At 42.8% G+C, this 288,358-nt stretch overlaps 1 protein-coding gene across 1 annotated transcript; it reads left to right on the top strand.

Moving 5' to 3' along the window:
- The first annotated feature begins 81,599 nt into the window (after positions 1-81,599).
- SLC22A23 (solute carrier family 22 member 23) lies at positions 81,600-277,489 on the top strand. Its single transcript, XM_040353645.1, has 10 exons — positions 81,600-82,900; positions 166,221-166,324; positions 181,307-181,461; positions 247,357-247,525; positions 250,249-250,376; positions 251,592-251,694; positions 253,615-253,853; positions 256,710-256,742; positions 259,047-259,170; positions 274,251-277,489. Exons 1-10 carry the CDS (start codon positions 82,346-82,348, stop codon positions 274,606-274,608), a joined length of 1,968 nt encoding a protein of 655 aa, XP_040209579.1. The 5' UTR covers positions 81,600-82,345; the 3' UTR covers positions 274,609-277,489.
- The last annotated feature ends 10,869 nt before the right edge of the window (positions 277,490-288,358 follow it).

Raw genomic sequence — 288,358 nt, 5'->3', positions numbered from 1 at the left:
CCTCCCAGTCTGTGTTGGTTCTACTGCTGGAGTTTTACTGCAGCTTAGACCCCTGGGAGATTGAATTTTCTGTTTGGAATGAGATCCTGGTTGCAATGACTTAGAACGGTGGCAGGACATCTCGCTTTAGGAATTTCTGTCTCGCCTGCTGTGGCGAGCTCATGGCCAAGGACAGAACAAAGAGAAATTATTTTAGTACCATAACGCATCTGCAATTATCTTCTTCCCCTCCCTCCCCTCTTCATACTTTTTTGTGCGCTGCCCCTTTAAATCGTCGGCCATCTTACCTGCAGCAACCAAGCTAGGAATTGCAGGATGACAGAGGCCAGGCGCAGCAGTTATCGTATACTTCAGCCAAACCTGGCTGGAGAGAAGAGAGGAGAGATAGAGTAATGAACTAGCGTACAGGCATAGGGAGTCTGGGGGGGGGGGCACAACACTACCTACTGGATTACACAGACTGTCATCCACCACTGCTGGGGCTTCCAGTTCTATAGTGGACGCTCTGGCTAAGCCCCCCTATGCCCGTGACATAATCCGGCGGCGACCTCGTCACCAGGGAGGCAACTGGCGCAGTCCTAGAGCCTGGAAGGCCTCCACGGGTAGTCCAACCTCCTCTTCAGCTCGCCACAGCCTGTGAGTGTCATTTAGACACTTGATGCCTGCAGCCCCGGCACTCACTGCGTCCAGTGTACTAGGAGGGCTTACCTCTATCTTTTCTGGACCTTCCAACCCCAGAAGAGGCTTAAACTGGAGGGGAAAAATGTTTGGTAGGGAGGTGCAGCTGGAATGCGCTCAGTCTGGTGGCCTGGCGACCAATAAAAAAAAGAACATGAGGCGGAGGCCAGGGATTTTTTACTCTGGAAGAAGGTGGTCCTGAGGGTTAATTAGGAACAGTTAACCCATAGTGTGCTGACGGGAGGACGACCACAACAAATTATTTCCTGTGTCTCTCTGTGGTTCATCGTGGTTGTAACAATCTGTCAGTTTCAGTGAATCAGTTTGAGTCTGTTGGTGTCACCGTACTCTAAGTCTGCTTTCCCAGCATGCCACGACATACAAGAGAGCGATGGCCACCATGGACTCATAAAATGTCTTCAGCATCGTCTGGCAGATGTTAAAAGACCTCAGTCTTTTTAAAAAATAGAGGCGCTCAGGCCCTTCCTATAGAACACCTCAGTGTTGCTCCAGTTCAGTTTATTATCTATGTGCACCCCCAAATACTTGTAACTCTACTACATTCACATCCACTCCTTGGATGGAGATTGGGGTCACTGGTGCCTTCTTCCTTCTCAAATCCACAACCAGCTCTTTTGTCTTCGTCACATTTGGATACAGATGATTATCCTCACACCATGCGGCAAAGTTCTCCACCACAGTCCTATACTCAGTCTCTTTACCATCGCCGATTCATCCCACTACCACAGAGTCATGAGAAAACTTCTGAAGATGGCAGGACTCTGTCTGGTAACTGAAATCAGTAGTACAGACAGTAAAAACAAAGAGAAAGAGAACTGTCCCCTGTGGAACCCCAATATTGCTGATCATCCTATCTGATACACAGTCTTGCAAATGCACATACTGCAATCTTCCTGTTAGGTAGTCTACAATCCATGACACAAGGGAAACCTCAAACTGTATCACTGCTAGCTTCTCAATCTTTATCTGTTTCAATGCGGCATTAGCTACACAAGACGTTGTGCTCATAAATACATGCAGTGCATTGTATTAGTAAAGAAAAAGCCATCTGTAGGTCTAATTCAAATTTTATAAAATGGTCAGTTAGATACATACAAAGAAATTCTTCTGTTAAGATTCTGGCAATTTAAAAAATGTGTATTTACTCCAATAAATTATTTTTACAGCAATGCTTTTTTTTTTGTTTTATGAATAGAATAAGAAAATAGTTTATGTACTCTCCACATGAAAAATTCTGAATTTCGGAAATTCGAGATTCGAAAATGTGAAATTGCAAAATCTTGAAATTCTTGAAATTCTAAAATTCCAAATTCCAAATTTTGAAATTGCAAAATTCGAAAATTTCAAATTCGAAAATTTGAATCTTGAATTTTGGGAAATTCAGAAATTGGATAATTCGAATTTCGAAATATCAAAATTTGAGAAGTTTGGAAATTTGAACTTCGGAAATTTGTAAAATCAAAAATTTGAAAAGTGGAAATTAAAAAATTCGAAGTTAGGAAATTTGAAAATAAAAAATCGGAAATTCAATAAGCGATAATTTGAAAATTAAAAATTTGAAAAATCAAAATTCGAAAATTTGAAAAGTTAAAATTCGAAGTAAGGAAATTCTTATGCCGCGTACACACGATCATTTTTCGGCATGAAAAAAATTATCGTGTGGGCGCTTCACATCGTTTTTCGGCTTCTGAAAAACAACAAAAAAAAAATTCGAACATGCTGCATTTTTTCATGTCGTTTTTCAAAATGTCATTTTTCGTGTTGTAAAAAATGATCGTGTGTGGGCAAAAACAACGTTTTAAACCCGCGCATGCCCAGAAGCAAGTTATGAGATGGGAGCGCTCGTTCTGGTAAAACTACCATTCATAATGGAGTAAGCACATTCATCACGCTGTAACAGACAAAAAAGCGCGAATCGTCTTTTACTAACAAGGAATCAGCTAAAGCAGCCCAAAGGCAAAACTAAACTTCCCCTTTAGCGTGCCGTTGTACGTGTTGTACGTCACTGTGCTTTGTTCATCATTTTTCAAAAACGATGGTGTGTGGGCAACATCGTTTTTAATGATGAAGTTGGAAAAACGTCGTTTTTTGGACATGCTGAAAAATTATTATTTTTTTCATGACGAAAAATTACCGTGTGTAGGGTTAGAGGGTTACAGGGTTAGGGGATAGGAGTTAGGGGTTAGGGTTAGGAGTTATGGGTTAGGACAGTAATGCAAGGCTTTCTCCATGGTGTGGAGTGTCATGCTTGCCCCCTCCCTTGGACTACAGGAGTGTCAGGATGCCCAATAACACGCAGCTCCTTTCTCTATCTGCAACGTAGAGAGCGTCCTGACTCTCCTGTAGTCCAAGGGAGGAGGCGAGCACGACACTCCACACCAGGGAGAAAGCCTTGCATTACTGTGTGGAGTTACAGACAGAAGAACAGGAAGTGAGGATTTCTCAGAAGAAATAAGGACATTTAAAAGCAAAATCGAAGGATGAGGTAAGTGAAGGAGGACTGCACTAAGGTAAATGAATCTATTTAGGGAAAAAAAAAATTGTACCTTTACAACCCCTTTAATAAGTGAAAGCAGGTACTATCTAAGAAAGGCACACCCCCCCCTAATAAAAACTTCTGCCATTTCCTTGCAGGCTGGGGGAGAAGAAATTGTCAGAATGTTTATACTGAAATAATAAAACAGTATTGTATTTATGAAATTATGTAAATCTTGGTTTTGGGAGATTTACCTTTTTCCATAAATATCAACAAGAAATTCAAGTTTGTTTATCCGTGCTATTTTGAAGACAAGTGACACAAATGATAGTCTCAAAAATATATATCTAGGCCTGGATTCACAGACAGCGGCGCACATTTATGCCGCTGTAGCCTATCTACTGTACGCTACGCCGACGCAGCGCAGAGAGGCAAGCATTGAATTCACAAAACCAATGCTCCCAAAACTGCACTGGGTTTCCAAGGCGTAAGTCGGCGTAAGTGAAAGTGAGCGTGAGCCATGCAAATGAGGCGTGACCCCATGCAAATGATGGGCCGAGCGCCAGACAGATACGTCCCATGGACGCATCCCAGTGCACATGCTCACAATCACGTCGGAACAACTGCCTAAGATACGCCGGATCACTGCCTACGGCGTGAACGTTACCTTCACCTAGTCAAATTCACGTCCAACGTAAACTACGTAAAATACGACGGCTTGTGTTCCCTGGTGCAGACCTTTGCAAGTCTACTGCTGAGTTACACCTCCTTTATGGGGCATAACTTTACGCCAGGCGTATGACTTTACGCGCACTGCGTCGGGCGCACGTACGTTTGTGAATCGCCGTATCTCCCTCATTTGCATATTTGAATAGGAAACCAATGGGAGCGCCAAATGCGTCCAGCGTAAATATGCGTCCACTCAACGCCGGCGTAGGCAAGTTACGTCGGTGGGATGAAGCCTGTTTTTAGTCGTATCTTAGTTTTGTAGGCCCGGCCCATAGAAACGACGGCGCATATTTGCACTTATGCGGCGTATCTGGAGATACGTCGGCGCAAGTGCTTTGTGAATCCGGGCCTTAATAACTATAAATACAGTGCAAATTAATATCAGGTATATTTAGTGATAATACAAATAAATGGACATACTTCTAAATTTCAAAGATAAATGATGATGATACAGATAATATTCATATTTTCTACACAAGCTCTTATTATAAATAATCAAACTTCGATACTTAAATGAAACGTGTTAAATTTAGACTTGGTAACTTAATGAATAGCCCTCCGTGACTTGTGTAAACAATTGTATTTACCTTAATCAGGGCGTTTCCTTCTCAAAACAAACAGATCTAACTTAACCACTACCCGGCGGCCGTACGACTTTATACGGCCGCAGGGTGGTTCTAATTCTATAACTGGCCGTGCTTTTATGGCCTGCGCACGCGCCCGGCGGCGGCGTGCGCGCCGCATCGCTGAGATGCCGATGCGAGTGCCTGGCGGCCGTGATGTCCGCCAGGCACTCGGGATCGGCGGCTACAGGGACAAGACGTGGAGCTCTGTGTGTAAACACAGAGATCCATGTCCTGTCAGGGGAGAGAGGAGACCGATCTGTGTCCCTTGTACATAGGGACACAGATCGGTCACCTCCCCCAGTCACCCCCCTCCACACACAGTTAGAACACAATTCAGGGTACACATTTAACCCCTTCCTCACCCCCTAGTGTTAACCCCTTCAATGTCAGTCACATTTATACAGTAATTAGTGCATATTTATAGCACTGATCGCTGTATAAATGTGAATGGCGCCAAAAATGTGTCAAAAGTGTCCGATGTGTCCGCCATAATGTCGCAGTCACGAAAAAAATGCTGATCGCCGCCATTAGTAGTAAAAAAATAAATAAAAAATAATAATAATTCTGTCCCCTATTTTGTAAGCGCAATAACTTTTGCGCAAACCAGACGCTTCTTGTGATTTTTTTTATTTTACTTTTTTGAACAAAAATATGTAGAAGAATACGTATTGCCTAGACTGATAAAAAAAATGTTTTTTTTTAAAAATTGGGCTATTTATAACAGCTACAAGTAAAAAATATTTTTGTTTATAGCGCAAAAAATAAAAACCGCAGAGGCGATCAAATACCACCAAAAGAAAGCTCTATTTGTGGGGAAAAAAGGACGTCAATTTTGTTTGGGAGCCACGTCGCACGACCGTGCAATTGTCAGTTAAAGTGACGCAGTGCCATAAGCTGAAATTTCACCTGGTCAGGAAGGGGTATATGTGCCCAGTAAGGAAGTGGTTAAACTTTAAACGTGCACAGACAAAATGTCATATTGTGCACAGCTTGATAATTTGATCAAGGCTTCTGTTACATTTAGGATGAATCAATTTCTAAACACATATCATTGTTCTGCTTTGCGTTATTGAACTTTTGTATAACACTAGTCAGACAGCTTAACAATAATTCAGAAGTCAAGAAACGCGAGACATCAGATCTGTATGTATTCTTTTTTCTGAATAACTTTGTAAAACTACAACATAAGCATAAACAAAACATATGTGTCAGTACATTAAACATTACACAGCAGCCTCAGTCCATCAGTAAGAGTACTTACAGACAATTCCATCACTAGTCCAGGAATGTTTTAAAAGCCTCTCATACATGAGTCTGTTAGATCCAGGAGTAGGCATGAAATGGAGGAAATACAGTTCCAGGTCAAAGGTTGCTGCTTCTAACTTTGCAACTTCCTGTAAGCTTTTGGCAAAATGATAACTAACTCTGGCCACAAGATGGCAGCGACGTCAAACTAACATTGCACATATTTGCTATGGATAATATGGGCAGAACAATCATAATAAAACCATTGTACAAACTTTAGCGTTGGCTTTTTAACCACTTCCCGTTCCGCCTATTGACATATAACATCCACAAGGTGACTCTGCCATCCAGGGGCAGATCCAAGGGGGGCAACGGGGCAATTGCCACCCGAGAAATTTGTTTTAGTTGCGGAACTTGCAGGTGCCTGAGAGCTCCGTGTGCGAGTCACAGCGTGGGTTGCCGGGTGCCTCGGTGTGTGGGCGGGCACCGAGTGAGACGGCTCGGCAGCGAGTGAGAGTCAGAAAGTGGGCGGTCAGCTGGTCGGCTCTGTGGGTAAGAGGGCGGATGGCCAATTAACAAGCCAGTGGCCGGGGGAGCAGAGAGATGACATCATCTCATCGCCCCTAGTGTTAAACACTTCCATGCCAGTCACATGTATACAGTAATCAGTGCATATTTATAGCACTGTTCGCTGTATAAATATGAATGGTCCCAAAATAGTGTCAAAAGTATCCGATCTGTCCGCCGCAATATCGCAGTCCTGACAAAAATTGCAGATAACTGCCACTAGTAAAAAAAAATAATAATAAAGAATTTCATAACTCTATCCCCTATTTTGTAAGCGCCATAACTTTTGCGCAAACCAATCACTATACGCTTATTGATAATTTTTTTACCAAAAATATGTAGAAGAATACACATCGGCGTAAAATGAGAAAAATTGTGATATTTATTATAGCAAAAAGTTAAAAATATTGAGCTAGATTTACGTAGCTCGGCGTATCTTTTGGCCGGCGTAGCGCATCTCATATGCGCTACGCCGACGTAAAATAGGGAGCCCAGACCAGTATTCACAAAGATCTGGCGCCGTACGTTGCGCCGGTGTAGTGTAATGTTCGTGAATCGGCGTATCTTGCTCATTTACATATTCGACGCGTAAATCCACGTACACGCCCCTAGCGGCCAGCGTAAATATGCAGCCAAGATACGACGGCGTAGGAGACTTACGTTGGTCGTATCTTGGCAACAGAGAGGCGTATCTCTGTTTAAGAATGCGCGCAAATATATGACGGCATGCATTCGGACTTACGACGGCGTATCTACTGATACGTCATCGTAAGTCTCTGTGAATCTAGCCCATTGTGTTTTTTTTTCAAAATTGTCAGTCTTTTTTTGTTTATAGAGAAAAAAATAAAAACTGCAGAGATGATCAAATACCACCAAAAGAAAGCTCTATTTGTGGGAAAAAAAGGACGTCAATTTTGTTTGGGAGCCACGTTGCACGCGCAATTGTCAGTTAAAGTGACGCAGTACCGAATCGCAAAAAGTGGCCCGGTTTTTGACCAGCAAAATGGTCCGGGGCTTACGTGGTTAAGCTAAAGATACATGCAGGGCCGGATTAACAATGGGGCTGATGGAGCTGCAGCTCCAGGCCCCTTTCTCAAGATAGGCCCATTTGCTTAAGATTTTTTTTTTTCTAAGATCGAATTTGGGGGGTTGTAGCTCGATGACCAGAGGTCACAGGAACCCCACATTTGGGGGTAGGCATGGAAAGAGCTACCCCACAACTGGTTAAAATATGGGACGGCTGTCATTTATGGTTCCGGAGATACGGGCCTGCTTGCACAGCCTGTCAGAAGCTACATTCAGAGCGGCCAATATTAATACAAGCTGACACACTACAGCAGACTGATAGGATCACAGGGCTTATAATAATTATTTGTATATTACTCATGGTAATTAACCCCTTGCCACCCAGGCCAATTCTGACACTTCTCTACTACATGTAAAAATCATCATTTGTTTTTTGCTAGAAAATTACTCTATGGTGGTCTTTGCACTTTTTATGTTGCAGGGTACAGAGCTGCACGATTCTGGCTAAAATGAGAATTGCAATTTTTTTGCTTAGAAGATAGATCACGATTCTCTCACGATTGTTGCGGCGTAACATCATCTTTCACATTAAAACAAACAAAAAACAAAAAAAATGGGCTAACTTCACTGTTTTGTTTTTATGGTTTTTATTATTCATTGAAGTGGGAAAATGCAGTGTGACATAACATATTGCAGCAATAGCCAGTCTCTGCTAAAATATATATAATGTTTGGCAGTTCCAAGTAATTTTCTAGCAAATAATATTGCTTTCTAACTTAAGAAACAAGTGTTGGACTTTAAGTGGTTAAATTTAGTTACAATGTTAGTTAGTTACAATGTTTCATTTTGTTTACAAACTTCGCAGACTGCCCAGATTTGTTCTTTACACACAGAAGTGTATCCCTTTGATCTAAGAAGGAAGTGTCAGTTACAATGTTTCCTGTTAAAAACTTGGCAGACTGCCCAGATATTTTCTTTTGACAGCTGAAAGTCTCTCCACTTGTTATATGAAAGAATCAGCAAACTCTGCATTGAAGATCATCAGGGGGGTTGTATCGAGATCACAATTTTTTTAACGATTAATTGTGCAGCTCTAGCACGGTATTTGCGCAGCAATTTTTCAAACATGTTTTTTTGGAAAAAATGTTTCATTCATTAAAAAAACAGTTAGTTAGTTAAGTTAGCACAATTTTTTTTGGTATCCTAAGCGATGCTTTACATTTTTTTAGGTTACATGTTTAGAGTTACAGAGGAGGTCTAGTACTAGAATTATTGTTTTCGCTCTAACGATCGTGGCGTATGTAACCTGTGTGTATCTGGCTCTGATACTACCAGTGCCTACCCAGCCACTGACTAGTATCTCTCCCCAGCCTGTCCCCACACACCCTCTCACCTGCTGACCTGTGGACCTGCCAGTGCGTACAATGATCAGTGTTGCTAACTTTAGCTGGCAGCACTGATTGTTTTAAGAAAAAAAAAACAGGCTGGTTGTACTCAAGTTGATTAATAGATTGACTTGTGTAAAACCAGCTAGCCCATACATAGATTGACTATGGCTGGTCTCTGCATAATTGGCGTAAATTCAATCCATGTATGACCCGCTTAACACCTACTCAGTCCCTAAATATCCTTCCACTCCTGTACATAGTGCTCACTGTCATACTCTCCACACTCCTCTCCTGTACATAGTGCCCACTGTCATACTCTCCACACTTCTCTCCTATACATAGTACCCACTGTCATACCCTACACACTCCTCTCCTGTACATAGTGCCCACTGTCATACCCTCCACACTCCTCTCCTATACATAGCGCCCACTGTCATAGCCTTCACACTCCTCTCCTGTACATAGTGTTCACTGTCATACCCTCCACACTCCTCTCCTATACATAGAGCCCACTATCATACCGTCTACATTCCTCTCCTGTGCCTGCCGTCATACACTTCTGTCCTGTACTTAGTGCCCACTGTCGCACTCTCCACACTCCTCTCCTGTACATACTGTTCACTGTCATACCCTCCACACTCCTCTCCTATACATAGAGCCCACTATCATACCGTCTACATTCCTCTCCTGTACATACTGCCCACTGTCATACCCTCCACACTCCTCTCCTGCACATACTGCCCCATCATACCCTCCACACTTCTCTCTGGTACGTACTACACTCTGTCATACCCCCTCACTCTTCCTGTACATACTGCCCATTGTCATACCCTTCACACTCCTCTCCTGTACATAGTGCTTTTTTCCGTACCCTTTGTACTCCTCTCCTGTACATAGTGCCCACTGTTAGACCCTCCACATTCCTCTCCCTCACCTGCACATACTTCCCACTTATATACCGTCCATACTCCTCCCCTATGTCGCTTACCCACAAAAACAGTTCTTTAAAATTATACTGAATACCCTCAATGTTACCAGCTCTAGAATGGAGACACTTTTGATAGTTCAACTAAAGGAAATCTCAGTTCTCATATTTGTTCTGCCCCATTATTAGTACTCATTTAATTTTGTGATTACTACTATGATGTATAGAGGAACATCGGGGATCTCAGCTACTCTAAATATAGCACTTATATAAAAAAGTGGCCCTGAAAATATTTTTTAAATGTTGGCAACTGTGCACTTAGGCACTGCCCAAGGGCCACCGTCCACCGGGTCAGTAGGGGGCCCCATGAGAGGCTCCTGGGATCCTGTGATAATAAAGCGGTAGTAAACTTTCCTGACATTACTACTTTTTAGAGGCCCTGGGGTAGGTTATGCCACAACGTACAAGTATGCACAGCATATTAGCACATTAGTGTACACTTCAATTTTCAGACTGAGCCCTCCAGTGCTGCGATGAATCAGGCGGGGTCTGGACACTTCCATCTTCACCCGGTCTTCCTTCTGGGTTCTGTGCCTTTGGTCACTTGCCTTGGCTGGGCTGCGTTCATGTCATTCCCACGCATTTATTTATTATTTATTACACCCCATTCACACCTCTGCGACAAAACGCCCAACGCCGGCCGCTCGTGCCACTGGAGGGGAGAATTCCCATTGCTGTCTATGAGATGGTTCACATCTCATAGACGCCGTACACCTGCGGCATGAAAAAAAGTCCCGGATCCTTTTTTTCAGGCGGCATTGGCGTTCGGCCATACAAAGCAATAGGAATGATTTGTAAAAAAAAAGTTACACTATTCGCGGCAAAATACGCCACGTACGCGGCGTTGCTTGTCACGGAGGTGTTAATGCAGCCTAAAAGGCCCCACCAAAATCCTCAGCACCAGGCCCATGATGTTCTTAATCTGGCCCTGGATACATGCATTTAGGTGCCTGCTATTATGTTTTAGCAGTTTTTACCATTTGAAATAATTTTTTAGTGCGCTACATCTTTCTCTAAATTCTACAATTGTGCCGGTGCTTATGATGGCAGGTGGGACTTCCCCAGCCCCACCCAACAATCTGTAAACTCAAACTACATTGTGTCAAACCAAAGCACCTGGTAATTACCTTTTGGTGATCAGTGTGCCAGTGATAGATTATCCTATCTGTTCTTTTAATTACTGAGTACCCTACCACCAGTATCAGTCTCTTCTTGCCTATATACCTGCTCCCATTCTTTCTGGAACAGTCTATCCCCTAGTTGCACAGGAGATATTCTGTTGCAGCAAAGCTACTTTAGAATTGATATCGTCCAACTGGGCAAATTTATTGAGACATATCAACTCAGGACTAGCCTCTCTAACCTTTTTTTCCTTTACCCCTTCATCTAAATCTAAATGTAAAACAGTGACCTACTGATGGATCCTGCACTTCAATATCTCCAACCTCCTTTATACTTACCCCAGCCAGCACTTGATGGGTAAGATTCAAACTCCTCTCCAAATTGTCAATTCAGTGTTTGCAGTTGATTCTTTAGATCCAGTGTAAAAAAAATGACAAAAGAGAGGTAGAAGACAAAATGTACTAAAATTCCTATATTGTATACTGTACATTACAGGAAACTTCCACCGAAGAAAGGACTTCACCTCCTTCTTTTGTAACCTTTTTTTTTTTTAGAAGATACTTTTCATGAACTGTTATTACAGTATTGCTTTCTACAGTAGAAAGAAGTAGCAATATGCCCACAGTAATGTGACTGTCTTACATCAGGAATGGCATCAGTTAAGATGAAAAGATGATGTATTGCCTCCAGATAGCCTTTTCTGAGAGACATGAAGTTCTGATGAATATGCTAATGAGATGTTGACATTAGATTATGTAAGTCAGAAAAAAATCTTATACATCTTCATGCCTAAAGCAACATTATAATGGCTTGGGGTGCATCATGATTTTTTTTTATGGATATTTTATATAGTTTTAGTATTATTAAGGGAAAATAATTCTTCCCACAAATTGTTAACTCATATCACTAGTTTTACATTGCATTGTGGATTTTATGTGTTTAAATCTTTTAATTGATTTTCATTAAAATAAATAACATTACTAAACTTTTACAAACACATATAACATTTTTACATCACCAACTACATAGAACATATAACATTCCTAGACTAGACATACCACAAACATATTTAAAATGTCCTTTAATATATAATTATTCCTTTATCTATTCCCTTCCCTAAATTTTTCTTCCGCTTTCTCTCTTTCCCCTTCCTTCCTTCCTTCCTTCCTTCCTTCCTTCCTTCCTTCACTCTCTCCCCTTTTCATACGCTCTACTCCCTTTCCCTTAAAGAGAAAGTAAACCCTGATGGGTTTTACTTCCTCTTTTGCTCCCTGCAAAGCCTGCAAATGAAAGCATAATGGGTTAGTATGCATTGCATACTAGCCCATTATGTGACACTTACCTGCAAAAGAATCCAGCGATGTCCCCTGTGTAGGCAGTGTCCTTCTTCTGGCCCCTCTTGCCGGAGCCACGTGACATCAATTCTGCATGTGCACGGGAGGTACCGCACATTCCACAAACTCACGGAAGGGGGCAGAATCTACCAACTGAAAAGGCAGCAGTTAAAGTGCTAGCAATTTCGCTAAGCTAGCATTCAACTGCTGGGCATGTGGATGACTGGGAGAGTACTTCTTTCGGCGCTGCAGCAGCTGGGGCAGGGAAATTTGTCTGGTACCATCAGTAGATTGCCCGCATGTACTACTAGGTTGTGACACACCTATTTCTACAGCTTCAGTCCTATCAGTGCAGGCTTCAGAGAGGACTGAGGGTCTAGTGGGGTTGGAGGTCCCAGCTGATGAGGGGCAAGGAGAGGTCCGCTTTGTTCTTTGGTGTGGGTCTTTCTGGTATGCTTGCCAACGAACTGCATGGCAGGTCGACATATGTCTGGTCAAGCATGTGGTGCCCAAGCAGGTGATGTTTTGGCGACGCGAGATACGCTTGAGACATATGTTGCAAATAGCAACGGTGCGATCTGATGCACATGTCTCAAAAAAGGCCCACACCAAAGAACTTTTGCAGTAACGTTGAGACACAGCAGCGCCATGCACAGGCGTAGCTCTGCGATGTAATGCAGTTGGTGTGCTGCCCCTAAGCTGGCCCCTGGAGGGCATCCTGCCTCTTTGGAGATGTGCCTGTGCCTCCTCCTCCTCTTCCTCCTCCTCTCTCCTATCAGGCACCCACGTAGAGTCAGTGACCTCATCATCCCCTCCCTCCTCATCACTGTCGAAAATCTGGCAGTATGCTGCAGCTGGGAGAACATGACTGCCAGATTGCTGTCCCTCTCGGGCACCCCCTCTCTCTGGGTTCACATTACCGCCTTCCTCTATCTGTGTTCCATCATCGGAGCCTTCAAAACGCTGCGCATCTTCATGCAGCATGTACCCAACGCTGTGTTGAAACAGTTCGGGGGACTCCTCATGAGGACATGGTGGGACTAGGGAAGGAGTGAGTGATGCCATTGTGCAGAGGGAAGAGGACGCCTTGGCAGCTGCTTTGCCAGACAAAGTAAGCTCAGCCTGGGTGAAAGAGGATGAGGAAGATGAGGACGGCTTGGTCATCCACTCTACCAATTTGTCTGCATGTTGAGGCTAAACACGGCCAGCTCCCGAAAAGAAGGACGAGCGTGTCCAACAGCCACATGCTGAAGAGGATGCACTGTGTCCACCACCAGCACTATTGCCTCTAGATGCAGAGCCTGCTTGCCCTCGTTACTCTCTGCCTCTCTTTGTTGTCCTTCCAGACATTATAATGGCCTGCAGAGGACAAAGTCAGTACACACACCTCGTAGCTTTAGGTGCAAACTGCAGAGGACACGTGCAGTACACACCAAGTGGGTTTAGATGCAAATTAATGAGCAGCACACTAGCACTATGCACCAAGTGGGTTTATTGGCAAAGTAATGAGCAGCACACTAGCACTATGCACCAAGTCGGTTTATTTGAAAAGTAATGAGCAGCACACTAGCACTATGCACCAAGTGGGTTTAGTTGCAAAGTAATGAGCAGCACACTAGCACTATGCACCAAGTGAGTTTAGATGCAAAGTAATGAGCAGCACACTAGCACTATGCACCAAGTGGGTTTAGGTGCAAAGTAATGAGCAGCACACTAGCACTATGCACCAAGTGGGTTTAGTTGCAAAGTAATGAGCAGCACACTAGCACTATGCACCAAGTGGGTTTATTTGCAAAGTAATGAGCAGCACACTAGCACTATGCACCAAGTGGGTTTATTTAGAAAGTAATGAGCAGCACACTAGCACTATGCACCAAGTGGGTTTAGTTGCAAATGAATGAGCAGCACTCTTGCACTATCCACCAAGTGGGTTTAGTTGCACTGAGCACACGGGCAATACAACACGTTAGAACACTGCAGCTAGCACAATCACAATGTAATGAGCAGCACACTAGCACTATGCAACAAGTGGGTTTAGTTGCAAATGAATAAGCAGCACTGTTGCAATATCCACCAAGTGGGTTTAGTTGCACTGAGCACATGGGCAATACAACACGTGAAAACACTGCAGCGAGCACAATCACAAAGTAATGAGCAGCACACTAGCACTATGCAACAAGTGGGTTTAATTGCAAATGAATGAGCAGCACACTTGCACTATCCACCAAGTGGGTTTAGTTGCACTGAGCACACTGGCAATACAACAAGTGAGAACACTGCAGCTAGCGCAATCAACTGCCTGACAGATTAGGAAGAACTAATCTAACTAAACTATACAGTGTATAAATATATGTACAACTCCTGGGATGTATATATATCCTCTACACACTTTAAATTTAACTAACTAGCCTGCCTGCTCTATTTACCTAGAAAAAATACAATCTCTCTCTCTCTCTCTCTGTCTGAACTGGAACAAGCCCGGAACACACTACACGAGGCCACCCTGCAGGCGGCCTTTTATAGTGTGGGGCGTGTGCTAAAGCCCTGATCCATAATTGGCCAACGCCACCCTGGCTTTGGCCAATTACGGCTCTCTTTACTGACAGCGCTGTGATTGGCCAAGCATGCGGGACATACAGCATGCTTGGCCAATCATCAGCGCGCAATGCCGCAGTGAATTATGGGCCGTGGCGCGTCACTCGAATTTGGCGCGAACTACCCGTTTTGTTCGTATTTCAACGAATGGTCGAACATACGATGTTCGAGTCGAACATACGTTCGACTTGAACACAAAGCTCATCCCTAACTACTACCTACATTAAGAGAACAAGCCAGTATATATGATGAGAATGAGATCATATTAGATTCACCGGTGCAATTCTCAACACCAATCAGAACAGGTCGTGGTAAATCAAGAGGCGGAATTAATAGAGAGAACCAACACTCTAATCAACAGAAAACCACATATCAGATACCGGTCCTGAAGAAATTCAAACCATTAAGGACCTATCAAGATGAGTATGGTAATGCCCTACCACCATGTCCTTTTTTAGGGCGAGGAGGAGGGGGAGCACAAAGGAGGGGCGGGGCTACCCACCACGCAGGGGGAAACCCCAACAATACCCTACAGCTCAGTACAGGAACCAGGAATGGAGGGAACCCCAACCGCCAAACCAATGGGTGAGGGATCATATTCCATATCAAGAACGAAGAATCAGAGGGTGCAGGGCCGGACAGAGGATGCAGAAAAAGAAGAAGACAGCAGGAATAGGAGGAATCTTCAACCTGAGCCCAGTAGAACTAACACACAAAGAGCTCAATATTCTGAATTTAGGTTTAAAGTGTGGGATGAAAAAGCCGGTGAATAAGTTTAATGTATTTATAGATATACATAAGTACATTCGAAAACTGAACATCAAAAAGTACTTTGTGGGCAGCACCCCACACGTGGTAACCAATTCCTTAAACCATGAAAGTATAAAAAATAGTGGATTAAAAAAAAGATCTCTATTCAACCCCTTGAATAACCCTAACCACCAAGTGGAGGTATTCAAGGGTTTGGTATTACGGAATCTGGATCATTTAAAACCTAAAAAGAATATTAATATAAGACATATACAAGAAGGCATTGATATGCTGGAAAAACGAAAGGATATCATCATAAGACCGGCAGACAAAGGAGGAGGGGTGGTGATTCTAACTAAGGATTTCAACCACGGTCAAATTATGGACATGTTGACAGATACAGCTACATATAAATTGCTAGATTAAGATCCTACCCAATCTTATAAAATACAGCTAAGAGTGTTGGTGAACATTGGCTCACGGTTGGGGGTACTAACACCAAAAGAAAGGAACTACTTGATACCAGCTAGTAGCAAGGTACCAACTATCTATACACTGCCAAAAATACATAAAGACCCCAGTAACCCACCAGCTAGACCGATTGTAAACAGTATCGATTCTGTCTCGTCTAGAATGGGGCAGTACCTTGACACATTCTTACAAAAAAGTGTAAGAATGACAAAGTCATACCTAAAAGACACCAAGGACCTTCTAATCTGTCTCCAAAACATCACTCTCACAGAGGACCAACCACTCCTCCTTGTAACAGCAGATGTTTCATCACTCTACTCCATTATACAGCTTGAATTGGGTATTGAGCCAAAGAAAAGATCTACCTCATAACCAAAAGGTGTTCATTGGACACGCTCTTGACTTTTGTTTGTCCCATAACTATTTCTGGTACGCCAGCCATTTTTATTCACAAAAAAGCGGAGTGGCTATGGGTGCTAAATTTGCACCTAGCATTGCCAACCTCTTTATGGCTGAGTGGGAGGACAGAGTAATTTTTAAGGACAGAAGAGCGGAGTTAATCTTCTGAGTGAGTGAGTGAAAAACTTATATAGCGCAACACATGCGAACTGAATCGCCTCTGGGCGATTCTATAAATGTTTTATTGATGATTTATTTTTTATTTGGGCAGGTTCAGCAGATTCCTTACAGGATTTTTTATACACTCTCAATAATAATAATACCAATATAAAATTAACCTCTGTATTCCACAACACTGAAATTTATTTTTTGGATGTGACTATCGGCAAGGATCAAAATTGGAAACAAAGGTGTTCTTCAAGCCTACAGACAGAAATAGCTACTTACCTACGACCAGCGGTCACCATCCTCTCTGGATTAAAAACATCCCCAAGGGACAAATAATGAGAGTGAAGAGAAATTGTTCCGAAGAAGCAAATTTCCTTACACAATCTAGAATTCTTACCGAAAGGTTCGAGGCTAGAGGATACAATCCACTCATTATGGAGAAACTAGTAGAAGAAATAAGAAGCATACCCAGAGAATCCTGCTTACAAACTAAACCAATCTCCAATGTTCCAACTACCAATACTGAAGAGTGGGGATTTATCTCACAGTTCCACACTCAATACAAAGAAGTGGAAGCTATTTTTAATCAACATTGGCATATTCTTTTACTAGATAAAAAATTGAGTTCAGTACTTCCACCCAAACCACAATTTATCTACAGGAAAGCACCAAATAATGGAGATAGAATAGTGAAGAAGGTACTGGATCCTCCCACTAGGCCCCAGTCCTTCTGGAACCAAAATGTTTTTTTTGCCTGTAGAAAATGCAAGGCATGCAAACAAGTTTCAAAAACCACCAGAGGCCGTGATAAGTTCTCATCTCCTGTTAATAATCAAGAATTTGATATTGAACAGTTTATTACGTGTAACAGCGAGTATGTAGTATATGCCTTAAAATGCCCTTGTGGTCTTTTGTATATAGGACGCACTAAGAGGAAATTGAAAATACGCATACTAGAGCATATCAACAATATTAAAAGGTTACAAGGACCACAACGTGTCTTTACATTATAAACTGACGCACAATCAGGATCCCTCCGGTCTGCAGTTTTGGGTTGTGGAGCACCTGGCACAAAACTGGAGGGGCTCTCATAGGGTTCGGGATTTATCTAAACGCGAAACGCGCTGGATTTTCTAACAGAATCATTAGCCCCAAAAGGCCTCAATATTGAATTAGATACTAACTGCTTTATTAGTGACACATGATTTTAAACGCATTTATATTTAGGTATGTTTTACATATCCATGTCACCTCATTTATCTTAAACTATCTTGAACTTATAGACAGATCCTAGTAAACATTATACATAATTTCATAGGATTATATTTTGTTCTGTTGAATTTACATAGTAACATATGACATACAGGGGCAATTGGCTATTGTTGGGAAGGTACATACATTTTGATTAAGGACCAATATGACCATTAGTCCAGATTTCATATGATGCAATAACTGCTGTGCTATATCTTTATTGCTTAATATAGCATGCTTTGAACAATGTTCATCTTTTTATATATTTTTTATTTATTTTTTATGTGTTTAATATAACGCTCTTTTATATGTTTAATATAACATGTTTTTATGCTTAGGTTTTAACATTTAGTTTTATGGATCTTATGACATGATTTTTAATGTAATGTGATATTTATAGTTACTGTATGCCCGCTTTTTAAATGTGAAATCGGGGACGCATCTGGTGTCATAACTATGAATGCGCCCGGATCACATTGAGATTGTATTGTGAATAGAGCCCCTTCCGCCCTCAGTCTGGCAGTAGCCTCAGAGTAATTACTGCGACTGTGCGGATAGAGGCGGCTCCGCTCACTTTCGCCCACATCCTGGCGTCATCCTCAACGGCATAAGTGCGCCTGCACAGGAAAGACGTCCATGGTCTGGCAATATCTTCAATGGCGCAAGTGTGCCTGCGCAGGAAAGACGCCAATGGGCGGGGGAAGGGAACGTGCAGGGCTATTTTAACTGGCCGGCGATAGGTGGTGTCACGCCCTTAGACAAAGTCAGCCAATGACGAAACGCGTCAGGGCGTGACCACCATCACACAACCAGATGCACTGTAACCTCTCCAGGATCAGTAACAGGAAAAGCCAGCTAAAGCACCTTTTGCTGTGATGACGATTGGAGACAGGACACAGGCACAGTAACTTGTACATGCTTGATATTGTTTACCTTGTGGTACGCATATTTTGTAAGGGGACCTGTGGGGTTGAATAAACTTTATTTAAATGGTATCGCACTATATGAGTTTATTTCCCTTTTTATGCGATCATGATGGTGTCCAAAACAATTTAACCAGTGGAGAGTACAATCCCAGGACAGATGCAGTTGTGTATTCAAGGCTTACTTTACTCCTAGGTTCGGTGAGTGCATCCCCAAAAGGGGAGAATAACCCCCCCCCCACGTGGTGAAACACCCCCCTTGGTGATAAGGAGCACTTGTTAATGAAGACACTGATTAACCACTCTCTGTCCATCTGCACTTTCATTGAACTTTTCATTAAGTTTTTTCAAACTGGGGTTTGGAAATAGCGCTGCTGCAGTAATATACTGGACTCTGTGACTTTTATTATTTGTTTCCTTTTTTTACAGTTTTTTTGTTGTTTATTGTTTTTTTAATCATTGATTTTCATCCACCCTGGCTCTGTGCAATTCTATTGCACAGAGAAGGTAGGTATAGACATGTTTTTTATTAAAAAAACAAAAATTACAAATCATTTTAAATTCATGCTAGTTTTGATGAACAGCTGCACAAAATATAAACATTTAATAAATATTATTTATTACATTAAAAAAAAAAATTACATAAATGTATAAAAAAAACTGCAGCAGACACCATTTTATTCTCCAAGGCTTCTGCTTTCAGAAAATATATGATGATTGGCAGGGCTTTTTTTCTCAGAAAAAAAGTGCAGGAACTCACCCTCTCTGTCCAACTCTCCGCCCCAACCACGCCCAAACTCCACCCTGGCCATGCCCAAACCCTGCCCCCAGCCACACCTTCCTTAGAGGAGAGCATTACAGCAGCACTAAAAGATTGTTATGAGTTAAGGCTTAGAACTGTGTATCACATAAGGCAAATTCCCCCCCAGCTTACCTCTCTGTACAAATCCCCCAGCTCCCCTCATCACAAATTGCCCCAGCTCCCCCTCATCACAAATCCCCCCAGCTTCCCTCTCATCGCAAATCTCCCCAGCTCACCTCTCATCGCATATCCCCCAGCTCCCCTCTCATCACATCCCCCCAGCTCCCCTCTCTGTACAAATCCCCCCAGCTCACCTCTCTGTACAAATCCCCCCAGCTCCCCTCTCTGTACAAATCCCCCCAGCTCCCCTCTCTGTACAAATCCCCCCAGCTCCCCTCTCATCACAAATCCCCCCAGCTCACCTCTCATCACAAATCCCCCCCAGCTCACCTCTCATCGCAAATCCCCCCAGCTCCCCTCTCATCGCAAATCTCCCTAGCTCACCTCTCATCACAAATCTGCCCAGCTCACCTCTCATCACAAAGCTCACCTCTCATCACAAATCCCCCCAGCTCACCTCTCATCACAAATCCCCCCAGCTCACCTCTCATCACAAATCCCCCCAGCTCACCTCTCATTGCAAATCCCCCAGCTCCCCTCTCATCACAAATCCCCCCAGCTCCCCTCTCATCACACATTGCCCCAGCTCACCTCTCATCACAAATTGTCCCAGCTCACCTCTCATCACAAATCCCCCCAGCTCACCTCTCATAACAAATTGCCCCACAGCTCCCCTCTCATCACAAATCCCCCCAGCTCACCTCTCATCACAAATTGCCCACACACATACTTTCTCAGCTCGCCTCTCCTCACAAATTCCCCCAAGCTCTCCTTTGTGTACAATGTTCTCCCCTCTGCTAAACACACATATAAACTTTACCTCTTGATTCCCCCTCCCCCACATACTTTAATAGTGCACTCCTCTCTGAACGAACTCTGTCTCTGCAAAAGTTCTCCCTCGATTTTTAACAGTGACAGGTCCCAAGCAGAGGCAGCTCTTTAATTAGGCAAATTAGGCGATCGCCTTAGGCCTCGTCCACAGAAAGGGCCTTGTGTGATTGCCTAATTTGCCTAATTGCCTTTCAGGTTAGTGTGTGTGTGTGGGGGAGTCGGGACTCGCAAGCGGTGGGCGCGCTGCACACAGACGCAGACAGACAGAGCTGACACAGCTGAGCCGCATACGTTCTGTTTTAATGCATTTGTTTCTCTGTAGATATATTTTTTTGTAGACATGGAACAGATGGGAGACTGGATAAGAGATGCTGATCAGCACAAACCTGTAACTTTTTGTTCTCTTCATTTTCCAGCTCCTTGCTCTGCATCGAACATGGATCTGTCATTTATTTAGCTCCTTCTTTTACTTTGCACTATCAGAGTTTTCATTTTTATCTTTCATCACAGCCTTTGTGCTACTGACTCTCAATTTATGCAGCCTCTTGTCTGTGATATTGTTTCATTTTCAGCTGCAAGGGGTAGTGATTCTTCCATCATGCCAAACAGGTGCCCTTTGTGCTATTAAAACATCACCAATTCTAACATCTATTGCACACTGAACCACATTTGTGTGCATTCCTATCTCTCAACCCAGTCCATAGGTGTGCGCAGCCCATTGCATTAGGGTGTGCACCCCAAAGTTCAAACACATATCGTTGTGTATGTGTATATATACTGACTGTGTCATTAGCGCAGTGGACGGTGTCAGTAGGGCAGAAATTGGTGTCAGTATTTTTTTTTTTTGTATTATTTTTTACAATTTCATTGTTTTCATTATATTTTACAGTTTTTTTAGGAGCCCCGTTAGGGGGCTTTGGTGAAGTATCAGGGGTCAAAACAGGAGGAATGTGTGCCACATATGGTGATTAGGATGTGCCCAGGCACACCTGGCATACCCTGTGCGCACGCCTATGACCCAGTCCCTTATCTTTTTTCACCATTCACATCTGCCATCTTACCCTTTATTTGCCAATTTCTTCCTTTGATCACTAAATTTAACTATTGCTTCTGCATAGAGCAGGCTTTCTCAAACCTTTGGTTCAGGGAACCCTTGCTAATAATTACCATATCTAAAAGCTCATGGTACATGACTATAAAGCCTCGTACACATGACCGAGAATCTCGTCAGGAAAAACCCGTTGTTTTCCCTGACGAGATTCTTGGCAAGAAACTCTTGCCGCCCGAGTGTACAGACTTTCGTTTCAAAAGAACCGCGGTTCTCTTGAAAGGAAAGAACGCAGTGATGTCATTGCATACGACGAGCATGCGCTCGTCACATTCGATGCCATCGCCGCTATCTTGCTTCACCCTACCTATGTCGTGGAAGCTACCGTGCATGCGTCAAAGTCATTTCGAGCATGCGCGGGTTTCCACTGCGACAGGTAAGTACACACACTCTCGGGTTTCTCGTTGGGGAAACAGGCCGACAACAATCTCGACGAGAAAAAAGAGAGCAGGTTCTATTTTTTTTCTCGTCGAGATTCTGGCCAGATTTCCTGACGAGAAACCTGAATGCCTCGTACACACGAACGGTAATCTCGGCAAGAAGTCGTTTTCTTGCTGGTTTTTGCCGAGAAAACCGGTCGTGTGTACGAGGCTTAATGGTCAGTTGGTCAGTGAGAAAAATGCTCCTTACATTTGTGATCAAAAGAAAGTATCCTTCTCTTACAAATAGTTGGAAAGATCATTGGTGTCAGTGGTTACTCATCTAAAGACTCGTACACACGACTGGTTTTCCCGGTAGGAAAACTGCCAGGAGAGCATTTGGCCGGGAATCCCAGCCGTGTGTATGCTCCCTAGAATTTTTCCCGACAGGAAAACTGCCCGGGAAAAAATAGAGAACCTGCTCTCTATTTTCCCGTCGGGATTCGCGGCAGAGTGTTTCCTGCCGAGAAAACCGGTCGTCTGTATGCTTACCTGTTCCATTGGAAACCGTTCGACAAATGCGCGGTAGCATACAAGTTTAGTGTGAGGTGTAGCAAGATGGCGGCGACGGAATCGAATGTGAAGAGCGCCGGCTCATCATAGTCGATGACGTCACCACGTTCTTGCTATTCAAAAGAATGGTGGTTCTTTTGAATTGGCCGTCTTTATGCACGGCAAGCTTGCCAGGAATCCTGTCAGGAAAACCGATGTTTTTTTCCTGACGGGATTCCCAGCCGTGTGTACAGGGCTTAAGAAGTAGAAATTGCTCATTGTTCAAGGAACCCCTAGCAGCCTCTGAGGAACCATGGTTGAAATTGGCTTTCCTAGAATTACAAATCAAAATAAGCACAGAGATGGACTTGTGCACTGATATAACAAGAGAAACAATCTGGTCATCACAGTTACAGGAGCAGGTTTTATTTTTCAGGAACATGATGGGACATTTTTGCAGCCAGGCACAGGCATGTGAGAAAAAAAGAATCTCAAGCATCTTGTCATCCTTACTAAACTTGTTGTGTATCATTTTTTTAAATGCTGTAATAGTGGTTGTCTGGTAATTCTCATGCTCCTTGTTTTCTAATACTCCTCAATAAGATTCTAAACCCCCATATTCTGCTAAAACTATTTAATGTCTGCTGCCACAGAAGTCAATTAGTTGGGTATATCATGCACTTTTCATCTATTTTGTATGCATACAAGATGTACTAAACTCAAATGATAATGACAAGACCACAAACCATAAAAAGTGGAAAACTGGTTTTAGGAGGGGTTTTCATTGATCTGAATATATATAATTTGTACACAATGTTTTAATTAGACAAGAATTATTATATCCGCAACATCCAGTGTTCCAAAGAGCTTCATAATTTGTCCTACTTCATGTATCTGATTTTTTTTTTTTGCTAAAGGAGTCCTAAACCCTAGATGTAATCTTAGTAATTCAACAGCCGCTTTAACTAAGAGCAATAATAACATTGCTATAAGCATGTTCAGGTTTCCTCCAGTTACCAAAGCTCTGCAATTTCATGGATATTTCCTGATTACAACTGGAGTATTAAATAAGATCTATGTGAGGCTAAAGCCTCATACACACAATCAGACTTCAAACAAACATTTCCGTGGATTTTTGCCCAAAGGGCGTTGGCCGTAAACTTGGTATGCATACACACGGCAGGACTTTTTCAACAAACTTTAGCAAAAAATCATGTGTTTTTTCAGCTCTTTTCTGCTCCTTACCGCCACTCTTTGGTCAACTTCTGCTATTGTTGGTTGATTTTAACATTGGTTCTGAGCATGCGTGCTTGTACTTTGGACTAAAGTCCAATAGAATTTTGCACCGTAGGACTTTTGTTGCCGAAAAATTTGTCCGTTTGCAGAGCAAACTTTTGTCCGATGAAAATTAAAAAGTTTGTCTGATGGAGTGTACACACGGTCAGATTTTTTTGAAAACCTGCTCATTTTGAAGTTTGTTGTCAAAAAGTCCGACCGTGTGTATGGGCCTTAGGGGATTGGTTTGCCTCTGAGCTAGAAGCTAAATACTCAAACAGTACCCTAAAAAGTACCCTCCTGCTAAAAGTTTAAGGAACAGTAAGGAAGAGAGGAATTACTCTAGGGCAGGGATCTCCAAACTACGGCCCTCCAGCTGTTTCAGAACTACACATCCCATGAGGCATTGTAAAACTCTGACATTCACAGACATGACTAGGCATGATGGGAATTGTAGTTCCTGAACAACTGGAGGGCCAAAGTTTGGAGACCCCTGCTCTAGGGCTTCTAAAATTACATCTAGGGCTTGGCTCCACCACAAAGCTGAACTGAGGAAAAGATGATCCGCACTCCGATCGTTGCTCTTAAACAATTTACGTATTTATTGACAAGCCACAGTAGACAAACGCAAATAGGAAATGTTGACGCGTTTCAGCCTATAAGGCCTTAGTCATAACCCCTATGTGGTTATGACGAAGGCCTTATAGGCTGAAATGCGTCAACATTTCCTATTGGGGTTTGTCTACTGTGGCTTGTCAATAAATACGTCAATTGTATAAGAGCAACGACCGGAGTGCGGAACATCTTTTCCTAATTATTCTACGCAGTCAGCGACTGGGGATCGAGCACCCGGGAGCTCTGCTTTCCATGTGATGTATGGGTAGTAGCACTGACTTTTTTGTTTATACAAAGCTGAACTCCAGGTATGATCTTGGACAAGGTGGAGATTGTGATGTAACTCCCCATCCTCTCCACTTCGTTCAATCAGAGAATGCCTTTTATATATAAAAAAAAATAAAAGCTGTTCTATAAATGGTGGCAGTGTTGAGTGACCAACACCCTGTGGTCAGTGTGCAGAGAGCAAGCCGCTCAGCCGTACCCCAAAGATAGCAGCTAGTACTGCCGACTACTACAGTGATTATAACCTTCCTCAGCAGCTTCTCCGGTGTGAGATACACATACTTACATTGGTCCAAGGTGGAACTCAGTAAGTATGCAATAATGATCATATCTGGAGTTCAGCTTTAGGATGTGCATTATTATCATTAAATTTGCATACATTAAAATACCTAAATATTCTCTTTGCCAAGTACTTACATTCATATTTATTCCAGTTATATGAGTAAAAATGCAACTATCTAATAACTTACTCTGACTATGAAAAATGAAGGACATTGCATATGGTGGACAGCGGGACCACATTGTACACAGCCCACCACTCAGTTGTCCAGAACCAAGATGAGACTGGTTCCTCAAAGTATGCAGCCCACAGCTCATTTCACGTTGGTCAAGATTCCTTAACTCAGCTCTCCAGACATACTTTAGTTGTTTTAAGCTTATTGTTGAGGTTGTTAAGGTCTGTTAGAAATTGGTTCTGCTGTTTTCCTCCCTACAAGTCAATATATTTATAGTCACATGGCAAACACATGTCAAACTCTTGGATGCTCTAATTCTGATGTTTTTATATATATATATATTCCTTCAGACAGGACTGTTTTTTCATTTCCACTTTACTTTCAATTTAGCAATAACAATGTTTTTTTATTATTATTCCAAAGTAATGCACAAATAACTGTTATTGCTACAAATATAAATTTATTTTGGCAGAACTGTCTTTCAAAATCTATTTGATGTTCTGTAAATTCTAAAGACACAGAAAAGCCAGATCGATGAGTGAGACAAATTAAATAAAAGCATTTTTTAACTTGTGCATTCTTTAATGGCTTCCTGTCCTTGAGGCCTCGTACACACGACGGGACCGTTTTCATCGGACATGTCCGCTGGGATAATTTGGTCTGATGGCTGTACACACCATCAGACCAAATTCCCCGCAGACAGGATACGCGGTGACGTGGCGGCGACATTGCAGCGACGATGACGCAGTGAGGTACGCGACCCCGAAAGTTCAATGCTTCCACGCATGCGTCGAATTACTTTGACGCATGTGAGGGATTTCGGCCGAGCGGACATGTCCAATGAGTCGTACTGACCATCGGACATGTCCGACGGACATGGTTCCAGCGGACATGTTTCTTAGCATGCTAAGAAACATTGGTCCGCTGGAAACCTGTCCGCTAGGCCGGGAATCCGGTCCGGTCGGCCATACAGACGACCGAACATGTCCGCGGAAACTGGTCCGCGGACCAGTTTCAGCAGACATGTTCGGTCGTGTGTACGAGGCCTGACACGTACCTGTATGTCCTCAGATGGGAGCGATGCTATCAGATGGGAGCGGTGCTATCAATAGCTGCAGCCATGATCCAGAAATCATTTTTTTGGGGCCTGTGCTTCCCTACTGCCATCTCTTTCTTTAGCTATGACTAAGCACTGAAGCCCAGTGTGAAACGCATCAGCTATATACCCCACTGCTTGCTGTATTTTGTAGTGCATTCTTTCCTTTACCATTAAAAGGCTACCTATTTGGTGTGCGGCTGTCCATATCTTCTTTCCAAGTTTTTACTGCCATCTCTAACTTGGGGTAAAATCCTGCACCAATAGCAGAACTCCCAGCATGTTTAAGGCCCACCTGTCAAAATGATTGGTTGCTGGGCCCGCCTAGCAACCAATCAGGTGCATGGAGGCCCCGGCATTTAGAGGAGCTTCTGAGCTGATCCGTCTCCACCTACTTCCCACTAACAATGGAAGGGCTGGGAGTCTGAAGAGACTTTCTATCTGCTCCAGGACAGTGCTGCTGAGCTGAATGGCCGGGAATCTGATGGGACCTGAGTGCAATCCAGACTGGGACACTGCTAAAGTAAGTGAGCAGAGCTCCAGCGATGGTTGCACACTGAGGAGGGGGGAAGGGGCAGAGATCACACAGGTGTATTCTAGAGGGGGGAGGGCAGAGCTGTGTACACCTACTGCAACATTACCACACCATCCACAGTACTTGTATCATGCCAGTAGGGATGAGCCGAACATCCCCCGGTTCGGTTCGCACCAGAATATGTGAACAGGCAAAAAATTTGTGCGAACACCATTAACCACTTAAGGACCGCCTCCTGCACATATACGTCGGCAGAATGGCACGGCTGGGCACATGTACATACAGGTACATCCTGTAGTAGTACCCAGCCGTGGGTCGCGGGCGCGCGCCCGCGGCGCGCTCCCGCGACCCGGTCCGAAGCTCCGTGACCGGGACCGTGGGACCCGCAGACCCGATCACCGCTGGAGTCCCGCGATCGGTCCCCGGAGCTGAAGAACGGGGAGAGCCGTGTGTAAACACGGCTTCCCCGTTCTTCACCGTGGCGGCAGCATCGATCGTGTCATCCCTTTTATAGGGGGACACAATCGATGACATCACACCTACAGCCACACACCCCTACAGTTGTAAACACACTTCAGGTCACACATAACCCTATCAGCGCCCCCTGTGGTTAACTCCCAAACTGCCATTGTAATTTTCACAATAAACAATGCATTTTAAATGCATTTTTTGCTGTGAAAATGACAATGGTCCCAAAAATGTGTCAAAATTGTCCGAAGTGTCCGCCATAATGTCGCAGTCACGAAAAAAATCACTGATCGCAGCCATTAGTAGTAAAAAAAAAAAAATATATAAAAATGCAATAAAACTATCCCCTTTTTTGTAAACGCTATAAATTTTGCACAAACCAACCGATAAACACTTATTGCGATTTTTTTTACCAAAAATAGGTAGAAGAATACATATCGGCCTAAACTAAGGAAACAAATTTTTTTTAATATATTTTTGGGGGATATTTATTATAGCAAAAAGTAAAAAATATTGAATTTTTTTCAAAATTGTCGCTCTATTTTTGTTTATAGCGCAACAAATAAAAACCACAGAGGTGATCAAATACCACCAAAAGAAAGCTCTATTTGTGAAAAAAGAAGGTCGCCAATTTTGTTTGGGAGCCACGTCGCACAACCGCGCAATTGTCAGTTAAAGCGACGCAGTGCCGAATCGCAAAAAGGGCCAAGGTCCTTTAGCTGCATTTTGGTCCGGGTCTTAAGTGGTTAAAGTCTATGGGACATGCACATGAAAAATCAAAAGTGCTAATTTTAAAGGCTTATATACAAGTTATTGCCATGAAAAGTGTATGGGGACCCGGGTACTACCCCAGGGGACATGTATCAATGCAAAAAAACAACCATTTTTTTAGGAGCAGCGATTTTATGAAAACTTAAAGTGAAACTATAAAAATGAAATGTTCCTTTAAATATCATGCATGGGGGATCCGCTTAGTCTGCCTGTAAAGTAGCACATCTGACTGATGTGTTTTACTGTCCTGCAGCCAAATTAAATTTCTAAAGGAAAGAATGCCATTTAAACTTGCTTGCGGCTGTAATGTATTGCAGGATCCTGGCAATATATATAAAAATCAAGGGAAAAAAACCTCGTCCGGTGGTTGTGGGGGTCTGCGGGTGGAGGGCTTATCAGAATCTAGAAGCCCCGTTAACAAGGGGGCCTCCAACATCCCGCCCCCCTTTGTGACTGCTTATGGGGTACATTGTACCCCTACTCATTCACTCAAAAAGTAAAAAACACAAAAGACAGTTTTTTGACAATTCCTTTATTAAAAAACAAAAAAAAAGTGTCCTGTGATGTCCATCCATCTTCAATCATGGCGCCGACTAACCCAAGAAATATTAAAAAAATAAAAAGCTCTGCCTCGATGGGATGCTGATGTAACCAGATGACCCTGCTCCCCTCTGACAGCCCATGTCATCAGAAGGGACAAGGTCACTCAGTTTTGTCTCCGGGTGTCCCCGCCCTTGCCTATATAATAGCTGTCACCGCAAAAAGACAGCAGTCGGCGGGACGCCTCCCATCGAGGTGGAGCTTTTTTCTTCTTTTTTTTTCTATTTTCCGGGTCCGTCTGCGCCTTGTTTGAAGATGGATGGACATAGAGGGACATTTTTTAAATAAAGGAATTGTCAAAAACTGTCTTTTGTGTTTTTTACTTTTTGACACTTTTTTAGTGAATGTCAATGCTTGTGTGAAAGAGCTCTCAAAGCTGCACTCTATACACTGTGCTGTATGCTTGATACTGTGCACCTCATTACTACTATGCACTGTATGTTAGATACTCCACACCTTTCCACTCTGCATACTATTGTAAGTGCTAAATTGTACACCACTACATACTTTACACTTGCGGGCCACTTCAGTGTGTACCCTGTGTTGTGTGTTCTATATTACACTACTTTATGCACTGACACTGTGATGGTTTCTCCACTCTATACACTATGCTGCATCCCACACTGCATCACCCAGTACATGCCTCTGTATGCTATAGCATTTCCATATCTCCGTTAACTATCTCTTCTTTATAGCTAAATGTGCCACTTCCTTGTCTCAGCTCCACCACTCTCATTTATATGCTTTGTCAACCAGTTTTAATGCTGAATTTCAGAATAAGCAGAAATTGTCTAAAAAACAAGAAGCGTGTGAATTTTTACTTTTATCTCAGTGTCCTTTGTGCATTTCTTCCAAACCTAATCCAGTGAAAAACATATCATTTGTGAAGGAGTTTCCTGTATCAAGACTAGTGATGAGCTTCAAGTTCGAATCAAACTCATGTTTGACTCGAACAGCGAACAATTTGGGTTAAAGTCTATGGGAGAAATCTAAAGTGCTAATTTTAAAGGCTAAAGTTTTGTTTCGGGAGCAGTGATTTTAATAATGCTTAAAGTGAAACAATAAAAGTGAAATATTAATTTAAATTTCGTACCTGGGGGGGTGTAAAGTAAGCATGTGAAATAGCGCATGTTTCCCATACTTAGAACTGTCCCTGCACAAAGTGTAATTTCTGACGAAAAAAAAGTCAATTAAAACCACTCGCGGCTATGATGAATTGTCAGCTTCTGGCAATATAGAGAAAAGTCATTGATGAAAAAATGCTTGGGGGTCCCCCCAAATTCTATTACCAGGCCCTTCAGGTCCGGTATGGATTTTAAGGGGAACTTCACCCCAAATTTAAAAAAAAATGGCGTGGAGTTCCCCCCAAAAATCCTTGCCAGACTTTTTATCAGAGCACGTAACCTGGCAGACCGCAAGAAAAGAAGGGGGGACAAGAGAGCACCCCCTCCTGAACCGCACCAGGCCACATGCTCTCAACATTGGGAGGATTCTTTGGGGGTCTGTGACCCCTCAAAGCACCATGTCCCCATGTTGATGGGGACAAGGGCCTCATCCCCACAACCCTTGCCTGGTGGTTGTGGGGGTCTGCGGGCAGGAGGCATATCGGAATCTGGAAGACCAATTTAACAAAGGGGACCCCCAGATCCCGGCCCCCTATGTCAATTGGTAATGGGGTACATTGTACCCCTACTCATTCACTAAAAAAAGTCCTTGGGAAAGTCCTTTATTAAAAATAAAAAAAAGATTCAAGCGGTGGTAATCCACTCACGGTCTCTGCTCCAGCGGTCACAGACCCCCAAAGCATCCTCCTAATGTTGAGGGCATGTGGCCTGGTAAACTTCAGGAGGGGGGGCACTCTCTCGTTCCCCCTCTTTTCCTGCGGCCTGCCAGGTTGCGTGCTCGGATAAAGGGTCTGGTATGGATTTTTGGGGGGAACTCCACAACATTTTTTTTCTAAATTTGGGGTGGAGTTCCCCTTAAAATCCATACCAGACCTGAATGGTCTGGTATAGATATTTGGGGGGAACTCCACGTAATTTTTTTTTATGGAGTGAAGTTCCCCTTAATATCAATACCAGACCTGAAGAGCCTGGTAACTGAATTTGGGGGGACCCCCACGCATTTTTTTTTATCAATGACTTTTCTCTGTAATGCCGGGAGCCGACAATTCATTATAGCCGCGAGTGGTTTTAAATGACTTTTTTTCCTTCAGAAATTACACTTTTTGCAGGGACAGTTCTAAGCACGGGAAACAAGTGCTACGTCACAGGCATACTATACACCCCCCCAGGTGCGAAATTTAAAGGAATATTTCACTTTAAGCATTATTAAAATCACTCCTCCCGAAAACAATCGTTTTTAAAACTTTTTATTGCATTGATGCATGTCCCCAGGGGCAGGACCCGGGTCCCCAAACACTTTTTAGGACAATAACTTGCATATTAGCCTTTAAAATTAGCACTTTATATTTCAAACGTTCGAGTCCAATAGACTTTAACAGGGTTCACACAAACTTTTGGTCTGGTTCTGGTGTGAACTGAATGGGGGGGTGTTCGGCTCATCCCTAATTAAGACCAGTCCCTACTGCTCGCTCTTGTGTAGAATGACTGGTCTTGTATCCGCCCCCTCCTACAGATTGAGCAGGCAATCTGTAGTGGGTGGAGCCCTCTGGCTCCCACATCTCTGCTTTCTGATCAAGTTATGTGAAAAACAGTGATAACATCATTGATACTTCTACAAGGTCATATCTAAGTTTGTGAAGGTATTTAGTGCACACTAGGGTTAAGCTTGGGTTCGGTCATTGCTGGACCAACGAGCTGCGGGCACTTATAAAAAGTGACAGGGATGCTCATGACATTGACCCAATATGACCATGTGCCCATATTAGGTCAATGATGTCATAACTATTCTGCATCTTTGTGTACATCACCAGAGAATCGCCCACCCACAGCTCATTGGCTGAGCAATGACATCTATCTTCTGATTTTGGATAGAATGCAAACCCCTCATTAGTGCACACACACTGAATGTATATCCTTTGTGGCTATTAAATGCAAGTTTTTGTCCCTTCTGTCATCTATGCCTGTCTCCCTGCTCTAGGTCCATGATCCATTTTATAAACGTATATATATATATATATATATATACACATACACACAGTATCTCACGAAAGTGAGTACACCCCTCATATTTTTTGTAAATATTTTATTATATCTTTTCATGTGACATCACTGAAGAAATTACACTTTCCTACAATGTAAAGCAGTAAGTGTACAGCTTGTATAACAGTGTAAATTTGCTATCCCCTCAAAATAACTCAACACGCTGCCATTAATGTCTAAACTGCTGGCAACAAAAGTAAGTAAACCCCTAAGAGAAAATGTCCAAATTTGGCCCAATTAGCCATTTTCACTCCCGGTGTCATGTGACTCGTTAGTGTTACAAGGTCTCAGGTGTGAATGGGGAGCAGGTGTGTTGAATTTGGTGTTATCCCTCTCACTCTCTCATACTGGTCACTTACATTGTAGCAGAGTGTAATTTCTTCAGTGTTGTCACATGAAAAGATATAATAAAATATTTACAAAAATGTGAGGGGTGTACTCATTTTTGTGAGATACTGTGTGCGTGCGTGTGTGTGTATATATATATATATATATATATATATATATATATATATATATATATATATATCTCAGTATAAATACCAGTGGCGGCTGGTGCTAAATATTTGGTTTGGGGGGTCGGCAAACTAACGCCATCCACCCTAACCTGCTTGCGAATGCCGCAAGCAAGACTCCCTGGCCAATCGGGTCTCAGGAGCTACTTCCTAAATGGCCAGGAGGAAAATCAGGAAGACAATATTAATATTAATATTAATTTGCTGTTGTAACACAAGTGGGTGGGCTCAGGGCTCAGTCTTCTGCACCCCGAGTCCACCCTTTTTTAAAGCCAATTAGAGCCTCTGGCTTTAATCATGTGCTAAAAATACAACACATTCCCTCTGTGCACCGCTGCATATGTAAGAGCTAGGGGAGAAGTAACAGCAGCACACTGACCTTCCCAGTAAAAGGCTGTGTGGGGGGGTATGTAGGACATATCTGATCATTGGAGGAGAGCAGGCTGAATTCCAGCATAGCTAGAGAACTGACCACGCTGTGCTCTCATGCCTAGTGTGTTAGTTTTTAATAGGAAAGCAAAGGGGCTGGCAGGAACACCAGGGATTTCACATAAAGGAAGCAATACAAAGAGAACAGGATCATTTAACATACAAGTACATGGTACAGCAGGCACATATCAGTAATATGAAATGCAGGGTTTACATATTCTGTAGCTTAGGAATGGACATATTTATTTGTAAGCATTATATCTAATAAAGGAAAAGGTTATAATCACTAGATGTAAAGATTCATACCCAAGTAACCCTTTAAATAGAATCAGATCCTTAATCAGCAATAGTCTGCTTTCACCATCATGAACACTTCCTTGTATTTATGATGAAAGCGTTTGCTGACTTTGCAGTTTAACTTCTGTTTTTTGTTTTTCCTTATTTGTTTAATCTAGCATGCTTGAACTTAAAGCTGTTTTCTGTGCCCCCATATTTATTTTAACACCTTTGAAATAGATATATATTTATGGTACAGATGGTATTATACATGCCTCTCTACACGTGCCAGCTGGCAGTCTGTGAAACCAGTGAGAAGCACTGGGAAAAAAGTGAATCCCTAGCAGGTGCAAACTCAGATAAAAACTGGCTGCATTGTACATATAATCTCACAGCTATTCAGTTTCTACTAAATCTTTCCAAATGAAACCTCTATGGTACAAGTATCAGTGGCTTTATCTAATGGATTGGCAGTACTGCCCGGTAAATACTTAGCCAGCATTAGCTGGTATCAGACAAAAGTTTACCTTTCTCTATAACAATACAAATTCCACAAAGTGTAAAATAACTTTTGAAAGTAAAAAAAAACAAAAAAAACATTTTCATAAACTTTATTAGCATTATCCTAATTTCCCCTGAAAATGTTTCAGCTTAGTGTTCACAGCGTCTTCCCGCAGAGAAGTCACGTGACAGTGACGATACGCGTCAGACACTAGGACACCGGAAGTGACGTTTGCACATTGTGAGCTCGCTGCTCGTTTCTGATATACACTGCATTACTGTTTTAAATGTGAGTACCGTATTTATCGGCGTATATCGCGCACTTTTTTGCCCTGAAAATCAGGGCAAAATCGTGGGTGCGCGATATACGCCGATACCCGCTTTCCCGCGCCGAGTTTTGAATACTGCGCCGACATATACCGAGCGCAGTACACTCGGGTATAGTCGGCCAGTCTCGGCTTCTTCCGTGCTCACGTCCTGGACGTACAGGACGTACAGGACGTGAGCGCGACAGTTGCCGAGCCTGCCCGAGTGTACTGCGCTCGGTATATGCTGGCGCAGTATTCAAAACTCGGCGCGGGAAACGAGCGGGGAGGACGCGAGAACGCCGGACCCGACGAAGAGGACACTCGAAGCCGCAGACGGACGCCGGATTCGCCGATGGACGCCGCGCAAGACACCAAAACTGTAAGTACAAAAAACAATTTTTTTCCCCAGGAATGGGGGCAACTTTAGGGGTGCGCGCTATACGCGGGAGCGCGCTATACCCCGATAAATACGGTACCCTGTTTGTTATATGTTACACTAGAGAGCTTCCTCTGTGTTTTCTCTACCCTGTCTGGTGACGCACTCTGGAGCTGTCTTACCTTACTGACCTCCCAGCCTGGAAGGAAGCCTTAACCCCCTAGGCGCCATACCACTGGAAGGACGGATAGGAGTTATCCCCTCTACCCCCAAGTGATTCCATTGGTTTTAATGAAAGCTGCTTACCTTGCAGCCGTAAGGTAATTTGCTAGAACACCTTTGGGTGTCACCATACACCGAAGATTCACCAACAAGTCACCTTGCCACCTGCTGATGTAATTTAGCACCCAGCACTTCACTTGCACTTTGCAATTTCTTTTGATTAAATTGCGACTGAGTCGCTGTTGCATCATCCATCATTGGTGTATATCAGTTATGTTCAGTCATTCATGTTGATGGGAGCATAACACCATCCTGCGATTTCCTCTGCGACTGCATATACTATTATCTTTACGTTGTGATTTTATTTATGCACCTGATGCCGTGAACACACGGTCGTTTTTTGTGATGAAATAAAACAACGTTTTTAAAATCGTCATTTAAAATGATTGTGTGTGGGCTTCACATAGTTTTTTGTCTTCTAAAAAACGACCAAAAAAAAAATTCGAACATGCTTCAATTTTTTATGTCGTTTTTCAAAATGTCGTTTTTTGTGTCATAAAAAATGATCGTGTGTGGGCTAAAACTACGTTTTAAACAACGTTTTAAACCCGCGCATGCTCAGAAGCAAGTTATGAGACGGGAGCTTGAATGGAACAGAGTGCCGCCGTACGTGTTGTACGTAACCGCGCTTTGCTAGAGCATTTTCAGAAAACGATGGTGTGTGGGCAACGTAGTTTTTTATGATGAAGTTAGAAAATTGTCGTTTTTTTACATGATGAAAAACTTTGTTTTATTTCATCAGAAAAAACGACCGTGTGTACGTGGCATGAGTCACCTTATCTGCAGTGTTTGCACATTCATTCAGTACACCTTTGGATGCACCTTATCTTAGCATTTATAGCGATTTTTATCTTTCCGTCAGTCTATTTGCATATTTGCACATTCATTTATCAATTATACTATTTTGGTTATTTATACATTTTACCAATTACACCATTCTATGCTATTGGAGCACAACACCATCTCTTGATTTTTTTCATACTGCTGGACATTACAGTCATGGCCGAAATTGTTGGCACCCCAGAAAATTTTCCAGAAAATCATATATTTCTCACAGAAAAGTATTGCAGTGACACATGTTTTGCTATATACATGTTTATTCCCTTTGGCCCAGATTCTGAAAGGACTTACGACGGCGCAGCGCCATGTACGCCGTCGTAAGTCCTAATCCGACCCGTCGTATCTATGCGTCTGATTCTTAGAATCAGTTACGCATAGATATCCATTAGATCCGACAGGCGTAAGTCTCTTATGCCGTCGGATCTTAACTGCATTTTTTTTTTGGCCGCTAGATACGCGAATTCCCGAACGTACGCACGGCCGACGCAGTACAGATACAAAGTTTACGTTAGGCTTTTCCCGGCGTAAAGTTGCCCCTGCTATATGAGGCGCAGTCAATGTTAAGTATGGCCGTCGTTCCCGCGTCAAAATTTGAAATTTTTACGTCGTTTGCGTAAGTCGTCCGTGAATGGGGCTGGACGTCATTTACGTTCACGTTGAAACCAATGACGTCCTTGCGGCGTACTTTGGTGCAATGTACACTGGGAAATTCCACGGACGGCGCATGCGCCGTTCCGTAAAAACGTCAATCACGTCGGGTCACAGTAGCTTTACATAAAACACGTCCCCCTGATCCAAATTTGAATTAGGCGGGCTTACGCCGGCCGATTTATGCTGCACCGCCGGCCGCCGCAACTTACAGAGCAAGTGCTTTGAGAATACAGCACTTGCCCGTCTAAGTTGCGGAGGCATAACGTAAAGCAGATACGTTACTCCCGCACAAAATTACGCTGCTGGACGAGAATCTGGGCCTTTGTGAGTATTGGAACAAAACAAAAAAAGGGAGGAAAAAAGCAAATTGGACATAATGTCACAAAAAAAATCAAAATTGGGCTGGTCAAAATTTTTGGCACCCTTAACTTAATATTTGGTTGCACACCCTTTGGAAAAAATAACTGAAATCAGTCGCTTCCTATAACCATCAATAAGCTTCTTACACCTCTCACCCGGAATTTTGGACCACTCTTCCTTTGCAAACTGCTCCAAGTCTCTCTTTTGTCCTGCTGGAAGACCCAAGATCTCTGACGCAAACCCAGCTTTCTGACACTGGGCTCTACAGGGCGACCTAAAATCCTTTGGTAATCCTCAGATTTCATGATACCTTGCACACATTCAAGGCACCCAGTGCTAGAGGCAGCAAAAACAATCCCAAAACATCATTGAACCTCCACCATATTTCACTGTAGGTACCGTGTTCTTTTCTTTGTAGGCCTCATTCCGTTTTCGGTAAACAGTAGAATGATGTGCTTTACCAAAAAGCTCTATCTGGGTCTCATCTGTCCACAAGACATTTTCCCAGAAGGATTTTGCCTTACTCAAGTACATTTTGGCAAACTGTAGTCTTGCTTTTTTATCTCTCTGTGTCAGCAGTGGGGTCCTCCTGGGTCTCCTGCCATAGCGTTTCATTTCATTTAAATGTAGACGGATAGTTTGCGCTTACACTGATGCTCCCTGAGCCTGCAAGACAGCTTGAATTTCTTTGGAACTTGTTTGGGGCTGCTTATCCACCACCCGGACTATCCTGCGTTGCAACCTTTCATCAATTTTTCTCTTCCGTCCACGCCCAGAGAGATTAGCTACAGTGCCATGGGTTGCAAACTTCTTGATAATGTTGCGCACTGTGGACAAAGGCAAATCTAGATCTCTGGAGATGGACTTGTAACCTTGAGAGTGTTGATATTTTTCGACAATTTTGGTTCTCAAGTCCTCAGACAGTTCTCTTCTCATATTTCTGTTGTCCTTGCTTAGTGTGGCACACACAGACACACAATGCAAAGGCTAGGTGAACTTCTCTCCTTTTTATCTGCTTTCAGGTGTGCTTTTTATATTGCCCACACCTGTTACTTGCCCCAGGTGAGTTTAAAGGAGCATCACATGCTTGAAACAATCTTATTTAGCCACAATTTTGAAAGGGTGCCAAATATTTCGACCAGCCCATTTTTGGAGTTTTGTCTGACATTATGTCCAATTTGCTTTTTTTCTCCCTTTTTTTTTTGTTTTGTTCCAATACACACAAATGGAATAAACATGTGTATAGAAAAAACATGTGTTACTGCAATACTTTTCTGTGAGAAATACTTGATTTTCTGGAAAAATTTCTGGGTTGCCAACAATTTCGGCCATGACTGTATAAGAAGGATTCATTGAATGTACATCAAGGTTTCTTTGATTGGTCTAAAAGGATCATGGGCCAAATTTATTAGAAGATTTAAAGGCAACTCATGAAAGATTGTGATTGCTCTTACTAAGGCTCCATTCACACCTAGGCAGACAAATTCGCAGGGTTTTGTCGCCGCAAATCGCAGTACAAATAGCGGCGTTTTGTACCGCGATTTGCGGCGACAAAACGCCGGTATTGTCCGCCTAGATGTGCCCCAGATTGTGCTTCCCATCTCCTAGCCGAACGCCGAAAGCCGCCTGAAAAAAAGGTCCGGGACCTTTTTTCAGGCGGCAGGCGTCAGGCGTCAGGCGTCCGGCGTTCGGCGTGGAGATGTGAACCATCTCCATAGAGGGACATGTGTTCTCATCCCTCTGGCGGCAGCGGCGTAGCACTACAGGTGTAAAAACGCCTAGATGTGAATGGGGGCTAAGTCATAGCTCTGTCTGACTGCTGTCACAAATTTGGGCAAGTAACAGGAGGTTTTTCTTAAAATGACCTACTACCACTTTCAGGACATCTGTCCTATTTCGTGATATTTTGAGGTCTTCTACACCCCCAAACCCTGTCTCCTAGAATTGTGTTCAGCAAAAAACAAGGAAGAGTGCTACACCTGCTGCAGAAGACAGTAAAAGCACAGGGACATGTTATACGAGACTACTAGAAATCACTGCCATTACAGTGTCTTCACAAATAAGTGCTCCTACAGCCGCTACTGAGGTCTACAAAGGGCCATAAAGCAAGTCCCAAAGTCCAGGCCTTCCAGTCAGAGGTTGGACACCAGGGCTATAAGCTTTAACAGAGCTTGGTAACATTAGGTGTTACTTTCTATAATTGCTACAATAAAAACCATTTAGACACAAGTACATTTTCACCCACTGCATCTGGAGTGATAATGAACATGTTAGCTATACGTTAATCCATGTAACAGCTTATTTAGGAAACTTTCAAAGCTGACACAGAAGACTCTTCAAGCTAATATTAAGTAGCTTAGTGATTACATCCACTTGAGAAAATCATTTCTAAATCTGAAAGCTATAAATGTTGTTAGCAGCAGTACTACAGATCAGTGGCGGCTGGTGCTCAAAATTTTTGGTGCGGCGCAAACGGAAAAAAAACAAAAAACAGTTGCAGCCTCACTGTACCCATCAAATACAGCCACTGTGCCCATCAAATGCAGCCACTGGGCCCATCAAATGCAGCCACTGTGCCATGCCATCAAATGCAGCCACTGTGCCATGCCATCAAACACAGCCACTGTGCCATCAATTGTCACCACTGTGCCATGTCATCAAACGCAGCCACTGTGCCATCAATTGTCACCACTGTGCCATGCCATCAAACGCAGCCACTGTGCCATGCCATCAAACGCAGCCACTGTGCCATCAATTGTCACCACTGTGCCATGCCATTAAACGCAGCCACTGTGCCATCAATTGTCACCACTGTGCCATGCCATCAAACGCAGTCACTGTGCGATCAATTGTCACCACTGTGCCATGCCATAAAATGCAGTCACTGTGCCATGCCATCAAACACAGCCACTGTGCCATCAATTGTCACCACTGTGTCATGCCATCAAACGCAGACACTGTGTCATGCCATTAAACGCAGCCACTGTACCATCAATTGTCACCACTGTGCCATGCCATAAAACGCAGTCACTGTGCCATGCCATCAAACACAGCCACTGTGCCATCAATTGTCACCACTGTGCCATGCCATCAAACGCAGCCACTGTGCCATGCCATCAAACGCAGCCACTGTGCCATGCCATCAAACGCAGCCACTGTGCCATTTGTCGCCACTGTGCCCTTTAATTGTCGCCACTGTGCCAATTGATGCCACTGTGCCCTTTAATTGTTGCCACTGTGCCCAATGTCGCCACCGTGCCCATTGATGCCACTGTGTTCATTGATGCCACTGTGCCCATTGTCGGCACTGTGCCCAATGATGCCACTGTGCCCATTGTCGCCACTGTGCCCATTTTCGCCACTGTGCCCATTGTCGCCGCTGTGCCCTGTAAAATGCCCCTCCCCCCACCCAGGCACTTACCTTTCTGGGGGTCAGCCATCCTCCTTCCATGTCCCTCGATGTCTTCTCCCGCCCTCGATGATGCTTCAGCCAATCAGGTTACCGGTAACCAGAACCGGTGAACCTAATTGGCTGAGACGCCTGTCAGTCTTATCTAAGGAACGCACCCCCTGTACGACCCTTAGATAAGTTTCCTGGAAGCCGACTACAGCCTAAGCCGCTGGCTCTGATAGGCACCTCCACACTTCCACACAGCCAACCAGCTGCCGCTATTCAGGTGATCGGCGCTCACCATCCGGCCATCTGAATAATCGGCGGCAGCGGCAACAATAACATAGATTTATGCAATGCATGAATCTATGTTATTGTAATCAGTGGCAGTGCTAGAGCCAGAGGGGGCGGCGCTCCTGCGCCCTCTATAGACGCACCGCCACTGCTACAGATACCAGGGCAGACTCGTTATGCATAACAAAGCCAGTAGGCATCTCTGTAAATGGTGGGAAACTCTCCCTGCGCATATATTAGCTATTATTTATTGAATACTACTGTTATTCTGGCTTCATACTCTTATGAATACAGTAAGATGTAATAAAACGTTAACATACAGCACTTTGAGTCTTTTAGAACAGCACTCAAACATACAATCACCATAGTATCACCTGTGCCGCAGTGCACCACAACGTGTGTAAAATATGCAGGTCTGGATTTTTTTCCATTGCCATGCATTGGCACGCCATTCTAAAGGAATAGGTTGCCTTATCTAAGTTCACATTAGCACACAGGTAACCACATGTCAACATACTTTTGATAACGCAGCACAAAGTTCTGAAAAAGTCCTAAATGTTTGTTTGTCAGAAACATTTCAGGTACTAAAAATAAAAGTTTTGCCTTTAGTTATACTTTAATTTATGTTACATCCTGGTATGCACTGTGACAACTAGGCCCTGCAGTGATAGCTCAAGACTGAAGATTTGTTTGTAAACAAACCTCACAAGATCAACATAATTGGCTGTCATAATAATCACATAATCGGAAACTACACTATTTGGTGTCCGAGGCCTGACAAAACATGCTGAGAGAGCGTGTTGGAAGGTGTAACGCCCCTTTAACTACTTGAATACTGGGTCCTTTTTTTTGGTTTCTATTATATTATTTAGCAAATAAGTAATTTGTGTTCATTTGTGCCAACATTTATACTAGTTCTGTACATACTGTATCTTTGATAAAATAAACCAAATTAGTGGATATTATTTAGTTTGTGTGAAAGTTATACAGTAGAGTCTACAAGCTATGGTGCCAATCATAAAAAACTAATCACACCTTGTGTACTAACAGCCTAACTCATTTCTTGAGGATCTGAAATGGCAGGACAGTACAAATACCCCCTCCCCCAAATGACCCATTTTTGGAAAGTAGACATTCCAAGGTATTTAGTAAGAAGCATGGTGAGTTTTTTGAAGTTGTAATTTTTTCCCATAATGAAGAAAATGAAGAAATGTATTTATTTTTTTTACACAAAATTGTCACAACAGGTCTCACACACAGCATATGTATACATGCAATTACACCCCAAAATACATTCTGCTACTTCTTCGGAGTATGGCGATACCACATTTGTGAGACTTTGCAGGGTGCACCGTCAGGCATTCCAAGAAGCATAAATTACACATCTAATTTCCTGATGACCTATCACATTTTTGAAGGCCCTGGAGCACCAGGACAGTTGAATTACCCACAAAATGACCCCATTTTGGAAAGCAAGCACCCAATGTATATTCTATAAGGCATAATGAGTCTTTTGAACATGTCATTTTTTCCCTCAAGTTTTGGAAAAATGTGGAAAGAAAATGAAAACCAATTTTTTACACAAAGTTGTCAATTTATAAGCTTTTTCTAACACATAGCATGTACAAACCAAAAATGACACCCCAAAAGACATTCTGCTACTCTTCCTGAGTTTGGTGATACCACATGTGTGAAACTTTTATACAGCCTGGTCACATACAGAAAGGCCCAAGATGCAGGGAGCACCGTCGGGTGTTCTAGAAGCATACATTACATGCAGTATGAACTTGGTGAAATGCTTTTATTAAATGATAAACCCATATGAACAGTACTCTTAAAAATAAAAATAAATCTGACAAGACTTGGGATCATTGGATCAGATATATTGCAATAGACTGACTAGACCTTGAGATCACATTCCCTACAAGACATGGTAACTTTTTCAAAAAATGTTCTGTTTTCTTGACTCTGTGGAGTCAAGATTTGGGTGCTCTTTCCCAGCAGCCAATCACGGGGGTTTGTCCTCGCTGTGCATGCTGGGGAGGGGTATTTATGGGACAGACGCCATTGGTTCTGGGTCTTCTTCGTTGAGTGTGGTACCCACCTTTAGGGTGGCCACATCACGGCCTCCCGGCACCATGGCCTACCTGGCCGGGGCATGCGTGCCACGCGGTGTTCCTGGTTCCGGGACCATGTTGGCCCGGAGTATCTGAACCAGCGATGGGGATCCAGTGAGTGACTGGATTCCCTCATTTGAAGATCCCAAGCTGTGTGCTGTTCGGTGGGTGAATTGGTCTGAGGAGCGCCATTGAGAGGCTGGCGGTCCAAAAACATTTTTAGACAATTTTCTATTTTTATTTTACAAGGTATTAAAACAATACAGAGTTAAATGTATTTATTTTTTTAACAGGACAAGGAAGCTGGCAGTTGTGTCTGTGTCTCTCCCTGCAACAGCTAAAAGTCGGCGGGAGGGTTTTCAGCTGCTGCCGAGAGCCGCACAGGGCATCCTGTAATTTCCCCTCCTTCCCTCTGGTGTTTGGGCCCCCTGTGTGCCCAGGCCCCCTACAGGAGGGCTGGTGGACCCCCCCTGTCAGCGGCCCTGACAGTGTAGGATTTATAAAGGACAAAACACTAACCAAAATAAATCACAAGGACTTTATGTACATGTCCCCTTCCCCCATTTTGTGAATATTGTATATAGCTGTGCAAAGGATTTAGGCAGGTGTGAAAAATGCTATAAATTAAGAAGGCTTCCAGAAATAGAAGTGTTAATAGCTTATTTTTATCAATTAACGAAAAAGCAAATAAATGGACAGAAGAGAAATCCAAATCAAATCAGTATTTGGTGTGACCACCCTTTGCCTCCAAAACAACATCAATTCTTCTAGGTACACTTGCACACATTTTGTGAAGGAACTTGGCAGGTAGGTTGTTCCAAACATCTTGGAGAGCTAACCCACCGGAATTATGTGGGTGTAGGCTGCCTAAAATCATACTTTTCCTTCATGTAATCCCAGAAAGACTTGATGATGTTGAGATCAGGGCTCTGTGGGGGTAAATTCATCACTTCCAAACGTATTGTTCTTCTTTATGCTGAAGATATTTCTTAATGACATTGGCAGCATGTTTGGGGTTGTTGTCTTGCTTCAGAATACATTTGGATCAAATCACATGCCTCCCTGATGTTATGGCATGATGGATAAGTATCTGTCTGTATTTCTCAGCATTGGACACCATTGATCCTGACCAAATCTCCAACTCCATTTGCAGAAATGCAGTTGCAAACTTGCAAGGATGCTTCACTGTTGACTGCAGACACTTATTATTGTACAGCTTTTTAGCCTTTCTGTGAAGAAACTTTGTTTTGCTACAGCCAAATATAAAAAAATGTTGACTCACCCCATTTTTCTGCACCACAATTCCTATGTTTTCGAGCATAGTTAAGTCGTTTAGCCTTGTTTTTACGTCAGAGGTAATATTCTTCTATGAAGACCACTTCAGGCCAGACTTTCTGGACAGTAGATGAGTGTACCTGGGTGCCAATGGTTTCTGTCAGTTATGTGCTGCTGATGGCACTGCTGGACATATTTTAATGTTGACAGGAAGTAATCATGATGTGTCTTTCATCTGCTGCAATAAGTTTCCTTGGCCAAACACTGTGTCTACGGTCTCCAATGTTGACTGTTTCTTTGCCTGGGAGCGACCTTGCAGAATCAATATATCCATATTTTTGTCTTGTTGCTGTGGTCAGTCCTGCCATGATGTGTGACCTGTGACATGAAACTGTTTTCCACAATCTCACCGTAGTAGCAGAGTTTGGATGTTCCTAACCCATTTTTAAGTCTCCTACACAGTTGTCTCTGTTTCAGGTAATGACTGTTGGGTAAATTATTTGTATAAGTAGAGAGTGCAAAATGTGGTGCAGCTGTGCATGGTAACTTAAACTTGTTCAATTAAAGGGGATGTAAAGCCACTCTCATCCTTTCTAAACTACTGCCAAAGTGCTGATCTATAAGGATATACATGCCTCCTGCATGTATCCTTACCTTCAAATGTTTCCCCTCTATCTGTTATAAGAACTGAAAAACTGCAGATTATGTGGGTGTATCTGTTGCCTGGAGCTCTGTGGGTAGAGTCGTGATGTCAGTAGACTCCCCGCCCTTCTCTACACTCCCCTTGTCAACATGCATTTTTGTATTCCTTACACTAAATTCTGCTATGATCGCTAACATCCAGTCAAAATCCAGAAAAGTAACCACATGACTTCAGAAAAGGAGTGGTGGTGGGAATTAAAAAATAATGCCTGCCTCCAGGCTAATGCATGAGATATGTAAATAACTTGTCACTCACAGCAAGGGGGCAGAACGGACTAAGGTTTTTCTCTGTTTTTCTCTGTAAGTCCGTTTTATTTCACTGAACAATAAAAGAGGATTGCTCAGAGCTGGATTAACTCTGTGTGGCAAGACTTGGCACAGATGATAGGAAATCTTATCTGTACATTGTGACATAAAAGAAAATCGGGTTTACATCCACTTTAAGCTTTGACAAAAAAAACTGGAAGCTGATAGGTTTCTATGCCGAGCTGCGCCAGATTTTGCACTCTCTTTTAGTAAATCAACCGCAGTGTTTCAGCCTACATATGAAATTGATGATCATTAGCATTTGCTTGGTATAATTAGGTAATTATACACCTGACTGTAATCCTACAAAACCCCTGACTTTGTGCAAAGTGTGTAAGAATTGAGGCTGGGTTGAAGCCAAAATTATGTCACACCAGTATAGTCACACCAAATATTGATTTGATTTAGATTTTTCTAAGTGTTCACTCACTTTGCATTTTGTAAAATGACAGAAATAAACCATTAATCGAATTATATATTTTTTAAAGCATTCTTTTTTTCTTAAAGGTTAACTTTTTTTTTTTTTTAAAGCATTCTTACTTTACAGAATATTTTCGCACCTGCCTAAAACCCTTGCACCGTACTATACTATATATATATATATATATATATATATATATATATATATATATACACAGTATATTATCATATAAGCATATAAATAATTAAATGTTAGCTGCCACTTGATGTGTTTTTTCGCTTAGGTGCAGACCTACTAAATAATAAATAAGACAACATATACCGTATATTTAATCATCTTGTTCTTCATGTTCAAACAATCCACTGTATAATAAAAGATAAAGGTGTGGAAAATTGGGACAGTCATGTCTCAAACTGTGATACCATGTAAACAGAAAAGCAGTTGCACACTGTAAGCTTTTCTCTATGAAATACTTTTAGATTCATCTCAGGGTGTGCCAGTAACAGTCACTAAGAGAAAACCCCCGGGGGCAACAGATACTCAGAGCTAATTCACAGCAAAACAGTACAGATCTAATCATTGTAAAAACATACCTGAAATGTTTCATACACAGGCTAGACTCATCATAGACAGAGGGCGCACCGGCCTTGCGCATTACCTTTGCAACACTACAATTTATTAGAAGTAAAATTGTATACTCATAAACGAGTGATAAAATCAGACAGATAATACAAAATCTATCATTAGCCTCAAAAAGCAAGTAAATATGGGTTAGTTGAAAAAGTCCAAAGTAGGCTGATGCATTTCGAGGTGTTTCAGGCTCTGAGGAAGAGAGGCCACCCTACTAGCCAGCAGATCTTGCTGGGTGAGGCAAATGATGGACTTTGTATCATCTGTCTGATTTTATCACTCGTTTATGAGTATACACAGGGCTTTTTTTCTCAGACAATAGGTGCAGGAACTCCCCCTTTCCGAGTCACCCCTTTTCTCCGCCCCCTACCTACCTCCCAGTACCGCCCCTTTTAGACAATATAGAACAAAGTATCATTTTGTGGTGCTAAGTAATTTATATGGAATTTGGTAATGATATCAAGAAAAGCAGTAAAATAGATCCCCTGCAGCCAGCAACAATAGATCCCCCTAACAACAGTGGACCAGCGACAACAACATTTCCCCGCCAGCAACAATAGACTCACAGCAGCATCAACAGATCTCCGTACAGCAAGCATTAATAGACTCTCTCTGGCTGCAATCAACAATAGACCCCTCCCCCAACAGTAGATCTCTTTCAGCAACAACTGACCCCCACCCCCTAGAAACAATGGGTCCCCCACCAGCAACAATAGAGTCCCCCTGCAAAAATAGATCCACAGCAGTGAGCATCAATACCCTGCAACACACCCCAGAATCCCTTGCCATTACATACAGTCAGTCCAGAACGTGCCGGAACTGCGTTCCCCCGCGTTCCCGCTGAGTATACAATTTTACTTCTAATAAATGTTAGTGTTGCAAAGGTAATGCACAAGGCTGGTGCGCCCTTTGTCTTTGTTTTCTTTTATATTTACTCCTGGGTTCCCCCTAACCTGTTGAGAGTGGCAGCACAGCCGATGCAGTGGTGTGATTTGTGAAGATTTCCCTCTTCTTATTTTTACCCTACGGCAATCTTTCGAGCACAGAGCATTTGTTTCTTTTTACATAGACTCATCATGGAGACCTGTCTATTTTTTCAACCCATTAGATATTATTTAGAAATTAGAAATATCCATGACAATATTAATATTGCTATGTGTCAGGGAGCCAATCTATGTTTAGAGGAAAGCCCCAGGAGGAATGCATACTGGGAAATGATGATGCACCTGTCTTTTCACCCTTTGGGGCAGATCCACAAAAGGATTATGCCGGCGTATCTATTGATACGCCGGCGTAATTTTAAATTTCCCGCTTCGTATCTTTGTTTTGTATCCACAAAACAAGATACGACGGCATCTGGGATTGATCCGACAGGCGTACGTCTTAGTACGCCGTCGGATCTTAGATGCAATTTTTCGGCGGCCGCTAGGTGGCGTTTCCGTCGAAATCCTCGTTGAGTATGCAAATTAGCTATTTACGGCGATCCACGAACGTACGTCCGGCCGGCGCATTTTTTTTATGTCGTTTTCGTTCGGCTTTTTCCGGCGTATAGTTAAAGCTGCTGTTATGAGGCGTACTCAATGTTAAGTATGGCCGTCGTTCCCGCGTACAATTTTGAAATGTTTACGTCGTTTGCGTAAGTCGTTCGCGAATAGGGATTTGCGTAGAATGACGTCACCGTCTGAAGCATTGGCTTTTTCTGGGTTAATTTCGAGCATGCGCACTGGGATACCTCCACGGACGGCGCATGTGCAGTTAAAAAAAAACCTTGTTTACGTCGGGTCACCACGTATTAACATAAAACACGCCCCCATTACATCCATTTGAATTCCGCGCCCTTACGCCGCCAGAGATACACTACGCCGCCGTAACTTACGGCGCAAATTCTTTGTGGATTCGAAATAAAAACAAATAAATAGATAAATAGATACGCTACGCCCGGCGGAAGATTACGCGCAGGTACGTGGATCTGCCCCATTATGTTTTCTTGCATTGATAGTATGTCCAACAATCACATCTAGCACCCGGGTAAGATGAAACAATGACTAACAGAGTCTTATGATGGAAACTGCATCTCACCATCATTCACGTTCATTTAAAGCGTAAACAATAAATTAATTTTATTTGCTCCATAGTAGATAGTAGTCTGCTAAATTTACAATTCAAAGCATTTTTTTTATGTTTGTTCTTAAAGTGCAAACAAATACCTGCTGATCTTGATAGAAAACTTGGAAGCTGATAACATCCTGTGCTCTCTGCCTATGCTGACTGTTATCATAATTGTTCTTAGCTCTCTCTCAGGCCCCATACACACGATAGAATCCATGCGCTTGAATTTATCCGCGGATCGGTTTCAGCGGATCGGCGGATTTATCTGTTGGTCCGCTGGCACGTACACACTAGCGTATAAAAATCCCCGCGAACCAGAACGTATGCAACGTAAACCACGTAAGACGTCACTATAAAGGGGAAGACCAAAGTCAACGGCGGCGCCCTCTGTTCCGCTTTTCTAGTTCCGTGTTACAGCGTTCTAGTGAAGGTTTGGTTAGAGCCGATTCGTGCTTTTCAGTCTCCGCGTTTTGACAGGTGGTATTCTTGGGTTCAGTGCGTGTGCTTGCGGGTTTGCAGTTGGCATTCGGGCACAGGCTTTCAGCACGTTTCCGCGTACTGTGCGCTCGTATCTGTGTGTCGTGCGGGGTTAGCAGGTTGTGCTGGATTTGGGGGTGCTTTCTGTTGGAGTGTGTTCTTGACTGACCAGCCGGCCGGTTTGAATCCATGATGGAGCAGCATCGTCGATTCTCGCGAATTGGTGGTGTTTATGGGTTTGCTTATGGACAGGCTCAGCGAATCAGTTGTTTGGGCAGGAACACTGGGAGGAGGCGTTTCTGGACCAAGAATTGGTTGCGCCAGCGTGACCATTTTTCTCATATGCCTCTGCTTAGGGAACTCCAGGAGAATAATCCTGATGATTTTCGGAATTTTCTCCGCATGACGGACCCCGTATTCAACCGTCTGCTGGATCTTCTGTCCCCCTATATCACGAGGCAGGACACTGTGATGCGGGAATCCATCACGGCCGAGCAGAGGCTTATTGCCACGTTGCGGTACCTGGCGACTGGGAGGAGCCTGCAGGACCTCAAGTTCTCGACAGGCATCTCTCCCCGCAGGCGCTTGGGGTCATCATACCGGAGACGTGTACTGCCATCATACATGTTCTGCAGGAGGAGTATATTAAGGTAAGTTCCCTCATTTTAACATCACAATGTTTTTTTTTTAAATGTGTGAGAAAGTCTAATATTTTTTTCTTCCCTAATAACCATGAGATTGTAATCTGCTGTGTGTGGGATGTTCCCTTTTCTCCCCATGCATGTTGTTAACCTTTACACGTTTTTTTTGGGGCCTACCTGCATATTTTGTCCTTACCCACCATAAACCTGTCCAGCATGCTTTGCTAGGCCCAAACACACCTAGCCAATTTTTGAATTTTGGCTAATCAATTGTAGCTCTGCCCCCCCCCCCCCTCCTCTCCCCCGAAATTAGTTTATTGCTCTATCATCAGAGGGATGTTGAGTCTGATAATTAAGTGTGCCTATATTGTTTTAACTAAATACTCACTTCACAATGATTGTATGAAATTAGAATCCTGTTGTTGAAGTTGCACAATGATGGTTTTTGTATTGTGATTGCAATGTTTATCTGATAAATTACTAATATTTTTTCTTTTGTTTGTCCCCACAGCTACCCTCCACACCACAGGAATGGCAGTCTGTGGCTTCCCAATTTGCCCAGCGTTGTGATTTTCCGAACTGCGGTGGAGCAATAGATGGGAAGCACGTCCGCATTGTGCCCCCACCCCACTCGGGGTCCTACTATTTTAACTACAAGGGTTTTCATAGTATCGTGTTGATGGCGGTGGTGTCGGCACAGTATGAGTTTCTCTATGTGGACGTGGGGAAGAACGGCCGGCTGTCAGATGGGGGAGTGTTCTCATGGACTGAATTCTACGATCGTCTCCAAACTGGTGATCTGGCATTGCCACCAGATGAAGATAATGTAGAAGGACTTCCGTTTGTGTTCCTAGCGGACGAAGCTTTCGGGCTTGGACCTCACCTAATGCGGCCTTTTCCCCATAGGACTCTCACCTACGAGAGGAGGGTGTTCAATTATCGGTTGTCCAGAGCTCGGAGGGTAGTCGAGAATGCCTTTGGGATTCTCACCAACCGGTTCCGCCTGTTCCTGACAGCTATACATCTGGCGGAATATAAATTGAACACCGTTGTATTTGCCTGCTGCATTTTGCACAACTTTTTACGCAGGCATTCCCAGACGTACCTACCCGACAGCGTTTCTGAGGCAAGACTACTCTCAGATTCTCTCCCTGGGCTGGACACTGGTCGCGCTGGCATTGGCACCCCATCTGCTCGTGAGGTACGCGACAAATATGTTGAGTACTTCATGGGTCGGGGGGCCATTGCTATGCCAGATGATATTTCTTTCTAATTCGGCCCCCAAAAGAAAGGAATATTCACAGAACTAATAAATAATTAGACCATTGGACTTTATACAGTTGTTTGTCATTACTGCTTTTTCGCTTTTTATCTGTCTTCCTGGTTTGCACCAAAAATAGTGCAGTTCTAGTGCCAAATGTAGGGTTCAGGTTTTAGTAAATAAACACAATTGCACATTATTCACTCATCTACAAACTGGGTATCCAGCATATAAAAGAAGAAAGCCACTCATTGTTTGGATTTTGGAAAAGATTTTTTTATTTTGATCTTTTTCATTTTCCTTGCTTACTCAAATTTTTACTAACAAACATGTCAACTTTGAGTTATTGCAAGGATTGTATTTGTTGTTAGATTTTTTTTTATCGAATTCTCGGATTTTTTACAATCATTATTCTCCTATATTTTTGGAGTTCACCAACAATGTCTTACAATTTAACATTTTTCACACAAATAGAATATTTCACAAATGTAAACTTAACAGAATTTTTGTGTGTGAATTTTTGAAAGCAATATTTTTTTTTTTTTTTTTTTTGGAAATAAAATTTTTTATTTTTTTTGGTATTATTGCTCAAATCTTGGTCCAATTTTTTGGACATATTTCTCACCCAACTTTTTTAGTGAAACTTAGAATATTTTGAAAGGTTTATTCTAAAAAATCTTCTATTTTACCATTTTTTTTTTCATTTATTTAATTTTTTTTTTAATTTTATAAAAAAAATTAAAAAATTAAAAAAAAATTTATTTTTTTAATTTTTAATTTTATTTTAATAATTATTTTTTATTTTTATTTTTTGGATTTTTCTGGCTTTTTGATTGAAGCCTTTTTTTTTTATAAAACATATAAAATGTGAAAAAAATATAAAAGACAAATGTGTCACTTTTACATCACAGTCATGGTGTGAGTTCACACCTGAACACGCCAAAATTTGAAGATGCACACACAAATCGCCAAATGTCAGTTCTACAACATATAAACACCGACAAAGGGCGACATGTGCTATCTGCCATCATGAGTGATCAATGTCTGTGTTATGTGGGAGCAAACCCTTCCTCAAAAACTACTTGAGAATCGAGGAGGGGTTTGTACCCACAAAGCACAGATAATCAAGATTCTGTGATGGCAGATAGCACATGTTGCCACACTGTGTGTGCATCTTCAAATTTTGGCGTATTGCTGAGTCACAAAATAAAACTGGTTGGGGGATGGGCGGGTGGGGGGGGTGTTCAGTCTTTGACCCGGCCCATCATGTCAATGATGTTTTTATAGTTCTGTTCTATCCCGATCATTTTTTGGCGCATAGTTTCCAGCTCGGTGCAGCACTCTAAAAAGTAAGTTTTCACATTCTGTTCCATGAGAAGCAGTCTTTGGCGCATGTTGTCCATCTCACTGCTGCACTCCATCACTTGCTGTATAATTATTCCAGCACTGGCGGCAGAAAAATGATGACCAACATCTTCATCCCCTACAAAATGAAGCCAAAAAAATACAATGTGAGAAAAAGCCTGTCTAGATCTATATAGGGTTGCCACCTCATCCCTTTAAACCACAACACATATTAATTTAACAGGTTCTGTGGCTGATTAAGGTGGTAATTAAACTCATCTGGTGCCATATCAGCATTACACTAGCCACAGAACATGTGTAATCCATATGTGTTTGGGAATAAAGGGATGAGGTGGCAAGCCTATCTACATCTGTTTTTCCATATCAAGCTGGTGTGACACTGACCTGATGGTGTGCTCCTTCCAACCTCCACATCTTCGACATCTTGAATCACTCCTCCTTCTTGCACCACTTCCCCATCATCCTCCACGACTCCTCCTTCCATCAATCCACCATCTTCTAAATTGCAAAAATCCTCCTCATCAAATTCCCCTTCCTCATCCACAAGTACAAGATCCAAGATGACTCCATCTTCCTCTCTTCCTTGCATATCCTCCTCCTCCTCCACATCTTCCTCTCTTCCTTGCACATCCTCCTCCTCCTCCACATCCTCCTCTCTTCCTTGCACATCCTCCTCCTCCTCCACATCTTCCTCTCTTCCTTGCACATCCTCCTCCTCCTCCACATCCTCCTCTCTTCCTTCCACATCCTCCTCCTCCTCCACATGGCGAGATGTTTGATGTTGGCCTTGTCTGGCCCTCTCAGCCTCCTCAAACTGCAGGCGTCTTCTTTCCCCTAAATAAACAAAGAAAAAAAGGTATACTCATCAACACACAGATATTGTAGAGCAGAAATCGCATACATTGCTTTATTAAGGAAGAGTCTTTTTTTTGGGGCTAAATTGGGTCTTCTCCCCCCCACTCAAAAATTTGGGATGACTTCTATGGCAAGCTCTGATTCGGGCCCTTTTTAGCGAAGTGACACACATGGATGTCCCCCCCCTTAAATTTTAACACGGAGACCATACAAATTACAATCTTAATATTTAGGTGGAGACACAGGTGCTCTGGATTTCAGATATGAAAACACCAGCTTAGTAGCACTGTTGGCATTACACAGTCTTGGATTTGCATTTTCCACAACTCTATTTGTACACAATGTTTACAAACCATGTTTTTGGCCAGAGAGGCATGTCCAGGTGTTTTGTTCCTGGGCCAACATCGTATTTGGGAGAAATAAGCTGATGTCAACGATGTTTACTATTAACAGTCGTTGCCCAAGCAAAATGTTTGCGAAAAACACCTTCTATTTCAACATGAGCTCAGAAGTACAACCAGGCCAAGGAGACAGATGTAGAAATTTACCTGACCAAGCTAAAAATCTAAAAAGGTTCCCCCCCCCCAGCTAATATAATTAACTTACTTTTCTTTAAGATTTTTTTGATCCTCTTGTACTGATGTGGCTCCCTCAGTTTCAAATCAGACCACCGCTTCCGTAGCTGCTCCTTGGACCTGGTGATCCCAAACATTCTCTTCATTCTTCTTGCCACCTTCTCCATTATTTTCCCCTTTCTGCGGTTGGGGGTCTTGTATGGCCCATATTGGCCATCATAGTCCTTCCTCCGCATTATATCCACAAGCTCAATCATTTCCTCAAAAGCCATATTAGTGGCCTTATACCGTTTTGGACGGGATCGGGACGTTCCTGCCTCTGTCCCCTCACTTCTGGCCTGAGAGCTCCGTGCATGCTCGCCTGTCATCGCCATCTTTCATCCCCACAGAGATTAGGAGCGTGGAAACCAGGAAATGTCCCATCATGGGCGTGTACGAGGGCGGTGGTTCATGCATACGCGGAGTGTAGAGAATGAATAAGACGTAATTACGTAGGTTACGCGGAGATTATTCGCTCGTTTCACAGAAGTTACATAGTTCACGCCATATTTTTTGAGTTAACATTGATTAGGGGGCATGGCAAAGGTGACGAAGGCGGGGTGTCACGCACACGCGGAATGTATAGAAGGGAAGCCACGTGGTTTTACGTACGTTACGCGGAGATGATTATAACATTTGACAGAAGTTACACACTTAACGCCATATTTTGTGAGTTAACATTGATTAGGGGGCATGGCAAAGGTGACGAAGGCGGGGTGTCACGCATACGCGGAGTGTATAAAAGGGAACCTACGTGGTTACGTACGTTACGCGGAGATTATTTCAAGGTGCTTCACGAGGAGCTAGAGATAATAAGGTAAGAAAATTGGAACATGGGATCAGCAGAGGCATAAAAAATATAGAGCCATGGGATTGGGGTTTGGTCTGTTGTTTGCACCCTTTTAACGCTACTTATGTTTCTTGTGTCCCCAAAACGGTAATTCCTTCTCACAATGCTTTCACACATCACTTTAATCTAGATGTGAAGAATGCTCTACGTATTTGTAGTTTTTGCCAGGTGTATTGTGATCATGCAAGTATTGTTCTGTGTTGGTTGGCCAGAGGTTAGTATGAAGTGTATTTCTATGTCAGGAATGATGAGGGGCATGCTAGGTACACATGAAATAGTGCCTTGAGGAATGGTCAAAATAACAAAAATGGATGATGGTTAGAGATGACACGTATTTAGCAAACTTTATTCAAAAATGGTCTGCATGTGAAATAATTGTTGGTCACAACAATGGGGCAGAGCTGGGCAGCATTTTAGCTGCAGGAGACACTGTGTTTGCATAGTAGTTTTGAAATCTGGGGCCACATATTCTTACAATGTGAATGCTGTGCATTTTTTAATGCTTCTTTATTTTTATTTTTACAGTGTGTTAATTGTGTGTTTTGGAAAAAAACATACAAAAATAAAATGGACCAGATTGTGGGCCAAGAAGCTATAAGTAGCCTTATTGCGAAGTATCGTGAGATGCCCCTACTTTGGGATAGCAGACACCCCCTGTATAAAAATCGGGCGCGCCGAAGGACAGCACTTGCTGAGATTGCAACATATATGCAGACATGGGTTCCCGGCTGCACAGGCCACATAATCAAGAACAAAATGAACAACCTGAGGGCCGCATTCCGCACAAAAAGAAAACAACTACGGGAGCAACGATCAGGAGCAGCAGCAAGCGAGTCCACGGAGCCAAGTCTGTGGTACTATCAGGAGCTGCAGTTTTTGGGGGATCAAATGGATGGCCGGCGATCAATGTCAAGCCTTCCTCCCAGACAGCAGGGCAGCAGACCTTCCACGGATCACCGTAGACAGGAGGAGAACAGTGAGGGGCTGGCTGGCATGCGTCCAGATCTTCGACTGAGCACTTCTTCTGATGAGGTAGAGTATTTTACTCCAAATTTTTGTGCTGCTAATTATGGTTTAATTCTTGAGTTGATATTGTAAGCCCAAAAGAAAAAATGGCCTAGAAAATTCGTGGTCATAAAAATAGGGGTCCTGGATGACAAGTGCAGGGATAAGAAGGAGAGTAGATTCAAGATTAAAGTAAGATAAAACAAACCAGTCTAGAGCATGAAAATGTGTGTGATTTGCTGGTGTCAAATTGTAAAACATGTCCCTTTTTTGCCACAGGAAGAAGTGACCAGCCTGGATTTGACGGCTACTGAGCCTGAGATGCATGCCAGCCAGGAGGAAGGGGTCATTGGCAGCCAGGAGGAGGAGGCCGGGCCAAGCACTAGTCAGGAGGGCCCCAGGCCCAGGGCTAGCACAAGCACGCATGTCCCTCCCCCCCAGGTCAGGCAAGCAGGCCTAATGAGGCGCAGGAGGGAAGTTGAGGATAGGAGCCTCGAGATGATCAGGGAGGCGAGCGCCATAATGAGGGCCCCCCTGACCCGCACTGAGGCCTACAGTGCCTATGTGGCACATGAACTATCAACAGGGGGGGAGGAAGATCAGAGGCGTGCCAGGAACCTATTTAATAAGGTGATTCTATGGATGCAGAGGGGCTGGCTGACCGATGACACCAAGCTCAGTGACCCGGCCCATCCTGCCCAACATCTGTTACCTCCTCCTGCTGCCACATCCTCCCCATCTGCAAGAGGCCGTTTCCGGATCCGTGGAAGATCTGCTGCAAGGAGGGTTACAAGGAACAGGAGAAGATGATTCCCGGCCTTCCATTTGATCCCCCAAAAACTTTTTGCTTTTTGGACTACCACAGCCTGGGCTCCATTGGCTCACTTGCTGCTGCTCCTGGTTTTTGTTTTTTGTGGTTGTTCTCTTTAGTTGTCGGTATGCGGTCCTCAAGGTTTGCCATTTTGTCCTTGACTATGTTGCCTGTGCAGTCTGGAACACAAGTCTGCATGTATGTTGCTATCTCAGCAAGTGCTGCCCTTCTAGTTATTTTTGTGGTGAATTAGGTTTAAAATAAATGGTGATTTTATTTTCAGAAATACCTTGTCTATTGTGTTTTTAGACTGTGTTGATTAGGCATGAAACATTTTTGGTAATATGTGTCATTTAGAAAGGACACCAACTCCTTGGGGGGGGGGGGGGGGACATTTGGTGTACCAACTTGGTGAAACCAAAAAGGAAAAACACACGCATAACAAAAATGGTGACATAACCTCACCCAAAAAAAAAATGTGCAAGAAAAAACAATGGTGCCATAAATTGCACACCAAAAAAAAAATGTGCAAGAAAAAACAATGGTGCCATAAATTGCACACCAAAAAAAAATAAAAAAAAAATGTGCAAGAAAAAACAATGGTGCCATAAATTGCACACCAAAAAAAAATTAAAAAAAAATGTGCAAGAAAAAACAATGGTGCCATAAATTGCACAAAGAAAAAATAAATAAATAAACACCAAAAAAAAAACCATTGCATTTAAAAATAAACCAAAAAACATAGACATGTGGAGGACTAAAATAAAGTTACAACATCTGGATAGATAGCATCAGCAAGAGAACGGGTTTATTCTAGCAAGAGAACGCAGAAAAAAAAAGAGGCAAGAAACGACACAATAGAGCTTTAAAAGGACGAATGTGCCATATCACAAACAAACGAGAGTTTTACCTGAACGAGTGCTCCCATCCCCTTATTTCGTCTGAGCATGCGCGGGATTTTTATCCGCGGATATTGTGTACTAACCAACGGATATATCCATCGGATAGCTTCACAGCGGATATATTTGTTAAGCATGTCAGCAAATATTTGATCTGCTGAAAAGCGATTAGACGGAAAAATATCCGCGGATAATTATCCGCTGGAGTGTACACACCATAGAATCTATCCGCTGAAACCCATTTGCACGGATTTATCCGCAGATGGATTCTATCGTGTGTATGGGGCCTGAGTGTACTACAGAGCACATCCTCTAATTGTTATGGAGAAAACGAGAGGGGAGAGGTGTTTTGCAGTTCAAACCCACTTCCTGTACTAGGATGACAAGCTGCTTCTCTATAGAAACAGTACAGTAAGTGAGGACAGAAAGTTTGTTACTGACAGAATCACCAGGTGAAAGTGAAGGAAAAACAAGAAAACAAATGGAGCCACCAGATTTAAAGTGTGCAAGGTCTACTTTTTAAGGGGCACCCCCTTGTTCTTAAAGTGGTACTATAGGTGCAGTTTAAAAAAACAAAAAAACAAACATGTCATACTTACCTCCACTGTGCAGTTAGTTTTGCCCCGAACGTCCTCTTCTGGGGTCCCACTGGCTTAAAAAAATAAAAAGATTATTCAGGAGATCGCGAGAAATAATAAAGAAATCAGTTCGTCAGAGTGACTATCAGCAGCAAAACAACTTCAATATTCTAGAATTATAAAGAAGAAAAGAATGTGCTGCATTAAAAGATTAAAAAATCTGCAGCGTGATGAATGTGCTATCTCCATTACAAACGCTAGTTTTACCAGACTGAGCGCTTCCGTCTTGTACTTGATTCAGAGCATGCGTGGAATTTTGTTTGTCAAAATTGTCTACACAAGCTCGGAATTTACGAGAACGGATTTTGTTGTCGGAAAATTTGAGATCCAGCTCCCAAGTTTTTGTTGTCGGACATTCCGACAGAAAACATCCGATGGAGCCTACACACGGTCGGAATTTACGACAACAAGCTCCCATCGAACATTTGTTGTCGGAAATTCTGAGCGTGTGTATGCAGCATATGAGTTTCCCTGCCTGTCTTCATGTTCCATCAACTGGTTGTCCTAAAAGAGCTTGCTTGGTGATTTATGTAAGTTCACCTTTGTAAGTGAATATATGAAATTGTATATAAGAGTCCAAAAACTTTTCACCTTGGGACAGGACCCTCATATATGTAATACCGTGCCTTCCATCCCACACCCTTGGAAACAAGAGGAAGAGGCCCCTGTGACGTACTTGCCTATTCTTGCCACAACCATGTACCATTTCAGCAGTACCTTGTAGTTTGCTTCAATCAATGAGGTATTTATGAATGATCTTGACACACACTGACATTTTGGACCATTCATCCATTTCGAATGTTTCACCTATGTCTTTTTTTTTTTTTTTTCTTCTTCTTCTTCTTCTTCTTTTTCCTTTTTTTTTTCCACCTATGTCTTTCTCCCATTTCGTCATATAAAACAATTTGTCTGACTTGGACATCAGTATGTTATAGATCTTAGAGACGTGCCCTGTGTGCTTGTACACAAATACTCCATTGAGGTAGACGTGGTTATATCAGTTGTATGCTGTAAGGATTTCAAGAAATGCACTGTAACGGCTACCCACTGGTGTGAGGGTCTCAGCCGTTTGAGACGTCCTTTTCCCTGGCAAGCTGCGATATGCAGGTACCGCCGGTATATCCCATCGAACGCCCTTCCAAGAAACGAGACGTGCTACGTTTGAAGGGTCAAGTAGACTGACTTTATTTGTCACATTTTTCTTCCTTAAATCTGGTTACAAACTGTACAGAAACAAATGACACTCCCCCCCCCCCCAGGGGGGACTTCAATACACACACTTTGAAAGAATGACCTTCCCTTGAGCCAATCAGCTGCTAGCCATTTCGGCTCCTCAACTTAGCTTGATCAGACAATAGAATTCAATTAACCTTTAAAATAATTATCACTCACACATAATCCCCCTCAGCATACACCTCACAGGGGGCTGTTATCTCCACAAGAGAGTTCATTAGCTATGCGAAGGGAACATTAGCATTCAGCAGTGACAGAGACCCTTGTCCAGTTAACCCTTTGAGCTCAGAATACAATGTGGTACATCCGCTTGTGACAAGCCATGCAGTTCCTTGTAGTCCCCCTGCACGAAGATCATAACTGTCCCGGCAGCATGCATATGTCCGTTACATGCACCATTTGACAGGTACACATTTTAATAAATCTGCCAGTGTTACCTGATACAAATCCCTATTCTTTTATTAAGATGGCATGGCAAAATGTTGCCCAATCTGAACACATGTATATAAGGCAAGTGTAAGAACTGGTCCATTTCTTTTTTTTTTTTTCCAATCTTTTTTATTGAAGTTTTTGCATGTATACAATCAAACATTTTAAAAGAAAATAAAAATAACAAAAAAGAAGGTAAAGGTGTAACAAACACCAACCAAAAAATGTACATGCCATCACATTGTACAAACATGTAGAATTCCAACCCTGCAAATGCTATATTTTTAGTCACACAGGCAAGTATACACAACTCGGAGAATATATGTATAGGGTTTCATATTATCAGGTAACATCTCAGCAAATGCTATATGATTACAAGGCACATGGGAGATCAATAGCATTACTATATAGAGAGACAAAATCAGTCCCTAACAGCTCACAGGTATGACGACCCCTTTATAGTACCTGTTGACCGTGTGCATCAACCTAGCATCTGAGTTGACCTTTTAGAGACCAGCCATTGCTGTACTTTATATGTAAGGAGTGATTAAGAGGATTAACCACATTGCAGTAATCTGAAAGAAACTAATGAAAATGGAGCTAGACCTGGCACTGCCAGCCGTAGCTCCCATAGTTTATAAAATGTATTTGGTGTGCCCCTTTATTGGTAAATGTGTTGTTACTTCGGGAGAGTGTCATGTACCTGAAGACCATGGGCCAGATCCACAGCCAGCCAGCGCAACGTAAATTTTTCCATTTAAGTTACACTGCCGCAAAGTTGCCAAGTTAGGTGCCGATCCACAAAGCACTTACCTGGAAATTTACGGCGGTGTAACTTAAATCCGTCCGGCGCAAGGCGAGCCAATTCAAATGGGCGAGTCCCATTTAAATTAGGCGCGCTCCCGCGCCGGACGTACTGCGCATGCTCCGTCGGGTAACTTACCCGACGTGCATTGCGCTAACAGACGTCGCTCCGACGTCATTTGCTTAGACGGTAACGTAAATGGCGTCCAGCGCCATTCACGGACGTCTTACGCAAACGACGTAGAGTTTGAATTTTCGACGCGGGAACAACGGCCATACTTAATAGGGCTTAGTCAAATAGGACTCAGCCCTATTTTTACACGGCGTAACTCGACGTAAACGACGTAGAATTAGCGCGACTGGCCCGTCGGAACGTTCGTGGATCGCCGTAAGTGTTCATTTGCATATTCTAGGCTGGCCGCAATGGCCTCGCCACCTAGCGGCCGGCCTAGAATTGCATCCTTAAGATCCGACAGTGTAATTCAATTACACATGTCGGATCTTCTGTCTATCTCTTGGAAACCGATTCTGTGGATCAGTTCCAAAGATAGAAACAGGGATACGACGGCGTATCAGTAGATACGCCGTCGTATCTCTTTTGTGGATTACCCCCACTATTCCTCAAAAGAAGGATGACTGGGAGACAACCATTTCATGGCAATGGTCTTACACGCTATTAACAGTAATCTGTTGATTGGGACCAATATCTTTAGGATCCAGGTCAATGTGAGTATGAAAAGCCCTATTAATTGTGTTCAGTGTTCACCAGCTCTCGCCAATATTTGACCAATTTGGGGCATTTCCACAACTGGTCAGTTTCAAGTGCACCACATCCATGAAATGTGCAGTGACATTTCACTTTATGGTTGTGTGTTCATGCTCAAGGTTTGGCTTACCTTGCCTATTCATCTGAATTTTTACAAAATATCAAATTGTTGTCTCATTCAGATGATAATGCTTTAATACAAGGTAAAGTTGCAATTCTTTACCAACCCTTTAATGCCACAGAAAATTAACATTACTATGTTCACTAGAGCACGTACATAAATTAACTGGCATGCAAATTCCAATTATGAGATCATTATAAAACTGCGCCCTGTTCTGAAAGTCCGATTCAATGAGACATTGAGCAAATTTCAAGTTAAGTAACCCGTAAAAAACAATAAGCTTTTAGTTTCCTCTTTCCTGTTGTCAGATAAGTTGGGAGAAGATTTCTAACTGATTGGTATAGGCCAGGGGTTGGCAACCCATCAATCATGGGCAGGTGACTGGTATATTGCATCCCTTCCTTGCTGACTCCCAGACGCTGAACAGGATGGGTGGCATTTACTGAAACCAATCCCCTGTATTCTCCTCCTGTGGCAGCTGAATGTACGTGTGGGAGGGAGAGGGGGAGAAGCCGCATTTCAGCTGCCACAGGAGGAAAATACAGGGGATTGGTTCCAGTTTATGTCACCCCACCTCCCCTTCTGTTCAGGTTCCCCTTCATTCTGCTGCCAGCACCCCCCCCCCCACCCTCACAGCCCTCTTCAGGGTGCAGAATGGACTTTTTTCATCTGACGAACCGATCGTGTGTGGACCCCATTGTTTTTTTTTTCCCATCGGTGAAAAAACGTAGAACCTATTTTAAAATGATCTGATGGTTAAAAAAACGATAGAAAAATCGTCTGTGGGCAAGTCCATCGGTTAAAAATCCATGCATGCTCAGAATCAAGTCGACGCATGCTCGGAAGCATTGAACTTCATTTTTCTCAGCACGTCGTTGTGTTTTACGTCACCGCGTTCTGACACGAACGGAATTTTAACTGATGGTGTGTAGGCAAGATTGATGAAAATCGGCTTCATCGGATATCTGATGAAAAAATCCATCGGTCCGTTTTCATCGGATGAACCGATCGTGTGTACGTGGCATTAGTGTAAATTGCTTACTTGATTTTGTGTACCTTCAAATTATCCTGTTATTGAAAAAAACGAAATCAATAGTAGTTTAACACCCAACTCTGGGCATTTTTTTAAGATGCCCCATGTGAAGTAAAATAGGAAAAAAATGCAAGAAAAATGCAATTCAATTCCTCTTCATTGCTGTCCCTCGAAGATATTGAATACTTCAACTAGATGTCATCAGTGTTCCAGGTTAATAACGCTTTTCAACTGGAAGACTGAGGAAATAAATGACCGCACATTGGTCATGTCACTTCTTTGTAATAACTTTATTGATCCAAACAAGATTGTACTGACATCCCCACTTGAAGAGTGCTCCTCTCTAGCAGATTTCAAACATAGAGACTAAGGAGTTTATTTACTAAAAGTGAAGCAAAATCTGGTGCAGCTCTGCAGATTCCAGTTTTTGCTTGTCAAAGCTTAATTAAACAAGCTGAAGTTAGAAGCTGATTGGCTACCATGCACAGCTGCATCAGATTTCACACTTTTCCGTTTTAGTAAATCAACCCCATAGCCTATTAGGGTAAAATGCAATAGAGAGAGGTAGTCTTCAGATGGAGATGTCAGTGCATTATTGGTTGGATCAATAACGTTTTTACAAAGAAGTGACATCAGTGTGCGGCCATTTGTTTTCTCTGAGCAAGTGTGTATGGAGCGGAGATGGGCCTCTTGACTGGCACATGAGACACCCATGGCTAAAGAGAGATGTAAGAGTTGCAGCCTTCATAGTTCTACTACCTGGAAGACTGAAGGGATATACCATGAGTGCAGGGTATCATGGACCTACCCTCAAGGGGGCATTACCACGGTGGCCTGCACTCACAGTGCAAGGATGCATCACATAAACCCTGCTATCTGTACCATTGTAATCACCCCACCTCCAGAAAAGGAGTGAAGAGGATGAGCACCCTGCGCTTCCCATGATTGGACTGAAGACATCTGGTTAAAGTTAGTATTTAAAAAAGAACATTAGAATATTGATGAGGGGGTAGATTAGGAAGTGGGAGTTGGAATTTATTTTCCTTGGTTATGTAACTACATTGTGCTACATTTACAGAGGACATTTGTCTCCAAACCTCCTCCTAGCAGAGTCTATTCTAAAACAGACTACAAATGCTTCTGTTTATTGGAATGTTACAGAACATTATTCTGCAATGATAACAGAGAAAATGAAATTACACTTCCATACCTCCATATAAAGGTCCTCCATTACTGCTTAATACAAGCCTTTAACATTTAACTTTTAAGTCAGAATTCTGACATGGAGATCAGCTGTGTGATATTACAGCTAATGTAGACCCCTCAGCATGACCCACTTTATAAAGAAACGATATGCTCTACATCTGAAATTCTCTCTATCGTTCTGATTATAATCACCTAAAACAGATCTTGAAGCAAACAATATTTTAGTACCCAGTCAAACCAGAATGCAGTGCATTTTTATGTGTTCTCAATGAATGGCACTACACCTCTCCAATGCATGTAACATACATTGTTGTGGGCTACCACAATGCAAGTGGTGTGAATGAGCCGTTGCTGAAAATTACAGACTAATGCCCCGTACACACGTGCACGATTTCCGACGGTAAAAGTTCCCATCGAAAATCCCGAGGGGAAAAGCCGAGAACCTGCTTGGTCAGTCTTTCCCCCTACACACGAGAGGTTTTCCAGACAGGAAAACTGCGATGGAGCTTTGGTCGGGAATCCCAGACGTGTGTATGCTCTGTTGCAGTTTTTCCCATAGGAAAACTGCCAAAAACCGCTGGGTAAAACGTGTAAGGGGCAGATGGCTACATTGATGGACAGAGATGCCATCTGCTCCTTACACAATATAATAGTAATACACCCGCCCCTTGCAGACTTGCACGAGCATCAGGAGCGTGTGGCAGTGTGTGGCACAATGTCGTGCTCATTGCGTGGCGTGCTCATTGTGCAGGCGCCGTGTACAGCTGATTCACAGCTGTTCATCTTTGGCGATTTTCAGCAGCTCCGTACTGCGCAAGCGCTGCGCCTGCGCTGTACAGGGCGGGCATTATCTGCCGGGACCTTTCTCGGCAGGACACCGGATTAACATAGGGGCTATAGCAGCTCCAGGCCCCTTCCTCAAGATAGGTTCATTTCCCCCAAAGAAAAAAAAAGATCGACTTCGAGGGTTGTAGCTCGACAACCAGGGGTATGTAGCTAAAGACCCACCCCACCACTGGTTAAAATATGGGGCTGCTATCATTTATGGTTCCGAAGATACAGGGCTGCTTGTGCAGCCTGTCAGAAGCTACATACAGAGCGGCCAGTTTAAATACAGTGGAACCTCGGATTACGAGCATAATTCGTTACAGGAGAATGCTCGTAATCCAAAGTACTCGCATGTCAAAGCGAGTTTCGCCATTGAAGTCAATGGAAACTAAAATAGTTCATTCTGCATTGACTTTAATGTCATGCAATACCGCATCCACCTAGGTGATGTCACAAGGACTCCTGGGATATAGGCTTTATCTATCCCAGGAGTCCATGCAAATCGCCTAGTGCCAAAATCTTGCGTTATTTCCATATCGGAAATGACGCATGCAGGAAGAGGGAGTTGCCATTTTCAAAGAACTGCATCTGCCAGGAGGAAGTGGAGTATCTCTGCTTGGGACCAGCCTCCTCTCCTGTCCTCTGATTGGCAGGTTGCTATAGCAATGTGTCCGGAACTTCCGCTGATGCTGCCATTGCTATAGCAACCTGTCAGGAAGACAGAGCACTGTGCAGTAGTATTACTGCGCAGGCGCAAGATCGTGAGCTGACATGGAACCTGCCTGCTTCCGAGATCTGGTTTGTAATCCACTATTGTCACATAAACTACAAAGACCACATATATAAATGTTGCTGTATATGTGTACACAAGTGCGGCGGAGTGTTTTAAAAAAAATAATGATTTGGGTGACTGGAACTCCACTTTAAGTAAAATCAAATTCATGCAGCTAGAGTTTTATGCACATTTGACTTTTCCGTAATAGTTGACCATGCCCCTTCCTGACTCCCAAATATCTTACTGGTCACCCAAGTGCCCAATTAGGATGCTGGAATTTAAAGGGATAGGGACAATCTTAACTTATAGAGGAAACGTGTATCTGAATATGCCTATATATCTGGGTCTACCCATAGTTTTGGTATTTCTCTGAAGGGGACCCTACATAATGCCTTTGTGTTTTATAGCAAAAAGTATAAAATATAGTGCAAACCCCTCCCCCCCCAAAAAAAAAACCTGCAGAGGTGATCAAATACCACCAAAAATAAAATGCTATATTTTTGGGGAAAAGGGCATAACTTTTATTTGTGTACAGCGTCGCATGACCACGCAATTGTCAGTTACAATAATGTAGTGCCATATCGCAAAAAATGGCCTGGTTATGAAGGGGGTTAAACAAACCCTTTACAGCACAAATGTGATATAAGGGCTTTCCACATAAGTCAGTTTTCAAACAAAATGAAAGCATTTAAAGTCTTCATGGCACTTAAAATGACTGCAATTATTCACTGTGTAATTTTGGGGTAAAATAAATCATAAATGAAGGGAGGCAAGCTAATGGGATCATAGGCAACAAGTGTTCTTGTGAGCATCACAATTGCTTAGTGGTGAGCACTTCTCTCTTGCACCACTAGGATCCTCAATTTGTATCCCAATCAGGACCCCTTCTTACCTGTATGGAGTCTACATGTTCTCTCTGTGCTTGCAGTGTTTCCTTCAGGTTTTCCTGTTTCTCCTACACACCTTTAGACATGCTGGTGCGTTAATTTGTTCCTGTCTAGTAATTGTATACAGTATATGCATGTGAGATATGGACCTTAGATTGTAAGCTCCTTGGGGGCAGAAACTGATGTGAATGAATAGTATGTAAATTATATTTATATATATTTACATACTATGTATGTAAATATATATTTATAACATATAAATACCTGTGTCATGCCTTCATTAAATAAGGCTCATAGTCTTCATTGACTTTAGTTTGTTTGAATTAAATTAATGATGCCATCTAGTGGACATTCTGTTTAGCTGCACCTGTTCTATCTTAATACAGTCAGCTAGAATAGTTTATTAGTTTGACCCATGCAAGCCTCCGTATTTCAATCCCATGAGGCTTTGCTCCTTCTCCAGGCTTTCTTTTCCATTTTCTCCCTGGAAGCAAGCACATGTCTGCTGAGTTCTATCCCACGTCAGCCATACCGATCCATCTCCGATACGTTTATCTTTGTGTCTCTAGCTAGTTAGTTAGGGATGCTCTAATTGTGTGATTATTTACTAATTGTACTTGTTTGTATCTGTTTCAGTTTTACTCTATCTTGTACTAATAAAAGTTCAAAAGGATTCTGCGCCTACTGGAATGCATTGGTATGAGAAGAGTTAACAGTGTGTCCAAATACACCTCAGTCACGTGTAGTGAGGGGCATAACAACCTGTAATAAATAAATACTTTAGCCCAATAATCTAATGGTTAAGTCCAGGTGATTTCTGAAAGAAAAAGAAGTTCAGAAGTAGAGAGTCTGTACCTTATGCACAGAGTAACTCCATATATTCCAGATGTGACAATAGCAAATAGACAACGAAATGTTAGTTGTACGTTCATTATGAACCCTGCTAAGGTTACCAAGAATTCAGCTACTTATTTCCCATGTACTGCTTACTTTATTTCAAAACCACACAATCAAAGGAACAGCTTCTCAGTTTTCCATCTCTGATGTTCCTTCCAGAGTGAAATGTTTTATCTCTGTGTGACAACTCTGTGTATTGGATGTTTGATGAAAAATAAAATAGTGTGCGGTACACATAATTTTATGCAATGTCAGCCCTGCAGCAACTACTGTCTGTAATCTCATCTAAACAGCTGGTGCTATGGCTACATGTTGTAATATGAAAGGAACAACTCTGCACAAATGACCGCAGACTGCTTTTTAAACTTTCTTTAGACTCTCATAAAGTCTGTGCATTCCAAATTGCTGGCTTTGTAGTTTCACTCTATTAGATGGCAGTTTTTGTACTGCATTGTGCTGCCACTTTGAATTTCGAAACATGCACATTTTTATGTTCTATAGTAGCTAAACTGCTGCTCTGCTGGAGTCTTTTATAGGGCATGTAAAACTTTACCATGACCTTCTCTTATGGTCCCTATGTGGTCTGTTAAATATACCATAAAAAATGTTTTGTACATCTGTATAAGTTTGAATTACATTGTTCCCACTTATCTCTCAGGACTACATACTTTTGCCTCTCATACATGTAATTAAGAAGAGTAGAGGCGTTGGATGTTTCTGCAGTCCTGTCCTGTTTCAGTTGTTCTGATACAACTGGGAGAGTGAGCATTGTCACACTAGGAAAGAAAGTATGGTACTGGTAGACTCACCAGATGTAAAAATAGGAAAATGATTTAAAGTAGTTGTAAACCCTCACATATACCCAGTGAAGTGAACAGCCTCAGATGATTAAAAAAATCCTCCTACATAAGTTTTATTTGTTTATCTGCTGTCTTCCCTATACCCCTTCAAAAGGGCAGTTCGTGTTAAACAAGAAGTACAGCCATGGGCTCCCACTGCTGTCTCAGCCAATTAGGAGGGAGGGTCCAGGGACAGCCGAAAGCTATTATGAACATCGCTGGATCGGAGGGAGCTCAGGTAAGTATTAGGGGGACTGGGGAGGGCCGCTGCACACAAAAGGTTTTTCACTTTCATGCATAGAATGCATGAAGGTAAAAACCTTCAGCCTTTAACCACTTGCTTACTGGGCACATATACCCCCTTCCTGTCCAGGTGAAATTTCAGCTTTCGGCACTGCGTCGCTTTAACTAACAATTGCGCGGTCGTGCGAAGTGGCTCCCAAACAAAATTGACGTCCTTTTTTCCCCACAAGTAGAGCTTTCTTTTGGTGGTATTTGATCGCCTGTGCGGTTTTATTTTTTTGCGCTATAAACAAAAAAGAGCGACAATTTTGAAAAAAATACAATATTTTTTACTTGTTGCTATAATAAATATCCCAATTTATCCCACATTTTTTTTCTCAGTTTAGGCCAATACATATTCTTCTACATATTTTTGGTAACAAAAAAAAAAAAATCGCAATAAGCGACTGGTTTGCGCAAAAGTTATAGCACCTACAAAATAGGGGACAGAATTTTTTTTTTTTATTATTTTTTTTTTTTTACTAGAAATGGCGGCGATCTGCGATTTTTATTGGGACTGCGACGTTATGGCGGACACATCGGACACTTTTGACACACTTTTGTCGCCATTCACATTTATACTGCGATTAGTGCTATAAATATGCACTAATTACAGTATAAATGTGACTGGCATTGAAGGGGTTAACACTAGGGGGTGAGGAAGGGGTTAAATGTGTGTCGTATATAGTGTTCTAACTGTAGGTGGAGGGGGGTGACTGGGGGGGTGACCGATCTATGTCCCTATGTACAAGGGACACAGATCGGTCTCCTCTCCAGAGACAGCACCGCTGTCTCTGTGTAAAACGGCAATGAGAGATGATCTCATATGAGATCATCTCTCATTGGCCGCACAGATCGCCTAGCAAACGGCCACTCTGATTGGCCGTTCGCGGCGATCTGTAATTGGCTGTGTCCAAGGGACACGGCCAGCACAGAAGTTCCCCGCTGCGCGCTCTGGAGCGCGCGCGGGGAACGCGCAAAGGGGCGGACGTCAATTGACGTCCACTTGGCTTTTCAGGTCCGCGCTGTAGCCGTCATTCGACTATAGCGCGGACCCCTAGTGGTTAAAACCACTTTAAGTTTTAGAACTCCATCCTGTGTTTAAGTTATGCTCATATGGATGGTAAAAGAGCCTGTTAAGTGTGCTTCATCCCCTAACCCTGAGACTAATTTGTGAGTGTTTACTATCCAAATGGCTTAGTAAACATGTAAACAGCAGGCACTGTGTTTTGTAGCAATTTGGACCACAGCTGGCTAACCATATTTATTATCTGCCTGTAATGCCTTGTACACACAACCTGACTTTTGACCATGCAAAAGTCTGCCGTGAGTCCGTCGGATACCCATCGGAAAGATAGAGAGCAGGTTCTCTATCTAAGGTCCGTTGGACTTCCGACAAAAAAGTCCAATGGAGGCTATACACAGCCGGACTTTCCGAGAAAAAAAGCCAGTCTGACTTTTTTTCTAGGAAAGTCCGGCCGTGTGTACGAGGCATAAGAGATACCCAAGTTTGGTAGCCTTGCCAGAGAAGTGAGGGCTGACTACCAGTTCATGGTAGAATAAGGCACCATGGGTCAGGTTAGACCTGGGAGCTGAATCTGTGAAGAGGAACCATGCTGCAGAACACAAGAAGAGGGAGGTTCTCACAAGCGTTTGGGCGTCACTGCGTGCTGACACTGGGTTGCGACCCCCGAGTTCACCCTGCTCTACCAAAGACCATGAGTTGAAGGTCAAGCAGACATGGATAAACAAAAATAAGTCAGAGGTCAGGACAAGAAGCAACAATATGAAAAGCCAAGAACAAGCCAGAAGGAAGGATAGGTAGCAGATATGAATAACCAGGAACAAGCCAGAGGTCAGGACAGGCAGCAGATACAAAGAAAGAAGCAGCGGATAACTGGAAACTAGCCAGAAGTGAGTACAAGAGAAACAATGGAGGATACAAGCAGCACAACTGTAGGCTCAGTAGCTAGCTTGCAAAGGCAATTGAGCCATGAGCTTCACCATTTGAATAAGGCAGGCAAGGAGCCACTCTGATCTTGACAGGGATCGTATTGGCTCTGATAGAACACGTCAGTGACACTGGATGAAACCCAGAAGTGCGTACGGCTACATACCATAGATAGACGCAGAGCTGGATCGAGGAAGGTAAGTAGCACTGCCACTGCTTCTCTTTTTGTCCTGGTTTTCATTTCTCTATTCTCAAGGTTTGCTGGTAGGAATGTTGAATGTATGCTTTAAAACTGTCTGCAAAAGAACAAAGCATGCTACATCATGGGAATTTTGTTTGTGTTTCTTTCGTCCGAATTTGTACACCAAGTTACTATATAAGCATCCAGGGTCATCATGTCTGGCGAGTCCTACACTAATCTTTTACTGTGTTAAAGGCAGGGGCGTTGCTAGGTGGCAAAAAGATCAGGGGCTTCAGCCCAAAGTCCATTAGAGGTGTTGTATGTGGAGTAGCGTTTTTTTGGGGCTGGGCGGTGGGGTTGTGTGACTTACCAGTGCCCATCAATGCTGGCCACTGACCGACCTGCACTGACCTACCTGCACTGACCTACATGCACTGACCTACCTACACTGACCTACCTGCACTGCATGACCTAACACACACTGACCTACTGACAATGACATAGATACACACACACTGACTTACCTGAGCTCAGCCGTGGTGTCAGTCACTCGTCACTGTCAGAGAGGAGAGGTCGAGGAGCTGCCATGCCGAGGAGAGGAGCTGCCATGCCGAGGAGGAGGAGCTGCCATGCCGAGGAGAGGAGCTGCCATGCCGAGGAGGAGGAGAGGAGCTGCCGGGACGAGGAGCAGAGGGAGGAGAGCCGTCCGCCCGAGCAGGGATATTGTAACTTCGGCGGCTGCATTTTGAAATTCCCGCCTTCTGGAGACTCTGCAGGCTATTATGGACAGCGACGCACCACCACGTCACAAGTCCCATGGTCCTCCTGGATTGGCGCTGCAGGCTCCAGAAGGCGGGACCTATGGCACTCGGCCAAACTCGGCCCCAGCCGCACTCGGCCGCACTCGGCCAAACTCGGCCCCAGCCGCACTCGGCCGAACTCGGCCCCAGCCGCACTCGACCAAACTTGGCCACAGCCGTCAGCCGCACTCGCCCATCAGATCGGTCCCGGGCCCCAGCGCTCGGGGCTAACAATACAAACAATAGGTAAATAGATTCAGGGCTTTTCGAGGGCCCATTCGGGGCTCCAGCCCCCCCCCCCAAGACCGGGCCTAACGACGCCCCTGGTTAAAGGGGTTGTAAAGGTACATTTTTCCTAAATAGCTTCCTTTACCTTAGTGCAGTCCTCCTTCACTTACCTCATCCTTTCATTTTGCTTTTAAATGTCCTTATTTCTTCTGAGAAATCCTCACTTGCTGTTCTTCTGTCTGTAACGCCACACAGTAATGTGAGGCTTTCTCCCTGGTGTGGAGTGTCGTGCTCGCCCCTCCCTTGGACTACAGGAGAGTCAAGACGCCTACTAACACACAGTAGAGAGCATCCTGACTCTCCTGTAGTCCAAGGGAGGGGAGAGCATGACACTCCACACCAGGGAGAAAGCCTTGCATTACTGTGTGTAGTTACAGACAGAAGAACAGGCAGTGAGGATTTCTCAGAAGAAATAAGGACATTTAAAAGCAAAATCGAAGGATGACTGCGCTAAGGTAAAAGAAGCTATTTAGGGGAAAAAAATTGTACCTTTACAACCCCTTTAAGGTACAAATAAAAAACACTTTATATGTTTGTTTGTTTTTTTTAGCTCAGACCTACCACACACACGTATCCCATTATTTGCTACAACAAATATTCTAATACAAAGTAGGAATTAAAATGATAAAACTTTGGCTTTAGTGACACCAGTACCATGAAGGTAGAGAAGAGCTTGTCGGTGCTTGACCACCCACAGTATATAATTCAGCATAGCACTTATACAGCACCTGTAATATTCATTAACTTTACACCTAACTTTTATTCTGTTTACATTATATCTGCTTTGCTTGTGAAATATTACAATTGTGAGGCAATTTCTACATAGCTAACATAAACTATGACCTAGTGCAGATTGCAGAAGGGCTGCCTAAGGAAGCTCATAGCCACACATTCTCATGCAATCTGGTACCTCATTGCAGTACCTTCATGGCTTGTGCATCTTGAGGGTAGTATAGTGTACTGGTTACCTAAAGATCAATCACTTTGTCTCTGTACATCTAGAATAGGGTGACAGATTGCCCCCCAGTTCTGGGTGAACTGATAGAAAGTTTTTCTTTCAGCCACATTGACCAGCCTTGTGTGGCTATGATTTCTTGTCTCATTAGTGTGCTACCAAAGCTATTCAGTCAGCTGTGGTACAGGACAGTAGGCCTAAAGGAGCAGAAAGTATAAGTCCATTCCTGACAGCACTGCCACATCACACTGTTCACCGCTTCAAAAAAAAAATCACACTATTCAGTGATCTTAAAGTATGGAGGCAAAACCATTTTTTTTACAGTATCATTTAGATTAGAACATGGGTGCATGATGTCATAAGATCAGACAAGAAAGAGGAAGTGGGCTGTATAAAGGTATTTACTGGCAGAAAAAAAAAGTTAAAGTTAAAACAACAGGGGTAGAAGATTTAATAGATGGAAAGTTGAAAAAATTAAAGAAGGTTTTCTTGAATAAAAAAATCAGGAAATCTTACTGACCGAACTCTGATGACTTTGAAGGAAACTAGTGTTACGTGAAAATTGGGCCTTGATTGACCACCCCCCTCAACTTGCAACCCCCCCACCCCAACCTTTTTTTTGGTTCCCCTCCTTTGTTGATTCCCCATCCCAAATTGTAAAAGGAAAAAAAAATCCAGCTGGGGTCTTTAATATTTTCTAACAGCCAACACTATTCCTTAAAGGGGTTGTAAATGTTTGTTTTTTATTTTCTAAAAAGGTTCCTTTAAGCTAGTGCATTGTTGGTTCACTTACCTCATGGATGATGGGGGCAAGCTTACTGAGGGGAAACAGGAAGTTAGAAATTCAGACAAAGAAAAAAAAAATTTAGAAGGGAAATCGAAGGAAAAGGTAAGTGAACCAACAATGCACTAGTTCAGGGACATGGAATTAGCGGACCTCCAGCTGTTGCAGAACTACAAGTCCCATGAGGCATAGCAAGACTCTGACAGCCACAAGCATAACACCCAGAGGCAGAGGCATGATGGGACTTGTAGTTTTGCAACAGCTGGAGGTCCGCTAATTGCATATCCCTGCACTAGTTTAACCACTTGCTTACTGGGCACATATACCCCCTTCCTGCCCAGGTGAAATTTCAGCTTTCAGCACTGTCACGATTTAAATGACAATTGCGCGGTCATGCGACCTGGCTCCCAAACAAAATTTACGTCCTTTTTTTCCCACAAATAGAGATTTCTTTTGGTGGTATTTGATCGCCTCTGCGGGTTTTATTTTTTGCGCTATAAACCAAAAAAGACTGACAATTTTGAAAAAAAAAAACACAATATTTTTTACTTTTTGCTATAATAAATAGGGTTGTCCCGATACCGAGTATTTGCGCTAGTACTCATACTCGCGCAAATACTCCCGATACCCAAATAGAATACTTCTTTTTTTTTTTTAACATCGAGCGGTGCTTAGAGTTAGAGGTGCATAGAGGGGGCGGTGAACGGGAGCCAGACTGGGTGTCTGGGTGAGTGTTCATTTACCTGGCTGCACGTATCCGGCGTCTGCGGCACCGTCAGCCAATAGCCGGCGTCCATCACGCTGCGGCTGCCACTTCCCTCCGGCTCCTCCTATGTTTAGAGCGGCCTGCTCCCCTCCCAGCGGCGTGACGTATCTCAGGGGTCACGGCCGTATGCGGGAGGGGATGGGAGGAGGAGCATGGGAGGAGCCGAGCCTGAGGAGAGAGGCCGTTCAAACTAGAAGAGGAGGCGGAGCCAGCGCCGCCGAGGAGGATCGAAGAACGGCGATACAACACAAGTCAGTGTCAGCAAGTCAGTGCCACAACCACCGCACCATTGTCACTTGCCAGCAAGTAAGAACTAACATGTGACTAAGGCATCTGACTACAGTTTGATTGGATTTATCAGATGATGACTGCCATTCAGATTTTTTTTAATATGCAGCATGGCGAGGGGGGGAGGGAATGTACTGTCTGCCACCACGGGTCATAGTAACTGATGTGATATGTGTATGACGATTATGAACTGTGACTCACAGTTCATAATCTTCATACACTTATTACATCAGTAACTATGATCAGTGGTGGCAGACAGTACATCCCCCCCCCCTCGCCATGCTGCATATTTTAATATGCATCATGGCGGGGGGGGGGAGGGGGAGGGGAATGTACTGTCTGCCACCACTGATCATAGTTAGTTACTGATGTGATATGTGTATGAAGATTATGAACTGTGACTCACAGTTCATAATCTTCATACACTTATTACATCAGTAACTAACTATGACCAGTGGTGGCAGACAGTACATTCCCCTCCCCCTCCTGCCTTTCTCTCATGACTAAGTAAGAAGTAAGAACTGAAGATAAGAATTAAAGTGGAGGTTCCCCCTAAAAAAAAAAAATTCTAACAATACATTCAGAAGACTGATTACACTGTGGGTAGGCTGTTTTTTTTTTTCATACATACCTCAATATCGCTGTTTCATCCCTCGGCTTCCGGGTATGATTCTTGTGGGGTTGGGCGTTCCTAGTTGATTGACGTTCCTCCGACCGACGCATGCTTGACGTCACGACTTTCCGAAAGAAGCCAAACGTCGCTGTGCAGGCGCCGTATAGAGCCGACTCTATACGGCGCCTGCGCAAAAGTATCGGTATTCGGTATCGGCGACTACTTGAAAAAAAGGATCGGTACTTATACTCGGTCCTAAAAAAGTGGTATCGGGACAACCCTAATAATAAATATCCTATTTAATTTATTTTTTTATATTTTTTTTCTCAGTTTAGGCCGATACGTATTCTTCTACATAGTTTTGGGAAAAAAATATCGCAATAAGCATATAGTGATTGGTTTGCGTAAACGTCATAGCGCCTACAAAATAGGGGATAGAATTATTTTTTGTATTATTTTTTTACTAGTAATGGCGGCGATCTGCGATTTTTGTCAGGACTACGATATTACGGTTTTGGGACCAATCACATTTATACAGCGAACAGTGCTATAAATATGCACTGATTACTGTATAAATGTGACTGGCAGGGAAGGGGTTAACACTAGGGGGCGATTAAGGGGTTAAATGTGTTCCCTGGAAGGTGTTGCTAACTGTATGGGGGCTGGGCTGACTGGAGGAGGAGAAAGATCGCTGTTTCTAATCACTAGGAATAGACGATCTCTCTCTCCTCCATTGACAGAACAGGGATCTGTTTGTTTACACTGTCAGATCCCCGTTCTGCCTGTCTCTGGAGCGATCACAGGTGGCCGGCGGACATCGAATTGGCTCGAACCGCTGATTGGCTCCCCCGCTTGCGAATGGGCATGCGTGCCCTCAAATTGCCATGTACATGCCCGATGTACAATGATGGTGATTCACAGAAGGGAGCCAACCTGCCGTAGTACAAGGTGATTCTTATTGTGGGGGGGAGGGGACTGACTGGGGGAGGTGACCGATGGTTGTCCCTATGTACAAGGGACAAACCATCAGTCACCTCTCCCTGACAGGATGTGGATACACACAGAGATCCAGGTCCATGGCTTTGTGACTGCCGATCGTGGCAGCCTGGCGGCCGCCAGGCACGCGCATCGGCACCTGAGTGACGCGGCTGGCACACGCGCCCCCCAGCGGCGGGAGGCCAGAGGCCATATATTAAACGGCCTCCCGGCATTGTAGAGCCACCTTGTGGCCGTCAATTGTCGATGGCCGGATAGGAAGTGGTTAAAGGAACCTATTTAGAATTATAAAATAAATTAAAAACAAACCTTTACAACCCCTTTAAATTTAGTTACTGCAGACTATAAGAAAAATGTATTACTGTATATAAAATGATTCAGTAACTACCCCTGTCCTGCTTAACTATAAAATATCAACAGAAATGCGTTCATAAATCCTAGAAAATGCACGTATTGTCCTTGTAAAATCATATGCTGCATGACTGCTCTGCCATGCCTCTCTGCTACACAATAAGGAGGTGGCGTGTGGATAAGGTGGCGCTAAACCTAATAGTCTCCCTCGGCCCTTTGTAATGCTACCTAATGCCTCCCGTGGGAGGGCAATTGCAAGGGCTGTCTCTGCAACCTGGCTATTGTAGATGCATCAGTACTTCCGGGGAGGTGGTGACTGGAAATGGAAAGAAGGAAGAGAGAGAAAGAGATGTCATTCAATGCAAAGGTTGACAGTCACTGACTCAACCGGTTTTATATGAAAGAAGATTTCCCGGTTTCCCTGTAGATGTGCGTTCTCCTTGCTAATCGCAGCTTTCCTCAGCAGTGCAGCGCTGCCCATCAGATTCTTGGTTACATGCTGTTGTATAAATGATAGAAATTGAGCTTGCAAGCAGTAAATGGACGTCATATACAGTAGATTTCCCACTCTGATTTACTAACCCAGCAAGCACATAAATCTATTGGATATACTAATGGAATCAGTTCATTTATGGCTCCTTCACACCAGCCTGCATGCTAAAATGTGTGCACACTGGTGTATATTGTGTAATGCCGCATACGCACGACCGTTTTTCCTGTCATGCAAAAAAACAACGTTTTTCTCAACGTGATTCCTCTCAAGCCTGCCTTGCATACACACGTTAATGAAAAAAAAACGCTTGAGCAAAGCGCAGTGACGTACAACACATAGGACGGCACTATAAAGGGGACGTTCCATTCAGATGGCGCCATCCTTTAGGCCCCTTACACATTGAGGCGTTTTTAATGCGGTACAGCGCTAAAAATAGCGCTGCTATACCGCATGAAAAAATCATGCCCTGCAGGCTTCAATGTGAAAGCCCGAAGGCTTTCACACTGAAGCGGTGAGGTAGCAGGACCGCTCCAAAAGTCCTGTTAGCCGCATCTTTGGAGCGGTATAGGAGCGGGGTGTTTACCGCTCCTATACCGCGCCTTCCCATTGAAATGCAATGCGGGCGGTATTAACCCTTTTTCGGCCGCCAGAATATCGCAGTAAATACGACGGTATAGCGGCGCTAAAAATAGCGTGGCTATACCGTCACCGCACCTCCGCTGTCCAATGTGAAAGCAGCCTCAGGCTGCTTTTGCTGATCCTCGTGTTAGTAAGAGTTTGGTGAGAGACGATTCGCGCTTTTCAGCCTCGTGCTTTTCAGTCCGTTACAGAGTGACGCATGTGCTCTCTCCATTACGAACGCTAGTTTTACCAGAACGAGCGCTCCCGTCTCATACTCGATTCTGGGCATGCGCGTTTTTTTCCCCCTCGGATAAGCATACACGCGAGCGGTTTTCGTGACGAGAAAAGAACGGGAAAAACGGCGAGAAAAAATAGAGCAGGTTCAAATTTTTTGGCGGGCAGTTTTCTCATCTATGAAGCATACACACGACCGGTTTTCACGACCAATCTAAAAAATGGCAGTTTTCTCCTCATGAAAACCGGTCGTGTGTATGCGGCATAAGGGTGGTGCAATGCAATTACTTTTTTACCTATATTGAAATGTCAAAAATTATACTTAATTTACCTTTATCCACCACAGCATGTTATGATGTGCTGTGGTGAGTTGCGTGGAAAAAAAAAACATGTTTTATTTTTACACAGCATACATCGCCGCACACGTCAACAGTTCACATAGAAAACAATTTGTGGTGCATCTGCATTGATCAATGCAGCTCAAAAGACATGATGCGAGAGAGCCCATGGTGCCACCAATTAAAAACAATGACAATATTAACCACTTAGGGACCAGAAGATTTGCACCCTTAATGACCAGGCCATTTTTTGCAATACGGCACTGTGTCACTTTAACTGCGACGATGGACCAAAACAAAATTGACATCCTTTTTTTTCCCCACAAATAGAGCTTTCTTTTGGTGGTATTTCATCACCTCTGTGGTTTTTATTTTTTGCACTATAAACAAAAAAAGAGCTATAAGTAATATCCCCCCAATAAAATGTTTCTTCCTCAGTTTAGGTCGATACGTATTCTTCTACATATTTGTGGTTAAAAAAAAAAATCGCAAAAAGCGTATATTGATTGGTTTGTGCAAATATTATAGCATCTCCAAAATAGTGGATAGATTTATGGCATTTTTACTATATATATATATTTTTTAATAATAATAATGATTATTGCGAGAACAATAATTCTAGTACTAGACCTCCTCTGTAACTCTAAACATGTAACCTAAAAAAAAATTAAAGCATCGCTTAAGAGTCCAAAAAAAATTGCGCTAACTTAACCACTTAAGGACCGCCTCATGTACATATACGTCAGCAGAATGGCACAGGCAGGCACATGTACGTATATATACGTGCTCTGCTTGACGTGGGTCGGGGGTCCGATCGGGTCCCCCCCCCCGTACATGCGGCGGTCCCCGTGGCTTCAGGAGCGATCCGGGACGACGGCGCGGCTATTCGTTTATAGCCGCTCCGTCGCGATCGCTCCCCGGAGCTGAAGAACGGGGAGAGCCGTGTGTAAACACGGCTTCCCCGTGCTTCACTGTGTCGGCGCATCGATCGCGTCATTCCCTTTATAGGGAAGACACGATCGATGACGTCACTCCTACAGCCACACCCCCCTACACTAGTAAACACACACAAAGTAAACCCTAACTCCTACAGCGCCCCCTGTGGTTAACTCCCAAACTGCAACTGTCATTTTCACAATAAAGAATGCAATTTAAATGCATTTTTTGCTGTGAAAATGACAATTGTCCCAAAAATGTGTCAAAATTGTCCGAAGTGTCCGCCATAATGTTGCAGTCACGAAAAAAATCGCTGATCGCCGCCATTAGTAGTAAAAAATAAAAAATAAATAAAAATGCAAAAAAACTATCCCCTATTTTGTAAACACTATAAATTTTGCGCAAACCAACCGATAAACGATTATTGCGATTTTTTTTACCAAAAATAGGTAGAAGAATACGTATCGGCCTAAACTGAGGGAAAAAAAATGTTATATACGTTTTTCGGGGATATTTAGTATAGCAAAAAGTAAAAAATATAGCATTTTTTTCAAAATTGTCGCTCTATTTTTGTTTATAGCGCAAAAAATAAAAACCGCAGAGGTGATCAAATACCACCAAAAGAAAGCTCTATTTGTGGGGAAAAAAAGACGCCAATTTTGTTTGGGAGCCATGTCGCACGACCGCGCAATTGTCTGTTAAAGCGACGCAGTCCCGAACTGTAAAAACCCCTTGGGTCTTTAGGCAGCATTTTGGTCCGGGGCTTAAGTGGTTAACTAACTAGTGTTTTTTTTAACCACTTACCGACCGCCCACTGTATATATACGTCCTGTTTTTAAAGCTGGATATCTCGGTAACGGCAGCAGCTGCTGCCACAACCGAGGTATCCATCTTTACAGTGGGCGGCCGTGTAAACGATAATGGCAGTCTCCGCGGGGGATTCACCGCGAGATCGCCGTTATCGGTGGCGGGAGAGGGGCCTGCCACTCTTCCGCGCCCTCCGCCGATTACCGGAGCCGTCGGTAGCGGCGGAGGAGATCGGATGCTGCCCCCTGGTGTGTGAGGACTTGAGTGAGGGCAAGATGGCCCCCACCCGTCCTCATAGCTTTGCTGGGCGGAAGTGACGTCAAAACGTCAGTCCCGCCCAGCCTCTTATGGGCCATACAGCCATCGTACAGAAATCCCCGGGCAGACATGTACGGTGAAAACGGTCCGGCGGACCGGTTTCATCGTACATGTTTGCCCGTGTGTACGCGGCCTTTTGTTTTTTTGTTGTTTTTTTGTTTTTTTGTTGTCATTTTTTTAAATGACAAATTTTCCTTTTTTTTTTGCATTTAAGTCTAAATATGAGATCTGGGGTCTTTTTGACCCCAGATCTCATATTTAAGAGGACCTGTCATGCTTTTTTCTATTACAAGGGATGTTTACATTCCTTGTAATAGGAATAAAAGTGATATTTTTTTTTTATTTCAGTGTAAAAAATAATAAAATCAATAAAAATAAATAAGAAAACAAAAAAAAAATTTTTTAAAGCGCCCCGTCCCGACGAGCTCGTGCGCAGAAGCGAACGCATACGCGAGTAGCGCCCGCATATGAAAACGGTATTCAAACCACACAAGTGAGGTATCGCCACGATCGTTAGAGCGAGAGCAATAATTATAGCCCTAGAGCTACTCTGTAGCTCAAAAAATGCAACCTATAGAATTTTTTAAACGTCGCCTAACGAGATTTTTAAGGGTAAAAGTTTGACGCCATGCCACGAGCGGGCGCAATTTTAAAGCGTGACATGTTGGGTATCATTTTACTTGGCGTAACATTATCTTTCACATTATATTAAAAATTGGGCCAAATTTATTGTTGTCTTATTTTTTAATTCAAAAAAGTGAATTTTTTCCAAAAAAAGTGCACTTGTAAGACCTCTGCGCAAATACGGTGTGACAAAAAGTATTTCGATGACCGCCATTTTATTCTCTAGGGTGTTAGAAGAAAAATATATATAATTTTTGGGGGTTTTAAGTAATTTTCTTGCAAAAAAAACTGTTTTAGTCTTGTAAATGCCGAATCTGAAAAACACCTTCGGTCTGGAAGTGGTTAATGAATGAAACAGTTCACAATTAATCGTTAAAAAATCGTGATTTCGATCCAACCCCCCTGACGATCTCCATTGCAGAGTTTGCTGATTCTTTCATATAACAAGTGGAGAGACTTTCAGCTATCAAAAGAAAATATCTGGAGAGTCTGCCATTTTTTTACAGGAAACATTGTAACTAACGCTTCCTTCTTATATCAAAGGGATACACTTCTGTGTGTAAAGAACAAATCCGGGCAGTCTGCCAAGTTTGTAAACAACATGAAACATTGTAACCAACTATCTTTTTAGATCAAACTTCTGTGTGTAAACAGGAAATTTAACCACTAAGGCCCCTTTCAGACTGGGGTGGGAGCTGCGGTGGCGGTATAACGCCGCTAAAAATAGCGGCGCTATACCGCCGGAATTGCCGCGGGTATCAGCCGCTAGCGGTGCGGTATTAACCCCCGCTAGCGGCCGATAAAGGGTTAATACCGCCCGCAATGCGCCTCTATAGAGGCGCATTGCGGACGGTATTGCCGCGGTTCCCATTGTTTTCAATGGGAAGGAGCGGTGAAGGAGCGGTATGCATGCCGCTCCTCTCACCGCTCCAAAGATGCTGCTGACAGGAGATTTTTTTGTCTCCCGCCAGCGCATCGCCTCAGTGTGAAAGCCCTCGGGCTTTCACATTGAGTCTGCAGTGAAGGAGTTTTTCAGGCGGGATAGCAGCGCTATTTTTAGCGCTGTACCGCCTGAAAAACTCCTCAATGTGAAAGGGGCCTTAAAGTCCAACACTCATTTCTTAAGTTAAAAAGCAATATTATTTGCTAGAAAATTACTTGGAACTGCCAAACATTATATATATTTTAGCAGGGACTCTAGGGAATACAATGGCAATTGCTGCAATATTTTATGTCACACTGCATTTTCCCACTTCAATGAATAATAAAAACCATAAAAACAAAACAGTGAAGTTAGCTAATTTTTTTGTTGTTTGTTTTAATGTGAAAGATGATGTTACGCCGCAACAATCGTGAGAGAATCGTGATCTATCTTCTAAGCAAAAAAATTGCAATTCTCATTTTAGCCAGAATCGTGCAGCTCTATACCGTGCAACATAAAAAGTTGCAAAGACCACCATAGAGTCATTTTCTAGCAAAAAACAAATGATGATTTTTACATGTAGGAGAGAAGTGTCAGAATTGGCCTGGGTGGCAAGGGGTTAATTACCACGAGTAATGTACAAATAATTATTATAAGCCCTGTGATCCTTTCAGTCTGCTGTAGTGTGTCAGCTTGTATTTATATTGGCCGCTCTGAATTTAGCTTCTGACAGGCTGTGTCCGTATCTCCGGATAGGGGCCTAACCCTAATACAATACAAAATATATATATATATATATATATATATATATATATATATACTGTATATATATATATATATATATATATATATATATATATATATATATTAACATTTATTAAATTTATATATTATTACTATTTCTTTTTCATTTGATTGGAAAATCACATAATGTGCGAAAGCGCACGCGTGTTTCCATTTATTTCTATTGGGGAAAAAATGGGCCAAAAACATGCAAATCTGCTATAAAAAAATAAAATAAAAAAATCCAGAACTTTTTTGAGCTTCAGGCGACTTGGAGTGGAGATGAAGCAACTCCATAGAGAATAATCGATGTCTTTTGTTTCTCCTCCAGTGCAGTGAATGGGAGCAGAAAGCAGCCGCTGTGCCCCGCACTGTGTTATGAATGGGAAGACCTGGCTGAGCAGCGCCCTCCAGCGGTCGGTGGAGGAGTCGGCCCGTCTGCAGGGATCCGGGGGATGCGTTGTAGTGAGAGTAGAGCGGCCGAATGAGATTTGTCGGTGTCCCGGCTGTGGGAGGAGGTGGGGATGTGTTGTGTGTGAGCTGGCCTTTGTGGATGTGATCGGATCACCTCTGACAAGTCTACAGGCGGATCTCCTCCTCCAGCATGGGGATTCCTCCTGGGCGCTGACACTCGGCTGGTCCGGTGTGTACGGAGGAGGACACGGGGGTGTGTGCGATCCCGGATTGTGTGATCATTGGAGGAGGTCACCTGTACAGGAGAGCAGCGTCCATACATTGCCATTCATCAGACCCATGTGGACGGCTCAGCGGGGGATCTACCCGGGGTCGGGGATCGGAGGGATCTAGCTGGGATTGGGGATCGGAGGGATCTACCCGGCATCGGAGGGATCTAGCTGGGATCGGAGGGATCTAGCTGGGATCGGAGGGATCTACCCGGGATCGGTGATCGGAGGGATCTAGCTGGGATCAGAGGGATCTACCCGGGATCGGTGATTGGAGGGATCTAGCTGGGATTGGGGATCGGAGGGATCTACCCGGGATCGGAGGGATCTAGCTGGGATCGGTGATTGGAGGGATCTAGCTGGGATCAGAGGGATCTACCCGGGATCGGTGATTGGAGGGATCTAGCTGGGATCGGAGGGATCTAGCTGGGATCAGTGATCGGAGGGATCTAGCTGGGATCGGTGATCGGGACTGATGAGTGTTGCACGGTGTGAGTGATCGGCTGCCCCTGGCAGGAGGTGGCATGATGGCCATAGACCAGGATCGGGAGAGTGGTTGGATGAGAGAGCCGGAGGCCGAGGAGAATGGCTCAGTACTGCCCGCTTCCAGCACTGCGATGCCCACATCCTCAGAGGAGATGTCCGCCGCCCCCGCTTCTTCCCCCGCACACCCGGGCTCCCGCTACAACCCTCTACTGCTGGACTTTGATGGCTCGGTGCTGCCCTTCCTGGGGGGGCTGGGCACCTTCAACAAGCGCCTGGTACTGCTCACCTGGATCCCGGCTCTGTTCCTTAGCTTCAGCCAGTTCTCAGACTTCTTCCTCCTGGACATTCCGGATAAATGGTGCAAGACTAATGGCACCATGGCGATGATGAACACTGCCCATGACAGCCACCTGCGCCTGGGTAATGCCACCACCACCCGTGCCCCAGAGGTCATGCTTCTACTGCCACCCCCACAGCTGCCCACCACACCACCCCCTATGGTTAGAACACTGCCCCCCAACAATGACTCCTGCCTGTGCCACCAATGGAACTATCAAATCCATGCTGGCCTAGTCCAAAATGTAGTGAGCAAGGTAAGTGTGCCTGGGGTGGACATACTATTGTACTTCACATTCAAGGTTGCCAACTGTCAGTAAATTAACGCAATTTGTAAAAGGCGTGATTTTTATGTTTTGTCCCTGAATGTCCATTATGGCCTTGTTCAGGGTTACCAACTGTCAGTAAATTTACAGTTTGAAATTTGTGATTTTCTACGTCTGCCCCCAAATGTCCATTACGGACACGATTCAAGGTTGACAACTGTCAGTAAATTTACAGTTTTAAATCTGTGATTTTTACCTCTGTCCCAGAAAGTCCATTACAGCCATGATTCGGGGGTGCCAATTGTAAAATCTGTGATTTTTACATCTGTCCCCAAATGTCTGTTACGTGATTCATGGTTGCCAGCTGTCAGTAAATTTACACAGTTTGTAAAATCCCGTATTTTTTTTTTATGTCTGTCTTCAAGTGCCCATTGCCACTGTGATTCAGGGTTGCCAACTGTCAGTAAATTTGCATAGTTTGTAAAATCCATAATTTTTGTGTATTTCCATGGCCATGATTCAGGGTTGCCAACTGTCAGTAAATTCACACAGTTTGTAAACTGTGAAATCCTGTGATATATATATTTTTACATCTATCCCCAATGTCCATTACAGCCATGATTCATCGGTGCCATTTGTAAAATCTGTCCCTGAATGTCATGTTACATGATTCATAGTTGGCAGCTGTCAGTAAATTCACACAGTTTGTAAAATCCGTGATTTTTATGTCTGTCCGTGAATGTCCATTACAGCCATGATTCCGGGGTTGCCAGCTGTCAGTAAATTCACACAGTTCATTATGGTCATGATTCAGGGTTGCCAATTGTCAGATTTGCAAAATCCATGATTTTTACGTCTGCCCCCAAATGTCTATTACAGCTATGATTCGAGGTTGCCAACTGTCAGTAAATTCACACAGTTTGTAAACTCTGTGATTCTTACATCTGTCACCGAATGTCCATTCTGGCCATGATTTAGGGATGCCAATTGTAAAATCTGTGATTTTTACACCTGTCCCAGAATGTCCGTTACATGATTGCGAACTGTCAGTAAATTCACACAGTGGGTAAAATCCGTGATTTTTATGCCTGTACCCAAATGTCCATTATAGTCCTGATTCGGGGGTATGCGAACTGTCAGATTTCTAACAGTTTGCAAAATCCACGATTTTTAAGTCTGTCCCCAAATGTCCATTACATCTATGATTCAAGGTTGCCAACTGTCAGTAAATTCACACAGTTTGTAAACTCTGTGATTTATACTTCTGTCCCGGAATGTCCGTTACATGATTCATGGTTGCCAACTGTCAGTAAATTAACACAGTTTGTAAACTCTGTGATTTATACTTCTGTCCCGGAATGCCCGTTACATGATTCATGGTTGCCAACTGTCAGTAAATTCACAGTTTGTAAAATCCGTTTTTTTTTTTTACGTCTGTCCACGAATATTGGTAACGGCCATGTACAGTCCATGTCCATAATGGACATTAATGGACAGATGTAAAAATCTTGGCTTTCATGCTGGTTGGCAACCCTGGTAATGTACTGTAGCCAGGGCCGGACTTACCATTGGGCTTGACTGGGCTCAAGCCCATGGGCCCCGCCCAATTGGGGGCCCCCTAAAAAAAAAAAAAAAAAAAAAAAAAAAAAAAACATTTTTTTTTTTTTATTTTTTTTTTTAGGGGTCCGGAGATCCCCAGGGGCCCGGAGGCAACCCCCCTTTTTTTTTATTAATTTTTTATAAAAAATGTTTTTTTATATTTTTTATTTATATATATATATATATATATATTTATTTATATATATATATATATATATATATATATATATATATATATATATATTATTATTATTATTATTATTATTATTATTATTAAAGGGCCCAGGGGTCTCCAGGGCCCCCAAATGGCAACCCACTTTTTTTTTTTTTATAAAAATTTTTTATTTTTTTTTACATATATATTTTTTTTATTAAAGGGCTCAGAGGTCCCCAGGGCCCCATGTGGCAACCTCCCTTTTTTTATGTTTTTTACAAATGTTTATTTTTTTATTTTTGTTTATATTTTTTTATTTTTTATTAAAAGGCCCAGAGGTCCCCAGGGGCCCAGGATGGCAACCTCCCTTTTTTTATGTTTTTTTTATAAATGTTTATTTTTTAAATTTTTTTATTAAAGGGCCCAGAGGTTTATTTTTACTTTTTATTAAAGGGCCCAGAGGTCCCCAGGGCCCCGGATGGCTACCCCCCTTTATATATATTTCTCCTTTATTTCTTCTTTTTTTTGTAAAGGCCCCCCGCTTCTCAATTTGCAGCAGCCCCCCCCTGCTTCTCAATTTCAGGCGGCAGCACCCCCCCCCCCTAGGTTCTCTGCTCCAGGGGGCCCATGCCTTAAGCTGTGTAAGGGGCCCCAAAATTCCTGATGGCGGCCCTGCGCATACCTCCCAACACGCACGGATTCTGCAGGACTTTCCTGCACAGACTTCTTCCTGCAGTCCCGCTAAAGGGTTAATTTTCCCGCACTGCAAGAGGAGGCAGCACGGAAGCAGGAGGAACCGGAGCGGTGTGTGGAGGACTGTGGCTGCTGAAGGGAAGAAAGCCGACAGCCGGGCTAATGACAGTCTGTGGCCCCGGCTGTTGGCACAGGTGAGAGGCACTCCCCCCCTCAACAACTGAAACCCCCCCCGCTCAACAACTTCAATGCGCACCCCCCGCTCAACAACTTTAATGCGCACCCCCCCCGCTCAACAACTTTAATGCCCCCCCCAATTCTCGGCTCCAGGGGGCCCCTTCAACACTCAAGCCCAGGGGCCCCCACCACCCTAAGTCCTGCCCTGACTGTAGCAGATTTCCTGTAATCATTGTAGGTAATACAATCTTTTGGTTTGGCCATGTGAGGTCAATGATGTCACAAACGTCCCCATCCCTTTGTGTAGCTGTGGGACACGGAATGCCCTGGCCACAGTCTGTCGGGAAGGTTCATTTTGTTGACGAAAATATTTTCTAAATTTTTGTTTGTTTATGAAACTTGGTTTTATTTATATCACAACAGCTAAATCTGTGTCTGGACTGCGTGTTCAAACCTTAAGGCTGCATTCACACCTCGGCGTACTGAATTGCGGCGTTTTGTCCCGCGAATTGCGGCGGCAAATAGCGGCGTTTTGTACCGCGATTCGCGGCGACAAAACGCCACGATTGTGAATGCAGCCTCACCCCCTCTATGGAGATGGTTCACATCTCCTATGCCGAACGCCGAAAGACACCTGAAAAAAAGGTCCGGGACCTTTTTTCAGGCGTCAGGCGTCCGGCGTTCAGCGTGGAGATGTGAACCATCTCCATAGCCGACCATGTAAAATCACCCCTCCAGCGTATGAGGGGCGGCTGCGGCGTCGCGCTTCAGGCGTGTATACGCCTAGGTGTGAATGCAGCCTAAGGCTCCATTCACATCTCCGCGACAAGCAACGCCGCATACGCGGCGTATTTTGCCGCGGATAGTGTATCTTTTTTTTTTTTTTTTTAATTCTTCCCATTGCTGTCAATGGGCGAACGCCAATGTCGCCTGAAAAAAAGGTTTTTTTCAGACGACAGGCGTACGGCGTCTATGAGATGTGAACCATCTCATAGACAGCAATGGGAATTTCCCCCTCTAGCGGCACAAGCGTCCGGCGTTTTGTCACCTAGATGTGAATGGAGACTAAAGCAGAGTTCCAACGATGTATAGACATTTAAAAAAAAAAAATGCATATCTTGGCATCATAATCTACACTAATGGCACTCATGATTCTTATAAATTGTGCCGCACCATTTAATATTTTAGATCAAAAATTACCTTCTATTTTTCTTTGTTGGCAGTTCCCATTTTGCTTGTGGGCATGTGAAGCCCACAAGCAAAATCTTCTCGGGATACAGTGCTGCTGAATGACCAGCATGCACCACCCGTTCTCGCACACACGCAGTATGCAAAGCTCGCAACGCAGGAACCTTCTCAGGTTACCATCACAACGGACGGCGGCGGCGTCATCGTAATCTTGCGATGATGAGCGGCGGCGATCCACACTGGCGCCTGGGAATTATGACACAAAGCTTCCAGGAGATAGTGCGCCGCCGCATATGATGAAGATTTCCACGGGTGGGAGAAGGCGCAAACAACATCGAAAAGCTTACAATGTAGGTAAGCTGGCAGAAAAAAAATAAAAATGAATGCCCATTACCGAAAATATGGGCAGTAATTTTTGGATTGAGAAAAAGTGTAGAAAGTGGGTGGAACTTCGCTTTAATACCATAAATCAGGGGTCTCAAACTGGCGGCCCTCTAGTTGTTGCGAAACTACAAGTCCCATTATGCTTCTGCCTGTGAGAGTCATGCTTGTAACTGTCAGCCTTGCAATGCCTCATGGGACTTGTAGTTTTGCAACGGCTGGAGGTCCGCCAGTTTGAGACCCTTGCCATAAATAATAACATGTTTGATTTTTACTCCAAGAATGTATAATGACTTTGGCAATTCTAGAGCGATGCCCAAATAAAGCATTACAGTTTAACTAAACCCATTTGATTTTAGTCGACTAAAATGTACTGAAGATAGTCGACTAAAATACAACTCAAACAATTCAGATGACTAAAATATGACTAATGCCGCAAACACACGATTGGAAATTCCGGAAAATGCCCACGGGTCCCGCAAACTCGATGTTCGCTGGCAGCCCACGATCGCGGCGAGGAGAGGCAGAACGGGGAGATGTAAACAAGGCATTTCCCTGTTCTGCCTAGCAACATGACAGGGATCTACTGCTCCCTGTCATCGGGGAGCAGTGATCTCTGTCATGTTCTAGTAAGACCACCCCCCCCCCACAGTTAGAATCAATCCCATGGATACACTTAACCCCTTGATCACCCCCTAGTCTTTAACCTCTTCCCTGCCGCGGCCCTACTGTGAAAAGGGTCTAAATCGTTCCCACGGCATCTAGCGAGCTGGCCCATAGAATCACCAAGAGTTGGATATCTCACAACTAAAAAATTTCTATATTATTGACATATTTTGCAGTTCAACGTCTATAGAACCAGTCACAGCGGTATTAATCCACATGGCTTCTGTTATTATTACATTAGCTTGTGCTTGCAGATTATTACTTGCTGTTAGAAACTTGTGGAAACATGAAGTAACATCATAACAACCGGTTTTGCGACCTTCTTTTATTTTGGGTTGCTAAAAAATTAGCAGGGCTTGCATGAACACCTAAAATAAGAAATGCACAGTGAAATCTATTAAAATAAAAGGTAAAAATGGCAGTTTGTGGCATGCTTACCTAGGCAAGGGTGGCACCTTTTATTGGGATGCTGAAAAAGCTGTGGGTCCCAAATCCTGCCGGGATGTGCTCCTGCACAGCGCTAGAGCCCCTTCTCCATAGATTTGGGATTCTAAGCTTTCCCAAGACCCCCATAGTGAGGCCCAGTGATGTTACTGGAACCTCCAGGGAGTGTCTGCAAATCAGGGTGTGGGGTACATATGTTTTTACTAGTTTCATTCTTTTATGGCTTTCTCTGCATTTTTTTTTCTACTTATAAAATGTTCTTTCCTGCAACCACGGGTCAGTCAGTGTTGATAGGACAATCCCTCCCACAGAGCCATTGTGTTCCTGGCAGTATACAATAGCTGCTAGCGATCATCGCATGCAAAATCCAACAGGCTGGTTGTACCCAAGTTGATTAAGGCTGCATTCACACCTGAGCGATTTGTTGCCTGAAGCGCGACGCTCAAATACGCTAGAGGGGAAAAAATACATTATTCCCTATGGAGATGGTTCACATCTCCACGCCAATACGCCTGACGCCGAACGACTGAAGCTCAAACAAGTTCCGGACCCTTTTTTGTCGCGCGTATCGGGCGGTTTGGTCGTTTTCGAGCGTTTCCATCTCCCATAGAAAGTAATGGAAACGCTCGATTCAAGCGAATAGCGCGACAACGAGCGTTTGCTACGGGCGTTTCGTCGCTTTAATCAATAGAAATTTTCACCCAGGCAGAAGATTAAAAAAATCTACCAACATAGCAACAAGTGATGAAAAGATGATCATTTTTCCTATTGGCTAAAATAAAAAACATCGAAGTACAAAAACGTTGGACGAAGCTGTGTGCAAACGCGCAAATAAGCATGAATACGCGCGACAAACCGCCGGAAAAAAATGAGTGAACGACCGACGCTCAGGTGTGAATGCAGCCTTATCGTTCAACTAGCCTGCCCATGCATGGATCAAATCTCGGACGTTTCTTGCCGAACTGACCGATATTCGAACTGTCTATGGGTAGAGTAGGAAAAAGTTAGAAACTTTGACTTTTATTGTAGTCTGTGTCCCCATCTTGGAGTAACTCCCAGTGACAAGAAATAGTGATCTTTCCAATGATAACTGACAGATCGCTCCCTCTGTACAGAGCTCTGTGTTGTGTTCCATGGACTGTGACGATCAGCAGGTCCTGGCCGTGAATCATTGGCCAGGACTTGCTGATAGGCTCCTGCTGTGTACAATCACTTTGGGAGATGGGCAGGGGGTGTGTGTGTGCCCTTGAAGTAGGCAGCAATGTACGGGTATGTTGCTTTTGCCTACAACGACCCCTCCCTGCAGTACCCTATGGGCGGGTGGCAAGCGGTTAAAATGATTTCATACTCTACTTGGGGGAAAAAAATGGAGAAACAAATAGAAAAATAAAAACAAAACACTGTCTATTAGAGCTGCACAATTATAGCTGGATTCATAAAGAGTTACGCCGGCGTATCAGTAGATACGCCGACGTAACTCGGAATCCGTCCTAAATTTAAGCGTATTCTGGAAACCAGATACGCTTAAACTAGGCTAAGATACGAGCGGCGTAAGTCTCCTACGCCGTCGTATCTTAGGGTGTAATTTTTCCGCTGGCCGCTAGGTGGCGCTTCCGTTGAGCTTGGCGTAGAATATGTAAATGACTAGTTATGCCGATTCACGAACGTACGTGCGCCCGGCGCAGTAAAGATACGCAGTTTCCGTAAGAGTTACGCCGCGTAAAAGATAAAGCTGCCCCCTAGCTGGCCTAGTCAATGTTAAGTATGGCCATCGTTCCCGCATCGAAATTTGAAAAATTTACATCGTTTGCGTAAGTCGTCCGTGAATGGGGCTGGACGTCATTTACGTTCACGTCGAAACCAATACGTCCTTGCAGCGTACTTTGGAGCAATGCACACTGGGATATGTACATGGACGGCGCATGCGCAGTTCGTAAAAAATGTCAATAACGTCGGGTCACCAAACATTAACATAAAACACGCCCCCCAATCCTGATTTGAATTAGGTGTGCTTACGCCGGCCACATTTACGCTACGCCGCAAGTTAGGAGGCAAGTGCTTTGTGAATACAGTACTTGCCTATCTAACTTACGGTGGCGTAGCGTAAATACGATACGCTACGCCGCCTTAAAGATGCGGCGCTCTCTCTGAATTCAGCTATTAATCTTTAAAAAAACGTGATCTTGATTCAACCCCCCTGATGATCTCCAATGCAGAGTTTGCTGATTCTTTCATATAACAAGTGGAGAGACTTATCTGCTCACTCAGGTGTCAAAAGAAAATGGGCAGTCTGCCAAGTTCTTAACAGGAAACATTGTAACTAATGCTTCCTTCTTAGATCAAAGGGATAAACTTCTTTGTGTAAAGAAAAAGGGCAGTCTGCCACGTTTGTAACAATATGAACCATTGTAACTAACTCCCCTCTTAGAGCAAATCTGTGTGTAAATGCAGGAAGTTTAACCACTTAAAGTCCAAATCACTTGTTTCTTAAGGTAAAATCAATATTTTTTGCTAGAAAATTACTTGGAACCCCCAAAAATTATATATATATATATATATATATATATATTTAGCAGAGAACCTAGGGAATAAAATGGCAATTGCTGTAATATTTTATGCCACACTGTATTTGCCCAGCGGTCTTTCAAATGCAATTTTTTGGGGAAAAAATACACTTCAATGAATAAAAAAAAAAATTGAAACAGTAAAGTTAGTCTAATTTTTTTCGTTTTAATGTGAAAGATGTTACGCTGCGAGAATCGTAAGAGAATTGTGATCTATCTTCTAAGCAAAAAAAATCGAGATTCTCATTTTAGCCAGAATCATGCAGCTCTGCTGTCTATAGCAGCCCTTTTCAAACTCTTAAGCCCTGTACACACGATTGGATATCTGATGGAATCTAATCCGATGGATTTTTTCGTCGGATATCCGATGAAGCTGACTTTCATCAGTCTTGCCTACACACCATCAGTCAAAAATCCCACCGTGTCCAAACGCGGTGACGTAAAACACTACGACGTGCTGAGAAAAATGAAGTTCGATGCTTCCGAGCATGCGTCGACTTGATTCTGAGCATGCGTGGATTTTTGACCGATGGACTTCCACACAGACGACCGTTTTTTTCTATCAGTTTTTTATCCATAGGAAAAATTTAAAACATGTTCTATTTTTTTTTAACCGATGGAAAACAAACCGATGGGGCCCACACACGATCGTTTTAGTCTATCAGTCTGTTTTCATCGGACAAACCGATCGCGTCTACAGGGCTTAACCCTTGAAATAAGCTTCAGGTCTTGGGGAACTTGTGATAAAACCACATGATTGATGGTTCCCTTACATAGGTGGCCAGTAGGAAAAATGCACCTCTAAAGCCTCGTACACACGACCGGTTTTCCTGCCAGGAAAACTACCAGGAGGGCTTTTGGCCGGGAAAACCGGCAGTGTGTATGCTTCCTTGCAGTTTTCCCGGCGGGAAAATAATTACCTGCTCTCTATTTTCCCACCAGGATTCCCGGCGGTTTTAAACCCGGCAGTTTTCCTATGGGGAAACTCTGCGAGGGAGCATACACACGGCCGGGATTCCCAACCAAAGCTCTCCCCGCAGTTTTCCCGACGGGAAACCCGGCCGTGTGTACACGTGGAAACTTTACTGAGCAGGTTTTCAGTTTTCCCGTCGGACTTTATACCGCCGGGGTCGTGTGTACAGGGCTTTACAGTTGTAGTCCGCTAAAAAAACGTTGGTGTCTAGCAAGTGGCATTGGCTTTGGAACCATGCAGATACCATTAAATTGGAGGTCAGTCAGATCGGGGAACCCCTAGCAAATTCTGGACGAATCCTAGATTTCCACAAACCCTGGTTGAAAATGGCTGGTCTGCAATTGTCATACAGATTTCCAAATATGCAATTCAGATCTTCTAATTTTGCTTTGTATATTATGTATAATGTTGTAGTAATTGTTGAAATGTAAATGGGTTATCTCTGCTTGTCAGACATAGTGGAATGGGGACATTATCCATTGACTGAGAAGACCTACAAATGTTTTGGTTTGATATTGTCTGAAGCACACGCCTCATAGGAGACCATTGGAGAGCGGGTTGGTGTTGATGTATGAGCTTGCACTAAGATCTGTTATCTCAGAACTGTGTCCTGCTTGCTACTTTCAAATCATGCCATCTCAATCCCCCTTCTCTGTTCTCTTTGAAAACCTGTGTTGGTCATGCCAAATGTTGGATGACCGGAAATGATTCATCATTTGTTACCCAAACACTAATTACTTAGACTTTAACAATTCTTGTCCACCTGGAGTAGGTCACAATTTTACATCTGCAGAAATAAACATTGACAATTAGTAATTAAAAGTAACAGTTTAATGACATGTGTAAAGAAGGCTGGAGTAGAAAGTCAAGTATTTCAGGCATGTTGACTGATTAGATTGTCGCCTTGTAGAAATGCAATTGCTTTTGTCATGACTAAGCTATCCTCAATGTCAGCTTTGCATATACTTAATGGTATGTTTGCATTTCCTTTCCTTCTTGTATATACATTTGTCCTGTTGTTTTCTTTTTAAGAAATGTACAAAACCAAATACAAACTTTTGCGGAGTTAATTCAATAGCATATTCACGTGGGCAAGTAGGTTTATAACAGAGAAACATATAGACTACATAGGGTCTCAAAATCGTATATCCAATCAAAGTAGAGGAGGTCACATCTCGCCACACCCCCCACCCACACCGTTATCTGGTAAGGCAGATTGCGCGGCCAGCAACCACCCCCCTTAGAATATAAGACTACGTAAATGCAATCTAGTAGAATAAGTCAAATGATAGAACGCCAATATGCTCATTCGCTCTGACTTTAGGTATGGTGTCTCACTGAACTAGTCCAGGGATAGATCTACAACTCGCCAGGGTAGAAAGGAAACAATAAATGGCATAGGCTGTGCATCAAGTTGCTCTGTACCATGTCGGGGGGCTATTGTCCTGTTGTTTTCAATAAAAAAGTGTGCCCACTTCCTGATACTGAATACCCATTATGTTCTGCTCACCAGCTGAAGTTTTTAACTACTTCCCTACCGGGGCAATTCAGACATTTCTCTCCTACAAGTAAAAATACATTATTTTGTCTACGATATTACTCAGAACCCCCAAACGTTCTATATATTGTTTAACCGCTTAAGGACCGGCAGAATGGCGCGGCTAGGCACATGGACGTATCCTTTAAGAAGCCCACCCGTGGGTCGCGAGCGCACCGCCGGCGGCGCACTCGCGACCCGGTCCTGTGCTCCGTGACCACGCCCACGGGACCCGATCACCGCCGGTGTCCCGTAATCTGGTCACGGAGCTTAAGAACGGGGAGAGGTAAGTGTAAACAAACCTCTCCCTGTGCTTCCTAGTGAGCCTGTTACTGTCATAGGGAACGACGATCAGTGATGTCACACGCCCAGCCCCCCCCCCCCACAGTAAGAAGCACACATTAGGGAACACTTAACCCCTTTAGCGCCCCCGACACCGCCGGTGTCATTTTCACAGTAATCGGTGGCAGTGCATTTTTATAGCACTGTTTGCTGTAAAAATTACAATAGTCCCAAAATAGTGTCAAAAGTGTCCGATGTGTCTGCCATAATGTTGCAGTCACGATAAAAATCTCTGATTTACTAGTAAAAAAAAAATATTAATAAAAATGCCATAAATCTATCCCCTATTTTGTAAACGCTATAACTTTTGCACAAACCGATCAATAAACGCTTATTACGATTTTTTTTTTTAGCAAAAATATGTAGAAGAATACGTATCGGACTAAACTGAGGAAAACTTTTTTTTTATATATATTTTGGGGGGATATTTATTATAGCAAAAAGTAAAAAATATTGCATTTTTTTTTAAATTGTCACTCTATTTTAGTTTATAGCGCAAAAAAATAAAAAACGCAGAGGTGATCAAATACCACCAAAAGAAAGCTCTATTTGTGGAAAAAAAGGACATCAATTTTGTTTGGGAGCCACTTCACACGATCACGCAATTGTCAGTTAAATTGACGCTGTGACAAATCGCAAAAAGGGGCCTGGTCCTTTAGCTGCATAATGGTCCGGGGCTTAAGTGGTTAAGCGGAGGCCCTAGAGCAGTGGTCATCAACCTTGTTCTCAGGGCCCACTAACAGGCCAGGTTTTATGTATTGCCTTGGGGAGATGCAGACTAGAATACTGCAATCACTGAGCAGCAAATTATATCACCTGTCATGTATTTCAGTTATCTTGCAAACCTAGTCTGTTAGTGGGCCCTGAGGACAGGGTTGATGACCACTGCCCTAGAGAATAAAATGGTGGGTGTTGCACAATTTTTTTGTAAAATATAAAAGATGATGTTAAAATTTTACAAAAAAATATATGTTAATGAGATGAAAACTACGGTACTTAAAAATCTCCATAGGCAGCGCTTTAAAGTGGTTCGTGTTTTTTTTCACCTTAATGCATCCTAGGCACTTTAAATGATGGCAGGTGCGTACTGACTCCTATTTAAAGCGTTTTGCTAACCCCAAATTAATCATCTAAAATACCTGGCTGATTCTTCCTGGCTATACCCTACCCTCTGCAAACGATAATAAAGGCTGCTGTGCCCTGACACCATGATCAGTTTGCATGATTCTGTCATCCGCAGCCTGCTATCTGTCTCCTGTGTCCTACTCTCCCCCTCTCCTCTCTGCCTGTCTATGCTCGTACCAGTGACCGCCCCCTTCCACTCCTGCTGCTTTCATATCTGCTCTAAAAACTCTAATCCGCTCTGTACCATTATAATAATTGTCCCTGTGCCTGTGTTCTGTAAAAAATCTGCCCGATTGTACGTATATGAGCGCGGCTCCAGGCGCTCAAGCTGAGTGTCCTCTCTCTCCCTTCCCCCCAGCTGGCGTCAGTGCCCACTGCAGCCGTGAGCCGGAGAGAGAGGAGAGGAATCGGCTGAGCGCCCGGAGCGGATCTTATATCGGTACAATTGGAGCAAGTTTTTTTTTTTACAGGGCACAGGGATAATTATTATAATGGTGGATCATTTGGAGTATTTATTAGATGTGTGTTAACAACCACTTTAACAGGAGTTTGAATGTGATTGCTTAATTCTGAACACAGCTGCATCCCCAGTTATAAGAGGGTGTGCAAACTTATGCAACCACATTATTTAATTTTTTTATTTGCACCCCCCCCCCCCCTTAAAGATTTCAATTTGTTTTTCAATTGAGCTGTACTGTTAAGCCCGGTACACACGGTCGGACTTTTGTCTGACCAAAATCACATCGGAATTCCGACGGAATTCCGACAGAATTCCATCGGGGTAAAAGAGAACATGTTCTCTATCTAAACTCCGATGGAATTCATCGGAATTTCCGATGGAATTACTCCGATGGGGCATACACACGGTCGGAATTTCCGATGGAAAAGGGGTTGTAAAGGTAAAAACAATTTTTCCTAAATAGCTTCCTTTACCTCAGTGCAGTCCTCCTTCACTTTACAACCCCTTTAACTGTACCCTCACAAGGGGAGCTGCGGTGGCTCAACGCGATTGGCACTGCGCTGACAAGCCATTCACCTCTGCAGCTAGGGGTTCGGATCCCGGTGTGCTATGCGAGGTAAGCCTGCGCTTAGTACGCCCACCCCCCTCCCACAAAAACCACCACACGTACTCGAAATTGGGTTAACATGCACGCACTTTGACCACGCGGTCTCTAAAAAGAGAGGCGAAGGACTAACGGGGCTGGTTGAGCGGGCTAGATCCTCTCACTCCCTTATAGGGAGTCCCTCTGCCCTGTTGGGCTTCAAAGCGGAGCAGGTAGGGCGGGCTGGGTGGGAGGACCCCCTCACACACCCGCCATTGCCACCCGGGGCATGGAGAAAGGTGGCAGATTGCCTCTGGGTGAGGCCTGCCTACTCCCAACTCCTGCAGTCCGGCTCCTCTCTCGAGTACATGCACAAAAGTCAGTGGCTGTTTCTGGAGCCGTTCTATAGCATGAGAGCTGCTTCCAGAACCAAGGACTGGCTCCACAAAACATGAAAAGCTTTCTCAGGCTTGAAATATTCACAAGTCCTTTTTCGTGTGAAGTTCTTTATTAATGTGTTTTCCCTTGAGAGCCAGGCTGGAGATTTCCCGCAGACAAGTGAGATTATGGGTCTGTTATATACCATATCATAAGGGAGGTTTTAGATAGCTCCTTGTATGTGCCTGGAAAAATCAAGAAATATATTTCTAGTAGCTACCACAAAGCAATACCAAGTTTTCTCACCTCGGTGATAGAATCCCAACGCTTACCACTAACACACGTAAGAGTATTTTTTTGGTATTTCAGTAGAATGCATTGCGACAATTGTTATATTTTTGCCTGACTTCAATTTAGTCAGCACTTGTCTGACTTTAATTCATGAAAAACAATGTTTTTTTTTACCTTTTATTCAGTTTTGGAGACCTTGTATAAGTATGCTGGTCTTGATACACAATAGATCGATACACTGTGCAGGATTTTTGCTTGTTATTATTGCCTAAACGTTGCTTAGCGCTTGATTTCTGAAAAATCTGTCCTGAAATATAACTGCATATGAAGCTGAGCCGTAATCGGAAGCATCACCCACATCTGAGTTGTCATTTATCTTAAAGTGAGCCTTTAGCCAAATAAATCTCATCGGCCAGATAACCTGGAAAAGATGCCTGCACATATCTTTTTCATCTTCCTGACAGCTCGGGAGCCCCTGAACACTTGGTTATCAATATGCTAATGGTGTTTTCCGGCTCCAAATTCAGAGTGCTGTCATCCACCCACATCCCTCAATGTCTGCATTCAAGAAGGCAATGTCAATGATGTGACTTGCAAGTTTGGTTTCACAATTTTCAGTTCTGGGTTCAGGACCTTCCAAAGTGCTTAGGAAGACAGTGAAAGAACCCATATAGGCTAGCGTTTTGCTGGTTATGCTCTATTAATAAGGCCCACTTTGCTATTAATTTACTAAATGCAATTAAAAATCTGGCACAATAAAGGCCGTACACACGATTGGATATTCCGACAACAGTTGTCCGACGGACAATCCGACTCTGTATGCTCCATCGGACAATTGTTGTCGGAATTTCCAACAACAAATGTTGGCTGGCCATGCAACAACTGTGTTCCGTCGAATCAACCGATCGTGTGTACACAAATCCATCAGACTAAAATCCAAAGTACAAACATGCATGCTCCGAACCAATGCTAAACATCAGACAACAAATAGCAGAAGTTGCCCAAAGGGTGGCGGTAAAGAGCTGAAAAACCACGTGGTTTGACATATGTTGGCTGAAAATGTTCTGCCCTGTGTATGCAGAACAAGTTCATGGACTTCGAACAAAAATACACGGAAAAGTCAGATGGAAGTCCGATCGTGTGTACGAGGCTTAAGCATTGCCCATTGCTGTCTTTTTGTTATACATGACTGACACTAGAAGCCTTATTAAAGTATTTTTACTTTATTTTTTTTATTTTTTTATAACGAATATAGCAGGTGGCCTGGCCACTTACCTTGTCTGCTGCTTATTCTTCTTTATAATGGTTGTAAACCTCAGACATTAAATATGAACAAAGCATATCCCTCTATAGTGTGTACTTGTCTTAATAAAAACATCAAGTATTCTGCTTCGTTCTTCTGCTATCAGAATGAATCACTTCTGACACATTTTCCTGACACCAAGAGAAAAGTGGTGATGGGGAGAGAGCTTCAGCTGATTGACAGTCCCAGCTCTGTTCCTGTGTGAAGGGGCGGGGTGTCCCTTCCCATCCCTCCAATCAGCTCTCTGAGCTCTGCAGAGTGAAACTCCAGCTCTCCGTCCCCCTTTTTCTGGACTGTCAGACAAGCTTTTAAATTCAGCACTTTTTATAAGGGTAGTCCCTTTTCTGGGTTTATGAAAGGGTTTACAAAATATGCGTTCAGGACGGAAGTTCAGGGGCATTTGAAATGGAGAGACCAATAGAGAGTGAGATGTTTTGGGGTGCACAACAGTTCATTTCAGTTATAAAGTGAGTTATGAGTTAGAACATGTTTTATGGTGTAAATAGGACCTAACTTTTTAATTAGATTTTTAGTAAAAATTTAAAAATAATATCCCACCTTCCCAGAGGTACCAGCCTGCTATGCCAAACATATGAGCTGCTATACAGTGCCTTAAAAAGCATTCATACCCTTTGAAACATGGTGGTGGCAGTATCATGTTGTGGGGATGCTTTTCTTCAGCAGGGACAGGGAAGCTGGTCAGAGTTGATGGGAAGATGGATGAAGCCAAATACAGAGAAATCTTAGAAGAAAACCTGTTAGCAAAATACTTGAGGCTGCTAAAGAAGTATACCGTCCAGCAGGACAACGACCCTAAACATACAGACAGAGCTACAATGGAATGGTTTAGATCAAAGCATATTCATGTGTTAGAATGGCCCAGTCCAAGTCCAGACCTAAATCCAACTTCGAATCTGTGGCAAGACTTGAAAATTGCTGTTCACAGACGCTCTCCATCCAATCTGACAGAGCTTGAGCTATTTTGCAAAGAAGAATGGGCAAAAATGTCACTCTAGATGTGCAAAGCTGGTAGAGACATACCCAAAAAGACTTGCAGCTGGAATTGCAGTGAAAGGTGGTTCTACAAAGTATTGGCTCAGGCGGGCTGAATACAAATGCACGTCACACTTTTCACATATTTATTTGTAAAAAAAAAAAAAAAAATTTAAAATCATTTTCCTTCCACTTCACAATTATGTGCCACTTTGTGTTGATCTATCACATAAAATCCCAATAAAATACACTTACAATTTTGGTTGCAACGTGACAAAATGTGGAAAATTTCAAGGGGTATGAATACTTTTTCAAGGCACTGTACTTTTAGGTAGAGGTCTTGTAAGCATGCAACCTTAGGCCAGGCTTCATGTGAAGGACTTCCCTTTAACACTAGCCCAATCATTTAAAGCATTATGCTCCTTTTATGGCTCCAGTGGCTCAGTAAAAGGTGTGGAAATTTGGGAGCCAGTGCTAACTGCATTGTTAGATGGCTGTGGAGGGGCACCTGTCCAACCTAGCCTTAGACCCCATTCACACTGGGGTGGTACGCAGGCGCTATTGCGCTAAAAATAGCGCCTGCAAACCGACCTGAAACAGCGGCTTCACACTGGAGCGGTGCGCTAGCAGGACCACTCCAAAAGTCCTGCTAGCTGCGTCTTTGTTGCGGTGAAGGAGCGGTGTGTTTACCGCTCCTCCACCGCTCCTTCCTATTGAAAGCAATGAGAAACCGCGGCTATACCACCTCTGCAGAGGCGCATTGCCGGCGGTATTAACTCTTTTCCGGCTGCTAGCGTGGGGGTAAAACTGCAAATACCGGCGGTATTCCGACGGTAAAGCAACAATAAAAATAGCAGCGCTTTACCGCCACCGCACCTCCTGCCCCTGTGTAAAAGGGGCATTAGACAATAAATATGTAGATGAGGCAAAAAATGTACTACATGTACTTTTCTTCCCTGGGTAACGGAACACAATTAAAATGAATTTGAGCCGCCTTCTTCTAAGTCTATAGTGTTTGTGTCATTGCAAATAACAAATGTCAGATGTTAACAAGGAAAATATGAAAATACTGCTTGAAAATGTTCCTTTTATATTAATTATGTTTTATTATCACTGACAGATGTAAGAATTCAAAGCCTGTTTGTGATGAGAGCAACACCTCGGTTTTGAATCAAGGCCAATGTGTTATTTTGTTCACGTTATGACTATAGATATAAAATGGCATTGCTTGATAGAAAAAAAAAAAGCTGCATCGTGTTGGCACACACGTCCTGGACTAACAGAATAGGTGTGCCTACCCTTTAAGCTGCCTTTTCTGAATTTAATTACCATCTACCACACGTCTGTGACGGGAAGTTGGATTCACTTTAAACCAATATTGAGCTAATGCCAGATTTTGCAGCTTTGCATAAGAAGTAGACTTTACATTTTTCCCCTAAGAAAATCATAATTTAAAGTTGCTAGTGTAATTTCGTTCATCTAAATCTTGATTTTTAATTTGCTAATGTGACAGAGGGTATTTGAGAATTAGGCAACATCATACTTTTACCAACATAAACGATCTACGTATGTATAGGAGCAGTTTGTCAAGGCAAAGCTCTAATAGAAGTAGCCTTTTCCACCTCATATCCTATTTCCAGGACCGTGTTGCTGGACCTAGCCAGTTCTTTTCACTAATGTGTCATGGCCTCAAACCTAGGATGGGTTTCATGATTTGTGGAATGGTTGCTTCAATCAGAGCCTTCTCACACAACTGGTTTGCTTTGTGTCAGATACCCCAGTTTGTCGAATGGGAAAAAGGGGTGGGCAAATAGGTGTTTTTAGCTTCATGACAGTCAAGAGACTTTAGAACAGGGGTCCTCAAACTTTGGCCCTCCAGTTGTTCAGGAACTACAATTCCCATCATGCCTAGTCATGTCTGTGAATGTCAGAGTATTACAATGCCTCATGGGATGTGTAGTTCTGGAACAGCTGGAGGGCCATAGTTTGAAGATCCTTGCTTTAGAAGCACTGAGGTCCATGAGACTGTCCATGGTCCTGATACATCACACCATGTGATAAGACCATTGAATATCACAGTTGTTAAAATATTGGCGACAATTAATTGCTTTCAGAAGGTTTTCGAGTAAATGGCAGCTTTTGAAGGGAACATTGATCAGGAAGGTTATTCAGATTGCATAGGAAAAGAGTTTACCTCATCTAGTTGACTAGACTGCTTGTGAGTCCCATCCCAAATACATATAGTAAAGAAAGGTTCCTCAAGTTGGGATTTTAAATGGACCACAAGCAGTGATTGATATAACTAGGGCTGAAACAACTAATCGATTAATCGACAACTAATCAATTATGAAAATAGTTGTCAACTATTTTCATAATCGATTAATCGGCCAGTTGATTAGTTGGCCTGCATATAGTATGCATTATTTGTTTACATATCAGGAAATACAGTGCAGTACACCATCCATACATGTCACTAAGTGCCTGAGAATTTGTGAAAGTGTAAGGAGCAATGCCTCATGGGACATGTAGTCCTGGAAGTGAGTGGTTCTAAAGGCAGAAGTTTTTTTTACCTTGCTATAGCGGGCGCTCTATACTATACTTTGCAGCTTGCTATTGAGGCACTCTGAAGGCAGGAGGAGCCAAAAGCATCGGTGAGGGACCCCAGAAGTGGAGGATCGGGGCTGCTCTGTGCAAAACCATTACATAGAGCAGGTAAGTATAACAAGTTTGTTTTAAAAAAAAAAATAACTTTAAAGACTCTGTGCAGGGAAGATCAGCATCTGAACCCAGAGAAAGTGGCGGTAATAGAAGGCATTACAATTACTGTAGTTGGTTATTTATATTTACCACTGCATATGGATATTTAAGAATAAATTGCTTTTTTATTTATTTATTTACATATTAACTAAATTGTACACCACACTTTTTTTAAAGATTATCCGATTAGTCGATTAATCGAAACAATAATCTGCCAACTAATCGATTATGAAAATAATCGTTAGTTGCAGCCCTAGATATAACATTTACAAGTTTATTCAAAATTTTAAATAAACTTGTACATTTTATATAAATCACTGCTTGTGGTCCATTTAAAATCCCAACTTGAGGAATCTTTCTTTACTATTTGTTATTCAGATTGCTGTCCTTCCCTCCTGAGATATGCAGCATGGACTGTATGGCTCACCACCTCCTCCTTGTTGGCATTAGTTTGAGCCTTAAAGGGGTTGTAAAGGCAAATTATTATTTTTTTAAATAACAAACATGTTATACTTCCCTCCACTGTGCAGCTCATTTTGCACAGTGTGTCCCTGAACCTGGTCTTCTGGGGTCCCTCGGCTGCTGTTGTAGCTCCTTCCCACAAGAACTTACCCCCTTTAATGGGAGCTCTCTCGCATGGTGGTTAGTTCTTGCAGGCACGCTCCCGTGATACAGCCGACAGCTATAGCCGCTCACTGTATCACTCGGCCCCGCCCCCCGGCGTGACGCGTCATTGGATGTGATTGACAGCAGCGTGAGCCAATGACTGCGCTGCTTATAATCCATCCACTCTAGCCAATCAATGGCCAGGCTTAGCGGCGAAGAGGACATTGTGGGCGAGCGCAGCAGGTGAACGGGCTCAGGTAAGTAAAACGGGGGGCCGGTATTGTCGGATGTTTTTTCAGGATGCATTAAGGTGAAAAAACGTGAACCTTTACAACCCCTTTAAGCCGGCCATATATGGTTCGAATCACGACCGGTTTAACAGGGACCAGACGAGAGTCAAACTATCTGTGGGAAGCTGATTGTATCCAAGTCAATCCATCAATTGACTTGGGTACAATCAGCATGTCGGATTTTTACATGCGATATTTTCCAGCGCCTATAGCCGCTAGCACAAATAACACCCCACTGGCTGGGAGAACACACTAGCTCAGAGCGGGGGTTTCCCTCATCAACGCTGACTGTGTTGTTGGAGGAATTCATATATGGCCTGCCTTGAGCTTGCAAGTATGGAGTACTCTGCAGCTCATATAATTTTACCTGTAGAATGGTAGGGTTGCGTATGCATGTCTTGCCACCCTCAAATGTCTATGAATAATTTTGGAAAAATTGACTCCCCTGTCTTATTATACGTATGTTGGTTGGATATGAATGTTGCAGAGCAGGCTAAGATTCTAATTTTTTTTCCCAATAGATTTTGATGTTGCTGAAAAAAAAAACATAGTTGTAAACGTTAAATTTGTATAGTCAAATATGCTATATAGCCGTCAAACTATCACAAAAATAAAGTGTTAACAGGATCAATACCTGTGCCACTGTTTGCATAGGATTTTTTTTTATTGATTTGATTATTGCCACGTTGCTAGCAGTGGGAAATCAGTGGGTTTAGCAATGAGGGGCCTATTGAATGCATTTAAACCTCATATGTTTGGAGACATTCTTAAAGGAGTTGTAAGCCCTCAGGGGGTTTTCACCTTAAAAACCTTTTGTGGTGCAGAATCCCCCCAGAGCCCCCCTTTTTCCTACCTGAACCCGATCTTTCCAGCGTCGAGGATCAATCAAATCCAGCGACACGGGGGGCGGGGCCGAGTTCTGCTGTCTGTGTCAGCAGGACTTGGGAGCGCGCCAGCACGGGTGCCCCCATGGAATGCGGCGCTCCGTGGGGGGCTCTCGTTGAGGAGGAGGAGCCAGGAACACTGCTGGGGGACCTCAGAAAAGGAGGATCGGGGCTGCTCTGTGCAAAACCCTTATACAGAGCAGGTAAGTATAACATGTTTGTGATAAAAAATAAAGCTTTTACAATCACTTTAATACTCTGTGCCTGGGAACTGCAGAAGTTTTTTATAGACATTGATGGATTCAGCGACAGTATATCACTTTGGCTAATTATTGAGTTGCTGCATGTCTAAAAATGTATGCATTGGTGAATTATTCTATTTAATCAATTTATTTCTAAGTGATATAATGATTTTAATGCGCTTTGTAAACCGTTGGTGCTATATAAATCCTCTATAATAATAATAATAATTAAAATTAAAAAAGGATCTAAAAATCTGAAGTAGCTAGTTTGCCTCTTGCAACATTTTCATGACCTATAGTGTGTCCTTTTATCAACAATGCTTTGGTCATTCAGTAGCCTTTATCAAGTGCAGGTCAGGATACATACAAGTATTTTTTGCTTGATAAAGAAGTTTGAATGAACAAAACATTGCAGTAGGCAGATTTGTAATTTTATCTCATGTCCTGGTAAACAAGAGGCTTTTCAATGTCCTTAAGACCCCTTTCACACGGGTGGCGTTTTTCAGGCGCTTTAGCGCTAAAAATTGCACCTGTAAGGCGCCTGAAAAAAGCCTCAGCTGCAAACCCAGTGTGAAAGCCTGAGTGTTTTTACACTGGGGCGCTGGCAGGGCATCGAGAAAACCTGCCAGTAGCCTCTTTGCAGCGCTTTAGGAGCGCCCCGCTAGCAGCCGTAAAAAGCGCCCTGCTAGCAGCCGTAAAAAGCGCCCCCCTAGCAGCCGTAAAAACGCCCCGCTAGCAGCCATAAAGCGCTGCAAAAACGACGGTAAAGCACCGCTAAAAATAGCAGCGCTTTACTGCCGACGCCCCGGGCGTTGCGAGTTCGTAAGCACTCTAAGTGATGGTTGACGAGTAGAATTTCAGTAGAAAAAATTCAGTTTCGGACTGTTGATTTGTTTTTTGTTTTTAAATGAATGAGATTAATTGAAGATTATTTTTGAATGTAGTGACAAAAAAAAACAAAGGAGCAGGATGGGAAAAATTGCATTCAAACAAATGAAATTCCAACAGTGAATATTGGTTTTGTTTGGGAAATTCCATTGAATTCAAACGTTAAAAGCAAACAAAAATGTAAAGTATTTTCCAATGACATTCTTTAAGTTCTGATGCCATTATAAAATGCATAGATGAAATGTTTTGTACAAAAATCTGCTAGCTTGTGCCAAGCTTTTGGCCCCATGCACATTGGGCATTTAGCCCTGTGCCTCAGATTCTGGCATTTTCGTGTGGGCAGAAGGCACAGGTGCACCATCCAGCCCTACTGCCAGGAGCCTGTAAAAGTCTGAGAGGCTAAATAATGCAAAGGTTGGATGCTATACTGAATGGTACCAGTTATAGCTGTCTGCACCCAGGGATGAATGCCCGGAATGCAAGAAGTCTGTCTTTTGTCCCACATCTACCCACCCATAGACATACCTGTACATGGTTATTCAGTCTGGATCCACCTGAAAAGCTGACATACAAATCCAGAATCAATGCTCTTGTGTAATCCAACATAATGCACAGCTCCACCTGATGGATAAGAGAGTGCACAAATCTTCAACTACCTTTTTTGTACAGTACCAATCATGTAATTGTATGCTGTATAACATTTAAAGGGGTTGTAAAGGTCTGATTTTCATTTTCTAAATAGGTTACTTTAAGCTAGTGCATTGTTGGTTCACTTTTCCTTTTCCATCGATTTCCCTTCTAAATGTTTTTTTTCTTTGTCTGAAATTCTCACTTCCTGTTCCTCAGTAAGCTTGCCCCCATCATCCGAGCCGTTCTGGCTGGGGGTTAGTCAGCGTGCTTGCCCCCTCCCTTGGAGCTACATCCCTGCGGGGAGACGCTGTGTTCCCCGCAGAGATGTAGTCCCAAGGGAGGGGGCGAGCACGCTGACTAACCCCCAGCCAGAACGGCTTGGATGATGGGGGCAAGCTTACTGAGGAGAAACAGGAAGTGAGAAATTCCGACAAAGAAAAAAAACATTTTAGAAGGGAAATCGAAGGAAAAGGTAAGTGAACCAACAATGCACTAGCTTAAAGGAACCTATTTAGAGAATAAAAAAACAAACCATTACAACCCCTTTAAGAGATAGTTATAAGAGAGAGAGAGATCAAATTGGAATGTAAATATGCGCATTGCACAGTTGTTTTATACTGATTGTGTTTTTAATAAGTTAGGATAGTCATTTTTTTTCCCCATGGATTATACTAGTCAGTTTCCAACTAGGGAATGCATGATCCCCAAGCATGTAAAACATCAAAATGCAGATCAGTATCTGTACAAAGCATTTGGATGAAATACAGAGTCTGCATAAGATTGTAGGGATCTCTTTGCCTGTTATTGGAAAGATTTGTTACGTTGCGCGTCTATGGTGTTATAATCCCTTGGATTTTATGACAATACCAGCTAATGTATGGCCGTTGTGGATACGGATATGTAATAAAATTTTTGGACTTGTTATTGTTTTGTGAGGTGCTGATCCCTTGTTTGGTGTTATATGAAAAGATTGTTTCAATAGAGTTGGGCAGGCTATACAATATACTTTTATTTTAATTCAATCAGAGAGTAAAAAAAAAATATAAAAAAAATGGTGATTTCTGGTGGAATCGCTCCCAAAACGCTATTGTGTTCTGATGGGGAAGAGCTTTCCCCTACAGAATGTAATGATGCCAGTTTTAGATTTTGATTCCTTTATGACCGGTTTTAGATTTCAAGCACCAAAAAAAGGGTCATTGTGCTTTTTAACTTTGGCCAAGTATCTGCAAACTACCAAAATTTAAAAGTATACTGAGTTATAGAGATCTATATTTGCTGGGTACTATGTGGCTCCTTGCAGGCCTAGCGGTTAGCACTTTGACCTTGCAGTACCGGGGGTCCTTGGTTTGAGACTCGGTAAGGGTCCTAGGAAGTTGCCATGTTTTCCCTGTTTTGGTGTTGGTTTCCTCCAGGGTACTTTTTCCCACAATCAAAACATGCTAGTAGGGTTATTGACTCGAAATTTCCCCCGATATTATATTCTACTGAGTTCACCCAAGATGGCGGCCTTACTTTCTGCCTCAGCTGAAAATAGTCCCCAGGGAGAAAAGTGCTATAGAAATTTAATTGTTGCATGCCATGTATAGCCATTCACTGCAGCCCCCTCCACTCAAGAGACAGAAGTTTAGCCCTAAAGGGGCTGAAAGAAACAACACATGTGCTGGATGTCTTGGAGCTGTTTAGTCCTCCTTTGAAACTTTATAGCACTAAGGCCATTTGCCTCTTTATATATCTGAAGGCTACTCACAAATGTGCAGTTGTAAATTGCATATCCAGTTTTCTAAAGCTGGACGTACACATTGTATTCTAATTACGTGTTACCTGTACGATAGGTTTACTAAAACTATGTAGGGTGAAGGAATACATTCTGTTCCAGCCATGAAGCCTCTTTGCACTACATGAGTTAAAGTTTTACAGTTACAGTAACTTTTTTTTTGGTATTATTAAAATGATTCTTTCCATTGATTTAGCAGATAATTTGATCTGATTTATAGAAACATACATAAACACAAACGGTGCAAGCAGGCCTATTCTTCAGTGTGCCGATGACTTCGGCACAAGCGTATATGGTAAATGTCACCTAAACCGTGCAGGTTTAGGAAATATTTACAGTAGCTACAGGTAAGCGTTATTATAGGCTTACCTGTAGGTACAAGTGGTGTAACTAGGTTTACAACCACTTTAAGACATTTTTTTCTTGTTCACAGTATCGCATCAGGGAGATTTCCTGTCACTTTCTGTCCCAGATACATAGCAAGAATTTTGAGGCAATCTATGCAAAGCAAGGACATATCCCTCTTAGACATTTGTCACCACAACACCTCCCTGTCTCACCTCCACAACTTGAGGCAATGCCCTTATTCAAAGGGCATTGTCATCAACCCCTGTCCATTTTTCTTTTCAGTATAATACCTCATAATCCTGATAAATGGCTGTAATGCCAAGAAACGCGTTGAGTGCCATTAGATGCCAACAGTTATCTGTTTCTATACTATATGTTTTTTAACCTATTCATTTTATCATGTACATTTATTATGTCTATTTCCTATTTGTATTGCATGTTTTGAGCAGCATATTTAGTGTAAGTCATGTGACTACCTATCTAGCTATTTGATACAATATTTTCCTCAAATGTAACACTAAATCATGTACTGTAACTTCAATTTTATGTTGTTCTTGTCCGTATCTGACATAGCGGTGCCTCATTTAAAGCTCTCATTTTCTATAAACTTCCACACATATGTTTTTATAACGAAGGACTGTAAAGGGCTAAACACTGCATTTGGTCAAAAAGTGCATAGATACCTGGAAAACTTCCCTGTAAGGCTTCATTCACACGTGGCGGACTCCGTCGCTACGGAGTCCGCCTGCTCCCGTCGGCTCAGCGGGAGATCAGTCCGCAGATCTCCGCTGAGCCGACGACGATGACAAGCTCCTCTCTGCTCACTGAGCGGGGAGGGGTTTGTCGGGCACCGCTGTGTCCCTATGGAGCGATCTGATGAAAACTGACAGCATGTCCGTTTTCATCAGATCTTACCCGATCTGATCCGCATGGACGGATGTGGACGTGGCCCCCATACGTCTGTTTTTAGCGGGTCGGATCGGATGTCAGCGGACATGTCTCCGCTGACATCCGACGCTCCATAGCGATGCATGGAGCGGCCGTTCAGGTCCGCCGACAGACGGACCCGAACGGCCAAGTGTGAATGAGGCCTTAGGCGCTGTGATTGTAGGTCTGAACAGGGAATAGATAGCTATATAATATCCCGTAGGTGTCTGCGACTTGTTATATTGCTTTTAGTGTTGATTGAAAAACAAAAATATCTCATATGATTGTGCCGACATTTGTTTAATTAATAAAAAATAAAACATCCAGCATGCTGGATCTGGTACTTTCAATTGCTGCACAAAAATCGCATGTTGCAGCTGGCACACTAATGACGCGAAGAGCGAACAATTCGACAAGAATTTTTTGATTTTGATTTGTCTATGGCCATCTTAAAGATGAAGGGATTGCCGCTACTCCCGACCAGCCCAGGTAAATAAACATTAGGAATGGCCTCAGCCTACATATCCCCACCAAACTAAACCCCCACATAGGGTTATTACTATGCCCCCGAGGGGGTGGGTGGGGGGCTGCTCCTTATTGTTTTTTTCACCTGGGCTGGCCCGGGAAGAGTGATGATCTCTTGCCTCTTTAAATCCAGTAGCTTCACTAACCACTCTGAACAAAGTCTAAGACCGGGTTCACATATATGCGACCGCGGTTCCCAGCACGGGGTCCAGCGCGTTCCTGTTCACCGGTTCAGGTACGAATCAGGTCTTAATTTTTCCCCTAATTCACACCTGAACTGGAACCAGACACGCACAGGATCCTTTTGGAATGCGGACCGTGGCCGCCCCAGACTTGTGTGAACCGGTTCCATTGAGAGCCCAGTCACACTTGCATGTAATGCTAATCGGATGCGGGGAAAACCCTGCATCCAATACGCACATATGTGAACCCTGCCTTAATGGTAAAGTATCTCCACTTATGCCTGGCACGCACGGGCCAAATACCGCCCGGTTCAACAAAAGCCGCCCAACATTTGGTCCGTGTGTACAGCAGCCTGTTTGACAGAAACCATCTGAAAGGGCATGCCAGAAAAACATTTGCCCATCGGCAACCGATCAGTGCTCGTAGCCGCTGACCGGTGTTATGGTGGGGGATAGTCCCCCTGTCAGAAGACAATAGCTCAGCGGGGAGATCACTGTACTAAAATGTAATCGTTAGTACAGTGACCTCCTCCTGAGCTTCTCAGTTTTCAGGCTGAATGAATAAAAAAACCTCCTAGTGTGTACCAGGGACAAGGATGGTCAGCCTAACGTATCTGATTAGTATTGGCTTGGTGGGTAGGGGAATGCAAATGTCCCCCCAGGCCAGGCCTCTCCTGAAGCGTATAGATATCTGAATTTTAGGGTTTGAAAAACAGTGAGTCATGTCCAGTCAGGCCTCGGGCCGATCCTATTACTTTAAGTTCAAAAGTGCAGACTGAAGAGAATGGCAGAAGAAGTTTCGCCAGTGTGTTAATCAGTGTGACTGACAGTATTCAGATGAAAGCAATTTTCCATTATCTTCTGAAGCATATTATGTAATGTATATTGATGCTTATTTGCATCAGGATGATATTCCGTGCATACAGCATAGCCAGCCACTGTCTTATTTATTAGTCAGCGCTGTAACGGAGCTTTTCTTATTTGTTCCAGAAGCACGTGTTTTGCTTATTCTTTCTTTTAATGCTTGTTCAGTATATTTTCCCTTTTGCATATCTAGCAGTACGCCTGCCATTGCTCTGTGGGAGCAGGTGATGACATTTTTGGCAAGGTATTGGAATGAGCAACAATGACTGACTGCATTTGGCATCAGTAATGAACACATTTGCTTAGGGGAAGCCTCGTAAAAGAGATTTTACTTGTTTTGTCACCAGTGACTTTGGTTCTCACATATTCGCTGGAGAAATTAAGTATTGTTGGTTTTAAATAATTTGTAATTTTTTTTTTTTTTGCAAAACATTTTTTTTTTTTTGCTTGTGTTGTCTTTGGGCCAAATCCTCAAAAGAGATACGACGGAGTAACTGCTGTTACTCCGTCGTATCCCTGGTCCTAACTATGGAACTGATCCACAGAATCAGTTTTCCATAGTTAGGGAGAATATCCGGCATGTGTAATTGAATTACACTGCTGGATCTTAGGATGCAGTACCGCATCCGCCGCTGGGGGCATTTCGTGTCGAAATGCCGCCTCGGGTATGCAAATTAGCACTTACGGAGATCCACAAAGCTTTTCTGCTTCGTTTTTTCTCCGTAAGTATTAAGTTGCATACGCAAAATTAGGGCTGCTTTTACATGGTGTAAAGTTAGTACACCATGTAAAAGCAGACCCTTCTGTCTAGCGACACGTTTTTTTTTCGAATTAGAATTTTTTTTTTCGCGTCGTATTTTTTTTTTCCCGACGCAACTTTATTGACCCGTCGCAATCCACAAAGCCCGGCGTAACGTAATTTCGCGCTATGCACGTCGGGAAAATGATGTCACGAGCATGCGCAGTACGGCCGGCGCGGGAGCGCGCCTCATTTAAATGGGAATCGCCCCCATGAAATGAGGAACGCCTTGCGCCGGCGGAATTTAAGTTACACGGCCAGAAATTTCTAGGTAATTGCTTTGTGGATCGGGCACTTAGGTAGAAATTTTAAGGCAGTGTAACTTAAATTAGAAATTCGCCGTTATGCCGGGTCTTTGTGGATTTGGCCCTTTATTTTTAAAGAGGACTGAGTTGTAAAAAATAAATAAAAAAATCATAACATGATAGAGGTTTTTTTTTTCTATTTTCTATTTTTCTATTGGTCTTCTTTTCTTTTTTTTTTTACCTGGCTTACTATTTAACTATAATAAAGAAAAGATCAAACTGAATATATGGCATTGTCACAAGAAGGACACGGACAGAATTCCATTGGTTTAGCTCATTTTCATGGCTTCCAGGTGTAGTCAAGCCAAATCTTTAGCACCAACTGCCCAGAGTCGCAGCCTAAATCAGCATTTAACTAAAAAGTTTGGTGCCAGAGCATTTCAAATCGGAGAAACAGCCTGTGAGCGGTGGAATGATATCCGTATTCTGCACAATTGATTTTTGTCTACCTATATCAGGGCTCGACAAATTTGAAGTCCCTAGCTCTTCCTTGTGTGAGCTGGAGCCATCTGGTGGTGGCCGTTGGTATTACAAGTTAAGCATTACAAGTTAAACAGCAATTCTAATGTCATTTTTCACTATTTTCACTGCCATCTTCTTCCCTCTAATTAGAACCCCCAAACATTATATATATTTTTTATCCTAACACCCTAGAGAATAAAATGGCGATCGTTGCAATACTTTCTGTCACGCAGTATTTGCGCAGCGGTCTTGCACACTTTTTTGGGAAAAAATTCACTTTTTTTAATTAAAAAATAAGACAACAGTAAAATTATCCCCATTTTTTTTAATATTATGAAAGATAATGTTACGCCGAGTAAATTCCTACCCAACATGTCGCGCTTCAAAATTGCGTCCGCTCGTGGAATGCCGTCAAACTTTTACCCTTTAAAATCTTCATAGGCGACATTTAAAAAAATCTACAGGTTGCATGTTTTGAGTTACAGAGGAGGTCTAGGGATAGAATTATTGCTCTCGCTCTACCAATCGCGGCGATACCTCACATGTGTGGTTTGAACACCGTTTACATATGAGGGCGCTGCTCACGTATGTGTTCGCTTCTGCGCGCAAGCTCGTCAGGACGGGGCGCGTTTTCTGGCTCTTAACTTTTTTAGCTGGCTCCTAGATTCCAAGCAAATTTTGTCAAACCCTGACCTATATAATATTTATTAAGCATGCACATGTGCCATGTTTTTGTACACATTAATTGCACACATTCAATAAAGCAGACCTTCACTCACATGTGAAAGTGCCACTATTCCTCCTCCCCAAACCCACCTCTAAGTTTTTTTTTTTGCCCAACATGTTTTTTGACCAGTACCCACTCTCAACACCCTTTTCTGTATATGAGAGGTAGAAGGGAGCCAGCAGGGATATTCCAGCCTCAAAAGCATATGCATTCCCAGATCACCATATTTGTTTTTATGCCATGCTAACAGCAGTCACTCTCATAATGTATCGTCAAACGCCTTTCTGGCATAAGCACTTACCAACATTTTCTATGATCACTTTTCCAGATAGGTCATACTGTATGTTAATTTTCCTTAAGCCTACCATAGACAATGTGATTTTCTTTCCTGCAGCCAGTAAAGAAAATTATTAGATTCCCCCAACACTCAATCAACACTGACTGAAGCCCTCTCAGAGAGCTATTGTGTTCTCCCGGTGAGGGGAGCCATTTTGACCGAGGAGAATACACAGTGATTATTGCAGTTGGCAGTGATTGTATAAAATATCCGACAGGCTGGCTGTTCCCAAGTTGGTCAAACATAAACTTTGGTACAATCAGCCTGCCCAATACATGGTTCGAATCTTGGCTGATCCCTGCTGAACCGGCCAAGATCCAAACCTCTATGGCTGGCTTTAGTACAGACCACTGGCTGAATTTTTGCCAAGAAGGAGTGATAGGACCACAGTGGCAAGCAGATAATGGAACTAAAGCCGCCCATACACGGTTTGACTCTCGGCCAGTTCAATAGGGATAGTCCAAGATTCAAACCATGTGTGGCTGAGTGTACCAAAGTCGATCAACTTGGGTACAACCAGCTTGTCGGATTTGTCATGCAATTATTGCCAGCGGCTATAGCCGTTAGAAATAATAACTGTGTATTCTCTCGGTCGGCATTGGCTCCTCTTGCCGATAGAACACAATAGCTCCATGGAAGGTATTCCCCCATCAACATTGACTGTAGTGAAGGGGGGATCAAGCAATGTTTTTGGGTTGCAGGAAAGAAAATGACACAGCTTAAGTTTTAAGAAAGAAAGCTTATTTTTATTATTGGAGCTCTTTCCTTTTTCATTGATGGCTGTTACACAGAATTGATATATTCCTGAATTGGGGGTTTATTGTTGGTGATGGACCAGAGAAGGAACCTAACCTGTGGGACCACCAAAAGCATAAGGTCTTTTTTGGGTGAGGCCCTCTCCAATAGAGGCGGGGTACTGCAGATAAATGTTTGTATTTGTTGGCAGAGAAAAGATCTCTGAGCACGAATTTAGTTTCTAATATGGACACTGATTACTAAAGGACTACTTGGTGCTACCTTATTTGGATTCCTAGTTTTTTATACACTGGTGTTGGGTAGTTGCTTTGGATTTTTATGATATTTGATTAGGTGATAGTGTGTTTTATTGCATTCATTTTTAATTTGTTTTACTACTGAAATAAAAATGTTGTTGGGGCCCAAATTGACTCGGGCAGCTCCACTCAAAACTCATGATACAGAAGGCGGAAGGTAAAGGGCAACATAATGCCCTCAATTTCTAGATTTGTATGTTTGATATTGCTTCAGTTAAGTTTCTAAGAGCAACCCAGGGATGATACAGAGAGACTTGTGACAAAAGTACAGATAATGCATAAAACGTTATTATGTCCAATGCTACAGGGCTGTGCTATCCAGCTGGTGGCTAATCTGTCATCTGCACCCACCAACTGTCATATCCCTAGCAAAAGATCTGAATGATACTGAATGTTTGACACTTAGAATTCAGTTAAAATGTTCTGAATTAAAATAGGACATATCTCTTCTATTTAAAAAAAAAAAAAAGGCATATGACTATTATTTTATTTTGGTACACTAAAAAATGTTGTTGGAAAATACAGATAAGCGTGGATGTCATAACTACACTATTAGAGAAAACAGTGGCTGGAGTGAAAGTCCGTGAATATAGGTTAGAATTTTCCATACAGTTTTACCAGCTTTCAAAATAGAAGCTTTTGAAATTCTTATTTTTCAATGGTTTTTATTGAAATCAAATTTTGACAGACAACAAGGGTTCCTAACCATACAAGTTTCGCGTCAACAGTAGTGGGTCTCAGATCAATACAAATGGATCATTATATAGCTATACTAAAACAAAGGTACTAGCCCTGATGGGTCATGGGTCATGAGATGCCTGGAGATCACTGATCGATAAAACTGTTCACTGAATATCCAACGATAGTATTATTATCATTTATAACAAGTCAAGGCTATTCTGGTATGATTTCGAAAAGCCTTGCAGAGAAGCTTTTGAAATTCTTATTAGCTGTATTTCCTATTAGACATGTACATACTGAAATATTTCATTTCGGAATTTAGTTTTTCGTCCGAAATTCGTTTTTATTTATTTTGTTTAGTTAAAAAATGCGTTCGTCTGAAAATCCAAATTAATTAAGGTCGACTTAAGGTCAAATATGGCATTGAAGGCTTATGGTCTCTGTTGAATGTTCTAAGAAGATTCGTCGGAGTAGCTAAACTGAATGACGCTGCAGTCATACATTTCTGGTCGAATGTTCCGCCTACAAGCTATAGAAGAATTCTAATGTATGACACCTAGCAATAATTATATTTATAAATTATGACTAGTCAACCAACATTGAAATTCTTCTATAGCCTATGGGCCAAGAATTTGACCGGAAATGTACGATTGCGGCATCGTACAGTTTAGCTGCTTGTTGAATCTTATTAACTTTCGACAGGCACCATAAGCCTATAATGACAGATTCGATGTTTGTATGTTTTTCGCTGCTTCGTCGAATCTTCGTCGTTCACGTCGAATGGTCTACCCCAACACTGTCTCTATAATGTTGAATCTTTTCTCTCTCTGTCAAATCTTTAACCACTTAAGGACCGCCTCCTGTACATATACGTCAGCAGAATGGCACGGCTGGGCACATGTACGTACAGGTACGTCCTGTACATGTACCCAGCCGTGGGTCGCGGGCGTGCGCTCCGAAGCACCGGGACCGCGGAACCCACGGACCCAATCGCCGCTGGGGTCCCGCGATCGGTCCCCGGAGCTGAAGAACGGGGAGAGCGGCGTGTAAACACGGCTTCCCCGTTCTTCACTGTGGCGGCTGCATCGATCGTGTCATCCCTTTTATAGGGAGACACAATCGATCACGTCACTCCTACAGCCATACCCCCCTACAGTTGTAAACACACACTAGGTGAAATATAACTCCTTCAGCGCCCCCTGTGGTTAACTCCCAAACGGCAACTGTAATTTCCACAGTAAACAATGCATTTTAAATGCATTTTTTGCTGTGAAAATGACAATGGTCCCAAAAATGTGTCAAAATTGTCCGAAGTGTCCGCCATAATGTCACAGTCATGAAAAAAATTGCTGATCGCCGCCATTAGTAGTAAAGAAAAAATAATTAATAAAAATGCAAATAAAACTATCCCCTATTTTGTAAACGCTATAAATTTTACGCAAACCAACCGATAAACGCTTATTTTTTTTATTTTTTTTACCAAAAATATGTAGAAGAATACGTATCGGCCTAAACTGAGGGAAAGAAATGTTTTTTATATATTTTTGATTTATTATAGCAAAAAGTAAAAAATATTGCATTCTTTTTAAAATTGTCGCTCAATTTTTGTTTATAGCGCAAAAAATAAAAACCGCAGAGGTGATCAAATACCACCAAAAGAAAGCTCTATTTGTGGGGAAAAAAGAACGCCAATTTTGTTTGGGAGCCACGTCGCACGACCGCGCAATTGTCTGTTAAAGTGACGCAGTGCCGAATTGTAAAAACCCCTTGAGTCATTTAGCAGCATATTGGTCCGGTCCTTAAGTGGTTAAACATCCTATACAGTTAGTTCTTCATTTATTTTTGGGAGAAGCAGTTGTATTGTTTAATTTAGCTCTCATGACTTGTTCTGGCTTACCCTGTAATCAATAGACTTGTAACGCTAACATTTCCAACACTTCAGACACTTACTGCTCTGTGGCTTTTGTCTGCTTTTGAAGAGTAAACCCAAGCTATTTTATCACTTTTCATACATGAACTGCTCAGAATTCAATATGTCTTTCCTCCAACCGAAATCCTTTATTTATGCATTCAGGCTTCGGGCCCTTTTCAGTGGAACAGTCTTTGTCCAATGCATAGGACTATTGTGTGCCTGTCTTTCTCTACCCTTCCATTCATTTTCCAAAAATAAAGGCAGCTTGCTTTTCTTCTCTAAGTTACTCAATCTTCTTTGTAACTTTTGATTGAATATGGCTTTTTTTTCCCCCTCCAAAATCTGCTTTTATTCTTTTAGGGCACAGATAATTAACAGTCATGTCAGTTCTCGTGTAGCTTTTCCTTTTTAAACCCTTTTCTGAGGCAGTCCTTGCTATGTTAGCAAGATTCTAGAAACTTGAGGACCTGTTATCACTAACGCATTTTAACGCATGTCAGCAGGTTACCTATTGTTCTAAATGGCGCTAGTGCACATCTATGTGATACTTTGATATACATTATCTCTTTTTTTGATGTGGCAATGCTTGTTATAGGGCCTATTGATGAGGTAAGCACATGAGTGTTGGTAACAGCATGTATGCATTTTACCACCAATCCGTGCGCATTGCAGTGCGAGCGGGGCACATAGAAAACAATTGTTTCCTATGTGCCTTGGTGTTCTTCCAGCTAGGTAAAATGCCAGTGACCCCACTATTTTTGAAAAGGCAGTGACTTCATGTCCGCCTGCTGAAGTTTCAGGTAAGGCACGCAGGAAGCCCTTGCACTGATTAAAAAGTGGAACAGAAAGGACAAAGCAGGAGCAACTGACCAAATGCATTGGCAGTTGATTTGTAAGATATTTAGGCAGTTTTAGAGCACGTACACGATTTAATAGAAATGTAACTAACATGGAAATGTCTTTTACTTTCAGATAGTGTTTGCGTAATATGATTATTATTCGTTGAGTAATTTTCATCCTTTTTTGCATTTTAGTGATGCTGATCTTCTACACTCTTCCTTTTTTTTTTTTTTTTTTTTTTTTTTTTTTTTTTACAAAACAGGATTGCTTTATTGAAGTTATAAGTGCATACATACACTGTGGGCCGGATTCAGATACATTGGAGTATCTTTCGGCGGGGCATAATGTATCTCAGATACGTTATGCCGCTGTAAATTAGGGCGCAAGTTCCGTATTCAGAAAGATGGCTTGGGCAGGAAACACAGTGGCGGCGGCGATGACTGGCAGAGAGAGCCACCTCTGGACACAGACAAGGAGAGGAGGAGGAGGGAGGAGAGAACTCTGGCACTACAGTGCCCCCACCTCTGTGGCTCCTGGGTGCAATGCACCCCACGCACCTGCCTAGGATCAGCCCTGTATATTATTATATATTTTCATGTGACAAAACTGAAGAAATTACACTTTGCTACAATGTAAAGTAGTGAGTGTACAGCTTGTATAACAGTGTAAATTTGTCCCCTCAAAATAACTCGACACATTAATGTCTAAACCGCTGACAACAAAAGTGAGTACTATCCTAAGTGAAAATGTCCAAATTGAGCCCAAAGTGTCAATATTTTGTGTGGCCACCATTATTTTCCAGCCCTGCCTTAACCCGCTTGGGCATGGAGTTCACCAAAGCTTCACAGGTTACCACTGGAGTCCTCTTCCACTCCTCCATGACGACATCACGGAGCTGGTGGATTTTGGAGACCTGGCGCTCCTCCACCTTCCGTTTTAGGATGCCCCACAGATGCTCAATGAGGTTTAGATCTGGAGACGTCCTTGGCCAGTCCATCACCTTTACCCTCAGCTTCTTTAGCAAGACAATACTCGTCTTGGAGGTGTGTTTGGGGTCGTTATCATGTTGGAATACTGCCCAGTCTCCAAAGGGAGGGAATCATGCTCTGCTTCTGTATGTCACAATACATGTTGGCATTCATGGTTTCCTCAATGAACTGTAGCTCCCCAGTGCCGGCAGAACTCATGCAGCCCCAGAGCATGACACTCTCACCACCATGCTTTACACACTTGTCTTTGTACTCCTCACCTGGTTGCTGCCAAACGCGCTTGACACCATATGAACCAAATAGGTTTTTCTTGAAAAAATAGGAGGTACTCACTGACTTATATCAAACAATTGTATTGGCCACATCCCTAGATCAATATACAAAAAAAAAGGGTCTCCCCCTAGTTAGGACTTTAAAGGCCAAACAAAGTTGTTGAAGTAAAAAATGATTTTAATGGAAATGGGTACACATAATGGCACTTAATGATGATACACGCAGCAAGCATCCTATGTGCATGTAAAAACAACAAATGTACAGATACAAAACAATAACAATAAAACAGCACGTGTGCCACAAGACGTGCCAAATAGACACAAGACTCTCCTAATTGATGATATATAAATGCCCAGTACTTCGGTCTATTGAAAGATCGCTGATCAATTTGACTTAGAAGGCGTTAGGTGAAGACAGACAACAAAAAGTTTCAGAGAGACAGACCAGGCTGAGCAGATGACAGATGGAAAAATAGTGGAGCAATGGACCTAGAAGACTGGTTTCTATCACCTGATGCTTTGGCTTGTGTTTGGAAGAAACTGTTTTATGTCGATGTTTGCTTAGGGCACTACTCAATTAAAGATTTAACAGAAAGCAACTGAGACAGGAGGTACCATTGAGCCAAGTTTTACAGACAAAGAAAGAAGTTGGCACTGCTTCTGATCTCAGTGAAGCACTATATAGCCCAATGATCTTATACCTGGGTTGACACAGACAATCCCTCTTTTGGAAACAAATCCCTCTGCCCCTATTTACACTCAAATTTTCTTTATTTTATTTTTTGGCTTATATATATATATATATATATATATATATATATATATATATATATATATATATATATATATATTAAACTATATTTCCATATCCGAGGTATTAATTGCACATAACTCACTCTAAATGTTTGCCTTAAATATTTTCAAATGCTGTTGTTAAGGACACATAGCTGTAAAACTAAAGCCAGTGTGTTTATATTTTGCACATTAATTCATCAAAGTACTCACAGAGGTTGGCAAGATATGGATGTGTGCCTTGCCTGCATACTTTGGGGTCTGTGTATAAAACATTCGCTATGCGTATGCCCTAACCTTTAGCACGGGCACCAAAATTGTCTGCCGTATTGTTTGTATTGAGATTATTTCCAATGATTGTCGGCTCCATCTAGTGGCCATAATGCAGTATTTTCCTGACATACCACAATTAAACAAAATACACTGCATTATGGCCACTAGATTGAGCAGATGGTCATAAGAGAGAATCTTATTACAACCAACACACCAAATGTCTTATACAGTTAAACCTCGGATTACGAGCATAATCCGTTCCAGGAGTATGAAGGCCTCTTGAGCCTCCTTAGGGAAAGAGAGCCTTGACTGATGGGGGCATGGCCAGGTACTGGACAAGGTGGTGGTCATTTAAGGATTGGTCAATTTGGGGGATGGGGTGAGCCTGAGCTCGGGTAAAAGGGGTCGCCCCAGGGAATGCTGGGTCTTTTCGGAAACGTGCTGGGAAGAGCTGCCCACCCTCCCGCCCCTTTTTTCTATGGTATGTAACAGCTTGCTGCGGTTTTCTTGACCTTGCCAGCATAAAATGGCTGTAATGGGGCCATGCCCTTGATGGAAACCGGAAGTTGGCGGCCTGTCCAGCACTTATGGTAAGGACAGGCCCCTCCTCCCTTTTTGGAATTGTGTGCTCACAGTACAACTGTGACTGGCACTGGTTATAAAATGTTTAATTTATAAAATGTTATGTTTGCTTTAATAAAGCTGTGGCCTTGCCCCTTCCAACCTAATGGTTGTAAAGAGTGTTTATTTAATAGGGTGAAGGGGCCAGGGGGGGGAGGTTTTATGTACATATATATTGCAGTTAAGTGGTACCTGGACTCATTGTGCCTCAGCAGTCATGCTTGTAATCCAAAGTACTCGCATATCAAAGCAAGTTTTCCCATTGAAGTCAATGGAAACAAAAAAAAATTGTTCCGCATTGACTTCAATGTGATGCAATGCCGAATATAACCAGAGGTGGGGGGGGGGGGCGTCACAGCGAAAATGCCCGAGGACACGTTGGCTCGTTTCTTGCGCCCTCGTACCTCAGGCCAAATGAGGTACTGCAGGCCTATTTTTGTCTCTGCTCAGCTTCTGTGCCCCTGTACCTCAGGCCAAATGAGGTACTGCAGGCCTATTTAGCTTGAATTCTGCTCGTCTTGCGAGTCAACACTCACCGAGTCAGAATAAAAAAAAAATTGCTCGCAAATCAAAACGCTCTTAAACCAAGTTACTCTTAAACCGAGGTTCCACTGTACATAGACCACTATGTGTTAAAGGGTATCCCTCTTTCTCGAGGCAGAAAATAAGAAGGAATGCATCTAACTTGCAAATGAGTAGCCCTCTTAGATCCTGAAACCAGGACAGATTTGTTCATATAATTATATTTACAGATGTGAAAATCTCTGCCTTAGTCCATGGAAGCCATGGAAGGGAGTTCTGTAACGAGTCAAGCTGGCCTTTTTGCTCAGATGCAGGATTGACACGTGTAATGGCATGCACGTTGTTTAGTGTTCACAGCACAATATTTAAAAAGAGAACAGTATATATAATGTATATGTTTATGTACAAGTCAAGTCTTTAGTCATCTCTCATTATGTTTTGCAGGATCAGCTCTAATCTCTCTAAGCTTTTAGCTTACTATAAAGAACTGTGGCATATTGGCTATCCATCAGAACTTGCTTTGTATGGATACTATCACTGTTAATATTTAACTTACAGCCAGGCTTTCTAGTCATGCTGTCGATAATTGAAAGGACCCATACAATGCACGTGATTACATGTGACATTGTGACTTCACTTGTAACAAGACTTAATGCATGTATTACAAGCTGGGTGCAGTTGTAACTGGGACAGGCAAAGTGAAAGCGGCTTTAAATCTCCTCACTCTGAAAAGCAATCCTACTACTGTGTTTCCCCAAAAATAAAACCTACCCCGAAAATAAGACCTAGCGTTATTTTCCAGGAGGGCTGCAATATAACCCCAATTACCAGAAAATAAGCCCTAGTTTAAAATGTTTGTAACATCCTATAATTCACTCTATTACAGTAGTATATAATGTACAATGTGCGTGTTTCTGTAATATAATTGCGGGGAAGAGTAGCGCAGAGCGACGCTATAATGAAGGTATTTGGCCAATTATATTACAGCAACGCACACATTGTACATTATATATTATTGTAACCACTGAGTGGTTTATAGGATTTTACAAGCATTTTACACTGGGGATTCCTGTCAGGCAAGGAGAGAGAGAGTGGGAGAGAAGACAGCACATTACATCTTAAAGCCCCGTACACACGATCGGACCTTTGTCCGACCAAACTTACATCGGAATTCCATCGGAGTCAAAGAGAACATGTTCTGTATCTAAACTCCGATGGAATTCATCGGAATTACTCCGATGGGGCATACACACGGTCGGAATTTCCGACGGAGAAAGTCAGACAGGCTTTTACCATCGGAAATTCCGATCGTGTGTACAGGGCTTTAGACCTACCCCAAAAATAAGCCCTACTGTGTCTGTCTTTTTTTGCCAAAATTAATATAAGGCCTGGGCTTATTTTCGGGGAAACTCGGTACTAAATGGCCATCAGACCGAAATAAACAATGGGGTAGATTCAGCAAGCTATTACGCCTGCGTATCCATAGATACGCAACGTAATTGCTAAGTAGCGCCGGCGTATCGACTTTCTGTATTCAGAAAGCTCGATACGCCGACTGTAGCCTTAAGAGACGACTGGCATAAGTAGCGACGCTGGCCGCTAGGTGGCGCACCCGTAGTTGTCAGCGTAGAGTATGCAAATTGCATACTAAGGCCGGTTCTCAAACGTACGCACGGCGCTCGTTTTTTACGTCGTTTGCGTACGTCGTTTTCGCCGTAAGGCTGCTACTGCTATTAGGAGGAGCAGCCAATGGTAAGTATGGACGTCGTTCCCGCGTCGCGAATGGCGCTGGACGCCATTTACGTTCACGTCGAAGCCAATGACATCCTTGCGACGTCATTTACCGCAATGCACATCGGGAAATTTTCCCGACGGAGCATGCGCAGTACGTTCGGCGCGGGAACGCGCCTAATTTAAATGATCCACGCAACCCCACCACGGGATCATTTAAATTACGCGCGCTTACGCCGGCCCCTTTTACGAAATGCCGCCGCAAATTACGGAGCAAATGCTTCGTGAATGAAGCGTAGCTCCAGTAATTTACGGAGGCGTAGCGTAAAAATGGTACGCTGCGCCGCCGTATCAGTGCGCGCACCTAGCTGAATCTACCCCAATATATATTTACAGAAATCTGTATATACTAGCTAACACAATGTACAGATCTTCTCGGTTTCAGCACTGTGCCTTTTGCTGTAAACACCTCTTTGCCATGAAATACATGCAGTGTATGCACTGTTCGCAGGCAGCAATGGCTCTGCTCTGTGCTAATTTATGATGGGGACTGCTATTAGGCTAAACTCACAACGTTTTAACACAGGATAAAGACTCTATTCTGAGTCTTGTGACCTACGTTTGCAATACACAAACAGATTCTTCCATCCACAGAAAACATTGTGGATAGAGGAATCTCCCCACCTGGACATTGTATTCTGACAGTGCCACCTGCAGCTGTCAGAATACGCTGATCGGTTGCCACAGGGCGCTAATTTATGTATTAAAATGTTTCCTGTTCAGCCAGTATCCTGGAAATCCCACAAGAACACGTATGTGAAGTTCTTCTCTATTGATTGTTCTGCCCTTTATCCTCATAGCAACTGCTGTTGTTTTGTTTTCCCCACCTAGCAGCAGGCAGGTGTGTAATGCTGCAGTGGCAGTCCGATCAAACATTCATGAAGACTATTACATAGCCTGCCCTGCATTTATAATGGCATTTTCTAACCAACCAATGGGATTTGCCCCCCACCCCACAAATAGAAAATTGTGCCAACAACTTTTGTAGACCTAAACATAGTGTGACTGTCATCGGACTCCTCTTCAAGATTATTCTTACAGTTTAAGTAAACTTTAATAATGAATTTCCTTTATTTGTTCCCTTTTGCTCTGTTAAATAAACAATTGGACGTGTTTAATATATGCAATACAAATATCTTTTAATCCAACAAGAAATCTTGAGAGTTTATACATTTATCTGCACCTCTGCAGACTTTAATTAGTTAGTATTGTTCACGGATCTCTTTGTGGACTATAAACACTCCCCAACCTCCCATGTTAAAGTGGAAGTAAATTCTTTTGAGAGAAAAAAAGAAGAAAAAAAAAGATAATATTATAATGTGCTAGTATGCACTGCATACCAGAGCTGCACGATTCTGGATAAAATGAGAATCACAATTTTTTTTGCTTAGAATAAAGATCATGATTCTCGTCGTAATATCATCTTTCACATTATACAACAAAAATTGGGCTAACTTTAGTGTTTTTTTAATTCATTGAAGTGTATTTTTTCCCATAAAAATTGCGTTTGAAAGACCACTGCGCAAATACAGTGTGACATAAAATCTTACAAACACTGGGCCGGATTCAAGTAGATTTGCGCATTTATTACGGAGGCGCAGGGCAACGATTTTGCCCTGCGCCCCCGCATTTTTTTTGTGCTGCCCTCGATTCACGGAGCAGAAGCTCCGTAAATTGCGCGGGCGCGCCGGCAAAATGCCCGGCGCAAGCGCGCGCAATTTAAATGATCCCGTCATTTAAATTGCATGCGCTCTACGCCGATCGTAGAGCGCATGCTCCGTCGGGAAACTTTCCCGACGTGCATTGCGGCAAATGACATCGCAAGGACGTCATTTGCTTCAAAGTGAACGTGAATGGCGTCCAGCGCCATTCACGAATCACTTACGCAAACTACGTAAAATTCAAATTTCGCAATGCGGGAACGACGGGTATACGTAACATTGGCTGCCCCCGCTAATAGCAGGGACAGCCTTACGCAAAAACCGCTGTACGGAAACAACGTAAATTGCGTACGCAGGGCTCGCGCAACGTTGTGAATCGGTGTTAGTATGCAATTTGCATACTATACGCTGAGCACAACGGGAACGCCACCTAGCGGCCATCGCAAGAATGCAGCCTAAGATATGCGGGCATAAGAGCCTTATACCGCGCAGATCTTAGGCTGCAGTCGGCGTAACGAGGTTCCTGAATCAGGAGCACTCGTTACGCCGGGGCAAGTAAGCAATTGCGCTGTGTAACCTATAGTTACACAGGCGCAATTGCTTCTTGAATCCACCCCACTGTCATTTTATTCCCTAGGGTCTCTGCTTAAAATATATATATATATATATATATATATATATATATATATATATATATATATATATATATATATATATATATATATATATATATATATATATATATATATATATATGTATGTATGTTTGGGGGGTTTAATGAATTTTTTAGCAAAAAATACAGATTTTTAACCTGTAAGCAACAAGTGACAACAAGAAAAAAGCTTAGTCTTTAAAGGCTATCTTAGGGCCCTTTCACACGAAGTGGATCCGTGTGCGGGGATCGCTTCGTCGATCCACGCTGAGCAGGCAGGTGACAGGTCGGTCTCTGGGACTGACCTGTCAGAGTGCCGCTCTCCCCTATGGGTAATCAGATGACGGGAGACCGTAGTGTCCGTTGTCATCCAAACCGATCCATAGAGGAGCACGGAGCGCCCGTTCAGCTCCGCCTAAAAAACTGGCAGGCGGACCTAAACGGTCTGCCCATGTGAAAGGGCCCTAAAGTCTAATTTAAAAAAAAAAGCAAAAAAACAAACATGTCATGCTTGCCTCTTCTTGGGTCCTTCAGCGGTGCTCCTGGCTCCTCCTCTTCTAGAGTGCCCCTGTTGGAGAGCCGTTCTCCCTCGGGGCACTCGTGCGGGCGCGCTCTGGTGTCCTGCTGCTGCGTCTATGATGGGATTTGAAGTTTTACCACAGCTGGAGGGCCAAGGCTGCCTACTCCTGGCATAAAGCACAGAGCACACGTGGTCAGAAGTGTGTAATACATAAAGCTCAGGGGTCTGGCGTGCTTAAAGCATGGATCGCAGGGGTCAGGAGGAGTGTGTATCATCGAGAGCACATGGGTCAGCAGTATGTAGTGCATTTTGTAGGGCAGTGATGACGAACCTTGGCACCCCAGATGTTTTGGAACTACATTCCTCATGATGCTCATGCACTCTGCAGTGTAGTTGAGCATCATGGGAAATGTAGTTCCAAAACATGTGGGGGTGCCAAGGTTCACCATCACTGATGTAAGGAGTGAGAAATACATAACGTACAGGCCAGTTTAGACAGCAGAACCAAAAATTACCCTTTCCTCCCAGTAAAAATCCCACCTCAAAATACAGAATTCTCTCATCCTCAAATCAATCCCAGTATGGATTTTCCCCCCATATACCCTCTCCTCTCACTTTTTTTTTTAAACAATGCAGCACACCACAATGCACATGTAGCGCTCACCCCCGAAGGAGCCGCTGGTTATAGATTGGGATGGCGTGTTACCTCTGTGAGCGTCTAGGGTAGATGATGAGAGCCTCAGTAAATAGAATGTCCAGACAGCAGGTGTATTTTCTTGTGCTTTTATTTTACCCAACACGGTAAACAATAAACTTGAGGTAGATAGCAAAGATGGATGAGGAGGAGAAATAGCAGATTCAGGTTCAGTAGTACAGAAGCAGTCCTGCTTCCCACAACACTTTTTTACTTTCGTCGCCACTCCAGCCGCAGTGGGTATAGTGTACCTGGACAGGCCTCTCACACCGACCTGGCAGCCAGAGTATCTCTCGGAACTTTGCGGGAAAAGATCTCTGCCACAGACCTTTTCCCTAGAACGTAGATAATGGAGAAAATCCTCTTCAGTAGTATTTGTGCCTGAATCTCCCTCAGGTAATATTTTCCTCAGGTTGCCGACTGACAGGTTGCTGACATCCAACCTCTCAGTGTCCGGTTACCTCGATCCCCGATGGATTGTCTAGGCCCTGTTGGATCGCCAGCCTCTCTTGGCTCTCCTCAGGCGGACTCCGGGCCAACATAGTCCCGGAACCAGGAACACGGCGTGGCATGCGCCCCCCTGGCCTGGTTGGCCATCTCGCCAGGGAGCCGTGATGTGTGGTCACGCTAAAGGTGGGCGCCACACCTGGAACAAGACCCCCGCCCAATGGTGTCTGCTCCAGAAGTACCCTCTCCCAGCATGCCCCACGAGGGGGAAACCCTTCTCATTGGCTGCTGGCAAGAGGCACCTCAGCCTGGACTCCACTGGCGCCACCTGTCGCTCCGGGGTGGTATAGCACCTCAGCAACAACAGAATGAGCCCACAGTACAGCCCAGCTGAAACAGAGACCCAATTTAGACAAATCAAATTGATGAGATCTAACTAACTCTCTCATCCCCCTTAAATTTAAAAAAGCACCTGTACAGAAAGTACACAGGCGCTACACACATTATATATGTTGTGGTGTGCTTCAGTGTGTTGTGCTCTATTGTGCAATACATGGCACCGCCAATGCACGATGTGTTAACACAATTATTGGCACTTGTCACCACATGACATTAGGACTTGTAAGTGCAGCCAAACCATCAGAGGAAAATACTTTCAGTCTATCCTGACTTTCAGTAATAGCATCCATTGTGTAGGTGTGTTGCTTGCAAGGCCTTTGAAGCAATCCTTCCACTGAGAGCTATGTCAATCTAGAAAACCTAACGCCGCACTTGCTAATAGGACATATACCAATTCTCTGCAAGTACATTGGTAAATCAAAAGCAAAAATGATGAGTGCCACTCAGACTCTGAAGGATCCTAATCTATGAGCCAAGTGCTGTGAGTGCCAACTAGGACGAAGCTCGTTCCGGCTCTAAACATCAGTATATGGACTAAGGTCTAAAGCATTGGTCTTCAAACTACAGCCCTCCAGTTGTTCAGGAACTACAATTCCCATCATGCCTAGTCATGTCTGTGAATGTCAGTGTGTTACAATGCCTTGTGGGATGTGTAGTTCTACAACAGCTGGGGGGCCGTAGTTTGAGGATCCCTGCTCTAAAGCCGCGTACACACGACCATTTTTAACGTCCTAGAAAAATTACGTTTTTCTCAACGTGATTCTTGTCAAGTCTGCCTTGCATACACGATCGTGAAAAAAAACGCTTGAGCAAAGCGCGGTGACGTACAACGGCACTATAAAGGGGAAGTTCCATTCAGATGGCGCCACCCTTTGAGCTGCTTTTGCTGATTATGTGTTAGTAAAAGTTTGGCAAGAGACGATTCGCGCTTTTCAGTCTTCGTGCTTTTCAGTCTGTTACAGCACGACGAATGTGCTATCTCCACTACAAACGCTAGTTTTACCAGAACGAGTGCTCCCGTCTCATAACTTGCTTCTGAACATGCACGTTTTTTTCCCGTCGTTAAAGTGGAGGTTCACCCGAAAACGTAATTTTTAACATTAGATTGATGCTCATTTTGTCAAGGGGAATCGGGTAGTTTTTTTAAAATCGAAGCAGTACTTACCGTTTTTAGAGAGCGATCTTCTCTGCCGCTTCCGGGTATGGGCTGCGGGACTGGGCGTTCCTATTTGATTGACAGGCTTCCGACAGTCGCATACATCGCGTCACGATTTTCCGAAAGTAGCCAAATGTCTGTGCGCAGGCGCCGTATAGAGCTGCACCGACGTTCGGCTTCTTTCGGCTACTCGTGACGCGATGTATGCGACCATCGGAAGTCTGTCAATCAAATAGGAACGCCCAGTCCCGAAGACCATACCCGGAAGCGGCAGAGAAGATCGCTCTCTAAAACGGTAAGTTTTAAAAAAACACCCGATTCCCCTTGACAAAATAAGCATCAATCTAATGTTAAAAAAAATTTTTTGGGTGAACTCCCGCTTTAAAGCCTACACACGACCGTTTTTCACAATGTGAAAAATGGCCATTTTTTCACATTGATAAAAATGTTCTGGAGCCCACACACGATTGTTTTTATAATGACCATTTTAAAAAATTATATTTTTCACATCATGAAAAACGGTCGTGTGTGCGCAGCTAATGGGTGGAGCGAAAATGGGTGAAGCCAGGGCTGAGGCTGTTAGGCCTCGTAGACACAATAGGTTAACCAGAGGACAACGATCTGATGGACCGTTTTCATCGGTCAAAACCGATCGTGTGTGGCACCCATAGGTTATTTAACCATCGGTTAAAAAAAAGCCAACTTGCTTTAAATTTAACTGATGGATTCCTAACCGATGGGAAAAAAACGATCGTTAGTAGGCACTACCATCGGTTAAAAATCCATGCATGCTCAGAATCAAGTCGACGCATGCTTGGAAGCATTGAACTTCGTTTTTTTCAGCACGTTGTTGTGTTTTACGTCACCGCGTTCTGACACGATCGTTTTTTTAACCGAAGGTGTGTAGGCGCGACAGACCATCAGTCAGCTTAACCGATTAAAACTGTCCATCGGTCCGTTCTCATTGGATGGACTGATCGTGTGTACTGTATGAGGCTTTACACTCTCCCACCTCAGCGATGTGTTGCATACATTGGTAAATGTAATATTATATTCATTTATTTTGATATGCATTAACATTTTTTTTTACATGTTACCTTTATTTTATTTATATTAATTTTGTATGTATGTCACATGGCATTGCTACCTGAATATATAAACGTAGCCAGACAGTAATATGCAGCTTTGTTGCTGGACCCCATAGCAATTACACATCTGTTTGGATCCTTTTTTTTTTTTTTAATATACTAGAAGTTTAATCTTCCTTTTTATAATTAGTCTCTTTCAAATATACTCTTTAAATATTCATGCATGCACTATTAACCATGCAATTAATTAAACAATAAAAAAATAATTGAAGTCTGGAAATGGCATACTGCTATAGTGCACACCCTTTTCTCAGTTAATATTTCAAGCTGTAGTTACATAAAATATCACAATTTAAGAACAATGTAGACTATTGTGCATATATATATATCGGGATTTTTACATAGTGATGTATACAGTATGTGTACTTTGATTTGATTAAATATGCCTCCTTTCTGAAGTGAAACTTTCTTTAAATTATATGCAGTTTATACATTGACTGATGGCTTCCAAACTAGCGTATTAGAGCAGTGTTTCTCAACTCCAGTCCTCAAGGCGCCCCAACAGGTCATGTTTTTCGGATTTCCCTCAGATGAAACGGGTCTGGTAATTACTAAAGCAGTGAAACTGATCAAATCACCTTTGCAAAATAATGGAAAACCTGAAAACATGACCTGTTGGTGCGCCTTAAGGACTGGAGTTGAGAAACACTGTATTAGACCACCAATTGCTGCAAATATCTCTTACTGTCACAGTATAACCCTCCAACTCAGTGGTTTTTATACAGGGAAAAAATATGGGCCTATGTCAACGGCTGCTGTTCAAGTCAGACAAGTTTTGCTGTGGCATACAAGTCTATGGGAATGCAAAAAAATACTTGAAGCAGGTGAGATGCATCTGTCAATAAATTCTGAATGATTTCAGAAACATCCTAAAGGGGTTGTAAAGGTAAAAAAAAAAATGTTCCCCTAAATAGCTTCCTTTACCTTGGTGCAGTCCTCCTTCACTTGCCTCATCCTTCCATTTTGCTTTTAAATGTCCTTATTTCTTCTGAGAAATCCTCACTTCCTGTTCTTCTGTCTGTAACTACACACCGTAATGCAAAGCTTTCTCCCTGGTGTGGAGAAAGCCTCATGAGGGGGGAGGGGGCGAGCAGACAAGTCAGGACACTCTCTACTTTGCAGATAGAGAAAGGAGCTGTGTGTTAGTGGGCATCCTGACACTCCTGCTCGCCCCCTCAAGAGGCTTTCTCCACACCAGGGAGAAAACCTTGCATTACGGTGTGGAGTTACAGATAGAAGAACAGGAAGTGAGGATTTCTCAGAAGTGACAAGGACATTTAAAATCAAAATGGAAGGATGAGGTAAGTGAAGGAGGACTGCACTAAGGTAAAGGAAGCTATTTAGGGAAACATTTTTTTTCCTTTACAACCCCTTTAAACTATGGACCAAAGCCTGCTGACACATACCTTTATACTGTTGGGAGTTACATTTTTGTAAAGGCTACATAAAAAAAAAAAGGAACAGCCCCATCATACTTTCCTCTCTTTGCACAGAGCAGCCCCAATCCTCCTCTTCTTGGATGCCCCACAAGCGCTCTGGGCCCCTCCCCCCTGCCGAGTGCCCTCATAGCAAGCCGCTTGCTATGGGGGTACTTGTGCATACTCGCTCCTAAGCCCTGCAATGCAACTCCAGAGACAGCCGCCGAGGGACCCCAGAAGACGTGGATCGGGGCCACTCTGTGCAAAACGAACTGCACAGTGGAGGTAAGTATAACATGTTTGTTATTTTAAAGGAATTTTTTTCCTTTAGTAACCCTTCAAGTAGTGCATTAAGAAGCAAACATAGCTTAGGAGACAAATGTGGGCCTTTGCTTCCCATGTAGACATATTAGGTCTAAAATGGAGGCTGTCCCTCATACATGACTAATAGTGCTGAAGAAGTAAAATGTTGGAAACCCTAGGGGAGGGTGTACTTTATATAGTACTTTAAAGCTAAATTCCATGAATTCAGCAACTTTGTAAAAAGTGCAGGTACACCATGAGTTCAGACCTAGTAGCTGCCTGCCACATAGTGGGCTTATCTCTGTTATTTATATCTGGACAGTCTCTATTATTTATATCGGACAGGTTTACGGCTCTGGGGAGGATACAATCCACACTGTGAGAGGAGAGAAAAGAATAGAGAACAGTTATGCCAACCCCTCCTCTCTGCTGCCAACTCACAGAAGCCTTTAGATTTTGTGAATGAGTTCACACAATACAAAGGCTTCTTTGATTGGCAGTAGGAGGGGAGGAAGGGGTTGAGTTCAGCGTTAAAGCTCCGGAAGCTGTGCTGCTGGAGCACAATAAACCTGCCAGATAAAAATAATACAGATAAAACAGGATGTGGCAGGCCCCTCACCTCCTTGGACTTTATTTATAGTGTGCCTGCACTTTCTACAAAGTTGCTACATTTCTGGAATTCCGCTTTAAAGGTAGAGGCTGGAGAATTCATGGGGAAATCTGTGTTAAAGATGACCTGTGTGACCAGGGAGACCAGTTTGACAAGGAAGATCTGCAGCTGTCACTGAAGAAAAATATGAACAAGGTTCGCACAACAGGGCTGCAAGATAGATGTGGAGTGGTTAGACAGGTTAGTGAGATGTGGTAATGTCCCAAAAAAAAAAGCAATTGGTCACCTTAAAACCCCTTTCATGCCTGAGCAGTAGCGCAAAAGTGCAGCTCGTTTTAGAGGCACTTTAGCTCCTTTTAAACAGTGATTTTAGGCTGCTAGCGGGGCACTTCGAAAAGCGCTGCCCATTCATTACCATTGGCAGGGACGCTTTGGGAACGCTGTATACAGCGTTGCCAAACCGCCCCAAAGATGCTCCTTGCAGGACTTTTTCTAACGTCCCGCAAGCGCACCGCCCCAGTGTGAAAGCCTCTATGAACAGATGGACCTAAAAAAAGTATTGGTGAACTATTCTTCTACATGGGTTTTCTTGAAGAGAACCTACGTTTGTGTGTTTTTATATATATATATATATATAATCGATTAAAAAAAAAATCGATTAAACAAACACGAAAATTTTAATCAGTAACAGCCCTAATTTTATATATATATATATATATATATATATATATATATATATATATATATATATATATATATATATATATATATAAAAATTAGGGCTGTTACTGATTACATTTTTGTGTTTGTTTAATCGATTTTTTTTTTTAATCGATTAATCGACTAATTTTGATTAATTATAACGCACATACAGATCCAACTACTTTTAGCTGATCTCCTTGCAGGCTGATTCCCAGTGCAGCTACCAACCACTGGAAAAATGGATAGCATGATACAAAAAACACACAAAGGCAGCGCTCGATGGGAATAGCATTAAAACTTTTATAGTCTTCAAGTAGGTAACAAAATAAACAGTGCATTGGAGATAAAATCGATGTAGCTACATAAACTGTAAAAAAGGTGCGAGTAATACCAAACGGTAGCAAAAGCAAACATACGTGTAGCTAAGTATGATACTGGTATAAAAATGTGTACAATCATACCACTGCTGAATCTAGACGGGGAGGGGTTAACATCAGTCCGTCGGCATGTAGATGTCCCGTGAAGGGAACTATCACAACTCCTAGTGGATGGTTGTAGAATCCCAGGTTGATAGAGGGAAGTGTAACAGCCCTTGCGTGTGGCAGATAGTAAGGTCCCGCCGGCATGCAGATATGAAGGCACAGCAAAGGAGCACTTCAGATGGACACGGCAAGCCCCGCCGGTGTCCGTGACATCACCAGATCTCCGACGGAACTCCCTGAAGACCCGGAAGCCGGCGGAGAGGTGAGTACCGATCAAAAGAATTTTGATCGATCAAAATTGTTCACGATTGATCGAGGAATTAATCGTTAATTTCCGCAGCCCTAATATATATATATATATATATATATATATATATATATATATATATATATATATATATATATATATATAATATGTGTGTGTGTGTTTTTTTTTTCGTGACCTAAAAACAAGGACCACACTTGAGATAAATGCTGGTTTACAAAGCTGCTGTGTTTAAAATAGCTCAGCATACACGAGTCCTTCAATTAAGTGTTTTTGTGAAGGTTGCATGGAAGAGCTGTGATTCATTTGTTGCCAGTTTGCTACTGAAATGCTTGCCCTTCCCATTGAAATATGAATATTTCTATGATAAGCCACACTTGTATTTCTAGCATGTACTGCATTTCATGGTTTGTAATTGGATTTATATAATGTGGGTTCCTAGTGACACACTTGAGTTTGATTAGTTAGAGCAATGAATAAAAGATCTTAAAGTGGAGTTCCACCCAGAATTTTTTTTTTGCATATTCACAGTCCTTTAATAAACATTTGGGAGGGGAAAATAAAATGTACTCTCCAGAAACGCCCTGTTGCTATGTAGCGGCTCCTAATCTGCCACTTCTGGGTCTGCGGCGCTCCGCATCACTTCCTCCCTCAGCTGTGCTCCTGGGAAATTCGAGTCATCATTTCCCAGGAGTCAGTGGCCAGTACTGTGAGCAAAAATCGCGTTATTTCCCGTCAGGAAATGATGTGATTTAAGGCGGATCACATCTATTTTGCCATAACACTGGGGCGGGACCTTCCTCTGTCGCTACCCATTGTTCTGGCAACTTTCTAAACAATTGGCGCTACGGTACATGCGCAAGATCGATGGTTACCCAGCATGCACCTTTCCATCGCAAATCCAGGAAGAGGTTGCGATTGGGCTTCACATGCCCACAATCCTCATGGCAACGGGCAGAAGAGGAATTTCTAAATAGTAAGAAGAAAAAATATATAAAATTAAGATTCACTAGCAAACATATACTGTATAAAGTTTATTGGGGGTTATTAATGCGTCATTAAGGAATGCCAGAAAAAAAATTCTGGGCCAGATTCAGAGACAATTGCGTTACTCCGCGGCGGCGTAACGTATCCCATTTACGTTAGACCGCCGCAGGTTTACAGCGTAAGTGCCTGATTCACAAAGCTCTTACCTGTAAACTTGCGGCGGTGTAACGTAAATGCGCTCGGCGCAAGCCCGCCCCATTCAAATGGGGCGGGCACCATTTAAATTAGGCGCGTTCCCGCGCCGAACGTTCTGCGCATGCTCCGTTAGGAAATTTCCCGACGTGCATTGCGCGAAATTACGGCGCCCAGAATGTTTTTTTTAAATGCGACGTGCGTTACAGCGTTTCGTATTCCCGGACGTCTTACGCAAAAAAAGAAATTCGACGCGTGAACGACGGCCATACTTTAACATAGCTGATCTAAAGATAAGCCATGTTAAAGCAGGTGTAACTTTGCGACGGGTAAAAACGACTAGCACAACGTACGGGATTGCGACGAACGCGCGGATCTTCGAGGATTTCGGTAACTAGTCATTTGCATATTCTACGCCGACCGCAATGGAATCGCCACCTAGCGGCCGGCCTAGAATTGCATCCTAAGATCCGACGGTGTAAGTCAATTACACCTGTCGGATCTTATGGCTATCTATGCGTAACCTGATTCTATGAATCAGTCGCATAGTTAGGACGGGCGGATCACAGAGATACGACGGCGTATCAGGATATACGCCGTCGTATCTCTTCTGTGAATCTGGCCCTCTGTGTCCGGAACTTAAAGATTGTGCTTAAAAGTGTATGTGTGTGACTTCTCTCTTTTTTGTCTTTTTTATGAGTTTCAGGATCTTGATTGACTGGGCTGGAATGACCTAACTCCTGTGCATTCACACGGGAGTTCATTCATTCCAATACTGAGTTGTGCGAACAATGTACACTGAGGTGCGCATGCGCAGCTCAGCGTACATTCTAAAGAAGAGTGCAAACAAAAAGGTAAGTTTTGTTTTATTGCATTCCATGCACACTGGCTTAACCACTTAATACCCGCACGCTGTCATATGACGTCCAAAACGGGGACCTGTTATCCCAGGTGGACGTCATATGACTCTGGGCTTTGCGGGGGGATATCTCAATGATGCCTGCACCCAGAGGCATCATTGAGATATAATTTTTTAGCGGCGGCGATCCTGCGCACCGTAAGAACGATCAAAGCGGCGGTTCCGCCGCTAGATCGTTCTTACAGGCACTCCCGCCGCCATCCGGTGCTTCTCCGGGCTCTCCCGTCCCATCGGGGGCCCGGAGAGATGATCGCCGTCTGCCGGATGTTTGCCATAGAGATGACTGGTGACCAGATGGTCACCAGTCATCTCTATGACCGTCAGAGGCCCGAGCGCGATGTGATGACGTCACGCTCGGGTCCCTGTAAGTAAACAAACCGCAATTGCGGCTAGTTTGAATGAGATCTGTGAAAAAAAATTCACGATCTCATTCTTTCCAGCCTGGAGGAGAGATGTGGGGTCTTATTGACCCTGCATCTCTCCTTAAAGAGGACCTGTCACACACATTTCCTATTACAAGGGATGTTTACAATAGCTGCAGTATTTGAAACTCAAAATTGCTCCATCCCTGAGTATTACCATTTTGTTTGCCTTTTTTTCTATATACTGATTCTGAGATTTTCCCTCACTTTCAATCGCAGTGACAATGTTCATCAGGAGAGCTAGAGAGGATGAATCTTCCCAGTGGGAGCACAGACAGGTTTTGTTAACAGGGTAGCAAACCCTTTCCCACTCAACTAAAAAAAATACTTTAGCTACACTTCAATTTTCTTTCATTTGCCTGGAATTGTGCTGTAAAATCCAGTCTGCTGTAGAATGTGTACTTTAGGTAGTAATAAAAGGATAAGTGAAGGACAGACGTGGACACACCTTAGCATACACAATGATAAATACATGACTAGGTGCATAAGTAATAGCTGTAGAAATCTGTCCAGTAATTAGATTTCTTCCGTGCTTCTTATAAGTGCTGAGTCAGTCTCCCTTTGTGCTGGGCAGATTCACACTGCACAAGGATGCAAGCTTTTCAACAGGAGGCATTCTCTCAGCTAAGGCACTTTTGTGGGTGATATGCTTCCTACACGGTTGGAGTAAACCACTAACGAGCTTCATGAGAGCTTATTTGCTAAAAATAGAGGGAAAAATACAAAGGTGCTAGTAGAATACAGACCGGTTAGCAGTCATCTGATTGCTATGGGCAACTGTATCTCCATTCTTAAAAAAAAATAAAGTGTGTATATATATGTATATACACACACATTATATTGTCAAAAGTAGTAAAACGCCTGCCTTTACACGCACATGAACTTTATTGGCATCCCAGTCTTAGTCCATAGGGTTCAATCTACCCTCCTGTGTTAACTAAATGTAGGTGGACAGGGTAAGGGCTGACCGGACATACTTGGGCAGAGAGTTTCAGAAGATGGGAGAGGTTTTGGAGAAGTCCTGGAGGCGAGCATGGGAAGAGGTAACAAGGGAGCTAGAGAGGAGGAGGTCTTGGGAGAAGCAGAGTGGACAATATCTGCAGATATACTTGGTGATGTAGCTGGGGATGATGTGGATGGCCTTGTATGTTGTGGTTGGAATTTTGAATTTTGAACAATGGGGTAGAGGAAGCCAGTGAAGAGATTGTCTGTCTGTCTGTCTGTCTGTCTGTCAGAGAGGGTCAGCAGTCAGTCACGGATCGGGTATAATTATTATTATTATACAGGGTTTATATAGAGGTAAACATCGGGTACAAAAGGCATATATAAATTTACATACCATGAGCTTTGAGTCATAATAGTAGAAAAAAACAGACTTGATGACACATAGGTAACCAGTGCTCTATCTCCTATCTTCCATTTTCTGGGAAGGGGAAAGGAACAGACACAAGAAAGAGGAAAGGATAGTTGCAAAGTTATGATGAGGCATAGAATATAAATAGAAATGGGGGGGGGGGGGGGGGGGGATAGTGGCAAGGAAGGGGAATGGGATAATGAAGACAGCTCCCACGACCTATCACCCAAATGGTAATGTATAGCCCCGTACACACAGTCGGACCTTTGTCCGACCAAAATCACATCGGAATTCCGAAAGGAGTAAAAGAGAACATGTTCTCTATCTAAACCGGGCATACACACGGTCGGAATTTCCGATGTAAAAAGTTTGTCTGACCTTTTCCATCGGAAATTCCGATCGTGTGTACGGGCCATAAGTGTTAATTCTCAGACTCTCGATAGATGAGCCAAGGGGTCCAGATTTTTAAATTTTTTTCCATTTGTTCTCTGATTGGCTTTTAGCTGCCCCATCAACTATGTCAGCCACTCGGCCCAGCCATTGCTCAGTAGTAGGTGGGGAGGATTTCTTCCACATCGTTGGTATACAGGCCTTAGTGACAATAAGAAGGTGCCTGAGAAGTGAGTCTTTGTTGCATTTTACTGAAATCAGGATAACGTGCAGTGGGCATGCCCTTGGACCACCTGCAGGAAAGACACCTGTCACCCTATGGATCCGTAGTGTTTACTGCAGTCCAAAAGGACACTGCCAAAATATATTGAGTAAGGTGCCTTATGCTTGGTGGCATCTCCAACAGAGAAATGGTTTCTGAGATTCAATTTTATGTAGGATCTATGGGGCAGAAAATTAATTTAGGGGTTCCTCTGGTGAAAAATGTTCAGAGAGGCTGTTCTAGGGTCTCTGGAATATGCCATGCTCCCTGGTGAAATCCTAGTGCCATTTGTGGTGACAGAGTATCTTTGTTTGTCTGCATGGGTTCTAGACCAGAATTCCATGGAACTCTAGGGTTCCTCAAGAGGTTACTAGGGGTTCCTTGAGCAAGGAACAATTTCTGATTCCCAGATAAATTCACACTGACACTATTGATATTTTTAGCTATCTCGAAGGCGGTAATTCTTCCCAATTAACTCAAGTGTAATGCCCCGTACACAAGGTCAGACTTTTGACCGGCCAAAATCACATCGGAATTACGACGGAATTCCATTGGAGTAAAAGAGAACATGTTCTCTATCTAAACTCGGAATTTCCAATGAAAAAAGTCCGATGGAGCATACACACGGTCAGAATTTCCGATGGAAAAAGTCCATCTGACTTTTTCCATCGGTAATTACGATCGTGTGTATGGGGCATTAGGAGAATTCTTCCCGCGGACACAATGGGGTTGATGTGCAAAATCTGGTGCAGCTCTGCATAGAAACCAATCTGCTTCCAGGTTTTTTTTTTCTTTTTTTGTGAAAGCTTAATTAAACAAGCTGGAAGTAGAAGCGGATTGGCTACCATACACAGCTGCTTCAGATTTTGTACTTTCCAGTTTAGTGAATCAACCCCAGTGTATCATGAGTTGTAAATATAGGGGTAGATTCACGTAGAATGGTGTATGTTTGTGCGGGCGTAACGTATCCTATTTACGTTACGCCTCCGCAACTTTTACAGGCAAGTGCGGTATTCTCAAAAGAAAGTTGCGACGGCGTAGCGTAAATAGGCCGGCATAAGCCCGCCTTATTCAGATTGTAAAGAGGTGGGCGTGTGTTATGTAAATTAACCCTGACCCGACGTGATTGACGTTTTTCACGAACGGCGCATGCGCCGTCCATGGAATTTCCCAGTGTGCATTGCTCCAAAATACGCCGCAAGGACGTCATTGGTTTCGACGTGAACGTAAATGACGTCCAGCCCCATTCACGGACGACTTGCGCAAACAACGTACATTTTTCAAATTTTGTCGCGGGAACGACGGCCATACTTAACATTGGTACGCTGCATATACGCCTCATATAGCAGGGGTAACTTTACGCTGGGAAAAGCCTAACGTAAACGGCGTAACCGTACTGCGTCGGCCGGGTGTACGTTCGTGAATTCGTGTATCTAGCTGATTTACATATTCTAGGCGTAAATCAGCGTACACGCCCCTAGCGGCCAACGTAAATATGAAGTTAAGATCCGACGGCGTAAGAGACTTACGCCGGTCAGATCTAACAGAAATCTATGCGTAACTGATTCTATGAATCAGGCGCATAGATACGCCGTCGTATCTCCTTTGTGAATCTACCCCATAGTCATTTAAAGCGGTGGTTCACCCTGCAGAACAACATTTCAGCATAAAATCCGGCATAGTAGCGTGAGCTACACTATGCCGGTCTTAATTTTTTTATCCCTGTACTCACGGTTATATCGTACATAGACGATTCCGTCTGCCGCGGGGAATGGGCGTTCCTAGCAAGAGGGAGGGTGATTGACGGCCGGCTCTGGCACGTCACGCTCCCCGAAGACAGCCGGAGTAGGTCTCGGCTCTTCACGGCGCCTGCGCACAGGCTATGCGCAGGCGCCGTGAAGAGCCAAGCCTATTTCGGCTATTTCCGGAGAAGCGTGACGTGCCAGGGCCGGCCGTCAATCACCTTCCCTCTCCATAGGAACGCCCATTCCCCGGAATCTTCTATGTACAATATAACAGTGAGTACGGGGATAAAAAAATACAGACAGGCATACTGTAGCTCGCGCTACTATACCGAATTTAATGCTAGAGGGAATTTTTTTTTTTTTTTTTTTTTTTATATAGGGTGAACCCCCGCTTTAAGTAGGCTTTCCCTGAGGCCAGAAAGTTATTTCAAGGGTTCCTCTGTGTTGAAAAGGTTGAGGGAGGCTTACACACCTGTCTCCATGCTATATTTCTGGACCCCATACTGTTCTTACGCTGCTTTTGAATATTCATTTTCTTTCCATCCTCCGGTTCCTTTTCCCCCAGAGGCTATAGCTGACAGCCTATATTTCCATCTGTAACTACACTATCTTGCGAACAATCCATTTGATGACTTTGTTTAAGCTAAACTGATCCTATAGAAAGAAATCCTGAACACCTGACTGTCGGCTCCATTAATGGACTGTCACCAGTAAACATTTGTAATCACTTCTTGGCTGTGTTTCTCACACGCAACCTTGCAAGGAATTAATATGCATGTCATGCGTTCTGACGTTAGAAGGATCTGTCCTTGAGCATAAACTGTTGTATGTTGTGTTCTTTATCTGCCAGCGGCCAGCCTGTGAGCACTCTGCAGCTATTATAACACAGGGTTGTTGCAAGCTTTTTAGTTCTATTAAATCTGCCTAACAAGGTTCAGAGGTCTGTCGTGTGCTGTGAAATGTAATATTCAGGCAAAATCGACACAAACTTGACAAACTCCTAAGAATTCAAACAATGTATGCAATTATTGGATTTAATAATCGCATTAGGGCGTATAGATTATTAGGTTTGCTTTTGCACTGCTGGTGACGATATATAAAAATGTTTTAGATATTACTTGTGAAGTGGCTTGCCTGTGAAAGCATGGGAAGTCTCACAGATAGGACTCACTATATGAAAGGATTTTTATATTTACAAAGTTTTCTTTAGTGTTTAATGAGAAACAGAGCTCGCTACTTAGAGACATGTCCTTGTGATTATGTAATAACTTGCTGTGAGCCATACCAGAAATGCAAGAAAAAAACAAAACTGCGGTGTTCTAATCATGAACAGAATCTTTCAAAAGCAAACCTTTTTTTGGACTTCTACAAAAATAAGGTTTTTATTTTTATATACAATCGCTATCTCCTCTCTGACCACCTCCTATAGCTTTACTGCTACAGTTTGGCTTGGGTGCGCAGGATCATGTGTATATATACACGCAATTTGCATTTCCAGGTAGACAGAGGGTGCACCTGTGCACTCCCTTCGCTCCGGCTGTGCTGTCATTTTCTACAGCACAAGCCAATCAACGGGTCCTGGATAATATATTATGGACAGAACCTTCTGATCAGCTGAGCCAATGACAGAAGAGAGCCCTGTGCTGGTAAACAACACAGGGCTCTCTACTGACCGCACATTGCATAGTAAAATCGGCACACAGTACTCCCAATAAACATTGTTAGGCACAAGTTTTTTTCCTGACGGGATTCCCAGCCATGTGTACAGGGCTTTAGAGTCTGCAAAAGACTTGAGACTGGGGTGGAGGTTCACCTTCCAGCAGGACAACGACCCTAAACATACAGCCAGAACTACAATGGAATGGTTTCAATCAAAGCATATTCATGTGTTAGAATGGCCCAGTCAAAGCCCAGACCTAAATCCAATTGAGAGTCTGTGGCAAGACTTGAAAATTGCTGTTCACAGACACTCTCCATCCAATCTGACAGAGCTTGAGCTATTTTGCAAAGAAGAATGGGCAACAATGTCACTATAGATGTGCAAAGCTGGTAGAGACATACCCAAAAGAAAAAGACTTGCAGCTGGAAATGCAGTGAAAGGTGGTTTTACAAAGTATTGACTTGATTTGTAGAAAAAAAAAACATTTATCATTTTCTTTCCACTTCACAATTATGTGCCACTTTGTGTTGGTCTATCACATAAAATCCCAATAAAATACATTTATGTTTTTGTTTGTAACATGACAAAATGTGGAAAATTTCAAGGGGTATGAATACTTTTTCAAGGCACTGAATAATGGTTTCCCTGTTAGATGAGAATATAAATCGTTAAAAAAAAAAAAACTGCCATCGATTTGAAGTGCATAGTAACCTAAAGTTTTCATAAAATAAAATAATAAAATAAAATAAAATAAAAATGAAAGCAGAAGCAGACAGTAGACGAAAGCGCTGGCTGTAAGATTGTTTACAGAAGTGAAGGACACAAAGCTGCAATAAATGGAATAAACAAAGAAGCCACATTATTGAACCACAAAGATCCCAGCGGTGAAATAAAAGCACGTATCTTACAAACGTTATTTTCCTGCAGGAGCCATCAGACCCACAGAATATATCTTTCCATCTGACATACGCATCCACTGTTCAGGGTCTTTATGGCAGTTTATCCATTGGCAACGTGTGACATTGCTTTCAATGTGTGCTACACCTAGAGAAATGGTAAATCCATTGTAATTGTGTAATCCTGCTCCTCCCTCCTATGAGCTCACACACACACACACACATAATTACAGCACATATTTTCTCTAGAATTACCAAAACAACCTATTTATTCCTCATTGGGGTTTCTATTGCCATCTGTTACATACACGGCTCACATTTTGGTTGCTTCATGCTGAATCAGTCAAATTTTGAGCTGTAGACGCCTCTTTTGGAACTACCTGGCCCATCGGTGGTCGATTGAATAATGATGGACCTAGGTGGAAAATTGTTGGCTGAACAGTACCTGCATCCAATCAGAGGCCTAGCCCTGTTTGGGTATTCTGACAGCCACGGTAGCTGTCAGAATAATACTGCGGCAGTGTAAACCCATCCTCAAGGGAAAGGAGACATCGGGCTAGATTCACATAGATCAGCGTGACCTATGTGATTTAAGATCCGCTGCCGCAAGTTTGAGAGGCAAGTGGGTAATTCACAAAACACTTACCTCCAAACTTGCGGCGGCGGCGGATCGTAAATCCCCCGGCGGAATTCAAATTCCGCGGCTAGGGGGAGTGTACTATTTAAATCAGGCGCGTCCCCGCGCCGATTTAAATGCGCATGCGCCGTCCGTGAATTTTCCCGGCGTGCATTGCTCCCACTGACGTCGCTAGGACGTCAGTGGTTTCGGCGTGAGCGTAACTTGCGACGAGCGGTTTTGTGAATCGGCGTACACAAACGACGTAAAAAAAAAAATCGACGCGGGAACGACGGCCATACTTAACATTGGCTGCGCCTCATAGAAGCAGGGGTAAGTATACGCCGGGAAAACCGCTATGTAAACTTCGTAACAACACTGCGTCGGGCACGCGTACGTTCGTGAACTGGCGGATCTCGCTGATTTACATATTTCTCAGCGTAAATCAGCGAGAACGCCCCCAGCGGCCATTTTTAAATTGCAGTTAAGATCCGACGGTGTAACACAATTACACCTGTCGGATCTTAGGCATATCTATGCGTAACTGATTCTATGAATCAGGCGCATAGATACAACCGACCGGCCTTAGATATACGACGGCGTATCAGGAGATACATCGTCGTATCGCTATGTGAATCTGGCCCATCCTGAATCCAGAAATCGCAGTCAGAGCTGGGTACACTGGCACAGCAGGAAAGAACAACTTCTTTACTACACAAGGCATGTCAGCCAAGTCTTCACCTAAGCAGGGGATTTTTTTTTTTATAATGATCATTTTATCTTTTTTTAATTTTTTTATGTACGATTTTTTAATGCACTCTCACTAATGGCAAGCCACTATGAATACTATTTCCGTTCTGCTGTAAATCACCTGTAAGCCTCACGCCCTGTCTTTTTTTTTTGCGTTATAATTGTGCATGTAGCTCTATAGAAATGTGGTTGCTTGGAGATCATCGGTTGCAGTTTTTGCTGCACAGTGAGGCTGATTTACTAAAACTATAGAGTACAAAATGTGGTGCAGCTGTTCATGGTAGCCAATCAGATTCTAACTTCAGCTTCTTCAACTAAGCTTGGACCAAAAACCTGGAAGCTGATTGGCTTCTATGCAGAGCTGCATCAAATGTTGTACTCTCCAGTTTTAGAAAATTATCCCAATTTGTTTTGTTTTGACTTTTTAATTGTAAAGTTAGCACTTTATCAAAGTAGATGGGCATTAATTAGTGGGGATGCTCAATAGCATTCCCAGTATTGTTATTTGTTTTTTATTATTCTTATTCATTTACATTTAAATTTTATTCCGTACGTTTTTGGCTCTGCGTAACTTCTGCATACTTTCAGCTATTAAAGGGGTTGTAAAGGTAAAAAAAAAATTCCCTAAATAGCTTCCTTTACCTTAGTGAAGTCCTCCTTCACTTACCTCATCCTTCGATTTTGCTTTTAAATGTCCTTATTTCTTCTGAGAAATCCTCACTTCCTGTTCTTCTGTCTGTAACTACACACAGTAATGCAAGGCTTTCTCCCTGGTGTGGAGAAAGCCTCTTAAGGGGGGAGGGGGCGAGCAGGCAAGTCAAGACACTCTCTACTTTGCAGATAGAGAAAATGATAAGTTGTGGTTTCAGGTGTTTATCAGTTTTGTGATACGCCTCTTACTTTTGGCTGGTTGAGCTTCCAAATTACAAGAGTTCTACACTTTCTTCCATTGACTGTCCTGTATAAAATTCTTCAGATTTAGACATTAATGTCTGTGTGCTGAGTTATTTTGAGGGGACAGACAATTTACACTGTTATACAAGCTGTACACTCACTACTTCACATTGTAGCAAAGTGTCATTTCTTCAGTGTTGTCACATAAAAAGATACAAGAAAAGATTTACACAAATGCGAGGGTTGTACTTACTTTTGTGACATACTGTATGTGATCTCCCGCACACAGAGGTACTTACTTTTGTGAGATGCTGTATCTATTTATTTTGGTCTATAAGTGGTTAGATCACACATGGCGTGTGCTGAGGTCTGCAGCAACAAAGGATTTTTGTATTTGAAACTTTAATGTAAATCTAGACAGTTGAGGGGGTGTAATATTCCTGCTGGGTGGAGTATGCAAAGCCCTTATTTTCAATATCACCCCAATCGAGGTGTGTTTTTGCCGAGATTGTCGCCTGACAAATCGCAGGACTGCTTTTGTTCCGCATTGACTTCAATGGGATGCAATACCGAATGCGGCCAGAGGTGGAGGCGCCAGAGAGCACCGAAAACAGCCGAAAAGGCCCGAGAACACTGGCTTGTTTCCTGCGCCCCCATACCTCAGGCCTAATGAGGTACTGCAGGCCAATGTTCGGCTTTTCTCAGCTCCTGTACCTCAGGCCAAATCAGGTACTGCAGGACTATTTTTGGGTCTGCTTGGCTTCTGCGCCCCGTACCTCAGGCCAAATGAGGTACTGCAGGCCTATTTAGCTTGAATTCTGCTCGTCTTGCGAGTCAACACTCGCAAACAGAGTCAGAATTTTTTTTTTTTTAAAGTTGCTCGCAAATCAAAACGCTCTCAAACCAAGTTACTTTTAAACCAAGGTTCCACTGTATTTTTATATGCAACAATTATAAGTACTACCTGAATTTGTCATTCCCTGCACAGCAAACCGAGGGAGGGAGTGACATCACTGGTACCTAATCATTGTCTAGTCAGCAGGCTGTAGGTGGGAAGGTGACACCACTGTATTCAGTAACTCTAACAAGAAAAGTGGGGTCACCCCTCTGGTGGCAATGCTTGGCAGAGCTGTATGAATCACAAACATGGAATCACAGTTCATAGTTGTGTACTTTTTTTATTGTGTATTTAGCGGTTTGCCTGCAGTAGAGATTTAAGATGAAAGATCTAGTGTTGTTAATTAGATATGCCTGTGCCCTTCATTTCTGGGTTAAACACAAGCACATTCATTATAACAGGTAAGACAATTACATGGTCCTGTAAGCTGGAAGAAGCAACCAGTCTGGTAACTTGAACAATGGCATTTCACTCGTTGTTTGCATTATTGCTCATTGATGACCGTTCTCATCTCTCCCCTGTTCGCCTTAACTAGTCAGAGAGAAGTGGAGAAATGACTTTTAAATCTACACAGCGGTGATCGGTGCTTGTAACTTCCCCACGCACCGATCACCGCTGCCTGTACAAGTATCGGGTGAAGCATCGGGAGCATTTGCCCAAGTACATGTACTCGGGCAAATGCTTGGTATCGGTACCGATACTAGTATCGGTATCGGGACTAGGGTTGTCCCGATACCACTTTTTTAGGACCGAGTACAAGTACCGATACTTTTTTTTGTGTACTCGCCGATACCGAATACCGATACTTTTTTTTTAAAATGCAGCCATGTGTCCCCAAATGCAGCCTTGTCCCTAAATGAAGCCTAAATGCAGCCATGTCCCTAAATGCAGCCTAGTGGGGCTCAGTGTGGATGGAATGGACTACACTAGTGGGGGCTCAGTGTGATCAGCCATAGAAGTACACATTGCTTTCTCTCTCTCTCTCTCTTTCTATGTGTCTGAGAAGAGGACCTGTTGATTTCTGAGTGTTGATCCTCTCCTCTGGGTAATGACTTCCCCCTGCCATCTCTACACAACACACACCTCCCCTCCTCCTTATATTATACATGGGGGGGGGGGTCTGTAGTGATAACACATTTCCTGCTCCTCAATATAGATGGTGAGTGTTGTCATCCTATCAGAGGACAAGCTCTGACCGGGAACAGCGCCCCCCATCCAGGGACCGGTGCTGTGCAGTGGACTGTTGGGGGATTACACACACTGTAACTTTCTGGCTGGACCCAGTGGGGGAGGGGAGATCTCCGTATTACAAGTCCCGGAGCCATCCGTGAGAAGTGAAGTGATTATCAGGGCCGGGAGGTGAGGGGTTAAGCCGCGGGACGGCGCGGTGTGCACGGGGATGGGGGGGAGGGAGCTTACCCCCTTGACATCACTCCTCTCCCTCTGGCTGTCAGTGTCCCTCTGTATATCGCGGGGTAAATGTGCAAAGTCAAACTAAAGTGAAAGTCAAGCCCCCCCACCCCCGCCGCTGCCGACATCTAGTTGATCAGCGCGGGGAACATACAGCTTTCATTTGAATAGCTGTGTGTTCCCCGCGCGCCTCGTCATGTATAAGCACTCCCCCTTGCTCGGGCACTTTGATAGACATATCACCCGTCCAATCCTGGGACGGGTGATATGTCTATTAAAGTGCCCGGACAAGGGGGAGGGGCTATACATAACGAGGCGCGCGGGGAACACACAGCTATTCAAATGAAAGCTGTATGTTCCCCGCGCTGATCAACTAGATGTCGGCGGGGGTGGGGGGGCTTGACTTTCACTTTGGGGACTAGGCAGCAGCGGCGGCGGCAGGTCTCCTCTCCTCCATACCCGAGGAGTGCTCTGCTCCGCCCGCTCTCCGCCCCCTCTCCACCCGCTCGTGGCGGGGGGGGGGGGGGGTTGGGGGGGAAGTATCGGGGGAAGCATCGGGAGCATTTGCGCGAGTACAAGTACTCGCACAAATGCTCAGTATCGGTCCCGATACCGATACTAGTATCGGTATCGGGACAACCCTAATCGGGACTACCCTAATTTTAACTGTGGACAGCTGAAGCTGCTGCCTGTCCATTTCCTGGATTTATACAGACACACAGAGGCACACCTCCAGCTTTGCAGCCCTGCAGCTCTCATTGGTCCTCTTATGACTCATCCCCCTCCTGGCAAACTCTCACGAGAGTGAGAGAGAGCTGTGCATGATGTCATAAGCCTAGGTATTTTACCAGACAAAAAACAGGAAGTGGGCTGTATAAGGTTCTTATTGGCAGAAAAACAAATGTTTTACTATCCAAAGTTAAAACAACAAGGTCAGAAGATTTAATTGATGGAAAGTTGAAAAAAATGACTGAAGGTCAGCTTTTAGTCCTAACTTAGGCCTCATGCACACAGGACTTTATTTGTAACTCTCCTAAAAGCCAGCAACGTTTCGGCCAAAAAAAATGCCTGACGCTTGCAGGGGTGGACTGACGACTATGGGGCCCCTGGGCTTACAGATGGCCACCACGCCAGGAGGCAGTGCAAAGGCGGTGCAGCTAAAATCTCGGGATTTTCACATCAGAAGCATGTTGGTTTCAGACATATCACGGACAGATGTAAAAAAAAACATAGGGCCAGATTCTCAAAGAATCGGCGTTGGCGTAGTGTAAGCCATTTACACCACGCCACCGCAACTTACTGGAGCAAGTGCCGTATTCCTCAAGCACTTGCTCCGTAATTTGCGGCGGCGTAGTGTAAATGGCCCGGCGTATGGTCGCGTAATTCAAAGGAGCCCAGTGCGCATGCTCCAGCTCACGACGGAAAACGTCAATGACGCCGACGTGAGCGTCATTGACGTAAAGTCGTATTCGCGGACGACTTAGTAAAACGACGTAACCGACGGAAAAAGACGACGCGGACCCGATGCTATAATTAACATGGCATACGGCGGACTGGCGTAAGGTTACCCCTCATATAGCAGGGGTAACCTTACGCTTACGGAAACGACGACGCGGCGCAAATTCGTTCGGGAATCGACGTATCAGGCTCAGTTGCATAGTCAAATGAGAACTGAACGTAAACGCCACCTAGCGGCCGGCGTCTAATTACATCTAAGATCCGACGGTTTAAGTGACTTACACCTGTCGGATCTTGGCCGTATCTATGCGAAAATGATTCTAGGAATCACTCGCATAGATACCCGGGGCCAAAAACAGAGATACGACGGTGTATCAGTAGATACGCCGTCATAACTTTTTTGAGAATCTGGTCCACAGATTTTTACATACTGTCCCTGATTTTATTGAGCCTGGCAACCCTGATGGGGCCCCCTAGTGACATGGGGCCCTCGGGCAGTGCCCGAGTGACTCAATGGTCAGTCCGCCCCTGGACGCTTGTAAAAGGGTCCAACGCTTTTAAAAATGTTTAGGCACGTTTATAGGCGTCAATTGCTTGGGCATTCATTCATTTCGTTTACAAGTGCCCCAGGGTTTTCTTTTGAACACACTGGCACAGGGTTTTTATTCCTGCCACTGAATGTTGCTAAGTCTGTGTGCATGGACACATTGGCTAACATGGAGGATCGTTTAGAGGCAGGAAAAAAAAAAGCGCCTGATGCCCCTAACAGCAGCTGCAAAAACGTCCTGTGTGCCTTTGAGACGGTTCACACTGGGGCAGCACGACTTGCCGAGCGACTGCCCGCGACTTCAGAGGCGACTTGCAAAATGACTTCTGTATTGAAGTCAACGCAAGTCACCCTGAAGTAGCCCCAAAGTCGTACAGGAATCTTTTTCTAAGTCGGAGCGACTTGAGTCTCTCCTATTAGAACGGTTCCATAGTACAGAGTGGAGCGCGACTTGTCAGGCGACTAAGTTACCTCACGAGTCGCCCCTGTGTGAACCAGCTCTTACTGTTGCCTTGTTACTGTTTAAATGCATCTTTTATACATTTTTGTTTTTTATTTTATAGCATAGACAAACTTAACATCTGTTAGCTAAGCACAGCATGAAATTGCTGTGTTACTGCATGGCGGCGTTTCAGCCAACGAGGAAACTTCCAGCTAAGCTGAAATGTTGTACTTGATAAAACACAAACAAAACGCTTCGTCTAAACCTCTGTTTACTAATGCAAACATAGCTGTATAGTTTAAACTTTCTGTGCAGGGTGCCATTTCCCTTAGCAAGCAGCAGCTGTAATCTGAAATTTCACTATCACTTGCAAAGCGTATTAGTGTGATCCTTAAACGCTGAAGCAAGATTCACGTATGGGCTGCTTTGAATATACTAATGTCAACTAATGGCCAGTACAAATAGCTGAAACATTTTATTTTTCTGTGGTGTAAATGAAATGGAATTATGCCTTAAAGTGGATGTAAAGCCACTCTCATCCTTTCTAAACTACTGCCATAGTGCTGATCTATAAGAATATAGATGCCTCCTGCATGTATCCTTACCTGTCAAATGTCTCCCCTCTGTCTGTTATAAGAACTCAAAAACAGCAGATTCTGTGGGTGGATCTGTTGTCTGGAGCTCGATGGGTGGAGTCGTGATGTCAGTAGACTCCCTGCCCACCTCTACACTCCCCTTACACTGAATTCTGCTATGATCACCAACATCCAGTCAAAATCCAGAAAAGCAACCACATGACTTTAGAAAAGGGTGGGGGTGGGAATTAAAAAATAATGCCTGTCTCCAGGCTAGTGCATGAGATATGTAAATAACCTGTCACTCACAGCAAGGGGGCGGAACAGACTTAGGTTTTTCTCTGTAAGTTCGTTTTATTTCACTGAACATTAAAAGAGGATTGCTCAAAACTGGATTAACTCTGTGTGACAAGACTGGGCACAGATGATAGGAAATCTTATACTGTACATTGTAACATCAAAAAAATAAATAAAACATTCCGGGTTTAAATCCACTTTAAAGGGGTTGTAAAGGTTTGTTTTTTATTTTCTAAATACGTTCCTTTAAGCTAGTGCTTTGTTGGTTCACTTACCTTTTCCTTCAATTTCCCTTCTAAATGTTTTTTTTTCAGAATTTCTCACTTCCTGTTTCTCCTCCGTAAGCTTGCCCCCGTCATCCATGGGGGTTAGTCATCCAAAACAACTTACTGAGGAGGAACAGGAAGTGAGAAATTCAGACAAAGAATAAAACATTTAGAAGGGAAATGGAAGGAAAAGGTAAGTGAACCAACAATGCACTAGCTTAAAGGAACCTATTTAGAAAAAAACCTTTATAACCCCTTTAAAAGAGACATGTGGGGATTGAAAATAAACAGTCATACTCACCTAGATGGCTTCAGCACTGATCGCAGCTGTCACCTGGTGCCTCTACAACGAGAAGCTGCTGGTCAGCCATCTGGGTGGATCCTGACATTCACGTCGGGATCTCTCCAGAGCCTGGACCTTTGTGACATCAGCTAACAGTGGGCCTGCTGTCAGCTGAAAATAGGTCACAGGAGTGCAGAACTAAGTAGCCTGGACTAGCTTTTTGATGCCAGCTGATTTGTCAGCTTGAGCCCACTGTTGACTAGAAACAGTTTACAGGAGTGCAGAACTAAGTGTACTCCTGTGACCCTCAGGAGAAGTAGGACCAAAATGTATTTAGAAAAACCTGTGCTTACATCAAAAACAACTAAAATCGTGCAGCAATTTTTAAAATGAGCGGCGTCCACAGCGCCAGCTTACGTCACTCCAGGTCTACGTCCGTCCAATCAGGGATTGGACAGACGTACACCTGGAGTGACGTAAGCTGGCGCTGTGGACGCCGCTCGTTTTTTAAAATTGCTGCACGATTTTAGTTGTTTTTGATGTAAGCACAGGTTTTTCTAAATAAATCAGCCCTGAGTCTTACTGTACTTCACCATTGGAGCCCCTCCTTTTGTTTTCTCTCTTTCTCCATCCGGGTCTGAGTATGCTTGGATTAGCTAAGGAGACGTTTTACTAGCCTGAAAGGAGGATTGGCTGAGATCATCCATAGAGGACTGCCAGTGAGGTTTATACTAGATGCCCTTTACTATCGGCCTGGAGGTAAGAGTCCTGTGAGCCCAGTGAGGGATACGATTCATCATCTGTCAATCACCTGTTCTGATTGAGTGGAAATTCAGCAACACCAGCATTTCCATTTGGCAGCTCTTATTTAATTAATTTATCTAATTTATTTTTCATTTCGGGACTATTTTGCACATCATCACTTTATTATTCCCATGTAGCATTGGTGTTATATTTATTTACATCTTTATGGCACTTCATTGCACTTTATTGTTGGACTCATTAATCAACTGAGCTTGCGAGCTCTCTTATTATTATTTCAACATATTATTCACTTATCACTTTGAGTTTTGTTCTCCTTTGTCATCACTTCTGCTCTACTTCTCAGCTCTCATTGGAGCACTGAGCCGTGGAGGGGCGGGGAGCTGCTGTCTTAGCAGCTCGCTGAGACTGCCATCAATCAAGGCAGCTGGCGGATCATGACTTGGAAGTCGTGATAATGCGCTGCCTCGACTGATGGTAGTGACGTCAGCAGAGATCGGACCTCAGACCGCTCTCCGCCTGAAGCGGGTCACAGGAGTAAAAAACTAATTACACTCCTGGGACCCATAGGAGAAGCCCAGCCTAAAAAGCTCAGGCTGGACTTCTCCTTTTAGTCAGTATTGTGTTGCTCACTGTTATCCTTGCTGGAGAGTAAGCTGTATCTGAGGACCTTCAATGAAAGGATCTCCCTGAATTAATGCTTTCTTCACATCTCCTGCTGCTTCTTGAATATTCCCCCAGTAATCATTGGGGGGTCAGCTCTAATATTAGAATGGAAAACCCCCCTCTTTTACTTAGATGGCTGCTCTTACACAAAGACATAGTGCAGAACAAGGCATATCAAGCTAGTATTAGGAAAAAGATCATTTGCAGGGGCCTTCAAGCTATTCTGGTGACTAGTCCTTTGTCCATTGCTTACCTATTTGGGCACAGCTTCCACAGTTTAGGTCCCATTCACAACTATGCACATGTATTATGGAGCTAATTATACATTTCTCTGTGTCATGTAGAGCTGCACGATTAATCGTCAAGAATCGTTATTGTGATCTTTTTCCCATTGCGATTCTTGACACAGGGCTTCATGATCTTTGACATGAAAATAATTTTCTCTCTGCTCTCAGCCAAAAGTCAGTCTGGGCAATCTGCCAAGTCTGGGCAGCCTGCCAAGTTTTAAAAACATTCTTTATCAGTGGAAAGTTAAAGTGGAGGTTCACCCTTTAAAAAAATTTCTGACATCACACGGAGTCGAGCCATCCTACCGACAGAATGCCGGTGTTTTTTTTTTTTTTCTCAGCACATACCTCGTTATCAGGATTTTCACCTCACGGCAATCCCGTGGGAGTGGGCGTTCCCAAGCACTGCCTGTGATTGACAGGCTTCCGAACGGCACATACTGCACGTCACAGGTTGCCGACAGAACCCGAACGTCGGTGCGCAGGTGCCGTATAGAGCCGCACCGACGTTCGGGTTTTTTCAGCAACCTGTGACGCGCAGTATGCGCCGTTCGGAAGCCTGTCAATCACAGGAACGCCCACTCCCGCGGGATTGCCGTGAGGTGAAAATCCTGATAACGAGGTATGTGCTGAGAAAAAAAAAAAAACACCGGCATTCTGTCGGTAGGATGGCTCGACTCCGTGTGATGTCAGAATTTTTTTTGAGGGTGAACCTCCACTTTAAGTCTAAACATTGTATCACATCAAAGGAATAAACTTCTGTATGTAAATTAGGGAATGTTTAAACACTTAAACACCAAACCTTTTTCTGACAGCGCTTTTCAAGTTAAAATCATTATTTTTTTTTGCTAGAAAATTACTTAGAACCCCCAAACATTATATATTTTTTTTGTAGAGACCCCAGAGAATAAAATGGCGGTTGTTGCAATATTTTATGTTGCACTGTATTTGCGCAGCAGTCTTTTTAAATGCAATTTTTTGGGAAAAAATTACTTTAATGAATAAAAAAAAAAACTAGCCAGTAAAGTTAGCCCATTTTTTTTTTTGTATAAATGTAAAAGATTTTACGCCATGAGAATCGTGAGAAAATCGTGATCTTTATTCTAAGCAAAATCATCGTGATTCTCATTTTGGCCAGAATCGTGCAGCTCTAGTGTCATGGCACAACAACACTTGTCAAACACAAGTATTGTTGGTTAACTTGTACACTCCCTATGTATAGCCAAATAAGCTTGAACCTCTTGTATCACTTTCAAAAACTATAGTTTATGCCCAGCATAAGCCTGTTTTAATACTGAGTGGTGTTTCTGAAACTTCTAACCTTATGTTAAATACTTTACATCCAAATAGCAAAATGACTTGTAATTTAATATTGCTTCACAAGGGAGAAAGGATATTCGAGACAAATCCACTTAGAAGCATCTCATCATAACAAGTTAAACTTTCTAAAAAAGAATGAGAGTCAGTGTAGCAAGAGCGGTTTTGTTAATCAATATTCACTGGCAAGAATAAGGCATTAAATATCAGCTACACTTCATCTTATTTCCACTAATATCATGACAAAAATGTGCCTGTATCTCATGGGTCAGCGTCAAAGTGCTGCCAGTTCCGCACTTTGCAGCTGTAGATATCTCCTGATTACAATTATAATTCATCATATATTCTTCCATTTAATTACATAAGTTGCAAGACTGTCTGGATTACAGTTTTGTTGATTTCCATTGGTGCTGTGGTGGAGGGCTGTTCTCATTAGGCAGACTAGAAATGTTGTTTCAGCATCCTGCCTCTAAGCCTGTTATCTATGTGCGCTGTACTTAGGGATGCAGACTGAATCCCAGCAAGAATAGCCAAAAGAATATGCATATTGGGTTAGCAACTAAAGCCAAAAGGCTTAGGGCAGAGTAAGTAATGGTTAGAACCCCTCTCAGCATTTTTTTGCTAATTATTTCCCACTAAAGACAATTGAGTACTGTCCGTGATGATTTTTTCTTTGCACGAACATACAACATGCCACTGAGAACCTGAGCCAGCCCCTCCTGCCCTCTCCACAGGCTAGCGTGCTGGTGGGCAGAGCACAGAGTCGGTGACTGACAGTCACGCCTTTCTGCTCAGAGCAGAGGGGGGAGAACTGAGAGATCAGCGATGTTTGATCACTCAGTTCTTGGGGTAGAATTGGGGGGGGGGGGGGCAGCTGCAGCTGGGATCAGTGTTTCTGCATTCCCGAACTTCTCTTTTAAATCCCTAACCAAAACTATAAGAAACAAAAAGTCTTCCTTCCATTCATCTAGATAGCATCTCTAAATAGGAAGTAGATCCTGGCCCCCGCCTAATGTCTGAACAAAGATTGCAAAGGCCTTCTGGGGAGAAGGGTAGATAAAGGTGTTGCCAGCGGAAGTCCTGTGAGCTCTGAGTGACATAATAAATGGCACTAAGAAGAATACTTATGCCCTGTACACTCGATCGGACCTTTGTCTGACCAAATTCACATAGAAATTTTATCGGAGTAAAATAGAACATGTTCTCTATGTAAACTCCAATGGAATTAATCAGAATTTCCGATGGGACATACAAACGGTCATTGGGCTTTTTCCATTGTAAATTCCGATCGTGTGTACGGAGCGTTACGCATTAGTTAGCACTTGTGCACGTCATGAAAAAAAATATATCTACTGGTGTGTTTTAATGTTGGAGCACTCCTGCTCAAGTGTTAAGATAAAAACGTAAGAAGGGTGATAAAAGGGCCATCAAGTTTCATATAAGTAAAAGCCGTTACTTAACCTCCCTGGCGGTATGATTCTTTCAGAAAAAACATGCTAAAAGCGGTACCATTATTTGCAAGGAAATTTGGCGTTTTATATTGTAGGTCTGTAATTTTTAGAAATAACTCACTTAAATCTGACCAAACAAGATTCTAATAGGCATCCCGTGTATTACATTTTTTTAAAAACAAAATTATAAATTATAATATAATAAATAATTATAAATAATTATAACAAATAATAATATAATTATAATAAAAATTATTCAATAATGTAATCAAATCAAAATCACTGAAATTTGCTCAGTTGCAGAATTGTCGCTGTCATTACTTTTATTTTTTTATGACGAATTTCCCCACAAATCGCTATCGCACAATTCTGCAAGTGATTATAATTTATTATCGCTGTTTTTTAGCTGATCTAAAACTATTTTTGACATAAAGGGACACTTTTGGTTGCTATGGACAATCTACAGTTTGCAGGGAGAAAAAAAGGTTTTTATTATATAAAATGACATGCAGGACACTGGGCAGACCACTAGGGACAGGGGGGGTGTGTTTTTTTTACATACAGTACTGTAATCTATAAGATTACAGTATACTGTGTGTATAGTGTTTGTTTACGTTTTTGAATTTGGCGCCGTTCTCCGTCCCCGTGCGTCGTAACGTCGCAGGGAACGGAGATCGGCGTCACACGGAGGCACTATGTGAATCGAGCGAGGTCCCGCTCGCTCACACAGCGCGGTGGCATCGCTGGATCCAGGGACAAGGTAAGTAAAAAGTGCCTGTGGATCTAGCGAGGCAAGCCCGTGACTGACACGGGGTTACCGATAGTAGCAAGAAAATCTAACCCCGTGTCAGTCTCGGGAAGACCGCCAGGGAGGTTAAGAAAAAGAGCTATAGCTCTAGAAGGCGTTTTTAAGAAAATGACTACAGCCAGCCTACAATTATATTCACTTAGAATGTTGGCCTAGTATTGAATTTTTTGAATATCTTTTTATGTCGTTTTTCTCTTGAAGTGAGTCATTCACATCGCCCCCTCAGTGCTTTTAATGTTTAATGTACCTCCAGTCTTACAAAGTTACTGGGACCACTTTGGATAGACATCACCTAAACTACTAGTATATTATCGGTCTACGGCAGGAGATCCGGGTACCTTAAAAAAATAAAAGGCCATACAAATAAAGAGAAAAACGTATCACCTCCCTTGGTAAAGAATTTGAGCATTGACCACCTATACATTAAAAAAAGTCCCTGCTGATAAAATAATGGTTTATCGTCAACTCTAAACAGATATTAATTTGTCATCTTATAATTTAAAAGAACTAAAATATTTTACAGTTGTTCATTCCCCCCCCCCCCCAAGTTTAGCATTTAAAGTGGAGGTTCACCCTAAAAACACATTTTTAACATTAGAGCCAGCATACTAAGTACATTTACTTTTGGCAGGTCATTTTTTTTTCTCTGTACATACCTATATATATTTTGTCCAGGGCTTCCGCATTCTGATGACTCCGGAACTGGGCGTTCCTATCCTTCGGTTCGATGATTGACGGCTTGTGAAACAGGTCCCCTGTCGCACAACGCGCGTCACCAGATTCCCGGAGATAGCCGAGCTGCGAGTCGGCACTATATGGTGCCTGCGCCCGCCGTGTAGAGCTGACTGCGCAGGCGCCGTATAGTGCCGACTCGCAAGTCGGCGATTTCCGGAAATCTATTGACGCGCGTTGTGCGACAGGGGACCTGTTTCACAAGCCGTCAATCATCGAACCGAAGTATGGGAACGCCCAGTCCCGCAGTCATCGGAAGCCCTGGACAAAATCAGGATATAAAGGTATGTACAGAGAAAAAAAAAATGACCTCCCGAAAATAAATGTCCTTAGTATCATTAGTATGCTAGATCTAATTTAAATTTTTTTGGGGTGAACCCCCCCTTTAAGGTCTGCAAGCTTTGAATATCTCTGCAGTGGAGCTTTTGATAAGTACTTTTGTTGACATGCAGATAATTCTACTAAGCAATGAATTTTCAAGGCTGGGCAACAAGCCATTAACTGATCAGTCCATACTGTAAAATACAAGTTGCGAGAGCTTAAAATGTTTGTGATTTACTATTGCAGTGTAGCTGAACTTAAGCTATTGTTCTTTTTAATACACAATTTTGGCTAAAGGTTTCTAAGCATAATGGTTTACGTCTTTTGCTGAATATGCTATATTCAGGAAAAGTTCCTTACCCGAAGCCACAAAGAGTGTATTTCAGTTTCAACTCTAGTAACATTTGACCTTCTATGAAATTTGTTGTGTCCTTGAAAAATATCAGTTCCCTTACAAGTATTGTACTGTGCAAAAAAGAATTACCTTCTCAACATGTCAATTCTAAAATTATAGATCAACAACATTTTTGAATACTGGGACCATATGATTTATTCAGAATATTACTTAAACTCCACTTCACACTTTTTTTTAAACTAAAGGGCAGCTTTGTAGTTACCGTATTTATCGACGTATAACAGGCACAGGCGTATAACACGCACCCTAACTTTAAGAGGGAAGTTTCAGGAAAAAAACTTTCCAAAGCCCCCTGCGTATAACACGCAGGCACAGTTTATCCTCTATTTTGAGGGTAAAAAAGTGAGTGTTTTATACGCCAATAAATACAGTACTTTGAATAACCACGGCCTTTTTTAAGAAAAAAATAAAAACAACCCTTTTGCCTCCATTGGTGGTGGTTAGGACTGGAGTCCTCCTCAGCAGTTGCCAGCTACTCTATGCCGCGTACACAGATCAGGCTTTTGCCCGGCCAAATCACATCGGAATTCCGACTGAATTTTCTATATGTTCTATATCTAAACTCCGATGGAATTCATCGAAATTTCTGATGAAAAAACTCCGATGGGGCTACACACGATCAGAAAATCTGATTTGAAAAAGTCTGTCGGAAATTCCGATCGTGTGTACGTGGCATTAGTATTTGCTTTATGGAGCTGTAAAAACAAGCGACGAAATCTGTTAAAGTTTAAGAATTTGTAGTGTAATGGTTTTGCATATTATCAGCTTTCTCAGAGCCAATAAAGTTACGAGAATTGATGCAGAAAAACGTTTTAGATTGCAGGCATTCATTATATGCAGATTATGATTTAGATGCTGTTTTTTTCTGTTATGGTTCATTGTGGGTAGATTTTCCCTAACTTCCTGGCTTCTGCAAAAAGTAGGGGATTCAAGCCTCTCCAGGATAGGAAGGCACAGATGGCATTAAAACCCATTGTCATAAGTTTACATCCTTCAACTCTTTACTGTAATGTGTTTTTGTTTGTGTTCCCAACGGTGAGATTTTCATTAAAGCCTCAAACCCTTCCAGTCTCCATCTAAAACTAAATATGGTACATTTCCCAAAACTAATTAAAGTATTTTTACCGGTGGCTATAATTTTGCTTGTTCAGTTTTGCCGATTTGTAGTTGAGGCATTAGTAATGTCTGTTGGTGTGCTATTTTTCCATTTTAAGTATATTAAATTTATGTCAACATATCATTTTATTTAATTTTTTATGTTGGTTATAGGTTATCAAAGCTAAACAAAATCATAGATTTATCACAACAAAAAAAAGTCTTGGTTTTACTATGGGAGGATTGTCCTAGTAATAATATTGTAGACTTTCCACCTAATCCTCTGGAATATCCAATAGTACTCCAAGGGTGTTGTTTCGTCAAATAAAATGATTTGCCAGGGATGTCCAAATATATATTCTCACATCATTAATAACATCTCGGTCCTTTCTAAAATGCGCTCCCAACAGTTTATATTTTTGATTAAAGAAGACTTGGTAGTCAAAGAAGTGTGATCAGTTGAGCATGCAGACCAGAGTAGCATCATACTTTTTGGCGAGTATAATTGTGTATTTAGCACATCTGCCCATTTACAAATATCATGTGTCGGGGAAGACTTTGTTGCAAACAGGAATTTGCCAAAACTAAATGAAGCGTTTTGGCTGGAGTTGGGCTCTAATTTTGCTTGTTTGGTTTTGCTGATCTGTAGTTGAGTTGAATATATCCTATTTTCTTTTTGTATTTGCCTGTGAAATCATGTGCGTTCCTTGACGGGAAGCAGGGGCTGCTGCATATGAGACTGAAAGTATTGTAATTGTTGACCGCCACTATTCCTTATTGCAGGGGTGTCGAACTCAATTTCATTGTGGGCCGCATCAGCATTATGATTGTTCTCAAAAGGGCCGGTTGTATCTGTAAGATTAGATGTCCAGCGCATCCCCCTTCCCTTACATTTAGATGTCAAGAGCCACCCCACCATCAGTAGTTGAGTCCCCCACTCTCCCTTATATCACAGTGCACCCCCTTGTTTATGCTGCTGCTGGGAAGGAGCTAGATGCATTGCTGGAAAGCAGAAAATAGGGGGCTGGAGCTCCCCTGCAGCTACAGGAGAGGTGCGAGGGCCACATGAAATGGCCTGGATTCGGCCCACGGGCCTTGTATTTGACACCTGTGCCTTATTGTATTAGAACTATCCAGAAGTCCTCCCCACCCCACCGTTATAATCCCACTTTTCCTCTGTACCTTTATCAATTACCTTTGGGATGAGGTGAGTATTGCTATAGAATCACTCGTATCCCTTCTACTCTTTAAAACCATATCTCTGTTTAATATAAAATATCCATTACTGAATCAAGCAATATATTGTTACTAAATACTGCCAATGGTATAAGGAGAAGAAAAAAAAATGACACCCCAATCGTAAAATCACCACTTTCGATAAATGCAATTTACTAAATGACTGGCTGAATTGCAACTTTTCTGCTGCACAGATATGGTAATATTGCCTAATTCTGTTTTTTCATGTCTACCTCCTATTATTGTTGCTGTCATATTATATAAAAGGCAGCAATTTTGGTATGTGTTTGGCCCTAAGTCACCTATTGTAGAACAAAACAAAATAGACCAAGCTACATGGTATTTATAAATGGTGCACAGTTGCCATATTTGGCGATCAATCCGTCATCTAAGGCCCTCGTATTTTCTTTCTGAGTAAAAAAACAGGCATTTTCATTGCAAGTTGGCATGTTACATTTCTTAAAAGAAATGGAACTTTTAATGGTTAAAGTATTTGTAAAGCTGGATTACTCCTGAATCTTCCTAGACAGTGCTGGAGAAGGTAAAGGGGAACTGAACAGGGCATTAACATAATTTCTCTAATGAATTTGCTCCTTTAGATGGAACAATGTGCTGTCAATCTAAAGGGCTGTGGATGCATCCGTCCTTAGCTATTTATTGGGCTATCAATGGTGCGAACATCTAAGCAGCTACTGCAACTTTAAGGGCACATTTTACAGCAGCAGTTGCGTAAGAACGCAGCTGCTGGTGCGTGGTGAGAAGGCTGAGGTGTCAATGTACTGGGAATAGTGCATCCCACAGCAACTTTTTTTTTTTCAATTTAATGAAATGTCACAAAGTTCTAATTCATCCAAAAAAAAAGAAATCGCGCTCAGAAAATAAGTGTAGCTTCTAGCACATCAACCAATATTAATTGATCTACATAAATATAAACATACAGTGCAGCGCTAATTGAAGCAATAATCGACATCAAACATAACTCCTCCAATGTGAAGAAGTCAATGTAACAGAGTGAAAAAAATAACAGTCCCAGAGTGATAAAAAAATGAGTCTTCTTCCATCAAATATAGTGATCTGTAATAAGGTACACCCCTTCAGTGATCCATCATCACGTGCTCTTTCAAACACGCTTACCAGAATATGTGGGCTCTTTAGACTAAAAAGAGTCACATGCGCACATATATCCATAAGGTCTCACTTAAAGTGGATGTAAATTCATTTTTTTTGCTGTCACAATGTAGAGTATACGATTTCCTATCATCGGTGCCCAGTCTTGCCACAAAGAGTTAATCCAACTCTGAGCAATCCTCTCTTCTTTTTTCAGTGAGATAAATGGACAGACAGGAGAAAACTTTTGTCCGTTCTTCCCCCTTGCTGTGAATGACAGGTTATTTACATAGCTTATGCACTAGCCTGAGATGGGCATTCTTTTTTAATTCCCACCCCACTCCTTTTCTGAAGTCATGTGGTTATTTTTCTGGATTTTGACTGGATGTTGGTGATCATAGCAAAATTTAGTGTAAGGAATACACAGGAGAAAATGCATGTTGACAAGGGGAGTGTAGAGGTGGGCGGGGAGTCTACTGACTTCACGACTCCACCCACCGAGCACCAGACAACAGATCCACCCACAGAATCCGCAGTTTTTCAGTTCTTATAACAGACAGATGGGAGACATTTGCAAGGTAAGGATACATGCAGGAGGCATCTATATCCTTATAGATCAGCACTATGGCAGTAGTTTAGAAAGGATGAGAGTGAAAAAAGGGAGCACAATATGGGGCCACTTTCTTGAGATTGTGGCCTCCCCAGCCTAGGATTTAATATAAGTTATTAAGCAGCATTAGGTTTTATTTATTCAGGTTACTGCCTCTTTAAGAGACTAGAGGGAAGCTTTCAGGAGCAGCCAATGAGGGTTCAGGGAATTCTCTGGAAGCAGGGGGTTAGGCTATTTAAGGGTCAGCAGGTGTGGGACTCATCCTCTTACCTGCGGACAACTGAAGAAGATTGGAGCTCCCTTTTTACTCCCGCCCCAGTCGCGTACACCGTTTATGTGGTTGGGTCACCCTGGATTCTGGGGGGGGGGGGGGGGCGGTAATTGATATTTGAAGTTTGAGCTACTGCTCGAGTTCTAATAACTGAGCAGTAGAAATCTGTTATGTGATTATATATCTGAAGTTATGAGTGATAATAAATATGAGTGATAAGAAAGAGTTATTGGAAATTAATTGTTTAAACCAATAAAGGTGTCGCGGCCAAAACATTTTTGCCAAATTAGAAGGTTTTTGGAGTGTTCATTTTAATTATTTGTATCTGGGGAAGTTTGGTCCGGGTGGGTGTGGCCTACAATCTCATGGGTTTACATCCACTTTAAGATGTTATGAACCTCTTCTTGGTTTGGATACTCTGACGATAAAGCATCTTAAAAGCATCATCTTTGAAATGAAGCTTGTGATGTCATCACGCACCTCGATTCCAGGAAGCAGCCAATCTGAGCTCCGGGACTGATGTTTACTAGATACGCGCTTCTATGTTTTAATATTGGGAGTAATTAGAACTCTTTTAGTAAATTAGATTTTACGGTTTTACACTATGTGGTTCTTTTGGCTCTTTTCCTATTGCACGGTGGGGCTTTGAGGTGCGTTTTTGACTCTTTTTAGTCTGAAGAGTCCACATATTTTAGTAAGCGTGTTTGAAAGAGCACGTGGTGATGGATCACTGAGGGGGTGTACCTTTATTACAGATGACTATAATGGTTTCACTGGCAGAAACAACGGATATTCACAAAATGTTCTAAGGAATACATTTTGTGATTGTAAAGCCTCATACACATGATCGGACTTCAAACAAACTTTTCCGTGGATTTTTTTTTTGAAGGACATTGGCCGTGAACTTGGTATGCATACACACGGCAGGACTTTTTCAGCAAACTTTCCCAAAATCACGTGTTTTTTCTGCTCCTTACCGCCACCTTTTGGTCAACTTCTGCTATTGTTGGTTGATTTTAACATTGGTTCTGAGCATACTTGTTTGTACTTTGGACAAAAGTCAGATGGACTTCTGTAAATACGATAGGACTTTGCACCATAGGACTTTAGTTGGCGAAAAGTTTGTCCGTTTGCAGAGCGATCTTTTGTCTGATGAAAACCGAAAAAGTTTGTCCGATAGCGCTTACACACAGTTGGATTTTTTTGAAAACCTCCTCATTTTGAAGTTTGTTGTCAAAAAGTCAGACTGTGTGTATAGGGCTTTAGAGATATAGTCCCGGATTCACATACATCGGCACATTTTTGTAGCGAGACAAGCACTGGATTCACAAAGTCAGTGCTGCCAAATCTGCGCTGGGTTTCTTAGGCGTAAGTCGTCGTAAGTGGAAGTGGGCGTGAGCCATGCTAATGAGGCGTGACCCCATGCAAATGATGGGCCAAGCGCCCGTGGACGCATCCCAGTGCGCATGCTCAGAATCACGTCGGAACGAATGCCTAAGATACGACGGATCACTGCCTACGGCGTGAACGTAACCTACGCCCAGCCATATTCACGTCCAACGTAAAATACGACGGCTTTTTCTTGTGAAAAAAATACGATGGCTTGAGTTCCCTGGTCCATACATTTGCATGGGTTGCGCCTCATATATGGGGAATAACTTTACGCCGGACGTACGACTTGCGCAAACCGCGTATATAATGCGCCGGGCGCAAGTACGTTCGTGAATCGGCGTATCTCCCTCATTTGCATATGTGCATTGAAAATCCATGGGAGCGGCAAATGCGCCCAGCATAAATATGCGCCTAAGATACGCCGGCGTAGGCAAGTTACGTCGGTCAGATGAAGCCTATTTTTAGACGTATCTCAGTTTGTGGGCACGGCGCACAGATACGACGGCGCATATTTACACTTACGCGGCGTATCTCGAGATACGTTGGCGTAAGTGCTTTGTGAATCCGGGCCAAAGGGTACCACAATACTGTTATTGAAACACCTCTATCAACCAGTGTCTCACTAATTAGATTGGCTCTGAAACCTGTTGATAGATGTACTTGTCATCGGTATTAATGTGACTGAGAATAATAAAATCGTATAATTTTGAGGAAAAAAACCCCTGCAGATTCAGCAGAGTGATTGCTTTACAATGACACCTGTACACATTCCATTAGGAAAGACATCTCAAAGCTCTTTCAGGCAATCAAAGATAGACTGAGTGCTGTTCCTTGGTCCCTTGCCTGGCTGCCTATAATACACAAAGGCGCAACTAAAATGTTATTTGGAATGATTTCATCTGACTGGCCCCGAGTTTAAAATGGGTTAATTGCCAGAACTGTTTATGTGCTGATACTGGAAGAAAAAGTAATGTATTCTTGGCAATTGACTTTGGGTAGGAGGAACTTGTACAAATAAATGGATACATCTCTGAACTCAATTTTATATTATTTTTCATTATTCATTTTACTATTCTTGCTAGTGTGCCCATAAACCAGATCGAAATGTCCTACAATAGGCATTATCCTTAATGTTAAATGAAGACATCGTTCTATAGAGGACAATAAAATAGTAGTGTCCACAGAACGTTCCTTGTGCAGTATGGAATTTTGTAGGTTATTTCTCAGTGAATGTGGATACGATTTTTGTTGTAGATCATGGTATATAATGCCGCGTACACACGACCATTTTTAATGTCCTAGAAAAAACGACGTTTTTTCTACGTGATTCTTGTCAAGCCTGCCTTGCATACACAGGATCGTGAAAACAAAATGCTCAAGCAAAGCGCGGTGACGTACGACGGCATTATAAAAGGAAAGTTCCATTCGGATGGTGCCAACCTTTGGGCTGCTTTTGCTGATTTCGTGTTAGTAAAAGTTTGGTGAGAGACGATTGCGCTTTTCAGTCTTTGTGCTTTTCCGTCTGTTACAGCGTGACGAATGTGCTATCTCCATTACAAACGCTAGTTTTACCAGAACGAGCGCTCCCGTCTCATAACTTGCTTCTGAGCATGCATGTTTTTTTCACGTCGTTAAAGCCTACACACGATCGTTTTTAAAGACGTGAAAAAAGACGTGAAAAATTAGAGCATGTTCTAAATTTTTAATGGCCATTTTTCACATCGCGAAAATTGCTCTGGAGCCCACACACGATCATTTTTAATGACCATTTTAAAAAATTGCATTTTTCACGTCATGAAAAACAGTCCTGTGTACGTGGCTTAAGGGTTCATGCACATTATTATATGCCTAGTGTAGAGCTGCACAATTAATCGTTAAAAAATTGTGATCTCGATTCATCCCTTCTGACTATCTCCAATGCAGAGTTTGCAGATTCTTTCATATAACAAGTGGAGAGACTTTATCTGCTCACTCAGATGTCAAAAGAAGAAATCCGGGCAGTCTGCCAAGTTTAGATCAAAGGGATAAACTTCTTTGCATGTAAAGAAAAAATCGGACCCGATGTAAACAACGTTTTTTTGGAACGGCGCATGCGCCGTCAGTGGGGGTATCCCAGTGCGCGTGCTCGAAATTAAACCGGAACAAGCCAATGCTTAAGACTGTGACGTCATTCTACGCAAATCCCTATTCGTGAACGACTTACGCAAACGACGTAAAAAATTCAAAATGCGAGGCGGGAACGACGGCCATACTTAACATTGAGTACGCCACCATATAGCAGGGGTAACTATACGCCGGAAAAAGCCGAACGCAAACAAAGTAAAAAATGCGCCGGCCGGACGTACGTTCGTGGATCGCCGTAACTAGCTAATTTGCATACTTAGCGCGGAATTCGACGGAAACGCCACCTAGCAGCCGAAAAAATGCACCAAAGATCAACGGCATACTAAGACGTACGCCTGTCGGATCGATCCCAGATGCCGTCGTATCTTGTTTTGTGGATACAAAACAAAGATACGACGCGGGAACTTTGAAATTACGCGGCGTATCAATAGATACGCCGGCGTAATTTCTTTGTGGATCTGCCCCCAAATCTTTTTTTGACACTTGTTTCTTAAAGGAGTTATAAAGGAAAAAAATGTTTTTGCTGAAATGACTGTTTACAGGGTATAGAGACATTATAGAGACTGTATAGAGACTGATTCCTTTTAAAAATGATTAAAAATAGATAAAAATCAATCATATAATGTACCTACAGTTTCAGTTTCGTTTTTGCATGCTGTTTCCTGCTTGTGTGATGTACAGAGACACAGAGCCAATACAGGGCAGTGATGGTTTGTAAAACGAAACTGATTGGTGTTGAGGGGTTTTAGACACACAGTAATCACACCTCCTTGATTAGTGACCACAGAGAGAAAGCTCCCATGACTTTTTTCATCAGGAAACGGACAACCAGGAAGTGTTCAGAACAGAGAAGGATTAGAGCAAAAACGAACAATGAGGACATGAAACCAGGACTGCAGTAAGGTAAAGGAAGCTATTTAGCTAAAAAAATAAAAAATAAATCCATTAGTGACCCTTTAAGTTAAAATCAATATTTTTTGCTAGAAAATTACTTGGAACCCCCAAACATTATATATATTTTAGCAGAGACCCTAGGGAATAAAATGGCAATTGCAGAATATCAGCAGCACTGATGTGCAAGGAGGCCCCAGATTATCAGCAACACTGATACACAATAAATGATGAAAAAAGGGGCAAAACAAGTGTTTTATTAACGAAAAAGACAAATGTTTATGATATGTAGTGCTTTAGCAAACACAATGTAATTTAATTAGGGCTTGCATCTACTTAGGGACAGATAATGATGTACATTTTTTTTTTTTAGTGGTTTCAATTCTAAATAATTTTACAAAGTGGGGAATCTGAGGCATTTATTGAATCCGATACATACTGCGGGTGCAAACGTTGTGACCATCTGCTTGGGTTGTCAACTACACAATGCACTTGTTTGAAGGAAATTATTATGTGTGGATGGGCTCAGTTGCAGCATACATGACTTGCCCTTTAATTATGGAAGGGGATCAGTAGTGCTGTAAGCTTGCAAAGTCTTATTATGTGATTTGGAGGCTGCCCACAGCGTGACATGAAACACGCCAACAAAATGAGCAGTTTTTCCTAATTACACTCTATGTCTGTCAACTCTGTGTTATTTATCCTTTTCATGTCATATCATTTACTATATAACTTAAACTGAAAAGGCACGCCATGTATGAATAGAAAGAAATATACTTAACCAGAAATTAACTGTAGTTCTATGCAAGAAGTACTGTATGCTTGCTCAATAGTAGAATAGCTTTGGAAGAATGGATAGCTGTAGCTTGAGGTAAAATACTTTCAGATAGGTAAGATGAATATTGTACCACTCATTATCAGAAAGCATCTGATTTCATGATCTGTTTTTTTTGTTTCTTGCAGTGGGATCTGGTCTGTGACTCTTCATGGAAAGTCCATATAGCTAAATTCTCACTGGTCGTTGGGTTGATATTTGGTTACTTGATTACAGGATGTATTGCTGACTGGTAAGCTGTGTGTTTAAATGTGCCGTTTCACAGTATCCATTTATTTATTTATTTTCTTATACAACTTTTACAATTTTTTTTTTAATATAAAACAGAGCCATTAGGTCATTCCCTTGGCCCAGAGGTGAAGAGCAACGGTCAATTTGCATTAACACAAAAAGCAAAAGTTAAAAAAAAAAAAAATATATATATATATATATATATATATATATATATATATATATATATATATATATATATATATATATATATATATATATATATATATATATATAAAATGTATATATAAAAAATGTTTGGGCGCCTGGAAAGCATTGCACCCATGATCAGCAGATCACTGATGCCATGCAGGTGTCCTGCAGATCTGTCAGTGTGAGCTGTCTGTCTGTACATCGTACAGCCTGGCAATTTCACACTGACAGGAAGGCCCAGTGAACTAAAAGCCAACAGCTGCCAAGGATATTGAGACTTGTAGTTCATTCATACACAGAGCTGTGTAAATGAATGACAGGGCCATGTGGGCGGAGCCCCGCACAGCTACGCTGTTTTTAAAAAGTGACCGCTAGTCCATGGAACTTCTCCCCGTTTTGCTTTCACAGGGCAGCGAGGAGTGGCTGCAGCAGTGGGAACACGCTACACGTTCCACCCTAAAAATGTGTGGCACGTGTAACTAACTTGTTCTCAAAGGTGAACTTATACTTTAAAGGGGTTGTAAAGGTTTGTTTTTTTATTTTCTAAATGGGTTCCTTTAAGCTAGTGCATTGTTGGTTCACTTACCTTTTCCTTCGATTTGCCTTCTAAATGTTTTTTTGTTTTTGGTTTTCTTCGTCTGAATTTCTCACTTCCTGTTCCTCCTCAGTAAGCTGTTCAGTAAGCTGTTCTGGCTGACTATCCACCGCTCAGATTATGGTGGAAAGCTTACTGAGGAGAAACCGGAAGTGAGAAATTCAGACAAAAAAAAAAACATTTAGAAGGAAAAGGTAAGTGAACCAACAATGCACTAGCTTATTTATTTATTTATTTATTAAAATTCTTAAAAGTACAAAATGGTACAAAACGCAGTCAGTTACCCGTAGGCCTCTATGCGCCGAGAACAACAATACAGCAACAACCAAAATAACCAAAAAGCAGCGTAACAGATCAAAATTTAAAATGGTTAGCAGATCAAAGAACTATAAAAATGTAATTCCATAGGCTTGACTGAAAAGCTCAGTTTTTAGAAGCTTCCTGAACTTAAAAAGATCATTCTCAAGCCTTAATTTTAGAGGCAGGGAGTTCCAAAACTGTGCTCCCTGGACCGCACTCGTCCTCCCTCCGCATTTTTTCTTTTGAAATTTAGGGATCACCAAAGTTTCCGAATTAGCCGACCTTAAGGTACGGTTAGGCACATACTTGGTGAATTTTTCCTGCAGGTACACTGGCCCCTTGCCATGGGTAGCCCTGTGCACCATGCAACCAGTTTTAACAGAACCCGTTCCTTCACGGGTAGCCAATGCAGGGCTCTCAGCGATGGCGTGATGTGGTCACGACGACCAACACCCATGAGTAGCCTTGCAGCGGCATTCTGAATAAGCTGTAGTTTGTGCATGATGTTATTAGGTAAACCCAGGTACAAAGCGTTACAGTAATCTAATCGACTTCCGATAATGGCATTAACCATAGAGATCTTGTGCGATTCTTCAATGAAGCGAAAAGTCGACCTCGGGAGTTTCAAGTGGAAGTGACAAGAACTCACCACCTGGTTTACCTGTGGTCGTAGCGTTAATCTCACCCTACCCAGAGGGGGCATCATTTCAACAAGCCCCTCTAGAGAAGCTCTATAGACAGCCATGGGTATATGGCATGCCCCTGGCCATCCCGGAAACTTAATCTAAGTGCAATTTATCACAGATCAATAGGATTCATGTATTGAAAGATAAGTTGTATTTGTGAATTGGTTTCATCGAGATTGAGCCAAGCATCCCATACCTCTAAAAATGTTCTCAAGCAACTTCTGTATTTATATGTATTGTATCTATTTAAAAAAAGGTACAGGTACCCTGTTTACATAAAAGTATTGTTACCAGGTTTGGCAAGTCTTGGCTTTTTATAATCTCTTTGTGATATACCAACTAGATGTTGTCAATGAGATAGATGATCAGCCTTGATTGGCTAGCTTTTATGTATACTTGGGTATATTTTATTTATACTCTCATTTTAAATTGAAACGGATCAGTAATGAATCAGCCCCCTATTGTTTTTTTTGGTTATTTCCCCAAGTTAAATAAATGATGATGAATAAATGAGGCAAGACTGTAAAGACAAATGGCCATCGCTATCGCAGTGTACATACAGCCTTTATTTGCAGCTGTTTCACAGCACAGGCCAGAAGAGTTGTTACCGCTCCAAATATTATGTGGTGTTTGTTTGCCATACTTTTCCTTAGACTCAGCTGCTTTTGGCCATTAAGTCCTACAATCACAGCAGGACAAAAAGGATATATTCAGCTGCACACAAGGAAATTGTAGCTTGTAGCAAGACAACTGGTCAAGCTCCAAACTAGAACTTCTGATGTGTATCACCCCCTAAGGGATTTAAAGCTAGCCTCTAGGCCAGGGATCTCCAGACTACGGCCTTCCAGCTGTTGCGGAACTACAAGTCCAATGAGGCATTGTAAAACTCTGACTAGGTATAATGGGAATTGTAGTGCCTGAACAACTGAAGGGCCATAGTTTTTGCGACCCCTGCTCTTGGCAAATATAATAGACACAGATTGATACTGTTCTATTATTTTTATTATTTTTATAGCAGGCAGTGTTGGTACGTGAATTTGACATGTCAAACTCTTGCATTCTCTGGGCAGTGGAGCTCGGCACAATGAGCCAAGGCCCCAGTTATGACCCATTCAAGTGAATTGGGCCACTTTGCAAACACCCTGTAACCACATGCAATGCACGCTGTTGCAGGATGCTAATGTGGGGTCCAAGGAGTTAAAGCAGGTGATGAGGAGGGGATACAATACCTCCTCATCGCCTGCTTTAACCCCTCGTTCGCTGTACTGCACAAGGTTGCAGGGCGCTTGCAGAGTGAATGTTTTTACGCTTGGTGAGCAATACACCTGCCAAGAGTGACACAGCATATAATTCCTGCTGCGGTCGTGGCCTGTCTACACCCCTGGCCACTGCATCTAAAGGGAGTGTAAATGAGTCCTTATTTTTCTAAGCCCCCTATAGTAGTCGCAATTAAGATTGTGTGTAAGCTTCCTTTGCAACATTGAATTGCACTGAGCGAAACACACTGACCTGAAAAAAAAAAAAAAGAGGATAATAGATGAGTCCAGTGTCAGTGTGAACGAAGCAAAGCAACATTCATGGGACTTTGTATGAGGAATGTCACTTAAAGTGGAGTTCCACCCATAAATATAACATTACATCAGTAGTTTTAAAAAAGTGTCATTAGTCCTTTAAGAAATTTTTTTTTTTTTTTTAGATGCCTTCAAAGTGTTGTTGCTAGGCAGAATAGTTAATCTTCCCTCTTCCTGCACCTAGGTGCTTAATGCTTCCTAACCTATACCGCACAGACTCCTGGGAATGTAGTGGGTGTAACTTTCCAGGAGTCTATGCACTCCCCAGTCTCAAAGAATCATGTGACTTGGACAGTACAGGTGCTGAAACCTATTACACTGCTTGTGCAGCACTGAGCATGTGCGAGATCTGCAAGGCTGAAATCCAGGAAGTCATACAGTCTGGCTTCATGATTCCCACACTTAAGATGGCCCCAGACAATTTCTATTTTATAAAGTGTCTAAATGCTGTAACAACCTAACAAAACGGACCTTAGTTTACAGACTAACTTTACTAGAATACATTAAGCTTGTGTATTACAGGGGTATTTATATTTAAAAAGTGAATTGTGGCCGGAACTCCGCTTTAAAGATAAATGATGTAAAAAATGCATACTTTTGAAAATGTATTTGGTAATCAAAGTTAAAAAGTTCCATAATTGAAAATACATGATTCGATTTGATAATAATGTCATAACAAGCCAAAAAAAAGAAAGAGGGGGTAATGTATCACATATAATTTAATTCATTATATACAGGTACATTAATACAAATATTCATATGAACAACTAAATAGGGAGTATAGGTTGTAAAAATCAGGCTGTATTGATATTATAATAATTGGCACGTGACTGGTAAAACAAAATCATAATATAAAAAAACTAACATGATAATAATTACATAAAGATACATAATAATAAATCTAGGCTGTATAGATCAAACTGTCTTGCCATGGTGGAAACTCGTCTTTCATAGTATAAACATATATCATAGTATTGCATAATAATGCATGATTGATGTAAGAAGTATATAGTTACATAGTTAGGTTGAAAAAAGACACAAGTCCATCAAGTTCAACCATAAGAAATAAAATAATAATAGTATCGTACAATCACATATACCCAATTCTATACCCACAGTATAGATCCAACTGTCTTGACATTGTAGAACTCTACGTGTTTCATGGCTCATGACCACCCGTCAGGAGTAAAAAGTCAAGGATATCTGTAAGTGTAAATAATTAACAAGGTGTATCATGGAAAATAATTCCTAAGGCCGGGTTCACACTTGTCCGACAAACGCTCCGACATTGGGAGCTCATGTAGCATGATGAGTGAAAATCAATGTTTCCCTATGAGAGCCGTCTTAACTGGTCCGACCTTGAAAATGCTCCCTGTACTACTTTGGTCCGACATTGATCCTACTTCAGCCCATTGAATATCATTGAAGTCGGACCAAAGTAGGAGCCTTGTCCTTACCATCCGACTTTTGACATCCGACATGTGATTACAGCAGCAGTAAAAGGAATTTATCTCACTCTGGGATTGTTTTGATTTGTCAAAGAACAAGTCAGGCGGATGGATGTAGGACCAATGTAGGACAGATGTCGCAGAGCAAAGTAGGATGAAAGTCGTATTGCTGTCGTGTAGTATAGTGTGAACCCAGCCTAAGTTGAGAAAAAAGAAGAGGGGAAGGATCGATACAAAACATTGAATCTAATATTTACATATTAACTCAAACGGAAAGCCCAGCTTCAAGAGCGGGAGGAGGGGGTGTCAGATATAACGTCTGACCTGGAGCTGAGGTAGGTATAGCCCATGGGAGCAGCCAAGGAGAGGGCCAGATGACCGTATGGTGGTCCACACGGCAAGAAAAAGAGGGGCACATCTAACCCACACTGATCTAGAAAAGGCATAAAAAAATATACTTAAAGCGGGAGTTCACCCATTTATTAAATTTTTTTTTTCTCCCCTTAGATTCCTGCTCGTTCGGTCTAGGGGAATCGGCTATTTGTATTAAAATATGAGCAGTACTTACCCGTTTTCGAGATGCATCTTCTTCCGTCGCTTCCGGGTATGGGTCTTCGGGAGCGGGCGTTCCTTCTTGATTGACAGTCTTCCGAGAGGCTTCCGACGGTCGCATCCATCGCGTCACTCGTAGCCGAAAGAAGCCGAACGTCTGTGCGGCTCTATACTGCGCCTGCGCACCGACGTTCGGCTTCTTTCGGAAAATCGTGACGCGATGGATGCGACCGTCGGAAGCCTCTCGGAAGACTGTCAATCAAGGAACGCCCATTCCCGCAGCCCATACCCGGAAGCGACGGAGAGGATGCATCTCGTAAACGGGTAAGTACTGCACATATTTTAAAACAAATAGCCGATTCCCCTAGAGAAAACGAGCAGGAATCTAAGGGGAAAAAGTGCCCTCTAAGGGTGAACCCCCGCTTTAAGTGAAATGACATCTACATGGTGAATTTAGTGGTGAAAATTGGTGAAAATTAGTGTATAGAGGAAAAGTGTGATGATGTCATAGAGATGTCCCTTTCAGTTGCTGCTGGCACCGCCCCAGGTCCCTATTACGCAGGATAAAGAGAGGCAGAGTGCAGTTTATATCACTCCACCAGGGCCTGCAGCCGGAACTCCGCCGGCCCCAGCCACTACTATTAAAAAATAGTTCCACGCCCACTGCTTCTCTATGACACTCCTCCTTCTGCAGGTGGTGGGTCGGTCAGCCAAAGGTGCGATCTACAAGTCACCTGGTCAGAATCCACTGGTAGATCACCATTGACCGGTTGCCGACTCCCACTTTAGAATGTACAGGTCTATGCAGCCTGCCACTTGTCATTGATTTGAACAGACTGCCTGTGTGGGACACCTGTGCAAGCCACACAAGTGAGGACGGCCTCTTCGCACGAATCGATACGCCCGTGAGGTCTTGGCTTGATGAATGTGGTAAAAAAACATGTTTTTGCACATTATTGGATGATTGAAATCAGCAGAGCTTCACCTCATTCACTAAGCTAAGTGAAAATTCCCCTTTTGCAAAGTGAATAGCCTATTTACCTTTAGTAAATCAACCCACTAGATCTTGTAAGGAAAGTCTCTAGCTTTACTGCGGTCTGTCCCAATTTCCCTCTGTACAAAAGCAATTTTTTTTTTATCTGTTTAAATATTCTTTACGTAACATGCTTTAAATTTAGACTTGACTTCTCTGACGTTCTGTTTTTCTGGTAAATTGGCCGAGGTTTAGAGAACTGCATGCACTGCAATCTTATGACAACCCCTAACAGAGGCGTACAGCAGGATTTGTGTGCTTGCTGCATAAAACCCTCACTGTGTAAAATGCAGACCGCTTGGTGCTTCGGTGTCATTTGTATTCCTAAAGCACTCATACACTACCGAAGGCTTTGTGTTATGGGCTCGTAACTTGTGCCCGGGCAGCAAGGTCATCATCGTTACTATCTTTGACCTTGAAGTCGACCTTCACAGTGTTACCATCAAATAGTTCCCTAGCATGTTGCTGCCCAGAGACAAACAGAAGCGAGACTGCAGTTATTCACCAGTACGCATGTACGGTATTCCTCCGGTTGCTAAGCAACTATTAAATGACTCTGCTGGGGAAAAGACCATAGGATTCAACAAGAATACAAGACATCATTAATGTTAGAATTGCATATAAACCCCTTTTTGTTTCCCAAAAATGCTTACAGGAATTTCCACTTTTAATGACATGTACCCAGTGCCATAGAACAAAAGGACAGCGCAGTCTTTACGAAGAAACGCATAATTTGATTCAAAATTAGAACTTCAAATATAGTAATTGTCTTGAAGCACAAGACGTAGCCGATGAAAGTAGAAAGTCATTTTCAATAACATTCCAAATGATGTGGTGCTTTAAGCTTATTAGAACAATATATACTTTGTAGTATTGCATAACATATTTGTACACACAATTAAGAACACTTAAAGTTTAAAACAGAGCTTTCACTGTTTCACTAAACACTAGCGTGTTTAGTGAAACCTATATATATATATATAACCTATATATATGTAACCTATATATATATATATATATATACAGTTTTAGCCACACAGACTTATTCTTGCCAACAAATAAAAAAATCCCTCCGTCCTCCCCACCAAGTCAACTTTCTTTTGTCCGCCATTCTGTATGCTAATTTAACCGCTTCAGCTCCAGAAGGCTTTACCCCAGCCCCCCTCTTCCTGACCAGGCCATTTTTTGCAATACAGCACTGCGTTGACTTAACTGACAATTGTCGTGCGGCGATGTACCCAAATAAAATTGACGTCCTTTTTTTCCCCACAAATAGAGCTTTCTTTTGGTGGTATTTGAACACATCTGCGGTTCTTATTTTGTGCGCTATAAACAAAAAAATAAAATTTTGAAAAAATACTTTCCGCTATAAAACACAACCAATAAAAAAAAAAAAAAATCAAATTTCTTCATCAATGGCCCAGATTCACAGACATCGGCGCATATTTATGCCGCTGTAGCGTATCTTTTATTACACTACGCCGACGCAGCGCAGAGAGGCAAGCACTGAATTCACAAAGCACTTGCCATTAAATCTGCGCTGTGTTTCTTAGGCGTAAGTGGAAGTGGGCGTGAGCCATGCAAATGAGGCGTGACCCCATACAAATGATGGCCCGAGCGCCATAAAGCTACGAATAACAAACGGCGCATGCGCCGTCCCGTGGACGCATCCAGTGCGCATGTTTAGAATCACGTCGGAAATACTCCCTAAGATACGCCTGATCACTGCCTACGACGTGAACGTAACCTACGCCTAGTCATATTCACGTACAACGTAAACAACAAAAGATACGGCTTGTGTTCCCTGGTCCATACCTTTGCATGGGATGCGCCTCATATATGGGGAATAACTTTACGTACGACTTACGCAAACCGCATATATTATGCGCAAGGCACAAGTACGTTCGTGAATCAGCGTATCTACCTCATTTGCATATGTGCATAGAAAATCAATGGGAGCCGCAAATGCGCCCAGCGTAAATATGCGCCCACGATACGATGGCGTAGGCAAGTTACGTCGGTCATAGGAAGCCTATTTTTAGGCGTATCTTAGTATGTGGGTCGGCGCATAGATACGATGGCGCACATTTGTACTTATGTCGGCGTATCTTGAGATACGTCGGCGCAAGTGCTTTGTGAATCTGGGCCTATGATTTTGTTACATATTTTTGCTATAAAAAAAAAATCCCAAAAAGCGTACATTGGTTTGCACAAAAGTTATAGCGTCTACAAACTATGGCATGGATTTATGGACTTTCAATTTTTTTAATTGTTCTTACTAATAATGACGGCAATCTGCGATTTTTAGCAGGATTGCAGTGGACAAATCTGACATAAGTGACACTTTTTGGGGACCAGTGACACCAATGCAGTGATCAGTGTTAAAAAAAAAAAAATGTACTACCACTGTATAAATGACACTGGCAGGGAAGGGGTTAACATCAGGGGCGCGCAAAGGGTGTGCTCCTAGGGAATGCTTTCTAACTGTGTGGGGGATGGACTGACTGGAGGAAGAGAGACATCTGTGTTCCTGATTAGCAGGAACACAAGAGCTCTCTCTCCCTCTGTGACAGAACAGCAGTCTGCTTTGTTTACATAGCCAGACCACCGTTCTGCCTCTCCTGCAAACGGAGGCGGCCGCCAGGCCCGCTGATTGGCTCCTTGTTGTGTCCAATCACAGCAGGAGTGCGGCGCGTGCCCCAGAGCCGACAACAGTAATCACGGACAGGTATGTAATTTTTCTCTTAGATCCAAGCAAAGCTATCCCTTGTAAATACAGAAGGCTTCAGTGTTTTACAAGTCACAGTGGGGAGTGGAAGGGTGAGGGCTGGAGGTGGCAGAATGGAGATCTGCCATTTTCCAGCTGCAAAACTGCGTGTGTGGGCCACATGACAAGGCTTGGCTGGCTGGATTCGGCCTGTGAGCCTTGTGTTATATGTGGTCTACAGCCTTATAGTTGTATATTTGTTAGTGTAAAATCTATAGCACTACTACTTTGAACTGCTAAATTCAAGAGATGTGGAGTGAGATTTGATGTCACTACTGGTGTGCTTGCTGGAGGCTCTGACATGATCATCTATCAAGATGGCCACCTTCACATAGAGACACAGTGCAGAACAAGGCGTGTTAAGTCCTTAATGGGAAAAGGTCAACTGCAGAGAGACCACAGCCAGTATTGTTGACTAGTTCACTTTTCAATCGGACTGCCTTTTTTTTGGGTACAGCTCGCAGAACTCTCTTAGGCTCCTTTCACATGTACGGATCCTGTGAGGATCCATACATGTCTCATCTGCTTGTTGATCCCCCGCTGAGCCGGCAGATCACACTGTGCAGGGACCGCCCTGTCAGATCTCCGCTCTCCCCTGGGGGATCCGATGGACACGAACCGTCTGTCCGCGTTCACACGATCTGCTCTGCAGACGGATGGAAAAATAGTATTTTCCTCCGTCTGCAGAATCGGAGGATTGCGGACACGGATGAGATCGGGTGTCAGCGGTTGTTCATCCGCTGACACCCGCTATCTCATAGGGATACATGTATGTCCCTTTTTCATCCGTAAACGGATGGATGAAAAAGCGGACATACGGTCCGCTGGTGTGAGAGGGCCCTTAAAGTGGAGGTTCACCCTTTAAAAAAAATTCTGACATCACACGGAGTCGCGCCATCCTACCGACAGAATGCCGGTGTTTTTTTTTTTTCTCAGCACATACCTCTTAATCCCAATTTTCACCTCGCGGCAATCCCGCGGGAGTGGGCGTTCCCAAGCACTGCCTGTGATTAACAGGCTTCCGAACGGCGCATGCTGCGCGCCACAGGTTGCCGACAGAACCCGAACGTCGGTGCGCAGGCGCCGTATAGAGCCGCACCGACATTCGGGTTTTTTCGGCAACCTGTGATGCGCAGTATGCGCCGTTCGGAAGCCTGTCAATCACAGGCAGTGCTTGGGAACGCCCACTCCCGCGGGATTGCCGTGAGGTGAAAATCGGGATTAAAAGGTATGTGCTGAGAAAAAAAAAAAAACACTGGCATTCTGTCGGTAGGATGGCGCGAATCCGTGTGATGTCCGAATTTTTTTTGAGGGTGAACCTCCACTTTAAGTGGCATGGCCAGCTTGCACACCTCAGCTTCTATATGACTAGCAGATTATCCTGCTACCCAACTATGCAGAAAATGGGTGCATCTACTGTAGAACAGACAGCAGCCCCAGAAATATGAAGATTGACGTGCTTCTTTCAGTGCACGGTGCTTTAAAAGAAACCGTAACATTTAACACTCGGCTGTCTTTCAGAGCCTTTTTTTTAAGATTCCTTACCACATCCTTGTAGAACTAATGGTGACATTATGATTTCCTTACTAGACAATATTAGCTGGTTGAATGTTCCTGTGCTATTGTTTGCTAAAAGCTCAGTAAATAAGGAAACCACACTAAAGAGGAAATAGGATCCTATAACACTCTTAAAGACATGCTGGCAGGTTAATCGGATCCTGTCTAAAATTGGCCCTAGTATATGTATGAATGTGTGTTAGGGACCTTAGGTTGTAAGCTCCTTGAGGGTAGGGACTGATGTGAATGTACAATGTATATGTAAAGCGCTGTGTAAATTGACAGCACTATATAAGTACCCAAAATAAATAAAATAAATATTGGTTGTTTGCATACCGGTAATGTATCCCATAGGGGGCCCTGCACGTTGGAACTTACAATCTACAGTAAGAGGGGGGGTCAAGTATTATAAAAGGTATTAACTGTGGGGGATGAGGTGATGAAGAAAGAAGTACAGTTGTTGGGTGGAGGCATGATAGGCGTCTCTGAAGAGAAAAGTTTTCAGGGATCACCTAAAAGTGTATAGAGTTGGAGATAATCAGACAGTTTGGGGTAGGAAATTCCAAAGGATGGGGGTATGGGAGGAGGTGCAGAGGAATCTAGAGAGCAGGAGGTCTTGGGAGGAACGAAGAGGATGATTTGGTTGGTATTTTGAGACTAGGTTAGTGATGTAGCTGGGGGTCAGGTTGTGGATAGCTTTGTAAGTTATTGTTAGTATTTTGAATTAAATTTGTTGGGTGAGCGAAAGCCAGTGGAGGTATTGGCTGAGAGGGGTAGCAGATGCTGAGCGGTTCGTAAGGTAGGTGAGTCTGGCTGCAGCATTCATGATGGACTGGAGGGGGAATAACCTATTTAAAGGTAAGCCAATGAGGAGGGAGTTGCAGTAGTTGAGCCATGAGATAACCAGGAAGTGAATCCGGAGGCCTTTTTGGTTTCATTAGTTAGGAGGGGACAAATTTTGACATGTTGCAGAGGTTGAGGCGGCAAGCTTTGGAAGTGATTGGATGTGGGGCCGAAAGTAGAGTTCAGAGTCCAGGATAACACCTAGCACCCTGACCTGCAGGGATGGGTGGATGGTTGTGCCATTGCTCTTAACCACGTCAGCAGAATGGCACAGCTGGGCACATCAACGTATAGGTACGTTGTCCTTTAAGCCCAGCCGCGGTGCGCTCCCGCGACCCGTTCCGAAGCTCCGTGACCGCGGGACCCAATCGCCACTGGAGTCCCGCGATCGGTCCCCAGAGCTGAAGAACGGGGAGAGCCGTGTTTAAACACGGCTTCCCCGTTCTTCACTGTGGCTCCGTCATCGATCGTGTCATCCCTTTTATAGGGGGACACAATCGATGACGTCACACCTACAGCCACACCCCCCCTACAGTTGTAAACACACTTCAGGGAACACATAACCCCAACAGCGCCCCCTGTGGTTAACTCCCAAACTGCAACTTTCATTTTCACAATAAACAATGCATTTTAAATGCATTTTTTGCTGTGAAAATGACAATGGTCCCAAAAATGTGTCAAAATTGTCCGAAGTGTCCGCTATAATGTCGCAGTCACGACAAAAATCGCTGATCGCTGCCATTAGTAGTAAAAATTTTTTTTTTTTATAAAAATGCAATAAGACTATTCCCTATTTTGTAAACGCTATAAATTTTGCGCAAACCAACCGATAAACACTTCTTGCGATTTTTTTACCAAAAATAGGTAGAAGAATACGTATCGGCCTAAACTGAGGAAAATAATATTTTTTTTATATATTTTTGGGGGATAGTTATTATAGCAAAAAGTAAAAAATATTGATTTTTTTTCAAAATTGTCGCTCTATTTTTGTTTATAGCGCAAAAAATAAAAACCGCCAAGGTGATCAAATACCACCAAAAGAAAGCTCTATTTGTGGGAAAAAAAGGACGCCAATTTTGTTTGGGAGCCACGTCGCACGACCGCGCAATTGTCAGTTAAAGCGATGCAGTGCCGAATCGCAAAAAGAGGCCTGGTCCTTTACCTGCATTTTGGTCCGGGTCTTAAGTGGTTAAAAGAGAAGTCCGAGGAAGAGGCACGTGGGGGAGGACATATTATGAACTCAGTTTTGGACAAGTTGAGTTTGAGGAAGTGGTGTGATATCCAGACAGATATGTCTGTTCAGGGCTGGACTGGGACAAAAATTTGGCCCTGGACTTCATCCAGACTGGCCCACTTTGACAGGTCTCTCCCACAGCGGCCGGAAAACTCCCGCACCCCCGGCCACCCAAGCCCCCTCTCCCCCTTTACTAGCCACTAGCCGTTTTACTTTATTAGAGCAGAATGGCTGGTACTGGTACTCTTATAGGCAGTACCAGTGGGGAAGCTAGACATTATTTCTCCCGGGGCTAAGAATCAGTTTGGTGCCCCCGCCTTATGGGACAAGATTAGGCAGAAGTGAGAAACTCCCAGGCCGCTGTCACTGAAGCCGGCCCACTGAGCCATCGGCCCACCGGGAAACTCCCTGTAGTCCCAATGGCCAGTCCATCCCTGTGTGTGTTATTAAGTTAGTGATGCGTGAGGAGACTGATGAAGTGAGCTAAGGGGTGGAGAGGTAGACTTGGGTGTCATCTGCGTAGAAATTATTTTGAAAGCCAAGGGAGGCTTTCAGCTGACCCAGGGTGTAGATTGAAAATAGGAGAGGTCCAGGAACAGAACCTTGGGGGACCCCGATGGAAAAATCAAAGGAGAGTGGGGGAAGTAGAATTGCAAGTGACACTGAAGGTGTGGTGGGATAGGTTGGATGAGAGCCAGCAAAGAGCAGAGTCAAGGAGACCAAAGGAGTAACGTTTTTTTTGAATAGGAGGGGGTGGTCATCCATATCAAAGGCAGCCTAAAGGTACAGAAGTAGGAGTACAGAATAGTGTCCATTGCTTTTGCTGTTAGTAAGTCATCTGTGAGTTTTAAAAGAGCAGTTTCTGTGGAATTTTGAGGGCGAAATCCGGACTAATGAGGTGGTCACTCGGTTGTAGACCCGGCGTTTCCAGGAGTTTAGAGGAAAAGGGGAGCCAGGAGATAGGTTGTACATTGGTAAAATTGGTAGGGTCCAAGGATGGCTTTTTAAGTATGGGGATGACTAGTGCATGTTTTCGAGAGTTAAGAAGATACCAGAAGAGAGGGAGAGATTGAAGGGGAAAGGGAGTAGCCGCTCCAGGTGGGAACCCAGACGAACATCCACCGTTGCAGACAACTCAGGTGCAGGCAATGCACTTGGTAAAGCAGGAACAAATATAGGCCCGTATTCAGAAAGAAGTTACGCTGGCGTATCTATTGATACGCCGCGTAACTTCTAGGATGCTCCGGCTTATCTTTTTTCTGTATTTAGAAAACAAGATACGCCGGATTTTTGCTAAGATCCGACTGGCGTAAGTTTCTTACGCCGTCGTATCTTAGTTGCATATTTACGCTGGCCGCTAGGTGGCGCTTCCGTCGATTTACGCGAGGAGTATGCAAATTTAGTAGATACGCCGATTCAGAAACGTGCATCCGCCTGGCGCATTTTTTTACGTCGTTTACGTTAGGCTTTTTCCGGCGTAAAGTTACCCCATGGTCTATGAGGGGTAGGCAATGTTATGTATGGACGTCGGGCCAGTGTAGAATTTTCAGTCGATTACGTCATTTGCGTAAGTCGTTCGGGAATAGGGCTGTACGTAAGTTACGTTCGCATCGAAAGCATTGACAGTTTGCGGCGTAATTTGGAGCATGCACACTTTCGTGCGCCGTTCGTAAAAAACGTCAAATACGTGGGGTCACTATTAATTTAAATAAAACACGCCCACATCATCCACATTTGAATTAGGCGGGCTTACGCCGGACCACATACGCTACGCCGCCGTAACTTAGGGTGCAAGTTCTTTATGAATACGGAACTTGCGCCCTAAATTACGGCGGCGTAACGTATCTGAGATACGTTACGCCCGCCGATAGATACACCATTGTATCTGAATCCGGGCCCTTGTCTCTGGACAGCCGCACACTGAACAAATTGTAGCCTTTATTGAAAAAAGGACAGCACTACAAGTCACAGCAAAGTGAAATAAAATAAAACCCAACTGCTGACGCGTTTCACACTAACACTAGTGCTTAGTCATAGTTTGATTGTTTTCATACAAGTACAATAGGCACATAGCAGGAATATGAAAGGCTGAGGTAACATGTTATTGAAAGTAAGTTTGCTGTGTTATTTTACTCACAACTTGTTCCAGATGTATCGTTGTCCCCATTGATACCTCACAAACAGTGTTTTTCTGTTCTCTTTCAGGATCGGCCGACGTCTTGTGCTGCTGTTTTCTGTAATCTTCAACCTCATTTTTGGACTTTCTGTGGCTCTCTCTGTCAATGTGACCATGTTCAGCACGCTCAGGTTTTTTGAAGGATTCTGTCTTGCTGGGATTTTCCTCTGCTTGTATGCATTGAGTGAGTACTGCTTTCACTGAAATACAGTGGGTATAGAAATGAATCGCACCCCTTTAAAATAATTTCATGTTGTCGCTTTGCAGTCTGCAATGAAGACAGACACAGCTTTTGTTTTATCCGGCTGTATTTACTTAATGCAACTTATATCTCTATCTATCTATCTATCTATCTATCTATCTATATATATATATATATATCATTTTTTTTTTTTTGCTTTGACATATGCTTTGAACAGCTTGCACAGGAAGAGCTCTTAGGAGACTGTGTCACTCGGCTCACCTTACAGAAGTTTCCCCAGATGTTCTGGCCTCCCGAGGGACACCTACAGCTTGCTGCTCTCTCTCTCCGCAGATACCAATCCCACGACACAGAGGCCAGGATCTTTTCAGAATCCCTGGGTAGATCCTGCTCTCTACAAAGATTTTAACCTCTCAATTCTAGCCCCTTATGGTAATAAAACACATTCAAACGGTGCAGGGGGAACTTGACATATATACGTATAAATACATCGCTATAACAAAAAATAAACAATGCTTAAAATCAATCTTTAGTAAAAGTAAGATATACAGAATACCTTCTTCCTGAGGACCTGTTTGTGTGGATCCCTGCTTACCTTTTTTCTGCCTCCTCCCACCATCGAGGGAGACATGCATCTAAATCTCCCTGACAGGCGGTGAGGAAGCAATGCACCGCCTCTTGTAACCCCTTTTTTCCCACCAAATGCACTGCAACCACATGTAATGTACGATGTTGTGAGGCGTTTGCGGCACTTTCCTTTTCCTTTAATGTGTAGAGTTTGGTGGGCTTGGCGTCCGTCAAGTGCTACATGTCGGGTCAACAAAACATCCCTATCCGCTGCCTGTTGCAGCTTAAGGGGGGATGGTTGGTGGGCGGGCTGCAAAAACGCGGCTCAACCTTGCATTATTGCCATCCCCCAACTGCAAGTCTAAACAAGGCCTTACATTTCCTTGCACTGTTTCTTAACCCCCCAACATACCACCTGTAATTAAGATGTTAGGGCCAGATTCACAAAGGAGATACGACGGAGTATCTCAGATACTCCGTCGTATCTCTCAGAGTATCTATGCCACTGATTCATAGAATCAGTTACGCATAGATAGCCCTAAGATCCGACAGGTGTAATTGTTTTACACTGTCGGATCTTAGGATGCAGTACCGCGGCCGCCGCTGAGGGTAGTTTGCGTCGTATTCCAACGTCGGGTATGCAAATTAGCAGTTACGGTAATCCACGACGGATTTTCGCGTTCGGTACGTCGTCGCTAGTATAGTTTCCCGTCGCAATTTTAGGCGTCGTTTGACCTGCCCTAACTTTAGACAGCACACGTATGTGCTGTTTAAAGTATGGCCGTCGTTCCCGCATCTCCTTGTGATCGATAGTCCTTTTTGGATAATTTGGATATTTCATGGCATGCTTTACCCCTTTGTATCATGACCAATAATATGTACGGTATTTATCGGGGTATTGCGCACACCCGCGTATAGCGCGCACCCCCAACCTAGAAGGAAAATTTTGGAAAAAAATAAATACTTACAGTTTGAATGCCCCTCGTTGGTGTCTTGCCCGGCGTCCATCGACGACCTTGTCCGGTCCGGCGTCCGTCTGCGGCCTCGGTGGTGTCCTCCCGCGCTGTCTCTCAGTCGAATCCCCGATTCCAGCGCTGAGTACACTCGGGCACGTTCGGCCACGCTCGGCTTCTCACGCATAAAGGCTAGGAGGCGTCACAGAGCGTGACGGCAAGCGAAGCCGAGCCTGGCCGAATGTACCCGAGTATACTGCGTTCGGTATATGTCGGCGGCGCAGTTCAAACTCAGCGGGAGAAGCGGGTATCAGCGTATATCGCGCACCCACGATTTTGCCCTGATTTTAAGGGCAAAAAAGTGCGCGGTATACGCCGATAAATACGGTATATGTCATGCCAGTACCTACTTAAATCATATGTTTGAAAAATTCAAAATAATGTATAAAAAAGACACAGAAATTATAGTAAATTGCATATAATGTACTCCAAAATTACAGCAAATATTCCAATAAACAGAAAAGTCTGAACACCCACAAAAAGATTGGTATGGGAATATGTATTAATATGAAGAACTCTCTAATCCACACTTTTGTGTCACTACGCACCAGGTGGGACCCTTTACTTATGAAAGTGCCACTTACCCTTAAATTATAGGAAGGGAAGGTCATATCAAGAATATGTGAATAATCCCTTCAGGACATTCAATAAAGTAAAATAGTTCCCACATGAATGCATTGCTATCCGACTTCCAGGAAGCTCAAAGATTTTACAAATTGGAATCGTGTCAAAAGACTCAAAATAGTGTAACTCTTTTTTATTAAAATTCAAAAGTCATATTTAAAAAAAAAAGGACAAACTCACAGTGCTCCAGCTTCACTACTGTAAATCACTATATGAGTATTTAAGTGTTGCAGTCCCACCAGCACAGCAAATACCTGCATCTTCAGATAGCCATTGGCCATTATGCAGTGTAATACCGCAGGTAAGGGCCCCATCTTACTAGTTGCGTTTTACGATTTTCTCAGGAGCAGCTGTACTGCTTATTGCTTTATAGTGATTTATGTATAATTATAAGTTGAATCCTGGCTGCACTGTTTGAATTAGTTTTATCATATATAAAGGTACCCTGCTGACGCAGGTGGTCTTGGGCATGATGGTGTAAAGTTAAAGTAGAGGTTCACCCTAAAAAAAAATTCTAACAATACATTGAGAAGACTGATTACACTGCGTGTATGCTGTTTTTTTTTTTTTTTCGTACATACCTTGTTATCGCTGTTTCATCCCTCGGCTTCCAGGTATGATTCTTGCTGGACTGGGCGTTCCTAGTTGATTGATGTTCCTCCGACCGGCGCATACTGCGCATCACGACTTTCCGACAGAAGCCGAACTTCATTGCGCAGGCGCCGTATAGAGTCGGCTCTATATGGCGCCTGCGCAGCGACGTTCTGCTTCTTTCAGGAAAGTCATGACGCGCAGTATGCGTCGGTCGGAGGAACGTCAACCCCAGCATACCCGCAGTGTAATTAGTCTTCTCAATGTATTGTTAGACATTTTTTTTAGGGTGAACCTCCACTTTAAGACATTAAAAATGTTGAGAAAAATATATATAGTTGCGCTAATATCAAAGGAAACCTTTACGAAGAAGGTGACCATAAATGTGGAAGTTACATGAATGAACATGAATCATGAATTCATTTAAATGCCTGTCTGCATAAACAATACACAAATTCTCAAACGTGAAATTGACAAATCATGAAATAGGCCATGGTATTAACCTATGTGCAAAAACCAAATACGAATCATAGATTGTTATGAACAAAACATGAACTGTGAGCCCTGCAATGGGCTATAACATATAAACACAGTGAATTAAAAAGGAAAAAAGAAAGTCCATATGGTTGCAATATGAGGAAACACCCAGTGATGATCAAAATGACAGCTGCTCTTTCTTCTCAAGATCCGCAACTTTAAGGCTCCTTTTTACACTGGGGTGGGAGCCGCGGTGGCAGTATAGCGCCGCAAAAAATAGCGGCGCTATACTGTCGGATTTGCTGCGGGATTCGGGCCGCTAGCGGTTGCAGTATTAACCCCCGCTAGCGGCCGATAAAGGGTTAATACCGCCCGCAATGCGCCTCTGCAGTGGTGCATTGCTGGCGGTATTGCCGCGATTCCCATTGTTTTAAATGGGAAGGAGCGGTGAAGGAGCGGTATACACGCCGCTCCTCTCACCGCTCCAAAGATGCTGCTTGCAGGAGATTTTTTTGTCTCCCGCCAGGGGTTCACCCAAAAAAAGAGTTGTCCTAATGACAATCGGCTGTTTTTTTTTAAAAATGTATCCCCGTACATACCGTATTTTCACCGCCGCTTCCGGGTATGTCTTCTGCGGGACTGGGCGTTCCTAATTGATTGACAGGCTTCCGACCGTCACATACTGCGCGTCACGAGTTGCCGAAAGAAGCCGAACATCGGTGCGCAGGCGCCGTATAGAGCCGACTCGCAGTCCGGCTTCTTTCGGCAACTCGTGATGCGCTGTATGCGACGGTCGGAAGCCTGTCAATCAATTAGGAACGCCCAGTCCCACAGAAGACATACCCTGAAGCGGCAGTGAAAATACGGTATGTACGGGGATAAAATAAAAAAAAACAGCCGATTACATTCAGCCGAGTTGTCAGAATGACAATGTTAAAATAATTTTTTTGGGTGAACCCCCGCTTTAAAGATTACATTTCAAGCCAAACCTATCTTGAGTAAGATAAATGGCAGGTTAGAAAGAGAATCTTTAAATTGCAGACATTTACATCTGAAATATGATTTTTTTTTTGATTTGGCTAAATTGTGTGTAATTGTTTATAGTTAAATGTAATTATTCTCTTTTTTTTTATTATTTGATTTTCGTTAGTTTTTTTATCCCTTATGAATATGATTTTATAATATGTTGAAGTCTTGTAGCTTGCAATTAGTGTTTGTCTTGGCTGCTTGTAATAGTTACAAGGCAGTGAATTATAATGTTCATACATAATAATTTGTGTGTCTGAATCATATTCAGCTCCAGTGCCTGTGATGAACTTCTAGATCACATGTGCGCAATGAAAGCAATAATTAAGTGCTTGCAAAGATAGCTACGTGTATTATAGAAATGGATTCCCTTTGCTCTATCAATTTATTGATTGGCACTGAGCAGGCCTACTTTGACGTATGTCCGAAAGGATGGTGAAATGTTGTTTATGGGCTGATGTAAGCCCTTTTTTCATAAAACAAATGGGTGAATGTGTATTATTTTCTCCTTTTTTATCACAACAGTATAGCATTGGTATTGCTGCCAACAGATAAATACGTTTGCTCCACCAAGGTTGGCTAATTTTGGTAACATAATGAAATAAGGGCTGAACTTTGCTGCTTATTACTCCCAATGCGGCCCAAGTCATGGGAGTCTTTTATACAGTGGCGGCTGGTGCTCAATAATTTGGAGAGGTGAGCAGAAAACCAACGTGGGAGATGGACATAAAGGCGGGAAACACCAGCAACACAACCCCCCTCACCCCCCCATGGGAGACGGATGGGCGGGAAGGCAGAAGGCCTCCTTAACTTAGGAGGCAGATGTCCTGTCCAGGATGACACTCAAATCTCCCCTCCTCCTCTTTGCTCCAACAAGTTTGGCAAATTTTGGTAACTCCCCTGTCCGAGCCGGGGAGTGCTGGATGTGTCTGCTGTGGGTGAGCCATCCCTGGAGACAGTGGCGACTGGTGGGTTGGTTGCGCTTCCCCTGCCTCTCCTCCCTTCTCCTAGGCCAATAGGATTGCTTCTCCTTTCGGCAAATCAGGAAACAGGTTTCAGGACCAGCTACCTGATTGGCCGGGAGGAGAATCCATGTGACAATAGCGAATATTCATTCGCTATATTACACTGTATTTATGCTATTGTTATAGACCAGAGGTGGGCAAACTACGGCCCGCGGGCCGTATACGGCCCGGCGGACCTTTTAATCCGGCCCCCGGGCGGATCGCTAGAAATAGCATTGTAGTGGATGGCCGTGGCGGAACTACCGCCATAGCGACCCACGCGGGCGCTATGGGGCCCGCAGCTAAGTGAGGTTCGGGGGGGCCCACAGTCCGATATTTGTTTATGACCGGGCCGCACAGCGGGAGGTAAGCGGGGACCGCGGCCTGGAGAGGGTTAACACAGGCCGCAGTCACCGCTTACCTCCCTCTATGCGGCTGTGCCTGTGTCTCCTCTAGTCTCCAGGCTCTCCTGCCCAATGTCATCTATCATCAGAGCAGGGCTGGGAGAAGCCGGAGACACTGAACAGCATGAGTGCTGTGCAGGGATCCGTGGTTGCTAGGAAGCAGGTCGGATCCAATCAAAACAGCTATTGCTGTCCCCGCACACGCTCTGCTGCCTGCAGTAGCTAGGCAACGCCGACGCTGCCAGGGCTGGGGCCGCTGATGACGTATGACGTCTGGAGACCTCGCCCACCCAGACAGATTACGTCCATTCAAAAAACAACAGGAGGGAGGAAGACACGTGTGAAGTGAAGCCATCAGATCGGGAGACAAGTAAAGGAGACACAGAAGAAGCAAAACAGGTAAACGAGAAAGGGGGTAATGGAGGAGGAGACAGGAAAGTGTAAATCGATAAAGATGAATGGTGGCACTGGCAAAAAGGAGATAAGAAAGGGGGAAGAAGAGGGAAGAACAGATAGAAAAAAAAGGGGACTATATAAAGAGAAAAATAAGGAAAACAGAAAAGCACAGGAAAATAAGAGAAAAAATACGAGTGAAAAATAAAAAGATGATGGAGAAATGAGAATAGGAAAAAAGGAAGAAATGAGTGGGAAAAGGAGACAAATTAAGAGGATAAGGTACAACTGAGAAAAATGTATGAAAATAAACTTAAAAAAAAAAAAACTGGTGGCACACTGGCAGCAATTGATGGCACACTGGCAGCAATTGATGGCACACTGGCAGCAATTGATGGCACACTGGTGGCACACTGGCAGCAATTGATGGCATACTGGCAGCAATTGATGGCACACTGGCAGCAATTGATGGCACACTGGTGGCACACTGGCAGCAATTGATGGCACACTGGCAGCAATTGATGGCACACTGGCAGCAATTGATGGCACATTGGCAGCAATTGATGGCACACTGGCAGCAATTGGTGGCACACTGGCAGCAATTGATGGCACACTGGCAGCAATTGATGGCACACTGGCAGCAATTGATAGCACACTGGCAGCAATTGATGGCACACTGGTGTATGTATGTCTTAGTGATTGATTAACATCACAACTTCATTGATTTGAAATTGATACCCTTATTTTTTGTATGATTTTTGCTTTTGCTCATCACTGCCACACACATGCAGCCAGGCATTGCACGTGTGTGGCCGTAATGAGCAAAACTAAAAATCATACAAAAAAAAGCTATCAATGAAGTTGTGATGTGAATCAATCACTAAGACAATAAGACATACATAAACCATAATTTTCACTAATATGAGTCACAAGTAGTGAAAAATGTTCATTGTTTTGGGAAATTTTGTTTAATAAAACATTTTTTCTTGTAAGGCAACCTCACTTTTTCATTGTTTAACTATAACAAGTACTCGTACCAGTTGTCCAACAATGCTATTTACTGCTTTTTATAAAGAAATACAATTGATTTTATGCAGTATTGAGTTTAGCCTTTTGGCCCGGCCCTCCAAAATATTTTTAGTTTCTCATGTGGCCCCATCGAAAAAATAATTGCCCACCCCTGTTATAGACTATTGTCTCTTCTGGTAGAATGCTCTTAGGCTATTGCTTTACGCAACCCATAAGTGATTCGATTTTCTTTCCTTCTACCACAGGTGGAAGAAAAGGAAAATCGCTCTATTTTCCCATCAACACAGCCAGTGTAGATGGGGGAATGCCTCTTGCAGTGCTATTGTGTTGTTCAGGGGGGGGGGGGGTCTCAAGCTGATCGAGGGATAGAGTTGGTTACAATCAGCCTGCTTATATATTGCTCATCAATGCAGTTGAACCGGCCGAGATTCGATCCATGTATTGGCAGCTTTAGGCTATTTTCTCTTTGGAACAAAAGTTCATCAAAGGTATTGCTGCGTTTTTGACAACTTAAAGCAAAGGTCCGGCTTAAAAAAAAAGACAAATAATTTAAGTCAGCACCGTACTGCTGGCTTTTAATAAGGACACTTACCTGTCCAGGGTGCCCACGATGTCGGCAGCCAAAGCCGAGCATTCGCTCGGGTCTCAGCTGCCCCCCTGCCATCCTCGGTGATGGAATCAGGAAGTGCAGCGTTGCGGATTCACTGCCCGATTCCCTACTGCTATGTGAATGGGCGGATGTCTCCTGGGACACACACAAGGTCCCAGAAGACACCGCTCCCCATTTCCCAGGAGGCAGCGCGAGGAGGAGAAGAAGAAAGAAGACCACCGCAGACAAGGAAGTGGCAGATTAGGAGATCTGCCTAGTAACAGCCACTTCTGATATATATATATATATATATATATATATAATTTAATTTTTGTAGCCTTTTTGGCTTTTTCTTTTTTTTAAGGGTGGACCTCCTCTTTAAATAAAAAATAACATTTCAAAAATATTAAAAACCTTTGCAAGTGTAGTATTTGGAACTTTTGTACAAATGCTGAAACATTTGCACAGCAAGTTTAACGAATGGTCCTCCAGGAGTAGTATCTTTGCTATAGACAAGACACATCCTTATTACACTTGCCTGCATTTAGAATATTGTTTCTTTTCAACCATGTAAAAAAAATCCTGTGTTTCTGCAGCCTATGTATTTATCAAAACGTTAAAGTAATATCACTATGACTCATGCAGGAATAAAAGCAGGTGGGGTCCTCTCAGCTGACTGCGCTTCTCCATCTTTGTTTTCTATAATCCTTAACAATGAGAAGTCGTGACTGAGATCTGTAATGCATGTGGCTTTTTTTAGGAAGTGTTACTAAAAAGCATCCGAATGCTACGGCTATAAACAATAGAAAACAAGTGCTTGTGAGGAAAACCACACCTTTCTTAAAATGATTCAGCGCATATTTGTGGCTTTTTATGTCTCCAGCAATTGTATATTAATGCTGAAAAAGCCATAGCGCTCTTAATTGTGGCAAACTGATTGTGGATTTACTTTGGCTATTGAAACTGTCAGTTTCCAACAGTATCCAGTTTAGTTTTACCTGTCATTATTCTAGTGTTAATAAAATGGATGGAAGAATCTGATGCCGCGTACACACGACCGTTTTTCATGACAAGAAAAATGCTATTTTTTTAATTGGTCATTAAAAACGATCGTGTGTAGGCTCCAGAGCATTTTTCTTGCCATGAAAAATGGCCATTTAAAATTTAGAACATGCTCTAGTTTTTCTCATTGTATTTCACGTCGTGAAAAATGGTCGTGTGTGCGCTTTAACGACAGGAAAAAAATGTGCATGCTCAGAAGCAAGTTATGAGACTGGAGCACTCGTTCTGGTAAAACTAGCATTTGTAATGGAGATAGCACATTCGTCACGCTGTAACAGACTGAAAAGTACAAAAACTGAAAAGCGCGAATCGTCTCTGGCCTGCCGCGGATACGGTCCTCCGGACCGTATCCGCGGATAAATCCTCTGAGGATTTTGATCCGATGGAGTGTACACACCATCGGATCAAAATCCGCGCCAAATTCCCATCGCGGTGACGTGTCGCGCCGTCGCCGCGATGATGACGCGGCGACGTGCGCGACGCTGTCATATAAGGATATCCACGCATGCGTCGAATCATTACGACGCATGCGAGGGATGGGTTCGGACGGATCGATCCGGTAAGTCTGTACACACCACCGGATCGATCCGCTGGAGCCGATTCCAGCAGATAGATTTGTTAGCATGTCTACAAATTTTTATCTGCTGGAAATCGGAAATATCCGCAGATAAATATCCGCTGGAACGTACACACCAGGGGATCTATCCGCTGAAACCGATCCGCTGAGATTTTTCAGCGGATGGATCCTCTCGTATGTATGGGGCCTCTCACCAAACTTTTACTAACACGAAATTGGCAAAAGCAGCCCAAAGGGTGGCGCCATCCAAATGGAACTTTCCCTTTTATAGTGCCGTTATACGTCACATCGCTTGGCTCTAGCATTTTTTTGTTTCACGATCGTGTGTATGCAAGGCAGGCTTGACAAGAATCACAACAAGAAAAACTTTGTTTTTTTCCATGATGTTAAAAACGGTTGTGTGTACGCGGCATGACACTTTTCTTTTTGGCCTGTTTGAATTCATAAGTTCCACTGTGATGGTAAAATCTGAATTAGTTGGGGTTGCCCAAGATGGTGCTGGGAGAGGATGCTCTGTAACGGGGGTCCCAGAGACCGGACCACTATCCTGACGATGCTTGCTATGGCTGGATTTGACTCCCCTTCCTCATCCCTTTCCCTGGGTCATGACTAGGGCGGAATCATGACCCCCTACCTGTCTTACAGCTACCTCAGCTGACTTCATTGACTTGGCGGGAGACGCTGACTCCAGCACCATTACAGCTCACATGGCCTCGCCGGGACAGTCTCCTGCTACGGCGGCAGATCTAGCGGCAGTCATGCAGACATTAACTACCTGCCCATTTTCACTGACCAACAAGATTGATCACCTGTAGACTAATATTAAATTTATCTGCGAGGACCTGAACTCATTCAGCAGCCGGGTGACTTATGTGGAGCAGTGGTTCTCTAATGCTGAGGACTCGCTGTGGGATCACAATGTCGACCTTCACACATTGAAAGGCAAGTTGATATAGTTGGATGCCTGGACAGAGGATGCAGAGAACACTAACAGGTAATTTTGCAGGTCCTGGGCCTCCGGAGGGGGCCGAAGGTAACAAACCTACTGCCTTTACTAAACCGCTTCTGAATGCTCGCTTCTCTCCATTCTTCACGGTTGAGCAGACACACAGTATACTAGCTGCAAGGCGTCCCCAGAGAGCACCTCCTCGGACTTTCATCTTTAAATTACTCCACTTCAGGGATCGTGATCTGGTGCTGAAAGGGGCCCGGGCCCTGGATGAGGTTCTCTTTGAAAATGCTAAACTTCTGATCTTTCCGAACTACTCTGTGAAAATCTGAATTGGGGAGGAAAATATCTTTTGATCTTTGACTACTAGTCAGCCAATTACTTTTTTATTTTGCTAGAGTGAAAGTAGTGGAAACTTTTTTTTAATTTCTGTAGTTGGCAGCTGTCAATTGTATTCTTTTTGATGGACAGCAGGTCTAGTAATTACTTTCCCCTAGAGTTGCCCTTTAAAGATCTTTCCTTCTAAAATGTATATCAATGGGGTTTTCAGGCTGGACAGCTCAGAATGCATCGTCGGCCTAATGCCTTGTACACACAATTGGTTTTCCCAGCGGTAAAAAGTTCACCGGGAATACCAAGGGGAAAATTGAGAATCTGCTCTGTAGCTTTTTCCCCCTACATACGGCCGGTTTTCCTGGCAGGAAAACTGCCATGAGAGCTTTGGTCCCGAAACCCGGCCGTGTGTATACTCCACCACAGGCTTTCCCTATAGAAAAACTGATGGCTTAAAAACCGCTGGGAATCCCGGCAGGACAAAATAAAACATGTTTCCTGCCATGATTCCCGGCGGGAAAACTGGTGGTGTGTACGAGGCATCAAAGTCCCTTCTGTATACACTGCAAACAGCTGATGAGATGGGGTCCATATGTAGAGGTGTACTTCGGCCAACAAGTGTTTTCTACTTTCTTACTTACTACAATATATTTTTTTTTTTTGGTAATTTAACCTATAGTAAAATCAATATTTAAACATGTCACTGCTACCACACTACAGACACCTCGTCGCTCACTGCACTTGTGTGGCCCAAGTGGCAATGCACTGTACTTTCTGTGAATGAACCTAGTCCCAACACTGTCCCCTCCTGCCTTCCACATGGTACTAGTGTCCTCTCATTGTGATGGTTGGTCTCGCTGACCAGAGATGCCATGTGGGGGATGGGGCTAGGCTCAGGATGCCTGGTAGATATTTGCATTGTAAAGTTTCCCAGAAATTCAGGATGCCCCAGTCACTGATAAGTCATGGCAAGGTGACATACAGTATGTGCCTCAGGATGTTCCTGCTGTGTTGTAGTGATGCCATTTTAGTCATCTTGGTCTTAATACAGTTTGGGTCAATTGGCGTATTCTAGTTAAAGGAGTTGTAAAGGTAAAAAAATGTTCCCCTAAATAGCTTTCTTTACCTTATTTCAGTCCTCCTTCACTTACCTCATCCTTCGATTTTGCTTTTAAATGTCCTTATTTCTTCTGAGAAATCCTCACTTCCTGTTCTTCTGTCTGTAACTCCACACAGTAATGCAAGGCTTTCTCCCTGGTGTGGAGTGTCGTGCTCGCCCCCTCCCTTGAGGGGGCGAGCAGGAGAGTCGGGACGCTCTCTACGTTGCAGATAGAGAAAAGGAGCTGTGTGTTAGTGGGTGACCTGACTCTCGTGCTCGCCCCCTCACTGGGATGGCAATTTACCTAGATTGTATCATAATATACAAAAGCAATTTCCATAAACCCAATAGAAATATTGAAAAATAAAGCAATTTCCATTACATCAGTGCTTTGAAATATGGAAGGAGGGATATTTGTTGTCCATGCATATGCTCTGGGGTCTGTCCTAGTGCATTGACAGAAGCTTGGTTTTACCTCTTATATTCCAGGAGGTGACAGCAGAATATTAGGAAAGATCTACTTGTAAAGATTGTAACTTATCGAGAAAGGAAAACAAAGCTGTGCCATTTTATGTTTGCATGTAGTGCGTTGGCCACACAGTTAACAAATATTTTTAAGTTAAACAAGTAAAACTCCATTATCCGCTTCTGAGCGCTGTGCAAAGAAAAATGTTCCATACTTAAGTGGCCACAATGTCACTAAGCTTCCTGTGCGGATTTATCTGTAACGTGTACTTTGTCTTTTTGCAGTATGTAGAGCTTAACATTGTGGGGACAGTAAAGGAGAATGCAGTGACGAAATGGCTTATATAAAGGGGTGTGTGATATGGGTGGATTCTTTACATAAAACTTGATTAGTGCGCAGGATTGGAGGATTACTGGTGACAAGTCTGGTAATATACAGTAAACACATCGGGTCTTCCAGTATTGAAAACAAGCTTGTTGGACTCATGTTCAGGGCCAACTTTGATGTTGATTGGACTCTGGGCAAACATTTTCCTGCCCCCCCCATGCAATTTTGCTCTCCACCTTTTCTGAGACATACAAAAAAATATCAGCTAGACTTAAAATCAGTTTACTGTATCAGATCAGTTATTGATTGTGATTGGTTGCCAGAGGTTACAGCATATCATTACCACTTGCTGACTGGTTGCTAGAGGTTACAGCACACATTACGGCTCACTGACTGGTTGCTAGAGGTTACTGCACACATTACGGCTCACTGATTAGTTGATAGAGGTTACAGCACATGATTTCTTCTTGTTAATTGGTTGCTAGAGATTATAACACATCTCTTCACTGCAGAGGGGCATGATATACATATGAATGCCGCCGGTCTCAGCTATTTACATATGAATGCTTCTGTTATTTACATATGAATGACGGTTATTTACATGTAAACACAGGATCTGCAGGTGAGTCATCTGTACACAATATGGCAGAGCTGGACAGCATTAATAGCAGCACTTCAAACTGAGATATCAGGACACAGCGAAGTACTTAATCTTCATGGGACAAGGGAATTTAAACTGGGATAGTTGGCAAGTATGAGGCAGCTGCTTTGGGCCCCACAACAATGAGAGGGCCCAGGGCAGCTTCCCCTTTTGCCCTGCCTTAAAGACAGCCCTTCTCATGTTTTCTGTATTTTTCACTCAATAGAACATATTTGGTTCTGATGTTCCTGGCCCGCTCAGTGATTATATGCAGAAGTTGGAGATTACAGAATCTGTTCATTTATTTATTTTTCCCTTAGAAATAAATGTTGCTTTATCTTGGATAACATACTGTAGGTTGAAAATATTTGATTTATTTCAGGTACTTGTATAGCACCATTAATTTACGCAGGGCTTAACATACATATTGTACATTCACATCAGTTCCTGCCCTAAACAAGGAGCTTATAATCTAACGCCTCTACCTCACATTTATACATTCACATACTAGGACCATTTTAGACAGGAGCCAATGACCCTGCCGGCATGTCTTTGGAGTCTGGGAGGAAACCAACACAGTCACAGGGAGAACATGTAAACTTTGTGCAGGTAGTTCCCTGGTTGGAATTCGAACCAATGACCCTAGTATCATAGTAGGCAGAGCTTTTTTTCTCAGAAAATAGGTGCAGTAACTCAGCCACGACCCGTTTAGATTTCAAAAACAGTAGAAGGGTCTTAAAGGGGCATTAAATACCAGGATTGCATTACAAACAGAGTGCAGAGTTCAGGGAGTTACACACAGAGTGCGGAGCTGTCACTTGTAAACACAGAAACCAGACTTCTGTGTTTACAAGTGATTGTGGTGAGCAGGCACCAAAGGGTCTGAGGCAAAGGTGGTGGAACTGAGTTCCACCAAGTTCCCCCTGAAAAAAAGCCCTGATAGTAGGTAAGGTCGAATAAAGACAATAGTCCATACAGATCAGCCTGTGTAGGTGCACGTGTGTCAGTGTCTATATTTCCCATATCCCTGTATGTTGTGTTCTTTAAGATGCACATCTAAGAATCTCTTAAAACTATCAATACTCCCTGCAGCCACCACCAATTGTGGAAGACAGTGAAAAACCTCCATCTCAGTTTAAGGTTAAACCGCTTCTCTTCCAATCTCAATGTGTGGCCCCGTGTCCTCTTACACGCCTTGGGACTAAATCGTTTTTTTTTTTCCTATGCTGGGATCACCATTAAGGTATTTGTAAATCGCAATCATGTCCCCTCACAAGCGTCTTTTCTCCAGCGAGAATAAATTTAGTGTTTGGAGTCTTTCCTATTGAGGTCCTCCAGTCCCCTTATTAGTTTTGTTGCCCTTCTTTGTAATCTCTCTAGTTCCAGAACATCCCTTCTGAGGACTGGTTACCAGAACTGGACAGAATACTCCAGATGTGGTCTAACTAATGTTTTACACAGTGGTAGGATTATTGTTTTATCTCTGGAGTATATCCCTTTTTTTATGCATGCTAATATTCTGCCTGCTTTTGTAGCTGCGGCTTGACATTGCATGCTATTACTCAATCAGTCATCTACTAGGACCCCCAGATCTGCTAGGCAGAAGTGCTAACCACTTAGCCACTGTGCTGCCCAAATATGATATAGTATTTCCATTTCCCAAATCACTTTTGGGGTATGGAGAGTTTTGTAAAAATCGTGAAAATCCAGACTTTTGGCCTTTCCCATCCACACTATAAGGTAGATTCACACACATTGGCGTCAATTTAGGGCAGCCTAGCCTAGCCTTTTTAGGCTACACCGCCGTAAATTAGTTAGGCTAGTAGTGATTCGCAATCTACTTACCCGCTAATCTACGGCGGTGTAGCCTAAAACGAGCGGGCATAAGGGGGCCTAATTCAAATGACTTGGAGGGGGGCGTGTTGTATGTAAATGAGGCTTGACCTCACGTTTTTTGACACTGGGCATGCGCCGGGCGACTACATTTCCCAGTGCGCATTGCGGCTAAGTAGGCCATACGGGCCTATTGATTTTGACGCGGACGTAAACGACGTAACTCCCGATTCGCGGGCGACTTACGCAAACAACGTAAAAAATTCGAACCTCGCGGCGGGAACGGCGGCCATACTTTAACATTGTTATTCCACCTCATAGGTGGAATAACTTTAGGCCGCCTAAGGCCTTACGGAAACGACGTTAATCGACTGCGGCTGGCTCGCGTTCGTTCGGGAATCGTTGTAAAAGCTAATTTACATAATCTACGCCGCCCGCAATGGAAGCGCCACCTAGCGGTCAGCCTAAACATTGCAAACTAAGATAGGACGGCGCAAGCCAAAATGAATTCTTCTGCATATCTTTGGTAAAAAAAAAATATATATATCCCAGTAAGTGTATATTAATTGGTTCGTGCGAAAGCTACAGCTTCTACAAACTATTGTATATACACTGGAATTCAAGCAGCTATGATGCTTTACTGGTAATGGCGGCGATCAGTGATTTATAGGGTTACTGTTATAGTGTGGTGGGGAATCTGGAGCAAACAGGCCCTCGCTGGGAGGTAAACTAACTGACACTAGCATCGATAGTGACACTAACACTGTACACTGTCATTGTACTAATGACACTGGCTGGGAAGGGGTTAACATCAAGGGGGTAACTGTGTGCCTAACAAGCGTAATGTGTGTAATATATGTTTCTTTTACTAAGAGATCTCGCTGCTCTGTGTACAGTCTTGTGTGTTTGAAAACACAGAACTTTGTGCTGTGATTGGACACAGACAATCAGCAGGTGTCAGCCATACATCATTGGCTGACACCTGCTGACAAAATTGCGCTGTGTCCAACCACAGCATGGGTCACATGTGTGCCCCAAACCCAGAAGCCAATCTGCAGAGTTTATTTATGTGGCTGAGCCTGCAGATGTCGCAGGGGGCACAGTAAATTGGGGACACTGTATGGAAATGTGTTGACAGGGAGTATGTTGAAAACTGGAGAGTGCAGTAAAATGATAGAATCGGTCTCCTGCTGATCCTTATGTGTCCGATTAGCAGGCTGGGGTTGGAGAAAGGACCATATTGTATACCTTTGACAGTCCATAAATGTAGGGGCTCTTTCAGATCACTGTTCAGAAAGTATTTGACAGGTGGTGAGGAGGCATTATATCGCTTTCGCTCTACCTGATTTACCCTTATAATGCTGCGTTACCTTGCTTCAATCGCATGATTGGCTGCCTATTTTTACAGCCCCTTAACCACTGTCTGAAAGAGGCCCAACAGGGAAATTGCTGTCATCTAACTGTCTGTGTTCTGTGGCTGGGTTGTGAATTTTTCAGAACATAATGGATGGAAATACAAATTCTTTGGCAAAAACAAAAAAAAAAAATGATTTCCAGGAGTTCAGTGTTTAGCAAAGAACCAAAATGTTATTGGACCCCCTCTATATTCGGTAGACCCTTGAAAATGTGTAATGTTGTATGCAAATCCAACTGCCTGTGATTTAGCTAAGCCTTTATGGCCATTATAGCATTGCACAGTATAGCCGATCGTTTTCAATGCAATCGCCCTGGAACCAGAATGTGGTCAACTCCCAGTGAAAGCCAGTCTTCTTTGCAAACTGTGTGAGGATTTCAACCCCCTTACTGAGTGGGAGGGTGGCATGGAAACCCTGATGCTTTGTCCGTCTTCACAGCACATAGGCTTTTCGAATAAAAGCAGTTTGTGGGAAGTTAAAGTATAGGTTACATTCCATGTCTGTATTTCATGAAAGGCCATGTGAGCCTATACTTGTTACTTTTATATAAAAGAGCTTTGTGTTGTGGAGCATTCTGTGAAAATGGGTGGATTTGGCTGTAACCAAGAGAGTTTTAATGTGGATTTGTGTGTGATTTCTATCAGACTGGAACGTAGGAATATACACTCACCGGTCATTTTATTAAGTACACCTGTTCAATTGCTTGGTAACGCAAATTGCTAATCAGCCAATCACATGGCAGCAACTCAATGTAGTTAGGTGGTGATGATGACTTGCTGAAGTTCAAAATTGGACAATAGAAGATTGAAAAAACTTTGCCTGGACTGATGAGTCTCGATGTCAGCTGCAACATTGAGATCTAGTAGGGTCAGAATTTGGCGTAAATAACATGAAAGCATGGATCCATCCTTCCTTGTATCAACAGTTCAGGCTGGTGGTGGTGGTGTAATGGTGTGGGGGATATTTTCTTGGCACACTTTGGGCTCCATAGTACCAATTAAGCATCATTTTACCATCACGGCCTACTTGAGTATTGTTGCTGACCATGTCCATCCCTTTATGACTACAATGTACCCATTTTCTGATGGCTCCTTCCAGCAGGATAATGCACCATGTCACAAAGCTCAAATCATCTCACCACTGGTTTCTTGGACATGACAATGAGATCACTGTACTCCAATTGCCTCCACAGTCACCAGATCTCATCCAATAGGGAACCTTTGGGATGTGGTGAAATGGGAGATTCGCATCATGGATGTACAGCTGACAAATCTGCAGCAACTGCGTGATACTATCATGTCAATATGGACCAAAATCTCTGAGGAATGTTTCCAACACCTTGTTGAATCTATGCATTGATTAAGGCAGTTCTGAAGGCAAAAGGGGGTCCAACCTGGTACTAGCAAGGTGTACCTAATAAAGTGACCGGTGAGTGTATGTAAAGTTGATTTTCTAGCTGTAAAAAAAACACTCTGGTTTCCCATTTCCACATCCCTCGTAAGACGTACTATGTGCGTGCATTCCTACCAGAAAACTGCTTTATGTGGTTATTTATTAAACCAATTTATGGTAAATATCATCTAATTGCTTGTCTGGTACATGGTTTCTGTAGTAATTTGTTTTTAACTCGTGTTATTTTTCTCCCAGTGTGAAAGTAACCAGTCGTGAATGAGTTTCGCACATACGTACTGTACAGAAAAATAAAGGTTCTGTTGGAAAAATGTTACCACACCTTGTAAATAAACACTGTACGTAAACCAAAATTCCCTTATATTTAACAGACTATATTTAATCTACACACTGGGCGTTTCAGAATGTAGCGGCCTGTATGCACTATCATAAGTTGGACCCCCTTCTTGTCACCATTTTAATCAATATTTAAACAGTATGAACAATATGTAAATGTTAAAAATGCCTACAAGGCCTTTTGAACATGGAGTGTCAGTCAGCTTCATCGGTTAACCTATGACAGCGGTCCTTTAGACCGTTGTCCTCTGGTTAACCTATTGTGTGTACGAGGCTTTACAGTTAAAAATTTCAAACAATGTGACGAAATGTGAGCGTCACTACGATAACTAAAAGCTGGGGTTCCCTGGGAGAGAGTAGAAAAAAATCTGCAGTGTGTTACGCATGCTGCAGCAAATGGATATTGCAAGATTGCGCATAACAGTAAAAGGCGTTTGAAGGGAGATGATTAACACAACCCACGCTTATTCACTGTATATGCTGCACACATATACCACAATCCTTATCCCCACATATACAGTATGTCACAAATATGAGTACACCCCTCACATTTTGTAAATATTTTTATTATATCTTTTCATGTGACAATGACAACACTGAAGAAATGACACTTTGCTACAATATAAAGTAGTGAGTGTACAGCTTGTATAACAGTGTAAATTTGCTGTCCCCTCAAAATAACTCAACACAGCCATTAATGTCTAAACCGCTAGCAAGAAAAGTGAGCAACCCCTAAGTGAAAATGTACAAATTGTGCCTAAAGTGCCACCATTATTTTCCAGTGCTGCCTTAACCCTCCTGGGCATGGAGTTTACCAGAGCTTCACAGTTTGCCAGTTCCACTTCTCCATGACGACATCACGGAGCTGGTGGAGGTTGGAGACCTTGCACTCCACCTTCCATTTGAGGATACCCCACAGATGCTCAATAGAGTTTAGATCTGGAGACATGCTTGGCCAGTCCATCACCTTTACCCTCAGTTTCTTTAGCAAGGTAGTGGTCGCCTTGGAGGTGTGTTTGGGGTCGTTATCATGTTGGAATACTGCCCTGGGGCCCAGTCTCTGAAGATAGGGGATCATGTTCTGCTTCAGTATGTCACAGTACATGTTGGCATTCATGGTTCCCTCAATGAACTGTAGCTCCCCAGTGCCGGCAGCACTCATGAAGCCCCAGACCATGACACTTCCACCACCATGCTTAAAAATGTGAGGGGTGTACTCACTTTTGGGAGATACTGTATACTGCTAACGTTGAAGGAAGCAATGGCCTGACATCAGCATGCAATAAAAATGTCCTTACTGTAGTGCAGAGTTTGTAAATTGGCATAGCAGTTTTCACTGATGAATCTTCCCTCAAGTACAGGGGGCTCCAAACTGTAGCCTGTGGGCCAGATGTGGCCTTTTGCTTGCCTTTATCCGGCCCTCCCACTGAAATCAAGGATGTCATTTAATTTTTTTTACTCCCACTGACCACCAAGCCTATGGCATCCCACCAATGCCAGGGCATTTTCTACTCTCACTGGCCTTGGCCCGGCACCCCCTAAAGTTTGAAGGACAGTAAATTGGTCCGTTTTGTTTTGAAAGTTTAGAGTCCCCTGTTCTAGTACATGAGGCGGGAGAGACGTGTCTCCTATGCATTAGATACAGAGAAACCTTCTAATCATAACTACATGCGATTGCTGAACTTCGATCTGCTTATATATTGTCTTCTTTGGTTCCTCCATTTCCCTTTTATCAACATGATAATTACATTTTTAAATAAAGCCTTTCTGTTTTTGTTAGATACTATATTTTATTCTTGGTGACATCACAGGGTCTTTGTGATTCACTATGCAGTAGGTATTTGCTCTAGGACTTTTCTACTGCACCAGGTCTTTTTGGTCTTGGGCCTTGTCTTCTACTGTAACTTCAGCATAGTCTGCAAAGAGCTCCAGGACAGGGCTATGCTGACTGGAAGGAGTTCATAGATAACAATAATGACTAAACAGTATCCTTTGGCTGGTAAAACAGTTCAGATATACTGTTTGTATTTCAAGTGATTATTTAGCAGTTTTCCTAAAGTTCATTAGACCTGTGCAAACCTTTTTTTTTATTTATGTATCTGAAGTCTTACAAGTGTAATTTTGCAGTATATTTTGAAGTTTTTAGTCATTACGTAGAGGAATATATCAACATTTTCAGCTCTTCAAGAGATTTGCCTTTACATGTTTTTGAAATGCTTAAATACCAAAAACAAGCTTAAAGGCTCTGTAGAAATACTTTTATGTACGGCATGCCCGTTCCTCCTTTCAGTGGTGCATATTAAACTGTAAATAGAAACCATAACAGATAGTCTGGCTGATAAAAATCAATGCAACACTATAACCTGAAAATTTAGATTTCTGATTGAAATTCTGATATTTATAATTTTTTGTTACTTTTCAGCATTAATGCTGATGTTCTCGATACTTCTGTTCTCTGCATATTTGGGATGCCACATTACGGGGGTTCTGAATCCCAGGTGATGTAGTCTGTTACTTCACCACCATACACAGTTTCTTCTGGAGAACCCTTATCCCAGTCACATGCACTAAACTACTACCACTTTCGGACCGCCCTATAGCAGTTTTACCTCTACAGGGCGGCACTTGTGCACCAGATCAATTATATATATGCAGTGGCGGCTGGTGCTCAACATTTTTGGGGGGTTCAAACAAACTGAAAAATAAACATCAAACGCAGCCACTATGCTATCAAACGCAGCTACTGTAACCATCAATTGTTGCCAGTCTGCCCCATCAATTGCTGCCAGTGTGTGCCCATCAATTGCCGCCAGTGTGCTGCCAGTTTGCCCCATCAATTGCCGCCAGTGTGCTGCCAGTTTGCCCCATCAATTGCCGCCAGTGTGCTGCCAGTTTGCCCCATCAAATGCCTCCAGTGTGCTGCCAGATTTGCCCCATCAAATTCCGCCAGTATGCTGCCAGTTTGCCCCATCAATTGCCACCAGTGTGCTGACAAATTTGCCTCCTAAAATGCCGCCAGTGTGCTGCCAGATTTGCCCCATCAAATGCCGCCAGTGTGCCCCCCCTCCCGCCCGGCACTTACCTGTCTCGGGTCAACACTGTCCTCCAAGTCCTCAATGTCTTCTCCCTTCTCCCGTCCTCTTCGGTCTTCTGCTATGAGGCGTCCAGTCACAGCACCTGTTGCCTCAGACAATCAGGTGACAGGTAACCAGACCCAGTGCACCTGATTGGCTGAGAGGCTGGTCTGTGTTAGGGAAGCGATGTATTCGCCGGCAGCGGCGCTTTGTGGACGTTTTTAACCCTTTGTGCGCTAGAGGGTGGTTAAAAGCACACATCTAAAACGGCGGTAAAGCACCGCTAAAACTAGTGACGCTTTACCACTGACACCCGAGCGCTTTCAGTGTGAAAGGGCTCTAAGTAGTGTCTGAAATGGCTAGAAAATAGTCCTTTTTTTATTTGATGTGTTTTAAACATTCTGTACTTATTTTGTCATTATGGCTAGCTGCTTTTCTAATGTAATAATTATCTTCCGTTTTTAAAAATATAAAATAGGAAATGAAACAAATGCAGAGTTTTCCTTTTAAATCTTAAAATAAAAATGCTTAGTCTTGTAATGAATGCTGTGCACCTATCTCTTGGAACTGCGGTACATTCAAGCAGTGCAGTCTAGCAGAGTTTTCATATTAGGGCAGGCTAGAAGGAATTGCCTTTTCGTGCTCCGATGAAAATTGCCTGAGATGGCAATTTCCCCGCATGCAGCTATTTTAATGGCTTGAATCGAGAAGTATAGATGAAGGAAAACTACAGCAAAGCACACTTGTTTTATGGAGTTTGTTAGTGTTTAAGTACTTTCAGAGTTGAAGATTATGCACTAAAAGAGATTGGATCTTTTTGATGAAATGGGTCAGGGATAGGGATTATTTGGGTGAAAACGTGCCATTTTAGTTTCTGCATTAGACTATACAGTAAAACCTTGGTTTGAGAGTAACTTGATTTAAGAGCGTTTTGCAAGACCAGCAACATTTTTAAATACATTTTGAAAAGTAGCGTCATGTCACAACCGAGTATAAAAGAGAAGAGAAGCGCCTCTAAGTGTAGCAATAAGGTTACATTTAATGAAGGTACAACATTTAGCAACGCAATACTACACTTAGAGGCACCTCTCTTCTCTTTTATACTCTAGCTCCTGCTGGATTTTACTTCTAATCTCCTTGTGGAGGCTTCCATTTGTGGTTGGACATTTTATGGTTACACAACCTATCACATTGCTATAATCTTTTTATATGGATTATAGACTGAAGAACTTATAAAAAAAAAGGGTTGTGAATCGAATCATTTGAGTTCCACAACCATTCACTTTGATATAAGTGTGCTTAGGACTACAAGCATGTTTCTGGAATAAATTATGCTCACAATCCAAGGTTTTAGGCCCCTTTCACACGTGTGGACAGTATGTTTGTATTTCATCCATCCGTTTTTGGATGAAATACGGACATATATGTATCCCTATGGGATAGCGGGTGTCAGCGGATGAACCTCCGCTGACACCCGATCTCATCAATCCCTGCTATGGTCCGATTCTGCAGACAGAGGAAAATCCTATTTTCCCATCCGTCATCGGATCGGGTGAACACGGACAGACGGTCCGTGTTCATCCGATCCCCCCATAGAGGAGAGCGGAGATCTGACAGGGTGTCCAAATGATGTTGTAGCTGTTGTACAACTACTTTCTCCATTACCTTGGAGAAGACATTTAGGCCTGTTATGGGACGACGGTGGTTAGGGTCTTTGGGGTCGAGGGTGTTTTTTTTAGAATTGGTTTGATTATACCTTGTTTCAGCAAGGGTGGCACCATGCCTTCCTTGAATGACTGGTTTATAAGCTGCATGATAGCTGTTGCCAAAATATCGGCACATTCTTTCAGCAGTTTAGTGGGAATGATATCATTGGGTGCTGTGCTATTTCGCAAAGTCCCGATGATATTTTTAGTGGCATCGATGGAAATGGGTTTTATAGTGAAGTTAGATGATTGCGGAGGAATTATGTGGGTATTAGGTTTGTGATTTAGAGGGGGGTGGATGGAGGTTCTATTTTGCTGAATACTTTCACGGATTCTTTCAATTTTATTGATGAAATAATCCGATAATTCGTTGCAAAAATCTTGTGAATCAGAATTAGGGGCTTCTAGACAGACTGGGTTCATGGTCTTGGTGACTAGATTGAATAGTTCGCGGGGGCGGTTCAGGGCATTGGTGATAATATTGGAGAAATTATTTTTTTTGGCAATAAATATTTCTTTATGGTATTTTTTTGTTATTATCTTATAGATAGTGTGATTTTTCCTCTGAAGAGCTTCTTTTCCAGGCTGCTTCAGCTCTTCTGCGCTCTTGCTTTAGCAACGACAGCTGGTCGTTAAACCAGCTGGAGTTGTTTTTCCGGATGCACGTTGTGCGTTTTGGCGCTGCTAAGTTGGCTGACTGTAGTAGAGCCTGGTTTATGGCATCAAGAGTTTCTGTGGCCGTTTGATGTGGTTGGATTGTGTTTATTTTGTTCCCTAATGTAGTTTTGAAGAGCTCTGAATGGAGCTTCTTCTGAGATCTAGTCCAGTGTGTTGTCACTGGTTTTAGCATTTTTTTTGAGGGGGCATTTATGGTAATTGTGAATTTAATGGCATGGTGATCTGTCCATGGCTGCGGCTCATTTTCCCAAATATTAATTTCCAGATCTTGTCTGAAAATGAGATTGAGCGTGTGGCCTGAAGTATGTGTGGGCCCACATACTAGTTGCTGCAGACCTAATCCTTCCAAATGGCCTGGTGGCAGGCTTTACCGCTCTTTTGATTATCCATCCATCACATTGGATCACTTTTTAAGGGTAGTTGAGTGGCAGTTTGCAGGTGTTCAGGACGCGATACTGCCACCTCCTAAAAAATGCCCCTTTTTTTCTGTGGACAAAAGGGTGATTTTGCATTACAAATTTTGCAAGCCATACCAATGCACCATTACTAAAAAGAAAGTTCAACCATTGCATGCTTGCTCATGATCTCCTTTCCCCAGTAAATTATTAGTCTAAGCGGGGGGGAACCGGGGGAATTTAAAAGACCCTAAATAGTATCCCTACCATTGCTTTTTGTCTGACAGGTGTTCTGTACATATGCGATTTGGCATCACCCAAGTGCCAATGGTGCCTAAGCCTAATGGAAGCCACAGCCTAACAGGACGGAAGCCACGGCCTGGCAGCTGGCCATGGCCTGGTGGTTGAGAATCCCCTGTTCCCGATCATATGGTCTCTGGCCATCAGATATCCTTGTAGAAAGCACATTGTCTATATTCTGCAGTGAAATATCAGGAACAAAAGAGGTTACCCCCATGTACATGGGTAATTACAATCCTATATAAATTTGTAACAGGGTTTAATAACCACTTCCATTAAGATCATATCTTTCATGTGTATAGCTTCAAGGCTTTAAAAAGACTATAATTCCCCTTCATAATATTAACTTTGATAAGAATACTTACAGTAAGCGGATTACATTTACATGTGCACTGATTTAAAAATAAAATAAAAAAATAACACGTATTTTAAAGATATAGTATATATCAATTTCAGATTTTATAAAAAATCTTATGCAGTTGGCTTCTGCTGAGAACCCAACGCAGTCTGATTGTGTGAAGACTTGACCACTATACTATAAGTCTACTATCACAGTTAAAGTTGAACTTTACCCATAACAACTTGATAAAAATTATGTTTGTTTAGCAAGGAACATACATTCCATACAAATAATTATGCTCCCAAAATTAGTGAGTGCTGTAAATTGCCTCCAGCATTGTTCCTGTTTTTGCCAGAGGCTGCCATTTTGCTGAAGCCTAGAGCCCCCAAACAGCAGTAAATCATAAAGCAGAACTAAACCCATCCATTTAACGGTTTAAAAAACAGTTACATTCCTGGAATGCCGGGATTGCTAACTGCTGCATTTTCTTGTGTCCTCAACTAAACTGTCAAACCATCAAATGACTGATGTTATAACTGATCACACGTGCAGCACCTTGGCAGTTAGTTGTAGATCAAACAGAAGCAGCTTCCATGGCTATAAAGTATAGGAGGGTTTAATTCTGCGTTAAAGCTGTCAGCAGATTGGTCTCTACAAACTCAGCAGTGCTGAAAAATATAGAGCAACTGTGCATGCGCAGAGCAGGTTGAGACAGTGTATTACTGGATTTTAAACAGTATAGGCAATTATTTTAAATGCATTACATAGCTATACCTGCAAAAGGAGCCAGCCTGAAGTGATGTAGTAGGACTTAATTTTATGACTAAATTTCCATTTTACCTGGAGATTCAAGTTTACTTGGAAATCATTAGATTCAATAAAGTCCCACTCAGTTTTTAGGCCTGTTTGTGCTTTAAAGTGATGATAACTGTATTATGTATCAATACATCTATATACTTTGTGTTTTTTTTAAATATACAGTGTTTGTGTGTATATATATATATATATATATATATATATATATATATATATATATATATATATATATATATATATATATATATCACACACACACACACACACACACACACCTATCATAACAGTATGTATAAGTATCGTCCTCTGAATTTCACAGACAATAACTACCATATTCTGCACTTATTTCTGGGTAGGTTAATGCAGCTGATAGTGTTTACCTGTCTTAATGTAAAGTAAATCTGGTGACATATACCTCTAAGTAAATGACATGATCTGTTTTTTGTTTTTTTTTCCTTTTGTGGAGGGTCATATTGGACATTATGCAGACTTTCAAGCTATGTAACCAGGTCAAACTTGATCGTGCTGGTGGCTTGCTTGGAGACATCAGCTGACATTTTATAGATCTCTGTAACCACAGTTACAATCATTACATGTAGGTTGGAGTGTATGCATCATGCTTGTTTAACAACGGCTTGCACACAGTTACTACACATACATTGCCATCCAGGTATATTTTACAAAAATACACCCATTAAACTAGTTGTGTAATCATTAAAGATAATTACCTGTATTTTAACAAACAAAAAGCATTTTGAGAGCAGTTCCACAATCTCCTACCCAATGACTATAAGATCTAAATATCTTTGACTTATGTCATGGAAGAACAGTATTTTGTTTTGCATGACCTTAACATTTAAAGGAAATCTATTAAGATGAAACAAGTCCTTGAACATGTAGCATTTAATTAAAGCATATCACAATCCAAGTGAATCATTAATATATTGCAGTTTACATGTCCTCAGATGTGGTGGCTGCATTGTTATGTTATTATGTTTTTCCTTGTTCTGGGGTCGATCGGGGCCAGGTGATGGGTAGATCGTGTCTCTGTGCTCCACCCCAGTGCTGTCAGAGTGAGGTAGGAGCAGGGTGAGAAGTTCCGGAAAAGAATGAGAAAGCCCGGAAGAGCGGGGGAGGAGAGAGCTAGGAGAAGCAGGGGAGGAGAGAGCCAGGCAGAGCAGGGGAGGGGAGGAGAGAGCCGGGGGAAGCAGGAAAGTAGAGAGCCGAGTGGATGGAGCAAGGAAGGAGAGACAGGCAGGGGAGGAGAGAGCCTGGAAGAGCAGGGAAGGAGTGAGCCGTGAGGAGAGGGCTGGGCGGAGCAGGGAAGTAGAGACCCGGGCGGCCGGAGCTGAGAAGGAGAGAGGCGGGCAGAGCAGAGAAGGAGAGAGGCGGGCGGAGCAGAGAAGGAGAGAGGCGGGCGGAGCAGAGAAGGAGAGAGGCGGGCGGAGCAGAGAAGGAGAGAGGCGGGCGGAGCAGGGAAGGAGAGAGGCGGGCGGAGCAGGGAAGGAGAGAGGCGGGCGGAGCAGGGAAGGAGAGAGGCGGGCGGAGCAGGAAAGGGGAGAGATGGGAGGAGCAGGGAAGGTGAGAGATGGGAGGAGCAGGGAAGGTGAGAGATGGGAGGAGCAGGGAAGGTGAGAGATGGGAGGAGCAGGGAAGGTGAGAGATGGGAGGAGCAGGGAAGGTGAGAGACGGGAGGAGCAGGGAAGGTGAGAGACGGGAGGAGCAGATAAGGTGAGAGATGGGAGGAGCAGGGAAGGTGAGAGACGGAAGGAGCAGGGAAGAAGAGAGCCAGGAGGAGTGAGGGGAGAAGAGAGCTGGGTGGAGCAGGCAATGAGAAAGCCAAGAAGAGAAGGGAATGAGAGAGCTGGGAGGAGAGAGCCGGGTGGGCGGAGCAGGAAAGGAGAAAGACGGGAGGAGTGAGAGAAGGAGAAAGCAGGGAAGGAGAGAGTCGAGTGAATGGCGCAGGGGAGGAGACTTGCTCATGCACTGAGCTACCTCTCTCAATGAAGCTGCAGGTGTGGGTCCACTTTAGGTGCTCCAGATTTTTACAGTAGCTGCTCCAGCTTTGTATGTACTGTTCTTGCAGTTCTGTATCAGGAATGGGGGTGTTATGTACTGAGGCATCTGAACTGGCAGGGCAGGGAGGTCTGTGCTGGAGAGGGGGTCTGTCTTGGAAAGTTGGTTGAATCGTGCTGGACAAGGGAGTCTGTACTGAGTGAGTAGGCTGGGAGGGAGGATAAATGATGTTAGGGGGTATCTCTACCGTGAAGAATATGGGTGAGGGTTGAATTGCACTGAGCAGAGGGGGTCCTTTTGGTAGTACCTTTTTAAAGTGGTCTGTGCATAAGGGCTTGTTCACACTAGTGGTTGGGGGGGGCAGTAAAAGCCCTCAGCTGAGCCACAGTTTTACCACCTCTCAACCACTCCCCCATTTAGCTTCAGAAGCAGCAGCTGAGGGTATACACATGATGCAGCCATGATGCTTTGGTTCGTAGCCATTGCAGGAATTATAGGTCCTTACTTTGGAGGCTTGCTAATAAATTTATTTTTCTATAAATAAATAAAAATGGTGCACCCTAATGATCTTTGATGTCTACGCCGTTCAGGTAGAGCTCCACTTTTTAAAGGTTGCCTACCCCTGTTTTAGATATTTTCACCTAGTAATCCTACATATAACAAACTTCTTGTCCCTGAATGACTATGCTCATGTCTCCAATGTATCTATGGAGGCAGCCATATTAAACTGCCTGTAGTACAGTTTTTGGTGTTACCATGTAATAGAAAAGACAAACACTAGGAACCTAGCTCACATTGACCTCCTGCACTCAGGTAGCAACTATATCAGCAAAGGACGTACACATTCTGTACTTGCGTTAATACTGTACTATTGTACCATGATATTGATATAAATATTGTCGGTTTATTCAAGTTCATATACATTTGTTCTGGACACCAAAGTGGGCTGGTACTGTGTGTGTGTGTGTGTGTGTGTGTGTGTGTGTATGCACTGCTCAAAAAAATTAAAGGAACACTTTGAAAACATATCAGATCTCAACGGGCAAAAATCTCATGCTGGATATCGATACTGATATGCACTGGGTAATGCTTTCGGAATGAAAGGATGGCACATCATTTGATGGTAAAAGGAAATTATCCACCTACAGAGGGCTGAATTCAAAGACACCTCGAAAATCAAAGTGAAAAAATTATGCAGCAAGCTAGTCCATTTTGCTTAAATTTCATTGCAACAACTCAAAATGGTCCTCGGTAGTTTGTATGGCCCCCAAGTGCTTGCTCCTACTAAGACGACGGATGGTGTCCTGGGGTATTTCCTCCCAGATCTGGACCAGAGCATCACTGAGCTCCTGAACAGACTCAGGTGCAACCTGGTGGCACCGGATGGACCGAAACATAATGTCCCAGAGGTGTTCTTTTGGATTTAGGTTAGGTGAGCATGAGGGCCATTCAATGGTATCAATTTCTTCATCCTCCAGGAACTGGCTGCATGCTCTCACCACATGAGGCTGGGCATTGTCGTGCACCAGGAGGAACCCACCTTCACCAGCGTAGGGTCTGACAATGGGTCCAAGGATTTCATCCCGATACCTAATGGCAGTCAGGGTGCCATTGTGTAACCTCTAGAGGTCTGTGCATCCCTCCATGGATATGCCTCCCCAGACCATCACTGACCCACCACCAAAACCGGTCATGCTGAACGATGTTACAGGCAGCATAAAGTTCTCAGCGGCTTCTTCAGACCCTTTCACGTCTGTCACATATTCTCAGGGTGAACCTGCTCTCATCTGTGAAAAGCATGGGGCACCAGTGGCGGACCTGCCAATTCTGGTGTTCAATGGAAAATGCCAATCGAGCTCCACAGTGTCCGGCAGTGAGCACACTAGAGGACGTCGGGCCCTCAGGCCACCCCCATGAAGTCTGTTTCTGATTGTTTGGTCAGAAACCTTTACACCAGTGGCCTGCTGAAGGTCATTTTGTAGGGCTCTGGCAGTGCTCATCCTGTTCCTCCTTGCACAAAGGAGCAGATAACGGTCCTGCTGATGGGTTAAGGACCTTCTACGGCTCTGTCCAGCTCTCCTAGAGTAACTGCCTGTCTCCTGGAATCTCCTCCATGCTCTTGAGACTGTGCTGGGAGACACTGCAAACCTTCTGGCAATGACACATATTGATGTGCCATCCTGGAGGAGTTGGACTGCCTGTGCAACCTTTATATGGTCTAGGTATCGCCTCATGCTACCAGTAGTGACACTGACCCTAGCCAAATGCAAAACTAGTGAAAAACAGAAAAGATGAGTAGGGAAAGAAAAATGTCAGACACCTCCACCTGAAAAAACATTCCTGTTTTGGAGGTTGTCTCATTGTTGACCATCTAGTGCCCCTGTTGTTAATTTTAATTAACAGCAAAGCAGCTGAAACTGATTGATTAACAATCCCCTCTGTATACACCTCTCCCCTTCTGGTACTTAACTGACCAGATCAATATTCCAGGAGTTCTGATTCAAAAGTGTTCCTTAAATTTTTTTGAGCAGTATATATATACACACAGGGCTAGATTCATAAAGGACATACAACGGCGTATCTCCAGATACGCCGTCGTATGTCCGAATGAGCGCGGTTGTATCTATGCGCCTGATTCATAGAATCGATTTTTCCGTTGTTTGCGTAAGCCGTACGCGAATAGGGCTGTGCGTAAGTTACGTTCACATCGAAAGCATTGACTATTTGCGACGTGATTTCGAGCATGCGCACTGGGATACGTTCACGGACGGCGCTACACCCGCCTAAAGATAGGCAATTCTATCTGAATCTGGCCCACAGTGTCTAAACCTGCTTAGTCCAGCTGTGTTATAGGAACTATTGATATAACATTATTCTGTTTAACGTGTGCATGCTTTAACATTTGTGTTTGTAACCTTCTCCTTGCTTACTATGTGAGGTATGTAGCTGATTATTACTCTGATTGTCTGTAGTTTAGTCTTGCAGATTGGACCATTTACCAGTAATCATTAGTTACCAAGATTAGTACTGAGCTGATACTTTCCAATTGGAGTCGCAAGGCCTGCTAAGTGACCTTCACAGCTGCTAAATGAACGCTTTTCTTGCTCAAGGCTGTTTTCATCCCTTAGTGATGTATAAACCCTGTTCTACTAATACAATCCTTGTGTCACCATCAGCAGCAAGATCTGGAAATGACTTTAAGCCAAGCCTGTACATGCTAACCTTTAAAGTGCAATATTTGCTACAGAAAACAGACCAAATATTTAATACAGTGGATATAAAAAGTCTACACACCCCTGTTAAAATGTCAGGTTTCTGCGATGTAAAAAATGAGACAAAGATAAATAATTTCAGAACTTTTTACACCTTTAATGAAAAACAAACTAAATATTTTTTAAAGGGGGGGGGGGTAAAAATAAAAAATAAATAAATAATGTGGTTGCATAAGTGTGCACACCCTCTTATAACTGGGGATGTAGCTGTGTTCAGAATTAAGCAATCGCATTCAAACTCATGTTAAATAGGAGTCAGTATACCTGCCATCATTTAAAGTGCCTCTGTTTAACCCCTTCCCAACCAGCCACGCAGTTCTGCAACAGGTTGGCTCCCCTGGGCAAAACGTTACCTTACGTCGCTTCGCCCTTTGGCCACTAAGGGGCATGCACATGTGCCACCTGAGCCAATGCGGATGCCCGGCAGGCGCAATGAATGCCAGGCACCCGACATCGCTCGTGACATCGCTCGGATCTGTGTGTTTTCAAAACTTGGCAGGCTGCCCAGACTTAGCAGATTGCCCAGACTTTGACTTTTGGCTGAGTGCAGAGAGAAAATTATTTTCATGTCAAAGATCGTGAAACCCTGTGTCAAGATCGCAATGGGAAAAAGATTGCGATAACGATTCTTGACGATTAATCGTGCAGCTCTAGGAGAAGGGTACAAAAGAATTTCCAAGGCATTAGATATTCCATGGAACACAGTGAAGACGGTCATCATCAAGTGGAGAAAATATGGCACAGCAGTGACATTACCAAGAGCTTGACATCCCTCCAAAATTGATGAAAAGACAAGAAGAAAACTAGTCAGAGAGGTCGCCAAGAGGCCTACAGCAACATTTAAGGAGCTACAGGAATATCTGGCAAGTACTGGCTGTATGATACATGTGACAACAATCTCCTATATTCTTCTTATGTCTGTACAATGGGGTAGAGTGACAAGACGGAAGCCTTTTCTTACGAAGAAAAACATCCAAGCCCGGCAAAAGCATGTGTAAAAATGTGTTATGGTCTGATGAAACCAAGGTTGAACTTTTTTGCCATAATTCCAAAAGATATTTGCCACAAAAACACTGCACATTATCAAAAGAACACCATACCCATTGTGAAGCATAGTGGTGGCAGCATCATGCTTTGGGGCTGTTTTTCTTCAACTGGAACAGGGGCCTTAGTCAAGGTTGAGGGAATTATGAACAGTTCCAACTACCAGTCAATATTGGCACAAAACCTTCAGGCTTCTGCTAGAAAGCTGAACATGAAGAGGAACTTCATCTTTCAGCATGACAACGACCCAAAGCATACATCCAAATCAACAAAGGAATCGCTTCACCAGAAGAAGAATACAATTTTGGAATGGCCCAGCCAGAGCCCAGACCTAAATCCCATTGAAAATCTGTGGGGTGATCTGAGGAGGGTTGTGAACAGGAAATGCCCTCGCAATCTGACAGATTTGGAGTGTTTTGCAAAGAAGAGTGGGCAAATATTGCCAAGTCAAGATGTGCCATGCTGATAGACTCCTATCCAAAAAGACTGAGTGCTGTAATAAAATGTAAAAGTTGCTTCAAGAAAGTATTAGTGTAAGGGTGTGCACACTTATGCAACCATATTATTTTATTTTTTTATTTTTACTTTCCTCCACCTAAAAGATTTCACTTTGTTGTTCAACTGAGTTGTACAGTTTAGAGGTCACATTAAAGGTGGAAGAAGTTCTAAAAAAGGTTTATCTTTGTCTCCTTTTTTTACATCATATAAACCTGACATTTTAACAGGGGTGTGTAGACTTTTTTATCCACTGTAGGGTATATTACTGTATAATGTCAAACCAGTGGCGGCCCGGGCGCCGCCCCCCTCCCCCAGTCTGTAAAAAACCCTTATGCTAATAAATGCTAATAAATCCATAATTATTCTACCTGTGTACACTATTGTGTAACACACAGTTTTACGTGTCTGCACTGCATTATTGTAGCTGGTGTGGTGGTTATGGATTGAGGGTTCAGTGGCTGCACTGGTGACATATTCTTGTGCTTGTCCGTCACAGGTAGAAACTATGCCAGGGCTACACCTGCAATTTAAAGTACTTGTATACCCAACATCGGCGGCCGGCACACCACCCCACCCGCTTATGCAACTTTGAAGTAGTTCCTGCATTACTTTTGTCCCACTTTGATGTGACTTGAGCTCCATAGACCTCCAGAATACATTGCTTCAAGTCGTGCTGCAAAATCGCAGCAAAAAATTGTGTCAGAATAGTGCGACTTTCAGGCTAACGCAGTCTCAAAGTTGCACAATTCTACCGCAATTTTAATGCGACTTAAAGCAATGCCTGTGTATTCTGGAGGTCTATGGACCTCAAGTTGCATCGAAGTGGGACCAAAGTAATGCAGGGACTACTTTGAAGTCGCTGTGACTTGAAGTCGCACAGATATGAACGGTTCTCATTGGAAAAAATGGGGTACGACTTGTCATGCAAGGTTCAAGTCCCAAGTCGCAGGACAAGTAATGCAGTATGTCCGCAGTCTCTGGTAATCTTGTGCAGTATGTCCGCAGTATCTGCTAATCTCCTGCCCATTTCGAGTCCTTCATTACTAACAGTGTCATTTTTTACGTTGTTTGCACCGATCTGTAAGGCTACGCTATATACCATGATTTGTGATGCTGGGGCTTTATACTCTGTGCTGTAATGCTGAGCTGTATACTCCTGACACTATGAGTGGAAGCAAATGGAATACAGGGGACGGAGTGGTGGATTCTATAAGGGGTGTGGCTTATGAGAAGTGGGAGGGACCAAATGTGGAAGGGCGGGGTCTTGCGCCCCCCCATCCTAAAACTTCACCAGCCGCCACTGTGTCAAACCAAACTACACATCCACTAGAAGTGATGGACACGCTTTGTTGGGTCTACAGCTAATTACTAAATAGTTTTGATTGTAAACTCTAACGAGCAGGGCCCTCTGATTCCTTCTGTATTAAATTGTATTGTAACTGTACTGTTTGCCCTTACGTTGTAAAGCGCTGTGCAAACTGTTGGCGCTATATAAATCCTGTATAATAATAAAAATAAATACCAAGCCACTTTTTATATTTTGGCATCACTGCTACTCTATGTCTAACGAAAACTTATCAGATTTACTATCTGTTTCCGCTGGTTTAAGCATTGGTTAAAATTGTTTACAAGCCACAAATGTGCTTATCAGCTGCGCTGTAAAAAATGTTCCGGGGGGACAAAGCTGATTTAAGTAGGGCTAAATAATTCATTGCTCACAGTGTTTAAAGCTATTAGAATGGAATATGCAAATATAGTGTGACTCACTTGGAAATGAACAGGGTGATAGAAAGAACATCGGCCTCTTGGAAAGCCCGGAGAACACCAATTAAGTCATTGCTGGAAATGGTTCCAGTGTGACCCAGCATGTGGTGCATGAGACTAAGCCAAGCATTCCGCAGGGTAATAGTGATTAGTCACTATAACATTCAATTGATAGCTCCTGCATTTGCACAGTGTAACTCATATAAAACTCTATATTATTTGTTTGATGTTTTTGCTTTGTATTGCCTTCAAAGATTTCTACGACTGTTCTAAGCTGTGGGAAAAGCCTAAACTTGCTTTAGCAGCAAGAAAAGCTATACTGGCAACAACGAAGGTAGTTTAGCTTTGTGCCAAATGTTATTCAATGCTGGACACAGCCCTTTCATCAGTTTCACAGTGGAGTGTAATATCTGCCCACAAACCTTACCAAATGCTGCCCATTTTTAAAATGGATATTCACACAGAGTGCGACTTGTTTCCTTTTTACGGTGGTGAAAGGGGAAAAAACATAAAACCTGCAGCCAAAATTAACAAAACACAAAAATCAGCACAATGGACATAACTTAGTCAGTAGGATGTGTTCCTTGGCTGCAGTGGCGGGTGGTGGTATATTTTTAGGGGGGGTGACAATCCGTCCACCGCCACCCCCCTGCTGGTCGGTCGGGTCTCCTTTATCGCCCTTCCCCCGGTTGGTCGGTTGAGCACTAACCCCTATGGCGCAAGCTTCCTCAAGGCTGCAGGTGGCGGCCTCACACTTCGTCCTCCTTTCTTTGGTTCATGGTGACGTGGCTTCCCCTGTGTGGCGTCTCCTTTCTCTTCCTCCACCTAGGCCAATAGGATCGCTTCTCCTTTTGGCCAATCAGGAAACGGGTCGAAAGGAATTAGTAAATAGAGTCTACCCGTGTGTAATTTAATCTCAGTATAAATATAGCTGTTCTGTGAAGCCCCCTGTGAGGTTTGTTAGAGAAAAAAAAGCTATACCAAAAGAAGGTAGGTATAGAATAGTGCCACAAAATAGAGCCTCTGAGATATAGTGTCCAAAATGATACAATTCAAAAATGTATCACAAAAGGTAAATATATAAGTATGACAGGTACAAATTTATAAAACCATCTATCCTCCACCATTCACCATCCATAGACAATGTTGTCTGGGCATAAGCAGGACAAACCAACAAACAAAACTTCAAGACACTCCACATGCATTTACAATAGAGACCACATGAATGCACTGCATGAGGCAAAGGGAAAAAATGAAAAGACACGATCGTGGGTACGGGACATAACAGTCACTCCCTGGCTGTCTAATGTGGTGGCATTTTCCTGGCTGTAGTGAGATTAATATGTTGGGTGCTTCCCATGGTAGTTATTGCCTGCTTGTAGTTGTGTTACTGCTGCTGTGTCTACTTTCTGGGAATAATCCAGCTGACGCTGTATTTTGATTGCAGGTGGCTAAAAAAGTGCTTACATTTATGTGTTTTTGTTTTCTTTCTTTTGTTTTTTTCTTTCTTCTTTCTTCTTGTGTCAAATCTGAATCCTAAGCTTTAATAAAATGCCATTTTAAAAACTGCATGCAGCAGCAATTAGAGATGTATTTTTGGCAGAGGTCCTTCTTAAAATCCTAACGTAAACAAGTCACCAAAGTATCCTAGGGGGTTTGAGCTGTATCGGCTATGAAATCCCCTCATTGCTCTTCATAAATACAACATTAAGAGACTAATGCTGTGGCCTCCCCAGACTCACATTTTCGAAGTTGTCAAAAAAAAGGTTGCCAGTTCTTCTAGAAATGTTTTTCAAGACTGATATAGAATATACATATAGTGGATATTAAAAGTCTACACACTGTACAACTCAATTGAAAAACAAGCTGAAATCTTTTAGGGGAAGATGTAAAAAAAAAAATAATAATAATAATAATGTGGTTGCATAAGTGTGCCCACCCCTTATAACTGGGGATGCAGCTGTGTTCAGAATTAAGCAATCACATTCAAACTCATGTTAAATATGTCAGTACACACCCGCCATCATTTGCAGTGCCTCTGATTAACCTCAAATAAAGTTCAACTGTTCTAGTAGGTCTTTCCTAACATTTTCTTAGTAGCATACTACAGCAAAAGCCATTGTCCGCAGAGAGCTTCCAAAGCATCAGAGGGATCTCCTTGTTAAAAGGTATCAGTCAGGAGAAGGGGACAAAAGAATTTCCAAGGCATTAGATATACCATGGAACTCAGTGGAGACAGTCTTCATCAAGTGGAAAAAATACGGCACAACAGTGACATTACCAAGAATTAGACGTCCCTCCAAAATTGATGAAAAGACAAGAAGAAAACTGGTCAGGGAGGCTGCCAAGAGGCCTACAGCAACATTGAAGGAGCTTCAGGAATTTCTGGCAAGTACGGGATGTGTGGTACATGTGACAACAATCTACCATAATCTTCATATCTCTGGGCTATGGGGTAGAGTGGCTAGATGGAAGCCTTTTCTTGCGAAGAAAAACATCCAAGCCCGGCTAAATTTTGCACAAAAATAAATAAATCTGAAGTCTCCCAAAATCATGTGGGAAAATGTTTTATGGTCTGATGAAACCAAGGTTGAACTTTTTGGCCAGAATTCCAAAAGATATGTCTGACGCAAAAGCAACACTGCACATCACCAAAAGAAGACCATACCCACAGTGAAGCATGGTGGTGGCAGCATCATGCTTTCATGCTGTTTTTCTTCAGCTGTAACAGAGGCCTTTGTCAAAATAGAGGGAATTATGAACAGTTCCAAATACCCGTCAATATTGGCACAAAACCTTCAGGCTTCTGCTAGAAAGCTGAACATGAAGAGGAACTTCAGTCGCTTTAAAGGTGGAAAAAGTTCTGAAATGATTTTCCTTTGTCTCATTTTTTTTTCTTTCTTTTATATCACAGAAACCTGACATTTTAACAGGGGTGTGTAGACTTTTTATATCCACTGTACATAAAAAAATAGAAGCAATAACAGATTGCCAAAAATGTACAACAAAACACAAATATTTTCTTTCTAAAACAAATCTGTGGTTTTAGCCTTTGTAAAATGTTATGCTTTACAGATAAGCTCGATCAATAAAGCCTCACATTTCACAAATGTTGTTGGTACATGGCATGTCATGACCAAAAAGAAAACTGTTGCATTTTATCACATATTTTTTTTCTTTTTGCTTTGTGTGTTATGAGTTTTCATAATCAGGATTTTTCTTGTCTGAAAAAGAAACCTAGTATGTCAGAAAACCACAAAGGATATCTCTGAAACTCCAAGGGCCTCTTTAATCTATTGCCTTGTGGTAACTTAATATGCATGTTATTGCATCAGGAGGTTTTGGTGTGTTGACAGCCTATTCATTTTAATGGACTGCTCTAATGCAAGGCACGTTAGTGCGTTAATTAACCCACTCCAAAAGTGTTAATGGAGCCCTCAACGTCTTGATAAAAGACGGAAAATATGATTAGGCAGATCATAAAGCATCCCAACACAAATCCCAAAAGAAAGAAGGATAAAGGATTAGAAATAACAGGACCATGAACCCTGACCTGCAGTGCTAGAATCTCCCAGCTTTTGTTTCATCAATTCTGGTCATATGCGCTTTCTGTATCTCTCCCATTGCCTCGTGTCTATTCCTCCATTGGTCTTTAGATCATCAGTCCTTGGGGCTGGGGGTGGTGGAACTGGGGTGCATAAAAAGTCAGTTATAGGGAAAAGATCAGCTATAGGTAATACTGCTGAATTGCCCTTTTTTCTCAGTTTCATTTTTTGGGTACAGCATCCAGAGTTCATATTTGCTTTAAAGGGGTTGTAAAGGTTCGTCTTTTATTTTCTAAATTGGTTCCTTTAAGCTAGTGCATTGTGGGTTCACTTACCTTTTCCTTAAAGCGGGGGTTCACCCTATAAACCCCCAAAAAAATAATTTTTTTTTCTTCTACCATAAAATCAGGCATTGTAGCGCGAGCTACAGTATGCCTGTCCCGATTTTTTTATCCCCGTACTCACCGTGTACTCGTACATCGAAATACCGACTCCCCTCGGGGAATGGGCGTGCCTATGGAGACGGAGGATGATTGACGGCCGGCTCTGGCGCGTCACGCTTCTCCGGAAATAGCCGAAATAGTCTTGGCTCTTCACGGCGCCTGCGCATAGCCTGTGCGCAGGCGCCGTGAAGAGCCGAGACCTACTCCGGCTGTCTTCGGGGAGAGTGACGTGCCAGGGCCGGCCGTCAATCATCCTCCCTCTCCATAGGCACGCCCATTCCCCGCGGGAGCCGAAATCTATAATGTACGAGTATACAGTGAGTACGGGGGTAAAAAAATCGGGACAGGCATACTGTAGCTCGCGCTACAATGCCTGTCTCGATGGTAAAATCGTGTCACTGAGGGTGAACCACCGCTTTAATTACCCTTTTAATTTTTGTTTTCTTTGTCTGAATTTCTCACTTCCTGTTTCTCCTCAGTAAGCTTTCCACCATCATCCGAGCAGGGGAAAGTCATTTAGAACAGCTTACTGAACACCTTACTGAGGAGGAACAGGAAGTTAGAAATTCAGACAAAGAAAACAAAGAAAAAAAAACATTTAGAAGGGAAATTGAAGGAAAAGGTAAGAGAACCAACAATGCACTAGCTTAAAGGAACCTATTTAGAAAATAAAAAACAAACCTTTACAACCCCTTGAATCACATTACTAGGTGTGCCAGAGGGGCTGGGATAGTTCATTGGGGTTGAAAGGCAGAGTAACGGACTGAACAAACAAAAGCAGCTCCCTCGGGGGTTTGCTACATATACAATGAATACAAATGTGTGGCTACTAGAGCTGCGCGATCAATCGTTAAAAGATCGTGATCCCCCGCAAGATCTTAATACAGCATTTCCACAATTCTATGTAAACAGTGCAGAACAGGAACCGTCAAGCATCCATTTGTACTTTTTTTCAGTTATTTCTTGAATAATGTTGGCAATCTCTCCTTAAAACACCCCTATTCTCTGACAGTGCCAAAAATATACTCAAAGGTTCCAGGTTCATCACAACCCTTACAGCACAAAGAAGTAGACATGTGCATTCGCTTTTTGTCCGAATGCATTTTTGTCCAAATTTCAGGTATTTTCGTTATCCTTTTAACAAGCGATAACGAAAGCACAGAAACCGAAAGATCCGACATAAACAAATGTTTTATTTTCGTTGTGGTCGAATGTGCCTAACCTTAACTCTATTAGTCCAATATTATTATACATAAAGAGAAAAGATTTGACAGAGAGAGAAAAGATTCGACATTATAGAGACATGAAGAAGAGTCGACATAGAGAGAAAAGAGTCGACATAGAGAGAAAAGAAGAAGAATCGACATAGAGAGAAAAGATTCGACATAGAGAGAAATGAAGATTTTTTTTTTTTTTTCTTGGAACATTCGACAGACACCATTAGGCAGATTCAGAAAGACTTAGGCCGGCGTATCAGTAGATACGCCAGCCTAAGTCTGAATCTGCGCCGACGCAAATTTAAGCATATTCTGGTAACCAGAGACGCTTAAATTAGGCTAAGATACGAGCGGCGTAAGTGTCTTACACCGTCGTATCTTAAAGTGTAATTTTTAGGCTGGCCGCTAGGTGTCGCTTCCATTGCGTTCGGCGTAGAATATGTAAATCACTAGATACGCCTATTCACGAGCGTACGCCCGGCCGACACAGTACAGATACGCCGTTTACGTAAGGCATTTTCAGGCGTAAAGTTATTCCATCAAATAGCTGGACTAGTAATGTTAAGTATGGCCGTCGTTCCCGCGTCAATTTTAAAATTTTACGTTGTTTGCGTAAGTCGTCCGTGAATAGGGCTGGACGTAATTTACGTCCACGTCGAAACCAATACGTCCGTGCGGCGTACTTTGCCGCAATGCACACTGGGATATGTACACGGACGGCGCATGCGCCGTTCTTAAAAAAACATCAATCACGTCAGGTCACAGTTAATTTACATACAACTCGCCCCCCACATCCTCATTTGAATTAGGCGCACTTACTCCGGCCCCATTTACGCTACCCTGCCGTAACTTAGCAGGCAAGTACTTTGTGAATACAGTACTTGCCTTGCTAACTTATGGCGGCATAGTCTAAATACGATATGCTACGCCGCCGCAAGGATGTGCCCGCATACCTGAATCCAGCTATATAAGCCTTCAATGACAGATTCGACCTTAATTTGGATTTTTGGACGAATGCATTTTTTTAACGAAAAATAAATAAAAATGAATTTCGGGAGTAACTAAATAAATTTATTTTTCGGACGAAAACAAAATTACGAAACAAAATATTTCAGTGTGCACATGTCTACAAAGAAGATATGTCCGCACGAAACCTGTGGGTAGTGAAAAGGATGGTGTACCATCTTGTGGACACCTTGAAGCACTGCTCTGTCTCATTCAAATCAACAGAGGCGAAACTTGCCAACCTTATTTTTTTAGGTTGCAGTCTAGTATATGAATGTGATCATTTTTTTAAATGCTCTTGGGAACAATAAAAAAAACCCATGCTGTTATATTATTCAACTACTGTCCATGAGAATATAGGTTAAGCAGAATGCAGAAGGAAGGATGCGGCATTGTTTCAATATCCTCTGACGGCTCTATGTAATGAATGGTCTCTTTATGCCACTTTGCAGAAAATGTGCTACAAATGGTTGGGAAAAGAAGATTTCCTGGCTCGCAGGATGAGGCTATGATATATCACAGATCTGTGATTTAATTTGTGCCATGTTTCAGGAAGTCCTTTCTGCGCTTCAAAGATATTAATTACGAGTGTCAAATCACATGAGGGTAGGAAGGAAACACTGACCAAAGCAGATTCCTAAAGACAATTTCATGTAACATCATATGTCCAGTTCAAAGCCAGGCTTTGCACAAGCAGATCTCAATGTCTCATTTTATTTAGTCTTACTTTGCAGTGCTGTGGCCTATCGATAATCAGCCCTTTGAAGTGGTGCAACAATGTATTTTATTCTGGGGGAGAAAACAAATATATGGAAGGACCTTGAAACCTAAGCTTTAAAGGAGATGAGAAATACTAATTTAAACTATTAAAAATTCACATTGAAAGTATCCATACATATACAATTTGATCTTGTGTATTGTGCCTCTGATAAAGTGCTTTAAAAAAACAATAAATCTATATAAAAACAACATTTTTATCACAAAATTAAACATTTTAGTGTTTCACATGTATGTTATATTTGGTTTATTGTAGTGGTGCACCGAAATTATTATTTTTTTCCTGATAGCTAGAGATAAACTGAATAAAAAGGAGTAGCGAAAAACATTGAATATATATATATATATAATATATATTTTTTTTAACGAGCATGTACGGCAATGGTGATTTTTGGACATATTCTATTGTTGGAGTTAGAGCAGAGTCACCTGAGACCTTGTAACACGAACGAGTCACATGACATTGGAGAGGGAAAATGGCTAATTGGGCCCTATTTGGACATTTTCACGTGTAGTCACTTTTGTTGCCAGCCATTGTAGTAAAGAGTAATTTCTTCAGTGTTGTCACATAAAAAAAAAAATAATAATTAAATATTTACAAAAATGTGAGGGGAATACTCACTTTTGTGAGATACTGTGTGCAGGGCCGGATTCCAGACAAGGCCAGGCCTCGGGGCGGCAGTGGGTGCAGGGGCGGCACTGCGGCTGAGAGGAGAGGACACTTTCACTTTCATATCGGGAGTTCCCACCTGTCATTTTTGGCAGCAACACCCCCCCCCCCCCCCCCTTCTCAGTGTCCTGCCAAAAAAGTCCCCCGGCGGATAATGTCCCCCCTGTACTGCGCAGGCGGGGGCGGCATTGAAGGACCTGGCCTTGGGGCGGCAAAGGGAGTAAATCCGGGCCTGACTGTGTGTGTATATATAATATATGTATCCACTAAGGATGAGCTCCAGCGTGTTCGCATTATACACGTGCAGAGCCCGCCAGGAAGTCTGCATGGCGCTGCGCTAATCACAGCCAGGGAGACATTTCCCGATCTCTGCAGCCGAGCATCGGAAAAAGTCTCCCTGGTTGTGATTAGCGCAGCGCCATGCAGACTTCCTGGCGGGGTCTGCACGTGTACCATGCGAACACGCTGGAGCTCATCCTTAGTATCCACGCTATTTAGCTCCTGGCAGTGTTTCTCAAGTCCAGTCCTCAAGGCGCCCCAACAGGTCATGTTTTTAGGATTTCCCTCAGGCGAAACGGCTGTGGTAATTACTAAGGCAGTGAAACTGATCAAATCACCTGTGCAAAATAATGGAGAGCCTAAAAACATGACCTGTTGGGGCGCCTTGAGGACTGGAGTTGAGATACACTGGTCTAAGGGAACAAGACTGTAATAGCATTTAAGTCTTAGCAGAGGAGAAATGGAGAGGGATTCTAGTGCACAGAAAGCCTTTTGAAGAAATAGCCATATAACAGGAAGACTGCATATAAAATAAAAATAGTGCATCTCAATGCTTGTACCTTTTAGAGGAGTCGATGTATAAGCTTGCATATATATTACAGATGGCTCTCGGTATTCCTATTTACCATTTTATGCATGCCTATCACAGCTGCTGGGCAAATGAACCAGCCTGCTTTATAAAGTGAAGGAAGACTACAGTTGTGTCAGCTGCAGCATGGTGAGGATTGTCATGGGAAGACTGCATCTAAAGACAGCTCAACAAAGAGAACTTTAAAGGGAAATTCAAGCATATTTTTAATGAGAACATATTTAGAGTTCTTATTGCGGCTGTAACTGAAAATAAGTCATGATGAGATTTTACATGCTTGGTTGGGCCCCCATATTTTTTATATTGTAATAAATAAAAAAAGCAATTTGTAGATTAGCCACATTAGTTATTTAACATTACATTAGTTATCCACTCCAAGTTCTCCACTGAATATTCCCTTTCATCTTTTCTCTTTCTCTCTGCCTTGTTTCCCCCTCTCTCCGCCCTTCAACATACTCCTACTAATCTTCTCTGCCCAAACTCTCATTTCTCTTCCCCCCCTCCACCCCACAACCTGTATATATACTCCTCCCTCTTGCCCTCTCAATATTACTGCACTTATCACCTCCTGCTCATTCTGAGCCAACACAATGCCACCACTTCCACTTCACCTGATACAACCCTGACAAACAGATGACACCAAAAGTCTGCCCTTCTCAAGTACAACTCCTGCCTCTACTCCGCTAAACAAACCTACTACACAACTCTTATCAAAACCCTCTAATCCAAACCTGTTCAACTCTTTTCTACCCTTAATTCTTTACTTCACCACCCACCAACTTGCTTACTGCCCAGGCAATTGCAAATCACTTCAAAATCAAAATTGACACAATTCGTAATGGGATATCCAGTGTCCAGCTTCCTCCACCAACCAACACACCAAGTCCAACACCACACTCAACACTTTCCCCCTTCAACACTGTTAGCACTGAGGAAGTTGCCAAACTCCTTTCCATAACCCACCTCACCACCTGGACCCTGTTCCATTGCAATTACTGCTACCACCTTCCTGCTCTATCCTAAACACTTTAACCCAAACCTTAACCTCTCCCTCTCTTCCGGCGCCTTTCCCTCTCTGCTCAAACACGCACTCCAATACTTAAAAAAGAAACTTAAAGGGGTTGTAAAGGTACACTTTTTTTTCCTAAATAGCTTCCTTTACCTTAATACAGTCCTCCTTCACTTACCTCATCCTTCGAATTTTGCTTTGAAATGTCCTTATTTCTTCTGAGAAAACCTCACTTCCTGTTCTTCTGTCTGTAACTCCACACAGTAATGCAAGGCTTTCTCCCTGGTGTGGAGTGTCATGCTCGCCCCCTCCCTTGGACTACAGGAGAGTCAGGATGCCCACTAACATACAGCTCCTTTCTCTATCTGCAACGTAGAGAGCATCCTGACTCTCCTGTAGCCCAAGGGAGGGGGCGAGCATGACACTCCACACCTGGGAGAAAGCCTTGCATTACGGTGTGGAGTTACAGACAGAAAAACAGAAAGTGAGGTTTTCTCATAAGAAATAAGGACATTTTAAAAGCAAAATCGAAGGATGAGGTAAGTGAAGGTGGACTGCACTAAGGTAAAGAAGGTAAATAAATTGTACCTTTATAACCCCTTTAACTGGACCCCACCTGTTTGAATAACTAAAGATCCATTTCCCTGCTCCCATTTGCCTCCAAGCTTCTTGAACGCCTTGTCCACAACCGAATGAGTTGTGGGCAACAACCATCTCAATCCTCTAAAGTCCAGGTTCTGCCCACAACATTCCACTGAAGCTTCCCAACTAAAACTCACCAACAACCTACTAACTACTAAAACCAAAGGCCAGTACTCCATACTCATTCTCTTAGACCTTTCTGTTGCCTTTGATACAGTTGACCACCCACTCCTCCTCAATAAACTCCACTCCCTTGGCCTTCGTGACTTTGCTCTTTCCTGGTTCTCCTCCTACCTATCTCAGAACACTTTCAGTGTCACATACAACATCTCCTCTTCCTCTTTCTGTTGGGGTACCCCAAGGCTCTGTCCTTGAGCCCCTCCTGTTCTCTCTGTATACCTCTTCCCTGGTACAGTTGATAACTTCCCATGACTTCAAATACAACCTCTGTGCTGACGACACCCAGATCTATCTCTCGACTCCTCAACTCACCACCTCAATCTCCTTATGCATCACAACCTTACTGAGCATCATATCAGTATGGATGTCACACCACTTCTTCAAACTCAATCTTTCTAAAACTGAGATGTAATATTTCCCCCCCCCCGATCCCCTCCCCATGGCTTTACCATTGAAATCAATGGCACAACCATTGGTCCCTCCACAAATGCAGGGTGTTGGGTGTAATCCTAGACTCTGACCACTCCTTCAGGCCCCACATCCAATCACTGGCTAAATCTTGCCGCCTTAACCTCTGCAACATCTCCAAAATTCGCCCCTTTCTAACTAATGACACCACAAAACAACTTATTCACTCTTTGGTTATTTCCAACCTTGGCTACTGCAACTCGCTTACTGGCCTATCTTTACACAGGCTATCCCCCTTCAATCTATTCTGAATGTTGCTGCCAGACTAATACACCTTACTAACTGATCCGTGACTGCTGCCCATCTCTGACAATCTCTCTGCTGGCTTCCCATATCCCACCGTATTTAAATTCAAAACACTAAGCAACGTACAAGGCCATCCACAACATCGCTCCCAGCTACATCACCAATCTCATCTGCAGATATCGCCCAATATGTCCTCTGCTCCTCCCAAGACCTCCTGCTCTCTAGCTCCCTTGTTGCCTTCTCCTCCCATGCTCGCCTACAGGTCTTCTCCAGAGCCTCTCCCATCCTCTGGAACTCCCTGCCCCAGTATGTCCAGTCAGCTCCTACCCTGTCCGCCATTAGGCGATCCTTGAAAACTCAGCCATTACCTTTTGTACCACCTCCCTTCCCTTTAGATTGTAAGCCTCCCTCCTATTTCTCCTGTATTGAACTGTATTGTAATTGTACTGTCCCCCTTTATATTGTAAAGCGCTGCGTAAACATTTGGCACTATAAAAATCCTGTATAATAATAATAGCCGCTGGGGGCATTGAAGAATAGCCTCTACAATAATCCTGCCTACTGCTTAACAACCGTGGAGGTATGATGGCAGCCACACAGGGGGTGCATTGTTTTAAATGAGTTGGTCAGCTCAAATCCGTGCATAGTGAGAAAGGGTTGCATCCAGATACGCCGCCGTAATTTAAAATGTGCGCCGTCGCATCTTTACGCCGATTCACAAAGCTACATACGCCTGAAAACATGGCTTCAGCCGACCGACGTAACTTGCCTACGCCGGCGTATCGTGGTGGCATAGTTACGCTGGACGCATTCAGCGTTCCCATTAAAAAATATGCAAATGAGTAAGATACGCCGATTCACGAACGTAGTTGCGCCCGGCGTATCAATATATGTTGTTTACGTAAGGCGTCTGACCGGTGTAAAGTTACCCCTGCTATATGAGGCACAGCTAATGTTAAGTATGGACGTCGGAACAGCGTAGAATTTTACGTAAGTCGTCCGTTAATGGGGCTGTGCTTAGGTTACGTTCACGTCGAGTAAACATTGAGCGGGCGTAATTTACGGAGACAATTCGACGTGATACTGAGCATGTAATTTACGTGGGGTCACAAGTCATTAGCATACAACGTGCCCACTACCAGCCTAGTTTGAGCTTGGCGGGCTTACGCCGGCCCATTTACACTACGCCGCCATAACTTGGAACGCATGTTCTTTGTGAATACGGGGCCTGCCGCTCTAAGTTACGGCGGCGTAGTGTATCTGAGATACGCTACGCCCGCCTAAAGATATGCATTTCTTTCTGAATCCGGCCCTGTGTGTGTGTGTGTGTGTGTGTATGTATGTGTATATATATATGTATGTGTGTATATATATATATATATATATATATATATATATATATGTATATGTGTATATATATATATATATATATATGTATATATATATATATGTATATATATATATATATATATATGTATATATATATACTGTAAAAACGATACATTCCTTTTAAATGAACAATGGATAACTTACTGCATAAACACATTAGGAATTCACGCAGTGGCTTATCGGTTTTGTTCAGCTTGTTATTTGCAGAAAAAGATTGTTGTAATTATTGTATTCAGCTAGTTAAATATCCTGCTTCTTCTTTTCACTGAAGCTGCACTCTTACTTTTTAATTGATCCCCTGCTGGTAATTAAGTTTGAGAGTCACTGTTCTGACTGACAGGTTTTTCTTTTTTTTTCCTTTTCTTTTATAACACTTCTTTGTTTGGTGTTTTGTATATGCTGTTTCAAAGTTGAGACATAATAAGTGCAATGGAGCAAACACTTGCTTTGTGTCTGATATGACAGAGATCCACACTGCCAGTGATGTGACATAATTCATGTCATTTTTGATGATTAAGAAGTATTGTATTACCAATGTGGAAGATGGTAATAAGAAATACAGGGGTATTTTTTATGCAATGACATATTGTGGTTGGGTCTATTGAAAATAGTATTACTTTATCAAATGTATTGAAATTCTTAAAGTGTAAGTAAGCCCACCTATCATTTTCAGCCAAGGAAGCTGCCATATTGGCCTATGTTTAACATTCAACTGCCATGGTGCTGCACATGTGATCAGTTATGACACCAGCCATTGGATGGTTTGACAGTTTGGTTGAGAGTACAAACAATGTGACAGTTAGAAATCCCGGCATGCCGGAAATGTAACTGCTTTTTGAAACTGTTAAATCGATGGCTTTACTTCCACTTTAAGTATCAGGAACACAGATTACAAAAAACTGACCCCCAGCATTGAAGGAATCACACAAGTGGAAAACAATACACTACAAAAGTGCATAACCAACCAACCAACAACATATATAAAGAATACAGAACGTCCGGACGCCAAGTGTTGCAACACACAGAGTTGTTCTGTGATAAATATTGCTTTCAAACACTTCCAATCTGGTCGCTGACCACTAAATGTTAAGAATTCATTTGTAGAACCCTTGGGAACTCGATCTAAAGTATGTCTATCCCCGAGTGAAGTTCACAAATCAACATTAATCAAACTGGCAAAACAATTGTCAAACTTCCCTGCACAGGGGGATTAAAACTGATATTGGTGACTCATTGGTTTGGGACACGTATCCAGCTGACTAAGTTATATAATGTACAGTTCCGTAAAAGGTACTTCAAAAATGGATCAAGTCTTATGCCCTGTACACACGATCGGATATCTGATGGAATCTAAACCGATGGATTTTTTCATCGGATATCCGATGAAGCTGACTTATATCTGTCTTGCCTACAGACCATCGGTTAAAAATCCAATCGTGTCCAACGCGGTGACGTAAAACACTACGACGTGCTGAGAAAAATGAAGTTCAAGGCATGCGTCGACTTGATTCTGAGCATGCGTGGATTTTTGACCAATGGATTTCCCCACAGACTATCGTTTTTTTCTATCGGTTTTTTAACCATAAGAAAAATTTAAACAGGTTCTATTTTTTTTCACCAATGGGGGGAAAAAAACGATGGGGCCAACACACGATCGGTTCGTCCAATGAAAACCGTACATTGATCCGTTTTCATCAGATAAACTGATCGTGTGTACAGGGCTTTAGGGTCCATGCCAATTGGGTACATTGTAGCTCATTGGAGCCGATAGCGTATACTATTGCAGTGTCTAGAAGGCCAAAAAAACAAGCTAGTGAATATAGCACTCTTTCCAAGGGAACATTTCTTTGTGAAATAACAGGCATTGATGTGCATGTAGTAATGATATTCTAATAATGAATACATTTTAAGTGTTTTTTTTTTAACTCGCATTTAAAGTGGATGTAAAGCCACTCTCATCCTTTCTAAACTACTGCCATAATGCTGATCTATAAGGATATACATGCCTCCTGTATGTATCCTTACCTGTCAAATGTCTCCCCTCTGTCTTTTATAAGAACTGAAAAACTGCACATTCTGTGGGTGGAACTGTTGTCTGGAGCTCGGTGGGTGGAGTTGTGATGTCAGTAGACTCCCCACCCACCTCTACACTCACCTTGTCAACATGCATTTTTTCCTATGTATTTCTTACACTGACTTCTGCTATGATCACCAACATCCAGTCAAAATCCAGAAAAGTAACCACATGACTTCAGAAAAGGAGTGGGGGTGGGAATTAAAAAATAATGCCTGTCTCCAGGCTAATGCATGAGATATGTAAATAACCTGTTACAGCAAGGGGGCGGAACGGACCAAGGTTTTTCTGTTAGTCCGTTTTATTTCACTGAACAATAAAAGAGGATTGCTCAGAGCTGGATTAACTCTGTGTGGCAAGACTGGGCACAGATGATAGGAAATCTTATACTGTACATTGTGACATAAAAAAAAAAAAAAAAAACATTTCGGGTTTACATCCACTTTAAGCCCCTTCCAGCCCAATGACAAGTTTGCAAAACATGCAATATGGAAGGCATTATATGGGCTTCCAAATTATGTGGTCACTGCGATTGGGTGCCACGGTCATCACATAATTGGTTGCCCATCTCACCAGCTCCTGCATGTAAAACAGAGACTGGGAGCTGACAGTGACTGCAAAAACACAGTGCCTGGGACACCTAGTGAGTGCACTTCCAGCACAGAAAAGTCTGCCACCATTCTGCCACGTGTGCATAGAGCTGGTGTTAAGGAGTTAAGCAAACAGTTTAAGCATGTGATCATTCTCAGCGCATCAGTCTAATAGTGAATGGAAATTCTCGGAACCAACAGTTTCCTGGTGCAAAGACATGAATTGGCCAGTGTGGAAATTTTATACTAATCTGTTATTGTTCTCTGTGAAGAAAGCCAAGTCAGCATCATACTGATACAATGAACAGTCAACACACATTTGGTGATAAAGAGCTGTTATAAGTGTCCCATTGTATCTACAGGAACAGAAGCCTTTGTTTATGGGTGCCATCATTGGGTACTGTGAATCCTAGAAGTAGACACTTTTTTATTTGAAAGATTTATAGGGCTAAAAACCATGAGTCATGCCTCGTACACACGACCAGTTTTCCCGTCGGGAAAACTGCCATGACAGCTTTTGACCCGACGGGGAAACCTCTGGTGTGTACAGGGGGAACGTGACCGAGCAGGTTCTCGGTTTTCCCCCCCGGGATTCCCGATCGTGTGTATGGGGCATAAGAGGTAGTTCATCTGGGCCATTGGTGGTTAGGACAGAAGGATTATGTGGCTCTTTAATCCTACCAGAATAATCTGCCAGGTTGTAGCTAAAATCAAGCTGGTCATAGATATTCGACCAGGGACAGATGTTTGCAGGTGATCTCACAGCCAATCATTGTATATTCCATGAGATCTGTACATGGATTTCTATTGTGGTGAATATATGTTAGCAGACATCATAATAACAACTGTTATTTAAGGTAATGGTAGGTTGTAGTACATAGACAATGAGAGTATCTGTTGTAATAACTTAAATTTGCAATCAGTTTACCTACTGACTACAATCTCCATATACAGGTAAAATGACAAACTGGCTAAGACATTTTTTTTTTTTTTTTTTGGATAACTGGTGAAGGGTCCAAACTTCAGTCTGGTTATTATTGCTCTGTTTCCCAAAAGGGTAGGAAATTTCTTTACCTGCTGGGAAACTAAGTCTGAGGATGAGAGATGTCCGTGATGGGCGGAACTGTGTCTGCTGAGACACGCTTATCACGGAAGGGACCAGGAGGAGACCGCGACTTTTAAACAATGAATGGACGTCCGGAGCCAGAAAGTTTCAGGTACACTGGGGCACAGTGAGGCTGCAATGGGCACAGTGAGGTTGCAATAGGCACAGTGAGGTGGGCACAGTGAGGTTGCAATGGGCACAGTGAGGCGTGCAAATGGGCATTGTTGACTCTCTTTTCCGCTTACAGTAGCTGCTGCATTCTCAACCTAGGCTTATACTCGAGTCAATACGTTTTCCCATTTTTTGGTGGTAAAATTAGGTACCTCGGCTTATACTCGGAATCAGCTTATACTTGAGTATATACAGTAATAGAGGTTAGAAACAAGTTAGTGGGCACCAATAAATTTGAGCATGCTGTAGCTGTTACAAAATTGTAATTGTTTTCTTTAATCCCTAGCATCCAGAGCAAACATTGATAACCTCATAGCAGCCTTTCTCAACTTTTTTACTTTAGGGGCAGTATTAAAATAGTATTTTTAGGTCCCAGGGAACCCCTGGTAATTTATTGGTAACCAGAGGGAAAAATAACCCTTACACTGGTGGTCAGTGGAAAAAATGCTTACAGTGGTGGTCATGACGTCACCCTACAGACAGAGAAGGTGATCATTGGTGTCCTGCAGCTGACTCTAGTAAGTGGCATTGGACCCAGAACTTTGCAGTTACCATCAAATGGTAGATTAAACAGCCACAGCTCAAGGAACCCCTAGTTACTTTTGGAGGAATCCTGGCTGAGAATGGCTGCTTCACAGTATCTTTAGAAGGTCAGTGGAAGTCTGTGCTAACTTGCTTCCTCGTGTACTGCTTCCTACACCACCAGTCACATTAAAACCTTTAAAGCGTAGGTCCGCCACCATTCTCGTGAGGGAATCAGGAAGTAAAGCGTTGCGGCTTAATTTCCCAATTCCCTACTGCTCATGTCTTCACTGGTCCCCGCTCGTTTCTGGGACCTGTGTGTTTCCCAGAAGACAGCACAGGGGGGGGGGGGTGACATAGACATAGATTCTGTGGGGGATCTATGCCCGGAAGTGGGTGAAAATACCTGTATTACACCGGTATCTGCACCCACTCCCCCCTGAAAGGTGCCAAATGTGACACCGGATGGGGGGGAGTGTTCCGAAAAGCGGAGGTTCCATTTTTGTGTGAACCTCCACTTTAAGGCAGGTTCTGATTGGATGCTGTAAGAATGGTCTTGGGATGGACAATATTTTACAAAGGCTTTTCGTGTGCGCAAAGCAGCAAGTAGGGGTGACCAGCATCACGAGTGGATGTGTTTGAAGACCACCAAATTAGGAGGACTGGTGCAGTATAGCAATGCAGGTAGGCTGTGCTCAATGGCTCGTTTACACCAGCCAGGACATCAAAGCCTTAAAGTTAACTCCACTTATGTTGAGAAAAAAATATTCCCCACTAGGTGATCTATGTACATTACAAGGATTTTGACAAACTTTGTTGCAGAGTCCTACCTTTTGTTATTCTGAAGAAATCCCTGTGTGTTTCTCTGTGCGTATGTGCAAAAGTGTCTAATGGGAGTGGTTTCATAATTATCAACCAGTTGCTGCACCTTCAAAGCTCTGAGGAAAATTGCAGGGCCTGCATCCCTTTAGATGTGATTTGTATCTCAGTGCAGACTTCTTGGAAAATCAGTGAGCCAATCACACAATCGGGGGGGGGGGGGGGGTTTGTTCTGTACACGATCTGGGATGGTCAGCCCTGGACAGAGACAGTCTGCGTCCAGGGCCACTCATCCAAAGGTAATCACTGTAGGTCCAATTACATGCGAACTGCCATGAATTCCTGTGGGCTCTATCAGCCTCACATTGCTTTGTTATGTGGCTTCCCACTTACAGTAGTTTCCAGAAACCCCCCTAAAGCCGAAACGCACGACTTGGTTTCCGCGACGGGAAAACTGCGACGAGAGCTTTTGGCCGGGAATCCCGGCCGTGTGTATGCTCCTTGCAGTTTTTCCGACGGGAAAACTGCCCAAAAACCGCTGGACAAAAAAAAAAGAGAACTTGCTCTCTTTTTTCCCGCCGGGATTCCCGGCAGACTTTTTCCCGCCGGAAAACCCAGCCGTGTGTATGAGAAAACCGACCGTTTTTGGCAGTTTTCCCTTCGTAAAAACTCAGATGGAGCATACACGGGATTCCCGGCCAAAAGCTCTCATCTGAGTTTTCCTGACGCAAAACCTGCTCGTTTGTACGGGAGAGCAGGTTCTCGATTTTCCCGTCTGGATTTTCGACGGACCTTGACCCGTTGGGAATTCCGACCGTGCGTACAGGGCATAAGTCTCCTGTTGGTGCAGAGCTTCACCAGATTGTGTGCTCTCCAGTTTTGTTAAATCAACCCCTAAATGTAATTTTCTGGATGGACCTCTTTTAGTGCCTCTCAGAAGCTGTTAAACCTTGCTATATTATGAAAAGCGTCTTCTATTCATTTGTAGCCAATTGCAAGGAGCCATGCTAATCACTTTGATAATGCAAGCACTGTATTTATCTTGGGCATAGAGCAGGTGCCTGGTGCAGACATGAGCAGGAGGAATCCGCTTTTCTTGGTACAAGATGACAGAGACACAGCAAGACTTGTTGAACATGACATACTCCATTTCCTCAGATGAACCTTTATTTTAAAAAAAAATAAGATTTTTGGAAATACATGACACGGTTCTGATGAGCTGCCCCTACTGAACCAAATGTCCTAATTTAACAGTACGTATCACATTTTTTATAATTATTATTTTTGGACTAAAAAGAAGCAAATATTGGAGTACACAAACATTGTAATGACAGTAAAAAGTTGGGATCAAAAGCTGAAGCTTGTTTTGTATCTACAGGCCTATTTACACCACATGTGCTGGTTTGTGTTTTAACCTGTACTGTGCTGCAATGTGTTATTAAGGTGGCTGTAAACTCTGTTTTTTCACTTGTATCTACAGGAAAGCCAATAAAAGGCTTACCTGTAGGTACAGTGAATATCTCCAAAACACGCACTGTTTACGCGATATTCACACTGAATGCAACCAGTGATGTCACGGGCACATGCACTCTGAAGGTCTGGCATACTCATGTAGCAAACCCAAAAGGAAGACCAGATGAATATGGAAGGCCTGTCAGCAGGTTCACATTCGTTCCACGACTCTGGTCGCGAACCAAGGAAAATTTTCCCTTTTCACTTTTTCATTTTCACTTTTGAGACGGAGAAAGGGACTAAGGACAGATTCATCAGTGCCTTTCTCTGCAGATTCAGGTACCCAGAATGAATTACCGTATTTATCGGGGTATTGCGTGCTCCGGCCTATAGCGTGCACCCCCTAAAGTGGACCCGACATTCCTGTAAAAAAAGATTTTTGTACGGACGGCGTCCGTCTGCGGCTTCGGGTGTCCTCTTCGTCGGGTCCGGCGTCCTTCTGCGGCGTCCTCCCCGCTCGATCCTTGCTTTCCCGCGCCAAATTTGAATACTGCGCCGGCATATACCGAGCGCAGTACACTCGCGTATAGTCGGCAATGCTCGGCTACTCTCGCGCTCACGTCCTGTACGTCCAGGACGTGAGCGCGAGAGGAGCCGAGCCTGCCCGAGTGTACTGTGCTCGGTAAATGCCGGCACAGTATTCAAACTCGGCGCGGGTATCGGCGTATATCGCGCACCCACGATTTTGCCCTGATTTTCAGGGCAAAATAGTGCGCGGTATACGCCGATAAATACGGTAAATGGAAAAGTTCTGTACAGAGTTTCCAGTTCATTCATAAACTGAGGCATAGTAAACCCAGTTTACTACCGTATGCCCCAGCTATAAATGAGTTAAAAAAAAAGGGGGGGGTCAGTAAATAACACATTTATTGGCTCCTTCCCCGCTCCCCATTCTGACAGATCCCCCGCAGCAGCCAGGGGGAGAGGCGAGGTGGGATGCCGGCAGAGCTGTGGGGGATTAGAGGAGCCAGAAGACCACACAGCGGGGCAGGATAGCGAATACAGCGGGGCAGCAGGACATGGATAGGAGATGTGGCACGTAGAGAACCCAATCTTCCATTTTCCTCCTGCAGCCGCTGAATGCCTGTGGGAGGGAGGAGGACAAACGGACTGTAGGAGGGGGATCTTTTTCCTCACATGCCATCCCTCCTATCCAGGTTTACCGGGGGGCCGCAGGGGCCCCCTGGATCATGGGGCTGGGTCACAATTGCGACCCCTGCAGTTATACACCTGGGTAAGATGACATTTTGTGCCCAATTTTCCAGGAAAAATATTTTGTCATTTCAGACAAAATAACAGTATATTCTAGGACACTAAATATGTTAGATTTACTGCCCGATCTGTTGAATTTCTTCCCCGCATTTGCCCCGCTGAATCCATTTGACACTAGATATACAAGAAGGGCTCAGATCTCGAGAGATCTATTTAATAAAAGTAAAAACAAGAATGCAGAAATCTGACAGCCTACTATAGCCAGATCCTAATGGGTTTAAAAATAGCATACCATTTTGTACAGATTTTCCATTTTACTGAAGTGGAAGTGTATCTAAAGTATTTCCAGCAAAGGTGAAGTCCTGTGTTAGTTATCCTATCTCTATGTGATTGTAACATAGTTGGTCTTTGATTCAAATTATTCATTGATTGCAATTTAAGCTGAGGTAACTGCTTGTCACTGTAATGTTGCATTAAAGATTTATAACATCTTTCATTTTCCAGGGAACTTCAGAAAGAATTTATTTTTTAATAGGGATTTTTTTTTTTTAAAGGACACATTTTTACAATAATTTTTGCAGAAATATATATTGTGAAACTCTATTAATCTAAAACGAATCTTTTGCCTTAAAGGGTTATCTCAAGAATACACAGGGTTATATGGGACTTTCAATGTACCTCCTGGGGTATAATGAACAAGTACAAATGTTATGTATAAAAACACAACATTTTTATTAAAAACCTCTCAAATAAAATAAAAAATAAAAATATATATATATAGATAGATAGATAGATAGATAGATAAATGTTATTAAACACATATCCATAGCACTTTCCTGGCATCAGTATCCGTTATATTGGGCCGACGCATTTCGCGGGCTAACCCGCTTCATCAGGGCCTCTGAGTTTATTAAAACAATAAATACATTACATAAATATCATTATCGGATTAGAAAATATGGACTTTATCTATCCTCCTTGACAATTTGTTGGGAATATTATAAAATATACATTCAAGTACTTTGTGTTTAATGACAATGGTATGAGATGCTTTTCAACATTTGATTAATATGTACTCATGTATGTTGTTACAGTACGTTTTAATAAAATCCAAGGCCCTGATGAAGTGGGTTAGCCTGCGAAATGCATCGGCCCAATAAAACAGATTCCAATGCCAGGAAAGTAACCACCTTAGATGGCTGACCTATGGATATGTTTTTAATTACTTTTTTATGTACATTTGTGATGTTTTTAATAAATATATTGTATTTTTATACATAAAATTTGTACTTACTTATTATACCCTAGGAGGTACATTCAAACCCATATAACCCTTTGTTTTCATGTAGGGGATGGTACCTCCGTAGGGTAGAAACTACATGACGCTCTACCCCCACACACTTTGGCTATTGCCTTAAAGCGGAGGTGCCAAACCTTTTAGAGAGCGAGGGCCACTTAAGCAACTCTGGCCACAATGAGCGGAGCAGGCGGATGACAGGTTATGGCTACTCTATAGGCCATCTGATCCGCCCAGATGGAAGGGGGAGAATTCCCTTCTATTTTTTTTCAGAGGATCAGATTGGAGGTAGGCGGCCAAAAGTCTGTTTACATCTGCCACTCTGTAGAGGTGAATTGAGGGACCGATTGGGTAGGGCTGATCATGTGAAAAGGGCCTAAGACTGCTTTCACACTGATGTGCTGCGGTTTACCCATACCGCGGGTGCAGCGTAGTGCACTTGTGTCTATCCTGCGGGGTAGCTGAACTTTGCCACAGACTCCGCCTGTGGCAAAAGCCAGTGCTGTACAGGAAGCATCAGCTTATGGGGCTCTGCTCCGCAGCCGTTTTCTTCCTCTACCACCAGCTTCATTCACAACACTGATGCTGTGGTATGACGGGTCGACAACCTGCTATATGGGCTTGCCAACCCACCATTCCAGAGCTGGAGGTCGCGGGCCACATCAGAGGGCTCCGCGGGCCACTGGCTGGCCACCCCTGCCTTAAAGGGTTAATTCACCTTTTATGGAAAAAAAATAAAAGTGAACTAACACTGCATGCCCTCCCCATTTCCATCTGTACGTATCTCTATGGGTGATGAGCTGTCAGTGCCCACAAAGCCAGTAAACCAGTCTAGGGATTTGAAATCCCTGCACTTCTCCCTCCTCTTATTGCATCAATTCCAGGACGGATCTAAGTGATGATCTGTTCTGGCACAGACCAATCAGAATTTCTGTGATCTGCCCTGGAATTGCTGCAGAAAGAAGAGGGGAAAGAGCGTTGATTTAAAATTCTCAGACCACTACACCGGCTGTGAGGGCACTGACGGCTCATCACAGATTGTGATAGGTACAGAGAGAAATGGAGGGGGCGTGCGGTGTTCACCTTCAATAGCGAGAACTACAAGCTAACAGCCACAAAGGCTGCCAGGACTTGTAGTTTTCCAATTCACAGAACACTGTAAATGGATCATGTGGCTGGGCGGGTGGAGCCCCACATGTTTTCTTCAGATAGTGAGAGCGAGCGGGGGGAGAGTGCATACCTATAAAAACATTGAAAATAAAGAATCCTGATGTATCAACATATCAGTAGTTACATCAATTCTATCCCGTCCTGTTGTAGAAGATGAATCAGAATAGAGATACAGCAAGTTGAAAAATGAAAAGTTACACAGTACAGATTCAGAATCCAGACAAATAACCCCATATGTGAAATCTTTCCTCGGTAGATTATATATAGCTCCGAAGAAAGCAAATTGAGAGGACTTTCTCATTTTAAAATCTTTGCAGTGATACATAATATCATTAGCAGTTCCCTGATTTGTTTAGCTTGTTATCTGGAATTGCTCTTTAACTTATATTGTGTCATAAGTAATTTTCATTGTCCTCAGTTGAAAGAAGTATAGTTCTGAGCAGCTTAACTCAGCATTTCTGTATAATGCATATTGACATATTTGCTGTGGCGAGAATATTCTGTCTAGTTGGATCACATTATACAGCAATTAATACAACAGGTTTCCATTGTAGTCCATTTGTATTTTTCCAGCGGATTTCCTAAATCTATAGTGTGTCTGAGAAACACTTAAAAATATAGTGCAATAGGTGTGACCTGTGTGGGGAAATGGCTGAGCTGGGAGCCCTCATCTCTGCGTTTTTTTTTTTTTTTAACTATAAACTAAAAAAGTCAGACATTTAAAAAAAAGTATATATTTTTTACTTTCCGCTATAAATAAAAATAAAAAATCGTATTTCTTCATGCATTAAAGCCAATATGTATTCTGCTACGTGTTTTTGTTAAAAAAATCCCAATAAGCGCATATTGATTGGTTTACACAAACATAGCTTCTACAGACAGGATATAGTTATGGATTATTTTTTATTTATTTTTATTTATTTTTTATACTAGTAATGGGGGGGGGGGGGGGGATCAGCTACTAATAGCGGGACTGCGATATTATATCGGACATTCTGACACTAACTGACACTTTTTCAGTACTAAGAATATGCATGGTCACTGTACCGATCACACTGTCTGGGAAGGCGTTGTGTGCCTAGCCAGTGTTTGTGTTTAATATGTGTGCTGCTTTCACTAGGGGAAGAAATGGATTTGTGTCCCCTAGTGAATCCATTTCTTCCCCTCCCCCCTTTCAGAATGGGGGTCTGTCTTGTTTAAATAGGCAGATACCAGTTGTGTAAAGTTTACCGACGATCTGGGGCTGGAGGACATTGAGTGCCTGGCACCAGCACACTGGTTTCTGTTGTGAATTATGCATGCCCACTGCAGGCAGAAGTCCGCAATCTCTCTCACACACACACACACACACATAGATATATATGACCTGGTGAACAGCTGCCACCCCTATAGCAGTAAAACTGCTATGAGACGGAGGAAAAGTAGTCAAAGTGTATGATAATCCTAACAGTGAACTTCTCTTATCTACTCTTTTTTTGGTCTGTTAAACATACCATTAAAACATTTTGTTACATATATTCAAAAAGTGTGAAATCACGTCTAAAGGGATGCAGCCCCTGCCACTTTCCTCATTAGAGCCTTGCATGTGCAGCAGCTGATTGATATTTATGAAAGCACTCCCATACAGCTTTGCAGAGCACATGGACACAGACAAACAAACCGCTATTTCATTACCTCTCACAATGAGTTGTGGATCACCCCCCATATTATGATAAACATCCAGGAATGTGCATGTGTCCAAGCTAGTGCACAAGATAAAATAAAAAAACATTTTTGGGTTTACATCCACTTTAAGTGCCATACACCTGAGAAGTGGGGTGATGTATCCCCTTGGGATGTACTCCGACAAACAAAAATGGGAAGCAGGCCTTCCTGATAGCTGTTACAAAAGAACTGTTACCAAGCTGTTGTGAGTTTATCTAATGACATATACCCAGGAACGGTGACATGTTAAGAATTTGTAAACCTCAGATGAAATATGAACAAAGCACATCCCTCTATAGCAGGGCTCAAAATTTCAAGTCTTGAGCCACTAGCCAGGCTTCAAGGGTTACTCGCCACCAGTTGCCCAACCCTACCCTGACACCAAGAGAAAAATGGGGACGGGAGGGAGCGCTGGCTGATTGACAGCTTCAGCTCTGTTCCTGTCTGCCAAGTCTGTTGTGCTGCAGACGCCATGTCTACCTGATAGATCTTCCATAAGTCTGAAGATATTTACTCGGGAGGTCATTTATCCATATATGACCTGACTCACTATCTAAGAGGGTGTCCTGACCAGCTGGCTTCTTTTCAGATCCTCCTATTGGCTTCTATCAATTTTCTTATACTACACCCATATCAATTAAGCTTCTCGTTTTATGGCTTTGATGGGAGACAGGTGGGGCCTTTTGGCTTTCACCTCCCTCTGCTAACAGAATTGTTCAAGGTGGTGGCATCAGCAACTATCCCTGGTTTTATATGCAGTGGTTGATATCCTTCATTGTTAGTCAGTGTTTTTCTGCTATAGACACCGCTGAAGAAGAATCCTCGAAACGCATCAGTGACTTCATCTATATTGCTTTGCGACTGCTCCCCTATAATCACTGTTCTTCAATTTAATTTCGGTATTATGTGTGTATATCAATCGCTGTAAACAATAGGTATTCAAGAGTCTATTCTAGGATGCTTTTAAAAAAATTTGTACAAATAAATGACCAACACCTTTTATTGTTAATACACTTTAGTTCGTGCCTTTATAGTCATATTCCCAAGAGGGGTATTTGTTTTATGTATGTAAGGGTTTACACCCACTTCAAAGTGATTTCTGTATCCAAAAACCTCCAGGAGATGAATAATGTCCCTTAAACTGAAGATTTAATGACCAGGCCATTTTTTGCGATAAGGCACTATAAACAATAGTTTTCTTTTGGTGTATTTGATCACCTGTTTTTTTTTTTTTTTTTTTTTTTTAAAGCTATATTTTTTTTCTTTTTTGCTATAATAAATATCCCCCAAAAATATATATATAAAAAAAAAAAAAAAATTTAGGCTGATATATATTCTTCTACATATTTCTTGTAAAAAAAATCGCAATAAGCGTATATATTGATTGGTTATAGTGTATGCTTTTAGCATCAGTAGATGTAGATATACAGAAGAAACATGAAATAGTGATCTCCAAACCTAGGACATTCCAATTGGTTGGAATTTCTAGATTATTTATTTACACGTAAAATAATTACAGGCAGTCCCCGAGTTACGAACGGGTTAGGGACTGTAGCTTTGTTCTTAAGTCGAACATGTTCGTAAGTCGGAGCGGCAAATACGTTGTTTTCCGATGTTCCGGAGAATGTGCCCGCCATCAAAAAGTGGCCGTGCATGTGCAGAACGGCAGATATGTAGTTTTCTGATGTTCCGTCGAAAAGGTCCTGTCGAATGTGCCCCGGCGTCGAAAAAAGGTCCAGTTGAATGTGCCCGCCGTCGAAAAGGTCCAGTCGAATGTGCCTGCCGTCGAAAAGGTCCTGTCGAATTGTCCGCCGTCTAAAAGGTTCAGTCGAACGTGTCGGCCATCGAAAAAGGTTCCGTCTAATGTGCCCGCCGTCGAAAAGTGGCCACGTAGCCTCCTGTTTGTATGTAGGAGTCGGATGGTCGTAATTCGGGGACTCCCTGTATGTTGCAATGTGATAAGAACACATGGACTGACGTAGAGATCTTCATCATTTACTTGCAGCAAGTCTAAATGTTAACAGGGGGAGAAATATTGAGCTAAAAATGAAATAATGATATGTTTGTATGTATGTTGGACTGTTTCTATTTTGCCATTTTAGATTAAAACGTGTGGTTACTGTAGAGTTTGGTAGAGGAATAACATGAATAAAAAAGCTTCTGTATAAAGTTTGAAAAATGGGTTACCATTGAATCTATGACAAAAGCCAAAGAAAGGCCTCCTGAAGCCTTTGATGCCCAGCCTATAAACACTGGCCAGTGACATCATTACAGATGAATAGATTCAGTACACTGCTTCCATCAAAGGTGTTTTGACTTTGTGATACATTCCATATGGAATTCTTTGATGATGCATTAGGACTAATGCCGCGTACACACGATCATTTTTCGACTTGTAAAAAAACTATGTTTTTCAGCATCTAGAAAAAACGTTGTTTTTTCCAACTTCATCATTAAAACGGCGTTGCCTACATATGATCGTTTTAAAAAAATGCTGTAGCAAAGCGCGGTGATGTACAACACGTACGACGGCACTATAAAGGGGAAGTTCCATTCGGATGACGCCACCCTTGGGGCTGCTTTAGCTGATTTCCGCTTTTCTGTCTGTTACAGCGTGATGAATGTGCTTACTCCATTACGAACGGTAGTTTTACCGTCTCATAACTGGCTTCTGAGCATGCGCAGGTTTTTCAGGTCGAGATAGTTTAAAACGTTGTTAAAAAATGCAGCACGTTCGAATTTTTTTTTTGTCATTTTTCAGAAGCCGAAAAATGATGTGAAGCCCACACACGATCATTTTTAATGGCATTTTTAAAAAACTTCGTTTTTTACAAGCCTAAAAATTATTGTGTGTACGCGGTATTAGATTTAGCCAACAAATGAAAAGAAATCTACTCGGTTTTGGAACCATAGTGTACATACAGCTACAGAAACAGAAAATGTTCAGTCTGATTTACAATTATACTGGTCCTCTTCATTTGACCTTAATCCATATCCTTTGGTATGAGTCACTTTATACCCTCTCTGAATTTTCAAGCCATTATTAAATGTGAAGCCTTACTTTAAAACTTTTTTCAAACTCGTAAAGTGGTATTAAACAGATGACTGGCCAGTGGCAGCTGGTGCTCAAAATTTTTGGGGGGGCGCAAACAAACGAAAAAAAACAAACAATTGCAGCCTCACTGTGCCCATCAAATGCAGCCACTGTGCCCATCAAATGCAGCCACTGTGCCCATCAAATGCAGCCACTGTGCCCATCAAATGCAGCCACTGTGCCCATCAAATGCAGCCACTGTGCCATGCCATCAAACGCAGCCACTGTGCCATCATTTATCGCCACTGTGCCCATCAATTGTCACCACTGTGCCATGCCATCAAACGCAGCCAGTGTGCCATCAATTGTCGCCACTGTGCCATCTATTGTCACCACTGTGCCATGCCATCAATCGTCGCCACTGTGCCATCAATCGTCACCACTGTGCCATCAATCGTCACCACTGTGCCATCAATCGTCACCACTGTGCCCATCAATCGTCACCACTGTGCCCATCAATTGTCACCACTGTGCCATCAATTGTTACCACTGTGCCATCAATTGTTACCACTGTGCCATCAATTGTTACCACTGTGCCATCAATTGTTACCACTGTGCCATCAGTTATCACCACTGTGCCCAGCAATTGTCACCACTATGCCATGCCATCAAACGCAGCCACTGTGTCATCAATTGTCACCACTGTGCCATCAATTGTCACCACTGTGCCCCGCAAATTTTCGCCACTGTGCCCAGTAAAATGCTGGCTGCCACTGTGACCTGTAAAATGCCCCCCCCCCCCGCCTGGCACTTACCTTTCTGGGGTCAGCCTTGCTTCTACCGTCCCTCGATGTCTTCTCGCGCCCTCGGTGGACGCTTCAGCCAATCAGGTTACCGGTAACCAGAACCGGTGAACCTGATTGGCTGAGATGCCTGTCACTCTTATCCAAGGAACGCACCCCCCGTGTGTCCCGAGGATAAGCATCTGGAAGCCGACTACAGCCTGAGGGCTGTAATCGGAAAGCCTATCAAAGCCGCTGGCTCTGATAGGCACTTCCACAGCCACCGTTATTCAGATGGCCGGGGTGCTCATTATTCGGCGGCAAGCCTTCCTGATGACGTCATCCACGAAACGTACGTCGAGGCGCACACCGGTCACGCATACTCGCGTTTCTTCCGGGTCAGCTGTCATCGTGGTGGAACGCACGCCAGACTTCACAGCGACGGAGACCATCTCTCTTACTGAACACGCTCAGCAGCCTCAGTGCCGGGACTTGGGCACCGCACATAGTAAGGAGCCACTTGGCAGCTTTTAATTTATCGTTTTTAATAAATCAGTATTACACTATTGCGGTCCTTTCTTTTATATCCCGTGGTATTCACTGTTGGAACATGATCGTTTGATTGGCAAATCTCTGGTCCTGCAAGGAGCATTACACTTTGTGTAGAACAAGCGTTATTGACTTATTTTTAATTAAAGGGTCAACTACTGTTGGTAAGGTGCCATCCTTTACTTGATCACGTCGGGTGAAATGTTAGCTCTATGGTGAAGGTGGATTCCATACTTTGATGATTTTTTCTCATCACGCAATTATATTTAATGATTTACCATTCCACACTAAGGACTTTCCATTGATCGAATCACCGGAAAATCTATAGCACATTTTGCATTTTTTACTTTTGTTGGATACATGCATGGACTTTTTTTTCATATGAATGATTACTATATGATATTGGCAATAATATTGTTGATTTTTACTTATAGATTAATTATGATTTTTCACTTGAATATTTAGTACAACTAGCGCCCCCTACCCTCCACTCTCAAATTTACTCTTCAGGCTACTGAATTTAGGGGAGTTGCTCTGATTTATTTTTATTACATATTTTTCACATCTATTTAATTACCGGTATACACTGTGATTAATTGCACTTAATTTTCTATGGCGCGAGATACACACCATCCCAATATATTCTGATAGCACAGAAGTCTCTCCGCTATCAGAATACAATAGCTCAGCAGAATGGATTCCCCATCCGCCTTGAGTGTGTGGATGGGGGAATCGGGTCAGTTTTTTTCATTCAAACTGTTAACTCATCTATGGCCTACCTAGGTGGATTATAGATTGGGTCAGGCTCTCATTACATTATAAGCTTCTAGGGAATATACCCCACTGAAGCTCTCCTTTGATGTGCATTTTAATTGTCTCTTAATTAATATGTTAAGCTATCCGCAGTCAGCATAAAGACTTGGCAAATGTCCACAAGCACTGTACAAAGAACAAGTAGAGATCAATTGCGTAGGAAAAAAATACTTTTTTTCATTGGTTTAGAAAAGGATTCTTTACAGTAAGAGGTTAATGTGGCTGTAAACATGAAATATGAACAAAGCATATCCCTCTACTGTATAGTGTGTACTTAATTATAAACACTCAGTGTCATTTCTGTCTGCTGCTTTGTTCTGCTTTTGGCAAAGCTTCTGGCAATTTTTCCTGACACCAAAAGAAAAATGATGACAAGGGTGGGACTTTTAGCAGATTGACAGCCTCAGCTCTGTTCCTCTGTGTTGTTTGAAGGGGGTGTGTCCCTTTCCTCCAATCAGCTCTCAGACCTCTCCTCACTCAGCTCTGCAGAGCGTAAACTTCAGCTCTCCACCCCTTTTTTTCTGAACTCTCAGACAAGCTTATATATTCTGGACTTTGAAGAGATGTTGAGAAGAGAAGACTGCAGATAGACAGATACAACTTGTGTATTGAGTTGATTCATCCTAGTCCATTCACTGGTTATGTAAGAGTTTACAACCTTAAAGCGGAGGTTCACCCTAATAACATGTATATCTGACCAACTTCCTTACATTCGTAACAAATATAGTCCGCAATTTTTTTTTATGCTTTACGTACCCTGTAATCCATCTTTTCAATCTACTTCTCCCCGCGAAGTAGGCGTTTCTATGCCTAGGGGGATTGTCATCTGGGAGGTCGCCCAGATGACTGACGTCTGTCCCCCCCCCGGCGGTTAAGGCCCCGCCCCCCGTATTGCGTAGGCGCGCGCGAGTTGCGGGGTTTCCGAAAGAAGCCGAACATGCAGAGATGTCGGCTCTATACGTCAGTCATTCATGAATCTTGTTGGATATCATTTTCTTTTCAATATTTTTTTTTCCCATCACCCACCTGTACTAGAATTGGGTAGAATTGACTGCTGGAATATTATTGGTTGCAGTGGGTAGCACATCTACTTGCACTCCCTTTCCATTAGCTTCATTAGTGTAAATCTTGGCATCCATTATGCCTTTTGTCATTGTCAGATATATACAATTTTAGTAAACAGAGTTTTTGTGTTCTGTATTAAAAAATATGACAAAACTAAAAGTATTCTAAAATCTCCAGTGTATTAAACAGAAATGCATAAAACACAAATGGTTCTTGTTATGTAATAGCCTAATGCCGCGTACACACAGTCGTTTTCGGCATGAAAAAAAACAACGTTTTTAAAAACGTCATTTAAAATCATCGTGTGTGGGCTTCTGCTGCATTTTTTAATGTCGTTTTTTAAAATGTCGTATTTCGGGTTGTAAAAAATGATCGTGTGTGGGCTAAAACAACGTTTTAAACCCGCGCATGCCCAGAAGCGAGTTATGAGACGGGAGCGCTCGTTCAGGTAAATCTACCGTTCATAATGGAGTAAGCACATTCATCACGCTGTAACAGACAAAAAAGCGCGAATCGTCTTTTACTAACAAGGAATCAGCTAAAGCAGCCCAAAGGCGAATAGATCTCCCCCTTCAGAGTGCCGTCGTACGTGTTGTACTTCACCGCGCTTTGTTAATCATTTTTTTTAAACGATGGTGTGTGGGCAACATCGTTTTTAATGATGAAATTGGAAAAACTTTGTTTTTTGGACATGCTGAAAAATGAAGTTTTTTTTTTTTTCATGCCGAAGAACGACCTTGTGTACGCGGCATTAGAGCATTACAATTAACCCATAGAAATTGATTAACTCCATTTTTCTCTGCTGGGAAATTGTAAATAGAAGAGGACAATGATCCCATTTCCTTTTTATGCTCTAATTTGTGACATTAGGGCTTTATAAAGCAAAGGCACCGTGTTGTAGAATGTAATATCTGTCATTATTTCTCTTCCAGGAATAGAACTGTGCCCTCCTGGCCACAGATTCATGATCACAATGGTGGCCAGTTTCATTGGAATGGCCGGGCAGTTCCTTTTGCCAGGGTTGGCAGCTCTCTGCAGAGACTGGCAGATCCTCCAGGCTGTCATCATCTGCCCTTTTGTCTTGATGCTCTCCTACTGGTAGTAAGTATCTCTTTTCCTTTTCCTCTGCATGAATAAAAAAGAACAACCTATAAAGCAATATTTAGAGTGAAATATATCACATGCATCATTATTTTTTATTTTGTTATCAGTAGGGGTTATCGCATATTACATTTTCTTGCTGTCAGCTCTAGAAACATGGTCTCGCTCTCAAATTATTGCCCTCTAGATTATTTCTTTCTGTCCTGTTGTTTGTTCACATAAGATTCCTTGGGCTAGATTCAGCAACAAGATACGGCGGCGTATCTCTAGATACGCCGCCGTAATTTCAAATTTGTGCCGTCGTATCTTTACGCCGATTCTCGAATCTCAAAAAATAGGCTTCCTCCGTCGACGTAACTTGAATACACCGGCGTATAATTGTGTGCAATTTTACGCTGGCCGCTAGGTGGTGCTTCCGTTGTTTTTGGCGTAGAATATGCAAATGACCTAGATACGCCGATTCACAAACGTACGTGCGCCTGGTGGAATTTTTTTACGTCGTTTATGTTAGGCTTTTTCGGTGTAAGGTTACTCCTGCTATTAGGAGGCGCACGCAATGTTAAGTATGGCCGTTCTTCCTGCGTCGGAATTTGAATTTTTTACGTTGTTTGCGTAAGTCGTTCGCTCGGTGACTCGTCGGGTCACCAAGAATTTACATAAAACACGCCCCCTCATCCGCATTTGAATTACGCGCACTTATGCCGGCCCCATTTAAGCTACGCCGCCGTAACTTAGAAGGCAAGTGCTTTGTGAATACAGCACTTGCCTCTCTAACTTACGGCGGCGTAGCATAAATGCGATACGCTACGCCGCCGTAACATTGCGCGCCCATACCTGAATCTAGCCCCTTGTGTAATACATGCTTATCAACGGTGGGATAGCATAACATTTTGTTAGAATTTTTCCCAAATTTTAACAAAAATTAGGTGATATTGGTAAAACTTAGCTAGTTTGACTAAATGCATTGGAATAACAGAGGATGGGGAAATTAGGGGTCTATGTATAAATTATTTGGTGTGCAGATATGATAAAACCTTTACACAATCAGGACGGAAATATCCGTATTTTCTCTAATATGTGTAGTTCCTATATCATCAATGCCTCCTAGTGGTCACAATGCGTTTTTTTTCCTTAAATACCTCAATCGGTTGACAAAAAGTGTTGCCTCCAAAAGATGGCGTTGAGGATATGGGAACCACACATAATAGATGAAATACAGCAATTTTCGTCCTGATGTTTGTCAAATCCACACAACACACGTTTTATACATTTTATACAGACTACTTTGTGTTGGGTATCCTGCAGTGCTAGCAAGACCAGACATGTAGAGCTATGTAGAAAACCAGGCTAAAATCTAAGTGGAGTAGTACAGTTTATTAAAAGCACAAGACATGAGTGATGTAAAATAGAAGTGCAGCAGCTAATACGGAACTCAGGGAGCACACATAGAAAAGTGAAAGGAACTAACTATATTCAAGCTCCGGTCAAAAACAAGGTTCAGAAATTGTAGAAGGTACTGGGACATGGGTACTACGTGTAGAAGGTTCAGGATGTAGCAGGAGGCAGGTCAGACACCGAGGTTGGAATGGGTGTTGGGGACAAAGGAAAACGAGTACAGATAAGAAGTTCCAGAGTAGTGGATTAACAGAAATAGGCATACAGGTTGTGGTCTTGTAAACTACTCTATGTACACTACACATCCCATAGTCTCTAGTCCGACTACCTTCCTGTATATAGTGGAACCATGGAGAAAAACCATAGTTGCCCTCTAACAGGAAGTCTGATCACAGTAGCAAAAAAAAAGAGGAATTTGGAGGCTGAATTTAATAGAAGGTACTTTATGAGTTAAAAATGCTTATTTTTGTAAGCGAGAGCTTAGAGGCCCTTGAGTAAATTGCAAAGATGCAAAAGAACCCTTATTTTCTGCAAACCAAGGGATTCGGTCCTCCCTACAGGCGACAGGCTGCTGGCTTCCCCTGCCTTTCCTCCTTGGCATCACGGCGGTGTCCTCACTGTGCGTCTCCTCCTCTGCATCATCGTGGTGTCCTCGCCGTGCGTCTCCTCCATCGGCAAATAGGGCAGCTTCACCTTTCGGCCAATTGGGAAACAGGTCTCAGGACCCGCTTCCTGATTGGCCAGGAGGCAGAATTAGTGTGACAATGGCGAATATTCATTTGCTATTGTTGCACAACTGGGTGGGCTTCGGGCATAGTGCTCTGCGCTCCGAGCCCACCCTTTTTTGAAGTCCATTAGAGCTTCTGGTTCTAATCACGTGCTTCAAAGAAAATCACCCATTGAAATTCCATGTGTCCGGTGCCCTGCATGTAGATCTGGGGCCGGATGCATGGATGGGGGGTAGCGTCTGTGCACCCCCTATGGATGGGCCGCCACTGGGTCACCATGGCCTAAAGCAGGCAGCATCAAAACACACAATTTAGCCCTTTTTGGACAGCATTACTAAACTGTTCACAAAGAGTCCATTCACACCATAATGCAATGCATTACAACACATTTATGAGTGTTGAGGCGTATTGCATTAGGCAGCGCAGGGCAACACACATAGCATATGTACCTGTGCATTTGTAGTACACACCTACAGCGCTCTATGTTGCATTGTGGTAACATACATTACAACACAGGTCATAACATGCGTTATAGTTTGAACAAGCTCTTAATCTTCTACCTTTGCTGTTTTTAAATAATCATTTCACTTACCTTTGAAGCATCTTTCCGGAGTCACTGAGATGGCAGATGGCTACAATGCAGTTTGAAGCTTCTAAGAAGCAAATTCTTCAGATCCTTCACAGAAACAGAGTGAACACAGAAAGCGACATTAAAGGAGTGATGCCAGGTAGGCACTGCGTGTCATAGTAAATATTATAATGTAGTAAACTGTGAATAGGAAGCTTGGCTTTTGTCATAATGTATGCTGTACATGGTTGGAATGATACATTAGATCAGTGGTACCGATGCTTTTGTTAAAGGAAACCTGTACTGAAGAAACATGAAGGCTGCCATTGCTGACTCTTGTGCTGTCTTTGATGTCTTGCTAATCAAGTCCCCAACCTGAAACAAATATGGAGATCAGGATCGCTGGCCAACTCCATGCTTGTTTTAAGTTAGTGACTCAAATTATGGACTCCAGGCAACTAATTTTTTTGTAAAACAGGTCAGCAGTGGCAGCCAGACTTGTTTCTGAGTACATTTTTTGTATGATGGATGACACACATACAAATTGTCCTAATTATTGAGATGAGGTCCTTCCAGTTAGAGCCGGTTCACACAGGGGCACCACAACTTGCCGAGCGACTCGGCAAGGCGATCTGCCCACGACTTCAGAGGCGACTTTTCAAAATGACTTCTGTATTGAAGTCAATGCAAGTCGCCCTGAAGTCGTCCCAAAGTAGTGCAGGAACCTTTTTCTAAGTCGGAGCGACTTGAGTTGCTCCTAATAGAACGGTTCCATAGTACAGAACGGAGCGCGACTTGTCAGGCGGCTAAGTCGCCTGACGAGTCGCCCCTGTGTGAACCGGCTCTTAAGGGTTCTGTTAGGGCTAAAAAATACAAAGACATTTTACACAACTGTGTACTTTAAACCTAGTAGCAAGGCCAGTATGACTGTGCATAAAGTTTGGTCTATAAAGACATGGTTTCATGCGTGTGATATGAAGGAAAATGTGTAGCTTGCATATAACCCTGACCTAAAACCCTACTGAACAACTTTAGCATTAAGTAAAACACTGATTGCAAGCCGAATCTTATGGATGAATGGACACAAATTCCCACAGATACATACCAAAATCTTGGGGGAAGCATTTCTTAAAGAATGGATGCTGTTATAGCTTCAAAGAGGGGGAGTCAACTCCATAATAATGCTTGTTTTGAAATGGGATGGGAAACCACTTTGAGTCATTATATGGATCAGGCGTCCACAAAACCTTTGACCATACATTATATACTCTACCAATGCTAGGTATTATGGCATTTTATGCATTTGCCATCCACCGTGCATACTGATCAATATTTATTGTCTGTGATACTTAATAGATGCATTCCTTTATTTCAGAATTGGAGAGAGAGCTACTGATAAGACCAAAAAAAGTTTGCATTGTGAAAGTGGTGGGAACAAGGAATTTGTGGAAGAATATTCTTGTTCTCTGTGTGAATTCGTAAGTATCTCAAGGCATTTCATTGGTTGATGATGGCTAAAATACTCGTATGTCTTCTGCATGGTTCTAGTGAGAAATGTTCCCAGTCCGGCATTTCTTATTCCAATCTTCAAATGCTTAGTGGTAATTTCCCCTCTTTTGGAAGAAGCTGCATAACCCAGCTATAGAGAGGGATTTACACTTGAGTTTTCACAAAACATAAAGACTGGGGGAGATAAACTAAAACTGCAGAGTGCAAAATCTGTTGAAGCTCTGCAAAGGAACCAATCCGCTTCCAGATTTTATTGTCATAGCTTAATTGAACAAGCTGAAGTTAGAAGCTGATTGGCTACCATGTATAGCTGCTCCAGGTTCTGAGTGTTCCAACTGTCATCATTTGTCACCATTGTATACTTGATATCTGGTTCTGTTCTCCCAAGGGTATATATGCATTGTACAGTTTAGCTAAAGAGGTTTCAGTTTTGCAGATTCTGTAATTTTTTTTTTCATACTTTGATAAGGAGCCATGAAAACGGTGTGCATTATGTAGACCCAAAAGGGTTATAACGTCAATGTCACAAATGCTGACTCTCTTCTTGCTGGGGCAATAGACAGCAGTTAAGACATTGGAGGGCGTTTTTAACTTATGCTGCAGTGTGGCAATCCTTTTTTTTTTCCTTTTACTGTATGTTATTTACAGCACGTTTGTGTGAACTGAACCCATAGGACAGCATAAAAATTGCCTTATTCCTGCATTGGGACTCCAATGGGCAAGGTAGCCTTAGGGCTGGTGTAAATGGACCCCTTAGGCTGAATAATGTTTGTATTGCTATAGTATCTATGTCCACTTCATTGGTTAGATGATTTGTTGTTACAACTGGGATGAGTTGCTGAATAATGAGCCTAAATATAAAAAAAACTTGGGGCTTTCAATGTCTTAGGTCGTTTTTTACTAAAAACGAAGGCAATGTAAACAGCAAGTTTCCCAGATATTTCTGTTATTTTGTTCATATCAAGCTGCAAAATAGTATATAGTTATAATTTTATTGCATATTTTTTGTAGATAGATGTTCACATTAAGTCTCTACTCTCTGTGAGTAGTTGAAAAAACACAAGGAAATATATCTCGGATATATAAAACCCTTATGAAGTAGAAGAGCTGGAAGTCCCGACATTTTATAAAAAACTGGCAGAGGGAACTGGGGAAACGAGGAAGGAATCAAGAACTGAAACATTTTTGAAATCAGTACATGGATCATCAGTAAACGATGGGATGGTGGAAATGAATTATAAGTGTGTAACTCGGTGGTATAGAACCCCAGATTTATTAGGGAAGTATCAAATGGGACAAACAATGGAGTATTGGCGGGTTGTAAACAAACGGGAACCATGGCCCATATATGGTGGGGGTGCCCTAAGATTAGAACTTATTGGAAGGAAATACTAAGATTTTGCTAAAGGAGATCACTAACATAGATCTACCTGAGGAACCATGGACATGCCTATTTCACGGGGTAGATATCCCGATAAAGGGGTATAGAAACTCAATGATGGTACATATGATGAATGCTGCAAAAAGTCTGATACCGAGGAAATGGAAAGAAGTAGACCAAAAATCAGAGTGGTTGGATAAAATAGAAGAGATAAATAATATGGAATACCTACGACATAGTCCAAAAGATACTAGAGAGGGATTCGCCAAGAGATGAGAGAAGTAGAAAAAGTTTAAATTAATGAAGAACTATAGCGAGATTAAGTGTATAGAGAAGAGGAAAAAGAAGTGATTAAGAGAGAGGGAAGATGCAAGAAAAGGAGGGAATGAGTTGGAGGGGTGGGGGTGGGGGTGGACAAGGGTAGATAACTTTGTATATGATATAACTTTGTATATGATACATTTTGATAAAATAAAGTCTCTACTCTGTTGTTTTCCACCATGTGCAGGCTGACTGGATACGGGATACACCACTGTTTTGCCAAAAGTCTTATGGACCCTGAAGTCAACATGAACACAAGCATCATGCACAACTTCTACGCCAACTATTTTGCTATGGCAGGAATTACACTCGCATCATGCCTGGCAATGTGCCCCGTTGTTGGATTTTTAGGAAGGAGAGGGGGATTGCTTCTATTCATGATTTTAACTGCCCTTGCGTCTCTTCTTCAGCTAGGACTTCTGAATTGTAAGTTACATGTTAGTTGTCAGTTGTGCATGTAGTAGTTCCCTGTCAGTAAAAAAAATACGAAAATGCCACACTAATTATCATTTGATATCCATTCTTGTAGATGGGTTTTTACTGCAGATTCCTTCTATGCCCAGAGAGTATAATGTAGCAGGGTTCTTCATTTCCTACTGGTTCTGAAGCTTGTGTTAAGGCTGAACACCACATATTGATCTGTTTGGAGATCAAATATTGTGTTTCTCTGTGCTATACTAATCTGCATAAAACCAGGCCAACAGCGGAATTATGCTAGCTGTAGCAATGTTTGCTTAGTACCAGTGTTAAGTGACAACTTAGCTGGAAGTAAAATAAACTACAGTTTTGTAGTTTAGTTATTTTCTGAATTCATAATATGCCACTATCATATACAGAGTTTTATGGACTACACAGAACCATTCATATAAACCCCTGAACCATAAAGAAAATGTATGGATAAAATAAAAGTAAACCATTAACATCCCTACAAGGTGACAACACGTGCTGTTAGTACATACCTCTTGCCACCAGGAGCTCCTGCTTTCAGGTATTGAAGGCTAGGTACAAGCCTTGCTCCTATTTAACAATACAATGTCCAGGGCCAGAATGACCCATCAGCACAAATAGGAATTTTCATGTAGGGGGCACACCTATTCTTATGCATTAGGTTAGTTTGTCTCTTTGGATTTAGGCTCACATTAAAGGATACATTCATCCTTCATAACATGTTACAGCCATATCCAGGGTGCAACATGTTACTAAGGGGGCAGCCCTCGCACCCTCCCCCTTTGTGACAGCAGGCTGTTGATCTTCTCCTCACACCTACTGTCACAATTTAAGAAGGACGCAGCCGCGTGGGGTCTCCGGCCACCCCATTTATTCACAGAGTTCTGTGAATGGGAGAACTACAACTACCATCTGATTACCACTCTAGGTTGTTCATTGATTCTTCCTGTTCTGTGGCTGCCTGCTGGTAATGAGGTACAGGCAGACAGCTACACTGGCAGTCTGCAGGAGCCTGAGATTGCATCCCTGATCAGCTGACTGTGGGTGCAATGCTTTTCAGACTGCTAAGATAGAAACAAAATGCAGTTTTTTTTTACCTGCAAAAAGATGTGCGTTTTATTATTTCTTTTAAAAAAAGTTGAACTTATCCTTTAAAGCTTTTACAAGCAAATTTGCACAACACAAACAAAAGGCAAATGTGCCAAATAACCCACAATTAAGTTTTTGGACCGTTCAACCAGCTTCTGTTGGAGGGGCATGAACAAAAAAGGTCTGCCGATCGGCATCCAATCAGACTGGTGTGTTCTGGCAGGGGGGAGTTCCCCTGTCAGAACACAATAGCTCAGCAGGGAAAATCGCATAGTTAGTACAGCTGCTCCTTCCGAGTTCTTCCGTTTTTTCGGTTCAGCCCACTAGGTTGAAAAAAAAAATAGTGTCTATGCTTAAAGGAAAAAGCATAGTGAGGGTAATTTTCCAAGATTGGAGCATCTGTAAATGGCAACCAATCGGTTTCTAGCTTACTTTTTAAAACGCAACAAGCTGATGCTAGAATACGATGGGTGCTATGCACTGCTGCTCCAAATTCTTTCTGCTCCAGTTTTAGTAGATATCCCCATTGAGGACTTATTTTTATATGCATTATTATGGAAGTGTTTACCTTCAAGTCATTTTTCTATGACATTTTTACATGCTTAAACTTCTATATTTTGATTATTGTATTAAATATAGAAATTTTCAGATTATTAAAATAGCTTAAAGGGCATTCGTCAGCATTATCAAATTGCATGTTTTTTTTTTTAAGCCAAATAAACTGGCATAATCCTTGCCCTGAATAAAGTAATTCTTGCCTGTCCTGCTAGATGCTTGGCCTTAAAGGGGTTGTAAAGTTTCGTTTTTTATTTTCTAAATAGGTTCCTTTAAGCCAGTGCATTGTTGGTTCACTTACCTTTTCCTTCCTTTGTCTGAATTTCTCACTTCCTGTTTCTCCTCAGTAAGCTTTCCACCATCATCTGGCTGGGGGTTAGTCAGCCAGAACAGCTTACTGAGAAGAAACAGGAAGTGAGAAATTCAGACAAAAAAAAAACATTTAGAAGGGGAATTGAAGGAAAAGGTAAGTGAACCAACAATGCACTAGCTTAAAGGAACCTATTTAGAAAATAAAAAACAAACCTTTACAACCCCTTTAAGCTGGGTATATATACTGGTAGAAATTAAAATTAAATTCATGACGGAACTTTTATCTCTGTGTTATGAATCAAAAACTTGTGGCCACTCTATGAATGTACTCAATTAATTTTAAACAAATTGATACACATTCATCTATATATTACAATGCATATTACTTCACAAATCATGTGATATCAAAGTTCATAAATCATTATAAAGGTTCCCATGCTCCGCCATACATCAAATGTGTCTCGTGCTCAAACAAGGTGCATTCAAAATATTTTTGCATCAGAAGCCAAATGTTCCCAGATGTGAGTTTCTCACACATGGTGGAGAATGAATCCTTCTAGTAGTGATGGTCTCTTTAATAATAAAAAGCCTACTATTTTCTTGCAGATAAACCTGCACATTACCTTGTTAAACATGACTCATGTCAGTGTACAGAATCCTCTCCATTTCTGCATGTGCATTTCCATTCTAATTACATTCTATCTTTGGGTTCAGGATTCATTAAGGGAGTCACTTCAGTCAAAGATATTTAATCTGAATGTAATTAAATTTCTATGCAAAGTGTTAAGTTGTTTTAGGGTGATTGCACAATTTGATTAGATTCACTGATTTTTTTTTCCTTTTTTTTTTTTCTCTTGCAATGCTTTCTTTGGTGATAAGTGATTGGAAAATATACGCAACGTCCTGATACAGGTATGACATTCATTTTGAAATTCCTCCTTGCTAAACAGAATATTTCTGATAATGTAATACTTAGAACAGGGGTGTCAAACTTGATTTCATCGTGGGCCACATCAGCATTATGATTGCCCTCAAAGGGCCGGTTGTATCCGTAAGATTAGATGTCCAGCGCATCCCTTCCCCTTACATTAGATATCAAGAGCCACCCCACCATCAGAAGTTGAGTCCCCAACTCTCCCTTATATCACACAGTGCACCCCCTTTTCCTTATGCTGCTGCTGGGAAGAAGCTGGATGCATTACTTGAAAGCAGAAAGTAAGGGTCTGGAGTAGGACTAGAGGAGAGCTGGAGCTGCAGGAGAGGTGTGAGGGCCACATGAAATGGCCCGGGGGCCTTGTGTTTGACACCTGTGACTTAGAAGGTCAACACCAGGGATCCTCAAACTACGGCCCTCCAGCTGTAGCAGAACTACACCTCCCATGAGACATTGTGAAACTCTGACATTCACAGACATGACTAGGCATGATGGGAATTGTAGTTCCTGAACAACTAGAGGGCCATAGTTTGAGGACCCCTGATCAACAGCTTATGCCCCGTACACACAATCAGAATTTACGCCGGGATAAACTCCGATGGATTTTTCTGATGGAATTTCATTCAAGCTGTCTTGCATACACACTGTCACACCTAATTCTGACCGACCAAAACGCGGTGACGTATAACACTACGACGATCCAAGAACAATGAAGTTCAATGCTTCCGAGCCTGCGTCGACTTGATTCTGAGTATGCGTGTGTTTTTTTCTCCGTCGGAGTTCCATACAGACAAAAACAACTTTAATGCAGGGAAATCAACACTGGAAGAATCCGGCGCCGATTTTTATTGTCTACTGTTGTGCTCAGTGCTTTCTCATTCCGGCCCATACGTCTCTACTGTATCTTGCAAGGGTCGGCAGGAGGAACCACAATGTACAGTGGAGCACCAGCAATCTGACACGCCCAGATGAGTAGAATTCTAAAAGGTCTTGAGGATGTTATTTACTTCATTCAGGTTGATTGTACAAGCTCCTTTAAATTTGCCAACAACTTTTTTTACTGTGAAAGCCTACTTTACTGGGTGTATTTTGAACAGATTGTTTAATGTTAAACCGTTTCTCCTCAAATCTCATGGTGTGGCCCTGTGTCCTCTGATGCCCTGTACACACGATCAGTCCATCCGATGAGAACGGTCTGATGGACCGTTGTCATCGGTTAACCGATGAAGCTGACTGATGGTCCGTCGCGCCTACACACCATCGGTTAAAAAAACGATCGTGTCAGAACGCGGTGACGTAAAACACAACGACGTGCTGAAAAAAACGAAGTTCAATGCTTCCAAGCATGCGTCAACTTGATTGTGAGCATGCGTGGATTTTAAACCGATGGTTGTGCCTACTAACGATCAGTTTTGACCTATCGGTTAGGAATCCATCGGTTAAATTTATAGCAAGTTGGCTTTTTTTTAACTGATGGTTAAATAACCTATGGGGCCCACACACGATCGGTTTTGACCGATGAAAACGGTCCATCAGACCGTTGTCTTCTGTTTAACCTAGGCCTTACACTCCCTGAGACTGATGCCTCATATACACGACCAGTTTTCCCATTGGGAAAACTGCCATGACAGCTTTTGGCTTTGAAAACTGGCCGTGTGTATGCTCCATGGCAGTTTTCCCAACAGGAAATGAGAACACGTTTTCTTTTTTCCTGCCGGGATTCCCGGCTGTCTTTTCCCGGCAGTTTTCCTATGGGAAACACTGCGGTGGGGCATACATAGGGCCAGGATTCCCAGCCAAAGCTCTCATGGCAGTTTTCCTACCAGGAAAACCGGCCGTGTGTAGGGGAGAAAAGCTGCCGAGCAGGTTTTCGGTTTTCCCGGTGGACTTTTTCCCGCCCAGGAAAACGGATCGTGTATACGAGGCATGAATCGTTTTTTTTTTTTTTTTTTTCTTACGCTGGGATCACCATTGAGGTATTTGTAAATCGCTTCTCAATGTGAGCATTGTACAAATCTGACCTCACCACTAAATGATATCCGAACACCAAACTAATCCTTGTTACCTGCAGCAGCCATGCCGAATCCTCACTTCTAAACTCTTTTGCCAGTCAGTGATCTCTCATAAACCAGTAATTGATTAATGTGGTGATTGTGCTAGATGAGACACATATACAGACGTTGGAATCTTTTTGTGTAAAAATAACATGATATAAAGTCAAACTTCTAATTGAGGTTTCAATTATTATAATGGTATGGTATAACACTCTTGTATTTGTTTAGGTATGAGTGAAACTGTGAAAAATAAATTCTCTATCGTATTCTCAATCATTGGCATGTTTTCGTCTCATGCTGTTGGAAGTTTAAGCGTCTTTTTCTGCGCGGAAATCACCCCCACAGTAATCAGGTATGGATTTTATGGTACACACATTTATTTCAGAGCAAATTGTGCTTGGTAATTTAAGGATCTAATTTTCTTTAGGAGAATAAACTGTGACATGTTCTGCTTTATTTCATTCTGGTTTCCCCGATTTATTTATTTTCTTTCAAATGTTGCAAATCCATTGTAAACCTTCTTGCACTGTAGAAGGTCTTTTGTGGAGACCCTTTTCCTTCCAAATTATTTGGTCAATGCTTGTTGAGAGGAAGGAAGAGGAAGAGGTTATGTGGACCACAGGATGGTGATGCCACAAGCTGTCCTAACATAAGATGTGGGTAATTATTTTCAGGGCAGGAAATCTCATTGCGATGGGGTCTTGATATGTGATAGATTGCATTTTCTCACTTTCTGCATTAAACAAAACCACCTCTGATCAGTTCCCTCCCCTCGCCCCCCCCCCCCTTAAGATGTACAAGGTATAGTACATTGACATGGTTTAATCTTCAGGAACTTGACCCCAATAGGGCATTTTAACCACTTGCTGCCTGCCCATTGCAGATTGACGTCGGCAAAGTGGTTTGAATATCCTGACTGGACGTCATATGACGTCCTCAGGATATTGAGCCACTGCGCGCCCCAGTCTGACACCCCGTAACACAGATCTAGGTACAGAGTGTCCGACGGAGACTCTTTACCACGTGATCAGCCGTGTCCAATCACGGCTGATCATGATGTAAACAGAAAAAGCCGGTAATCGGCTTTTCCTCACTCGCGTCTGTTAGACGCGAGTAGAGGAGAGCTGATCGGCTGCTCCTCTGACAGGGGGGGGTTTGCGCTGATCGATTATCAGCACAGCCCCCCGAGGATGCCCACACTGGACCACCAGGAATGCCACTAGACCACCAGGGATGCCCACCACAGGTATGCCACCCTAGACCACCAGGGATGACAATCACAAAAAAAGGATGCCAATCAGTGCCCACAATGGATGCCAATCAGTGCCCATAATGGGCATCACTGATTGGCAGGCAATATTGTTTGGCACGGATTGGCATCCATTAGTACAACACATACATTAGTACAATAGTGCCACCTATCAGTTCCCATCTATGCCTATCCGTGCCGCCTATCAGTGCCCATCCATGCCGCCTATCAGTGCCCATCCATGCTGCCTATCCGTGCCCATCCATGCCACCTATCCGTGCCCATCCATGCAGCCTATCCGTGCCCATCCCTGCCACCTATCCGTGCCGCATAATAGTGCTCATCATCAGTGTCCATCAATGCCACGACATCAGTGCCGCCTTATCAGTGCAGTACCATCAGTGCCCATCAGTAAAAGAGAAAACATACTTATTTACAATGTTTTATAGCAGAAACAAAAAAAAACATTTTTTTTTTTAAATTTTCTGTCTGTTTTTTTTTTTGCAGAAAAAAAAAATCCCAGAGGTGATCAAATACCACCAAAAGAAAGCTCTATTTGTGGGAACAAAATTATACAAATTCTGTTTGGGTACAGTGTAGCATGACCGCGCAATTGTCATTCAAAGTGCAACAGTGCTGAAAGCTAAAAATTGGTCTGGGCGGGAGGGTGTATAAGTGCCCTGTATGGAAGTGGTTAAGGCAAACATCGCCCCCAAAAGTCCATGACTTGTGAAATATACATTCAGGCAAAACTGAAAAACATACCTCTTTGCAGTTTTCAGTATTCCTGAATCTTAATTAAAAAATCAATTTAAGAAAAATAGAAAAGTGCAAGTGACTGCTGATAAAATTACAGGCTTATTTTTTTCATAATCTTCATAGGCATGTTGTGTAATGTCAACTAAGCTTACTACATAAAGCAAACATTAGGTGTAATATAATTGCCTAATCTATGCTGACAGCAGGCATCTCCATATGCTTGCATGTCATCAGGTTCATTATCCTTTTTTAATGCCCTAGGTGCCCAGGCAATGTGATCAGCACAATATTGACCTAGTTTGAGTATCTGTCCCAGCCTCATAAGCTTCATTATCATCCCATCACTATAATGGGCTTCACTAGCCAAGTGGGACTGAAGTCCTAGTACACACAATGAGGATATCGGACGAATGATCCTCCTTTTTTTGTTTTTTTGCATGCTAGTCTCTTATCCTAAATGAGGTTGCTCAACTTAAGAAAATTTACAACTTTTGTAAGTGATGTATTGTGTTGTATTGTATTCTAATGTATTCTTTCATTTCCCAGCATGCGTAGTCCTGCTCTTCCGATTCTATTCAAAAGGAAACTGTACTGATTAAACAAAAATCGTACGATCTAGTATCGTGGCAAATTTTTTGGCGAATGTCCCTTCAGATAATTTTTGATGAACTGTTGTGATGGGCGCTTGAAAGCAGTATACTAATGATCACATTATCGTAGGTTCGATTCGAAATTCCATTTTTTTATACTCAGCCCACTGGCTTGAACCTTGTATTGCCAGCTAAAGTTTATTCAGAAATGCAAAAAACATAAATCACTACAAGGAACAATACGTACGGTCAATAGAATTCTTCCCTTCTGATGTGTACCCCCCCAAGAGCTGATGGCCATGTAATAGGCGATCCTCAAGAGTGCCAACTATGCCCACCCTTTCCACTGCCGTTCTCTATTTATACTTGCTTTACTATAGCTTCTATGACTAAAAGTGCTCTATGAATGGGGGATGAGCAAATGAATACAAAGGCCCACCTCCTCCATTCATAGGTCCTGTTTCATTCACGGAAGCTATAGTACAGCCTCTATGAATGGAGGAGGTGGGCATAGTTGGCTGTCATAAATCTATTGGCTTTTTTTTTAATCCCTGCTGCACTGGAAGATTGCAGAAAAGGGGGTAAGGGGATCAGAGTAGAAGGATTTCAGCTAATCCAGAAACCAGCAGCACAAGGCACACAGTCTGTAAGCATGGGCGTCCGCTCCATAGGGCAAGGGAGGGCGCTTGCCCCCCCTAGAAACCAGTGCCATGATCCTCGGGGAGAAAAACAGCGGGCAGGAAGCAAGGTGGCGGTGCGGCGAATCCAATTAGAGCCGCTCTCTCTCTTCTAGCTCCAGCTGACAGAGAGGGGAAGGGGGGCGATCGGGGGAGATTTACAGTACAGACAGCCCACGGCTCTCCTCTCCCTGTCACAGCACCGCTGCCGAGTTCTCTGGTAAATGGAGCAGCAGCGCTGTGACAGGGAGAGGAGAGCTGCGGGCTGGCTGTACTGTATATCTCCCCAGATCGCCCCCCTCCCCCTCTCTGTCAGCTGGAGCTAGAAGAGAGAGAGAGAGCGGCTCTAATTGGATTCGCCGCGCCGCCGCCTTGCTTCCTGCTTTCCTCGCCTGGGACCGAGCATGGATGACCTTAAAATGATGCCCCCCCCCTCCCCTGAAAAAAGTTCAGCGGACGCCCATGTCTGTAAGTAATGCCCCTTGTGCTGATTTTTGTTTTTTCATTTGTGACTGACTACACTTGGTTTTAAAACAAGCTCTCGCAGACTTCTACAGCTGGAGCCATTGTGGAGCAATTGATTCGCAAATTTTGCAGTAGAAGCAATTAAGTCCTTGTCCAAGCCAGCTCAGCTCACCCTGCCAGAGCACCTGCCCTGTGTTTACATTAAAGATAAGATGGCTGGAAGGCTGACGTACAGCTGGAGGGGGAACAGGGTGAGCTGAGCTGCTGAGAGAGGAGCTTGGACAACTTCAGTGCTTCTGCTGTGAACTCTGAGGATGAATTTCCCCACAGTACCTGAAGCTAGAGAGGTCAGTGAAGATTTATTTTAAACACAATAAATGCTTGCTAGGATACTTAAATGTTCATAGCCTGGCCGCAGGTTCTTTTTAAACTAAATTGCAGTGTTTAAACAATTTTGACCAAAGATTGCAGTTTGCAGTTTTCTTCCAATCTACTATTTTCTATTGCTTTTCTCTGATCAACATAACTCTAGCGCTTTGGCTTTAAGAAAAAAAAATTCTGCTTTCAGAATTTAGTGTGGTAGTTATTAAGATCTTCTATCTGTATTCTGACACAGTAAAAGTGAGGAAAGGCTTATGGCATTACAGGTTGTTAAAGTATGTGCAAGTGCACCATTCTCCTGAGTCATAGTTTTACCAGAAAGACAGCGGGCTGTGTATACACAATAAACCAGGAGAACTTGTTGTTCCAAAACCACAGAAAATGTTCTGTAAACGAATGACTAAAATAAAACCTTTCATATGAAAAATAATTGTGCAAGACGTGCCCTGCATGCCTAGGCAACATCTGCGACCATTATTCACTAAAGATTAAATAGGAACTGCAGTCTGCTCACATAATTTGTAATAGAAACATCTTTGCCATTCTGAAGCTTCCCTCAACCACTTTGCATATTATTTATATATACTGTGATTCTGTACTTGTCAAATATGCTGCAGAAATCTCCCTCCTCTGAGTCTGGCTGTAACCATTTTAACTGTGAGCAGCTGAAGCTCATTGGCCCTCTTATGACTCATCCCACCTCCCTTTCTGGCAAACTCTCACGAGAGTGAGAGAGAGAGAGCTGTGCATGATGTCATAAGCCTAGGCCAGGGGTCTCCAAACTGCGGCCCTGGGGCCAGATGTGGCCCTTTGCTTGCCTTTATCCGGCCCTTGGGGCACTATTCCATCCATTGACACCAACAATGGGGAATCATTCTTGTTGCTAAAACCATCAATGGGGCACTATTCATCCAACTGACACTATCAAAAGGGTACAATTTCTTCTATTGGCACCAACAATGGGGCACTAGTCCTCCCACTGACACCAAAGATATGGTATTGTTTACTCCCACTGGACATTTTCTACTCCCAATGGCCCTAGTCCGGCCCTCCTAAAGTCTGAAGGACAGTAGACTGGCCCTTTGTTTAGAAGGTTTGGAGACCCCTGGCCTAGGCTAATGACCAGACAAGAAACAGGAAGTGGGCTACATAAGGTATTTACTTGCAGAAAAAAAAAAAATACTATCCAAAGTTAAAACAACAAGAGCAGAAGATTTAATAGATGGAAAGTTGAAAACATTACTGAACTTCCTCTTTAATATTCAATGTATTTAGTGCTGCCACCAAGAGAAATCTGAACCAGCTTAAAGGGGTTGTAAAGGTAAATGTTTTTCACTTTAATGCACCCTATGCATTAAGGTGAAAAAACATCCGACAATAACACCCCCCCGAGCCCCCGTTTGACTTACCTGACCCTATGAAAGTCCCCGTCATCCTCCTCGTTTGGGAGCCTGGCTGTTGATTGGCTACACTGGATGGATTGAAAGCAGCGCAGCCATGGGCTCGCGCTGCTGTCAATCACATCCAATGACGCGGCGCGCCGGGGGCGGGCCAGAGTGATACAGTGAGCGGCAATAGCCGCCGGCTGTATCACTAGAGTGCGCCCGCAGGAACTCAACACCATGCGCGCTCGCATGAAGGTGTTGAGTTCTTGCGAGCAGGAGCCGAGACAGCCGCCGAGGGACCCCAGAAGACAGGGTTCGGGGACACTCTGTGCAAACCGAGCTGCACAGTGGAGGTAAGTATAATATGTTTGTTATCTAAAAAAAAAAAATAACTTTACAACACCTTTTAAGGCTCCATGTACACGGGACGCTTTTACAACTGCTCCTAAATGATTAAACTTGACAGATAGTAACCCACGTTTAAAACGTTCTTCTTTTCCGCTGAAACGTGGAAATCTTCTGTGTCTGAACCCATTTTTTGCTTTCAAAGAAACGCTGTTAAACGCAACTGCCTAAAAACGGCAATAAACGAGACTGTGTACATGGTCACATAGGATAACATTGAATGAGTTCAGGGGCAATTGAAAAAAGCACCCAACTGCCTCTGGACATACATTTAGCAGCGTCCCGTGTACATGGGGCCTAAAACTTTTTTTACATTTTGGTTAGAGTGCACAGCTATTACAGGGCAGATAGTGAGGATAGTGAGATAGTGAGGATAATCTTTCAATTAGGGACAAAGATTACCATAAAAATGTAACAGAGGCTACCTGTCCCCAATCTGCCAGATGGTATACTTATAACTAAGAGGTCAAATCACATTAAAAAAGTCGCACCCTTTTGCCAGCAATCGCACTGACTTTGCGGTGCCACATCGATTTTGAAAAAGTAGTGCCTGCACTACTTTTGGCGATTTCAGGCGCGACTTGCATAGACATCTGTGCATAAAGCCACACAGATGTCTTCCACGTCGCACTGATATGCACCTTTGAAATTGTGCGATTTCAAAGCCGTAGTCAATGTGAACGAGGGCTAAGTTTTGTTCTGTACAACACAGTGGGGCTGATTTCCAATGAAGTTGAAAATCTCTACTCATTTTTAATTATTCAATCATTAAAAGCGAATTATTTTATTTACCTGCACGATTGGCTGTTCAAAGTGAACCCAGCTCCAATTCATGGAGTGAATGTTCTCCGCTATTTTAGTAAATCAGCCTCGGTGTGAGTGATTTATGAAGAGGTGGTGATATATTGGTGTTCTATAGTCCTCCATGTGGACTTTGATTTCCCTGCAGTGTTCTGTCTTCCCATGTCAGCCTGGGAATACATAGAAAATGTCTAGCAGGCTGACTTACTGCTAGAAGTTTCCCCTGGAGAGAGTAATGTGAGCCATAAAGCTTTCTTCTGGGTCAGCACGCATGATTTTTGCTTTGCATACTGTGAGTAATAAACAAGACGCAACAAGTTAAAAACGAATCGTAGAAAAAAAAAACGTGTTACTATAAAAGGGCTATCGCATTTGATATTTTATATCATAAAGGAGTTTTAATAAAATGTAATCATCCTCTTTCTGCGTAGCAATAGTTTGTCGGCTGGGGGCTTTTCTCTGGGACCCACTCCATTGATTTAATGGAGTCTTTCCCACCCCAACCTGTTCTACATTTTTCTGCTGGTCGCTTGCTGAAGCTTAGATACGCTTAAATATTGCTAAGATACGACCGGCGTAAGTCTCCTACGCCATTGTATCTTAACTGCATATTTACGCTGGCCGCTAGGGGCGTGTACGCTGATTTACGCCTAGAATATGTAAATCAGCTAGATACGTCTATTCACGAACATACGCCCGGCCTCGCAGTACAGATACGCCGTTTACATAAGGCTTTTTCCGGCGTAAAGTTACCCCTGCTATATGAGGCGTAGCCAATGTTAAGTATGGACGTCGGGCCAGCGTCGAATTTTCCGTTGATTACGTTGTTTGTGTAATTCGTTCGCGAATAGGGCTATGCGTAATTTACGTTACTGTCGAAAGCATTGACTATTTGCGGGTTAATTTGAAGCATGCGCACTTGGATACGTTCACGGACGGCGCATGCGCCGTTCGTAAAAAGCGTAATTTACGTGGGGTCACAATGATTTTACATAAAACACGCCCACATCTTACACATTTGAATTAGGCGGGCTTACGCCGGACAATTTACGCTACGCCGCCGTAACTTACGGAGCAAGTGTTTTGTGAATAATGCACTTGCCTGTCAAAGTTGCAGAGGCGTAGCGTAAATAGGATACGCTACGCCCGCACAGAGTTACGCGCTCCCTACCTGAATCTGGCCCATTATGTCCATTATTAGTGAATAGACCGACTTGGATGTCCATCTGTTGGTCACAGAAGGGTTGCCTTAGCAGAGATCCCTCTGTGTTCGCAGTATGAATGCTCTTCTCAAGGATTTACACACTTTATTGGGCCTTTACCTTTGAATAAATCTTAAAGTGAACCTGGTCATCTTCAACTGCTCCGTCGGCTTTATGTACTAAACTTTCTGGCACTCCATTCACCTGTTAATCCAGCTCTGAGCAATCCTCTTTTATTGTTCAGTGAGATAAAACGGACTTACAGAGAAAAACCTTACTCCGTTCAGCCCCCTTGCTGTGAGTGACAGGTTATTTACATATCTCATGCATTAGCCTGGAGACAGGCATTATTTTTTAATTCCCACCCCAACTCCTTTTCTGAAGTCATGTGGTTACTTTTCTGGGTTTTGACTGGATATTAGTGATCATAGCAGAATTTAGTGTAAGGAATACACAGGAGAAAATGCATGTTGACAAGGGGAGTGTAGAGGTGGGCAGTTTTTTAGTTCTTATAACAGACAGAGTGGAGACATGTGACAGGTAAGGATGCATGCAGGAGGCATCTATATCCTTATAGATCAGCACTATGGCAGTAGTTTAGAATGGATGAGAGTGGGTTTACATCCACTTTAATGCATCTCTAGGTGCCTTATCGGCCAAGTGCCAGACTTCACTAGTGTCACATAGGTGTGGGGAGAGAGTCCTTAAAGCCCAAACTTATCATTTTTACTTTTGCATAGGATGAAGAGGTATTAAAACGCATGTATTGGGGATATTCATACTCTCTATTTGTGACGGGGACTACTGTCAATGGTACAGGAAGTGATGGACATTTCACTTATTTAGAGTTCTTGCCAGAATTGGTGTGGGGAAATCTTTCAATGGTGACACCTATTGAGGGAATTTCCTCTCTCTGGATAGATTTAATGTTGTGTGTTGGGGGACAGAAAGTGAAAGGGAAATTTCTCTATTGGGACACAGACAGGCAACAAAAATCCTGATCTTAACCATTTTTTTTTTACTATATCCCATAGTAAAAAAAAAAAAACATATCTATACAGCAATTTGGGCACTTTTAGGGGAACCCGTTTCTTTTTTCTTCCTGTATGGGGACATCACAAGCTCACTTTAAAGTGGTTTTAAATGCAGAAGGTTTTTTCACCTCAATGCATGTAGCTCTCCCCCCAGCCCCCTCTTATATTTATCTGAGCCCAATCTTGATCCAGTCATGTGGATGAGAGCAGAAGCTCTCTCCTTCTTCATTGGCTCAGAAACAACAGCAGGAGCCATTGGCAAATTACAGCCAGTGAGGGGGGGGGGGGCGAGCCGAGCTGCACTCCATAGCAAGTGGCACTTGGTGGGAGGCGGAGGAGCCAAGAGCGCCAGCAGGGGACCCGAGAAGAGGAGGATCGGAGGTGCTCTGTGCAATACTATTGCGCAGAGAAGGTAAGTTTAACATGTTTGTTATTTAAATGTTAATAAAATCTGAAGCTTTACCATAACATCAACAGAAAAATATTTATGGCATTTGAGTGCTTAATATACCAGTCGGTTCACACTAGGGCGACACGACTTCCAGCGCGACTTTCAGAGGCGACTCCGACACGACTTGAACATGAACCACAGGGCGATCTGGGGTGATTTACAACACAACTTGAAGTCTTCTGCAGGACAGGAGACTTTCCAGTGGCCAATCAAACAACAATCAGCTCTAGGAGAGGGAGGGGGAGGGAGAGGTTTGCCTGAGAAATGTATGTTATCTTCCTGGAAAGTCGCTTCAGTTAAGACAGTGATCCGACTTCTGAGGCGACTTCCATTGAAATCAATGGGTACAAATCGCCTACAAGTCGGATTGAAGTAGTACAGGAACCTTTTCTGAAGTCTGATCGCCTTGAGTCGTGTGTATTAACACCGCTCCCATTCACTTCCATTGTTTTTCTCTACAGCGCGACTTGGGACGACTTGAGGCGACATGAAGTCGGATCGCAAGTCGCCCCAGTGTGAACCGGCTCTTAAGTACTTGTATACATTTAATTACGTTGTAAAGGAGCATGTCTCATATACTTTCCCTGGAGGCCGCATCTTAATAAAAAGTGATATATATATATATATATATATATATATGATAAACAATACATTTCATTTTGCGATAAAGTCTGTAAAATTGATATATTTCATATTCGTATTACTTGCGGTGAGAAGCAGTTTTCATTATGACCTATTTCACATAATTTGACTCTTGTTGCATCACACATTATCTACATTCAAAACCCCCTGATTGAATGCTGTTGTCTGGTAAATATTCCCACAAAGGGAACATGTAATTCCCAAACGTTAATTAGCTGTAGCTTTTATGGAGCATAGAACCTTCTCTTTTACTTTTAACTCATTATATCCAAAGTCTAACATGTTCAATATATTGATGCATCCTGAGGCTGTTGGGGAGTAGTAGAAACACCCTGGGGCACATTTATTTGTCCAGTGGCTCCAACAACAAACATTTACATTCAATGTGCTATGTTTTCAGGTTAAAAAGTAAGATGTAATTGGTCAAGCACACTGTTCTGACAATTTGTATTTATTGTCTCATCGTCCTTAAATGGATTGGATAGTTATGAATATCCGTTCTCTGCACAACACTGAAGTATAAATTAAAGGGACAGTTATAAAATATTTGTATTTTGAGACACCCTGCTGGAGGCAGGAGTAGGGTATCGATAAAGTATTTACTTGCTTTCTGTGCATCCTTGAACATAACAAGCACCGGGGAGAGCAGGGCTTTAACCTCTGGCATATGTATTCTGTAGCCCAGCGTTTCTCAACTCCAGTCCTCAAGGCGCCCCAGCAGGTCATTAGCCAGATTCACGTAGACGTGCCTAACGTTAGGCAGGCGTAGCGTATCTCATATACGCTACGCCGCCGTAAGTTAGAGAGGCAAGTGCTGTATTCACAAAGCACTTGCGTCCTAAGTTACGGCGGCGAAGCGTAAATGTGCCGGCGTAAGCGCACCGAATTCAATTTGGGAAGAGGTGGGCGTGTTTTATGTTAATAAGGCATGACCCCACGTAATTGATGTTTTGAACGTACGGCGCATGCGTCGTCCGTGGACATAACCCAGTGCGCATGCTCCAAATTACGCAGCAAAGACTCATTGGTTTTGACGTGAATGTAAATTACGGCCAGCCCCATTCACGGACGACTTGCGCAAACGACGTAAAAAAAAAATTATTCGATGCGGGTCCGACGTCCATACTTAACATTGGCTGCGCCATCTTTTTGGTGGAATATCTTTACGCCTGAAAACGCCTTACGTAAACGGCGTATCTTTACTGCGACGGGCAAGCGTACGTTCGTGAATAGGCGTATCTCGCTGATTTACGCATTCTAGGCGTAAATCAGCGTACACGCCCCTAGCGGCCAGCGTAAATAGTCAGCTAAAATACGACGGCGCAGGCGGTCGTATCTTAGCAACATTTAGGCGTATCTCAATTTGAGAATACGCTTAAATATACAACGGCGCAGATTCAGAGTTACGACGGCGTATCTACTGATACGCCGGCGTAACTCTACCTGAATCTGGCTTCATGTTTTCAGGTTTTCCATTATTTTGCACAGGTGATTCGATTAGTTTCACTGCCTTAGTTATTACCACAGCCATTTCATCTGAGGATAATCCTGAAAACATGACCTGTTGGGGCGCATTGAGGACTGGAGTTGATAAACACTGCTGTAGCCCATTGCAGTATTAGATATCATCAGGGATTTATTGGAGAATTTCCACAGTCTAGTGTACTGAGACTTTTGTGTGTTTTGTATTTACCCCCATCAGAACACTTGGTGCGCTGTGTTTCTGGTATTTTTCCCTTCTTCCATTTGTCAGCAATGTAGTGAGGTTTTACAGTGACTCCTGCCAAATAGGTATGTAGCACCATCCCAGTGTAGGATGCTAGGTAAATTTAGTTCATGGTTCCTTTTGTAATCAAGGGAGCAGTAATTGTTTGTTCTGGCCTGTTCAAAGTCTCACAGGCTGAGAGTTTGATTACTTCCCCCTGTCTCTTTAAGACGTTTCTGTGGCTTAGGACATAAGATACAAAACAACCAACCTGAATATTGGTTTCAGCCAATCCGTGGAGAGGTGTGTCCAGTAGGGGGCTGGAATGGAGATAGTTTGAGACACTGCAGAGCAGGGATCCTTCTTCATAGGAGGGTACAAAGTGGCTGCTGCCCTCAGGCAGCCTATGGGCTGTACAGCTTCTCTAGAAGCCTTAGTGGTGTTAGAGCTAAGGGCCTGTATGGAATCTGCTAGAAACCGAATGCTGAACCTCATCACAGGGGATCTGTTCCATAGAGGTGCCATCTCACTTACCGGACCAGGGGAAGCTAGATGGTGGCAGCTGTCCTGGAGACTTGTGAGTAAAGACCCTAAATTGATCCCTGTGACTGTGAAGTGTTCTGGAAACTGCAAAGGGTACCAGCTGTTGTGCATCAGCTCAAAGTAGCCAGATGTTAAAGAAACCTGCCCCATGGTCCCCAGCTGTAAGGCCTCAAGCCCCATACACACGACCGGGTTTCCCAACGGGAAAACTGCGAGTTTTTCCGACTGAGAAACTGCCAAAGACAAAAAAAAGAGAACCTGCTCTCTTTTTTCCCACCAGAAAACCCGGCCATGTGTACGAGAAAACTGGACATTTCTGGCAGTTTTCCCATCGCAAAAACTCGGATGGAGCATACACACGGCCGGGATTCCCGGCCAAAAGCTCTCATCTGAGTTTTCCTTTTGGAAAACCCGCTCGTGTGTACAGGAGAGCAGGTTCTCGATTTTCCCGCCGGGATTTCTGAGGAACCTTGACCCGTTGAGAATCCCGACCGTGTGTACAGGGCATTAGACTATTATTTTACCTGCCTCATGGTCTCCAGCTGTGAGTGAATAGACTTTTCTTTATTGACATTTACCTAGGGAGAGGTTTGTCCTCTAACTGTTGAGGGCCAAGCATTTTGGAGTATCCCATGCCCTTACCCCTGTCCCCCATTTAAAGTTTTTTCAAGCAAATAAATCTTATGGAGCATGTGGACTGTTGTTTGGGTGACTGATGGCCTCTGTACAGGAGATACCTAATAACAGCAGCTCCTACAGGGGTAGTGCTACACAGGTGTATGAGAGTGCTTTAGACAAATCTCAAAAACAACTGCTAAAATATTACATTTAAATGTCAGCAGGGCAACTGTTGGCTTTTAGTAAAAAGAGACTTTGTTTTTCAGAAGATCCTGCTGTGTTGTCTGGGTTGGAAGCATGCCCAGATAGTCCCTGTTCCTTTAGAGAACATAAAACATAACATAAGCTACACTACTCGTCAGTTTGGCTGGAGGCCCAGATGGTGTTCTTACCTGTGCAAACTATTGTTGGCCATGTCAGCCCCTTCTATGATATACCCTACAATTTCCTCTTACACACTGTAGGATGTACCCTCTTCAGTCTTCTCTTCTATTTTATTGAGTGGCTTGTATAAACATTTACAAAGCAGAGAAAAGAAAAAAAAAACGAAATGGAGGTGTCTACCTGTTCAGGGTCAGAGCTAGTTCACAGCATGCGGCTATGCTCATTTGTATGCAAGTCAGAGCCTTTTCATTCTACGTGATCTGAAAGTGTTTGACGCCTTTATTTGTCAGTCACTGTCTGCCCTCTAGTGGTAACCAAACTAAAAACCATCATAATATGCGTCCAGATTCGTTTTCTTGGGGCGAAAAAACTTGTGCTAAGAAAAGTAAATAGGCCACCACAGTTGACCCCTCCTAAAAAATACTATCTTACCTAACAATCCTTGTACAATACAGTAGTCTGATTCACTACTATACTACACAAGTGTTCACTACTACTACAAGTGTTCACAGGAATTAGAGACTCCACTTGTTGTATATGATTGTTCTTGATCCGTGACTCAGAAATGACTGAATCCTAAGAAACTATATAAGGTTTCATTATATATAAGGTATCTTTTTTTATTCTGGTTATACCTTGTCCAAATACTGGAATTTGTATCTGAGATCTACTTTGAAAGTGGGAATGTATATTGTTACCGTTGTGTAATAACCTGCCTATTACCGAGATTATTTTTCCAATGGATATAACAACTCCAAAACATGTTGCTTGACGGGTTTATTTTCTTCTCAATAAGTTGTTTATGAAGAAAAAAAATGGTTGCCTTTACCAGTGAACTTCACTGGTATAAGCAATCATAATATGTAAAAAAAAAAAAAAAAAAATCCTAAATACTTCCTCAGAGTAGTACACTGTTACTATGGTAATCCTGTATTATTATTTTTTTACATACTGTCACTAGTCAGTGTCCCTGATCACCACCACACCAGTTATACGATGACACTGTACAGCACTGGTAACAGTTTATAAATATCGAAAAAATTATGCATAAAAGAAACATATATATATATTTTTTTTTACATTTTTTTATTTTCCCCCCAAAAATTCAAAAATTACAGATTTAAAAAACTCGCCATGCCTCTTACTAAATACCTTGGATTGTCTACTTTCCAAAAAGGGATCATTTGGGGGATATTTGTACCGTCCTGATATTTTCGGACCTCAAGAAATTAGATAGGCCATCAGTAGTACATCAGGATTAATCAATTGTCAAATAAATATATATATATATATATATATATATATATATATATATATATATACCATATTTTGTGGACCCTTTAACTTTCCTACAGGCCAAGAGCCAGTTCATACCACATGTAGTACAGTGTGTTTTCTTTCTGGAAATGCATGGAAATTAGGTTATATGGTTTCCAGTGGCATAGTTCACATCAGTGCAGTCGGTTCCAGGGCAAGTAGAACATGCTGCATTTTCCCTGCACTTGACTGAACTGGAATTCAGTAAAAGGCATCGAAAACACACTGGAATGCATTAAAAATTGATCAAAAACGCACTGAACTACAGTACAGTGGAAAAAAACAATGCATCGGAAACGCATCAAAAATGCAAAAGGATGTGCCAAAAATGCATTAAAAACGCACATGCAGAAATGCATCCGGATCTAAAGTGCGTTTTTGTGGTGTGACACCAGCCCTAAATAGCTCTCCACGTTGATTTGGGTTATTTTCACCAAAGAAATGTGTCAGAATATAGTTTTACCTAAATTTATGAAGAAAGATTATTTATTTGCAAAATTTTATAACAGAAACGAAGAAAAACATGTTTTTTTTTTTTATCTCCAAAATGTTTTCATTTAATTAGCAAAAGATAAAAAACCCAGTGGTGATTAAATACCAACAAAAGAAAGCTCTATTTGTGTAAAGAAAAAAAAAAGCTAAAAAATGTCATATGGGTACAGTGTTACATGACTGTGCAATTGTCATCCAAAGAGGGACATCGCTAAAAGCCCTGGGCAGGAAGGGAATAAATGTGCCCTGTTTTGAAGTGGATTATGTGCATAAAAAAAAAGTCTTGTCAGCGTGAAAAGATGTCTAACATATTATTTTTTTCTCTCCCTTAGGGGTGGTGGCCTTGGACTGGTTCTAGCCAGTGCTGGTTTTGGAATGTTAACAGCCCCGATCATGGAGCTTCATAATCAGAAGGGATACTTCTTACATCATGTCATCTTTGCCTGTTGCACATTGATCTGTATAATTTGCATTCTTCTGCTGCCCGAGAGTAAAAACCAAAATCTACCAGAGAATATCCCTGATGGAGAGCATTACACTCGACAGCCTCTCCTACCTCACAAGAAAGGAGAGCAGCCCCTCTTGCTAACAAACTCAGAACTCAAGGACTACTCTGGCCTGCATGACTCTGTAGCCATGGGAGATGGAGTCTCTGAAAACACAACCGTCAACGGCATCAAGTCAGCATAGCTGGACATGTCTCGTGAAAGAACATCATCTATTTATTATTTGTTTCCCCTTTGCACAGGTCTTACAGGCCAACCACAGGATTGTCTGACACTGGGGCACCCTCCTACGTGGCTGCTAAACCTTGTTAACCTAAAGAAAAAAAACCACCAAGAGGAAATGGTTTCCAGCAAATTTCAGAAAAAAAAAACTACATTTCCTTTGTCAACAAATGTTCTACCCTTTTCCATCAATATAGTTGTGTTTTGTGTCACTCCAGTCGGTCACAAGATAAACATGTGTCTACTGCAACCATTCTTGAGCAAAATAATCTGAATAATTGGCAATACCCTTCATTTTTTAGGATCCCATCCTACATCTTCCAATTTGTATTTCTTTCTCTTTTAACAAATGCAGAAATTGCCCACATAGCATTAAAAAAAAAAAAGTACTGCGACTCATTGGTTGTTGTGCAGGGGTTGGTCTCAGTTTCAAGCGTCCATAAATACTTTTAGCTGGAAATAATCTGGCACAATGAAGGGGCAACTTGTCTAAGCTCTAGTAGGTTCTGCCCACTAGTGGTTTAAAAAAAAAAAGACTTTTTGCACAAAGTGTGAAGGACATTTACACTGTACGTAAACAAGTGTGAAGCGAAGACTGAGTGAATGGACTCCAGTTCAGTTTTTTTTTTTTTCTAAAATACTTGAGCAATACAGACCAATTGGGAAATGAAGCAAATACCACTACCTTGAAAGAAGTCTGTCGACTGCTGTATGTTCCTCCTGTGACATGCAGCTGCGACCGAGCACACCTAACCCCTCAGGTTTCACGTTTTGACGTTGAAGACATTTGGGAGAATGCTTTTAGAGATGTGCGGTAAATATGTGCCAAATTCTGCAGAATCCTTCCCTCCTTGTATGAGCAGAACGTTACCTGCTAATTGTAGCCAGGATCTGGTTTTCATCAACAAGAACATGATTACACCAATACTTGTGTGATGCTTTAGCTGTCCTGATTCCCAGGTAAATCATGCAAATTGGCATTAGTGACTGCCACAAGGTTATTTGGTCTCTGGAATCCCACTTGACATGTAGCAGATTTTTAGCCCTACCACCAGAGTTCACGAAAGTTGGATTACATGGACAATATTGTTTATATCGGAGAATGTGAAATTTTGCATTGAAAAGTTGGGGATCTTTAAAATGTACCTTAAACAGTTAACTGATTTTTTTCGTCAAAATGCTTGGGTTTCAGGATTCGATGTAGGGAGCCTTATTGACTAATCCAAAGATCACTAAGCCCTCTCGCTCCCAATTCAAGATTGGGTATTGATATAATACAATACTGGTTTATAGGCAATTGCTACTGGAAGTAGTAGTGCAGATACTGTACAAAACAATGCACCTGCAAGGTAAATCCAATCTATAGCACGGTGCAGAGGAATAACATGTTAATGTTTTTTTGGTTACTGGTCAAGCTGTTAAAGACAGCATTACAAGATTAAAAAAAAGCAGCATTACAAGATTTAAAAAAAAAGCAAAAACATTTTTTAGCCGTAAAAAAAAAGGAAAAAGAATTCCAACTGCCAAGGTTAGAGTAGTAAACCAGTTTTCCTTAAACTTGGCCTTCAGAAAGGCATAAAGGTACAGAATAACCTCCATGGAAGTGTAGTAATTGTAAACTGTTACATTTAGTGCTTTCTAGTTGAATACTGTTAATTATATAATAATGTGAACAATGCTTTTTGGTGACTATTTTGACGCATCATGAGAAAGATCAGAAAAAAAAAAAATCTTTAAACAAAAACAAATCAACCTTTGGCCGGTTTAGTTTTGTGAATTGGAGGGAGGGATGTCGGGGGTTTGTACAAATTGAAATTCAATGTTAGTATTTTAATAAGTGTTTCTAAATGTTGTAGAGCCAAAATCATGGGTTCACCAAACTGGAAGAAGTGCCATTAAATGAACTGTTAAGTGTTGACCACTTTACCGTTGGGATGACTTAAAGTGCACTGCATCCTCTCTTACAAAAAAAATACAAGACAAAAAAAAAGATAGGGATACGATGCACCTTATAAAACTAATGTGTTCTGAAGTGTACTGTGAGTGGTTTTTGGAGGAAATTAGCCTATTTTAGACTAGGTGTTTAAAACACCATTCCAACCCATTTGTTTTCAGTCATGAAAGTGGTAACTTTTAATGTCCTCTTTGTATAGTATCCTTGAAACAATTGTTCATTTATTGTGAGCATTGTACTGTAGACTCTTTAAACCACTAATATTAATCCTGCTATCATGTTCATCACTTTAAGAGCCAATGCAATAGTTTGAACTGGCCAGCCATACAAAGCTACTGCACCAGTTGATTTATTTTTTTAAGACAACACTAATTGTACACCTCCAGGCACATGCTATCATTACACAAGGGACAATAATTGTGTGTTTTTTATTATTATTTTTTGCACTAACGTGATACGTAACCATACAAACAATGTTATAGGTTATTGCTAAAGGATACTTGGCTGCAACTCAATGCTTTTTGAGATCTGTGAAACCTTAATAAACTATAGTACACAGATTGATTTAAAAATCTGGATGTATTTATAAGTAATTTCATCTCCTGCTGTTTGGGTTTGCAAAAAAAATATATATATTTTTTGTAATAGTATCCCTATAATATAAGAGAACCTACATTTTTTTCCCCTGTGTTTTAGGACAACAAAATCATTTTATTTTTTTGTTTCAATTCAGGAGTCGTTTTGGTGGTACACATCCATAGCACAAGCTTTCAAATGGAATACTGATAAAAATGTCTTACAAAACTAAATGTGTGCATGTCACCTGGTTGTATCAGCGCAAAATTATTTGTACTGTATGTGTACAGAAATAAAAACATACAAAACTACAGCCAAGCAATCTTTTTTTTTTTTGCTAAACTAATAAGTGTGCCCTTTTATTGAGGGGGCTCACTCAGTACAGAAGGGCACAATAGTGCATTGGTGGCTAGCACAGACAGGGAATCGGTGCAGTGGGGGTATGAGAAAAAGGATGGAACTCAGGCATAGTGGTGGTGAGGTTGGGGGTTGAAGGCATGATGGTGAGTGATGTCCAGTTAAAGAGCTGTCAGCTGTAGCTCCAGCCGCTGGCAGCAGAGGTTGGGCGTTGTAAACTACCAAGCAAGATATGCTTGTGTGAGTTACAGCAGAAGCTGGGGGAGGGAAAGAGGTGGTGAATGCTAATGGAAAGAAAGTAGAAGCACACCTCTGAAGGTGCTTACCCACTGGGCGTGGCTGTTGTGAATGGTGCTGATCTACAGTTAAAAGTTGATGCTACCATATAGTCCTTTCCTGTGGAGTATTAGCCGTTACCAAGGAGTTTCCCATATCATCCCTACAGCTCCCACCTTCCGCTGCCCCTTTCAGTGTGTGCCTGGAAGTATGAATGTGAGCCTGGGTTATCGGGTTTTAAGCATGCGACAACGTTGTTATACTGGTATTTTTATCTTGGTGGGGTGAAGGTATGGTGACTTTTCATATTTTGTGATTAATAAACTTGAATTTTTCTAAGATACTGCAGTTTGTTCCTTTTTGGAGCCCCTTTGATAGGCACTTTTCTGTGGTTTCATCCCCCTTTTCTTTCCATTAACACAGGAACACCACCTTTTAGCTTTGGTGAGCCGGTTGCCATAATTGGATATTATCCTAAATGTACCACTGTTTTTTATCATTTGTTGTTTGCATTTTACTTTGATTCCTTTTGAATCTTTATAATGGTGGAACTCTGTATATATTAATCTGAGAACTACAATATTTGAGTGGTGTATCTACCAATACCTTCACTGCGCTTTTGTCAAGTACATATTTTCCCGCAACAGGTTTCTATTAATCCCTCTAGTCCAATGGCGTTCCTCATTGGAGAGGAAATCTAACAGGAAATTAGTATTCTCTCAGGAACCCCATACTACTGCACCGTCTGATAACAATCTTATTAAAGGTCTATTTAAACAGCACAACAAACATATGGTTAAATTGTAAATGGGATAATTCATCCCTTGAATCATATATCACTAATGGTGTAGTACCAAGGGGACTGAGAGAAAAGGTCATCCCAGCACAACACTTACATACAGAAATATTCCTAGAGAAATGGAAAAGGCTGCGTATTGATCATGGTATAGCAGTTATGAGACTTATTATTGAGGAGGAGAACCGACAACTAAATTGAACAGACAAATTAACAAACCCATAAGGGAAAAAATAGAATTTACTAAACAACGATTTACTAAAAAAAGGAAAGTAATAAAGCTCAGAGGAACCTCAGTTTGACTAAACAGTCTTTTTTAGTCGAGGAAATCCTGCAGGTGAAGGGAACAGCCCCTGGCCGAAGCATTTTAAAAACAGCCCCAAAAGATCAGATTGATAATAAATGGCTTCATTTATTTTCTATCAACTGTGTTTACTCCTTTTAAATCATAATCACAACAGAAACAGAAACTACCCAAATTACACTGAACAACAGTTTACATACCCCAGTTCTTAATATCGTGTATTGCCCCCTTTAACATCAATTACAGCTTGAAGTTATTTGTGGTATTTTTGGATGAAGCTCTTTGATATTGAGGTCAGGAGACTGAGATGGCCACTCCGGAACCTTCACTTTATTCTGCTGTAGCCAATGACAGGTCGACTTGGCCTTGTGTTTTGGATCATTGTCATGTTGGAATGACCAAGTACGTCCCTTGTGCAGCTTCCTGGCTTATGAATGCAAATGTTCCTCCAGTATTTTTTGATAACATACTGCATTCATCTTGCCATTAATTTTGACCAAACTTCCTGTGCCTTTGTAGCTCACACATCCCCAAAACATCATCAATCCACCTCTGTGTTTCACAGTAGGAATGGTGTACCTTTCATCATGGGCCTTGTTGACTCCTCTCCAAAGGTGGGCCCGGATTCAGAAAGGACTTACGACGTTTCTCCAGATACGCCGTCGTATCTATACGCTTATTCAGGAAAGCAGATACGCCTGAATTTTGGCAAGATACGACCAACGTAAGTCTCCTACGCCGTCGTATCTTGGGTGCATATTTACGCTGGCCGCTAGGGGCGCTTCCGTTGATTTACTCGTCAAATCTATAATTGAGCTAGATACTCCGATTCACGAACGTACTTGCGCCCATCGCAGTAAGCTACGCCGTTAACGTAGGCTTACGTCCGGCGTAAGTTTACCCCTCATAAAGCAGGCGTAAGTCATGTTAAGGTATGGGCGCGGGAACAGCGTTGTATTTTACGTCGTTTACGTAAGTCGTACGTGAATGGGGCTGGGCGTAGGTTACGTTCACGTCGCATGAATGGAGCCGGCGTATCTTAGGAAGTAAATTCGACGTGATTCTGAGCATGCGCCGTTCATCCGGCCATGCATTTACATGGGGTCACGCTTCATTATAATACAACACGCCCACTGCCTTGCTACTTTGAATTACGCGGGCTTACGCCGGCGTAAATATGGGAGCAAGTGCTTTGTGAATACTCAGCTTGCCTCTCAATGTTACGTCGGCGTAGCGCATATGAGATGCGCTACGCCTATCTAAAGATGCGCCGATCTCTCTGAATCCAGGCCGTGGCGTTTATGGTTGTGGCCAAAAAGCAAAATTTTGGTCTCATCACTCCAATGACTTTGCGCCAGAAGGTTTGAGGCTTGTCTCTGTGCTGTTTGGCATATTGTAAGCAGGATACTTTGTGGCATTTGCATAGTAATGGCTTTCTTCTGGTGACTCAAGCATGCAGCCCATCTTTCACGTGCATCTTGAAACAGCCACACCACATGTTTTCAGAGAGTCCTGTATTGCACCTGAAGTTATTTGGGACACAAAGAAAAACCCACAAACTATTTTTCTGGCAGTTGTGGCTGAAATTTTAGTTGGTCTACCTGACCATGGTTTGGTTTCAACAGAACCCCTCATTTTCCATTTCTTGATTAGAGCTTGAACATTGCGTATTGGCATTCTCAATTTCTTGGATATCTTTTTATATCCCATTCCTGTATTATACAGTTCAACTACCTTTTCCCACAGATCCTTTGACAATTCTTTTGCTTTCCCCATGACTCAGAATCATCCGTGCAGCACAGGATGAAAGATGCAAGGGTCTGTCAGAAGTCCAGCAACTCATTGACCTTTTATTTATATAAAATATATATATATATATATATATATATATACACATACACACACATTACAAGGAAACAGTTCACAGGTGACGATGGTTACCTTTTAATAGCCATTCAAACCCCTTTGTGTCAACTTGTGTGCATGTTATCAGGCCAAAATCACCAAGGTATGTAAACTTTTGATCAGGGTCATTTGGGTAGTTTCTGTTGTAAATGATTTAAAAAGAGTAAACACAGTTGGTTGATAATAAATGGCTTCAGCCAAACACTAACCATGAGTGAACAAAATGGTTTTGTTCTCATTCATATTCTCTTAAAAATGACCAAGAAATCATAAATTCTGTCAGGGTATGTAAACTTATAAGCACAACTATAGGTCAAGAGGGAGATTTTCCATCTCAAAGAAAGGCCAATTTAACTATTAGGCCTCATGCACACTGGACGTTATTAAAAAGCCATTAGCTGTAGTGAGTTTTTCAGCGTTTTTGCACTAGTGTTTTTATCAAAACTATACTCCCATAAAAGCTTATGGCTCAAAAACACTGATGAACACAGAATAGCGAAATTTTTCAGTGTTGTTTAGCCATTTTTAAGCTGTTTGTTTATCTTTTTTCAGAGTTAGAGCCGTTTTACAGCTGAAAAACTCCTCTCAAAATCCCCAGATTAGTAAAAATCTTTCTTGACTAGGAGGACCTTATAAAGTTAAGATGGGACAAAATGGAAAGCGACATCATCTCAAATGATGAGAGGATTGCTTTAAAAGAAGCCCCCAACCTCGTTATAAAACGTGATAAAGGGGGCAATGTTGTCATATTTGAAAAACAAAATTATAAAAAGGAGATTTTGAAGCAACTAAGAGACCAACCTACTTATATAAAACCCATTTCCATCCCTGGTTGATTCTTTGAATTACAAATTATTCTTGGCCTGAAGCACATGTCACAAAAAAAAAGAATTTGACTACCTGAGTGAACGAATATAATATTCCGACCATTTACACAATCACCAAGGTACATAAGAACTTATGCAGTCTCCCTGGAAGGCCCATTTTATCAGCCATTAAAGGACCTCTTGAGCGAATTGGTAAATAATTAAGGAGATGCTAATAGATTTGCCATTGATTGTCCAGGACACAAGCAACATTCTGGCCAAGATAGCTCAGGTGGAGGTACAGAGGGTTATACTCGTCAGCATTGATGTCGAGTCCCTGTACACCTCGATCCCCCATCAGTGTTGTGTGTCAGCTGTTGCCCATTTCTTGGAACTCAAGTACCCATTGTAGTGATCTAATTTGTACAATAAATGTAGTGATAAGGTATAGTGTGCCCAGTACTCCGGTCAGATAATTAATATCTTAGATGTTAGTATGATGACCATAAATTATGTTGTTTCGCATCAACTCACAGGTTCTCCAGAGAATGCAAATTTAATGAACTTCCAATAACATACAAAGTCCAAATTCCACAGATGATACAAGAGTCCAACAAAGTAATGTAGTGTCAAAGTCTCATCTTAGAGAATACATGTTCTGATCCCTTCTAGATCTGTGCCTTCACATGTTCATGCAGAGAATACGTAGGGGTATCTTCTCTCTCTGATAACCAGAAATTCCCAACATTATATATTGTTTCCTTTGAATAGCTGAGCAATTGATTGGCTGTCTCTTAATTGAAAAACAGGAAATATTTACCTGCCACTCTAAAAGACAGGATGTGACTTCAGCCGAAGTCAGTAATTAGTATGCATCCGTGCATACTAATAAGCCCCCCTCTAATAAGTAATTAGATTGCATGTGATCTGAATAATGGTTTGATATGTAAAAACGGCTCCATCCTGTCTCTGCCTTTTTTTTGACAATAGACAAACCTCTTTTGACTTGCAACATGTAATTACAGGCCTGATGTGTAAACTAGAATCGAATTCAACTGATTGAGTAGTGATTTGAGACTCTTCCTGTCTCTTTGAATCACAGGTTTGAAATCCGGCCTGTATATGTTAGACTCATATAATATATATATATATATACACATCCATATACTACAACATATACTACTACACCCATCCATAGACGCTCAAAAGGAGTTCATTATTGAACTCCTTGAGTTTGCATTAGCCCACAACTGCTTTGAATTTTCTGGGGTGAGCTAAAGGCAGATAAGGGGCACCTCAATATGGGGGGGGGGGGGGGACACCAGCATACACCTGCCTTCATTTGGGCTGGTCGGAAGAGAGTGTGGTCTATTGTTCATCGCTGTGGCTGAGGTACATAGATGATGTAGGTTTGGGGGGGGGGGGGGGCCTGCAAGGATCTACATGAATTTCTAGCTGAATTAAATCTCAAAAACAGGAATATTAGGCTCACGTACACCTATAGCAATGATCACATCTCTTTTCTTGACCTCTCCATCTTTATCAGGGATGGGAAATTGGAGACAAGGACTTTCAGGAAGGAGACTGCCGCAAATACCCTTCTCCTGGCCTGCAGTCACCACCCTCAACCTCTAATTAGAGGTATTCCAATGGGGCAGTTTCTGCACATTTGCAGAAACTGCTAAGTGGAAAAAGATTATAGGTGTGAAGCAGATAATCTTTACCGGAGTAAAAGGTAGGGGATATTCCCATAACACTATCGGAGCCTCTCACCGAAAAGCCTCAGCGCAGCAAAAAAATTTTTTAAAAAAAAATCATAAATTTAGGAAGCCACACCTAAATAAAGATCAACCGGCCCCAGCACATATCATTACTAGATACAGTACACAGTGGGAGGATGTGCTTGCAATACTAACAAAACATTGGCCCATTCTCACTCATTATCTCTGCGATTGTAGGCCCTAGACCAGTGATGGCGAACCTTTTTGAGCCCGAGTGCCCAAACCGCGACACAAAACCAATTTAATTTTTTCAAAGTGCCAACATGGAATAAATCTACCAGCGGCTCTGTACAGGAGGATAGGACTGATCATCCCTTTGAATGAGCCCTAAGGGACCAACAACCTTACCATTGTGTCCAGACAAAAAACCTTTGTGCTTTTTCAAAGGAGTGCATTGTGCTCAAAATACAGGGATGGGATGGATCAGAGATGGGATGCTCAAAATACAGGGATGGGATGGATCAGGTATGGGATTCTAAGAATACAGGGATGGGATGGATCAGAGATAGGATGCTCAGAATACAGGGATGGGATGGATCAGGGATGGGATTCTCAGAATACAGGTATGGGATTCTCAGAATACAGGGATGGGATGGATCAGAGATGGGATTCTCAGAATGCAGGGATGGGATGGATCAGGCATGGGATTCTCAGAATACAAGGATGGGATTCTCAGAATACAGGGATGGGATGGATCAGGGATGGGATTCTCAGAATACAGGGATGGGATGGATCAGGCATGGGATTCTCAGAATACAGGGATGGGATTCTCAGAATACAGGGATGGGATGGATCAGAGATGGGATTCTCAGAATGCAGGGATGGGATGGATCAGGCATGGGATTCTCAGAATACAGGGATGGGATGGATCAGAGATAGGATGCTCAGAATACAGGGATGGGATGGATCAGGCATGGGATTCTCAGAATACAGGGATGGGATTCTCAGAATACAGGGATGGGATGGATCAGAGATGGGATTCTCAGAATACAGGGATGGGATGGATCAGGCATGGGATTCTCAGAATACAGGGATGGGATTCTCAGAATACAGGGATGGGATGGATCAGGCATGGGATTCTCAGAATACAGGGATGGGATTCTCAGAATACAGGGATGGGATGGATCAGGGATGGGATTCTCAGAATACAGGGATGGGATGGATCAGAGATAGGATTCTCAGAATACAGGGATGGGATGGATCAGGCATGGGATTCTCAGAATACAGGGATGGGATTCTCAGAATACAGGGATGGGATGGATCAGGCATGGGATTCTCAGAATACAGGGATGGGATTCTCAGAATACAGGGATGGGATGGATCAGGCATGGGATTCTCAGAATACAGGGATGGGATTCTCAGAATACAGGGATGGGATGGATCAGGCATGGGATTCTCAGAATACAGGGATGGGATGGATCAGAGATAGGATGCTCAGAATACAGGGATGGGATGGATCAGGCATGGGATTCTCAGAATACAGGGATGGGATTCTCAGAATACAGGGATGGGATGGATCAGGGATGGGATTCTCAGAATACAGGGATGGGATTCTCAGAATACAGGTATGGGATGGATCAGGGATGGGATTCTCAGAATACAGGGATGGGATGGATCAGAGATAGGATTCTCAGAATACAGGGATGGGATGGGATGGATCAGGCATGGGATTCTCAGAATACAGGGATGGGATGGATCAGAGATAGGATTCTCAGAATACAGGGATGGGATGGATCAGGCATGGGATTCTCAGAATACAGGGATGGGATGGATCAGAGATAGGATTCTCAGAATACAGGGATGGGATGGGATGGATCAGGCATGGGATTCTCAGAATACAGGGATGGGACGCTCAGAACACAGGGCCCTTCCCATCAAAGCATTGTCCTCTGCCCCCTTCACATCCCCCCCACATACACAGCAGTGTCCTCTGCGAGCCCTCACCTCTCCCTCTCTCACCCATAGCACTGTCCTACCTGTGCATGTGTTCAGCCAAAGTCCTCCATATTGCCATGCTTCAGTGCTGGAGGCCCGGCCTGCACAGGAAGCCGCTCTCCTATTGGCTGCCCAAGTCCAGGAAGGGAGGATCATTCTTCTCTTCCTGGCTATTCAGAGGCATTGCGCGCTGCTTACAGCAGACACTCCCTCTGTGTTATTTCCATTGGGCTGCTTTAGTGTATGCAGGGAGGGCTTTACAAACATCTGCCGTCCCACTGCCCGATCGCATTAATGATAGAAAGGGAGCCGGCTACCCCGCGCCCGCACGAGTGAAAATAACTGCATTGCTGGGGGATTCCCTCTCCTATCCTGGGAGCCTGCTGAGTGCCCACAGAGAGGGCTTGGCGTGCCAGCTGTGGCACGCGTGCCACAGGTTCGCCATCACTGCCCTAGACCAATACTGGTGGCTAGAAGAGCATGCAATCTGAGAGATAACTTAGTACATTCTGAGTTTGTACACACCTTCTAGTAACTGGATGACTGATCGGTCTCCCCACAATGGCATGTTCCCTTGTGGACATTGCCACGATTGTAGATAGCACTGATCTCTTCACCGACTCGGATCGGGCAAATGTTTACCACATCAAACAATTTGCAAACGGCATTATTTGTGGCTTATACAGTATCTCACAAAAAAGTGAGTACACCCCTCACATTTTTTGTAAATATTTTATTATATCTTTTCATGTGACAACACTGAAGAAATTACACTTTGCTACAATGTAAAGTAGCGAGTGTAACTCGACACACAGCCATTAGGCCGGATTCACACCTATGCAAATTGAGTGCGGCTTAAACCGCATTCAATACGCAGAACATTTCTAAATACATTGTTTTCGATAAGGCTGGTTCACATATGTGCAATACATTCGCACTGCGCATTGCAGAAAAAACGTGTGCGTATTTGAGCCGTTGCGGTGCTTATTCAGGCCCATTATCTCCTATGGGTACGCAGCTGATTCACAGATGTGTTCATTTCTCTTCAGGATTTGTCTCATTCAGCTCAATACACTTCCCCCCTCCCAGGTCTCCAAATTCGCAGCTAATCTGCAGCTAAAACTCAATGGATCTGCTGAACACTTCTCTTATCTCTCTGCAGAGATAAGAGAGCTGAAATTCGCACCGCACAATTGTGATTCTGGCCTTAATGTCTAAACCGCTGGCAACAAAAGTGAAAATGTCCAATTTGGGCCCAATTATCCATTTCCCCTCCCAGTGTCATGTGACTCAGTGTTACAAGGTCTGATGTGTGTTTAAATTTGGTGTTATTGCTCACTCTTTCATACTGGTCACTGGAAGTTTAACATGGCACCTCATGGCAAAGAACTCTGAGGATCTGAGAAAAATAATTGTTGCTCTACATAAAGACGGCCTTGGCTATAACAAGATTGCCAAGACCTTGAAACTGAAAAGGTGATGGACTGGCCAAATGCAGTTCCATCCAATTCCCAGGAAACACTGCAGATCTTTAAATCCCTCTTCCACCATGCCTCCAACATGCTGGAAAACACAGCAGAGAACAGCAAAGCACCATCATATTTAGGAATACGGAAGGGTAGCAGAAGGTGTCCTGAAAGGATCTTAGAAATAGCAGCACCAGTAAGTCTAAAGCTTTCCCCAATTGCCTTTCAGGACAGCACCTGGAGAGGATAACCCAAAAATGTACCCTAGGGTGGGACAACTGCCCGCAGTACCTGTAACGGTCATCACCGTTTACGACCTTCCATCCCATCCAAGACAGCTTATCGACACTCCACAATCAGGCAAACGAACAAGACCCATAAGAATTCCCCCCCAGAAACGAGACACACAGCTCTTGTTTGAGGTTCAAAACAGGGAATGAATCTTTATTATCTGCACATGGTAACACATTTCTCTTCAAAATACATCCCTCCCACCCTTGGGAAACAGGGTGGGTTAAATTGTCCAATGACAATGGTGATACAGGTCAGGTGTGTTCAAACTTCTCCTTCAGCAAACAGTCCTAGCAGGGGGGGGGCTGCTGGAGTGATTCCCCCCCTTTCCTCACAGCAAGACACTTAGACATCCCATAATAGGTATGCAGACTGACTACCAAGCTCCAATCCACATAGCCGACTTAATTACCACAATAGACAATGGAATGCAATCACACCCCACCCCTTTCATCACAGCAAGCTTACTAGTATACATCAGCCAACACACAATATATATACAATATCTGACCGCATTAAATGTGACTAGTACAGACCATAGTGGGGTTCTCATTCACCCTGTGCCCCTAAAGTGACTCCCGTTACATGGCTCCCTCCTTGTGGAACACTCCGGCAGACCCGGCTTGATCCTTTTCGGGTCAACTTGGGGATGTCCGGAACTAGGAGGCCGGGATGACGTCTGTTTGCAGGGATAAACCATCAGCATTGCCATTTGGCTTACCAGGTCGGTAGCTGATGGTGAAGGTGAATAATGGAATTCAGTTCTGGAACAGTCACTTGCTTTGCTCTCTCAATGGCTCCCAAAACCTGTTGCTGATGCTCTTGGGACAGATAAGGCACCACCTGGATGCAAATCCCATTTAATCTTTTGACAATTTCAGCCTGTTTGTGCATTTCAATGTTCAAGCCACGGGACATCTCATAATACATGACGTAGTGTCGTTTTATCTCCGATTTCTCTCTGGCCAACTTGTCACATTCCCATTTTAGACTGTGATATTGTGCCGGATCTACAGTACATGTCGGGGAAGATAGTATTACCCGGGTCTCAGCAGCAAGCGAGTTGGTTCCAGCAACACGGGTTGGGGCACAGGTAGTCACTGTGTGGGATTCAGCGGGACACATTGGGGCGTACGCAGAAACACGGGGGGCCAAATCATTCCCCAGTAGTACATCTGCTGGCAAATCCTTCATCACCCCCACATTCACATGTCCCGAACCAACTCCCCAATCCAGGTGAACCCGGGCAACGGGTAGCCGGAAGA

Source organism: Rana temporaria, chromosome 5 (genome assembly GCF_905171775.1).
Source record: "Rana temporaria chromosome 5, aRanTem1.1, whole genome shotgun sequence".
NCBI classification, from domain to species: Eukaryota; Metazoa; Chordata; class Amphibia; order Anura; family Ranidae; genus Rana; species Rana temporaria.
This window is presented reverse-complemented; position numbering and strand designations above follow the sequence as displayed.

Bases quoted from the DNA above. Each gene is read 5' to 3' on its own strand.
- SLC22A23 (XM_040353645.1), top strand. From the start codon at position 82,346: ATGATGGCCATAGACCAGGATCGGGAGAGTGGTTGGATGAGAGAGCCG. The intron at 251,695-253,614 runs GTAAGTATCTCA...CACCATGTGCAG, and splicing joins CTTGTTCTCTGTGTGAATTC to GCTGACTGGATACGGGATAC. The intron at 256,743-259,046 runs GTATGACATTCA...GTATTTGTTTAG, and splicing joins TACGCAACGTCCTGATACAG to GTATGAGTGAAACTGTGAAA.